Raw genomic sequence first — 288,358 nt, 5'->3', positions numbered from 1 at the left:
ATACTGAGTGCCCAACGAGGCAGCTGTTAGTACCATTTTATAAGTCTTTGGTATGACTCATCCTGGGTTTGGAACCATGACCTCCTGCATTCGAGGCAGATGCCATAACCACTAAGCCACATGAGCAGTCACCATTTAAATGTGTACCCATTCCAGGAACAGAAGTTCAGGAACTATTAAAAAAGGAGCCACTGAACCCACTGTTTCAAAATGGACATGATTTACATCAGGCATCATGAACCTTTTAGAATAGCTGTGCTAGGTTAGCTTCAATCTAAATAAAATCAGATCTCCACTGACCTATGTGAAGATCTGAGAAAAGTTCATGCTCTGATGATCTATATTATTATCATCATTAGATTTAGTCTTATCTTCATGTTTGGTAGTATTGCTGAAGAGCAACAATGTGTGCTGAATGATTTGATTCACTTTAAAATTTCTGAAAGCTGCATTTTCAATGACCAATTCAAAGGTCACCAGAACATGACCCCTAAACAGTTGCTGTCACACAGGAAAGTGTAGGTCTGATTTTAATCAGACTGAGGTCAGCTCAACTGTAGAGTGTTGCATGTCAAGTCATATTCATCTCTTTAATTATCATTCTGAGTACATACAATACAAAACCTATCAACTTTTCACCATCGGTGTGTGAATTTGTTGATAGTGAAGTTCATGAACCATTAAACAATTCACCAATAAAGCAGAAGAGTTCATATCCAACTTATTTTTAGTTTAAGAGAAAACTGGAAGTTAGACCTGTTATAAATATGAAATCTCTTAACAGATTTGTTGAATAGCACCATTTCAAACTGGAAATTTTACAGCAGGCATCGGCAACCTTTTAGAACGGCTGTACTCAGAGAGCTCAATTGTAGAGATATGCATGGCAAGTCATATTCATCATATTAATTATCATTTGGCCATTTGTATTAATGGGACCTGAAATATTAGGGACAAAAACCTAGCTTGAGTCATATGTATGGGTAACTAAAAGGCTGTGATGACACTGTCTGAGGCCAGCAAAGCTTAAGTTGACTGGTGGTTATCTTACTTGGAAAAACTTAAGGGGAAGGTTATATGATCACCAAGGATTTTCTCATTATCTACGTACTGATATAACCAGACCAGTTTGGGTGAACTTTATGAACGTCTTGAAAATGGTGGCAGATGGACAGAAACCAACAAAAAATTTCCCCATAAATTATTTGGAATTGTTAGCTGTTGAACTTGTTTTGAAGGGTTTGTGCAATGAGATAATCTACAAGAAAATTTGTTTCAAGAATGAAAACAATGCAATTTTGTATGCATTAACAAAACTGGTAGTTCAGAAAGTAACCATTCATTTGTTAAGCAACAAAATAATTGAGTGTTATTTTGTGAGGAATACATGTCAGCTGTTCATATACCAAGGGAAACGAACAGTCAAGCTGACAAATTATTCCACTTTTTTTCAAGAATCAGCAGAATGGAAATTGATTTCTGATATGCTGAACAGATTAAGTGCACATTGCTGATTTCCAGAAATTGCCATAGATGTGTATTTCATCAAGGGAAAATCATCACATTGATAAGTATGTTTCTTGGCAACCAGACCCTTATACTTTTACAGCTGATGTCTTATCTTTAAATTGGGAACAGTTTGATTCCAATGATGTTTGTAATCCTTTCAGGTTGATTACTGAATCCTACAGAAAATCATAGTCAAACTGGAAACAGATTCAAACGATTATTCCACTCTGGACAACTCAAATTTGGTTTCTTCTTTTACTACAAATGTTGCAAACATTACACCAGTACTTTTGCCTCAAACATTTCATGTACTGACCCATCCATGCAATGGACAGAAACACACACTCTGTGGGAATATTAGATTCATAGGGTGTCATTTGTCAGGTCAGCACTCAGTAACAGCCTTTGTAAAAATGTCATGAACAATTCTTGAATTGTACAGGAATTGTTTCTAAAACACTGGTTCATGAACCATTACTAATTCTGCACATAAAACTGTAATGAGTAGTTCGTGAACATTAAATGGATGAATATTGAAGAACTTAAGTTCAAGAATTGGTTGTAGAATATGAGTTCTTCAACAGTTCATGTACATTTCATTTCTTGAACAACATTACAGAATTATTCATTAATTCAATATATAGGTTCAATTCCTTTTTATGTACTAATGGTACATAGCTGATGTTGCTACAAAGCCCAAGTATGGTCATCAACGAACATTTTCTTTCAACACATTAACCCCTGGTGACGAGTTTACATGCAGGAGGTAGTAGCCTACTGCCGAGCTCTTAGCATCAAGGTCATGTAAGATACACTAAAGTGGATGGTATTATAGAAAGGTAGACAGATGTAGCTCTACAATGATACCAAATAATCTGAAATTTCTAGTTGCACTACAAAATACAGAGGAAAAAACCTCATATTTTGGACCCAATTTTTTTCAATCCAAAATTCACCCATGGTCAGAATCCAATTTTGTGTCTGGATTTTAGACTTTTTGATCTCAGATCTAAGGTAGACCAGTATAAACTGCAAACAGATGAACCTTTGCAAAAAGTAGGATAAGATGGGCATTTGGAATAAAGAGTGGTATAGATACGAAAATAATGGGTCCGTTAGGCAAAAAAAACAAAAACCTTTACCATTCTGCTCATGCACGAGCCAAATAGTGATGTTTCTAAAACAACTAGGCAGTATGTTATTGGAAGATCACCTGGAAGTTGGTGTTTTAGCATGTATTCAGAAATAGCTTTCAAAATGTGTTTCCTTCTCGAATTTCAGATGAAAACGACAAAAACCTCCATGGGTTAATGTGTTAATAGAGGACATGGCATGGTCAACACTGGGTTTTATAGCAGTATGAACAAAGGATAGGTCCAATGTGACTTTTTCTTTCTTTTCAAGTAGTAAATGAAATGTGTGTCTGAACTGAAATGCTAGATTGAACCCTTCTGGCTTTGTCTGGTATTCAAAGAATGCCGATCATTCATCAAATTTCAAATAATGCTGGCATGAAGGATCCATTTCCCATCATTAAATTGCTGTTTTAATTAAACTTAATCACCATCTTAAATATCTTATCACCTTTGGCAACTTGGCTATCATTGGTGCCAACACAGAATTGTGAACTGGCATTCTTTATAACTGTATATAGAAATAAATGTAACTGACTTAAAGATTTTATAAATACTGGCATCCCTTACATGCAGGTGTCCATATACATGGGCATTTCTTACATGCAGGTGTCCATATAAATGGGTTTCAATTTCTTGGAGCAGACAAACAAAAGAAGACATTTATCTTCAGATCTTTGCAACTGCAACTGGCACATAGGGAAATAAAAAAACAGCAATCAAATTTTCAGGGGGCAGGCCCATTGAAGGCCCAACGTTTTTTGTGGGAAGGGGTCTCACAATTAAACATTTTGCAGGACAGAGGGATGCAGAATTTCTTACTACAGCACTGTTTAAAAGGTTAATTTAAAAAAAAAAATTATAAAAATAACATGTGCAAGCTTCTTGTTTTATGATACTTTTGTGTTTTCTAAAAGTGACTCCTCGTGCATAAAAAAGTTTTGTTATAAATGTACAATGTAACGACTGCTAATACGTGACCATCTGTCACAAGATACTGGATTTTACTCCAGAAACTATGGTCTTTTAAGACAAGTTGTTTAACTGTACATAATCTGCCCTAAAGAGCATTTGCATTATGCAATAACCTGTCTTAACCAAATTTGTAAAAACCTTATAAACCAACTATTTGTATAAATGAACTTGGAGTAAAGACCTCTCTGAAGGCACCTGGGTTATCTTTAACAACTGGTTGGAGATAAACATGCCTACCGCTTTCCTTTTATTCTGGCTAATGTTCACATTTTTATTAACATTTGTTGCAATTAACATAAATGCCATAAATATGGGTGAGTGTAATGCACACAAGATGACAGTGTAAAACACCCAAGATGTTAGTAAGTGTAATTCACCAGCTGTATAATACTGAACATATGTAAAGACTGAAAGTTCCACTGTTCACTTCTCAGCAAGAAACAGGAACTGGGTTAGCAACAGGGCAGTTTTAAGCAGATAATCATCTGATTTAAAAATGGGCCCTGGCACCATCTTCTGGCTTTTTACCTAGTTTAAAGGCTCTGTAGGAGTGAGGGCACCTGCAAACCAACACAACTATAAATAACTCATGTGGAATACCTGCTTATTTCACATGCATGTCTAGATCTTTCTTATCTAGATAAAACTATTGACATGTTAATTTTGATATTATGATAAAATGGCATTCATAAAGGCATCTTTCTTATGAAAAATAGAAAAGGAATAATATCATAATATATCAAATCATATAAGTTAGGGTATAGTTGATGCAAGTTAGGGCACTGTTATATAGGAAGGTGGTTGTATTAAACATTGTGTGGTTTATTTATACAGAAGATTAAAAAATTATCTATAGTGGCTGCATTTAATTTTTTCATTTGATAAGGAGACCTTTTTTCCACAATTAATCATACACCAAGAAAATATGTGTTCAGTGACTTGACATTTACATCTCTGAAGTTTCACATGTTATAAAGATTTATATTTAAAACCAGACAAATCAGACTATATCTAATTTATCAAGGCACCCTATCAGACTTGTCAAAAACCAAAAAAACCTAATGTTTCGTTACCATCAGCAAGAGACCAAAGTGGGTGTTATATGACCTATATAACATAACACCTGCAGAAAAAATTATAACAAGATATGATTACTTTAATGGCATCTTTAAGGTTTTAGTTTTAAAACAGATTATCTATTAATGTTTATATGCCCATTTTGATCAATACACCATGTATTTTGAAATACAACTTCAAATAAGCATAGCAGAAATTATATATTGCAATTCATTCTAACTAATAAGAGTACCTACAAGTGTGGAATAGATTGCTGTAATAACAAATAAGTAAAAATATTCAATCATCTGCCATCGGAACAAGCACTCTAATCATTTATTGTTTTTAAGAACTTCACCACAATTGACATTTAACCTTTTGACCCCAAATCAATAATTCCTTCTTATTCACATCTTATGTCACCAACAAACTCTGATAAAAAATACATGATCAAGAACTGAAATTTGTATTCAGAAACTATTTTTACTCTTTCACAGAAAGAGACCTTGACCTTTCATCTTTTGACCCCAACATCAACTGGCTTCTTCCTTAACCCAAATGCAATCCATCCACAAAGTATGGTCCAGGTCTATGATGCAAAACTACGTTATTTTGCAGAAACCCTATTTCTTCTTTCAGTTAGTGACTATGACCTTGGCTCTCCTGACTTGCCCATAGCAGGCTTTGGGATGCTGACTGAATGCTCTCTCCTGCATTTCATAACTGTCTGATAATTGATGGCAGACAATGAATGGTGGACAAGGGACCATACCAGCAGCTCACCTAGCCATATGGGCATTTGAACTAATCAGTAAGTGTCACAAAAAATGGTAATATACAAAAAGATTCATTTGAAACATACTGTAACTTTACATAACAGATTTACTTTATTTAAAAATCTTGAATTGTTTGGACACAATGATGGATGTACAGTATATAAACTTCATTTGTGAAGTGTGTGACTGTGTGCAACTGACGGATAAGATAGTGCAAAAATTTAAAATTAAACTGAGGTTCAAACAGTTCAGTTCATGGTACAAACATTTTGTAACAACATAACTGCATTTCAGCAATTGAAATGTATGGTTTTAATCAACCTGGCACTTAAGTCATTAGTGTTCAATCAAATGGCGTGTATGACATATCCATAATACTGATAAGTTGACATAAATGAGGGGAAGCCATGCATGCATGATTAAAATGAATGACATGTATATGACATGTATTTCAATGAGGAAATAAGGTTGTTATATGTATATTCCATAAATCAAACATGAACTGGTCAATAAAAAGCAGAAATAAAAGAAAATCTGTACAGGAATTTCATTATTACATGGAATGCAAAACTTTTAATATGATCATGATAGGATTTGCATAATGTAATATTCCCAGTTCCTCCCAAGTTTTCATAAATATCTGTCTTTTGGTGGTATTTACACATTATAGTATGATTTATAGATTTCAACATGATCCAGAAATCTGCAATAAAACAACATTATTCCTACATATAAATGTTTTTCTCCATTATTTATCCCATTAAGATCCATGCATCTACTCCACTCTACCCCCATATCCTGACCCCAGTGGTTGTTTAAAATCTTGGAATGCAGTATTATCAATACTCATTTATAAGATGAGTCCAACTGCAAACTGGACAGAATGAGACCTGCCATTGCATAATGCACTGGCAGATCTGAGTCTTACAGTTTGTTAGGAATAGTCTGTAACAACACAGACCATGATCTGCAGGCACATTATGTTATGGCAGATCAGGATCTATTTTTTTGCAGTTTGACTTGACTTATAAGTGAGTAAATATGGTACCACACAAAGACATGCACACACACACAAGTTACCTGCCTCCTCTGATTATATCAGTAGGTGTGAAGTCTCTATTAGGGGTTGCACAATATAACTGCAGCACACACGATTGCAGCCACATGCAGACAAAAAAGATACACATGAAAAGAGCAAGAACAAAATACAAATTGAAGATTGTAGCCATTATAGTTTCTAATGAGAATACTGGAAAGAAAGTAAAAAACCAAACAAATAAGTTGGAAATATCTTTAGGTTCAGAAATAATTGTTTACTTTTCAAAATGTTAACAAAGATTATCTTTATTTGCTTAAAAGACTCTTTAATGACATATTGATTATACATGCAAGGAAAATGTCTGTAAAGTGTGTTTTTAATAATCTGAGTCCTATCTCTATGATGCCTGTACTGTGGCTGTTTAGAGTGATGTCTAGGTGGCAGGGTCCAGTTTCGTAAATTGGCCCCTGGCAAATTTCTTAATTTAAGGCAATGGTGTGACCTTTTCAGCCGTTATTGTTTACTATTTATAGATATGGATAATACCTGTGAACTAGGCATTTCGGGCTTGTTTTGTTCTTGAAACTGATGTTAGGCATGTACAATTTCCATAGTTGCTCTGCAGCATGTTGACAGTGAAATACCAATAGTCGGCTAGGAAGAAGAGCTTGCCTCCCATACAGTAGACATTTGGGTTCAAGGCAAGAAGAATATCTCAAAAATGGCTTGGATGACAACTATTCTGTATTGCATCAAAACTATTTAGCACACATTTTTCAAACTTTTCATCCAGGGAAAGGGCTTGCGTTTGCACTGTGAGCACCACATGCTGTCAAAAATGGCCTTTTGATGTGAAAAATGCATGTATAAAATAGGGATTGGGGTGCGTAAACTTCTTCTGCTATGAACTGCCATTGATTTCAATGGTCAAGTGAATAATATTCTTACGCTTTGTTTTAATAAAGGTATCTAAAATTATGGACCTTTTTGACCTCACTTGTGTATTTGATTTTTTATGATTTTTTTAATACTAGGTCACTGATTACAGCATTAAATTTGTACATAAAAACTGGATCCTGCCCACCTAGCACTGAGGCATCATGCCACAGACATTTGGGTCATGTCCCACCCAGTCACATTTTTCTGAAACTAGGACAACCAATCCTAACACTAACCTCCTAATGTTGAGTGCCAAATAGAGGCAGCTGCTAATACCATTTTTATAAGTCTTTGGTATGACTCAGCCTGAGTGCAAACCCAGGTCCTCCTGTATCAAAGGTGGACACTCTAACCACTTAGGCCACTAGAGCAGTTGTCTGCTAGGTGCCTTCCAAAATGACAAACCAAAGCATTAACAGAGGGGGAAATTATTTTTGAAAAAGATAATTGCAAGTAGGTGCTGAAACGATTGTAACGATATTTATAAAAAACAGGTATACACCTTCACACTGGCTCTGTGATTAGACTGCTAGACTCAAAAACCAGAAGAATGCAAGTTTCAATTACATATTATTATTATATATCTGGTATTTTGGTGGAACTTGTCCTGGGAAGCCAAAGCTTGATTAAAGGGCAATCAGGGGACATAACTCCTATAAATGATCCTGTGAAATACTGGAAATCCAACTCATTTAAAGTATGTGAATGAAATACAAACAACAATGAGGCTCAGCAATATGTGGCCATTAACTAATAATACTGGAAATTAAACTTGTCCACAGTATTATCAGTATTAAGCAGTGTGCCAAACATTTTTTTAAAAAGTCCAACAACCCTTGGTAAAGTGATGCTACAGAAATCAGAGTCAGAAGGATGGGAAATCAGGAGGCATAACTCCTACAAATGACATCATGGACTGCTGAAAATTGAAATAAATATCAAACTGCCTTTAAATTAAGGTCGAAATCCACCCAACCTTGGTAAATTTATGCTGCAGAAACCAAATTCAGGACACCAGGCAATCAGGGAACATATTTCCTGTAAATGCAAAGCTCAAACTTACTGTAGTTAGCTGGCCTGAAGCTAGAAGTTTTCCTGTTTCTGTAATTTAAATAATCTGATTGGTAGTAAATCTTCATATCTTTCCAATATTGTTTTGTGTGAAGAACTAACGAAGATTAAGCTGGAGTAATCAATTTCTCAATCTATTAGTCCTTCTGGCTAAAAAGAAAAAAATGACAATAAATTCTGAGCCCTAAATGAATTTGTGGAATGCTGGAAATCAAACTCAGTAAATGTCTCCTCAATATGATACCACCCAATATATATATATATATATATATATATATATATATATATATATATATATATATATATATATATATATATATATATATATATATATATATATATATATATATATGTATGTATGTGAATGAAATCCATTGAAACCTTTGTAAAGTTATGCTATAGAAACTGCAGTCAAGAGGATGAGCAGTCAGGGGGCATAACTCCTGCAATATTGGAAAAATAATTGATTCAAGGTCTCACCAACATAAGGTTGCATGTCAAACTTAACTGAAATCCAATAAACCTTGGTAAATTCGTAAATTTAATGCTGCAGAAAAAAGTAAGGTAGATGGGCAACTGAAAGGCATAACTTGTCTAAATGATGTTGCAGGCAATGGAAATCAACCTCATTAAAGGTCTTATCAATAAATAGCTGCATTTCAAATCTGGTTCAAGTCCAACAATCATTGGGAAAGTTAGTCTGTGGATATAAAAGTTTGAGAGACAGGCAATAAGGGGCCATAAGTCTCCTAGGTTCCCAACCTTTTCAACAATGAGGTCAACTTCTTAATCTCCAAACATTTTGTAAACCCCCACATGTTTACAGCTGTACCTTAATGTTTCATTAATTGCAAAAATACATACCACTTGGAATAACCGTGGCCCAGGGGTCCAAAACGCAAACGTTGGAAACCACTGCTCTAAATGATGGCACAATTAGAGTGGCTTCCACCTTAACTGCCAATCCCTTGACCCCAACTCAGATGTCTCAGTCATACTGGTGTCCCCCATTTTTAAAAACAAATAACTAAACAACACAAAATTCTTGTGCAACAAGTAGTATGGAAAGCCTATAATTGTTTCCTGAATGTATATATACCAAATAATAGGTCAATTAAACATATTCCAGCTTAGAAGAAAAAAATCATTAACTTAAAAAAATAAATAACTGCTTAATCTTTTCTTATTTATAACAAAATCAGAACTTAAGTTTTTATATACACTGATGTAGGTTTTAGTCCTTTTATCATATCACATGATTGTTCCTTTAACAGACAAAGCAGAGGATGCTCCAATAAAATGATGATGGAGAAAGCTGGAAATCAAACTTTTCTTGGTCTCATCCATAGCAAACCTCATACTAGAACTGGTTAAAACTTCTCAGTTCCCAGCACAGTTATCTTGGAGAAACTAAATTGCAGGTGGAAGGAAGGGCAGACAGGCTGACAATATGAATACAATATGGATCCAGCAACTATTTATGGGGCCCCGAGTGGCCGAGTGGTCTAAAGCGCTCTCCGTTACAGATCACTGCCATCTCACCTCTGTCTGCGTGGCTTCGAGTCTCGGATTCAGCCAAAGCTTGCCAGTAGCTTCTCGAGGGTCGGTGGTTCTTTCCGGGGATTTCCCGGTTTCTTCCTCTATCATTAATACTGGCCACCATGTATAGCCTATCGTGTACAGAAAAATGGCGTTAAACCCTACAACAACAACAACAGCAACTATTTCTATATGCCCTAAGTAACATGCGCATTTCAAATAAAATCGAAAATGCCAATAAAAATTATGTTTTTCCTGTTGCACTGGTTTATAAACTTGGGCTAGGTAGGTTATTTTCTTCAAATTATAAATATTTAATGTCATTTTTGTGATTTTTTTACCATGATGGAAACAAATGCAAGGGTTGACCATGAGAAACAGGGATGGTCAGCTGACTGGAAACATTTTTTTTCTTTGGCTTTAATACACAGGAATTTGCAATCATACCAAGCACAGTACCAGGATGCTAAAATATGAAAGGCAAACACAATTTTGTCTGTTTTCAGCAACAATTCTAAATAAACTGCATGATTATTTGCATTTCATTTTGCTTGGGTTTTTTTTATATAACGCAAAGAGTCTGGTTTTCATTTGCTTTCATTTAAAATGAATTAAGGTCAAATCCTTGGTTAAATCAAATCATTCATTGATTTTGCTTTTTGTAAGTTAATTACTCAGTTTACCATATTGAATTTTAGTCCACTCTGATTGCTGTCTTGCAGCTTTTTATTTAAAACATGGGACTAAGTGATACAACCCATGTGTCATGTCATACATACAAACTCCTCCAATACCATTTAAAATAAAGCCCTTAAGTTTGGGACATTCTGTACAGGTACATGTATTTTTTTGTGTGTGGATGTAAAATCTGGCAACTTTGTTCAAAAACAAGGTATTTGAATTTAAGATTGTACATTTTAATGGGATTTATTTCTGGAATCTTACTTTGAGAATGCAATGATGCTATACTTACTCCACCTCTAAAACTTCTGCTATATGGGCTATTGATTGGTGTCAAAATGTTCTAACAAGTTTGATTACCATTAAGTAGGGTCTAGGAATAGTGGAATTGGATATGAATGGGTGGGTAGTGTCTAGAAATAGTGGAATTGGATATGAATGGGTGCGTAGGGTCTAGGAATAATGGAATTGGATATGAATGGTGGGTAGGGTCTATGAATGGTGGAATTGGATATGAATGAGTGGGTAGGGTATAGGAATAGTAGAATTGGGCAAAAATGACTGCGTAGGGTGGACAGAAGGATCAATAATCAAATAAATGTATGGCATTATGCAGCTCTGAAGCACCAGTTTAAAAATTTCAACAGACATTCCCATTAATGTATGATAATGTTTTAACAAATGTATATAATACTGCACATTTAATGCCTTCATATTTTATTCTGCCTGCAAAACAAAGCAAGACTTGTATGTAATGTTATGATGGGTGTTGTTTTTATAAATCAATTTGATACAGTAAAATAACCAACGAATCAAACAAGATTTCTTTGATCATTTGGAGTCATTGTGCCTCAGGGAGTAACGTGCTGGACTTGTAACCATAAAGGTGCTGGCTCAATCCTACTATCAGATCAGCACATGTTGGATACTGTGTTGTTCTCTTGGGCAAGGCACACTTTATTTAATTGCGCAAGTACAGCTGAGGCTGATGAACATGAAATTTTATCCGAATCTCAACATTAATTTATGAGCGTGAGAGTCACAAATTGCTAATTTATTTATACAATTTGTGATGTACTGTTCCTGTATCAAATTCAGCAAAACTGACATCATTGGTATTAAAGATTTTTGACTACCTCATAAGTGTAACTCATATTTTTCATACAACCTATGTTTTGGCAGACCATTAATCTATACCAGTTATAAATCTGCTTATTCCAATGTTTGGTTTTCTTTTGGGGATCATACAGACATTGACACCTATTTAAAGAAATAGAAAATTACAATTTAGTTTTCGTAATTTTGCATAATATTATTTGCAACCCTACGATATCATAAAAAGTGGATGAAAATTACAGAACATACAATAAATGTACTTCTAGCAGTGTCAGATGAATTTACATTTAACCTCCAGTCACTAACAGTACATGCCATTTCATGGGATTATCAAACCATAAACTATATACAAGACAGTGTACTAACTGATACATATTTAGGTGAGTGAAATACTTCATGGAATACAATAAACCTCTGATCCAGAGAGATTCAGTTTGATAGAGGATCAAAACAAGGTTTCAAAGTGTAGATTTAAGATTAAGCTGCAGTAAGCCTAATTATAATAAAAATAAGACTATGTCAACACAGATTCAAGTTACACAAAGGAGCTGATTATAAAAACTTTACGCATGAAAAAACATTTGTTTTAGTTTCTATGGACCATATATCACCAGTAACAGGCACTTCCCATATTTATCACCTCATGATGCACAATCAACTGCAAATAATAAAGATCAAGATATGCCATTGTAAAATATGCCAGCAGGTTTGGGTCTATGTTAGTGTTGGGAATCAGTTGAAATTTAAAAATCCATGACTGGTTCATCATCACAAATCAACCATCAATTTTAATCAATAGGAGATATTTTCTATAAATTTTTATGGATAGTGTCATCTTTGTATACTTGTTAATGGAATCGTTTACCTGCACATTTGTCTGTGAACAATACACAAATATGCAGCTTTTTTTCTTACATCTGATGCACACTGATGCCAAAGTTATTGAGATGTTGAGCTGGCTCAATTAGGTAAGACAGCAATCAAGAGTGCGCTAAAGACTACCAGTGTCTGCCAAGGCAGGCTCAACAATTACTTGAGAAATGCAATGCATAATGTTCCACGACTAACAGATCTCTAGATAAGCTGTGTATGTGCAAATTTTACACCAAAATATTGGATAAAAATGCACAAAGAAAATTTTACTTCATTAAAATTATATATATAAAATCTCATTTGAAACTGTGAAGGGGCAAATTTCTGGCAATCTATGAAGAACACATTAGTCAAGACCAGAGAACAATTAATTAGATTTATGGGGACAGGCGTGTATCAAATCGCCATACTGCCATGATCGGTAATGTCTTTTCGAGGGGGAGGGGCATCCTTAATTAAGCATTTGTTTGTACAAGACGGACTATTAGGGACATGGTAAACTTTGATTTCATGGTAAAACTGTCACAAACTGAGAATAGTCGCACCGCAGAGGGTCAAGTTGACCCCAGACTTTGGCACCTCTGGGAAAAAAGGCAGCTGATATATTTGATTCTGATTGGTTACGCTAAATAAGGGGATTGTTTCCCACACTAAATTTCCTAGTTTTAATATTGTCACATGGAAAATTTTAATCAGTCTAAGCTTTTCTGCAAGAGAAAATAAGCGCAAGAGGGCCCCAAAAGAATTTGGAAGAAATTCTCTTGTAAAACTGTTGTTGAGAAAAAAACAGACGAACAAATATGGCAGTAGAAGCAAGGAATGCTGAAAGCTCAAAGGTATTTGTGACAATTCCGTGTAATTTGTGATGCCATATATATAGTGCTTTGCTGAATTTATTTACTTATATTTGCATGAATTTAATTTCTACATTCGTATATCAATTTGCTTTATGAAGTATAACTGTGTTGAGTTTATGCATAGGAAGTCGTACATTAATCTTCTTTAGATAAGTTTGACCAATTTTTTTAATGTATCATCTAGTTTGCATAAGAATTAGGATCTAAGAATTTCATGCATTACATTAGTTAATATGATTACGAGAATACATGTGAATTCACCGAATTTAGAAGATTTCACCTATGATTAAGGGAGAGTGTGTATTGACTGAAATGACATAGTAAGCCATGTAATGTATCTCATTTATTCACTTGTATAAATTGAGGCTGGCGGAACCGTTATGCCTCATGTGGTGTTAATGTATAATATTAATGCATGATGAATTAGCCATTAAACTATCTAGGGTCATTATATGACATGTGGAGCCAACTGATAGCCTTAGCATCTATTTAGCACCGATAGTAAGATCTGATAACGAGGGGGAATAATGCAAAAGCCCCTGTTATCATAAACAACAGAAAATTTAGGTTGTCTCTGTTTGTATTTTATTAAAAGGGATAAAATAGCTCCTGCGATGTATGGTGCAACGGATTAATTATGTGATGTACGGTACAACGTGTCAATTCTGAGACGAATTCTGAGACGTATCCTGTGAATCTATGTGCTATGCACAGAGGACCGAAAGAGGCAAGACTGACAAAAATTGAAAGAACAGCTACAGTGGAAGTGCAGTGAACGAAGAAACAGGTTATGCAATTGCACAAGGCATTGACTTCAATTGTTCACACAATAATATGATCAACTAAATCTATCAGTAAACAGATCGGTTATTTTATTTTAATATATTTGTGTTTTATTTTCTTTACTGTATGTAATTCAGTGAAAATTTTATATCTAAAAACAGAGTATATTCCTGATGTAATGAATTCTCACAGTTGTTTTATGTTAATTGATTAAACTGTTTGTTTACATGTACGGGGACTGTGTTGGTTTGTTCTATACATCTGCTCAGATCTCTATCCATTCCACCTATAAGTTTTACCACTTATATATATCTACTCGAACCGGGCAATAATAGCGCCTTACAGAAACATTTGGTCCAAGTACACATTGGTACATATAATTATGTAGGATGAGGCTTAAATACAGTTTACATATAATCATGTTGGTCCTGCTTGATTATACATGGCATATATAATCATATACATCCTGGCTCAAGTACACATGGTACATATATAATCATTAAGGCCCTAGCCTTAGTACACATTGTACATAAAATCATGTAGGCCCTGGCCTATGTACATATGATGCACATTATCATGTAGGCCCTGGCTTGAGTATACATGGTACACATAGCTGTATAGACCCTGGCTTGCATACATATGGTACATATAATCATGTGGGTCTTGCTTGAGCATACATGATACATACAATCATATAGGCCAGGGCCGGCGCTACCATATAGGCAAACTAGGCAGCTGATTTCAGGCGGCGCATTTGTAAAAGAAAATTATTGTTTATAAATTTTGAAACTGATATTTTCCGGGGATGGGGGGGGGGCGCCAGATAGTCTGGCCGGGTCTGGCGTCGGCCCTGATATAGGCCCCGACTTGAGTATATTTGGTAAATACGATAATAAAGGCCATGATTTGAGTATGCATGGTAATGAAGAACCAGTAATGTGCACCTGCTATAATTTAAGAGCTTGAGTTGATGATGATGTGAAAATATTAAAGTAATTAAAATAAACTGTTCTCTCAATTTTTTTGTGTGAAGTCAAGATACTGTATTTATTTCATAGTAGAAGTGTTTTATTTTTGAAAATTATTGTTTCATATATTAGATGCATTGTTAAAAAGTCAAATAATGTGGCTCTTACAAGGACTGTTGATAGGTTTTGATGGACTTTTCATTTTTTTGGGATTTTTTTAGTTGTAGATATTGATTTGGAGTGATATCTGCAATCAACACTGGGTCATCATTTTAGGAAACATGAGGCCCAGTGGGAGCTGTAACTTACATATAACTGTCTTGTATAACAGTTTATAATTGTACCAAACAGGCCTAAAGGAGAATTGCAAAAACACAATTTCATGTCAAATTGACCTATTTGACTACAGTATTAGCCTGATAAAAAAATCTTTTCATAGGGTATAAAGTATATGTCTCTTGCCCATAATCAATGTCATTAAAGATCTTGATGATATCAAGATGGAGTGTCTAGAGAGGCAATAAGAACAGCTAATCTGATACAAGATGTCTTATTAATATGCTCCGATCTCACTTATTACAGAACCTGTCTAAGACAATGATAATATAAGCATTTTACCAAGTTGGCACAAAAATCCAACTGGAATTCTTTCTCCAGAGTGGTACATGCTCAGATATCAGATACAAGATTATTTCATTAATATTTATAAATCTTGCTCGCAATCAACTCATCTGATATTTTGGTAAAACAAGACTATTTACATGTAACAAGTCTGATCAAAATCAGACCTGAAATACAGCTTCTACAGCTGACAAGATAGGACAATCAGATACAGGAGATAACATCAGGGATCTCACTCATAATCCTATTTACTAATGGTCTGATGATATACAAACCTAGCTGCCAAGTTAGATCAAAATCCAAACCAAATAGGCTCTTGGTAAAAAGACTCGGCCAGTTAAATGGATGATCATTTCATAAACAGTTCTCAATCAAAATAAAAATTATCCAAAAGTATGTTTAAAACATTGTGTGAGAAATACAACATTTCATGAGCTGAGAAGCTCAGCAATAATGATGCATGACAACCAAACAGCTTAGAGTTAAATTTAATTTAACCTTCAAATGCTCAGTACCTGTACTCCAAGCACTAACAACGCTGTCGAATGACCAACCCAGAAAATAAATGTGCCATTAAATAGATAGCAAATAAGTGAAATGACTTTATTTAAGAAAATAGCTGCATGCAAAAATTGTTCCATTTCTTAAATCATAATGTTTACTCATACTTTATACAATGAGCTTTAAAACAATAGGGAAAAGCACAGCAACAAACAATAACATAGCAACAGTACATGCAGCTGACATAAAATTAATTTCAGGAGAAAGAAATCAATATATTAAAAGTTCATCTCCTTTCACAGCAAAATAAACTAAAGTTTTGACAGCAATCTGTTTTGTAACTGTAACACTAGGTAGAATATTATTAAAGGGAAAACCACAAGTGGTTTTAAATTTACAACAAGCAAATATTCTAACTGTCATTCAATTTTCTGATGGCTGGAAATTTTCATGAATATTCATAATCATTAACCAGGTCACATAATTTTCCAAATGAACAACATGTTACACACAAGCCAATCGACTGAGCATGTACAGGAAATATGATAAAGTGTAAATCAAAATATGTGGTACTAACACAAACCAATAATACATATCTAGACTGATAATTTTACTTTTATTTCACATATATTTTAAAACATTCTAAAGAGGAAAGTTAATAACATATGAAAACAGTGTAGTGACCATGTAAAACTGACAATTCAAGGGGATATAAGAAGCCTAATTTTCAGACAATATTAGGGACAGGCAGGGCCTCTGGTCATTTTGAAATAAAAAAAAATGAAAACTTTGCTCCAACATGTGGATTCATTATATCTTTAGAAGTAATGGTAGCTGGTCTACCATGTGACATCTAATTGTTGATAGGCACATTCTCTCATAAAATACTGATATGGCATACTGAGCAAATGATTATTAATCCATACTGCTGGGAAACTGGTTGATGTCCTATTACAAAAATAATTCCAATACTTATTGCTTTCCCTTAATTTCATTTCACTGCCAACAAAAGAAGCTACTTCAGTACAATACACTTTGATATTTTTCTAATCACTGTAATTACTAGCATAATAAACATTAGTTTATTTTACACCATACTAAATTACAGGTAAATCCTGTTTTTTTTTTTCAAAGGTCATCACATACCTGTGATATCTCGCAAAGTAAGGAAAAATATCACAGAATTTTTGACAATCTCAAGTCTGGCTTGAGTTACATGTAATACAAAACTCAAACTCAGAAACAAAAGCCAATTCTTTGCATGTTTTTTTAAACATAATTTGCATTTTCAGTAAAACTACAGATGAAATGTGTTATGTGTATTTGATTTAATTATATCTAATTTAATATATATTTATTTCAATTTGTTTGTCAGTTTTAAACTTTTTTTTATTTTTCATTACATAATATTGTAATGTAAATTTATTCACTAGAGATATTTTTTTCAGATTTTGTTTTTACCTTGACTGTTAGTTCATAAACACAAGGTGTTGATCTAGATCCTGACCTTGATTAAAAAACTGTAGCAACCATGTAAACAATTTCTACTTTTCTTTACAATGATTGGTTGTTGTCAAGGTCATAATGAAACTTCATGTTTAATTTTTTTATTTCTTAGAGTAAAATGATTGGTTTTTGCCAGGGCAACAATGGGTAGACGTGATCTTTAACAAGTACTTAATTTCTAGGAGCTTCTAGAACATCATCATGTGATCCCTTGTTTATGTTTTATAAGTCAATATAGCCTATGTTTTGGAGAATTATTCTCAGCTGCAGCTGGGCGTTGTCTTACACTGGAAGTTGTGTGTTGTGCTGTTTGGAGTTATTTCATATTAATTGGATTCAAAAGGATTAATTATGTTAATTTTCTGGAAAATATGTGTGCTCATGTGAAATTGTTGAACAAGGACAGTTTTTTAAATAAAAATGTATTCAAATATCCTAAACCAGACTGATAATTCTTGTTTCTACATGGAACTGTAGACTTCAACACTACAGATTGCAGCATATGTTGTCTTCATCCTGGATTCTTTGTCGGGATTCGAACTTGAAATCAGTAGCACATTTTGTTATTAGGACTTCAAAAATTATATTCGTGGATTATTCTTGGATTATTTTTGGATTGGATTCTATAAAACCATAAGTTCATATTTTTTCATTTTTACAGGATTTTTCCAGGGAAATAAATTAATGTATTTTGGATAGAATATTTCTGAAAACTTTGTTTTCTGAAATTTGAATTCCCTAGTTTTTGAACTCTTAGTGAAATCGGCAAGCTTTTTACAAAATGTCATCAAAAGTGGAACTCTTTCTTTTAAATCCTACCCAGGAACAATTAGATCTTTTCAAAAAAGATGATTTGATTCAACTTGCCAGAAAATATGATCTTTCTGAGGTAAAGGTTTCTTTAAAAAAAAACAGGAAATAAGAAATATTTTGGTTCAGTATTTGGTAGAAAAGATTGTTTTGGATAAAAGTGCTTTGGTTTTGATCAGTAAGTCTGTATCAGACTCTGACACAATAATGAAGCAATTAGAATTAAAATACAAAATGGAACTGGAGCTGAGAAAGCTGGAACTTCAGAAAGATGAAGAAAAACAAATGCAAATGCAGTTGCAATTGGAAAAAGAAAAAGAAGAAATAAAATTGGAGAAAGAAAAAAACAAATGTTATTACAAAAAGAACAAATGAAATTGGAGAAAGAAAAAGAACAAATGTTATTATAAAAAGAACAAATAAAGTTGCAATTTGAGAAAGAGAGATAGACAGGAAAGAGAGACATTATAACAAATGCATTCACAAGCAAATGAAAAAAAGAAGGAAAGACAAATGAAGTTACAAGAAAGACAATGCAGTTACAAGAAAGACAAATGCAGTCACAAGAAAAACAAATACAATTAGACTGAAGGAAGAAAGAAAGAAAGAGAAGGAATATCAGTGTAGAATGAAAGAAATGGAACTGGCAAGTGAAAAGTACATTTATACTTTAAATCCAAATTTAAATTTTGACCCTGCAAAGAATATTAGATTAGTGTTCCCTTTCAGAGAAAAGAAAGTTGACAAATATTTTCCTTGTTTTGAAAAAGTTGCTGAAAATATGAAATGGCCAAGGGAGTATTGGACTAAATTATTACAATGTGTACTCACTGGTAAAGTTAGGGATAGTTACCATTCACTCTCAGCTCAACAAAGTGGTGACTATGACGTGGTTAAAGAATGCATGCTAAAGGGTTATGAGTTAGTCCCTGAAGCTTATCAGCAAAAATTCTGAAACTATAGAAAAGAAGCTGGACAAACTCATGTCAAATTTGCTAGAGAAAAAGAGCAGTTATCTGATAGAAGGTGCTTAGCCAAGAAAGCTGAAAAAGATTATGAAGTATCAAACAACTTATATTACTTCAAGAGTTCAAAAATTGTGTCCATAGTGACGTTAAGTCTTATCTTGATGAGCATCAGACTGAAACCTTGGAAAATGCTACTCAAGCTGCTGATGAGTATTCTTTAACTCATAAAGTTACTTTTGTAAATAAGACTTCTACTCAAAAGTCTTCTGACAGAAAAGTTAATTCAACCTAATACAAGCCCTTCTAAAACTCAAACTGGCACAACTTCTAAAAATCAAACTTCAGAGAAGCTTGATTCAAGATCCTTGTCTCTTCCTACATGTAAGTATTGCAAGAAAAAAGGACACATTATTTCTGATTGCTACAAATTGAAAAATAGGCATCAGATTCAAGACAGTCCTATTCCAAATGCTCTTATTTCTAAAAGGTCATGGTCATGTATTGAAAGCAATACATTTGTTGGGTCTAATAAACCACACTCTGATTTGATTATGGAGAATTATGAACCATTCATATTGAAGGGTTCTATATCACTCTTGGGTAATTCTGTCACTCCTATCCCTATCTAAATTGTAAGGGATACAGGAGCTTTTCAGTCTTTTATTGTCAGGTACTTTGCCTTTTTCTGAGACGTATTCTTCTAATGAGAGTGTTCTTATTCTGGGAGTAGAGTGCAGCTTTGTTAATGTTCCTCTCCAATGTGTAAATTTGTCATCAGACTTAGTGTCAGGACCCATGACAGACGGAACAGTCTCTGTTTTACCTACTGAGGGCATTCATTTATTACTAAGCAATGACCTAGCTGAAAACAAGATTGTAGTTAATCCACTTGTAATTGACAAGCCTTGCTTGGATCAGAAAGTTGATCCAATTGAAAAAGAATTCCCTGATTTATTCCCAGATTGTGCAGTTACCTGAGCTATGGTAAAGAAAGCTCCTGAGAAAGATGTTGATGGGGAAAGTATTCCTTTAGCTGACACATGTACTGGTCAGGCTTTTGATGAGATCTCTTTCACTCATTGTTTGGATGAATCAGAAGGTACTGATCACAGTGATCCTCTTTCAATGACTCATTCTCTTTATTATAATCAGGGTGATAAAACACAATCACTTGTCATTGAACAGGAAAAAGATAAAGGACTCCTGCTTGTTTCAAAAGGACATTAGTGAAACTGAAACTACTGAAGTTCCTGTCTGTTATTTCATTAAAAATGGAATTCTTATGAGAAAATGGAGACCTCCTGCTGATGATGAATAGTCAGTGAACTATCAAATTGTAGTTTTGAAACCTTACTTACAGGAAATACTTAGTCTGGCCCATGAAACTGCATTGGTTGGTCATTTAGGGATCAATAAAACTTATCACAAGATCTTAACTCACTTCCATTGGCCAAAAATCAAAAGTGATGTTGGTAAATACTGTAGATCTTGTCATACCTGTCAAATGGTAGGAAAACCAAATCAGAAAATTCCCAAGGCTCATCTACAACCTATTCTTGCCTTTGACAAACCATTTAGCAGAATTATGGTAGATTGTGTTGGTCTCTTATCTAAGACCAAGTCAGGTAACCAATACATGTTGATCATTATGCGTGCATCAACAAGGTTTCCAGAGGCAAATCCTTTGAGGAATATAAAATCTAAAATAATAGTAATAGCTTTGATAAAGTCTTTTTCTCAATTTGGCGTTTCCAAATCTATCCAAGTGGGTCATGGGTCAAATTTTAGATCTGGAACTTTCCAGCCTATTCTGCTTGAATTTGGCATTCAGCAATTCAAATCAAAAGTGAAATTATGGCTTGACAGAACTATAATAGAGAGAACTTTTGAGTCTGGTAATAATGGAGTTCTGTCTCTCTTGCTCATTCTTCAAATTTTTCTTCAGATTAGATATTACAGCCCTAACAAGGTTAAGAAGAAAATGAGTGAGTTAAATAATAATAATAGTGCTCCTGGAATCTAAATAAATTATAGGAGTACCAGTATATTAAAAGACATAGCCAGGTTAAACATGCAATTAATTTAGTTGTACCTGTCCCACTCAGTGAAGATTTAAGTGAAGAATTATCATCAGATTCTACTGATATTTGAGTGATAAATCTTTGGAATTCAGAAATTATGAAAGCTCTAGACCTGAAACTTTCACATTTGCAAGAGCAAGAAAGAAATGAACTTAAACAGTTATTATTTGAATATGAGTACTTATTTCCAGATGTTCCTACAAGAACCAACAAAATTTTCTATGACACTGAAATTGTAAATTCCAAACCTGTCAAACACCACCTGTACAGGGTGAACCCTCTCAAACAGGAATACTTGAAAAAAGAATTTCAATACATGTATTTGCTGCAGAATGACTTTATAGAGCCCAATATAAACTGACTGGAGTTCACCATGCATACTTGTTCCAAAACCAGAAAAAACTTTCCGTATGTGTACTGATTATAGGAAGGTGAATAGTCTGACAAAATAGATTCATTCCCATTACCAAGAATCAATGACTGTATTGATAAGATCGGGAATGTCAAGTATGTCACCAAATTTGACCTTCTGAAAGGATTTTGGCAAATTCCACTAATGGAAAGAGCAAAGGAAATTTTGGCATTCATGACTCCAGACAGACTTTACCAATATAAAGTAATGCCATTTGGGAAGAAAGGGTTGCCAAGTACATTTCAATGCCTCATGAATATGATTACCTCTGGTATAGACAATTGTGATGCTTACATCGATGATGTCATCGTCTACAATGACACCTGGAAAGAACATTTAGCAACTGTTCAGAAATTCTTTGACAGAATCACAGATGCATGTTTGGCAATTAATTTATCTAAAAGTGAGTTCTGCCATGCTAGTGTAACTTTTATGGGACACATTGTGGGACATGGACAAGTTAAGTCTATAGATGCTAAGGTCAAGGGTATCTCTGAATTTCCCATGCCTGTAAATAAAAAGCAACTGATGTGATTTTTGGGTATGGCCAGATACTATCAAAACTTCTCTTCCAATTTTTCTACAATTGTTTAACTTCTAACAAATTTATTGAGTAAGAAAAACAAGTTCATTTGGACTGAAAAATGTCAAGAGGCTTTTAACAAGTTGAAAGCCATACTTAAAAGTGTGCCAGTTCTTACAGCTCCAAATTTCAACCCAATCTTTTTAACAAATTAACCCCTGGAGCTTTTTGTCATTTTTGCCTGAAAATTGACAATGAAACACATTTTGAAAGCTATTTCTTAATAGACTCGAAAATACCAAATCCCCGGTCATCTTTCAATAACATACTGCCTAGTTGTGTTAGAATCGTTTTTCGTTGGCTATTTGACTCGCGCATGAGCAGAAGGATAAAAAATAAAAGTTAGGATTTTTTATTTTTTTATTTTGCTAAACGGAGCTATTATTTTTGTATGGAGAACACTCTTTATTCCAAATGCCCATCTTATCCTACTTTTTGCAAAGGCTCATCTGTCTGTTTGCAGTTCATACCGGTTTGCCTTAGATCTGAGACCAAAAAGTCTCAAATCCGGACACAAAATCGGATTCCAACAACGGATGAATTTTGTGTAAAAAAAAGTGGGGTCCAAAAATTGAGCTTTTTCTATCTGTATTTCGTAGTGCAACTAGATATTCCAGATTATTTGGTATCATTGTAGAGCTACATCTGTCTACCTTTCTATAATACCACCCACTTTAGTGTATCATGCGTGACCATGACGCTACAGAACTCGGCAGTAGGCTACTACCACCTGCCCTGTAAAGTCGTCGCTAGGGGTTAATGTGTCAACTATCTGTTGATGAAAGATATGTTGGGGTTGGAGCAGTTTTGTTTCAAAAAGACGAAAATGGTATTATCATCCAGTATGCTATTTTTCTAAGAAATTAAATTATTCAACAAGCGAGTTTTTGTTGAGCCTAAACACGTGACATAAGAAATGTAACAAGGATTAATGCAGACATTACATCTCAACAATTCAACTGGCAAAGCCTTGGGGATTCAGAAAATATCCGATGCAATCTCACACATACCATAAGATGACAATTAATGGAGGCATGCTCATGGCATTAGGATGTGTCCCCTGACAATGATCCAGCTGGTATAGTTGGATTTTTTTATAAAAGAATGTGGTTTTACATAAACAAATGGATATAATATTTCAAAGATTTGACCCATTCTGGGATTTATCAACATTTATTTGTCTATTTGGGATGCTAAACATAGTTGGCACTGAATAGCCATGATTGTGCTAATGTACCATCAAACCCTGTACATATATACATGTTTACCAACATCATCCTTGAGTAAGGATATCATCAGAGGACAACAATTTATGTACACAGTGACAGACATAGAAACAGCGACACACAGAAAACAGAAAATATTTATATTTGGACACAGAGAAGCAAAAATGTTCTAAATAAAAACAAACAAAAAACAAAACAAAGAAATTACTTCAAGACTAAAACGATAACTGTTATCTGTAAATAAGGCAAACAAATCTGGATACAAGATGGCTGCACTATTTCACTGTGCATTTTTGAGGTATTAAGTCACTTAATGCATGTAATTAATTTCTGTAATTAATTTCTAAAAACTGACAAGTGGAATAAAATACTTTTATGGGAGAAATTCTATCATATCATTTTCTGAACATTAAAATTCATTAAGAAAATAGTTTGAGAAAAAGCCAGTTTCCAGCTCATTCAATAATAAAAACAGTATATAAATGTCTTCTTTTTTGTCATCACTTGCTATATCTCATTTCAATATTTTAATTTTATATTAAATTTCACAAAATCTGGCTTCCATATTAAATTTTGGGAAAAATGTCCATTATTTTTTCCAATGATATGCCCATATTTTTGCTACAGAAGGCTCATGTGTGCTTATTTTCAGTATACTGTTTTCTACAGTACTGTTAATAAAGTTGCCATTACATAATATTTTACACCTAGCTGTGCAACTGGAAAAGTCAGCAATTCATTTCAATTTCTGTCATGACAACTTGTATGTACACATATCTCCAGTGGCCTAATTGGTTAGAAATTCCACTGTGGATGCAGGAGGTCGCAGGTTCATACCCCGGCTGAGTCATACCAAAGATTTATAAAAGTGGTACTAGCAGCTGACTCCTTGGCCCTCAGCCTTATGAGATTAGTGTTAGGACTGGTCGGCCTGATGTCAGGATAATGTGACTGGGTGGGACATGATGCTACATGTCTGTAGCATTATTCCCCATTGCTAGAAATCACTATAATCTGCCAAACTGCAGATATCATAGAGATATGACTGAAAAATTGCTAAAGCTACTTTAAAATTCCAAATTATACACACACAATCTATCATGTACTGCCAAGGGTCAATATCAATTCTGAAAGTAGCTACACTGACCAATACTAGGAGTTTATAACCTGCATCTGCAACCGGTCCAAAATCTGAAGCATCTTATACAATGTATGGCTGACTGGAAGCATGCCAAATTTGGCAATCAGCATTACATTAAAATCAATTTATCAAACCATCTTGAACCATATATACTTGCTGATGAGTCCAACTGCAAACTACACTAGACCCAACTGTAGATACAAACAAATTAATGAGATCTAGCTGTGTATACATAAAAATTAATGAAGCCTGACAATACATACATACAAATTAATCCACCGACTGGGTGTCCAGCAAGAGTGGTGGAGAAAGAAAGAAGTTCTGCAGAAGCAAATATACTGCCAGTTAACAGAATTAGAATGATGCAGCTTTCTGCTTACACAGGTGAGACAATAAATCTAAATATACGGTACAAAATTTAGACCTAAATTAAGACTAGTATATAAGTTTCGGTTGACCTCAGCAACTAATGTAGCAGAAATCTGACTTTCAATAACTCAGTTTGATTAAAACCAAGATGTCTGCCATAACACAGATATGAGTGACACAGATAAATGAGGTCATGTTTTGTTGACCTTCTGATTCACCAACAAAATGAGCGCTTGTATGTTTATCAAGAAGAACAAAAAAACTCTTTGAGAACAATGTTTTAACAGTAACTCTCCCCAACATGAAATGTAATGCTTCATCTAATAGGTTACTAAAAAAAAGTAGACTGGGGGAGGGTGGGGGATTCCAAAGGTCACCATAATATGAATCTTATCACTGTGTGTCAGATCCACTTATTATAAGCTGATCTTGATTTTAATGTATATTTTTCATATACATTAAAATAGAATCCAATGATGATGCCAAAAAAAGTTATATATGTGTCACACCGTTCACAGGTGGGCCAAAAACCAATGACTGACTGCACATTGGAATTTACCTGCAAGGTTTATAACAGTCATTTTCTACAACAAATAACTCCAAGGACACCTAAGTGACAGTAGTGTTACACCTCAACCAACCCCCAGTCCACAGAACTCAGTAAAGTGCAGCATGATGATATACCAACATACTGCAGATTACTGGTACTGGCTGGCTTTATTAAGCTTAAGCAGGAGGCAGCATTTCTGACAAGGCATTTCCCTGGCCTTTAGTTACTACTGAATAGCATTGCAGAGGACTGCTGCAGGGACTACATGGACCCTGGGATGTCAAGTCCACACCTACCCAATGTTCAAAAATTACCATCAGCCCACAAGTCTTGCACCATTGTATTTGTCACCGGACTCATGCATTTGGCAAAAGATCTGTGTGTGAGTGTGCGTGTGTGTGTGTCTGATTAAGATTTTTTTTAATGTAGCTTTAAAAAATGTTCAGTCATATCACTACAATGTCTGCTGAGCACCAAGCGAGGGAGCTCTTTGTACCATTTTTTAAAGTCTTTGGTATGACTCGGCCAGGGCTTGAACCCACGATCTCCCGCTTTCGAGGTGGACGCTTTATCCACTAGGTCACCAGAGCGGTCGGCAAAACATCTGTCCTTATGACTGAGAGCAAATCCCATTACCAGTAAACACTTTATTTTAACTAGCACAGTCTGAATGCAATAAAAGTTTAACATGTAAATTAAATAAAATCTTATTTCTTTTTTTATAATACTTTGTCTCTTTTTGACTCTGGTGTTGGACCACACAAACATAGATTGCTGAAAAACTTCAAGAACCTAAAATTTCTTCTGATCATCCAGAAGTGTATTAAAAAATGTGATGATCGTAAAGCCACTGATCTTGATATGATTGGATCAAAGCTACCTGCTATAATAGAGAGTATAACTTTTATTTGCAATCAAAGAATTAGATCTAATAAATTTCCATACTTGGAAAATGGCCGTTGTAATTCCACTGCATAAAGTTAAAAAGTAAAAACCAAGATCTAAATAACTAAAGACCAATTGCTCCTTGTCTTTACAAATTAGTAAACAAAACATATATATGATTCTTTAATCACCTATTTGAAATACTTATGATGATCAGTCTGGCTTCTAACAGAATTACTCATGTAAAACTGCACTCAAATCTATAATTGTTAAATAGCTAAAGTAACAAACATAGGAGAAATGGTTGGCACAATTACGATTGATTTTTGTAAATCTTTTTATCCTGTAGACCATTAAATTTTGCTAGAAAAGATGAAAATCAATCGATGTAATAGAAACTCCCTATACTGGTTTACTTCTTGCTAATTCATTGATGGAGAGCAAAAAAGTATCTTTAAATGATCACTGAAAGTAAAATTAACAATTGTGGAGCACCACAGGGCTCTATTGTAAGACATGTTATTTAATTATTTAATGACTTACCCATTGTGGCAGTAAATTCAATTTCTCCTTTGACCTTACTGCTGATGACACTACATTAGTTGCATTTGTTTCTAATCTAAAAGTTTGTGTCGTTTACTACAGAGAATATCAATAAAGTAAGCAAATGATTCTTTACAAGTAATTGTCATTGTCTTTAGAAATGGTATTCAGCATTGATCATTTATAATTAATCTCAATTTAGGTCTTTGGTAATGTGGAGATGCTTAAATTTTTTAACTTTTAAGGTGGGACCTAAAGCTCCCATATAGTCTGCAGTTTACATTTGGTTCTGCATCTTTTGGCCCAGGAGCCCAAGATGACCAAGTGGTCTAAAGTGCTTGCCTTTACCGATCACTGCCATCTCACCTCTGCCCATGTGGATCTGACTCTGAGCCTTGGACAATGTGGATAAGCAAACTGAATATGGCAAACTTTTTCTTCAATCAGTGTCTTGGAAAAGATATTTTTAAATGGAATTATGAAAACTAAATATATATATATATATATATATATATATATATATATATATATATATATATATATATATATATATATATAAAAATTAAACTTTAGTCTATTCTTTGTTTCTGTCTACCTGCATACAAAATGGATGGCAAGATAAGGCCAGATAACTGTTATAGTTGTAACATCATGATTATCATTGTTTTCACTAGTCTTAGATTTTCATTATTTTGTAATAATACTAAGGATTTTACAATGAGTGAGCATTTGCAATCTGATGACTTTATATTGGTGGCACAACAATACCCCATAATGTTCTGAATTACTGCAAGCAAAAAATTGCTCTTGTTATTGAGACTCCAAACCTTTTTTTTCGAGGAAGGGGTCCTGGGCTGCAACTTTCAAAATACTATGGAGAACCCTATTTGTGAAATGGTTGAGATATGATTGGGTCTTGGCGAACTTTTATCATTGTGTCTCACTGTCTGAGAATGTTACTTGTCTGTGTGCATATGTGCTTTTTTACACCAAAAATATAGCTTCCGGCTTGGCCAGAGGTGTCTTTACATATTTCAGGGCCTTCGCCATTGCACTGTTCAATCACCTTTTTCTCTGCACCCCATTAAATTTGTTTGCAAATATTTTGATCCACTGTATTGTTTTCACACCTGCTGTCAGGGAGGAAGAACACTCTTTGAATTAATTTTTGTTTAAACATTCCAATTCCTGTAACTCAGACTGAAAGATGGTTTCTCAGTTGGGTTTCTGACTTCCTGAAATGAGTGAAATCTTAGGCAGCTGGAACTATTGCTTCTTGGGTTGTTGTTTTGGCATGATCTTGTAATGTAATGAAGCACTGGAAAAATACACGCAAGTGTGAACCACACATGGCTGATCCATTGATAGATACAGGATCCAAAACAATAGCCCAGTACTATCTAAAATCATTACTGGCTACTTCCAGTTTCATGGAATGCTTTGGCTAAGCAATCAACATTTGTTAATTGGCAGATGGGGAGTGACTGTTGTCATCACTTCCCTTATTTAATAACAGAAACGATCGCCTGTGTGAAAGGTACATTTGTGAACTGAATTTATTTCATTTCAATAATGTATTTACAGTAAGACTCAATTTTAGGATGAGATAGAGAGATAGAGAGAGGGTCTATAAGTTTGGTTTCTTTGTATATTGTGTTGTTAATATGTGTGAAAGACAACATAACGTATATGCCAACATTTTAAGATATAAGAGACAACTGTCACTGCCATGTCAGTGCTCTCGATACAACCATGTGAACAGATGCAAACAAATGTTTACAGTTTAACTACCAATGTTCTGATCATTTGTCACTCTTGCTAATATAAATGTTATCTCCAACTTATTTTTCTAGGATGTGACCAAAACCAGTCGATTCAGCTGTAAAAGAATAAAACTTGCTTACCTTACCTAGTCAGCTGTGCGGCCATATTTTATTGTTATTGGTAAGTGTCACTTACAGCAAGAAAAATGAAAATTAGTTTCCCCAGCAGGCTCCTAATCAAGGAATTCCAAAAGCTTTCTGTAATATAATTTTTTCAAAAGTGATATAATATGTGTAAATTTTTAATGAATAAACTTGTCAATAATTTAACAAAATTATATAATATTTCATTTGTAATGCTATAAGGGATAATATACTGGTAGAGTCTGAGTCGAAGAGAAACGTGTATTACCTTTTATGCAAAACAACCATATATCGAAGTTACAGATTAGCTTTATGTTTTGATTCATATAAGTGAATTTACAGCAATGCGTAAAATTTTTGCGATTTCCATGGTGTTTCTAGGGTGCTGCACCAATGTCGTCTTCCTGGAACTTATTGTAAGGTGGGCCGTGGCATATTTATATATTTATAGTAACATGTAACAGACGAAGGGTACATACACTACGGTTTGTCAGGTTTATAAAAAAAAAAAAAAAAACAACAACAAAACAATAACACACTAACCTTGTTTAAGCCATGAAGGAAGGCAACATTGGTCAGTAGTAACATAATTTAGAGAGTAACATATTTTCGAAGACGTGCAAGGATCGCCTTCGGAAAATGTAACACTACTGCAGTCGAGGTTTGATGATTTCAAAATATTTCTACATAGTTACAGTAATCCATAATATTTTAAACTCACTGTTGCATTGATTGGCAACATGAATAAATCCACGGTTATAGAATATCTCGTGAATTTTATTATTTTAATGTTGACTTTCCCAAACATTTGCATAAATATATTACTACTGAAAACGTAAAAAAATGACTTAATACAGACAGTCTTATATCTGATCTCAGAAATGTTTTATTGGGATTCGGTTCAGTTGTTATGATGTTAGTATGCAGGATGAGATCATATTTTTTGAAATATCCTTGATGATCAGTATTGTCTTAATAAAGGATGAGGATTCCTTATCAGGTAAGAAACAAAAACAATCCTGGAACAATTATGAAAATGAGGGTATGACAGAGTGTGCTTACGAAAAAGCAGTGGAATAGAATACACCTGAACACTAGCATATGGAATAGAATACATCAGAACACTAGCATATTAATATTTTTTTTAAAACTTGAAACCAAAATCAATGTGTTGATCAGACAAGCCAAAAAACATTTCTGTTCTACCATTAATGATTTTAAAGATGACAGGAAACAAATATAATCTATAATTAAAGATCTGATGTCAAAAGGCAAAGACACAGGTATCATTTCCCTTGAATTAATTGGGAAAAGTATTTCTGATTCCGAATATATTGCTGGTATCTTGAGTACATTCTTTAACAAAATTATTGAAAATCTTGCTAAAAATATTTATAAATCTACCAAGACTGCATTGTTTTGTTTGGAGTAAGAAATGTAACTTTAATATTATTAATGCACTGCATGTTGTTATTGCATCACTTTCTTCCTCCAGGACTAAATTACCGTCATCAATATAAGAATTCGTCCTTCCATGGAAAGAATATAGAACATAACATAGACCCATTCTACTGCCCAAGGCCCAGACACCTCTAGCATAGTCTTCATCTTATTTTGAGAATGATTTGCAGTTGTAAATTTGAAAAGTCACTCAGTGACATGTGTACTGTCACTAGCGTTTAATTCTGTATCATAGCTACTAACAGAGTTTTTATATTTTTCAGAATTTATTAAGGTAATTTACCCACTGTCCTTGATTTAACTGAGAAAAAGTTTGTGGTTTTATATGTTTAGGTAATGACAATGTTGCCTGTCCTTCATCTTTAAAAAAAACTTGCATTAAGAGTGTGTGTGTGGGTTTAATAATATAATTTAAAGTGGTGTAGTTGCATACTATTCATCTATTGTATATAATACATTGTGTAACAGGTAAATTCTCATGTTTTTGTTTATTTAATTGGCATTGTAAATGTAACTTGTGTTGTTACAGGCCTTACAACAGTTATCACTATTTTTATTAGTACAAAAAACCAGTGGTTGGCATCATAAGTACACATACATATATTCCTTGTATTGTTTGTTTCCTTGTTTTCAGATTTGCAGGAAATGTCCAAACAAAGCATGGAAAAGCCTGAATACAAAAAGGCCCCATGGCATTCCCACACGTCTTTTGTTCATATGCTGCAAGTGGATAGATGGATGTCCACTCTGCTACCTCATTATGAAACCTCACAGAGAGCCATCAGATGTTTTGAGGGAGAAGGAAAATACTTCCTGTCACACTTTCCAGGATTCCGGCTCCTTCTCTGGGTCCCTTGGGATTTGGAAAGGAATACCTAGGCATTTTTGTTTGGGTTCTGTCTCTTTAGACAGGTATAAGGCCAGAGGACCAGGACCTCTCCCAAGGCATAATTGACAGTGGCAAAGAGTGAGGCATTCACCGCTTCCAGCTCCAGGTCTGTAGGGTGGAAAGTCACTCCCTCTAGCATGGGAGGATCAGTTCCATTTCCAAACCCAATGGAGAAAGTAAGCTGCACCTACTCCCACATAAGAGAGAAGAAAAGTGCCCTCTCCAAGCCTGTTATGTGGAAAGTGAGGATTGCCCTTCCACAATGGGAGAAACAGTGCCCTTATCAAACCCAGTGGAGAAAGTGCAAAATAGATAGGCTTGAGGTGATCTGCAGATCAAGCCTTCCTTGTAGGGGACAGTTCTGATTATGCTCAGTTGTTTTTCAGGAGGCTTCTTCTACAGATCTAAGTAAATACACAGCTCATTAACAGGTCACTAGTGAAGGGAACCCTGTTGGTATGGAGATAGGGTCAAGACCCCCACTATTACCAGGCAACCAATTAACCCCTTTGGGGATTGGGAGTTGGCATACAAATGGCCAATGGAGGAAAGGGATTGGATTAGCATCCCCTATTGCTCGGAATCCCTCTGGGATGTGGGGTCATCCCTTTCAAGGCAGTAACTTGTCCTTCGCTTCTATACAACCATGGACATCAGAGACCTGGCATCAAGGCATGGTTGATGTTGCCAATTGAAGCCCAATATCACTGCTTTATATTGTGTAGTCCAAGAGGAAGAAGACAGGCAAGACCTCTTCCCCCAGGTGCCTCAGGAAAGACAATGGAGGCATCTGCATCCTCCAATAAAGTGTGCAATAAAGGATAGTCCCCTTGCTATGCAGGAGGAGTCTCAGGACAAGGCCTCCTTTACCCACAGGTCTTCTTGCACCAAAGAGCTCTTCCTCATATAGAGACAGAGGTCACATATTTTGCCTCTCAGCAGCGGGAGCAGGAAGAAGACATCCAGTCAGTCCTGATGGATTTGCAGGAGTTCAGCTCAGAGGAGTCTGAAGTTGTGCATCCTCCTGTCTTACAGTCCCCTTCCCCTCCCACTCATTGACTCAAGGTGGAGGAAGAAGAGGAAGCTGAGTCCTTTGACAAGGTGGCATACAAGGTTTACTGCCTTTTCCTCTATGATCAGTGTCCCAAAACCACACAGACATTCTCTTTAGGTTGTAGAGACTCTGGAACTACCTAACAACCAGACCTATTATTGCCACCCCACTCTGCCATCATCAGGGAGTTTTCCCTAAGGCAGTGCTGTCCAACCTTTTTGACACCATGGGCCACTGAAAAATGTTTTTCTTAAAGCAGAGGGTTGCAGAAGAAAACTGAAATTTAACAACTATATAGCTGCTTGAGCTCTGGCGGGCGATTTAAAATCAATCCACAGGCCGCAGGTTGGACAGCACTGCCCTAAGGTTACTAAGGATGAAGAGCTGGCTAGATAGCATAAGAGTTGTTCACCCCACCCCCCTTGGTCGCCCAATGAGGTTGCCAGAGAGGCCAATGGAAGGGGTGGGAAGCCACACTAGGGACTCATTCCACTCCTGTGGTATGTTCCTCTTCCAGTAGGTGCTCAGCTAGCTCTCTTTTTCTGATGTTGGGGCAAGTAAAACAGATGATGGACGGGGTCTCTATCGCAAAGCAAGTTACTAACTTTAGTTCAGGGAATATCCTCCTCTGACAAGGACCCCCATTCAATTCCAACAGCCATATCAGTAGATTTTAAGGAAGAGGTGCACTTCCTTCTAAGGAAGGGCACAGTAAACAGGGTTTTAAATATCCAAATAGTATTTAGACGGTTGGTCCAAATTGTTCACTTCAAGTCCATGTGTCATGATCTTTCCCACTGCTGGTCCATAGAGACCAGGCTGTGTCTTTTTCCTAACCTAGAGAAATCAGAGCATATCCCATCACAGGATTTTGTATAAATGGTACTTAATTTCCCCACAGGATAGAGTGGACATAATCCTGGCCCTGTTGAAAGTGCAGAGCGCAATGAATTGGTTCTTGCCTTTATTTATCAGGTCTGAGGAACTTGATCTCTATGGTGGACCTGGTTCCCATTGGAAGACTCCAGTTGTACCCTCTCTAGTTCTCTTGACATCTTAACTGCAGATATCTCTAATACTGGACTTTCATCATCACTTGAGTTTGTTGTGAAAATCAAGACCAGTATAGAGCCCCTGTACATGCCTCTGAACCTAACTCCTCTTGTCACAGATGTGTCCATTTCAGTGTTGGGTACTCACTTGGAGTTGGAAGAATATGTTACTTGAGGTTTAAGTTTCCTGGAAGAATTAGTTGTCCACATAAACAGTTTAGTATTGAGAGCAGTATTCCAGCCCTACAGGGGTGTCCATTTATACTTTATTAAGTTGCTGTGTGATGGCCTCCTCTGACAACACTTGAGAACCTCAGGCGCCAAAGAGGCACACATGTCCATTCTCTTTGTGTGGATGTCTGAAACCTCTTTTACTGGGCAACCTCAAAGAGGATCACATTCAGAGTTCATCACATCCCCAGCAACAAGACTATTCTGACAGACTGTCACTATAGGAAGGCAAGGTGGTTGTCACAAAGTGGGAGTTGCACCAGATCTTGGTAGACTTCTTATTCATTCCATGGGATATAAATCAAGTGGACTTATTTGTGAGAAACTGAAAAACAAGCTCCTTTTCAACATTTTCCCAGTGCCAGATTAGAGAGCCAGGGCAGTGGACACCTTCGGCCTGAAGTCAAATTGCCTGTTTTCTTATGCCCTCTGTCCATCTGGATGATTCTGCAAGTGCTTCAGAAAGTCAGGACTTCCTTTGCCTGGCAAATCTAGATAGTCCCTTTGTGGTCCCAATGACCATGCTTTAACGATCGTCTTTACCTGCAGATTGACCAGTCCTGGTCATTACATATGAGGAGGGACCTTCTGTCTCAGCACATTGGTTTCCTCCTACACAACAGCCCACAGACTCTCCACCTTCACACTTAGCTCATCTCAAATGATATATCTACAAGGACAAGTTTTTGACCAGGTTGCCAAATGCTTCCTTCAGGATTGGAGACTTTCCACATTCAAGGTCTATAATGCCAACTGGAGAATCTTTTGCAATTTGTGCAGTAGGATGCACATTAATCCTAGCGGTCCTTCTTTGAGTATAGTAGCAGATTTTCTTCTCTTTCTTTTTGAAGAGAAACAATACTTAGTTTCTGATATCAAGGGCTTAAGGCAGCCTTGTCTAGCACACTCAGGTTTCTCAAGGCTTACATTACCAAACTTATTATGCATTTTAAGCTGCAGAGACTAGTGTCTCACTTGTTTATGTCAAAATGAAATCTCTCATATGTCTTATAGTCCTTAAATCCAGTTATCAGCATTTAGGTGAAGCTTTCTTTGAGAACATTAACCACAAGACCATTTTCTTGTTCCCCTTATCTTGCACAAAACAAAGGAGTGTGCTTCATGCCTTACCGATTGAACAAGGTCGTCTAAGGTTCAGTGGCATTTACTAGATGGTACCTCTCTTTTGCCAACCATTTTCCAAGCAGAAATCACCTACCATTGGTAGCACTACTTCCTATAGAGATCCTCAGTCCCTTTTGTGTCCTTGGTGGGTAATAATATAGATCTTATGGCATTAGGATTCTTTTTCGCTGCTTCTAAATGAAAAGCAAGGGTAATAGTTCTGCTGACATTTGGTATCCTCTGTTTCATAATCAGAACTACCAAGAGAACTTATCAGTCCCAAACCAACAAACTGTTCAGGCCTAGTGGTTAGAGCATCTGCCTCAGATGGGGGAGGTTGCAAGTTCAAACCCCAGCTGATTCATACCAAAGACTTGTAAAGATTGTACTTACACCTTGCTAGGAACTCAGCATTAAGAGGTTAGTGTTAGGACTGGTTGGCCTTTTGTCAGTATAATGTGACTGGGTGGGACATCATGCTAGATGTCTGCGGTATGATGCCCAGGTGCTAGACATCGCTATAGACTGCCACACTGCAAAATCGTAGCAATATGACTGAAATGTTTTAATACTACATTAAAAATCCAAATCACACACACACACCAAACCAGCAAGGATCTTTCTTATACAAGGATTAAAGCCCATGACATCCAACCCATTGCTAACTCGTGGGTGTTTCTTACTTATTCATCACTGGAGGATGTTTTGAAAGCTGTGTTTTGGTGATCACAAATGGTGTTCTTCGTCTTCTACCTTCATTCCTTGACACATTAGAGCAAAGGCATATATTTTTGGGGGTCCCAAGTGGCCGAGTGGTCTAAAGCACTCTCTGTTACGGATCACTGCCATCTTTCTTTCTGTCTGTATAGGTTCGAGTCCTGGATTTGGCCAATTTGGGTATGTGAGAAAGCTTGCCAGTAGCTTCTTGTAGGTCGGTGGTTCTTTCCGGGGTTTTCTCAGGTTCTTCCTCCACCATTAATACTGGCTGCCATGTATAGCCTATCATGTGCTGAAAAATGATGTTAAACCCCACAACAACAATATATTCTTTAGGGCCAATACTGGAGTTGTGCCACAAAAAGTAGCAGAAGACTAACTTGCAGTAGTGAACATTAATACAATAATAGTGAGTATTCCAGTTCTTAAGGCCATCAGCCTCCCACTGGACTGCCAAATTCAGCTTTGCAATACTGGCAGGTGAGATATTACTGATTATAAAATGTAATATTTTTGGAATTGGGGTGTACATTAATTTTAATGGTGTAATACTTACCTGTTGGTATTGCTGGATTCCCATCTCCCATCATGCTATGATATCCCATGAGAAGTCTGGTCCTGCAGAAGGTAAGGATTACGGAGCATAGACTTTTGCGGCAAACTGGGTCTGTTTTATGTTTTGGATTCTGTCCTGTTCTTTCTATGGAATCCATCCATGACAGGATGAATTCATGTTATGTTGATATGGTGAATTCCTTCCCAGAATAACAAAGCTTTGCAATAGCGACATGTAAAACCTACATTTTCAGCCTGTATGTGCCGGTTATGTTTATAACTTGTTTAAAAACTTCTTTGACAAAAATCCACTAAAATTGATAGTAAAAATATAAACTTCTGAAAATAAGTGCCACTTTTCTTTTACTCTTGCATGAATTATTAATCTCATTAGGAACAAGTCAATTTCCAAACAACTTGAAAGATGCATGTTTCAGCTATTTTTAAGAAAAGTAGATAATCAGATCAAGGTAATTATTGCCCGGCAATCGTTCTGCCACCACTTTCCAAAGGTTTAGAGTGAATTGTTCATTTTCACATGTGCTTTATGTCACATAATGATCACTCCTTCAGTATCAACTCTGGTTTAGAAGGGACATTCAGCTGAATTTGGACTTCTTAGATTAACTGAATCTGCATTTAAATAATTCAAGAATGGCATTTAGGTGGAATTTTAGCACTTGATCTATCAAAAACCTTTAACACTGTTCATTGCTCCATTCTTTTGCATAAATAAAACATTATGGCATGAATGACAATGAACTGCTGCTGTTTTATGAATTTATATCTAACAGAATGAAATTTGCTGTAATTAATGGTAACCCTTCTGACTTGGAGATCATCAGACAGGTGTTCCCCAAGGATCCATTCTGTGACCTCATTCGTTTGTTATTTCTGCATGTGATGAACTTATTTCTCTTAAAGAATCTGAAGCAAATATGTATATAGATGTTATTGCTTTTTTACAGGGTTTCTGTTAACAAACATCCTGGATTTTATATGCCCAAAATATATATAACCACCCCGATGGCCTAATCAGTTAGAGCATCCTCCTCAGATGCACGAGGTTGAGGGTTCGAACTCCAGCCGAGTCATACCAAAGACTTATAAAAATGATATTAGCATCTGCCTTGCTTGGCTCTCAACATGAAGAGGTTAGTGTTAGGACTGGTTGGCCTGATGTCAGGATAATATGACTGGGTGGGAAGTGATGCTATATGTCTGAGGCATGATACCCCAGCGCTGGACATCACTATAAACTGCTACACTGCAGACATGATAGCAATATGACTGAATTTTTTTATAAAGCTATGTTAAAAATCCAAATCACACACACACACACACATTCTCAAGAATATCTAGAATTATACTCCTGGATGGTCAAAGGTCTTCAGTTTCCTCTACCTGTATACCCAAATAATAAACCATTTGTATCAGAAATGAATCTCTACTGCTAGAACCAGTTAATTTTTCCTTTTATTTGATTTACAATACTCATTAAAGAAAACAATATGATGTGTGTCATTTCCTGCCTAGTCACAATTAACACATCAGTCATAGGACACAGGTAGGGGAAAAACTGAATATAATGTGTCAGATGTCTATTGAGGCATATCTTAGCAAATTGTCAATAACAATTATGTTTGTTCTCAACCAGCCAACCTGCTGCCATTATCATTTAAAAGGAGTGCTGCCAGCCCATGTTGAAAGTACATGTGTACCAAATCTCAGAGCTAAAGGTAACAGTGTAACTGACGCCATTAGCACTGACAGTTAAAGAAATATATTTCACAACCCTTTTTTTGAAAGAGTGCACTCACTAGACAGTTTGAGTATTTGCAGAGGTCTCGCTAGTATTTTACAGCTTGGAGTCCAGGAATTCTATTTTGCTAAAAATAGGAGTCCCACCAGCTAAAGTTGTAGTACCCTCCCATAAGCATATTGAGCATACCTGAAGTGGCTAAATGTCCAGCTGAGAAGAACCTGTAGTTGTCATCGAGTTCAAGTTTCCAAATTCTTGACTCCACTTATGTATAGCTCTTGCTTGTCCATTAGAGTCTAACTGAATTTTGAATCATGGAAAGACCTTATTCCAAACACTAAGCCAGGCATCACACAGTTTCTTACACTTGGCTACTGTCCCATCTAAACCATCAGTTCTAGCAGCGTGAGCACTCTTCTGAATTTCATTACAATCTTTGTCAGTTTGCCTTTTAACCCCAAAATACTTGTCCAGATTTGTAAATGGCATTTTGTCTAAGCCTTGACGTGTCTTGATTTTGATGTCATATGCACTACTTATTCGGCTACATGAGGAAATGAACAAGATAATGAAAGCTAAAGTTGTTCACTTGATGTACTCTAATAATGACCAAATGTACACATATGGGTCTTCCTGCCTCATACTTCAGTCATTGTAAATATCAGCACATTTTCCCACCACTCAGCAGCTAGTCAGTCTTTGAACTTGCCACACAGCTATTGTGTGTGTATGGAGGACTCCTGCCCAAGTGATTTTCTGCATCCCAGATATAAAAAATGTGCCCAAATCGCATGATTAAGCATTTCTGAGACATATTAGTTACACTAATCAATTTGAGTATATGAACTAGTCACTTTTAAGTACATACACTAGTCACTTTGAGTACATGCACTAGTCACTTTGAATACTTATATTAGTCACTTTGAGTGCATACACTAATCACTTAAAATACATAATACTAGTCACTTTGAGTGCATACAATGGTTACTTTGAGAACATACACTAATCACTTTGAGTACATGTCATTGAGTACATACCCTACACACTGAGTACATACACTATTCACTTTGAGTACATATGCTAGTCAGTTTGAGTACATATACTAGTATACTAGTCACTTTTAGTACATTGGTCACTTAAAGTACATATACTAGTCCCAGGCAACAGAAAGTTTTACTTAAAAATGATCATGTTAAAAATTACAATATAATTCTATATATTTTCCAACAACTAACATTTGATCATTAAATTTTCCCTTAGGATACCTACAAGTGGCTGCTCGAATTATCTTAATATGTTTCTGTAGTTCACTGTTGGGTGATTGCTGTCAGTGAGAAGCCATACTAATTTAATTGTGTCAGGTACTCATTATCTGATTAAATAATCACCCTCCATGCCACCAGCCCCTCAGGGTGAATCTGTAAACTTGTGTGATATTTTCCATTAAAAGGACCAATGGAGAGTTTCAAGTACATGTATATAGCTATGACCAACTGTATTTATGACAAAAGCTGTTGAATGATTTTATTTTATTAACAGCAATACTGGGGGGCAAACAGAGTAATTTACTGGTCAACCAGAAAAATATGTCAGACAACCAAATTTGCAGAGTTGGCTGCCCAAGGATAATGATGGATTTTCTGCCCACATATACATATCAGCTTTAAGATCATGTAAGATATAGAAGGATTGTCATCGGTAGGGTGGTGCAGTTTCGTATGTGTCAACATACTGGTCATATTTCAGTATGCTGAGTATATAGAGACCTAAACTCTTCGTTTGTTGATCTTATGCCATTCTCGTTTTGGGCAAAATAACAAATTTAAAATGCTTCCAAAAAGACTACTTCATTTTCTAATTCAGTCATTTGGCTATTTCAGGCAGCTGCAGTTGAAAGTATGCCTGCCTCATTTTAGCCATCATGCCTTTGGTTTGCACTCCATAGATGACTGAAAAGACTTTTTCTTACCAATTTCATATCTTCACTTAAATTTGGAATATACTAGGGTATTGTCTTTAAAACAGAAGAAATAGTACAATTTCCTTTTGCAAGAAAAATCTTGAGTAGAAAACGTCCATGTATGAAGTGGAGAAGACTGACAGCTGAATCATTCACACTATTTTCCACAGATGCAAAACAATTGCCACAACCAAATGCATTCATTTCTGTCAGTTAAAAAGGAAAACTGTTAGCAACACCCTCTCCCCTTCAATAAAAAGAATCTGCCCCATTATTAGTTCCATGCTAATATTTGCATCCCATCATCACATTCCATCATTAATAATATATATCAACATAAAGTAGACAATCCAAACTTGTTCCACTTCTACGGTTGAAATACTTTACTGATCATTTAATAGCCACCTTTATGCCTCCACTTCCTGTGTGGCATGCAATGAATAAGCTACATTTAGTCCTTATTCATGTTTATTGTATACAAAGTATGGGAACAAACAAAAACCACCAATCAGAATTGAATGTATGATGCAAATTTCACTGCATGAAACAATGTTGTCTTTGCTGCATCAGATCACACTTCTGAGGTTTTTCAAATGCATGTTTTCCAGTTTGACAAAAAATGGTACATGATGTATCATTACACCTTAACTAAAAATTGGTCTAACTTACGGAGCAAGATCATATATATATATATATATATATATATATATATATATATATATATATATATATATATATATATATATATACACACACATAAACTTTATGACTAAAATCTTTCGAAATTTATGTTTTTTGGGTAAGCAACATTGAGACTTAAGATGTGACGTAAAGGACTTTTAAATTTCCATCCATGAAAGTCCAGGACTTCCAAAAATGAAATAAAATTAATAATACCTTTGTTTGTACTTTGCTTATTTAAATGTTATCAGAATCAGTTATGTTGTCCAAGTTGAATGCCAACAGAATTAGTCTCCACATTGGTAAGATCAATTCCATGTTCTTATGTTTTACCTAAATGAAGTAAAATTCATTGATTCTAACTTATCTATTCAACTGGAGATTCTCAACATCGAAAATTTAGACAGTCTCAAGGGTCGAAAATTTATTTCTAGTTAGGTGTTACTTTAGACAAGATTGTTACTTTCAAAAAACAATTGCAAATTATATTTGGCAAATTAAACAGTTCTTTTGGAATTCTAAAAAAAAAATTCTCCCTTTCTTCCAATCCATGCACAGACATTTTTGTATAGTGCTCTCATTCTTCTCATATTCTAATATTTGGTTTAGTCAGCCAAAGACTTACGTTGATAGACTTAAAAAAATACAATATTGAATCATGCACATAATTTCAAAATGTCACTACTTCAATCACACTGTTGATATGCTGAGTCAGCTCGATTTCCTAAGTATCTCAAAATGGGTTGCTTACAACAGACACGGTTTAATGTGGAAGGTCATGCATGGTTTGGCTCCCAAACACTTAACTGCTTCATATGCAAGGTCATGCATGGCTTGACTCCCAAACACTTAGCAAACTAATTCATATTACAGTCTCAGGAGTTCCTCCCATACCAGGTCAGTTTAAAAACTGGCCTGTTGTAAAGATAAAAGCATTGCATGGAATAGACTCGCACTATATGTACAATCCAGTACCAACTTTGAAACATTTCAAAGAAAATCTGTCCAAAATATAAATCTCCAAAGTTATTAATTTTAATGTTTATGACCTATGATAAATGGTTTTATAATATTTTAGTCTGTCTAAGCCTTTTTAAGTTTTATCTTTTGTAAAGACCAGAATAGCATTTGGAAAGGCCTGACGTCAATCACCCCCATCCATCATTTGTCCATTAGCACAAGTTTGTTTTTGCTACTTCTCCTAAACTATCTGGAGAAGTGCAGTGAAAATTTACACACACCCATTAATCCCAAGATCTAGGTGGTCTTAAATCAAAATGCTGCTCAGACATCCAGTATGATTGCCACAGTGGCCATTTTGAAAATCTTGCTACTACAACTCCTTCTGAATAGATGGTTATAGAAACATCTAATTTTCACCAAAATGCTTCTTATGTTGTCCTGGATGGTCTTAAATAAAAATGGTGCCATTTGGACATCCCTGGGTGGTCCTAAATAAAAATGGTGACAGATGGACATCCTGGATGGTTCTAAATAACAATCGTGCCTGTCTGACATCCTATATAGTCCTAAATAAAAATGGTCCCAGTTTGACATCCCTAGATGGTCTTAAATGAAAATGGTGCTGGTCTGAAATCCTATATGGCTGGCACAGCAGCAGTCATGAAAATCTTGTTAACGCTACTCTTCCTAAACAGAAAAGTATCAGCATGGGGTTTTAACCAGAATTCTTATAATGTCTAGTTTGTACTTGTGTCTAGTTTGTACTTACAATGTCTACTTTGTACTTATAATGTCTAGTTTGTACTTATAATGTCTGGTTTGTACTTATAATGTCTAGTTTGTACTTGTGTCTAGTTTGTACTTATAATGTCTAGTTTGTATTTAATGAAAACATTGCTGATCTGACCTATTATATGTCAGCCATACTTCGTGATTAGTCATGTGTATGTTTTACTTTTATACATACAGTAAAACGTTGGTTATATGGACCCATCTGGGGACAAATACTTCATCCAGATTATAAATAATCATCAAATTTTGGTTTTAAAAAAAAGGTGAACTCTGAATAAGTGGCAGAAGGTATTGTGTAAGGTAAATTTGGCCGACTTAGATTCTCTTTATACATGTGCCAACAGATGATTCACCTTTGTCACTTGTCAGGTTCATAATGAACGGTTAATTACTTTGGCTTATACTACAGAATGGTTTTGAAATGATTCTTTAATCCTGCTTGACAAGCTTGGGATTTCTGTGTGACAAAATTACATTCTAATAGCAACAATACACTAACTTCTACTGTTGCATTGCTCTCCTTAACTGGGACTCAGTGTCTCAAATCCATGCTAGATATTCTCTCCAGTTTGTATTGGAGAGCAGAACTGAAAAGAACATGATCCCAGTCTGAATAATCAGTTACAGGCAACATGTAGGAAACCACTTTTTTCTTTTAGAGATGCTCTTTAAAGACCTTGTCCCATCTGTGGTGTTACAGAATTTGAGAGACCAGCAACACAGTTCCCTGGCAGCAGCTCTGGCCCCTTTGAAGCAAGCGAAGAAGCACCCTGACCACCTTATGAGACAGTCTTCCCCCCCCCCCCATTTTTAGGCAGGCACACCATCAACAGTCTCACAGGCAGCCTCAATTCAAAGTTACTTCTTGCCTGTCAATTGCTAGATGAGGTGGTTGGAAAGGCAAAGGGAGAAGGTCATCAGATTCCTCCCACTTCCCAAAGGAGGGACGTTGTTGTCCCTGTGGAGTTGCACTGTGTCCTGCAGTGTCTTCCTCTTCTCAGCATCCCAGTATGAGCACATATAACCCTTTTTACAGGGCTTTAGTCCAGCATCACAGATGATGTATGGGTCCATTCCATCTTAAATGATGGTTACCAGCATCGTTTCCGGGAACATATTCCCCTATCACAACCTCCCATTTTTCACCAGTCCAAACTGGCTCAATTGAAAGAAGAGGTGGAAAATGACCAAACTATGGCTATCTATTTCCCAGATCATCTCGAGCAATCTATCTGCCAGGAACAGTTGACAAGCAAGGCTGCTACTGCTAGCTGCATCATCCAGGCTAGGAGGCAATCTTCCAGGGTTTATGACGCAAAGTGGAGAATCTTCTGTCACTGGTGCCATAGGAAATGTGTTGATCCTAGCTGTTCCTCTTTGAGTACAGTTGCAGATTTTCTTTTCCTTTCCAAGAAAAGATGCGTCCACTATTAAGCCCTTTCTAACATTCTTCAGGGATCCCACATTTGGGTCAGATTTTATCTCTCTGATCTCAATAGGCATTATGTGCTTTAGAGACCAGTATCTCACTCACTAACACTTAGATATTATTGTTTTTGTGTTGGTTGTTCATTGTCAAAATCCACTTATGGAGTCCCTTGAGTTACTCTCATGAATCCTTCTCAGTGGAAAGAGATTGTTTATGGTTCAACAGTAATTATGATGTAGTTTCTCTTCTTTGCCAACTATGATTTCTGGTTGTAAATCGCCAACCTTCAGATGTTAAACATCTTTTTGAGATCCCTAGTATCAGTCATATCTGTTCTGCGGATAATCTGGATATGTTCCTTTGCCCTTTCGTACATGAGAATTAAACCAAATGAAGTTGGGACTAGTGTTTTATCTTGTACCTATGTGAATCAATCCTCTTTGGATGATGTTACCTTTTTATATTCTCACACCAGCACAGTTTTTTCTTTGATCTCTGGCATATCAGAGCAAAATCACTTTTTCACTGGGCCCCATAATGGGAACACAACACATGGCCAAACCTTCTACCAGATTAGAGTAGTGAAAATAAACACTGTAAGGGTAATCATTAGTTTGAATGGACTTTTTTTTATAGCATCCATGAAAAACATATGCTTTATAATTGATATGGTATTGAATACAAATTCTTCTTAATAAGGTTTTGTAATAATAATCCCCCACTTGAAGACTGTCAAGATGTCTACCCAGTTTTAATGTAGAGCAAATTACAGTTTTTGTGTAAGTTTCGGCATCTATGATAAACATGCAGTTTGCCTGTGGCCAGTAAGATTATTGTGCGACTATTGGAATTTTGCTTATAGCTAGTTCATTGGAATAATGATAAATAAAAACATAAAGAATGCACACACAAAATAAAACATACAAAAGAAATTAATACAGTTCATTCAGCTGCGGCAAGGAACTGTAAAATTAATACCATTCAGAATGAGATTCTGATACAGCTTCACAGGATATAAACAGTTATGTTGTTTCATCCAGATGTTTGACATTTGCACACAAGCATAAAAGTCACGTTTTAACTCATTCAGTCCCAATCCCGCCTGTAGGCGTGATGAGGCTGTACCTTACTTCCGAGCTCTGCAGCATCAAGGTCATTTTATATACACCAAAGTGGGTGGTATTACAAAAAAGCAGACAGATATAGATGATACCAAATAATCTGGACATTCTAGTTGCACTACAAAATACAGAGGGAAAAACCTAACTTTTTGGACCCGATTTTCTTTTCACCCAAAATTCACACGTGGTTGGAATTAGATTTTATGTCCGGATTTTTTACTTTTTGGCCTTAGATCTAAGACAGACTGGTCTGAACTGCACACAGACAGGGAACCTTTGCAAAAAACTAGGATAAGGTGTGCATTTGGAATAAAGAGTGGTCTCCATACGAAAATGATGGGTCCATTAAGCAAAGAAAAAAAAGAACTCCAACTTTCACCCTTCTGCTCATGTGCAAGCAAAATAACCAATGGAAAGCGCTGTTTCTAATACAACTGGGCATTAGTCTAAAGGAAAATTTATTGAAAGTCTGTTTATTCAGAAATAGCCCCCAAGATGTCTTTCCTACTCATATTTCAGGCGAAAACTACAAAAACCTACAGGGGCGAATGAGTTAATGACCATGACTAGATTAAAGAAGATCTGATTGGTTATTGAGTATTGCAAGTGGCTGCCCTTGGAAGATACTGTGTTTTGTATGTTGTGACTGTCATCACAGGAATAAGAGATTCTATCTTTAAAATCAGCACAGAATTACAATTGCATAAGTGTACAGCCCGTTGACATGTATCGGGGTAATGTGTAATTATTGACCTATTTTAAATAAAGCTTTAAAGATTTGTCAGATTCCTGCGCTGTTATAGAGATGTATCTGCCTGGAACATAGTGTAAATTTAAGGAAATTTTGGACTTAAGAATTTCAGAAGTCCCCATATAATGAACATATTTTTGCTGTTGTTGTTGTAGGGTTTAACGCCATTTTTCAGCACACGATATACATGGCAGCCAGTATTAATGGTGGAGGAAGAACCCGGCAAATCCCCGAAAAGAACCACCGACCCTCGAGAAGCTACTGGTAAGCTTTATCACATACCCACATTGGCCGAATCCAAGACTCGAACCCACGCAGACAGAGGTGAGATGGCAGTGATCCGTAATGGAGAGCGCTTTCGGCCACTCGGAGCCCCCATATTTTTGGAGATGTTTAATCAAGCATATATATATATATATATATATATATATATATATATATATATATATATATATATATATATATATATGACACAGCAGCACGATCTTGTGCAGACATCAAAGATAAAAAGGTTGGAAATTTATTGATGACAAAATCCTCAGAAAAATACAAACATTCATTCCTCCAAGACAAAAGATTAAAAGCAAAGATATTAAATTCTACAGCCAGTGTGAAAAAAGAAACAGTATAATGGCAGTCTTTAAAATACAGGATCAGAATTGTCATTATTATAAAGCAACAAACTAAGTTAAAATCCATCAAGATATTATCCCTGTTATATATATTTGTGGGTTTTTTTAACAGTCCAAAATACATATAAAAAGTTTTTAACCCATCATATTAAAAGTACTTGCCCAAGGGAGATAATTCCAGTATGGTCAACGTTACCAACATAAGGTATGTCACACTATGCATTTATCCCCTTGATATCTTTAAAACTGTGATCAGATTTCAAGTTATTAAGGTTGGGCTTGTTCACATTGAAAAGATTACTTTAGTTCCACTTTCAGTTTATTAATTCAGTCTATTCCAGTAAATCGGGAAGATAAACCATAAGAACACCTGTGATGCTGTAGAGAGCTGTGGAAAATGTTGATAGCAATTTTGCTGCATAATAGAGTATGAGAGAAGATCTTGTGTATAAACTACACATTCATGCAATACAATAGACAACTTGGGGAAAAAAAGAAATATGCCCTCATAGTTTTAGACAGCTTAGTGGTAAATATAGCATCATTTCTACAACAAAAAATTGTTTATCTAGTCACCTTGATCCAAAGTTTTCCATAGCTATGATTTGTTGTTGTCTATAATGATGCTTTGTTATTTATTATACTGATGCTTTGTTCATTTCCACATTAATGCTTTATGTTAAATGTAAACAAGACAGCAAAACAGTGATACCTTGTTAATCCAGACTCCGTTTATCATGATCTCTTATTATTCAGACAACTATATCTTAAAAAATATTTCCTATTTCATTCTTTTAATTTATTTGTTGATCTGGATTATTTGTTATAATCAGCACAAAAATGAGGAAACTTAAATGTCTGGATTAATGGTGTTGCACTGTATCTTGGTTTAAGGTGTTGTGTTTTGTAAAGGTTTCACAAACTGAGTTGTTCTTTTTAACAGTGAGCTTCCTGGCAGTGGAAACATCATCACCTTTTGTCAGTTTGTGTTTATTGCACTGGAGGGATTCATCACAACAGCACAATTTGGCACCAAGAAACCAGTAATTCCTTTAAAGTGAGTATTAAACGAAATATTTGTTAAAGCCATCTGCAGTTCAGTGTCCTCAGCAGGATCCTTATATTAATAATTTGGGCTGACCACGACCCAATGTACCAATTTTTTTCATTGCAGTTTCTGATATAGGGAAGAATAATCTAAAAGTAGATTTTGTTCAAGAATGAAAAAACATTTTGTTGATTTTACCATTTCTCTTTTGAATTCCTCCATTTCTCTTTTGGATTCCTCTATTTACTGTTCTTATGTTTTTATATAAGAAAAAGTTATATCTGGGTAAATAAATTATACAAAATAACAACAGTTAAGACACCTTTATTTTCTTGTGTTGATTCTACTAATAACCTACAATCAGTTTTCAGTATTATGCATCATTATAGATCGTGCTCGATAACTGGATTAAAAAAATCAAATTTTATTGCAATATGTTTTGTCACTGTAAGATTCTGCATTACAGTCTTTGAGAGTTACTCTAAGAAGAACAGAACTGAAAATATAATGCAGTTGTTGTTGTTATAGGGTTTTAACACCATTTTTCAGCACAAGATAGGCTATACATGGTGGCCAGTATTAATGGTAGAGGAAGAACCCAGGAAAACCCCAGAAAGAACCACTGACCCGCAAAAAGCTACCGCCAAGCTTTCTCACATATCCACATTGGCCAAGCCTGAGACTCAGAATCACGCAGACAGAGGTGAGATGGCAGTGATCCGTGACGGAGAGCGCTTTAGACCACTTGGCCACTCGGGGCCCCCTAATGCAATTGTAACAATATAATCTACCATACACACTCGGTTACAAGTCAGGTCCAACTACAAACTGCATGAATTCAGATCGGCTGGTGCATTATGTGATGGCAGATTAGGGTCTGTGTTGTTTGCAGTTATGTTTATCATGCCTTTGAGAAATTGTCAAATAGCAACCTGACACATTTTCTGCAGAATTGTTAAAGCAGGGCAATAAAAATAATTCCTGGTAAATTTAAAGAATTTATCCTGCTTTTTAGATTGAAAACCTGAGTAGATGAGCTGACAAAATGCAAACTTCATTGTGCTTCTTCATTTTTCTTGCTTTCTTTATTTACCTTATCTGTAGCTTCAGATTACAGATGCCCATTAAATTGCAAAATTTAGCCAATTAAATAAAGCCACTTAAATATATAATGTCAAGTAGTGATTCTGGCAGTTCTTTTTTTTTTCCAAGGTTCAAATAAGTGAAATGTGTGGTTGTAGAAAACGAACGTTTAAGGATCCACAGTTAGCTTAGTTGGTAGAGCATGGACTCAAAATCTAGGTGTCCCGGGTTTGATACTTACCTTTGTCAGCTGCCTTATTGTATCCTTGTGAAAGGCACTTAGCTACCATTTCCTCAGCATGGTATAGGCAGTGTATTTTAGACCAACAAAAAACAAAAAGCTAATATTATCTTAACAAATCTCTGTTGGAAAATTACTCGGAAAAAATGTTTGTTTTCAATTTCTGAAGAAAATGTTTTGGAAGCATAATAATTCAGTCCTGTCACACATGACTAATGAATTCCCATCTTTAGGACATGTGCATATGTTGACCAGTCTAGAGGACACAGGGATTTACATTTGATTTAACTTTGTTGATAAAATTCTTGGTATCAGTTCTTTTTTTTTTAGTAAAATTTTATTTGGAGGGGAAGTATATTACCACTATTGCAAACACAGTACTTCTGCAAAGAATCAGACAAGTTTGTATTATTTGAATTTGTGATGCTTTAATTTTCAATTTTTCAAAAAGATAATCCGGTAGAATGTCCAGTTAAAATTTCAAATTTAATGTCCAGTTAAAACATCCATTGTTTGCTTTTACACTTTCATGATTTGTTTTCTTTCAGGAACTATTTTGTAATGGTTGCAATGTTTTTCGTGGTGCAGGTGATTAACAATCAAGCCTTGTTCTACAACATTTCCATGCCGCTTCACATGATCTTTAGATCCGTAAGTTGTTGCTAGTAAACTTTCACATTATTAGAATGAAAATAGATGCTGAGATGCAGACAAACAAATTTGAGACTTTTGGTTGTAGAACGTTTTATGTGGACACTTAAAAAAAATATTTTATAGTACTTTGACTAGGAATTTCTTACAAGTGGGTTAGAGGGGCACCTTTTAAAATGTTGGAGCCTTTTTTTGAAAGACAGAGCATCTTTAGCTCACTGGACCATAAAACCAATTAAGCTTTTGATATGAACATTCTTGTCAAATGCATCACCAAGCATATGGCCCATTGTCCATTGTGCTGCATTGGTTGTGCAAATGTGAACATTTGTTTTCCCCAGTTTCGAGGCCATACTTCTGATCCAATTTTCATCTAACTTGGAATCTGTGCATCATCATCTCTGACAGTTTCTATAATTAGAGAGATCCACACATATTAATGAGGTGATCTTGCATCAGATTGGCTGAACTTTGTTACCACTCTATACACCATATTTCTAATTCAGTATTGATCAAAAACTTAAAATATGTTGTCCAAAATTGCCCTGCTTTAATAGTAGAATTTAGAAATATTTACCCAGTGTACTCTTGTCCTTTGCTATATTAGGTATATTCTTCCAGCAATGAATTATTATTCAGCTGCATGGAGAAAGTGTGCCAAAATTGAGCTTGACATAATTTATAAACTTTATAAAGAGCAGCATGCATTATTTTAGATTCATGTATTGATTATTCAGCAAAAAAATTGTTTGCAGAACTAAACTGGTTTGCAGCGTATGAAACAATTGATTTTCACAGGTTAGTTCTTGTATATAAATGTATACATGGAGCTGCACCAGTTTGTCTTCAGAATTTATTATGGCCTTATGCAACACCTTACCAGTTGAGATCAACATCACATGAAAACCTTCATCCACAAAAACCAAGATCAGAGCAGTGTACAAAGATTCCAATACTCTCGTACTGCTATTTGGAATAAGCTTCCAATACTCTGGTACTGTTATGTGCAATTAAGCTTCCAATACTCTGGTACTGTTATGTGCAATAAGCTTCCACTGCATGTAAGGTCTGCAGAAAATATGACCGTATTTAAGAAGTAGTATTATGATCATGTATGTATTACTAACAGATTATAATTGAATTTACTGTTTATAATAGAATTTACTATTTATAATACTAAAGACATGTGAAACTTAATAGTAATTACATGTTCTATTATCTTTTCTAGAATGCACATGCTTATCTTCTCTGTTTAAGATGACCCCAAATGAGCATATTATTTGACTAAATAAGCATAATTCTTGTTATTATTTTTATTGTCTTAGATTCCATCATAAATAAGATCAGCACATATTAATGAAATGATCTCCCATCAAATTAGCTGAGCATGTTTATCTCACAAGATCCAGAGACTGTTTGTCTCGGAAAATGTCAATAAAACTTAGATTATCAACATTTTGGATAACTTCAATTATGGGCAAGAAGCTGTACATTTGAATTACTCATTTTGCTTTTGGAAAGAATTCTTTTATCAAACTATAGTATAATAGGTGAAATTGACAAGGTAGTTTACATATATTGTATTCTTGCAAGATCTCTTGTTCCCCACACAAACACACTTTTCACCTGTCTACATATTTTAGCTAGAAATCTAGATCAGTGTTATAAGGCTGATAATAGTAAGCAGCCCATAATGAGAATGCACATGAACACACATGCACATGCACATACACACAGCTTCTTCAATTAACAGTGTAAATCTTTTTCAGGGATCTCTGATAGCCAATATGATTCTTGGTATCATCATTCTGAAGAAAAGGTAATCAATAACCTGTTATGCTCCTCTTGCACCCTCACCCTCCCGCAGCATTTTTTTTTTATTTGATTATGAAAAATAAATTTTGAGTTTTCATACTATGAGGACTAATGTGTAATAAGTTAATTAATTGGGGAAGAGACAACATATGAATATGGATATAACATGGTCGTAGCATGGCTCACAAGATTTTACAATAATTTTACCAATTTCTTGAAGTGCACAGTTTTTCTGCCAAAAGAAACAAGATTGTTTTAATAATTTGGCAAGATGTGATGCATTATTTTTAAAAAAATAAAAAATATATATATAATTGCATCTATCTCGATTAAAAACAAATGTTCAAAGTTTCTTTAATTTGTTAATATTCATTTCAAATGTGTCATTAATCGATCACTGTCCATTCATCTTAATTTGAAAGAAGTCAGCTCATTAAAAAGCTGCTTAGTGTTAATCTTATTATTGAACTATGAACAATAAAAGCCAGTAAGTCCTTTCCATTTTTCTTCTGTACATTCTGTATAAAAATTTTGCTCAAAGTAAAGGAAAGATTTTCATCCAGATTTTTAATCAGTTTCAGTAATTGCTAATCATCAGTGTTAAATCTCACTACTGAAAAGTTGCTACAGTTATAGAACGTGGTTCAGTACATAACACGGTCATGTTTTATGGATCTGAACCATCATATTCATACCACTCCGGTGGCCTAGTGGTTAGAGCATCCACCTAGGATGTGGGAGGTCATGGGTTCAAACCTTGGCCGAATCATACCAAAAGATTTACAAAAAAATGGTACTAACAGCTGCCTAGCTTGACGTTCAGCATTAAGAGGCTAGTGCTAGGACTGGTCAGCCTGGTGTCAGGATAATTGTCTGGGTGGGACATCATGCTACGTGTATGTGGCATGATGCCCCAGTGCTAGACATCACTATAAACTGCCACACTGCAGACATCATAGTGATATGACTGAAAATTTGTTAAAGCTACATTAAAATTCCAAATCACACACACACACACACCATGATCATAGTGTAGTGAGGTCACACAGTATATGTGCATGTATACCAAAAGACACACACAGACACACATTGATGCAGATTTTGGTTCCTGTATTAGTTTGGTTTCCATCCTTACCTAGTTTTTGTTAGATTGAAGGTCATTGAGTTGTGAGATGGTTCTGTTTATTATATGTGATCGCATTTTGCCTGCACAAAATGATACATGTTTCATGAATTAAAGGGAAAATGTTTCTGCAGTATGTTTAGAATAATCTTTGTTTTTACAGCTGAGGAATTGGATTGATCAAAATGAATCTAAAAAAGAGACTTCAGGAATTTAATGACTGTTGCTGTTAGATCTGAATTTTGAGAAGGCACAGTCAGTGTACAGTTTTGCAAACTGGGAACAAGGATTGCAAAGTTTTTATTGTATGCATTTCTCAGATTTATACACAATAAAGCTAGTGTGATGTTTGATTTGTAGGAATGAATTAAAATGTTCACGTAGGAGAAATTTTTGTGTTCCTTTGTGGGATTATTGTAGACAGGTTTTAGCTTTCCTTGTCACTGTTATCAATATAAAACAATGACATCATTTGTCATCACAAATGGTTTCCAATATATCTTGCACACAGACTGACCCTGGAAATCTGTTTAAGGTCAACAGAAAGAAAATTAAGTCAGGTTTGGTCCAATCTTGTTAGGAACATCTTTGTTAAACAATGACAAAAAGATCAGAGAATGTGCAAACAAAATTTAATTTCATTAACAATGCTAAACATTCCTTTTGTTCTACCTAGTTCAGTACCACTGTCAAAGAATGACATGAACTGTCATGGTAGGGACAGAGTAGGCTTATTCATTTTCTTTGTTAAGAAATTCCTTCTTGTTATTTGGTTGGCAGTAGTAAAAATGAATATTTTAACTTTAGGATCTTTTATCTAGTATAGAAAGGCAATGGCTTGTTCTTTCCTATACTTTAATTGTATTCTTTATTTCTTGTTTCATCACAGTTTCCAGTTATAGGATGATGTTCCACTCACTGATAACATTCTACATAACAGTAAAATTAATATAACCTTGATCAAGAGAGGTAATGCAGTATGTAATTATACACAAGGTCACTCTAAAATAATTTTAACACTTAATTTCTGGAATTTATAGAGAGTATATTATGTGAATGAGGCATAGTTTTAATTAATAGATATTGATTCACAAAATGGATAAAAAATATTACTTTTTGAGCATTTCCTTTATATTTGACCATGGGTTATCATTATTTGAGAATTACTAATATATGATTTCATTACAGGTATAACCTTGACAAGTACCTGTCAGTTTTGATGATTACTGTTGGTATATGTATCAGTACCTTTGCATCAGCTGGACAGGTGGTTAGTATTTATACTGTAAGATTGTTGTGTACATGTGGACAGTCAGGTGGTTAGTATTTATACTGTAAGACTGTTGTTTACATCTGGGAAAATTCAACCTTTTTTGTCATAGGCCACTGTTTGAATTTAGAGTGTCAGATTTGTAAGGTGCAGAGTCTGTTAAAACTCTAAATGTATGGGTGAATTTCCCCCTCCATTCAAGAAAAATCGGAATTTTCTAACTATAGGAGAGACTTCACAAAGAAATAATATGTGTAGTTGAAATTATAACGCATGTTTCTTGCTAATTTAGTTAATTTTTGGCACAGTTTATTTAAGAAATTAGTGAGGACCTTGCAGTTCCACATCCAGTAATAAATACTGAGTGCACTGTACTCATAATCATTGGGTTATTGATTTGAGCTGTTCCAGGATTAGCTCGAGATGGTTGTTTGTGTCTTTATTCCCATTACCTTAGAACTAGATTTTCATGTACCATTAGGCATCAGTCTGTCAGTCTATTAAAATCTCATGCACTTGGAAATGGTGCTTTGCTTGTTGATCCATGAAGATCATGTGAAGTTGGTTATGTATACAGACCCTTTCCAGTACCATCTTTAAGGTGAAAATATAAGACTATTTTAATAGTTTCTATGATTACTGTTTTTGAAAAGTTTATAACTGATAAGACTAGGATAAAACTAAATGCCATCAGTTGGCTTTTTGACTTCATGTTAAAATTCTGTATTATTATGCTATCATTTAACTTCCAGATTATTATATTATGCCAACACTGGGGAAAACAAAAATAAACATGTTCCATGATGTAATCCCATATTATATACTGAAATATGATTCTTTTATGTAAGGCATGTGGTATGTGAATTAACACCTATACTCCTATTTTTAAGGAATCTCATCCAAGTCATACTGGAAATCAGATGTTAGACTACATCAACTGGTTGATAGGTGAGCAAAAGTGTAATAATTATTATTAAACAAAATGAAAAAGTCAAACAATTCTATCTCATCTGCCCTGTTTAAGTCATAATTATAATAGTATAATTCTCTGATTATTTCTTATACTTTGATAAAGTGTGAAAACAAGTATAAACTTCACAACTCTAATAAGCCCAGATTTGTCAGACTTGGCATAAAATGATTCATGACCTTATTTTTAGCTCTGCTGGGCACAGACCTGGAGAACTTATAGCATGGTCTTTTGTCCATCATCCATCCATTAGCACAAGTTTGCTGTGACTGTTCCTAATCTACTTGGATGAATGCCATGAAACTTAACACACACATTCATCCCATGATCTAGTTAGTCATAAATGAAAATATTGTTGCTAGGACACCCAGTGTAGGTAGCGCTCTACAGTTTCATATTTTGCATAGGGTTATAATTTTAAAGAAAAGGAATCTCCATGGGTTTCTTCACTGTTTGTACTGGCTATTTAAAAAAGACCTCACATATCTTAGGTATTGTTCAAAGAACCTTTAATTACCTTTATTTTGGTGTATGATTGATTGGTGTAATATGGGTTATAGAGTATACAGCTTGGCCTTACTCCAGATGTGCACCTTTCAAAAAAGTGCTAGCTCCACTGGGTCATTTTCACTTCCTGAACTTCAGATGTAAATTGTAAAAAAAAGAGCCAATAACTTTTTTTTAACATTTTATATATTTGGTAATTTATTCATTGCACATTCAGAAGCTGGTATTCATTTTCCCAATTGCATAACTGCTAAGGATAGTGTACTTTAGACTAATTCAGGCTGATTTTTTTTAGCACAAGGGAGCATTCATCTTAGTAATGTGCTTAGATCATGTACAATTTCCAAAAGTACAATATCCAAAGAAATGCCAGCCATATTACATCAAAGTAACAAAGAGCTATGCCAACATTCTCTTCATTGTGCATGTTTTAAATGCAAAAAACTTCACCTTACATACGTCACTCTCTAAAAAGTACATAATAATGGGTGAGAGTCCCCATAGCCATCACAGTGGCCATTTTGAAACTCTTGTTATCACTGTTCCTGAATGAATGGTCATATCTACATGGGACTTTTGCTGAAAAACTTCTTATGATGTCTAGTTGGTCCTAAATGTAAATGGACCGCTCCGGTGACCTAGTGTTAGAGCATCTTCCTTGGATGTGGTAGGTCGTGGGTTCAGTCCTCAGCCTAGTCATACCAAAGATTTACAAAAATGGTACTAACAGCTGCCTTGCTTGGCACTCAGCATTAAGAGGTTAGTGTTAGGACTGGTTGGCCTGGTGTCAGGATAATGTGACTGGGTGGGACAGCATGCTACATGTCTGCGGCATGATGCCCCATTGCTAGACATCCCTATAAACTGTCACACTGCAGACATCATAGCGATATGACTGAATTTTTTTTAAAGCTACATTAAAAATCTAGATCACACACACACTAAATGTAAATGCTGCAGATCTGAGGTAAAATATGGCTGCCAGGAAACATCTTGAAAATCTTGGTATATATCTAGTTGGTCCTAAATGACAGTGGTGCTGCTCGTTCTCCAATATGGCTGCCACAATGGCCATCTAGAGAATCTTGTTATTGCTACTCTCCAGAATCAATAGTCATTAACATCTTTTGGTTGTTTTTTTTTTTTTTAAATTAAAGACTTATTTTGATGTCTAGTTGGTCCTAAATGAAATTATATTACAAGTCACATGGGTTATGTATGCACATTTACTCATTTTACATTAAATATAATTAGTTCTTTTAAAATTTAACACTAATTTTCTTTAACCAAAGTCTTTTCATTCCTGATTATTGAATGTTCTGCACCTTAACTGTCACCAAGAAATTTCCAGACAAAGATTATGGACTTTTACAGTGGTAGCCATGTACTAAAACCTGGGTCCAAATAAGAGCGCTTTGAGTGGAATCATCACAATTGATGGTTGTACGAATTTGTTTATTCATATGTGTAGCTTTCATTGTGACATCACAGTGCACAACATTCAGTCTGGATTGTACTGGATCACACCTGTAGGTTCATTTTGTCCAAAATGTTGATGTACTTTAACATTGATTTTGTCATATGTACCTCTTGGAGCATCTAAATAATGACCTTCCAAAGAAATATGGATGTATATGAATCCAAATGAAGTGAATATTTGCCACTTAAAGGTATGTAGAATCAAATTGTAAAAAAAAGTTACACCCATTACTGAAATAGTAGGTGTTGAATGCCTACATGACCCATGTGACTTGTACTATAGTCAGGCTCAGACATACAGTATGGCCCCCACAGTGGCCATCTTGAAAATCTTGTTATCACTACTTCTGCTGAATGAATGATCTTATCGGGGTTTTCACTGAAAATGATGATGGTGTCAATCTCACCTCCAACATGGCTATAACAGTGGCCATAAAATTATGGCTAATTGGTCATATTGACATGGTGCTTTCACTATGGAGGGTTCTGATAAATGATTGAGTTGAAATAAAGTTTTTCATTGAAGAAGGAATGATATATGGTATACAGTTAAAGAGAAAGATACACCCTTTAGGTCACCTGACTGTATGGCAAGGAGAATATATAGCATGGCCCTTCATGCTGCATCCATTGTTTATCAACAGTTACTATATTTACCTTCTTCAGAACCACCAGACCATTTTCAGCAAAACTTGGCATAAAGGCCTACCAAACTGATACAAATAATATTGATCCATTACCGAATATGGCCACCATTACTTTAAAAAAAAAACAGAAAAACTTTTAAATGACATCTCCAAAACCAATTAACAGGTTTCAGATTTAATGGAAGCATCTTGGCATAAAGACCTTTTAGTTTATATTAAATTGCCATGAAGATGTCTACCATTACCAAAAACAGAAAAACCTGTTCATCGTCAGCAATTACTGTTTTCAACTTCTCAAAAATTTCCAGACTAATTTCAGCATTGTACAGATATGCCTACCAAATATGGCCACCATTAATAAAAATGGAAAACTCGTCTCAGAAACTACTGACAGAATTTTATGAAATTTGTCTGAAAGCATCATGACATGAAGACCTTTAAAGTTGACAAATTTCAGGATAGAAAATAGAAATATTTTGTGACAGCTTGTTATCCTAAACTGCTAAATAAAATGTGAGAATCTGCACAGAAAGCACCATGGTGTGAAGACCTTCAAATGATTTGCAAATGATACTTACCCATCACTAAACATATTCATCTTTATTTAAGCTAGATAATCCTACAAGCAACTTAACAGAAATGACTCAGCAGAATTTGACGAAATTTTTGAGTTGGTTCTGGCATGAAGGTATATAAATTTATACAAACATAATACCAATCTGCCATAAAATATGGTTGCTGTTACTAAAAATAGAAAAATCTTTATTTGTTCTGAATAACTGCTTATCCGAATTTGACCAGAGATGACATAAAGTGCCCAGTTTGAATGCCTGTCAAATTGATACAATGATGCCACTCCACCATCAGATATAGCTACAGTTACTAAAGTGGGAAAACATTTACACAACTTTATCTATAAAAAAAAAACTACTTAACAGAATTTGGGAAAGAATTGTGTCTTATTTTTTCAGGTATAGCCATGCTGTGTTTTGCTCTGTTTATGTCAGCCAGGATGGGAATATTTCAGGAACAAATGTTCTCTAAGCATGGGAAACATCCAGATGAAGCCATGTTTTATAATGTGAGTATTGTGGGGTACAGTTAATTTAATCTAAAAGCTAACCTAGCAGGATGATGTAAAACTTTTTATTCATTGACATTGAAAGACATCAGTTGTAAAGTTTTCAGAATCCAAACTACAGTGAAAAATGCCAGTATTGGCAATGATACAGTGAATTTGCAATTAATACAAAGGGAAATTACTTACCCATAAATTTAGCATCAGATCCTATTTATATGAGTATCAATTTTTGTTGTTTATGAGTATCAAATTTTGTTGTTGTGCCAAAGTTATGTTTTCATCATCCTTAAGGGAACAGAGTCCTGTATACATTTGGCGTTAGTAGCTACCATGAATCTACAAAATGAAGTGGAGAAATATCACAGTATACATTGTACTAGAAATCTAACTACTGATGATGATGGTCAGATCAAAGTTGTTTTTAGGGTGTCAACAGGTTGCTCATAAGCTTGGATTTACTGTTATTTTTGTTCTAAATATGAGGGAAAATTGTAGCTTGAATTTAAGATTAAAAAACCCATTAAGGTTGTGGGTTTGAACCCTGGCTAGTCATATAAAAATAGTACTAACAGCTGCCTAGCTGGTCTGCAACAATAAGAGGTTAGTGTTAGGACTGGTTGGACTGGTGTCAGAATAATGTGACTGGGTGGAACATCATACTACATGTGTCAGTGCTAGACATCACTATAAACTGTCACACTGCAGACATTGTAGCCATATGACTGAAAACTTGCTAAAGCTATGTTAAAACTCCAAAATCACACACACACACATAGACTGTCCAGATTTGCTCCCCTTTTTGAGCTTTTAGGAGGGATAGTGCCCAATGCTTGAAATCCCAATGCAACTTTGATATATGAATTTGTCAGATTTTTACTTTTAGAGGCAGATTCAGCAAACACCTGCTTGCTGACAGATATAGTTTTGTTTGGTGCTTGATATTTCTTCTATTTCTATATCCCATACATTTAATTAAATGTCTTGAGAATTAGAAAATAAATATTAATTATACTCGGTAATATATGAGAATAAGTTCTGAAACTAGAAATGAAAGACAAATATGTTCACTTCTAAAGATATAGTGATCATCTTTAAAAAGTTTCTTTTTCTTTCTGAATAATGGGAGAAATTTACACCTTGGAAAGTTTTCTCATTGCTGCACAACAGCATTTTTGAAACATCTTGGGGATGAAGTTAGATTCTAAGAGCAGACTTGTACTTGATTTCTAAGATTTAATGTCTTGAAATCTCAAGCATCACATATATATGTACATGTACTATAGGTGAAATGTTACAAACTGTGCCAAATATCAATATGATTAACGATACATGCCTACAATACATTATTGATACACATATTAACCTGATGGTCTTTCCATCTTTAGAAGGTCTCTCAGTGATAGGTGTTGTTATGTACAGGTTGTATTTCCAAAATGCAGATTGCAGACATATACTATCCTCCTTGGCATCCGTCCGTCTACGAGAGACGATGGCATAGCTCCAAAGTACGCTTTTGCTTATCCTTCTTTTTAGCTCTCTTTTCAGCTTGCTTTATTCTTCTCTTTTCCTCTGCGTTTTGAACTCCCTGCCTGACAGCTAGACGCCAGCTGGAACGGTTGTTTGCACAGCTCTCCCAGTCGTTGACATTGATGTTTGCTGTCTTCATATCCTTCTTGCAAACATCTTTGTAGCGCAGATGTGGTCGTCCAGTTGGTCGTGCACCTTCTGCTAACTCCCCATATAACAGGTCCTTGGGAATGCGACCTGGGTCCATTCTCTTGACATGGCCGAGCCAGCGAAGGCGCCTCTCGCTGAGTATGGAGAACATGCTGTTCATGTTGGCGCGTTCTAGAACCTCTGTGTTGGGTACTTTGTCCTGCCACTGGATGTGCAGAATGCGCCGCAGACATCTCAGGTGGAAGCTGTTGAGTTTCCTCTCGTGTCTTGCATAGGTGGTCCATGTTTCGCTGCTGTAGAGAAGTGAGCTGAGCACGCACGCTTGGTAGACACGCAGTTTGGTCTTCTCTGTGAGGTTGGGGTTGTTCCAGACCCTCTGGTTAAGTCTGGCCATCACTGCTGCTGCCTTGGCAATCCTGCCGCCCACCTCAGAATCAATGGAGAGTGAGCTGGAGATGTTAGACCCGAGGTATGTGAAGTTCTCGACAACTTCCAAATTGTACCCATCGATGGAGACAGAGGGAGGGGAGTCTGTGTCCTGTGCCATGACATTTGTTTTCTTCAAACTGATGGTCAGTCCAAATTCCTTACATGCATGGGAGAGGCAGTATACCAGCTGCTGAAGTCCATCTTCCGTGTGTGATGTCAAGGCTGCATCGTCGGCAAAGAGCAATTCACGGATGAGTACCTCTGTGACTTTAGTCTTAGCACGGAGACGGGCGATGTTGAACAGCTTGCCATCAGCCCTGGTATGGACGTACACTCCCTCGCTGCAGTCCTTGAATGCGTACTGGAGAAGCATGGAGAAGAAGATGGCAAAGAGCGTCGGTGCAAGGACACAGCCTTGTTTGACTCCGCTAACGACTGGGAATGCTTCAGATGTTGCGCCATTGAAGCACACTGTGCTGTGCATGTTCTCGTGGAACGACATAATGACAGCAAGCAGACGTGGGGGGCAGCCGATCTTCTGCAGGAGTCTGAAGAGTCCACTCCGACTAACCATGTCAAACGCCTTCGTCAGGTCTATGAAGGCAATGTAGAGGGGCATCCGCTGCTCGCGACACTTCTCCTGCAGCTGACGTAGTGAGAAGATCATGTCTACAGTTGACCTGCCGGCTCGAAATCCACACTGGGATTCTGGGTAGACGCGGGAGGCTAGGATCTGCAAGCGTGCCAAGGCAACACGGGCGAAGGCCTTTCCGACGATGCTGAGGAGGGAGATGCCCCGATAGTTGTTGCAGTCGCTACGGTCTCCTTTGTTTTTGTACAAAGTGACGATGTTGGCATCACGCATGTCCTGTGGGATGTATCCCTGTTCCCAGCAAAGGCAGAGGAGTGTGTGTAGGGGCTGGAGCAGTGCTGGTTTTCCGCTCTTGAGGACTTCAGGCGGAATGCCGTCGCTTCCAGGAGCCTTCCCACAGGCAAGGCAATCGATGGCTTTTCCGAGCTCTTCCAGGGTGGGCTGTGTGTCTAGCTCCTCCATGACAGGCAGGTCTGGAATGGCGTCCAGGGCAGTTCCAGTGACATTGTTTTGGGTTGCATATAGCTCAAGATAGTGCTCAACCCATCGCTGCAGTTGTTTCCCCTGGTCTGTGATGACTTCGCCCGTCTTGGACTTGAGGGGGGCGGTCTTGTAGCTGGGGGGGCCTGTCGCTTTTTTGATACCCTCATACATTCCTCTTGTATCCCCAGTGTCAGCAGCTGTCTGTATACTGTTGCAAAGGTTCAGCCAGTAGGTGTTGGCACAACGGCGGGCGGTCTTCTGGGCGTTATTCCTTGCAATCCTGAGGGCTTGTAGTGTTCTGGGGCTAGGTGCAGCCTTGTATGCCAGAAGGGCTTTCCTCTTTGCCTCAGTCACGGGCTCCATCTCCTCCCAGTTTGCCTCATACCAGTCGACATTCTTTCGCTCCCTCTTCCCGTAAGCTGTGATGGCTGATTTGTACACAGAGTCACGGATATGGGACCACTTGGAATCAATGGTGTCATCAGGTGTCACTTTGGTGAGGGCTTCCTTCAGTTTGCTGATGAACTGCTGTGTTTTCTCTGGGTTGCTTGCACAGTAGGTGTTGATACGTGGGTGACCCTTCTTCTTGGCGTGGTGCAGCTTCTTGGGTAATATTCGCACCTTGCTGGCCATGAGGGAATGGTCTGTGTCACAATCGGCACTGTGGTAGCTGCGGGTAAGGAGGACACTGGCCAGTTCTGCACGCCTGGTGATGACGAGGTCTAGCTGGTGCCAGTGGCGTGAACATGGGTGTCTCCATGACACCTGGTGGATCTCCTTGCATTTGAAGAAAGTGTTTGTCACACATAGACTGTGGGAGCAGCACATCTGCAGCAGTCGCTGACCATTCTCGTTGATCTTGCCCCTTCCGTAAAAGCCGAGACAGGTGGACCAGGCCTCATGGTCAGCTCCCACTCTAGCATTGAAGTCTCCTAGTAAGTAAAGGCTTTCATTGTTGGGGATACTGGATATTGCCTGATCCAGAGCCTCATAAAACTTGTCTTTCTCCTCGTAGGTGGAGTAGAGGGTTGGGGCGTACACACTGAAGATGTTGACCGGGCCTAAGGATGTTGACAGCCGGAGGGCAAGGATTCTCTCAGTACCTGATGATGGAGGTTCAATGAAGGCGATTAGCGTGTTCTTTACGGCAAAGCCTACACCATGCTGCCTAGGTTCATCCAAGGGCTTCCCCTGCCAAAAGAATGTGTAATTGGCTTCCCTGATGGTGCCGCTGTCAGCCAGTCGGGTCTCCTGGAGGCAGGCAATGTCGATGTTCAGTTGGGAGAGTTCTCTGTCAATGACGGCAGTCTTCCGTGCATCGTCGATCTGCTGTAGGTCAGTGGTCAATCCAGGACACATGGTCCTGATGTTCCAGGTTGCAAAACGAAGAGTTGGAGTCTTTTTATTTCTTCTTTTAGTCTTTCCTGGTGCAGAGTTTTGTGGCCCACTTGTCGAGATGGTTCTCTCAGCTCCACGCACCCAGTGAAGCAGGCAGGCCATGGCGGGCAGCACCTTACTGACTGGGGGCTGCCCAGCTTGAGGCGGGCGGTAGCTGTCCAGTGAGACCTGATGATCTCTCCCACCGTCAGAAGTAACCCCTGGCGCCAAGCTCTACGCCAATCGAGCTTTGACTTAGAACCGGTAAACTGCTACTTCTCGTGTTGTGCCGACGCCGTACAACGACGCTGGAGTGTCCTCTCCAGTGGAGCTATGAAGCCTGGGCAGGGTGGTATGGAGAATCAGCTGTTGCCCATGCAGCAGATCCCCCCTCTCCACGCAGCTGGTGTGCCCAAGGGAACGACGAATGCCGATACAGCTTGGCACCAACGGCGTCGCAGGAGTTGCCGGAATGACGTTGAAGTCAATGTCATACCGTCTTAGGGACTCCATCTCCGGATTTTCTGTCGGGGTTTACTCCCTTAGCCTTTCCCATGAGTGGGTATAGCCACAAGGCAGCAGAGGTTTGGAATCGGAGTTTTCCTTCTCCTAGATGAGCTACCATCCAAGGTTTACGAGTCCCATCTACCCGAAGCAACTGGTTTTAAGGCGCCAGTGGGCCGCCTTCACCCCTTCTCCTGTTAGTAGAAAACATGGTCTGCCGGGCTTCAAATCTAAGCCACTCGCGAAGGCCAGGAGCTGGATTTTAGTTGACAGAGGCAGACATATACTAAGCATCCACGAAAAAATAACAAAAATACTAAAATACATTCTGACAGAATTCTTCTTAATTGTCTGTGATTTGTGTTCAGCATTTTAGACCATATAAGGTTGCTCCATTGATAAGAGATGTAGGACTCACTTTAACCATCAGAAAAAGGTATTCTGATCAAATAAATAACTTCTTAATTTTTGTTTTCATTCTTATTTATTCAGTTATCTTAACCCAGATAGGAAATATAGTTTTGTAGCACGTGATCAGACATGGCTGAATTGTTTTTAGAAAAGAAATGCAAATTGCATTCTACTTTTAAATTGTCTGTTTTAATTTGGCTTTGTATTCTGCCTTGTCTATATTTTGCTGAAAGGATGATTGACCAGGATGCCATCTATTTTTGGCCGTTCAGCATGTATATTGGACTTAACACCATTTTCAGGCGCAAAATTGCCCACTGGTATCTCCATGAACACTTTTCCCAGCTCTAATAATCTAATATTCTTCAAAACTTGAACAATTATTGTTATCATATTTATCATATCTGAAGATGAATAGAGCTGAGAATCAGCCATTTTGGGTTTTTTCTAGGTAGCCCATATTCTAAACTCACATTTGTCAAACTTCCTTGATGCAGCTTCAAACTATGACATAATACTTGTTATAGGTCACAATGTGCCAACTGTATTTAGTTTAACAACTATTTATATCACGTGACTTGCAATGCAAATGGTGAGTTCCAGGTCAGATTTCATCAATGATGTAGTTTTATCACGTCTCTCAACAGATTAAAGATATACTGAAGGTTATACTTGTAATTTCTGACAAAATAAATCATCTTCCTTTCAATTTCATGCAGGTATGGCCCAATGTGGAGGCATTCAGAAAGTTTGCTTGGGTGGCTAGTAAGCGGCTGCCTGATACCAACACTGAACACTGTCAGCGAATTTGAACTTTTCGATCGGCAATTGTCTTTGACCCTACTACCAACATAAATATCTAGAATATCAAAATTGGGGTGGCAAGGGTTAGAGATAACTTAACTACTTTATGCCAAACAAGCTGTTGGGATAGAATAATTACCATGAAATTGGCATTGGTGGGGGGTGGGCGGAGGCAATATTATAAATGACATCACTAGGTGTTAATTTGTTGTTGTGGAGTTTAACGCCATTTTTCAGCACACGATAGGCTATGCATGGCGGCCAGTATTAATGGTGGAGGAAGAACCCGGGAAAACTCCAGGAAGAACCACCAACCACTGAGAAGCTACTGGCAAGCTTTCTCACATACCCACATTGGCTGAATTCTTGACTCGAACACATGCAGACAGAGGTGAGATAGCAGTGATCTGTAACGGAGCATGCTTTAGACCACTCGGGGCCCCAGTGTTAATTTGTAGATTTCATTTTAACTAACAAAAATGAGTGCCTGTGCCTGCAACATCTGTCTCATATGAATTCTCAATTTAAAGAATAAAAGTATTGGACTAATAATTACTGATGACTCTGAAGATTAAAATAACTTGCATACAGTAAGTATTGTTTTATATAGATTTTCCACCACATGTATTGATATGCTTTCAGTACAGCAAAAATATCAATATATCACTTAATTGTTTTACCCCCTAATTTGTACCTGTTATTACACAGATCATTACTTAATTGTCATGTTTTGAAATCTCAGGCATAATGGATGGAGTTTTCATGTCTTGAGATCCCAAGTATCATTATGTCTGTATTAGTTAATATGCAGAAAAATACTATTCTGTTTTGCATTGGGTTTTTTTCTTCTTTCTAGCATGCCCTGCCATTACCTGGTTTTCTGCTGGTTGCCAGAGATATATACAATCATGCCAATCTTTTCCAAGCATCAGGTTTGTAAAAAAATGTTCATTATCAAAGAACTAAACCAATTGTTGTCCTGGCCTACTTTCTTATATGTGCCTTTCTTCATTGTTGTTGTTGTTGTGGGGTTTAATGCCATTTTTCAGCACACGATAGGCTATGCATGGCGGCCAGTATTAATGGTGGAGGAAGAACCCTGGAAAACCCCAGGAAGAACCACCGACCCACGAGAAGCTACTGGCGAGCTTTCTCACATACCCACGTTAGCCGAATCCTAGACTCGAACCCACGAAGACAGAGGTGAGATGGCAGTGATCCATAACAGAGAGTGCTTTAGACCACTCGGCCACTCGGGGCCCCACCTTTCTTCCTACTCACATTTCTCCACAGTTCTGAATGTACAAGCTATAATTTGAAAGGGGCATCATTTGTAACCCAAGCTATAATTTGAAAGGGGCATAATTTGTAATCCAAGCTATAATTTGAAAGGGGCATCATTTGTAACCCAAGCTATAATTTGAAAGGGGCATCATTTGTAATCCAAGCTATAATTTGAAAAGGGCATCATTTGTAATCCAAGCTATAATTTGAAAAGGGCATCATTTGTAATCCAAGCTATAATTAGAAAGGGGCATCATTTGTAACCCAAGCTATAATTTGAAAAGGGCATCATTTGTAATCCAAGCTATAATTTGAAAGGGGCATCATTTGTAATCCAAGCTATAATTTGAAAGGGGCATTATTTGTAATCCAAGCTATAATTAGAAAGGGGCATCATTTGCAACCCAAGCTATAATTTGAAAGGGGCATCATTTGTAATCCAAGCTATAATTTGAAAGGGGCATCATTTGTAATCCAAGCTATAATTTGAAAGGGGCATCATTTGTAAGTATGTGCTTTAACAATTGATTATCAGGTACCACTGTACTGCAAGGTAATTTGTTTAATGTTTTTACATGTATGTGGCATATTTTAAATGCAAGTTCTGTTATTAGTAGGACTGTACCCATTTATTTGTCATTTCTACTCTTTGTATAAATAATTGTTTAGTATTTATTGTTCAAATTATCCAACCTGAAATAAAGTTTCATTTGTTTAAGTGTCTTTTGCCAGCCATATTGAAAATGGCACAGGACACCAAATCTTCCAAATAGAAACTTATGTTTGCACAATATGCATATCCAGTGATAAAAGTATATCAGTTTATCTGTAATAAAACTACTTCTAAGTATTCTCAAGATCTGTCACAATTAATTTCAGAATTTAAAAAGCAGCATTACCAACATTTAGACGATTGGCATAAGAATGATGATTTTGACCATTTTATGATAGCGCTTGGCAGACTTTCAAGTTTACCTATCATAGTAGGCTAATTAATTGGTTAAGAGAAACATTCTTTCAATAGTTGTCAAAATAAATTCAGTGTCTTCATATCGCTGGAGTTAAAATACACAATAGAAATATTTTAAGCCACTGTTTGAAGAATTTGTAAGACTTTTATCTTTAGAGCACTTATTGAATACATGTTCTTTTAAAGTTTATTTCATTATTAATACAATGTCTGTATGCTATATTCATCCACATTGCAAAATGACATTAAATTCCATTAGAAAGCATGGGCAGAGACCAAACAATGCTCAAAATGATGACAGCCCAGCAAAACAGAATAAAATTGAAAAATCATTGGGTCCAGTTGTTGTTTTTTGTGGGGTTTAATGCCATTTTTCAGCACACGATAGGCTATACATGGCGGCCAGTGTTAATGGTGGAGGAAGAACCCGGGAAGACCTGGAAAGAACCACTGACCCACGAGAAGCTACTGGCAAGCTTTCTCACATACCCACATTGGCTGAATCCATGACTCGAACCAGTGCAGACAGAGGTGAGATGGCAGTGATCCATAACGGAGAGCACTTTAGACCACTTGTCCACTCAGGGCCCCTCATTGGGTGGAGATGTTTATGAAAGATTATTCAAAGATGTGGCCCATCATTCAGCAGTGTTTCAAAGGAAAACTTGTGCGTTCAGCCTTAAATGCATTCAGCATTTCAGTGTCAGTCATGGCATCAGAGACATCTGCCAAAAACATGTTCCTGCAAAGAAACACAAAGACACAACACCACAACACCACAACAGAAGATTGCATCATTTTTTAACACCACTAACGATTTCAGGAATGTAGACAAAGAAGATGTGAGAGCAGAAGCTCTTTTTACCCTTCATTTATTGTAGAACACAATTTGCCGGTTAGTTTTTCTCACCATGCAGTTACACTGAGTCAGTGTTTCCAGATTAAAATATAGCAGTGAAATGCAGCTGTGGAAGGTTGAAAACAATTGCAATTGTGTGCAAAGTTGCTGAAATGAGAATATGCATACATTGACTCCTGAAACAGTAGACACTACCGAAGGGCATCTTTCAGTTTTTTCAGAATGAATAGCTAGACAACCAAAAATAAAGCAAAACTAATGAATCTTCCATGGAATCACAGTGATATAAAGATTTGTTTGAACTCGTTCATGTTAGGGAGGAAAATGCACAAGAAAAGAAAACAGTGATTCAGGTAAACAAAGCAAGAAAGGGAAGAAGGGGGAAGAAGTGACTTTTGATGAAGATGAACTCTTAGCTTGTAAGTAGTTTGATATACTTGTAAGAGTAAACAAATCCCTAGCTTCAGTGGAGTTCCCGTCGACTGCCTCTTCCTTAGTTAAACCATCCATGTCTTGTCATTTGCTCCTTCAAGGAGATGAGGCACTTATTCACAAATTAAGAAGGATTTTACATAAGCTTACAAGATGTATGATGGTAAGATTTGAAAAATCAGGTGCCTTTTGCCATAATATATTTGACTAGAAAAAATAAGCTGATTTGGCCAGAGGCCAGAGATTTTATCAAAGAAAATGATGGACAGTTCATCCTGACTGTCTGAAAGACGTTTATGACAGAGTTCAACACTAATTTATCAAGTTAGCAGTTACATGAATAAGAAGTTTCATTCAGTGAACTGTTGTTGCGTGAGGCTGAATTAGTCCATACTGAGTAGTCTGAAAGGTTTTCATCTGTACTGTACTTTGCACAGAGGTTTCCACTTTGCTTCCTTGTCAGTGTGCAGTGGATTAGCATGTACTTGAATTTATTGAATATCAGTGTGAGATGTTACCAGCAGCAATGTTGCAGCTGTCTACAGCAGATGCTCATTGGAACCTGATTACTCAAAAATGAGAAGAATGAGAAGATGATGCACAAGTGTTTGCTGAAAGTAATGCTTGGGATTTTGACAGTCCCACACTCCAATGCAGAATGTGAAAGGTTTTCTACTTCATCAGAGAGAACCACACAGAATACAGAGAACATCTGAGTTGGAAAACCATAGAATCCTTGCTGATTTTGAAGGAATGCTAGACAGAGAGATAGACAGTATTCACTTTCAGATTTCCAGATATGGTAGCTTACTCAAAACTTGCAGTTCAAGAATTTAAATGGGGACTGTATAAATGGTGGTTTTAAAGTCATGTTTATTTTTATTCATGTTTCTACTACTATTTGAGAGAAGACCTCTTTGTTTAAAAGCCTGAGATAATACTTGTTGACACATTTTTTAATGAAATTTTGGCTTCAAATGAGTGTCCATGTGTGCTGTAAGTGATTAATGAAATTTTAATAGATGTGTGTATGTGTATTTATGGTACATGTTATGATAAGCAAGCTTCTCACATTACCAACCACTCCAGTGGCCTATTGGTTAGAGCATCCCCCTCAGATGTGGGAGGTTGTGGGTTCAAACCCTGCCTGAATCATACCAAAGACTTACAAAAATGGTACTAACAGCATCCTCACTAGGTGCTCAGCATTAAGAGGTTAGTGTTAGGACTGGTCAGCCTGGTGTTAAAATAATGTGACTGGGTGGGACATCATGCTACATGTCTGTGGCATGATGCCCCAATGCTAGACATCACTATAAACTGCCACACTGCAGACATTGTAGCAATATGACTGAATAATTGTTAAAACTACTTTAAAAATTCAAATCACACACACTCACATCTCCTCAGGACTTCATAATCTTAAAAATTCAGTTACAACTTCTATGTCCATTTTCCTTTTGAAGTTTACTCTGGTACTTCCTCATTTCAGTCTGTTGGTGACAAAGAAGGAATATGTAATAATTATTGTATATGTCTCAGCTCTACTGGTGAAAGACCAGAAGAGTTTATGGGATGGTTTATCGTCCATCCATCCATTAGCACAAGTTTGCTATCACTACTTCTAAACTACTTGGAGGATTGCCATGAAACTTTACACACACATTCATCCCATGGCCTAGTTGGTTCTAAATAAAAATTATCCAACTCAGTTATCAGATATGGCCACTACAGCAGCCATCTTAAATATCTTGTTATTGCTAGTTCTCCTGAATGATTGGTTATATGATTATCGAGTTTTCACTGAAAGACTTCCTTGAGTTGGTCCTAAACAAAAATGATGCCAATTCGACATCCAATATGGCAACCAGGACAGCCATCTTGAAAATATTACTGCTACTCCTGACATGGAGTTTAACCTAAAAACTTTTAATGATGTCTACATAGTTCTTAATGAAAATGATTCTAATATAACATTTTATATGTTCACCACAGAAGCTACTTTAAGAATATCCGACATGGTTTCAATACTCAGTTGTTAAAAGTCATAATTTGCAACTTATACTGTTGTTTGTCACAGGTTAATTTAGTGGCAAATGTGCGGGGATTAAAAGCAAAACACAAGTTCTTTTGGGATTTATGGAATAGGGCAGGAAGTTGTGAGTTTGAATCTTTCAATCGGATCAGCCTGGTTCCATATGTGTGGTATGTCCATGGGCAAGCCACTTTACTCACCAAGGCATGGTAAAGCCTTTATGTGCTGCTGTGCCTTAAAATTCCCCAAAACAAACATGCATTTAAACTGTACAATTTCAAAACTTGTTTCCACGATCTATCTTTGTCATGATGGCCATTAAATAATATAATACATTTTTAAATTACCTGGATTGTTGTTTAAATGACTTGCCCTTCTTTGCTAAGGTGACCATGTCTGTTCGGAAAGATAAATGACACCAACAATAATAAACAATGTAGCACTTATATGCTCCAGACTTTTCTGTCCCTTCTACAGTTTCAGTGGTTGTGAATGTACATTATCACAAGCTGACATATGCCTGCTGCACAGGTGAGTAATATCAGGTCCACTTGGGCCACTTGTTCTTGTAAACCATGATGCTTTGTTTACCAATTTAATGCCTCTCTCTTGTTTTTTCAGCACCTATAATTATGCCCATACTGGGGATATCTGTACCAAAGATGTGGCTGTACCTACTAGGAAATGTTATAACACAGTATCCTTTTTTAAGTTATTATTCAGAGGATCATGCAGGAATTTATTTCATACAAACTTTATTCAATGAATGAAATAATGTATGCCATGAGCTGCATGCATAATGTATTAATGAGTTTCATAAACCCAGTGTAAAAAAATACAAGAGTCATATAACTTTAGAACATTGCATTACATAATGAAATTGCTGTATTTTTATTCCTAAGTGTTTCAAACGACTGCTCCGGTGACCTAATGGTTAGAGCATCCACCTCAGATGCAAGAGGTTGCAGGTTCAAACCCCAGCCAAGTCATTCCAGAGACTTGTAAAAATGGTACTAACAGCTGCCTTACTAGATGCTCAGCATTAGGAGGTTAGTGTTAGAACTGGTTGGCCTGGTGTCAGGATAATGTGACTGGGTGGTACATCATGCTACATGTCTGCGACATGACGCCCCAGTGCTAGACATCACTATAAACTGCCACACTGCAGACATAATAGCGATATGACTGGAAAAGGTATAAAGCTGTGTGAAAAATCAAATTCACACCCACCCAGGTGTTACACTATAGTGTGACTAATTTTAAGATCTATTGGTCATAGAACAGAAAAGCTTATGGGATGGCATGTTATCTGTCATCTGCAAGCCATTGTCTTTCATCCCTCTTCTGATGTCTGATGTCTGTTAATTCATTAACAGAGGTTTGTTATCACTACTCCTGTTCTAAACTACTTGAAAGATTGCCATGAAACTTTCAAACAAATTCATTCCAAGGACTAGTTGGTCCTAAATGAAAATGGTGCTGCATAGAGATCCAGTATGGCCACCATAGTGGCCATCTTGAAAATTTTGATATTGCTACTTATTTGAATGGATGATCAGATCAAAATGGTTGCCATTAAAAGATTTCATATGATGTCTAGTTGGTCCCAGTTGTTAAACAATGTTGATGTGACAGCTGATATGGCAACCATGACAACCGTCCTGAAAATCTTATCACTACTACCCCTGAATTGAAAGTTATATCAACATGACAGATGAAAATGGTTCTGCTCAGACATCCTATATGTCTGGCCATCATGAAAATCATGTTATTGCTACTCCTTCTGAATGGATACTCATATCATCATTGGGGCTTCAATAAAAGTCTTCTTTCAGACAAGAAGTATTCTGATCTTGAATTCTTGGAAATTCATTTTGGATAGTAGAGCATTAGTCCTTGAAGGGACTTTTCAGGGTTAGAAGTGGACCTGATAAACCTAAAATTTCATTTGAACCTTAGAAACATAAAAAGCATTAAAAAAACTGAAAAAACTTAAATAATAAAAGCCTAAAAATTAAAATTGTGAACAGCTCTACCCTGAAATGACAAAAGTGCTTCTTTTTGCACACTTATTTTTGTTAGGTTAGGTAACCAATCCAGTGGCCTAAGTGGTTAGAACATCCACTGACGATGCAGGAGGTCGTGGGTTTGGCCAAGTCATGCAACAAAAAAATGGTACTAACAGCTGCCTTGCTAGATGCTTAGCATTAAGAGGTTAGTGTTTGACTGGTAAGCCTGGTGTCAAGATAAATAATGTGACTGGGTGGGACATGTTGCTATATGTCAGCAGCATGATACCCCCCACCCGATGCTATATATCACTATAAACTGCCACACTGCAGACATCGTAGCCATATAACTGAAAAATTCTTTAAGCTTCATTAAAAATCCTGATCACACACACACACACAGACACTCATTAGGTTAGCCTTGCAGTCAAGAAAGTGCATAAACTATGCAAATTAAAGACATCTGGTCATTTTAATTATTTGTTAATTTATGTATCTTTATTTCAGTTATATTTAGGAACAAACTCAAAGCATACTTTGTCAGAACAAACTCAAAGCATACTTTGTCAGAACAAACTCAAAGAATACTTTATCGGAACAAACTCAAAGTATACTTTGTCAGAACAAACTCAAAGCGTACTTTGTCAGAACAAACTCAAAGCATACTTTGTCAGAACAAACTCAAAGCGTACTTTGTCAGAACAAACTCAAAGCATACTTTGTCAGATTTGTAATAAATGTTATACTCACCATGGAGATGATCTTGTAACTTGTATGGACCACAAAAATATTGTAAAGCCTTGAAGAAAAACTAAAAATAACCTATAATTTTAAAATTAATTTTCACTTCTAACTCTGACGTTTGTTAGCTCAACAGGCCATAAGTCCAAATGAGCTTATGTTATGGCTCTGTCTATGTCATATATGATCATTTTGTCAGTCAGCATTTGCTGTTTTCAGTTACTTCTCCAAAAAGTTTTTGTACAGCCTAAATTGGTGCTCATTCATCACATATGACCACCATTACTAAAAACAAAAAAAGCTTTAAATGACTTCTCAGAGAAGCTCAATAGAATTTAACCAGATTTGATAGAAAGAATCCTGAAATAAAGGCCTTTCCTTACTAGATAAATAGAGCTAATGTGCCATTAAATATGGATATACACCACTCACTCGACAACTCGCACCCTGATAACTCACGAACCCACTTATAACACAGGGTCAGGCATGGATCCCATTTTTTAAACCAGAAAATGCGAAAAAAATGTATCCCTACTTGTTGAACTTGAAGAAAATCGCGATCAAAAACAGTAACAGAAACTTTTATATATCACTCATTTTATTGTTGAAAACGGTAGATAGGACATGGAAATTTTAATCAACATTATGAAATATCAACTTTTAATAAGAAGTCATACAATTTGTTATGTTTTCTTTCCAAATAACATTCTTAGTGCACTGTAATTAATGATATTCAAGGAAATTTCAATCAGTGAAAATGTCAGGCCTAGTGGAGGCAGTACTTGAATAAATAAATACCAATTACATAAAAAAATTTATCAATTGAAAGTTGTGTTCTTGTTCTGTCTTTTAGTTCCTTTTAAGTGTAATCATCATAGATGCAATGTGTCCTCTTTTAATTAAATGTAAAATGTGTCAATCTACCATAACAGCTATGTCTGTGAGCATTTCTCTGAGAACCTAATTAAGTGCCAACCATCTTTTAATATCGGACTAGTGGAAGCAATTGTTGTATTGTTGCACAAAATAAAAAGCTGGCCTCCTTTTCTGTTATCATGTTAATTATGTCTTTTGAATCAAATAAAGGAGGTGGAATAAAATTTTAAGAAACCTTAAAAGGCATACAAATCCTACATGCTTCAAAAACCTTAAAAGGCATACGAACTCTACATGCTTAAAAGAACCAGCGGCCACAGTCTTAAGTCGGTTACCTCATTTCAGTTGATCAATTGAACACTGTTATAAATGTTATTGTGTATGTAATTTAATTAAACTACCTTAAAATAACCAACTCGTTCATAACTGTGATCAAAGAAAACAAGGCAGCCTTGCAAAATGAGAACTTCGTAAAATAAAGAACTTTGTTTTACAGATATGGACTATTGTGGGGAAAATGAGTTTCTGAGAATTCCTGAATTCAAACGTAGTGATATCTTCAAGGATGATAAGAAGTTTCACCATTACTTTCTATGAAATCACGGCATCATATTTTACTAACTGAACAATACAAAAATTGAGTTTTGACGTAGACAATTGTCTCAAAAGAAATGTTGCATGATTTTGATAAAAAGGAATCTTGTTTAGTAGTGAATCAAGAGTTAGTTTGTTTTCCTGCTTAGTAGACTCATTGTTTCGTTAAAATAAATTATACACTACTCTGGGACCCAGACTATTTAACAAAACAAAAATCCGTGACATAATACATGAAAACATTCATGTACCATGTTGGTTGTTGAAACCAGGTGGAATCATCATTGTTCCAGATCTTTCAGATGTTGGGTATTTTGAAAATAAATGTAATTTATACAGAATAATGAACAACTTCGTCAGAAAAAGTGCTTTATTGACATTCTCGAGATGATTATAAAATGAGGATTCAGTCATGAAGCAGCCCAGGTCCCTCCCCCCTTCCTCAACCCCATGATTCTCTGGATGTTTAGTGGGGTTCCAAGGTAACTCGCACCCTCGCTTATAGTGCAATATATGTTTTTGGACCCTGATGTGCGCCAGTTATCGACTGAAAGGTGTATAAAGATTTAAAAACAAACTGAAAATTTGAAACTGTTGCTTTCATGTGTAATCAGCAGCATTGGAAGAAATATCTACTGAGAACATTTAGCTGACTAAGATTCCTCCATCAAATACATTCCCCAATCAAATTAATTTTAGGAAATAAGCTTCACTAACTCAAAATCCAGCCCTTTTGGTGGGGAAAGAAAAGGGAATTTTTATACTTTATACATGAAGGGAAGTAACTCTTATTATCTCCCTTGATCAACGCTAGAAGTCAACTATCCAATGGATCAGAGTAAACTTTTGCTTTGGTGTGATCAGCATCTTGCTGTATAGACTCTTGATATCCAAAACAACTCGATTACTACCCATGGGCTGCTTCTGTGAATGATCCTTGGGGCACTTTATAAATTTGTTGTACAGTTTGGTATAGGTTTGTACTATGATTAGCCTTCAGACACACTTTATAATTTGCTCTGTATTGGGGAACGGACTTATCATTAAACAAGATCATCCGATACAAGAATTTGCCAAAATTTATTTCAACTGGGACTATCAGATAAATACAGTAGTTTTTCTTTATACAAAATTTAGCTTTGTATTGATGAATTATCAGGAAATTTACAGGTATTGTACTTTTTGTAAAATTATGCATAGCTCAGGTGTAGAAAAATGGAACTTAGTATGATAAACAATAGTGAATTTACAGATATTATTTAATTATTGAGAATTTTCTTTGATAAGAATTATACTGCTGGTTTGTAAGTTTTAATTGAACAGTGCATTTTGAAATGAAGCTTTATTAACACCAAGTTACTATTTACAGTGAAGGCTAGGCCCTTATTCATGATTTGATATATATGTGCAGTAGGGATGTTATAATTTTGTCCCAAGTAATCCTTTATCCCAGTTTTACAAACATATTCTGTCACGTAATCATAATATTGATGCCTTAACTCGCCTACAGATATATTTGTATACGTGCAGTGTTTGTTTTAACTACAGAGTGTGCCTCACTAACGGTGACAATGGTGGTAACACTGAGGAAGTTTGTTAGCCTTATTTTCTCCATCATATATTTCATGAATCCCTTCACACTTTATCACTGGATAGGCACAGCACTTGTTTTTGGAGGGACCTTTTTGTTTGCAGATGTTATCCCATTTGGAAAGAAAGGAAAGGAGAAGCCTCAGTAATGCTTTTGTCTTGGCTACAACTATATTTGATAATGTAGAAAAGAATAAAGTCTCACTTGTACTAATGACAGCCTGAATAGTAATCACACCAGAAACCTTTTAGTTATGTCTATTTATAAAGAATAATTTTACTATAAAGGGGAACTCCACTATGACCTGCTTTGTTATATAGTTTGAATATAACAGGTCTGCACCATTACTCCAATTTTTTTGTGCTGGATGGCCCTTGTTCTATGATGCTAATCAAAACATAAGCCAAGCTGACAAACAAAAATAATTTAGTTCATTTTGAGAAACCTATAACTTAAGATCGTAATGAATGTTCTTACACAGCAGTGATTAATTTTAGTTGAGCATGGGGCTCATTAAACCATGAGCATGGAGCTATCTTAACTATCTTAACTATGAGCATGGGGATATCTCAATTTTGAGCATGGAACCATTTGAACTTTGAGTACGAGTTCTTTTACTATCATCATGGGGCTGTCTTATCTGTGAGCATGGGGCTATTTTATCAGTGCACATGGGACTATTTGAACTATGAGTATGGGGCTATCTATGAGCATGGAGCTATTTGAAGTATGAGCATGGGACCATCTTAACTATGATTATTATAAAAATTAGCTGGTAGTAAAATTGCTACTTTATGTTTAAATGGCTGTTAATTTATCTCCCCCCCACCAACATTTGTACATGCATTCATACATTTTGTTCATTCTTTCCATACTGTCATTTTTTATATAATGTTGTTGGCAGTTTTGGCCCCCAGTTGTCATGCTACATTAAGGTTCCCCTTTAGTTGGCTACAATCCATTTCAGTTATCCAGCTTCCTATGTATTGATCTTTTTATCAGAAATTTGTATTGGCCAGCATACCTTTGTAATATATATGCATCGCCTTTAAATGCAGTATCACTGTAATTTTAAAGAATCTTATACCATGATGGTTTTATACTAGTGGTTTATCACACTGCTTATAATTATCAGATCAGAAGAATGAGCTTATTCCTATTTTGCATCTGATACTACTATGTAAATGTTCATGTCATTGTCCATGGACTGATATGACGCTTGCTAGCAAGTTTTGGAATGTTGGTGCACACATATCTGCCAGAATTTAACCCAGATGTGCAGCTCCTAACTGCAGGAGATTTACATGCAGTTTCTGTGACAGTAATTGTGAACTTTCACATAAAAACCCACATTGTTACTCAAAGCTAAAGTGATAGTGAAATCTACTTTACAGGAGCCATGGTGGCTCAGTGGTTAGCATATCAAACTCATGACCAGAAGTGTGCAGCTTCATATCCTACCATCAGACCTGCTACTGTGGTGTGTCTTTGGGCAAAGCACTCTACTCCAATTGCCTCAGCACTAAGTAACCTACTTGTGTTGCTGTGCTGTAAAGCACCAAACCAAACCAAAGCGAAAACTATGCAAGTATGTGAGGCAGGGTTTTAAACAAATAAAGATAACTCTCACCTTAGCTAAAGCTTTAAGAATTGTTTTAACAAAGTTTTGTTTATGATGAAACAGTAGATGTATGCATACATTTCTTCTAAATGTTTATTTACAGTTTTTCCCCCATGATACAGCAAGAGATATTGTCTCATAATCCCTTAGAAATCTTTTGGTGTGATTATTGTTATCAAAGGCATTTGTATATAAAATTTCATCAGAATTTTAAAGATGATGGGAATGGGCTTACGGAAAAATTATGGCTTTTATGTCAGTAACTCATAAAATTATAAGAACTGAAACAGTGTCACGTGCTCATTTTTTTCTCAAGTACATAATTTTTACCTTTTATTAATATGGTTTTTAATAATCTTTTCAACTTTGTAAATGTCATCTTGGTGTGTAGCAGAGATCCTAGAACACTTGTATGGTCTTTAAAAATCTTTTCACCTTTGTATATGTCATCCTGTTTGCTGTATAGCAGAGATCCTGAACACCACCACCACCACCCCACCACCCCCCGTGTTTACTGGACATGTACAGTAGATGCAAGGTTTTGATTGGCACATACTACAAGCAACCAGACATCAATCATAGGAGTCCTCAGATATAATTTGATCAATTCGTATTTGATTTGTTAATCCATTTAACTACATGTACCAACAAAACCCACCAAATTCAAATTTCAGTATGTTTAGTTTTACAGATTTCTTTGCCAGACAGTCAATAAAGATAATGCAAACTAAGCTTAATTCAGTAAGATTGCTCTGCCTTATTTGCAGTTTAGTTGTCGGACAGGCAACAGTGAGTGATGTACAAAGCTTGCATGGTCAGGATGTTTTCCCAGTTGTATAAACTCTCTATAACCACAAAACAAAAGAGGGGCCATGAGTGGCCAAGTGGTCTAAAGTGCTCTCCGTTACGGATCACTGCCATCTCACCTCTGCCTGTGTAGGTTCGAGTCTCAGATTCAGCCAATGTGGATATGTGAGAAAGCTTGCCAGTAGCTTCTTGTGGGTCAGTGGTTCTTTCCAGGGTTTTCCCGGGTTCTTCCTCCACCATGTATAGCCTATCGTGTGCTGAAAAATGGTGTTAAACCCTACAACAACAAAACAAAAGGTGTCAAAGCTTATGTTTTGGACTTAAAAACATTAAACTTAATGGTTGCCCCTGGGTCAGTACTAATAGCATTATAGATCAATCCCTTACACCAGGGGTCTCAACACGCGGTCGAGGTGCCACATGCAGCCTGCCAAGCTGTATCTGTAGCCTGCAAAATGACTGGCGTCACAAGGTGTAATGAAAAATAACAAAGGCAGTGCTGCCCTTGGGTCATCAAAAATGCCCTCATGCAGCCCTCAAGGTGGTTTGAGTTTAAGACCACTGCCTTACACCATGTGGTTTGTGTCAAGCTGTCAGCACCTGACATCTTAATAGCAAAATATGCAAAGACTAAGTCCAGATTTTAAGAAAAAGATACTAGCTACAACAACTCATTTTCATTACCATCCTCTGTGACTTATTTGGGGACTTTGGGATCCTGTGAAATAAAACCTATACTTCTGACCTTGCAGGAGATGAATGTTAATTAGGTGTTACATATTTTCAGTTTGTCATCATTAGTACTTTATTTTTGAAAACATTAGAATGAAATAAAATCTGTTGTTGGGTGAAATTCTATGGATTAATTTTCTCAAAAGAAAAAAATGAGTTTTATAAAGAATTCGTGAGAGGAAACCAGTGAATCATTGAAGGATAAGACTAATGCTAAAGCAGCAGCAAAACCAGAACTAAAAATTACACATTTTCTGGTACTTTTAAAAATTACATATATTAAATATTTTTTCTTTTGTCACAACTTTTGATATCTCCTTTGATTGCTTTTATATTAAATTTCACATGTAATTTTAAGGAAAAATGAATGGCAAGAGCCGTTAAAATTTCAGGATCCATGTTGTATAGGTAAAACTATTGTTCATAAAATGAATGTTGGCATGATGTGGTCAGTGAGGTAGAGGATACCAAAGAACCAAGTGGATACTAATAATGACCTAGGCTGGGCAGCAACTTGACTTTGTGTATGCTGAAGCCAGGAATAAAACCTGGTAATAATGAGGTACAAAACAAGTGAGCTACTGTAAGCCATCTTTTTTATTCTCTGCTACCAAATTTTACAGGTTTTTATGTCAAATAATTTTTGTGACTAATACTTTTGTGCCATGTTTTACCTGACAAATTTCATGAAAATAAAGAAACGAAAAGGAGTTCCAGTCATGTAATTCTGTCAGGCTTCTTTGTGTCTTTTGTTGTCAAAAAGTGTCATTTTATCATACCTGTAAACTATGATGCCAAAGTTTATCTGTGTAACTATAAATGTATTAGAAACTGTAGGTTCATCAGTTGACTGTTGGTTAGGATATAATATGAGTGTGTGTACTTAAATATTTGTTACCTGAATAGAAAGATAAACTGTTTAGAGACTTAAAATTATGAACACTTTTTATAGCAAAAGTATAGTGTGTATGTATAATAAAGTTAAGTTTGATCTATTGTTATTTTAGAATCTAGTTACATAATTTCTTATAAGTAAAACTAATGAGTTTCAAGGCATGCAGGTGAGAAACTCAGGTAAACTGCTGTAATTCCATGTTTACAAGTTTAACATGGATGATCCTGTGAATATTATAAGACATGTACACAAAATTTTCAGGACAATCATTTCAGGTGTTTTTTGTTGATTTCACATGTTGCCCATCTTTGCTAGCCACGGTTCTAATATGTTAACACTATCTACACCTTGGCTTATTGAGCAATATTTCTGTGCTTTGGGTCTGTGAATTTCATTGGATGTGGCAATAAGCCACCACATCCAATCAAAATTAAGTTGCTGAAATTTGAACACTGTTCCTACATGATCGAAACAAGGGAATCACATACCTTGAATGGACTTGTTCATAAGCAAATACGCCTGTAATGTCTTCTTTCAGGTACATAGTCATACTTTCGGTGTTAAACTTACAAAGTATCCTTTTGAAGTCAATTGTCTCCACCATTTTCAGCTGATATACAATGCACTGCTGTTACACACTATTGGTTAGATGACATTATATACTAAGGGAGGCAACTCATGAAATCCAATAGCTGTCATTAGGACAAAGCACTAAAGTATCTGCCAACATGTAGATATGTTTAACATATTGGAACCTTAGCTAGCCCAGATGCATGTTACCTTCAAATTAAATTTTACGTCCAAATTATTATATCAGTATTTATCCTCCTTAAGATATGAGGAACAATAGTACATATAGGGCAGTGTTGAAATGACTTTAACAAGTTGCATATGGTAATGTTTAATATTAAAGTTCCACATATTTTATACTCCAGACCCAAATTATCAGGCTAACGCTTCAGATACTTCTGTGGAAAATGCAAACTATTCCACATACAGACTTATCCAAGATAATATTGAAAACATCTCAAATGCAATGAATGATTTAAAATGTTAACAATAAGTAAACAAATATTTTTGAGAAAGGCAAAACTTGTGTGCAATGTTTCAAACAAGATGGCCCCATAAAACCTCCAGGAACTAGTTCATGCAAGATAACGGCAACATTCTCAATTTATCAGTTTCAGCTGTCTTTCCACTCCAAAATCAAATAACAAGAAAAGTCTTCAGTATGCAGGGTCACTAATCTCAAGCAGAATCCTAAAAGAAATTAGAGACAGTACAAATATCAGTTTGTTTTATTATAATCTAATTTACTGTATGTAATGTGAGAATTTTTTTTGCTTCAAATATATTTTCTTACAAGTCAAACTGCACAAAACAATATACCCTAATCTGTCATTGCATAATGTGCTGACAGATTTGAGTATGTGTTCTACTTGTTACTGCACAGACCCAGATCTGAGTATGTGTTTTACTGGTTACATCCAATGAACTGCATAGACCCAGATCTGCCATTGCACTATGCAACAGCAGATGTGGGTCGGATCAGTTTGCAGTTCTGATTGACCTGGTGTCAGGATAATGTGACTGGGTGAGACATGATGCTACATGGCATGACGCTCCAGTGCTAGACATCAGTATAAAACTGCCACACTAGGCATAGTAGCAGTATGACTGACATTTTTTAAAGATACATTAAAAATACAAATCACTCCGACACATTAACATCTGAAATTAGCATTTTATTACTCACTTATACATAGCTAGTCTTTGGTTGGTTCAGTATGAACTTGTGTTATATTATTTATGCTATAAAGAATTAAAAGTTTTTGTGATTTTCTATATTGTTTGTAATCTGTTTATAAATAGGAAATTAAATTGAGAGCCACAAGGAAGATTAGTTCCATGCAACTAATTATAGCACTCTTTTTAAGTAAAGACATTTGGAATGTTCCATTTAAACATACATTTTACCTTGGGAAGGCATTTTGTTTATAAATATATGCCAGGGTACCTAGATTTCTCAGAGTTCTTGTGAAAATGGACCCCTGCTCCAAATTTAGACACTGACTGTCCTTGCTACTTCAAAGAAATGAAAGAAAAAGGTGCCTTTGACTTGCCGTTTGTAATTACGACAATAAAAGCCAGTTCTTTCTGTGTCACATCCTCTATTCAAAGAAAGATGTTTTGTTGATGAAAAAATTCAGGTCAGGTATTAACATCAACTATGTATAAAAAATATCTACAAAGAATGGGAATTGAGCATTTCATTCTTTGTCTGGTATTCAAAAAGAATGCCCCTCATCCATCACATTCAGAGTAATACTCGGATAGAGGTCCATTCTTTCCCACACCAGTAAAGCTGGTCAGGGTTTAATTTGGCATATTTCAAAGCTCATCAACAAAAGGATAGTCATAAAAACAACTATAGACAATTGGTGTTTCAATTATTTATGTCAAAACAAGTTATCAGAATATTTTATGGATAAAATCCACAAATAAATTTGATCCTGGACTGTAAGTAGCTCTATGCAGTGAACAGAAGGATATCAGGAAAAGTTATCTGGACTTAGCTTGTTCTGTGTTTCTACAATAAAATTTGTGAAATATCTTAGCAGAAGATCAATTGGCAGTATCAAGTATTGTTTTCAAGGTCAGTCCTAGGCTATAGTCTTTTGAAGTTGAAGCACTCCTTATAGAGTGAGCTTTGAATTTCTTGGTATCAATCCCCATATTTGTTAAAACGTATTTCAGCCACCTTGCCATTGTATCTGTCGAGATACTTTTATACATTTTGAATGAAACAAACACTTGCTTTGACTTTCTTTTCTCCCTTTGTCTTATCCAAATAGAAAAGAAGTGGTGTAACACTGCACAATTTAGGTTTGTGATATTTATGCAAAACTAATGATTTTGTTCGTTGTCCAGGCCTTTAAGTTTTTAACAGTGCTAATATTTGGAATGACACATTATCTTTTGATATTTTCATATGATGAAGATTCAACACTATCTAGGTTTGTGCCCTTTGACCTGAAACCGAGGCCATCAGACATGCTAATTTGTATGACAAACCTTTCATGAACCTTGACATGAACTGGTTCTTGATGAATGAGTTATTACCAAAATCAAAGTTTGAATTAACATGGATTTGTGTGTTGACTACACTATGACTTTCCTGCATCATGCAGATAATTAACAATATCTACTTCAGAGGGATCATAGGAATTGTGATTGCATTTAGAACACCAAAGACACCATTTTTGCCATGCAAGGTCAGGTTGCTTACATGTTGATTTCCTCCATAAGGATGCAGTCTGAAGCTCTGTTTGACAATCCCTTGTTACAGAGGGCTGACCTGACAAATGACACCCTACTAATCTCATCTTCACTCTAAGTGGGTGTTTCTGTCCATTGCATGGATGGATCAATAAATGAGTAACTTTTGGCAAAGTTACTGGGTTGTCTGCAAGCATTGGTAGTAAGAGAGGAAACCAAGTTTGAGTTCTTCAAAGGAGAACAAGTATGAGAACCAGGTTTACCTGTTCGACTCGTGATTTTCTCTAAGATTCTGGTTATCAACCATAAATGGAACCAGACTGCCCAATTTATAGGTAAGGCATCATTTGCAAAAGCACTTGGGTCTGGATGCCAAGAAACATACCTGTCAATTTGATTTCACCTTCTCAATCTATGAAAAAATATTTTAATTCAATTTCCATTCTGCTGACTCCTGAAAAAACCAGGATAATTCTTCAGCTTGACTGTTATTTTCTCCTAGAACATGAACAGCAAACAGATGTATTCCTCTTCCAAAACACCATAGCAATATGTTTTTGGTCAATCTATACATGGAACTATCTGAACTTTGTTAATACACCAAAACAACAGCATTGTTGTCACTCTTGATGCAAATGTGCTTGTTGATTGTACAAACTTTTCAAACCAAATTGAACAGCTAACAATTCCAGATAATTTTCTGGGAACTTTGTCTCTGCTTGTATCTATCTACCACTGGTTTCAAGACAAAATTTTGTCTGTGTTTCTATCTTCCACTGGTTTCCAGACAATTCAAATGTGCACCCCAGCCTGATTCATTAGTATAATAGGTAATGAGAGATACTTGGTAGTCAAATAGACTTCCCATTCATGTTTTCCAAGTTAGACAACCACCAGTGAATTTTAGTCTTACTGGCCTTTGTCATATCATTATAGTTACCATTTACATTTGGCCAGGGCTAGGTTCCTGTCCCTATCCAACTCTCTATAGTACAGTTGTGCCAAGTGAACTGCTTTCACTATAGATATAAACATGCCAACTAAACTTTCAACATTTTCAATGCAATCTCTCTCAACACAAGTGCACCTATATAGAATTTTCTTAAGTTTATCCTGTCCCAATGATACTATCATATCTAGAGAGTTAATGACAAATCCTAGACGAACAACTTTCTGAGATGGAATAAGAACAGATTGCTCATGATTGCTTTCAAACCAATAATTTTAAAAGAGAAGTTACAAGCAATGATGCATCATTTAAACACTTACTGATTGATTGTGCAATAAACAATGAATGATCTACAATACAACAGATGACACCATTGAATCTCACAAAAGCAAATATAGGTTCCTGAATTTTGGTGAAAATTTTGGGACTTGATGCTCAACCATATGGAACGCAAGATTAATAAATCTGACCTTTCCAGAAAAATTTAAAATCTTTCTATGAGGTTCGAAAAAAGGAATGATGAAAAAAGCATATTTCAAATCAAATGACGCAAAATAGTCTAATTTTTAATAGAATCAAAAATGGTGTCAATGGTTTCTATTTTGAAATGAAAATATTCAACAAATCTGTTCAGAGATTTCAAATTTATAACAGGTCTAAATGTCCCATTTTCTTTGGAACCAAAAATAAGTTGGATATGAACTGGCCAGCTTTGTGCCGAGTGGGTTCAATAGCCATTTTCTTAATAGTTCATTAATTTCAATATGCACAAATTTATACTCGTAAGGTGAAAATTTAATAGGTTTTAAAATAAATCTTTGTTTGATTCATCTAAAAATTCAGCTTTTTAGCCTGAAGCTATTTGTAATATCCAGGGGTCATCTATCAGCTTTTTCCATTCATCTTGACTGCAAAATTTTCAACTTGCATAGCTCCTCCTGTTCTGCCCTCTCTGGTGTTGGCTTACATTGTATCCGACTCGCCTGGTTCCAGCTCTTAAAAGATCACTGGACCCGAACTGTCCCTGGATATAAAATCTTACAAAATTCTTATAAGGCCTCATTTTGACTGAATTGTACATGTCTGATTTCAAGTGTTTTGAGAGCTCATCCCCTAACAAGCCACTCTCTGATATAAGTACCTCAGCATTACACAAAGACTGATGAGATGGTTTGAGGTTTTTGCACATATAAAATATTGTCTCAAAAGAGATGTCTCCATAAAGGCACAACCAAGAATTGTCAAAATTTGTGTGACAGCTGTCTCAATATGAGAAATTGACAAAGTTGACTGTTGCAAACCAGCTGCCAATGTTAAAATTGGTACAAAACCAAGCCCCACAAGTTTCTGAATATCTTGAAGATATTTATCCCATTGCAGTAAAACCACAGACAGCATACTCCAAATTTCAGACTTGGTTCTTGGTGGGGTAAAAAAAATAATTTGCAGGGACCAAGATTTCATTATCATGAACATATTTGGACATTTGGCCTTAATTTTAACTACAGTAGATAAAACAAATTGTACAAAATCATCACTTGGGAGGCCAAACATTTGTTACAAATTTTGGTAAGTTTTAACTTAGAGGCATTGGACACAACAGTGCTAGTGGTTAATGTGGATGCATTTGGAACAATATTCTGCTTTAAGGAAGAAGATGACTGTTTGGATGCAGAGGCTAACCCTCCCGTTTGATGGGGTGTCCTATTCACCCCCCACCTGCCCTAACTGGTTTCATTAGTATTGTAACTCATCAGAGGAAATAATATGGGCGATTCGTTTATTCAACTGTTCCAAATATGTAGGTGAAACAAAAATTGGAATTTGAAGTGAGAAGAAAAGAGAACCTGAGGGATATCCGTAACCATAACGATTTATTGGCATCTAAGCATTTTAATTTGACTGAGTACAGTGTAAAATATCAGTAAATAGAAATTATTAAATATTCTGCTTTGTTTCTAGCTTCTAAATAGACTCCTGAAACGCAGCAAGCTGTTTTGTGGTCATCCCCTTTTTTTACCTGTAATTTTTTTTTTCATAATTTTAACACGTTTTGGTAGGTTTTTTTAGTCAAGTAAACAAAGTTTCAACTGGTGAAAATTGTGAAAAACTATATTTTGAGCAAGAAGTCACCACTTCCTTTCAAAGACTCATTTTGACAACTTCTTCCCTCATAGCATAAGGTACTTTGTTATCTGAAAAACCTTCAAAATGGTTATCAGCATCCGTGTGATAAAGACTCAAAAGAGTCAGAACCATCCATGTGGGAAAAGAACCAAGCAACCAACAGTTGCAAAATTACAAAGAAAGGGCAAGAAAAACATTTAAATTATTGTTAAACTTCAAATTTAAACACGTTTTCAACTTGAAAGTATCATAACAGCTACCTGTCTGTGAACACCTGTAGTGCTAAATTACTTTTGCTGTTGCAAGACTTCTTTTGTTCAAGTTTCATATAAAGGTATTTTAGAATAGGTAACATAAATTTCATCACAGTGCAGGGTGACACTAGTATTCTTTAGTTAAAATCACCAGTGAATTTATATGGTGGTTTGTGTGAAGTTTGCCGCTTGTATTCAGACCTTTTCATGTACCAGAATATTTCGACTTCCATCTGGATAGTTGCACGTCAACATTTATGCAGTTTGAATGGTGAAATGAGAACTTTTTATAAAAAAATGTGTAGGTTGTTTTTAAATTGCCACCTATTTATTGTTCTATTTATTAACATATCATTTATTACAAAATCAGTGTGTGGAATAAATTTAATGAGGTTCTTTTGTCATTCTTTTCTTATAGTTAATGTCATAGATTAATTTATGAACAGTCTAGTATCCACATTATTTTGAATGTCAACCCAATTTTTTTTTTATAGCTTTGTTCTAATTACCTGCAGGAGCTACAGTGTCTCAGTGCTGGACTCAAGACCTAAAGCGTGTGGGTTCGAATCCTACCATTGGACCAACCTGGGTTAGCTACCATGGTGTGTCCTTGGGCAAGAGACTTTACTCCCAGTTGCCTTGGCACCAAATAACCTGTGTTACTGTGCCATAAAGCACGAAACCAAACCAAATCAAACCAATTACTTGCAGAACCGGAGTTTAGTCAAGGGTTAGTTTTGTTTTGAGTTATGGTTCTTTGTAAACTGGAATTCACATCTTTGGGGCTTTCTTTTCTAACAACTAAAAGACAGCATTTTGATTCATTTTCAGCATAAGTTTTTTATCAAGCTTTAGTTCCTAATCAGATCTTGGATTAATTAGATAGATAAAATATTTTTAATTTCTTGTGGCCCTCCACAACCGCAATGGTTTCATTTCAGCTGAGGGAAATATCGACATTAGGTGTGGTAACTTGCTTCTGCTCGTGCTGACCTAACTTATGTGGTTAATTGATGAGTATTTTTAAAAAAAAAAATGTTCAATTTTTTTTCTTCATTTATTGTGGAACCCATCTGTTTCAAAATGTGTTTATAAGAACTAGTGTCCCATATATATTGTTATGAACAGCTTAGATCTGAAATTACAAAGATTTAAAATTCAAATATCCAGACATTTTAGAAATTCAATTTTGTCTGTATAATTAAATTCCCATCAAATTTCCTGACACAGATTGCCAAGCTATAATATAAAATTGTGTTCTCAGGATTATCAATACTCACAAAATTTAATGTGTACCATATGTACTCACTTTAAGTTGAGTCTAACTGCACAGACCCAGATCTGATGTCACATAATGCACTGACAGATCTGGGTCTATGCAGTTGGTTAGAAGTAATCAATTGAACAAACAAAACAGACCATGATCTACTGGTGCATTTAGCAATGGTTGTTGTTGTTGTGGGGTTTAATGCCATTTTCTGCACACAATAGGCTATACATGGCGGCCAGTATTAATGGTGGAGGAAGATCCCCGGGAAAACCCCGGAAAGAACCACTGACCCACGAGAAGCTACTGGCAAGCTTTCTCACATACCCACATTGTTTAGCAATGGTAGATCAGGGTCTATTTTGTCTGCAGTGGGACTCGACTTGGGTGAGTATATCGGTATGTATATGACAGAGAAGCTTGCTTTTAAAAAAAAAATTCTTTCTGAAATTCAAAAAACTTTACAGCAAATATGATTCAACTTGACATTTTATGCTGAAAAAAATGTAGTTTTACCTATCAGCTGAAAGAAAACACAAATCAGGAAAGTAGGATTCATCACTGTCAGAGTTTCTTGAAACTTTAAAAGACTGAAAACTGATTATGACCTAACTCCAAGAAATGCTTTCGAAATCAGTTCTTAGAAGAGATGAACAGCAGTTAGAATGCCATTAACAAACATGCAGTGCCCAGAAATTCCAACAGCCCTATGCCTGAGCCCCTCTAACTTTCATTCGGGCTTGTCCTGTCTTCAAAGTAAGGTGCCTGTCAGGCTTGTCAAAACAATAAGTTTTCCTGAGGAAATTTTGATCACCGTGATGAAATGAATAAATGTACTTTCAAGATGTTGACATACATGCCATAAATCGAAATCAGATTACCACTGTCCTACATGAAATTGAGATCCTATTTTAATCAAATGGAAGCTTTGCAAAAAATATGATTTTGTACTCCCAAACCCCCTGACACAGTCTAGTTTCAAGAAAACAGTTTTCAGTAATCTAAAAAAAAAAAAAAACCAGTCTATGCCTGTATATGTAGTATGTATAAACAGTAATCTGTAATGACTGGAACTGATATAAAACAATTCCTTGAGCAGTTTAAATAGTAGCAATTAAAGGAAAATATGTCAGGTATGAAATCAAAGTTTCACATTAGCTGGTTGACAATAGCTAGTAAGATGTGTTGAAGGCTGCATTGGGTGAACCCATTATACTAATCTGCATAGGTAGGATCAGGATGTGGAATAACATGTCATAGGTAAATCAAAGAGATGAAAGATGCGTGTACAAGAACAAAATGTATTACTTATTATTGCCTTGACTGAGAATGTTTAAGCCACTATGTATTATATTTTTGACAAGTTTGTGAGCAGCAGTGTTTCTTTCAAGTCGATTTTACTGCATATATAAAATGCAAAGCGTGATCTTTTCCGTTATCATAATAGTGTTCAGGTGTAATTAATTTTTATTAAATTTATATTCAACAATATTAAAAAGGGAAATTTTGGGCATGTGGATATTGGAGTCCAGCATAACTCAAATTTTCAAAAGCCAAGTAGGGAGAATAAAAAAAAAATAGTGAAGTTTGGACCTAAAATGGGGAGATTCTTTTTTGCAGCATTTTCAAACGCTGGTGTCAATAAATATTGACTGATCTTCCAAGTCCAATAAGAATGAAATTCTCAAAGGACGTGCCAGAGTCGCCCAAAGAAACTGGGGGGGGGGGGGGGGGGTCATGTACCAGTCAGCCATGAAATTTTAAGGATGTTGTTGTTGGGTTTAACGCCATTTATCAGCACATGATAGACTATACATGGCGGCCAGCATTAATGGTGGAGGAAGAACCCGGGAAAACCCCAGAAAGAACCACCGACCCACGAGAAGCTACTGGCAAGCTTTCTCACATACCCACATTGGCTGAATCCGAGACTCGAACCGGTGCAGACAGAGGTGAGATGGCAGTGGTAACGGAGAGCGCTTTAGACCACTCGGCCACTTGGGGCCCCTTTTATGGATGTAGGCTAAAACATGTTTAAAGGTGAAATTGGGGGAGGCGACTATTGCCCCCACCCCCTTGCCCCAATGTGTGAGTGTCCATGGAATGCAACATTTCTCCCTGTGGCACACCTTATTTTCCCCCAGGAGACGACCACTTTTTCATATTCTGGTCAGCTGTGGCTAAACTACATAATAGCTAAAGGTTAGACTTGAGTACACAAACAATAAAGCCAGTGTGACAAATTAACAGTTAATCCTTATTAATGCATTTATCTTGTGAAAAGGACCATGTTCTACAGTGTGTGTATACAATAATCAGCAATTGATTGCCAAATAAACCATGCCCTATTTTGATGTAACTTACTATGCTTAGGACTTCATTTTAACATTTCAACTAAGCAGTCACTGTACATGTGCAACTGTTTCTCCCACATTTTATATCCCACCTTATTTCCTTAGGTTTAACTCTTAAGCATGTAACAGTTTACTAAAAATATTTACTCTTAGTTCTTTGGGGTCACATATACTGCGTGGAATATTTTGTTTTATTCCTTCTTTTACTTTAATCATGGTAATTAAAGTTTACAGATATGGTAGAGGAATGCCAAATGCTGGGTGTTTACTGGCCAAGTTTGTTTGGCGGAAATGGAGATGCAATTTTGTTTCCAGAGAAAATTACACACCATTCACAGTGATCATTCATGGGATTGAAACTAAATGGTGAAACAATTTTTTTTTTTTTACTCAAGTGCTGTTGTAGGGGTGTTAAAAAATCTGAAATTTACATGAATAATGATTATTCTTAACATTCTTTTTACTGAAGAAAAATAAGCTTTGTAGTGTGATAAAATAGAATATGGCATCTGTGGAATGCATATGGAATTTCAGTCAGGACTTGTGAGTTTATTTAAGTCACCAGCCCAGGGTCTGTGCCTAAAAAAAATATTCTTTGAGCACTGAACGTGTGCAACATAAGAAATTGTTTCACAATAATTTCTGCTATAGTGAAGAGTAGCCAGTTGATGGGCTTTTTCAGTTGGTTCCCATCTGTTCCAAGTCGGAACAGTATAAGGTATATACACAAAACTGGATACATACTTTGTTATGAGTTGACAGAAGGAATTAGTTTGATTTGGCATCGTGATACAATCGAGGTCATCAGGTCCAGACATATTCCTATGCCATATCAAACAAGTTCTTTCCCCTGACTCAGCACAAAACACAAATATGGTTTTGTATTTATTATGTAGCCCCTTTTTTATATTTCTAATTTTTTTTAGCTTAAATGTAGGAATGAAATTCAAAACAAACAGATTTTTACAAGTCAGAGTCACTGCATCTAAAAGTCTATGTGCATACTTCAAATAAGGTGGACTGAATGCCAGATCAAGCATTTAAGAATAAAAGGGTATGTAATAAAAAAAAAACTACCCAAGCTTCTGTGACTTTACATTTATTCTTGGTATTTATTCTGGATCATTGTCTTTCATCATTTTAAAAGTAATCTGGGTTGTGTGTACACACACGATTAATCACAACTGGAACGAGCAGTAATGCAATAACTCTTAAAAAATTGCACAAATGCAAATATTTGTCCATAGTCACATGTACAGATGATGATAATTATTTCATAGTGATTCATAAAAACTGCACTCACACGTTTCTGCATTGCATTACTTACATTCATCTGCTGAACAGATCATCAGACCACAAGCTACAAAAATGGCAATAACTGTAACCAAAGTCACAAAAGCACTGTGATTTGTGTATATGCACATCTCCAGATAATGGTCATAAACATTATGTTCACGAGATTCTTTCATACCCTACATCTTGCTCCAAGCAAAAAGGCATAACAAATAAAACAAATTCTAAGTTATTTGTCAATACGTGCATCAACTGATGATGATCATAATGTGAAAAGTTTAGTGATCCACCAAAAACTGCAGGAATTTGCATTCAAAAGATTTTGTAATAAACTTTTTCAGGCTCCATGTCAGAAAGAGAAATAATTTGTGAACTAACTGCAAGAGCACTGATTTTTCAGTGACCTTTGACCATTTGACCCAAAATCAATAAACTTCTTTCTTAAGCCATTTTACAAAGTTTGGTAACTGTAATGGGTGGAGAACTTGAGTTATTATGTGGAAATGATTTTTCTTCTCTGTCACAATGACCTTGACCAGTGACCTTTTGGCTTCAAAATTAATAGGGTTCTTTATTACACCAAAAGCAATCCATCCACAAAGTTTGTAACCGTATGTAGTGGAAACCATGCCCAAACATCAGCAGGGTTCTTTTTTTCCAAGTGCTTGTAATCCACAAAGTCTGATAACTTCAGATGGTGGCAGACTCAAGTTATTTGCGCAGAAACCCATTTCTTCTTTCAGTCAGTGATCTTGACCTTTTGACCATAAAACTGAGTGTTCTTTCTTTTACCTGAAATACAAGCCATCCATGAATTTTGACAAAAGGCAGTGTTGATGGCCCTGTTTGTATGAATTTATTTTGCTTTCAACTACTTTTCTCAATATTTCAAGTGATATTTGTGCACTAAATTACAAAATCTTATGCTAGAAAAAGACTGCTAAAGTATTTTTTGTTTCTGAACTATCTTTTTCAATTTTTCCTTCCTTTTCCTTTGTCTGGGGGCTGAGAGCTTCAGGTCTTTCTCCCACTGCTTTCTGTACATGGTGTAGAGTCTCATGGCTGCTTGAGCATCTTGCACCTGTTGCAGTAATAGTATTGATAATCAATGAATCAGAATCAACACAAGAATTAAACAAAAATTCAGCTAGCTTTTGTACCTTGCCTACTATGATGAAGTACTGAAAGTTCACAATTGAGAAATCAGACTATACAAAACAGAACTGTAAAGTTGCTGGATGGACATAAAATCTACCCAGTTGAATTAGCCTCTCTTTAAAACAGAATTAGTGGGGAAAGCACAGAAAATGAGTAAACAATTCATCAGTGACCTTCACCTTGCAGATAAAACCTTGACTGTGATGTATAAGATGCCATCAAACAAACGGGTTTAATAACATAACAAAAAACTTTACAAAATTGATTTGACCCTGACAATAATGCCTCACACAGGCAATGCAAAACATCGTGTGACAATAAATAAGCTTCACCCACAGCTATTAAGTTGGAAAGCAGAAGGGCAAATGTGAATTAAACCTAATCTTTGGACCTATGAGCTTTAAGACAGGGCCCTCAAAGTAGTATGTGACACACCTTTCAGAGATGATATATAGTTTATCTCAAATGGCTCTAAGATTATAGAGTGGAATGGTAAGTTTAACAGACAAATTCAACATAAAACACCTTGACACTGACCTTGAAGATAAGACACCTAATGTGGTACATAACACACCTGCCAATGTTATATATGAAAACCAAGTTACTTTCTTTAATCTCAAACAGTTCTTAAGTTATTTAACGGAAAACAAAGAGTGCTGAATTTTTTATACTAAATTGTGACTTGACCTTGAAGACAGAACCCTCAATGTGATATGTGACACACCTTCTTGTGAAAATGTAGATGTATTTATCGGTTACTGCATTTGTATGGGAAAATATGAACGAGTTTTGGGATGGAATAATGCACGACCTTGGGAGTGCATTATATCCTTCCGACAAAACGAGTTCATATTTTCCCATACAAATGCAGTAACCTTTTTATTATATGCTCATTTTTTATATTCTACCTAAGGTTTAATTATATAAACAAAATACACTACAAGAAACAATGTAAATGAATGAATGCCGTATTCCAAACTGAATACACAAGCGCAGATTTGTCATTACACAATGACATCATTATTAATGCGCACATAACTCCGCCCAGATAAATTTGAACTTAGTCACATGCTCTACAGAAAATGGCGTGTCTAGTTAAAATTGAAATTTGCAGTCATATTGTGAATGAATGCGCACTGCAACAACTTTTCCATTTGATCTGGAATGAATATATTTTGGTATTTTGTTTCGATTTGACGAAAGTTTGTGATTTTGGACTGGATTCATCTGTGCAAATTATACATGAAATACATCGGAATGAAGTGGCGTGGGAGAAGTGTGTTTACATCTGCAAATGTGTTTCTGTTTCTGTCAATGAATGTTTGAAATCATAATGTGTGGAAAATATGAAGTCTTTCAATTGCAATTATCAAAAAGACGCAATGGAATTTAATGCTTATTTCATTTTGAGTGCAGTAAGGAGGATGCAACTGCACTTATCATCAAAATTACAGCACAATTTCGAAATGTGTAATCCAGATTGAAATCTATGACATGGCTCATGTAATTCGGATTTGCAGAATTAGGAAAATACATTTTGAGGAAATTCAGGATGTAAAACTGTAAGTATATTTTATTTTGCCATTATTATCACCAGCTAAAGAAGAGAGTTTATGACTTGTCACATGTATGTTATTTTGTAAGGACCTTATCTTCCGTCTGTTATATAATGTAGCTAGCCTAAATCCATAATATTGTATCAACGCAGAATGTGCCAAAACAGCTGGGTTTTTTTGCAGAACATGTTTTAGTTCATTCAGAAACAAATTTTAACTACATAAAGAGCCTCTGGTGTCTGTGTCCATTGTTTGTTTACAATAGAAAGTAGTTCCTTTATGCACGTGAATGCTATATGTGTATTGTTGCGCGAGTTCAGTATCTGGTAGTATTGAACGATTCTGACAAAGTTAACGGGAAAAAAAATGAGCATATAATAAGTCAAGTTTCATTCCTCAAACAGCTCTGAAGTACCAAATTTTATGCCTTTAAATGTATAGCTTCAAAGGAAACATATGGAAAAGGACCAATACTAAACCTTGACCCTGACTGAGGAAATAGAATACCTAATGTTGAATGTGACAAACCTTTTGGTGATGATGTACAAGTATACAAAGTTTCATTCCTTAATCTCAAATGGCTTTAATTTTTAAAGCCATCACAAAGTGCAACAAACATACAAAACATTAAGCCATGACATTAACCTTGAAAATATGAACCCCAAATGTGGTACACAACACACTTTCTAGTAATGATTACAAGTGTATTAAGTGTCATCCCTTAATCTGAAACAACTTTAAGGTTATGGAGTGGATGGGTAAATATGATGGAGAAGATGCAATAATAAGCCATGACTTTGACCTGGAAGCTAAACACCTCAATATAGTTATGTAACATCTAGTGGTGATGAGTAAGTATACCAATTCTCATCTCTTAATCTCAGTCTTCAAGTTAGAGAGCAGAAAGAAAAGTGATGGAAAGAAATCAAGTATAGAGCTGTGGTCTTAAAGATAAGATCCCCAATATGATTTGTGACACACCTTTGATGATGTGCAAGTATACCAAGATTCACCCCTCTTAAATAAATGGTTTTTAAGCAATAGAATGGAAGAGAAAGTGTGATGGAAACATAAACTTATTGACCTGTCAGCATGTCCTTAAACCTGGGTCCCAAATGTAAACAAAACACCCATGCATATTTACATTCAGTTTTAGCCCATAACCCTTAACCTTATGCAAGTATCTTTGGACGCCTCTACTCCATTCGCATAGAAGCACCTTTTGATGCCTCTGCTTCATTCGCATGGAAGCGCCTTTTGACGCCTCTATTCCATTCGCAAGAAAGTGCCTTTTGACACCTGCTGTAAACATCAGCCATTTTTAGCTGGTTTTTGTAGCGCCACCTTCTGGGAAAACCCCCCTATCAGATACTACATTCATTTCTGCGAATGAAAATTATGTCAGATCATGTGGTCGCTGTTTATGTACTGGTTGATAGCTGCTATTTAAAGTAACTGGGTCATAATCTCCACTCTGCAAAATGGCGGTCGCGGATTTCATTATGTACTTAGGAAGTTTTCAAGATTAGAATCACAACTATGAAAGATTCAATAACTTAGGTAAAGGCTCTGATATTGATATAGGCAACAATTAGTTTTTATAAATTATCAAATTCAGATGACTTACATTACGGTGAACGAGTTCTCTCAAGATTTTAAAGCACATAAAAAAATTCTTCCGTGAAAAATAATTACACAGCTATAACAATTGGACTTTACTCTTAAATTTGTCCACATATAATAGATGCATACTAAAAATGTAAAATGGTTAAAACTGCTGTTACATATAACATACACTACGTTGCTTAACAGTTCACAGGCAGGCCTATGCGGATGCTGTTGACTAGGTAACGGGTGTTCTATTTATAGCGCACTGCACTTTATCACTATGCTCTATGAGGTAAAGGGTTAATCTCTAAGGACATATAGCTTGGAAGGAAAAGTGTGGTGGATGGAAGAACAGTTACTGTGTCACTCACTCTTCTTCAAAAAGGTCAATGAGGAGTAAAAAAGCAAGTTGTGATGCTTTTCCTAATGACTCAAATTCCTCATCCCCCACTTCCATTCAAGGAGCATCGATAACAAATTGAAAACAGTTTAACTTCTTAATGTGATGCAAGTTTTTGTGATTTCATGTACACTGCTTGCCATAGTGTATTAATGATATTAAAGTTATCCAATAAATTCTGCCTCCAATTTCACTATTATTTACCAACTTTTTAAAATTATAAATCTTTCTATTGGTGAATATAAAATATACTAAAAGTTATCAGACAAAGGTAAACAACTAAATTCTGTAAGTTTTGTTTTTCAAATATCAACACTTGCAGTAAACTAGTTAGCAAACTACATTAAATATGGATACATTTTCTAAAGGAGACTGGAAGGAGGCGAGTGGCTTTATGTTCTAAACAACTTTGCATTGAAACAATATATCTGTCCATTACCTGACATAAAAAATAATGGTATGTCAAAACAACTTAAAAATATTTTACAAGTGAACCAATCTTGAAATTCTGAGACTTACTGAATCATGCTCTCCCTCCTGAACACTGACATTCAAAACCTGTGCAGTTAGTTTCTTCAACGATGGTGTTCTGCCATTAAAGAGTTGGCGAAATGGCTTGTATCGACTTGTGTCCCGAATGTCCTTTCTTGGATGATCCAAGTAAAGAACCTATAGAAAAGTAAAATTTAAACCATCACATAATACACAGGCAAATCTGGATCTATGCAGTTTATTAATAGGAATCAACAAAAAACCTGATCTGCAGATGCAATACGCAATGGCAGATTGGAGTCTAAATTCTTTGTAGTTGGATTCAACTTAAAAGTGAGTGCATACAGTAAGCATCATGTGACCCACTGGCATAATATAATAAATGTGCAACATCAATATTATTAAATGCTATATCATTTATGTTGCTATTTGGGTTTAATGACATTTCTCAACACGGGATAGGATATACATGATAGCCAGTACAACTGGTGGAGGAAGACCCTGGGAAAATCCCGATAAGAACTACCTACTCACAGGTAGCCAACGACATGCTTTTTCACATACCCACACTAGCTATTAATTATGTCTTTTAAAGTTTATCATAACTTACTGAAAAGCCAATGAAGATCGATATCAAAGATTACAAATGTACTTACACTGGCAATGAAAGAAATGATACTGGAATCAACTATTCACTGCCATGATATTATGATGCACAGATTATACTTTCATGAGAGTTATTACCTTGAGATCATTATGAATAGCATGCCCAACAAGAATTCGTCCTTTTAGTTTCTCTGCTACTTCCTTCTGAACAATGAAGAAATCTTTACCTAATTTATAAAAACAAAAATCTAGTTAAATCCACGATATTTGCATCTAACCCTAAATTCAATAAGCAATAATCAGTAATCAAAATCGAAAGCAAATCTTTATTATTGTATCAGATAAACTGTCTGAGCAAGGAAACTCTCATTGTTGAATTGTTCTAGTTTGATGAGACCATTCTAAGAGAGTTTTCCTAGATTAATTTAATTTTGTATGTCCTATGTGAAGTTGGCGTAAAAAAAAAAAATAATCTAAAACATCATCTGACAAAGTTAGATAGGCATTTGACTTTATAAAAACATGCAGTCAGCTGTTAATGATAGTGGCCTCTACAATTTTACAACAAAGTTTGCATTATAAAACTTGTGAAGTAATGACATTTAATTTTGATTGAAAATACCCAACACTTAATGTCACAGAATTTTCATATTTTGTCACAGTATTCAAGAAAAGAAAGATTTACCAAATAAATTCTACAAGTGCGTTCAGCATGCAAGTATTTACTTTGAAATTTTTACTTAGAAATAGGTTTTAATATTAATAGTTTGAGTCTTATCACAATTAAATGGAGGAAAAAAATCATATTTATGAAAAAATAACAATCTTAGGTGTCAACAGATTAAACACAGAATGAAATTACAAAGAACTTTAAAAAAAACAAATCTTGATATGTTAAAAGCACATACTGTGCTGAAATTAGAAATAGCCATTTCATACACTATTGTAAATCAGCCAAACAAATCATATTCCAGAATGGACAAGAGCCCCAAGTGGGCATGATATTACTCAACAGCCATATGCAAAAGAAGCTGGCCAAGTCAGTATGATACTTTCTGTAAAACTTTGTATTCTGATGGTGTTGGCTGAACACAAAGAAAACAACAGTTTTAAGGTTTCATTACTTTTTATTATCATCCATATTTGTCATATACTCAAATGCCTTTAAGACAGGGATGCTTCCTATGTTATGTTTTATTCCCACAATTTTGTTTAAATGTATTACTGCTAATAATGGTGGCAACATTTTATCATGGATCTATATCACTTTAACAAATATGATAACCCTTTATACCAGCATGCTGTAAAACTGTCAAATTTTATTGAGTGTTTTTTATTACAAAAAGTGATGTCATGTTTTTATATTTTTAGTAACAGTGGCCATATCTAATGTGGATTGAATTTATTTGCAAGTAAGTTGAAAGTTATTATGCCAGTATACTATTTGTCCAATTAATACATTACCATTCAGCAGTTTTTTAATTTCTTTTTGGAAATAACTAGTTTCTCTACTTTTAGTAACACTGCCATATACGACAGCAGTTTGACCAGTCGTATCAAACTAATTCTATTCATGTCACTGTCAGTATGCTCTTCATCAAATTACATTGAATTCTGTTCAGCAGGTTTTGAAAAGAAAACTTTAAAGGTTATGTATTGTGTAATGCCAAATGTGTATGATGGTAGATCAGTATCACTTGTACAATTTTTAAAGCCCTTTGGATTAGGGTGTTTCTGTCAAATCTGGTCCAATCTGCATTTTAGAAAAGCTGTTGCGGAAATATTTTCTATTAGGTAATGGGGGCCACATTTAATACTGGAACAGATTCATTTGCATACAAACAAAAGCCCCTTCATGCAAGAATGCTTTGAGCTAGATCTGGTCAAAATCTGAAACAAGGTAATTCCAAGTTTTCTTTATAATAGTGGTCAGATTTGATGGTAGATCAATCTGAAAGCCTTTTTATGCCAGGATGCCTCGTAAACTTCTGCTGAGTAGTTCTTGAGAATAAATTCTATTAATGGTGTCGATTATTGATGGTGGAGTAGCATCATTTGTTGAAAGATCTTCAAGCCAAGACACTTTCTGCCAAATCTGCTCAAATTCTGTTCAGTGGTTTATGAGAAGAAGTTAATGGTTTTCTATTTATTGTAAAAGTGGCCATGTTAAATGGCATATCTACACCAATCAGAACAAATTTTAACATTTTGCCCACATGCATTCTGCAAAATATGTTCAAATTCTGTTGCATGGCTTTTGAGAAGTAATTTAGAAGGTCAAATAAAACCTGTCAACAAAAGTAAACAGAAAGGTCTTTTGAAGAAAGGAAAAGGAAACAAACCCAAAACTGCTGAGGCCATAATTGATGATGACATCAATAAACTGTTTGAATATTCACTTTTGGACCCCAGCACACTATCAAGTTTACTGAACACTTTATGGTTTAACAATACTTGCACTTTGGATATGGGAAAGGGGGGCTGAAGAACATGGAAACTAAAGTCTGAAGACATATCATTAATGCAAGATTTTGAATTTAAACTAGAATACTCAGGATTTAACGAGAAGCAAAGATAAGGACAAGGGAAAACATAATAAACATGAGAAACGAAAAATCAAGGATGTATGCAAACCCTCTATTATTATATCAACAGATTTAGTTATTGCATGATTCAGCAAATCATAAAATAGGTTGTTCTCTCCAAAACCTATATTTTACACAAGATTAATGTATCCTACTCCCTTGAATCCAAGCACTAAACTAAATCATCACTGAACTGAGCACCACAACAAAATATCAATGTCACTATTAATTGACACTTACATGTGACTGAAACAGAGAAACAATTCTTTGTTCAACCAACTTGTATAATTTGACTTCAAAACTGCAATCCGCATTATGAAAAGTATCTGGATTAACTAATTACTCAACTTGCCAAGATGAAAAGAAGCCTGATGTGCTATTATTAGCAGCACATATATTGACACTTAGCTGGGTTTTTTTTATATGGAGGGTTGAAACTTGTATCTTTCTACAAAGAATAACTTTATAGTCAGACATAGCTTTATTTCACAGGAAATAAATGAAGATATTTAACACAACACTTGCAAAAAAAGGCAACTCCCATTTCAGCTAAAACATGACTGCTTTTCCCACAATCCAGCAATGAATAGCTTTTACCCTTTCCTCTAGCGATAAAAACTACATCACTGTTCAAATCTCGTACATCAACACCTTTGAGTTACATTGACATTGTGACTGGTGTACAGTGCGCGCAAGTGATACGAGATAAGAAATGTTTACCCATTCATTCAGATGATATACCTTTATCAAAACAATGACCTGAAAGAAAAGTTTTGTTTGCATACACTAAGCAGTCCCTACCAATACACTTTTTACTGCTCAAATCAGTTTGAAAGCAATTGTCCATTATATACATGAGTTTTACATAAGAAATTTACTGGAGGGAAATTAGAATGACCATTGAGAATAGGTGATTGCTATTCAAAGGTGACCAATCTGACAGGTTTGACTGCATTTCTAGTTTTGTTGTTGTTGTTGTAGGGTTTAACGCCATTTTTCAGCACATGATAGGCTATACATGGCAGCCAGTATTAATGGTGGAGGAAGAACCCGGGAAAACCCCGGAAAGAACCACCGACCCACGAGAAGCTACTGGCAAGCTTTCTCACATACCCACATTGGCTGAATCCGAGACTCGAACCCATGCAGACAGAGGTGAGATGGCAGTGATCTGTAACGGACAGCGCTTTAGACCACTCGGGGCCCCCATTTCTAGTTTTAGTAATATCCATATTGGATGATGGACCAGCATCAACTGAACAACTCCAAAAGACTTTGAAGCCAGAATGTTCCCTGTAAAGTAAATCTTTATATTAGCACCATTTTTTTAATAGTAAATACCAACTCTGAACAGACAACACAAAATAGATGATGCCCATTGCCCACTGGATGAATATGCCATAAACTCAAATGGCATAACTACCAGATAAGCTACAAAAAAGACAAATGGTACACGCTTCAAAAATTTAGCCATTGGCCAATTGCTGTTCAGGACATGTGACTTGGAAGTTCTATTCATCCTGTCCATTTCACTTTGGAATTGGATGTAAACCTGCACTTGTCAGAACAGACAATCATTTGAAAAATCTATTTGCTCCTGCCAAACTGCCACTAGTAAATATAAGCACATGAGTTTAGATCTGACAGGTTGTGGTAAAATCAATAATCTAATATGCAATGAGAAAAGAGAAAAATATAAAAGATATTTGTCATTGACAACAAGACCACCAACAACAAATACAGTAATTTATTTAGTTTTTGTACTCCAGTTTTGAAGGACTAGCTATATTATCAGTAACAGTTAAAAAAAATGACTAAGGAAAAGTAAAACAACTCCAGCTTATACCTGCAGAACATTTAAAACCTTGACTTCTTTCTACATTAAGAGAAAATAACATTTGGATCCTTTTCTTACCCTTCAGCAGATCTTCTTCTCTGACTCCACTGAGGGGAGTTCTGTAATCTATCACATCTTCTATTGGTTTAACAAACTCATCATAAATCTTGTGGCCATACTGGTTGACGATGGATACACGAGCCAGCATGTTCTCTTTGCCATCTATCCCCACACCAACCATCTCGCAATCCATGGCAACAATCTTACTCAGACTGAAGAAAAAAAACATGTAAAATAGAAACAAATTGCAAATTGACTTATCTTTTATAAATTAGGATGTGCTACAATTGTAACTGTGTACAGGGATCACCAAAGACTACATATTTTGTTGTTGCTGTACGATGCTACAAGCTCAACTGAAGTTGATAAAACAGGAGTTACCTCCCTTATAGAATACAATTGTATGGATTCGTTCTCTCAGCAACTTTAATAGTATTAAGAATCCATTAATAAATAGACAAAATGATTCTAAAATAGTTAAAATGAGAATAGCTCATAAACAAATTCCATCTGATAGCTGAGATTTTTAAACAACATGCATACAAGTGCTGAAACCAGCAATAGATTAATATAATAAAAAAAGAAAATTACATTCGAAACTTCTTGCATTAAGAATTCCTTAGCTATCTCTGTCTGAAACTTGTCAAGACAAGAACTGAATGGTGTTATAAAAAATTCCGTAAGTTGCAACATATAATGCAGACCCTTCATAAGATCCCCGCTTTACAAGTGGGTTTTTGTCATCTTTTTTATCTGAATCTGTAGCTTTCACCTCACAGTTTTCTTTCTGCTGACTTCTCATAGAGTCTATTAGTATATCATCCACATCATCAAACCAAATCTCAGGCTCTCTGTAGTAAAGAATAATATATTCAAATCAGTATTTAAATATGTTTATGTAAAAGATACTGATATTTGTTCTTGTGTCTGAATGTTTAAAATGGTTCAATTAAATAAAACTTATGAGCGACTTTTATGGTAAATTGTGTAAGACTTTTCATCAATCAAATCTGTCTTTATGAAATATGCTCTGCGAAATTCTAAATACCGGAATCTATGGCCCATCTCCTTCCCTCCTGAACTGCACCCAAGTGAGAGAGAGAGAGAGAGATATCATATATATTAAATTGCAGTAGTTGTTTTGTCCTACTGGTTACTCCTAACAAACTGCATAGACCCAGATCTGCCGTTGCATTATCTGATGATAGATCCAAGTCTGTGAAGTTTGCAGTTGGACTTGTAAGTAAGAATATATGGCAATTTATGTTCTATTTGTGTTATAAATATTCAAAATGTAATGAAGCAAGGAGATTCAGTGCTCAAAGAAAAAACTAGTTTGACACATGCCCTGGGCTGGTGACTATAAAATAATCATAAGCCCTGACTCAAATTCCACAAGTCCAGACTACAATTAAACCTCTTTTCAATAAGGGTGATAACACTTTATCAACACAAATCAACAGTGCAGAAAAAACAAGCGTGTGTTTATTACTGTCTATCAATCAATCTATTTCATGGCTAAAATCATACTGACGAGCATAGGTAAATTAACTAATCAGAATGTTCAATTCAACGTGTTGAATATGCTACATAGTCTTATTCTCCTATTTTGACCGACATAGTACACACAGAAATGATGTATGTCGATATGTCATTTGCCATATGTGCCAAGAATTAAATGCCCTCCGTTGCTTTTGCTGGCATGCAAAATCTGTGAATCAAGAGTTCAGAAATTTAGTTTTGCTATATATGAGGTAAAATCCAACTTCAAAGAAATGTTACCACTGTTCACAAACTTTTCAATAATGTTTAATACAAATGGCTTAAGCATTCACATTAAAGGCAAGGATATGTAATAACTTTTATTTGCATACATGCATCTAGCATCTGTTTGATTTACCCATATTTTTGGGTTGTTCCACTTCATGAACATTTTACCTATGCAAATTAGCACAAAGGTTTCATCCACTGCAGTCTTCAAACACAACACACTAGCTAATGTGAGCCAATTAAGTAAACCACGCAATGGTTGTGTTGTGTTGTTGTGAGGTTTAATGCCATTTTTCAGCACACGATAGGCTATGCATGGCGGCCAGTGTTAATGGTGGAGGAAGAACCCGGGAAGAACCACCGACCCACGAGAAGCTACTGGCAAGCTTTCTCACTCACCCACATTGGCCGAATCCTAGACTCGAACCCACGCAGACAGAGGTGAGATGGCAGTGATCTGTAATGGAGAGCACTTTAGACCACTCGGGGCCACACACCATGCAATGGTGGTTTATGCTTGACCTCTTTGCCTTTTAATTGCCTTGATTTAAACTACCCAAAGAATAATTTTACATCAGCTTCAATCATGACTGCTTACCATTTATACACGCTAGAAGTAACAGGCATATACTTAAGTGTTTAAATTTTTGTTCTATTTTCAAAAAATTACTGAAAATGGTTGCTTTTTTTTAACAAACCGTGTCAGGAGTTTTGGGAGTAGAAATCATGTTTTTAGCAAGACATGCTGTGGTATGGCAGGTTAACATCTTGAAAATAAATTTCCACATTTCATAAGCGCGATAGAAACTTTCTCGTGTAAATTAAATTTTTGACAAGCCAAAAGGCTACTCACTTATAAAACAGGATGGGCCAAATCTGAAAATAGAGAGGCCCTGGGCATTAGGGTATCAGATTTTTTTTAGTACTGGGATTCCCATATCCTCAGTGTATGTAATGGCAAAGCTCTTTATAGGATTTTAAAAATTAAAGTTCTGGGCAACATTTCCCCAAAAGCTGCATGTCCATTGTATGAAAAATTAATAACTAGATTTTAAATAATATGTGCCCAAGAGGCAAGAAAGTGAATATCCATGGAGCAAGGAATGCCACTACTGTAATGACCATATTCTTATCCCCATGAAATTTTTGTACAGTATCTTCATGAAACCAATTTATTCTAGTACGATATGTTTCTTTGATAAAACTTACCCATTCCCAAATACCTTTGGAGCAGGATCATTATCTTGCATATCCAGCCCTCCCAGCTACATTTTATTTAAGCTATGGGAGCTAAATTTTGTCTGGCCAAATATAACAGTTATCTCCCCTTGATCCAGGGTCCGGTGCCAAATTCCATGTGTACATCAGCTGCTGCTTGGAGCTGAATGCATGTTCTCCTAGTAGAATGAAACTGATGAAATACTGGGAGGATGTATTCATATTATGAACATGAGTAAGGATAATTGAAGAAACATACCATTTTTTGTAGAAAATTTTGATTCTTCTTCAAATATGTTACCTAATAATAATACCTTCATAGAATAGGTAAGGGGTGCACATCCAGTGGAAGTTGTCATGCCATGTCCATAAGCTGCCAAACAACCTTGAAGGTAACCTGTTGCACTGCAGTAACAGGTCCAATCAAGCCCCTGGGGATGAGATATGTCAGAGGAAGAAACCATAGAAAGTTTACTCCAACCTTCATTCCACAGCCTGTATAGTATCAGGCAGGGAACAGTTTCACTCAAATGCAATACTTGCTGTGACAGTCCTAATTTTATGAGCTGAAATACGTAATACATTCATTTGATTCTGGGTTGATTTTCTGTAAACAACGTTTACTGTCATGGTTCTAAAACATCAATTTGACTTTTTGTCACATTTCTAAAGCATCAATTTGGCTCACCTTGAATCCTGTTTGGATACACCTGTGCCAGTATCCTTTTTATATTTTTTCTGTTCTTTGTGAAATTTCTCTTTTCCCAGGTAAGGTTTCTTCCCAACATTTTCTTTAGACATTTTCTCCTTTTGAAGAATCTTTAAAAGCAAATAACATTTAAAGATACTAGAATACAGTCAAGTTGTGCACAAGTCTTACTAAATGTACTTCCAAAGTAACTAATCAAGTCATTATATCAGCTAATTTTAGCAGAATATTGTGAAAGAAATGAGCTGTTTAAATTTGTAAATTTTTAAATTCTTCCAATAGATCTTACTCCCAATTTCTCCTCCATAAAGCATATTGTATTAAATTTAATTAGCCCAACTGTCCAACCTCCCCCTTTTAAAGCCTATCCAGGCATAACTTCCTATTCAAAGAATTCATTCATCTTCTGCGATCTATGGTGGATAAAAGGCTTAATTCTTTTTTCTTCTTGTCTTTGCCACCATCATTTTTTCAAGTATTTAAATTTTGCTCAGCAACTATATTATGTATATCTTCACTGAACATACAGTGTCAACCCAATAATTGATGGGTCATTCTTGTTCAGAGACTTGTCATGCTAAGTTGTGTTTACTATAAACAATGGTCCCATCCATACTTATTACCAGACTGCAAGAATTTTTATCCTCCTTTTAATAGTCTCCAAAAATTGTCAGCATTCCTTAAAAAATGTGGAATTAGCTGAATATTTCAAGCTGAATAGTGACTATTATGTTTGTCAATTATCTTTCCTTTGATTAAAGTTACTAACAGGTTAAAATTGTCTGGAAAACTGTAAATATTATCACTGAATATGGAATGACGATCTTTTAAGTACCATTAAGATTAACCCTTCATTATACTGGTGACCATGAACATATAGCTTTCTGCAGATCTTTCCATATTACCAGTAACATATATTGTTTTCCTTTTATAATTTTCTTGTCATATGTTAATTATAATAATCCTATCCAAGTGAAATGAGCAGTCTGAAACATGAATTTTTCGGCATAAAAAGAATTTATTAGAATAGGGTACCATAATCTTTATACCATAAATATTATCAAACTTCACATACTTATAACAAATTCTTGACATACACGTAGTTGATAAATTAAAACATATTTTGGTCAGAAATTGTTTTCTATTAAACTTTTCTTATTGTGTATAGGCAGTATGGTCAGTAATGCTGCTCTAACAGAACGGGGATTGCCACAAAATGATTTTTCTAAGTCACACCCATTATTCTAAATGCAGTATGTGTACTACAGACATGCTGTATGTGTACAATATACATTCTGGTTCAGTTTCAGATCATTTTCTATAGTTCATTCAGCTCAGCATCACAAATAATATCCACTTCCATAGCTAAGTGAATTTTCACTGAAGTATCTCAAAATGCTGCTAACTTTACTGGATATATCATTAATTTTCACTCCAGTGTCTCAATATGTAGCTAAAATTACTGAATGACTCTACACTCACTTTACTGAATCTGTTTTGCACACAAATGATTTCAACACCATTTCATCAACATATCAAGCAACACCTCTCATTTAATACATGCTGAAAGAGAGGTCGGTATACATGGAATCAGCCCTGGTGGTCCTGGAGTTATGGAAGAGTCAATTTTTAATACAGAAATTACCTGATATGGCAACTACCATGTGCCACAGGCAACCAAACATCGTGTACTCATGAGACAAATCATATCATAAATAAAAAAATATCTTAATGAAAACTTAATGCTTCTTTACCATAGGCATGTGAAAACTCCCATAATGCTTCTTTACCATAGGCATGTGAAAACTCCCATAATGCTTCTTTACCATAGGCATGTGAAAACTCCCAAGCCCAGTCAACATGTACTAAATAAGTGATGTTGCTCTGCATACTGATACAAACTGTGCTGAAATCATTCCTTCAGAAACGAGTTTGGTAATTTTATTTACATGCTAATATGCTCACAGGAAAATTCACTGAGCTACAGACATGGATATCATTAGCAGGGCAATCAGCCGAAGTAATTTACCTGGCTACTTTTACTTTAAACCTGCAACTTTTTTTTTAAAAAACTGTATCCCCATTGTGATCCCACAAATCCTATGCCTACTTTGGCAACTCACCCTCCAACTTTAGCCTAATGGAAGGCCCTGATTTGTGAAGCTGAGCTGAACAACAATAATAAAGAAAAACCTTTGGAAACAAAACCAGTAGAGAGATCCTCCAGTGCACTTGTGCCATCAAACAAAAGTACATGAATTACAATAAAACTATTCATGGCATTTTTTTATATGACTTTTCATGGATAAAATTAACTTTCTACAATTCGATCCTTTTTCAGTGTTATATGCTTTTAACAAAAATTATCAATGATTTGACAGAATGTTTTAGATTACTCAATATATCAGTTCCAACATAAAGCCTTGCTCTTTTCCAAGTTGTACTGTGTCAGACAACACTTCTCTTATGGAGCTTAATTAAAACTAATGTCTTTGAACTGCATGTGTTTATAATATGATCAAAATGTGCCATTTGATTACACAAACAAAACAACTTTTTATGTAACAAAGAACTTACCAACTGAAGTTTCTTCCAATTACATGAAAATTCTTCTGTACTTTTAGGTAACTCAATCTTCACCACCTCTGTCTGTTCTTTTAAAGGTGAACTGCTTATCTGTGTCTTCTTCTTCTTGTCTTTCTTTCCCTTGCTCACGTTTTTATTAACTTTATTGCACTTAGCTTTAGAAGTATTTACTACCGCATCCTTACTTTTATGTTCCCTAATTTTTGAAATATAGTTTTTATTTTGAATACCACTGGCACAATCTGTGTGTTCATCACCCAGTGACTTCAACATCTTCAATTTTGCTTTCTTTTTCTTTTCAATTTTTGCAATTAATTTATTTTTTATATTTAACTTTTCTGTTTTCTGTCTGGAAATCTGGTCTGTTACTTTAATCTGTCCATCTTCCTGATGAAACCTCTGCCTTTTGAAAGGTTTATCGTCTGAATGAAGCAATTGAGACGATCTCTTTTTGCCTTGATGCCCTGCCATTTTGCTGAAATAATGAAGCACATAATACATGTGTTAAGCATAAATCTAAATAAAAAACAAAAATTATCCAACCATTTGTCTGTCTTACAGATTGTCTATTTGAGTTGTGCTTTTAAGCACTTAAGAACATATGACACTTTTTATCGATATACAAATTTTCCTTTGAACAGAATATAATAGACAGTGCACCATAAAAAGTATAAATAAAATATATTTGGTTAGGTGTTGATACTTCATCTCTTTGCTTAAAAGCTACATACAATTGTTTTTTAAATTGTGACTGAATCTAATTTCGGCATTCCCAGCTTCCATTGCATTCCAACCAGATGAATGTAACATGAAAATGAATCCATTTGCTACTGTCAGCTTTTCATTCTATCAAGTTAAAGGCTACAAAGTAAGTATAATCAATTAGATTTAAATTTGTGAAAGAGTGTCAATATGGGCTGCTAAGTGTGCAAGATATTCCTGACAATTTTACCTCTTGTTCTCCTGTCAGTCGACTTAAGTCAATGCTACACAAGGTCATTATTCAGGTAGTAAGACGAAGTATCAAAACAAATAACATGAGATAATTCTTACAATCAGGACTAGTCCTAGTCCTACAATGTAAGACATCAACCCTGATATTTATGTTTTGGGATAGATGTCTTAATGCTGAAAAATGGCAAAGTGTAGTGTGTTCTGATGCTGATTAACAAATTCTCACATGGGCATGTTTCAAAGTTTCTTTGGCCTACATTTCAGTTGGCTGGAATGCGATGGAAGCCGAGAATAAAGAATTCAGTTAAAAGAATGATAAGAATCTTGAAATAACGGAAGCTATCTAAACATTTTCTTCAACATTAATATTTTGTATTTGTCTCGATAAAGAAACATACTTCAACTGAATCTGATTTTGGCATTGTGTGAAAATCTGAATTTGTTTAAAAAAAGACACGAGAGTAAGTAAGTCTGACTAAAACATAATGACATTAATTTCAGAAAAGCACCATATGGGCTTCCAAGTGTGATATTCCTGAAAAATTTAGACTTTTCATTATGCTGTTAGTCGACATCAAAACACGCTACACAAGCACCATTAAACTGGCAGTAAGATATCAACCCCCAAAACATAAATATATGGGTCGATGTCTTTTTAAACAGGCAGGGGGGTACATTTCAGTTGGCTGGAATGCAATGGAAGCCGGAAATGCCAAAATCGGGATAAGTTGAAGAATCTTTAATGAAACAAATACAAATGTAAAGAAGAAAATATTTAGATAGCTTTGTTTTGTTCAAGATTCTTATCATACTTTTTAACCGATTTTGGTATTCCTGGCTTCCGTTGCATTTCAGCTAACTGAAATGTAAACAAACAGATCTGTGTGTGTGTGTGTGTGATTTGGATTTTTAACATAGCTTTAACAACTTTTCAGTCATATCGCTACGATATCTGCAGTGTGGCAGTTTATAGTGATGTCTAGCACTGGGGTATCATGCCGCAGACATATAGCATGATGTCCCACCAAGTCACATTATCCTGAAACCAGACCAACCAGTCCTAACACTAACCTCTTAATGCTGAGCACCAAGCGAGGCAGCTGTTAGTACCATTTTTGTAAGTCTTTGGTATGACTCAGCCGGGGATCGAACCCACAACCTTCCGCATCCAAGGCGGACACTCTAAACCACTAGGCCACCAGAGTGGTCACAAACAGAACTTGAGAACATGTCTATTTGCTTGTGTGGTAATTTGAATTTATTAGAAAAAAGACATCTGAGTAAGTAAAGTCTGACTAAAACATTACAACTTGTAGAAAAGCGCCAATATGGGCTGCCAAGTGTGAGATATTCCTGAAAATTTGACTTATTGTTCTGATGTTAACCAACATCGGAGCAGGCTACACAGTGCCAATATGTGGATAGTTGAGACCTCGACGCCCAAGACATAAATATCAGGGTCAAGGTCTAGTCATAAAATGTAAGACATAGCACATGTTCTTGTTTTAGTGCTATGTCTTACTACCCAAATAACAGCCTTGTATAGCCTACTTTGATGTCGGTTTCAGGAATATCTCACACACTTGGTCACCTTTATTGACACTCTTCCACTAATTTATGTGTAATTAATATACTTACTGTGCTGTCTTTATCCTGGCAGAATGAAAATATGACACTAGCAAATGGATGCATTTTCATGTTCTGTTGACATACATTTGAATTTGTTGCAATGCAACGGTAGTTGAGATATGCCGAAGTATGTTTAAGTAGGTTCATGTGAAAGATATGTTTCTTGAATGAAATGAAATCTTGCTTACAGTTCCAATAGGCATAATATATATTTTATTCATTTCGTTAAAGAATAATATTTCAACTTAACCCGATTTTGGCATTCCCAGCTTTCACCACTTTTCAGCCAACAGAAATGTAGACCAAAGAAACTTGAAAACAGGTCCATTTCTTTTGAGAGAATTTTTATTTATTAGAGAAAAGACACCAGGGTAAATAAAGTCTGGCAAAAACATTATAATTTTAATTTTAAGAACAGCGTCATTATTGGTTGCCAGTTGTTTGACATTCCTGAAAATTTTACTTTCATTACACTGTAAGTTGACATCAAAACACACTACACAGTGCCGTTAAAGTCTGATCATATGAACCCATTTGTTTGTACCCCCCTACTGATTTCAGTAATGGAAACCTTTTCTGTGATAAAAAGTGCAAGGAACTTAGTCAATTTATATACTGATTTACAATTTCTACCGTGACTGTGAGTAAAGTGGCCCCAAGACCGTCATCATCTGCGCGTTTCATGCTTAACAGAAGTTTACAATATAATAGACGGACATGCTCAAGATCCATTTACAGTTTCTGGGCAAGTCCATTTTCAGCAAAGGGGTGTGTGCACAACTACAGATGTACAGAATTTACAATGTCGAATCAAGCAAAGGAAAGGAATGACAACAACAAATTTGCCTTTCACGTGGATTTAACAAGCCATTCAATTTCTATGTTCGTGTGTGCAAAGGGATATATTTACAAAATCTTAACGTTAATGTAATTTACAGAATTATCCAGCAGTTACCGAACAGGATGAACTATGTCATTATGTTCTGATGGAAATAAACTAGTCCATAGTGTTACGCAGTATGGCAAGATGCTATTAAGGAAAGTCCGTTAAGCATGAAAGGTGCTGGGGACGCCAGTATTTGTGCCATTCTGGTCACAGTCAGGTTAAAAATTATAAATCAATGATTAAGTTGACTAAGTACTGTGCAACTTTTATTACATTAAACCTTTTCGTTATTAAAATCGGCAGGGGCTTACAAACAAACGGGGATGTATAGTCAGACTATAGGCAGTAAGACCCATCACCCCCCAGAACAAAAATATCGGGTGATGTGTCTTATGTTGTAAGACTAGGTCGAGGTCTTAACATTGTAGGACTATAGTCCGACAATGAAAGACGTCTACCCTGATATTTTACGTTGTCTGAGTCGACCCAAACAACATAAAATATCAAGGTCTTACAATGTAGGGCTAAACTTGAGCATGTACGTCGCTAGTCCTACAACGTAAGACGTATCAATGATATTTACGTTTTGGTGCTACAAAACATAAATAACGTGATATGTATGATATTGTAAGACTTGAATTTCGCACAGCAGAATTTAACTGTATTAGGTAATGTTAAACAAAGTTCTTCGCAAGCTATAACCTTCAACCAAGGCTACCTTACACATGAAGAAAGATCTGCAGTACCTTCCCAATCAGCCGTAAAAACAGCAGACTCGATAATCAACACATGGGCTGCATGTTTAAGTAAGGGAAATAACTCTACAATTGTGTACAAAATACGGTAGGTATAAAGTGCGTCAAGGACTCATTTTTTTTGAAAAGGACATACCGTCAGAGAAAAGGACAGGAGATGAATTTACTAAAAGTTTCAATCAATATTTTATATTTCACAAATAAACTTATTATACGAAGTAACCCATTTCATATAGAATTTAATGTATTTTTCTTCACGCAAAGTGATAAATATCGGTCCTTTTCGCTAAACGGATCCTATTCGCGAAAACGACAGCCTCTGCGAAAAGGACCCAGTACGGTTACACAGATAGTTCAATCATTATTTATACTTCACGAATTAAATTAAGGTGTGTGTTAACTCATTTTACATAGCATTTAGTATTTCGTCTTGGCTCCAGCTTGGCTATGATGTGATAAGTTTAAGTGAATTAAATCATTGAAATGGCGTGACTGGGGTAGATGTAGACCAACAAGCTGTTCTCCACCTCTTTTTTTTTTTTTGGGACTGGCGCCGCCAGTCAAACAAAAACAAAAAAAAGGTGGAGAACAACTTGTTGGTCTAGGGGTAGATGAAAAGACAGTTCCAAGTACTCCAATTTTCAACCTTAAAAAAAGCAGTGAAAATCAATATTTAGCAAGAAATTATATTGAAGTGTAAGCAAGAAATATATATATTAATTAAAGTCCCACAGTTGTTTGCATGTCCTAACTTCCAAACAAGAGGTCGCGAGTTCAAAACTCGCGGCGGCAATCCACTGTTATTGTTTTTACAGGGTGATTGTTTTGTTTTTTTTAAATAATTATTTATTGTTCAAACCTTTCTTTGAACTGCTCATCCCGATTGTGTTTTTTTAATACATTTTTATCTTGAAAATTTCATAGTGCAAATGTAATTTTCTGACTTTGGATATCTACCACCCACCCAGCCTAAAATTGCACATATTCATCTTCATATCTTCAATTAACAATAGCGCTATTTTTGCATTTGTTAGTTATATAGTCAAAAACAACTCTTTAACTATTACATATAGCTATACAATAATATTTAAGCAATACAGTTTATTTAAGACCCATTCTCAAGCAAGTAAAATAATTATATCAGTACTTAGAATGCGCATGGCAGTACTACAGATTTATTCTTGGTGTGGTAAATTTAGTGGGTGAAAAAACAGCCTTCATTTGCATGAATTGACATACACATGTATTAACTGTTCTAAACTACTGCAGTATATCTACCCACTTTGTGTACATACATGCTTAGTATATATAGGTATCCCTCGTTATAACACAAATTATTGTAAAATGATTCCAGATAGAATGCAGTAGCGCATGACACAAATTATACCAATGCATAACAATACGGGTTGAACGAAAGCAAGTGAAATTTAGGTAAATATCTTAAGTTCCTGTAATAATTGTTATATATAGATTTGCAATTCTCACCTTTTTAAAGATCGTAGTGCAGTGATTGACCACTGACACGCCTGGAATGATATCAGAATTTGTCTTCAATCATAAAACCTCTGGTCTTACCAAATAAGAAATAAATTACTGGTAGGGCAGGTAAAAACAAACACAAATATCCATTAAACTGCATAACAATACCATAATAAAATACAGACGTATTTTAATACCTCTCTACGTAGCTGTTACATTACACTTTATGTTAAAAAAGATATATTAATTGCTATGTAGAATTAGTTGCTATACAAAATAATTTAATTTAAGAAATAAAAATATTGATGGAAACTATTAGTAAAATATAGCCTGTGCTTTTCGAAGACGGAAAGTCTTCTTCGCGAAAGGGATTCCTTTTCGCACTGTTCACTCACCCTATAAAGCATGGATCACAAACATGAGGCCTGCAGGCCCAATTCGGCCCACCAAGCCATATCCTTATTCCCTCAAAATGATTGGCGTCACAAGGTATCATGAGAGATAACAAAGGTGGTGTGACCCTTGGGCCATCGAAAATGCCCTCATGTGGCCTTCAGGGTGGTTTGAGTTTGAGATCCCTGCTACCTAAAATCCTCGGGCAAGTGTTGTAAGTTCCGATGTTTTTAACAAGTGCATATTCCAAGTGAACTTTGTTTCATTATTTACTTTTCTGTTATTTCGTTTACTTGCGCTTAATTGTCTTGTTTGACAGCTGTCTATACAATAATCTCAAGTGTTGGCATTATGATTTATATTGAGTATTTAAACTCTCTCTCTCTCTCTCTCTCTCTGTGAAAAATAATCGGATAAACTTTTGCTAGTCAGGAGTAACAAGAAAACTAGCATCAATTTCAGTATCTGCTAACTAGCCTCTACACTTCGAGCACATTGTAAATACAAAATACGAATTATCGTTTTGATTTTATTCACATTTTAATTTATGCAAAACTATTTTTTATCGATATAATGGCCATAGTTGATAATAATTAGGCACCCACGCAGTCATAATTTACATTTATATATGTCTGATATAACAGGGAAAATGAAAATACAACAAATACAACAATCGAAATTGTCACACATGAAAATTTAGTTTATCCTGCACCATAGGATTGTCTATAACTTAGAATTTTCTGGAAATTAACTTTTGACCCTCGTTCTGAAATTGTCCTAGGTTTTATATTAAGGTTGGTTATATTGTAATTATTCATTCCTAACTCAGTATCCGAAGTGAAATCAATCTTATTGTTGTGTTCAGTTTTAATTTGAGAGGATTTTTTTTATTGAAATTATTCACTGGAATTACAAAGTACTTATCATTCATTTCGAACTAAATGACTATTCTGAGATTATTGTGAATTCATCAAAGGACATTTTCGATTATATCATTGTGATACATCAAGACTGTTGCTACGTTAGTGCATTCGAGACTACTGGCATATCAGCACATACAATACTGAAATTTATTCAGATCACCACTAGAATTAATTCTGATTTTATTTACATTTTGGCTTCTGACGTTTAGGTCTATTTTGGTTCACAATACTGTATTTTTTCTAAATTTTCGCTTTGTATGCTAGGTAAATAAACTATTTGTTGAATTTGACACAATTTGTTTTAAAAAAATTAATTCTCTTCTGTTACTTTGTTTAAGATCATATAATCATAAGAGCAAACTGGATGCTCATGTCATGGTTATGAAGTTCTTCAAAATATTTCACAAAGCTACAATTTGTATTTGAAATCTAAATTCACTTTTTAAATAGCTTTTTTGGTCCCATGTATTTTAATTTCACGCATTTGAAAAAGGACGATTTGTTCCAGGTTGCCAGACAAGATGATCTTTCAGAAGCGAAGGCTTCTTTAAAAAAGGAAGAAATAAAAAAAATTTTTGTTTCACTATTTGGTGGAAAAAACTTTTTGGGATAAAAATGATTTGGGTTTCATTAGTAAGTCTCTATCTGGCTCTGAAATGAAACACTATCATTGGAATTAAAAACCTAGATGGAAATAGAGTTAAGAAAGCAAAAGAAGAGATGGAAATACAGATTAAATGAGAAAAAGAAGAAAAGAAGTGCAATTTTGATTAAAAGAATTAGAACTAGGAAGCGGAAAGAACTCTCCTACCGATTAAAAAAATAATCAACATAATCAAGAGTGACCTACTCCAAATGATCTTATTTCTAAGAGGTCAAGGTCAGTCGTGTATTGAAAGCAACATTTTTATTGGGTCAAAAAAATCCAGTCTGATTTTATTACGGATAATTGTGAACCATCCATGCCAAACGGTTCGGTATCACTTGTTGGTGATTCTGCCAAGCCATATTCCATTGAAAATATTAAGGGACACAGGAGCTTCTCAGAGTCTTTTATTATCAGGCACTTTGCCTTTATGCGAGAAGTCTTCTTCTCGTTGAAGTGTTCTTATTCAGGGAGTAGGGTGCATCTTTGCCAATGTTCCTCTCCAGTGTGTAAATTTGTCATCAGACTTAGTCTCAGGACCCGTGACAGTCGGAACATGAACGTCTTTAACCATTGAGATATTCGTTTATTACTGGGCAATGGCATAGCTTGAGATAAGATTGTGAACAAACCCTTGCTTGGGTGAAATGGTTGATCCTGTTGAAATTGAAATCTCTGAGTTATAACCTGCTTGTGCAGCTATGGCAAAAGGATCTCTTGAAAATGACGCTGATATGGGAATTATTCTTTTAGCTGATTCATTTATTGGTCATTGTTTGAAAAGGTCACGTTTGCTCCTAGTATTGGGCCACAAGAGGTATTGATCACAGTGATCCTCTTTTTACTACTCATTCTCTTTATTCTAATCAGGGTGATTAAAGACAATCACTTGTTGTTGAACAGGAACAAGATCATGAAATCTGTTTTTGAGGGCTATTAGCGAAACTGAAGTCACACAAGTACCTGTCTGTTATTTTGTGAAAAATGAGGTCCTTATGTAAAATTGGAGACCACTTGAGTTACCCCATGGTGACGAGTGGTCAGTGAGCTATAAAATTGGTGTTCCTAAGTTGTACACAAAGGAAACTCTTAGTCTAGCCAATGAAACTCATTTGTCTGGTCATTTAGGGTCAGTAAGACTTATCATAACATCTTTAACAAATTTTATTGGCCTAGAATTAAAAGTTATGTTTTTAAATACAATAGATCTTGTAACACTCGTCAAATGGTAGGAAAACCCAATCAGAAGATGCATTTGATGAACCATTTAGCAGAATTATGGCAGACTGTGCCAGTCTCTTACATAAGACCAAGTCAAGCAACCAATACTTGCTGACCATAATTGTCTGGAATTTTCCAGCATGTTTTGCATGAATTAGGCATCCAACAGTGAAAGTCTTCTGCCTATCACCCTGAAAGTCAAGAGACTTTAGGGAGATTTCATCAAACTTTGAAGAATCAGTCATTTTGCTTTGATAAAGGAAAAGATTGGGATGAGTGGTGTTCATTAGGGAATTGGTTCAAGAATTATTGGATGTAGTCTTTTGGAACTTGTTTTTTACATGCTGTCCATGGACTATTGAAGTCCATGGACCATTGAAGCTGTTAAGAGAATAACTTCTTTAAAACCAAAGGTTCATAAATTAGTCTTCTTGACTATGTTTCTGACTTCAAATATAAGTTGTCAAAGGCTTGTGAAGTAGCAAGAACTAATCTTCACTCTACTTAGTTGAAAATGAGATGAAGGTATGACAGAAATACTGAGGAAAGGAGTTTTAAGCCTTGTGATAGAATTTTGACTCCCTTCCCGAGAAAATCTTCAGGCTAAGTATTATGGTCCTTGTGCAGATGAAAAGAAAGTTAGTGACTTAAATTATATCATTATCACTCCTGGGAGGTGAAAAGAGAAACAACTTTGCCATATATAGAGGAGTATGTTAATAGCCCTGTTATTAATTTAAGCAGCTTGGTTGTACCTGCCACATAGTGTGAATTTAAATGATGGCATCCAGTCAGACTTCAATGACTTTGGTGTAACCAAACTTCAAAATTCAGACATATTGAATAATCTGGACCAGAAACTTCCATATCTTGAATCAAAAGAATAGAGTGAAATAAACCAGCTATTATTTGAATATGAACACTTGTTTCCAGATGTTCAAAACATGATAAATTACAATCTACCATGATGTTGCAATTGTAGATTTTACACCTGTGCATCCCTCACCAAGTTTCAGGATTCTAGACAGGAAAAAAACCTATGTGATCATGAGAAAAATGCAAAATCTTAACCTATGCTAGTAAATTGTGAAATGTAGGCCACAACAGTTTAAGCACAAATTCAATCAAAGACAGCAAATTGTGAAATATCACAGTAAGATAATCTTCTGATGAAGGTGTGCACTCAAAAAGATCAGTATTCTCACCAAATTGAATGATTCCAAATATTATACAGAGGGTTAAAACAAAAAACTATGTGGTCATTAACTAATCACAAACACTGAACCTAAGCCTGTAAAATTTTAAAGTAGGTCACATTAACCTTTTTTGTTGTAAGGGTGTTGTAATAGAAATGCATACAAACATCTAGTTAGAAGATTCTTTCAAAAACAGAGCTTGGAAAATAAACTAAATCACACAATTAAACCAAAGTCAGTGAGGTATGAAATCTGGGGTCACAGTGACCTAGTTTGATAAGGATGTAGTACTCAACAAGATGCATCCTCTCACAAAGTTTCATGAATCTAGGTATAACAGTATATATACAGGGTATAATGAATGGCACATTATATGCCTGCCCAGTGCTTAATAAAACTATGTAGATAACTGAATTTTTTGCACAGAAACTGTTTTTCTTCTTTCAGTGACATGATATTTGACCTTTTGATAACAAAACCAATAAGTTTCTTCATTACAGTAGTTGCAAACCATCTATAAAGTTTGGTCCAGGTCTGTGGTGTAAAACTAATGTTATTGTACAGAAACCACTGATTTTGTTTCAGTCACAATGTCCTTGTCATTTAACGTTTTTACCCCAAAATCAAGAGGCTTCTTCCCTTACCAGAAGTGCAATCCATTCACAAAGTTGGATGACTTATTGCTGTAGAACTGATGTTTTTTGTGTAGAAACTATCTTTATTCTTACAGTCACAATAACCTTAACATTTGACAATATGACTCCAATAATAAAAGTGCCTTTCACCCCACCCCCATGCAAGCCATTCACAGAGTGGTAGCTGTAGATCATCGAAAACTCAATGTATTGCAAAGAAGTAATTTTCTTCCTATAGTTGGTGGAAGGTCAAAGGTATTGTGCAGAAACCTTTTTTCTTTTTTGGTCATATGGCCCTTGATATTCAACCTTTTTGGACCCCTTCCCCTTCCCTCAGTTGATATGGTTCTTCCTTACCCCAGGTGCAAGCCATCTGCAAAGTTTGGTAAATGTAAATGGTACTGAAATCAAGTTATTGAGCATAAACCACTTTTCCCCTTCTTTAAGTTAAGGTGACCTTGATTTTGAAATTTTGAAACAGAAATCAATTAGATTCTTCCTCACCAAATGTGGAAGACATCCACCAAGTTTGATAACTGTAGATGGCAGACAACTCCAATTATTGTGCAGAAACCAAGTTGGTGATAGATGAATGCTATGCCTTATGGTTGGCATATCAAAACGTATACCAGCAAAATGTGAAATGTTGGTCACCATGATCTTCTTTTGCTGAAAGAATGTGCTCCTGATGGATATGATCATCTCATTTGGTGCTTCTTAGCAAAGACAGATCTTCAAAAATAAACTTTAAACAAACTTTAAACAAAGGCAGTTAAGAGCAAAATATGGGTCATGGTGACCTACTTACGTGATGATGGTGTAGTAGTCATTAGGATGTATCCCATCACCAAGATGCATAATTGTAGAAAAAAACTTTACCAAGGTTGTACATGTATAGAAGGTAAACCCATTCCAACCTGTTGACCAGAACCTAGGAAGAAAGAATCGCTCAGAGAAGTCCAAATGTAAATTGCACAGACCCAGATCTACTGTTGCATAATGCACCAGCAGATTTGGGTCTGTGCAGTTTGTAAGGAGTAATCAGTAGAGCAAACAACATATACCCTGATCTGCAGACACATTATGCTACAGCAGATCAGGATCTATGTTGTTTACAGTTGGACACAACTTATAAGTGACTATACAAGGTACATATGTGTTTTAATCTGTATGGATGTCAAGCAGTACAGTAGGTCTTTGTAGATGTGAGCGCAATACTACATGTACTACAGAAAGAAAAAGTGGAAACAGAAGTATAGTGCTGAATAAATAAAAATTAAATTGAAAAATAACAGATTAAAAAAGTTTATTTAGCAAAGTTTAATGTAACAAAGGCCAGGCATATAAATCTTACATTGTGTTATGCATTCTTCTGTATATAAAAACTTGTACAATAACATTACATACTCAGAGTATTTAAAAATGCAAATCATTTGCAAACAAAGAACTAAACTTTGATATGTTTACCAAAGACACAATTCAACTTAGTAACAAGAATTAAATCAATGTTTTGCTATCCAAAATGTTTTTTAAAACAAAAATGTGCATGGCAGAAAATATGGCATTTTGGGACTAGTCTGTTGACTTTCCTATCAAAATTACCATTCAAGTATGTTTGTGTGCAAGTTTATTGTGTGTAAAAATAACACAATTAAGCACTGCACATCTATACTTCAACTGTATCAGTTAATTAGATGCTTTCCATGAGAGTAGTAAAACACGGGTGTCAAGCATGGTCTACAAAAGGAAGCAAGTCAGGTGGCAATGGATAGTTTCATAAACTGGTGGAGTAATGACAAGACATTCAAAATTTTAAACATGATGGTCAGATTTGCACTATTTTCATTAAGGAGCAACTGGATATTATAAGTCTTCTGGTGAAATTCCCACGCTGATATGATTTTACGTTCAAGTGGAGTAGTGAAGATTTTCAAGCTGGCTACAGTGAAAATCATATTGGTTCTCGGATCTGCACCATTTTCATTTAGGACAAACCAGACATTACCAGATGTCATTTAGTGAAACCCCAAGTTGATATAACCATACCTTAAGGAGGAGAAGCAATAACTATATAGCATGTCTGATCAGTACCATTTTTGTTATGGACAATCTAGATCTTGGGATGAATGTGTGTGTGTAATTAATTTCATGAAAATCCTCCAAGTAGTTTAGGAAAAATACTGATAACTATCTTGTGCTAATGAATAGATATATACAACAGATGACATACAAACAGGCCACTTCATAGCTCTTCTGGGGTATGGGTAGTCCGATAAATGGACAATTTGTGGGTATATGTCATGCGCTCATTAAAATGTGCAATTTTCCTACATGCATATCTTTCCAGAACACTTCTGTGAGCTGACACTTACTGTTATTTGGTTTACAGCCATATCTAACACAAAATTAAAAATGGCCACAGGACATAGGGTTGTGCTACTCCATGTGGATTTACATGTCATCACACATAGAATCTGATCTGGAAATACTATGTATATCACCAAAAGAACCCTTCAACTAATAGTAACCCAAGAACCGTGAGAAATGCCGGTAAGTAAATAAAATATACACTGATGTGTACATACGAGAGTTGCATGTTTTAATGAATAAATGAGATCAACCCCATAACATTCAGTCAGTATAATCATGTGTTGGGCTGATTTATCAGCCTAGGGTATGGGGTATGACCAGTAGAGCTAAGAATCAAGTGATTTATGGGTATTTTACACAGATTCTCTGAACTTCCAGGACAAATTAATACAATTTCAGTTCACACTTGTGAAATTCAAGATTATAATCATTCAGAAAGATTTTGATCAGTTAACAAATAAGTTAAATATGCATAGTATTCATAATTTTAATAATTCCCAACATAACAGTATCCCATGCAATTAAAATCGGTATTTGACATATTCTGTAATATAACATATATGTAAAGTATGGAAAACAAGACATTGTTTAAGGTATATTTCAATAATTGGGGCCAACAGAGTAGTTATATTCTAGATTTCTGGCTGACATATTTATATTTTTATAATGGAGAGGAAAATGCAAGTTTAACAATCTGATTCCAATCCATTTGCTTTGTATACATTTTCTCTATGGCAATAAAATGTTTAAATCATGATCCTTGATATTTCCTAAAGGCAATAATCCCTACCCTTGTTCTTTTGTGGAGAAAACAACACAAAAATATATCTGTGCACATTTGATGATGTTGTTTGTAATATTTTGTACACATTTTTATAAAAAATTTCAGGGATACAAATAATGAACATCAGTACCATTAGCAGTACATTATATGATATGTCTTGTCTAATAGTCCTAAAATCGATGGGCTTCTTCCTTGCCCCAAGTTCAAGTTGCCTACAATGATTGGTCCTGGTATATGACATCAAGCAAATGCTATTGTGTAAAAACCAGTTTCTTTCTTTAGTCAGTGACTTTAACCTTTGAGCATTTACCCCTCAAATCAACAGGGTGTTTACTTACTCCAAGTAAACAACAAAGTCTGGTCCAGGTAACTGATGAAGAACTAGTGTCATTGTGTGGATCCATTTTTCTTCTATTATCAGTCACATTGACCTCTGACCTTTAAATCCCAAAACTCATATGTTTTTTTTCTTATCCCAAGAGCAAGCTAAGTTTGGTAATGCAGCTGGTGGAGAACACAAGTTATTGTGCAGAAACAAAACTAGTAACAGATGGACGGAAAACATCATAACATAGTATTTCTACTAAAAAAAACATTAATGATCATATTCTTTGGTACCTAACAATGACAAAATTTAAATGAGAACAAAGTTCTTTGTACCCAAAATGGGATGAAAAAATATTTGAATTTTATAGTTTGATGGTATATGATCAATAATTCAAGACCCAAAAGTTTAAATTACAAACAAATATAGTATTAAACAAACTGGATGTCATAACATATAATCAAATGTATAAAAAGATGCAATTTAAGGATAAAATTCTATTCTACTCAGTGTAAATGACCACAGGGATCAGGAATAACAAAATATCACCAGAACTGCCACTATCCAAACTTTGACATAAGCATGTTTGGGAAAATTTAGAGTTTGGATAACCAATTCTGTATATGCATATAATTGGATATGTTAGTGCAACATGAGGTTGGGTTGGTTTAGCTTGGTTTTGTTTGATCTTTTATAGAACTGCAACACATGAAGGTTTTATCAGGCTGAGGCAAGAAGAATAATACTGAACATAAGAATACATTGTTCAAGATCACTCTATGGTAATTGGTCCAGGTTCAGATCCCACGGTGTGAATTAAGCCCATGACATTCTGAAAACACCATGGTGCCAAATGAGATGTAAAAATTCCCGAATGATCTAACAGCCTCAAAATTAGATTTTCATCAAACTGTATACAAATCTTGTATGCAAAATACTGGGCAAATGATGGAAACTTTAACTTACTAAGAAAACTGTTCTACTTGTCACAGGCTGCTGGACAACAGATTTTTACATCAATGGAAAATGTTGCTGCTCTGCACAAAGCAAACATTGTGAATCATATGTACTCGTTTTTAGGCTGAGTCGAACTGCAAAGTGCAAAGACACAGATATGCGGTTGCATAATGCTTGGAGTAATCAGTAGTTTGTTAGAAGTAAACAGTAGAACAAACAAAAAAGACCCTGATCTGCAGGCATAATATACTACAGCAGATCAGGATCTTTATTGTTTGCAGTTTGTCTTGACTTTTATATGAGGATATACAGTAATAGAGATTTAGATAATCAAGACAAGTGTATACAGTGATCACTCACTATAAGGTGCCTCAGAATAAGGCAGTCCATTCTATATGGCTGGCATGGTCACAGATCTCATTATGCAACAGTATTATTATGTATAATGTAGCCCAGCACAAAATAACATCACCTATAACATCTACCACATAGTATGCTTTCACAGCACCCATGAATAGCATTATTATCAGGTTTGTTTTTACAAATAATACTAAAATTAATATGGCAACTCGCCATACACAGAAATTTAATTTTCAATTTTTAAAAATTTCTGGATTCTAATTAAATCATTTACATACCATATCACTCATCATACAGCTGAATATAAAAAATATACATGGCTCCTGTTTCCATAAACTGGAATGTTACCAGGAGTAAACTTGTGGTGCCAGCCCATATACAAACACAGGAGATGTTTGTATGCATTGTTTGTCGAGAAAAAAACTTGTCTCATTCTCCACATACAGAGGAAAAGAATGGAAATACACAATAAGATAATTTTATGCCAGTAGTAGGCATGTCCCTTCATCATAATGTAAATTACACGTCCTTTCAGGCACATTTGAAAGAAACAAAATTAATAAAAGTTAAATGTGTTACAATAAACACATAATCAAAGTCACAAAATTGTTCTTCAAAATGATCTTATAAAATCTTATGTTAAATCCACATGTTTTTTTTTATATCCATGACCAAGAAAGTCTTTGTAAAATTGATTAGTTTCCATGAACAGCTAAAGGCTATCATATTTTTTCAGGCCATACTATATCAACTAAATCCAAATTTCCTTTAAAATAAAAGACAATAACAATACTCTACAAGGCTGGCTATATCTTCCACTTTGGCATAATCTTGAAATACCAGTAGGATACATTTGGTATTTCTACTTAGGTATAATATTGAAATACCAGTAGGATACATTTGGTGTTTCTACTTAGATATAATCTTGAAATACCAGTAGAGAACATTTTTAGTTTCTTCTCTGGCATAATCTTGAAATACCAGTAGGATACATTTGGTGTTTCTACTTAGATATAATCTTGAAATACCAGTAGGATACATTTGGTATTTCTACTTTGGCATAATCTTGAAATACCAGTAGAGAACATTTTTAGTTTCTTCTTTAGCATAATCTTGAAATACCAGTGGAGTACATTTGGTGTTTCAGCTTTGGTATAATCTTGAAATACCAGTTGACTACATTTGTTTGTTAACTCACTGAACACTGGCACTGAGTGGGACAAATTTAGCTTCTCAATCTTGAATTTAATAAAAAAAATCTATCTAGAAATGTTTCTGAAAACTGTCTACAGGTGAAATGTTGGTTTTAAATTACTAAACAAAATTTACTAAGAACAACATGGTCTAATCTAGTATTTTATATGATAATATTCATGCTAATATTCGTGCCAATTTGTAAACCACATGCTGAAACAGCCACTAAATCCATGAAAATCAGGTATTACTTCTGCAAGCCCTAACTTGCTTACTTCATTAAATTTCCCCTATATTTAAAAAATTACCCTTTTTCAAATCAAGGGAGAATCTTCGCCTCCCCACAATTTTTAGTTGTAGAATTTAACCTGCAACAATAGACAAAAAATTAATTTTAATAATTTGAGGAATATGTAATATGTATTACAGAAGAATCACATAAAGAAAACCCATAGCAGATCTATAGTCAAAAAAGGATGAAAAACAACTATAACATCCTTCTGGTCGACTGCACAGAATAAGAAATATAGTATTAAAATACTCAAACACGTACATTGAATCCCCTTTCAGACAACGCTCATTAATTTCATGGTTGCTATAAACCAAATACTTAAAGGACAAATGAAAAATTGAAAACAAAAGACACAAATTTGACAAAAAATGTTGTTTTCTGCATACAGAACATAACTGGTCATGATGACATAGCTAAATTCACAGACTTCCTGTTCAGTGGAGAAATGTCTTCTTGGGAATGAAAATATATTTCACATTCTTTGGAATTAAGATATGAAAATGAAAAAAGAAATTAAATACAATTTGGTTAAGAAATCTACATCCAAGTAAATGTTACACAGTAGCTGATAAAACTGACAGCCACAAAAATATCTCTGGTAGTGAATCATAATGAATTATCAAATGAATACAGTTTGCTAAATAACTACATTAATTTATACATATGTATGCAATAATTACATTAATTTATCCATACATAATGAAATAACTACATTAATGTATGCATACATATGCAAATAATATTAATTTATGCATAAATATGCAAATAACTATATTAATGGATACATATATATGCAAATAACTACACCAATTTATGCATACATATGCAAATAACTACATTACTGAATATATACATATGCAAATAACTACACTAATTTATGCATAATATGCAAACTTCTGTCTGTGTGGGTTCGAGTCTTGGATTCAGCCAATGCGGGTAGGTGAGAAAGCTTGCCAGTAGCTTCTCGAGGGTCGGTGGTTCTTTCTGTGGTTTCCCAGGTTCTTCCTCCACCATTAATACTGGCTGCCATGTATAGCCTATCATGTGCTGAAAAATGGCGTTAAACCCTACAGCAACAACAACAAAACAACAACTTAATATGCAAACTAGTTGGGGAAAAAAACAACCATATATACCAGTATAGTACATTCTAAGTGTGTGTGTGTGTGTCTATATATATATATATATATATATATATATATATATATATATATATATATATATAAAGGAAAAAATTCTTTTGTTCATTAACACATGCTTTAAGTGTGATTTCAGCTACACAGAAATGAATGCATTATTTCAATTTTAAATATCTCTTTTAGTGACTATTCCCACAGTAAAACCACCCCTAAATGATGGAACACCGACTCCATCCACCTGCCACATATTAAAAGTTTTCATTTAATAATGGCCTGCTAACCACTACTATCATTGGCAAGGTATGAGTGATACATAATTACAGCCAATTAATAGCTTCTAGTCAGACTTGGCAGATCAGCTCGAACACCTTACCTTTATAATTGCCACAATTTAACATTTATCCAATGCACATACAATAAACTGTAATTACTGGTTCATGTGAAGCTACAGACAAGAAAAGTTTGGGTTTGGGTTTTAAAAAATGCAGGAATGGGAAATATGTGATAGTAAAGTTATGTAAGAAAAACAATTCAAAAATGTCTTAATTTTAAAGCATCCCATAATGCTATATACAGCCATGAAATCTTTGGATGCTGGAATGATGTTATAAAAAAATAACAATGAGTACTAAAAAACAAATTGACTGCAAGGTTGAAAAAATGATTATATTAAAACACAGACATTATTATGAATGTGCAAATGACCTGATATTCTATACAAATCTGGTAGACTCCAATGTCAGCAAAGCTTTGTTTGTTTTAAGCCTTTAACAAAATTTGAATCATTTCACAGAGAGGTCCAATCATGAAAAAATGCTGAAAAATAAATGTTTTAAAATGTCTTGACATTGTACACTAAAATGTCATTTATATTTTTGCTGAGAGCTGATGAAGTTTTCCAAACAAGTCCACCCATCTCATTGAGCTAACAATAAAAGACTTGGCTAATAGGCAAACACATTCAGTTTTCTGACAAATATACTTCAATAAATTGAAAATGATAATTACAATCTTTGAAAACATTTGAGTTTTGGATCACTGCCATCTCACCTCTGTCAGCGTGGGTTCGCGTCTCGGATTCAGCTAATGTGGGCATGTGAGAAAGCTTGCCAGTAGCTTCTCATGGGTCAGTGGTTATTTCCAGGTTCTTCCTCCACCATTAATACTGGCCGCCATGTATAGCCTATCGTGTGCTGAAAAATGGCGTTAAACCCTACAACAACAATCTGATTTTGAAACATCACGACTTCTAGAACTTGGTAAAATATGAAGTTAAATTCTTAACATAATCACTGATTATGCTAGCATAAACCCAACTCTTTGATCACATAAAGTACTGCAAATCCCTGAGTATACTAACACAGACCCCAATCTGCAAGCACACAAAGTATGGCAATTCCGAGTAAACACTGTTCTTGAAATGACAAAATAATTAAGCAAGAATTTGGAAAATTAAGACAGATATTTATTTAAGGAAATAGACATCCCTTTTCAAGTCATTATTTCAATTTTAAAAATGAAAAAAGAAAACCATTCAGCTTAAGTACAGCAACAGCATACAAGGATCATGCTCAACTACTGACTGTGATCGCACAAATAAGCCAAACTGAGCATAACTGTTAGCGGCATTTACCAATGAGGATTTGGTTTGGTCTGATACTTTATTGTACATCAACACAAGTAGGCTATTGAGTGCTGAGGCTATTTAAGTAAAGTGCCTTCCACAAGGACACATCACAGTACCTGACCCAGGCTGGTCTGATAGTAGGATTTAAACCCACACCCTTTCTATTGCACGTCTGGCATGCTAAGTGCTGAACACCATGGCTGCCTGAATAAGACAAATCTATTTATGCAAGATAAATACTTTTTTCTCTCTATCCATTGCAAAGAAAGACAAAATTGGTCCAAGTTTAAATTGTACATATTTCATTCTGAAGTACTGAAATAAAATGCGAGGGATTTAAGAGAGACTTAATGAAAGATGAAAGTTTAAAATTTTCAATGAAGCAAGGGATTGTTATGAGTCGAAACAATGTGGTTAAAATAACCTGTACTAGTTTACAGTTTTATCTCTGACTTGCTGTCATCTTTTGTGACAATGGATAACAACTAATGTAGATAAGTCCACGCCAAGATGTGGGACATGGTTGACTTTCTGTGCTGTTGTAGATGACATGACAAAAGTGCCTTCAGTGAGCTAACACACATTAGTAGTTTTCTTCTTCAATATTTTTTCAAAAAGATGAATAATCATAAATAACAAGAATAATAATCTGAACAATAATTTGTGTCAAGTTTAATCGTGCACTGGAAACAAATATTAAGTAAAATAATTTGTGTCAAGTTTGTGCATTGAGAACAAATGTTGTATACATGTGCCCTGAGAACAAACCTTGTTTAATTGTGCGTTGAGAACATATCTTAAGATAATTTGTGTCAAATCTGCCGATGGAGAACAAATCTAAAATATTCAAGTTTGTTATTTTGTTTGATTAAATGTCTTGTTCACAAATGAAAACATCATCTCAATCCTTTATCATCCTAGGCTGCCCATGCAGAGATTTCCTCATTTCTCATGAAAATGCCTAAACCTGATTAACCAATCACCACAAATTCAAGTAAATTTTTCTCACTATTGGTGACCCAACATGACCTTACATGCTGTCTGAATGAGCCAATCCAAGTTTTCTTCCATGAACAGTAACTTATCAATCAATAAAACTGACACTTTCATTGGTGTGTAGGAGACTGTTACACTGTTTTGCTGATGACATATTTCTGTTTATGTGTACTCATGAAAAATAAGGAAAATCAGCACAGGCTGACAAAGGAGTGTAGGAGTGGAGCACAGGCAGATAAACAAGTGTAGGAGTGGAGTATCACCCGAGCTTGCAATGGGGATTTGATAATGAAAATATTAACCCTGACATGCAAGGAAAATTATGAATCTGAAATATTTCTAAGAAGATGGAGTCATCTGCTTTCCTTGCACCACCAAAATGTCTGTTCTGAAACAGAAGGATTGATCTAAGTTTCATATATAGCATCTACATGATTACAAAACATGCATGGAAGTAACAGGCATGTGTGTGCACTTGTTTCCTTTGGATTATATTCATTTTTGGTAATCAAGCTTCTGGTTTCATGTGGATGGATAACAACAAAATTATGAGTCTGCATGAACTTTCCCGTGCATCATTTTCACCAAAGAGTTCCAAAAACCAAACAGCATATCTTGACAATCAGTCTCATATGTACCATCAGTACTAATTTTCAACCCATGTCCAACTGCATACACCTAAATCGTCTGTTGAATAATGTAGTGGCAGATCTGGGTCTGTGCAGTCTGTTAGGAGTAATCAGTAGATTAAACAACATAGACCCCGATTTGCTGGCACATTATGCAATGACAGATTAAGGTCTGTTTCTTACAATTGGAATCAACTTATAATTAAGTATATATGATATATAATGCTTTATAAAACAGTTTTGGATTTGAACTCAATAAATAATAGTGTGTATGATGGGTGGTTAACACTGATTTTGCCTTATGTAAATAATGACCTTCCAAAGGAATATGGATGTATGAGGATCAAAAAAAAGTGCCATCTAAAGGTATGTATTACTGAAATAATTGAAGTTGAATGTATACATAACTTGTAAGACTTTTACTGTAATATGTATACCAAGTTTCATCAAGATATCACAGTTTGAAGAGTTATGAACTGGAAATGAAAGTGTGATAGTTGGGAATACATTTGCAGAGTTGGAACCAAATTGCAGACTCATTTTCATAAATTAAGTACATGTACCTAATTCTGTCTATTCAATGTTTATTGGCAGAAGGGTGGTCTTTCAAGACAGGTTCTACTGTACTTGTTTTCACATTGTACTAGTCTCACTGAATAATAATTGAAAGGAAAACAACATTTACAAGAACTTCCATTCTTTCTGCATCACAAACTTTTAGTTATTGTTCTCATTTTTAGTACATATTGAACTTTCTCAAAACAATTAAACATTCTGTTACAAGACAAATGAAACAAATTAAGATGCAACATAATCAATATACAACATGATAATTAGACATTTAAATTGCAAATAAACCAGAAACTTCATACATAAATTGCAAAAGCAAGAAAAATATGTCAACGAAATGTACAATAACAGCTTGAAAAGTAACCATCTGAAAATATTTTATAATAGTAATTATACATCAGTGCAATTAATAATGCATTTGATTATATTTTCATACTTAAACAACGTCAGATATTTACATACTCATATTTATATCAAAGAACTATACATGAAACTCTAGTAATCAACTGAGAGACGAGATATGGATTAATCTGTAGTTGTATGCAATCCTTCTTGGTATGGTCACACTGAATTGGCCTAGAAAATGTGCGGAATATTTTTGCAACGCTCAATTTTCCAATACACAAGACTCTACTGTATTAAAGACAACTAGATGTGTCAACAGGCCATGGAATCCCGATAAAATGATGCAAACAGGGTAATAACTTTGCTACATAATTGGTAACAGTAAAACTTGGTTTCAATCCATGCATTCCTTGTAAAGTTACTGCATAGAAGTGAAATTATCACGACGATGTGACACGACGACATGGGCAACACTACTGGTATATGCCCCATCCACTGATATGTGCATGGAGACATTTCCACATGGTTTTTGTGATTTTTGTCTTTGAGTCACTTTAATAAATCAATTATAATGTGTCAACAAAACATAAAAATGTAACCACACAGAAGTTTATATGTATGTATATATATACAGAGCACTTTGCAATATGGGCTATATTGAATAAGTATTGCTCTCTAAATATTCAATACTGTGTGTGCAGAATTTCTAAGACATGTCACTGACTCGCTTCACTGACGAAAAATTTACCATTTTCTGCATACAGAAAATATAAATTCAACTACTGTATATAATGGCTTATAAGTCGCATCAAACTGCAAACAACAAAGAACCTAATAAGCCACTGCATAATGAACCTACAGATCAGAGTCGATTGATTATTCCTAACAAACTGCACAGACCCAAATCTGCTGGTGCATTATGTGATAGCAGATATGGGTCTGGTAAGCAATTTATAGTTGGACTCGCCTTATAAGTGAGTAGATATGGTAATAAAAAAAGATTTTAATAATTGATATTTAAGAGGAGAAAAGGAAAGTCCTATTTTAGCTCTATAAACCTAATTTAAATTATCATTTCTAGAAAAGCCTTTAGTGACTAAGCATTTGTTGTACAAAGGATATCAACCATACTATACAGCAGTGGAATTATCAATAATTATGGTGCTTCAGATTGCAATATTTAGTACTGAATAAGACAGAAGTAGTTTAGGGGCCCCGAGTGGCCTAGTGGTCTAAAGCACTCTCCGTTACAGATCACTGCCATCTCACCTATGTCTGTGTGGGCTAGAGTGTAGGATTTGGCCAATGTGGGCATGTGAGAATGCATGCCAGTCACTTCTCGTGGGTCGGTGGTTCTTCTCGGGGTATTCCCAGATTCTTCATCCACCATTAATACTGGCCGCCATGCATAGCCTATTGTGTGCTTAAAAATGGCGTTAAACCCCACAACAGCAACAACAACAAATAAAGTACTCTGACTCTTCCCTTGTCTGTAAAAACTATGTAATTATATCATGGGTGTATTTCATTTCCCACAAAAAGTGCCAATCAGGTATACAAACTCATTTTCTCTGAACATCCATTTATCCAAATAGCATGTGTACCCTCTGAGAAATTCAGATAATAAGATTAAACTGTAAACTACCTCTAGAGACATTAGCTTTATTTTAGTTGCCATGAACTAACACTCCATCTAAAATAGATTACTGTACAATGGTGCAATAAGATGCACACAGTAATTGTTTCATTATCGAACACAGCCCTGTAATCCCCTAGCACAAAGTAATTGTTTCATTACTGAACACAGCCCAGTAATCCCCTAGCACAAAGAAACTGTTCATTACTGAACACAGCCCAGTAATCCCCTAGCACACAGTAATTGTTTCGCTACTGAATACAGTCCAGCAATCCCCAAGCACAGAAGCTCCAAATACAAACTAGTGCAGTCTATACATATTTTGCAAGTTGCTACCGTGAAATATTCTTAATTACCTAATTCTCCAAACAGATTCATCCATATCTATAAATAAACTGAAAATAAATCTATGAAAGATTTTATGAAATATCTAAGGCAACAAATTCAATGCCTAGTGTTTCCCTTTGGTCCATTCCGCTGGGGGCGGCCTTGGCCCTTTGAATTTCTTCTCAATTCTCTTTCCAAATTCTGAAAAAGAAAAAGAGATCAGCTCCAATACTTCTAAAGAAAAAGACTATTTAATCTTTTTTTCCCAAAAACCATAATTATATCTTAGATTAAAAATGTAGCAACATTCAAATTTTGCTTCCAACTTGTATAAAATCTTTTTACAGAAGTACACTTATTGTGAACATGAGCATTACATTATCATAAAATAAATTTGTACATGTACTTGAAACAACACTATTTCCAGGTATACATTTTTCTGCCAATTTTTACTTCAAGTTTTTCGTACAAGTCCAGAGTTCTTATAGGGCTGCCCTATTAACCAAATATTTCCATATTGTCAGATAGATGGTTGAAGAAAAAAAAGTTGTTAAATAATAAAAATAAAAAATGGCATGAATGTGTGCGTAAAATCATTTCATGGCAACCCTCCAAGTAGTTTAGGAAGAGTAATAAACTTGTGCTAACGGATGGATGGACGGATGGACAATAGAGTAGAGCTAAAAAGTGGCATTTACAGCCATATAATTTCACAGATGTGACCACATCCCACCGCAACCCCCTGTAAATTCAGTGAAAATAAACAGCAGGCCCCAAAAGCATGTTTATAATTCTAAAGAAATTCAGAGATAACTTGATAGAACTTACCGGAACTCGAGTTTCCAGTTTTAAACTGAAAAAAATTTAAAAGGAACCATTTTAATATTTTTCATGATTTAATGAATAGTTAATATATTGTAATTGTAATGTGTTTAACACAAGAGAACTAATGACTATATTCTGATGACTTGTTAACGTATCAACTTCTTTAAAATAAAATTACAATGTGAAAATATGCATACATAATATAATAGCTCAGATGAATTATTGAGGATATCTTTGTCAAATTTGGTAAAATTTAGAAAAGTTACAGCAAGATTAATTTGTACATGTAGAAGAAATGTCTGGATGTCAAGTGTTTAGTCAGATGACTCACACATGTACCATATATACTCACTTATAAGTCAAGTCAAAACTGCACAGACCCAGAGCTGCCATCTTTGATGTTTGTTAGAAGCAATCAGGAGAATAAAGTATACTCCGGTCTGCAAGTACACTTTGCTATGGGAAATCAGGATCTCTATTGTTTGCAGTTTGATTTGACTTATAAGCAAGTATATATGGTATGTGAGTCTGAGGCTACTGCATAAAACTGTCATTTGGTTTGCACACTAAATTCAAGTATTGCTATTTATCACCAAAATCCTAAAACATGCCAATACCATGGCCTACCAGCATATACTATCAATGGCAAAGGTATGAATTTGTTCAGACATTTTAAACAAATTTTCAGTATTCACAATAAAATTAACACCATTCTAAATGGCATAAGTGTCAACATAATAATTTGATTTTACCATATATGCTCGCTTATAAGTCAAGTCATACTGCAAACAACAAAGATCATGATCTGTTATAACATAATGTGCCTGTAGATAAGGGTTTATGTTGTTTGGTCTATTGATCACTCCTAACAAACTGCAGAGACCCAGATCTGCCAGTGCATTAGCGAGTATTTATGGTATATGATGCGTTATGCTAATGAGAACGGCATGGTTATCTCTGTTGTGGTTAATTGGTCAGATGTCGACTGGGATCACTGATCAACATCATTTGATTCACAGTAGGTGAATTCCATTTAGGTGGCTACCGATACTCTTCAAATTCCACAATTTTCTGTAGCTCAGTTCACTTACACATATTTACAGGCAGATGATGGTAAAAGAAAGTACTGGAAATAATATGTATATAGCTTTCATTCATCTGTGAGTACTGGAAATTTCTGGAAATCATATATATTTACCCCGGTAGCTTTAATTCATCTGTGAGCATGATGTTCTGTCAACTATGATTCAAAAACACTAGTATGCCTCAGGTGAAGTAAACTTCATCTGGGATGTTAATGCTTTATTTATTTATTTATTCATTCATTTATTCATTCATTCATTCATTTATTCAGTTAGTGTTGTTTTTTCTTCTTTCTGTATTGTGACATGTCACTTCCATTATGAAACACTTGTTGTTAAGGCCTGATTTACAAGTCCCCTTCCACCAGATTACCATTTATACTGGCTTATATGTCAATTCCAAATGCAAACTGCATAGACAGATATCTGCACTGTATAATGCACCATCAGATCTGGATCAATGCAGTTTCTTAGGAGCAATCAGTAGAACAAACAACACTTACCCTGATTTGCTGAGGTTTATGTTATTAGTGGTTGGGCTCGACTTATAATAAAGTATATATGGTAACTTAAGTCCAATGCTTGATGATAATACTAACACCCACTTAAACTTTTAGAGTACTTTTATGTTAGAAAAACAACATTCTATCATAATCCAACCCCTAACTTTTCAATGATTTAATTGGTTGGCCACTGTGGGCTAACTGTGGCTGTCCCCTCTGGGATAATTGCTAGAGAAATTCCATGGCTTGTCTATCTGGGCTCATCATGAGAGAAATTCTTGCATGCATTGTTTCCAGCAGTTATTGAGTAAAATAAGGTCTCCAAAAGAAAATTTCTAAACAAATTTTTAAAAGCCTGTATATATGTACACATTGCAATTCATTAAATTCAATTTTTAAAAAAAATAAAACAAATTCATTTAATTTTAATGAAATTATTTCTTTATTTTATGCTAGCCCAAGAACTAAGAAAGCAATTTTTGTACTGTAGTTAATATATACAGATAACATTAGGACCAAAAAATATCAGATGCAGGAGGTCACGGGTTTGAACAACAGAGATATGACTGAATAATTGTTATAGCTAAGTTAAAATTTGAAATCACACATATACACGAAAACCGTTAATGTGCCATGTTGTTAATTATTTAGTCTAGTCATAAGCATGGGAACCTGTCACACTAGAGTACCAGGTTTGAATCCCACAATGCGCACACACAAAAAAAAAACGTTTTTGGGGTGGGGTTTTGTACTTTTTACCTTGAAATAAGAAAGAAAGCTATGTTATGACATATTTTTGGTACAAATATACACAAAACACAGCTGATCATGCATAGCAAACAGCTTAAATTATCATGCTGGATATGGTAAGAAATCTGTTACTTCAATCTGTTATGCACTTTGTCTAACCAATGTGTTTGAAGATAAAATAAAGAAACTTTGCTTGTTCTGAGTGAATAACATATTTCATCTCATGGTAGAAAAACTCAAGCATTTTCACTGGCAGCTTTGTGAAAACATTAACCATTTGTTTTTACCTATTTCATGAAATAACAGTCATCAATGCTAGCCAAGGTTCCGATAACCCTATCTACACCTTGGCGGATCAAACAGCTTTACTGGTGCTTTGTCCTTGCGACATCTATTGGATTTCATGTGTTGCCTCCCTTAGTATGTATACCAACTAACCAATAGCATGGTGCATTTTACATCTGCCAAAAACTGGTTGCAATTGACCTAAAATGGATACTTTGCAAGTTTAACATCGAACGTATGACTATGTACCAGAAGGAAGCCATTATAGGTGCATTTTAGTGAAATATATTTGTGCAAACATGGACTGACACTGGAAAATTGCTTATTTATCAGTCCATTCAAGTTGTGTGATCCCCATGTCTTGATCATATAGGAACAGTGTTCAAATTTGAACAACTTAATTTTGATTGGATGCAGTGGCTTGCTGCCGTATCCAATGAAATTTACAGACCCAAAGCACAGAAATATCTGCTCGATATTTCAAAGTGTAGATAGGGTTACTGGAACCTTGACTAGCAAAGATGCCATACAGTCGAAATGGAAAACTGTATGAATCTTTTAAGACATATTGCCACAGTAAAATGACATGAAATTTCAAAACAAGTACAGTGCAACCTTCCATACCATTCACCTCCATTAAAGAACAACCTCCCCTCTTCAGCCAGATCTAATTTTCCTATAGATACCATAGCCCTAAAGAAGCCAAATTAGTTCTTTTCCCTTGATGGGTGGTAAAGAGAAGTTGCAGTGTATATACTGTACATTTTCCAATTTTAAGCAATAAAATATAAAATTAGTTATGATGTCTACGACATTTAACATAATTTTCCATACATAACTGTTTTATTCAGACCACAAAATATTTATTCTATATGTTGGAAACATTTTCTTCTTATTTAGTCTCATATATGTGCAGCTTAAATTAATGTATTCTATTCCTGTCAAAATTAATTAGTTTAATAAACTGGATGCATGGTGAGAAATTTGCTTCTATAAATACATACCTGATTCTACAATATTCCATCCCTACCCAATGATGGCGGTACAGTCTCAACTGAAAACAACCATCATAGAAGTTGCCTGCCATGTTAAAAGGGGCAAGAACTCTTACCAAACACATGAACACACTAACATTGGTTATTATTCACATCTTTGTAGGATTACCTTGATATGCACCAAGTATGACTGAAATCCATCAATATCTTCCAGGTGAGTTGATTCTGTCATATACTGTAACCAGATGTAACTTAAGGTAGACAAAGTGCATGATCTTTGCCAACCATTATACGAGGACAATGACCAATCAAAATTTGATTATGTGTTACACAGCAGCAGGGAAGTTCTACAGACCAGGTGGCACAGACCAAATCAACCCTCCTACGCAAACTTTCTCCGTAGAAGCCTCAGAAAGCAGAAATACAGCCTTCTACGTAAATTAATTTGCGTAAATTCGACCCGGAGTGCAATTTTCAGATACAAAAAAAACAGCAATTTTTGGGGGGGGTATAGTAAAGTTTGTGTGTGATTGCAAGAAAAGGGTTGTAATTTTATGAGTAAATTTGATCAAGGCCGATTCGATACCTACTGCGCGGATCATGAAGATTAATCGTGATAAATCCGTGCGGTGTTGCCTGAGCGTGACTGAAGAAATTTTTAAATTTATTTATGTCCATGTCGCCGTTGCACCAAGTTTGATGAATGTTTCTTAGCGTGTGAGTATCAACGCCATTGAATACTGATAAAATATTACAATTATCTCTAATCACCTTTGGAATTTGTGTATATCGCTGTGTCACGTAAATCACATCGGTATTCTTGTGTCGGCCACGCGAGAATATCCTAGCCGGATTAGTTTGCTTATCCAGCATCACATCATCGAAAACAACAAGATTATTAACATCGCCGTCTAAATTTTCCACTGATGGAGCTTCATTGATATCCGTGATAAATTCTATTGTGCCATCTTCAGTATTATCACTAAATTCCTTGAGTACCTGATAACATCGCTGATCATCAACAGACGGCGCAACCAAATACAATTTGTCCCATTTTAACCATCTCATTATCAAATTCAACAACAGCTGCGTCTTTCCAGATCCCGACGGTCCAATGATTATCATTCTTATCGAATTTGGTAATGCCGCGGTGTGTTTTGCTTGCTCGCGTTTCTTTGTGGCTGAAAAATCAATTACATTCATGTTATTAGAATATTATGGATTTATATTGTGTTAAGTGTCGCACTCGAACTGCTACGATAAATCCAATCGAAGTCGTTACACGCAACAACAGGAATGCAATCAAAAGTGAATGTGCAGTTTGCAAGACAATTAAGTTTAGATTTGTAAAAAAAAAAGTAGAACCGGAGGAGACATCGCTGCCTCCTTAACAAATCTACCTGGAGCTCCCTGGGCGAAATATCCCGGAGAGAAGCATTTGCCAGGATATAATTACTGCGGACCTGGTACAAGGCTAGATATAAGACTTAACAGTAATAATCAACCAAATCCTGGTGAAGAACCAGTAAACGCCATTGATAACGCATGCTACTACCACGATCTTGCGTATCGTAGCGGGGATTTACAACAAAGACATCTCGCTGATATCAGACTAATTCATGCAATAGACGCAATTCCTGATAAAAATTTCAAAGAGAAATTGGCAACTTGGTTGATAAAAGGTGCGATGAAAGGTAAATTAGTTCTCGGTGCTGGTAAATTATAATGGAGCAGATATATTATTCTCCGCGAGGATTCTGGCGAGGAAAATCAGCAATTGCTAAACTTGCTAAGGCAGCAAAAGTAAAACAATCCACCGCTGAATCGTGGCTATCGAGGCAGGCGGCCTGGCAAATTTATCTTCCTCCACCTAAAAAAATATCATATGCGAGTTTTTCCGTCAGTGTCCCTAATGAAGTTCATCAGGCTGATTTAATGTTTCTTCCTCACGATACCGTTGACGGAGTTACATACAAATATGTTCTGACGGTTGTTGATATTGCAAGTAGGTACAAGGAAGCAGAACCATTATCAAATAAAACAGCAACAGAAGTTTCAAAGGCATTTGAGAAAATTTACTCGCGATCTCCGTTAACATGGCCGAAACTTCTTCAGATTGATCCAGGACGAGAATTCCTCGGTGCGGTTAATTCATTGATGAAGAAGAATAATGTTAAAATCCGACGTGGTATAGTTGGTGTTCATCACAATCAAGCTATCGTTGAGAGATTCAATAAAACTCTTGCAGAAAGATTATTCGGATATCAGTACGCGAGAGAATTTATTCAAGATAAACGATCTCATGATTGGGTAACAAGATTGCCTCACGTGATTAATGCACTAAATAACGAAGTAACTCGAATAATAGCAATGAAGCCCGCAATTGCAATCACAAAAACAAATATACCACTGAAGCGAAGTTCCATAATTCCACCTGTGCTAGGTAGTGTCATGGTTAGATATTTATACAAGGAAGGAGAAGCCGAGGGAGGAAGAAAAAGAGCAACTGATCCAACTTGGAGTGTTACGACACATAAAATATCAGCCGTAACAAGATCATCAGGAAGACCAGCAATTTATTTTCTAGATTCGTTAGCACCACAACGAGGATTTACCAAGGAGGAATTACAAATAATACCAAAGGATACTCAATTACCGCCATCGTCGTTAATGTGAAATTTAATTCTACCTAACTGAGATAATTTTCTTACTCGAGACACGGCTAGATAAACTAAATTTGACCAAGAAATTCTATCATCGACGATCCAAACCTGGCCATGTACAGTCAATCCCTGCGATGAATGTATCGTTGTTGCGTATCCGAGTTTCCATGGCGATCTTTCTGCGTTTATCGCATCATTGACAAGATTGATATCAACGAAAATAATATCGTTCAAAACTAATATTTTTTCTTCTCCGCAGGGTAAAGTAACACTGATATTTTGTTTCCTGGTATCAATGGGCCTGTAACACAACGGTACCTGCAATGTTGGAAATTTATCACAATGAAGTTTGAATAGCATTTCCTGAATAGCATCGCGAATAATTTTCCTACTAGCAACAATCAGATGATCTGGACGCCACAAATTTAGAAAATTATCCATCGAAGTCTCGTCGATTATTCTTCTCATTACATCGCATTGAAACTTATTAGGTTGCAACCGAATTATTTTTTTAAACTCGGTCAGTAAAATATCATTAGATCTATAATCAGCGTCAATTTCTTCATAATAATCAACAAAGTTTCTGAGCCATTTATGAGGAGATTCACCATCAATAGGATCAGGTTGGCCGTGATCTCCGCACATTATTACTGCGGTGTTTTTTTCTTCTAGCCAACCCAGAAACAATTTTAGTATAACTAAATTTACTGTACAAATTTCATCAAATATTATAACCTTATTGATATATTTGTTTCCCATTCGAGCCGAATCCCACAATCCACCGCTGTACTTGAAATAACTGTGATACGTGCAAGAATTAACGCCGCGTTGTCTTATTTCTCGCGCTAATCTGTGAGTTGGAGTCAACACAACCATATCAGAGTTTGAAAATAAATTTATCGCTCTTGTTGTTTTACCACTACCGCCAGGACCGTTTATGTATACAAATTTATTTCGTGAAATCGGATCAAATGCGGATGCGGCCGTTGATACTTCATCATATTTATCTTTATGAAACTTATCGCAATCTTCTACATCAGCGTCCTCACAATAATCTAGAATATCCTCGTTTTTTATTCTCCAGGTTCCCCATGAACCATTGGTGATTAAATTCTCCAATCTATACTGAAATTTTTTATCGATATAAAACGAATCCGTTGCAACTCTTACCGCGATATCAGAAAATTTATTTATCATCGACAGCAAATTTATACTCACATAGGCGAGCAGTGACGACCGCAAATGCGTATACTGCGCCGATTCTCCATCGAGATAACTAATCACAATACCCAACTTTTCTCCATCAATAATAATATTTTCTCTGTTGCAAAATATTCCACGCGATACTGTATCAGCAATAATAAAATCCATCTCGGCATCATTGATAAATAACCTAGCGTGGCGATGTTTATGATCAACGGATCCTCCTTGAGTAAATTTACCAATTATTTTTCTTCCGATATCCTTCGCATTCTCACAATCCGTGGGCAACCACACTTCGGTTTGTTTCCTATAGGATATAATCGCTTCACTTACCGTCAATGATATTAACATCGACGAATCCAACATAAATCTCAACAGCACTATAGGGACCCATCTTCGCTGAGATAAATGCCGACCAAACCAAATATAACAAATCTTATGCAAATTTTCAGCAAACTCGAATGAGGTAACATGAGCGAATCCGGTCATAACAAAATCAGGTAATGGTCCGTTAATCGCAACTCTCGTCATCTCGTTGGTGGGATGGCCGAATTTAGCAAAGTAATCCGCACAATCACCATATCCAAGGAAACTTCCAGGATAACACGCGCTCATGTCAACGGAAATCATATCCTCGAAATAATACTTGGTATTCCATAATCCTCCGTGGCCGTATTCGATACAACTAAGTTGAATATCATTGAGAAACTCATTCCTCGTAGGTTTCCACGAATTTCTTTCTCTAGCAGCGTGAGCGGCAACAGATGGAACAGTAAAACAATTTGTTAGTAACCGATCTGGATTTGACGAATATTTCTCCGCGATATTTCTCATCGATTTGTGTAATATTTCATCACGGTAAATATCTCCGCGTGGCAAAATAAATTGATCGTATTTTTCTTCACTAGAAAATAACCAGACTGATATTGGATCAGACGCGGCTAATAGTTTGATAAACCTAAACATTGCATCGGAATTGTCTTTTGCGCCATCAACGGGATAAAATTTAACAACACGATCTCGTGGAAATATCATTACCGACTGACTCCACGCATGTGAATTGTGATCAACAATTTCGATTGGTGTTCCTCGAGAATTATACGGCGACGAATATAATATTTCTCCCGATAATGTTTTTACCGTGATAGGAAATTTAAGTTTCTTACTCAGCGCAGCAACATCGTCAATCGATGCACCATCAGCAACTGTCTTTGCCCATGAATTAATTTTATTCAATCTCAATTGAGTCAGACCAGATCCACGTCGTGCATTTTTCATGTGCTCGATAACTCGCTCGGCCACGCAATTTATTTTCGGAGATTCCTTCATCGCAGGTAGATTTTTCGCATCAGGATTATTATTCAGCCGATAAATTCCATAAACAACAGCGCTAGAAGGATACGCCTTAGCATAATAAGGACCGTCTATACCTAATAATAATCCCGGTTTCGAATTCTTATCAAGAATAACATTTTTCTTACCGCCGCGTACTGGATCTCGTTTATCACGAATAATCCAAGTATCATCGGGTATTTGTGCAATAAATTTTATTCCGAAAATAAATCGCTCTTCTTTATGTGAATTTTTTATATGTTCGATTATCTTCTTTGCTCGCTCCAGATTCATCGTAGCATCAACAAAATTAGTTTTCCATGTCGACCAGGTATGAATCGCTCCATCATCGAAAAATTCCTTCTTTGCACGATCAACCTCTGGAATGATATATTCTGCCTCGTCAAGATCAAATAAATCCATTATTATATTTTAGACAAATGTTTAAATTATATAATGCAATGCAAATGGATAACAGTCGGATCAACAAAATCATGCGATAAATCCTGCAGAGGTGAATATTGCGGCGCTCACATATACGAAATTCGACGAGGTAACAAAGGACCACAGCGATGCTTAATTTGTCAAGTTGGTATTCGAGGAAAAACTCGATTATGTTTCTCTTGTGGAGGGAAAAAATATCGTGAGTTACGGAGATATTATGAAAAAAGATCCTCGTCAGTGATAAAATGTGAAGAAGATTATATTAATCGTTTCAAAGCAAATTATGATTTAAACAAAGAGAATATCATATATGGAAATGAAATCAGCGATTCCCACAATGAAAATCACATGCGAGTATAAATCGCATCCAACCATCGAAGGTTACGAAGCATCTGAGGATGGTAATATTAGACACATCAGAACAAAAAGACAAGTTGGTAATGTTAATAATTCGGGATATCTTGCTTTTACTTTCAAAAAATCAGGTTATTTATGTCACAGATTTATATTCGAGTGTTATCACGGACTCATTAAGAATAATTTGGTTATTGACCATATCGACGGAAATAAACTTAATAATAAAATCTTGAATCTTCGCGCGGTAACTCCGAGTGAAAATTCAAGATTTAATAATATAAGTGGCGTATATCGACCAGCTAAGGCGGTTAAATCGGTAAATCAAAAAACTGGTGAAGAACTTGTATTTGAGTCGATGACTGCAGCTGCGAAATATTATAAAATTGGTTCAGCATCGGTGTGGCGAGTAGCAGAAGGAATTCAACATGCGACTTTTTCTTATAGGTCGAATTCGTGGATCAAGTTTTCCTACACTCGAATAATATTAAATTCGGAGAGTGACGAAGAATAATTAAATACTACAAAATTAATATAATGGACGAAGAAACAATAAACGACATCATTGAAGCGATTGATGATCTGAAGAAAAAGATAGATCTTCCATCGGAGTTAGACACAAATAAAATTCGATCTGAATTCGAGACAATTGTTCAGGGAAAACTTGAATACAAATATACGCTGCCGTCCGAATATAAATTAATAAAGAAAATCCAAATTGCGATATATCAATCACTTGCAACAATCAGCGATGATCGCATCGAGGATTTTGTTAAATTATCGATGTTGGTAGAAAACGCTAGATTGATTTTATCAGACGCGTATGAATCACGAAAAATTACAAGTTCGCGTGTCAGGCAGTTGAAAAGACTTGTCGATGAAAGTAAAATTAGGGAATCATCCAATTCCTGAATAATTTCTGCAAAACAAAAAAAAAGATTAATTTTGAACATTCCCCTGGTTTTTATTTATTTTTTTCGCCCATTTTTCCCTGGGATACAGATTTGAAAATCTCACTCACGATTTCACCAAAAGATTGATACTCACAGTTTCCCCGCGTATATCAAGTAAATTTCCTTTCTGATCCGTTAGTTTGAAATTTATTCTTGACAAAAATCGATTATGACATCGCAGGTAAAACGGATTCATTGGTTCCTTGATTATCAAATAACCAGGAGATGCGCTAGGTGAAAATGAATACAATATAAAACCCTGATGGGCTTGATTTGACTCTGACGCATCAACATTGTAACTACCCTCGACAACATCCGCGTGAAGATAAATCGCGATAACTTCCGTTATATTAACGATACCCGGCGAGATATGCCGTCCGCCACCAGTCGGATCATTATTGTGTTTGAGAATCAATTCCGATTGTATTTTTTTAGTCCATGCGGCATGTAATTTCGGAAATAAATCATCAATGGTATCAGTGACGGATTTTCTCATCGCATCAAAATCAGAATTGGGGAATTTGAAATTTGGCAGTGTTTCCTCGGTTAATTCAAATACTCTCATGAATTTTTGTTTTTCTCCTGAGTTTTTGATCAACTCGAATTTGCTAATAGGAAGAACATACTCGGCAATTGATATATCGTCGACTATCGCCCGAATAAACATATCATGATAATATTCAATATCATTCGCAAGTTGATTTAAAATTTTCACGTGCTTTATAATTTCGCTACATGAACCAGATTTATTTAGGATGCATTCATGAAATGATCCTCGCAATAAATTTAATTGTAATTCGTGTTCTTGAATAAACTCGTCGAGGGTTCTTCTTACCAAGATACCGTCTATGGGGGCTATTATCCTGTTAATGTGGGTAGCGTCGAAGATTTTCACATCTGGGGGGATTTTAGGAAGAGGCAGCCATGAGAGAATTCTTTCGTTAATAAAAGTGAAAGCGAACATTACTAGGTTAAATTTGTGGTTATTCATGAGATTGATGGCGCTGTGGATCAGAGGCTTGTGTTTGATATCTCCATACCATCCTTCGTCGGTTGTAAAATCCGATTTTTTTGGTTCCGGTAGTTCTGGAAGGGCTTCCTCATACCAACCTGGAATAATAACATCCGATTTTTTTGGTTCTACCAGAGGTGCGACCTCGGGCCAACCTAATATATTTCTAATCGATGATTGGTAAATATCAACAATATACGGTGATTTCACTTCTATCATTGACGATAGTGTTGGATCATGTGAAGATATCTTTATTCCCGGAGTAGCATCGCCGGTTAAATTTGATATTCTAGTGGTAAATTCATTATTCAGTTGATCAATTTCATAACTGCCCGTTGGTATACCAACGACGATCCAATCAGGTGTTCCATCGGGTTTATTTTTATTTGCAAAAACAAGTGAATTATTTGACATCAAATTACCGAATGATTTCGATCTAACATTAGGCCAGCTGTTGTAGACGCGCAATTGTGTTAATGCAATTTCGTTGACGTTGATTGGTGTTGAAAATTAATGCTAAATTCTGGTTTCGTTGAACTTAGCGATATTAACGTTGTTGTCGGTGGTGTCGTGTTTGTCACGATCTGGGCTAGCTCGGACATTATTAATATTCATTTGTTCAATCTCCGAGTAGATACTGATAATCGAAGAAAATTCTAGATCGGATATAATACCGTCATTAAGACTCTCCGAAAGTAACGATGATAATTTCGAGTATGCGTCATTGATTTTAGTTAGTTTACTTTTGTACGAAGATAGTTTCTCACTTGTGCACGAGGATATCTTTTTTGCGATGATATTTAAAACACCGGCAATTGTTGTTGTTGACGAGATTATTATTGTTGCTACGATTGGCGCTATCATTGTTACCGCGGATAGAATTATTCCTGCACCAGCGACCACAGCAGATACCGCGTACACAGCAACATCAATGGTAACTAATCTGCGCTGATATTTCTTTATTTTTATCTGATAATCGTCGAGGAGTTTTTTTAGTGAATCCTGCCATGATCGCGCCTGATTGTAGCGGTAATCCGATGCGGTCATTTATTAATCTACGATATCAATTGCATGATCACTGTTATATTCGTATAAAAATTCGAAAATTGCAGAATAGTGAGTTGGTTCTGTGAAAGATCTATCTGGTGGTTCCAAATAAATAAATGTGTTGCTATTTTCTTTTAACGCAATAATAAAAAATCCCGGGGAAATTTCATGAAATTTATAACCAGAATTTTGTTGTCTTTCTTGTACTACTTGTATCTTAAATTTTATATCGGAGATAATATATACCCGATATATACCAGTAATTGGCGCATTGAAAGTAAAATCGTTTCTTTCTGGACTCCAGAAAAGATCATATGACCTAAACACAAATGGTACATAGCAGGATATTTTTTTTGTTTCTACCTCCGCTGGTATCGAAATTCGCGATAATATTTCAAGGTTCATTGACGATATTTTTGTGTTGATGTAATCAAACCTCGTAGTTGCTCTGAGAATATCCTCGTTAATATCTCGAATTTCTTTCTCGTACACTGATGTTTCGACTCGTTTTGATATCATTTTAGTTAACATGTCAGTGTCATTGAGATTATTCTCGTCGAGTTTTTTTATTTCATCGTTGATGGATTTTATTTGTCCTTGCATCACGTTAATCCCCTTGGTAAATTCAGGAACAACAACATCGCCGAGTTTAATAATTTCCTCGTTGATTTTTTTGCTGAGATCGTCGATTGATGGTTTCTCACCCATCGAGATATTTATCTTGGTAATTTCCTCATTGATGGATTTTACTCTCTCAATGAGATCGCTGTGTGTATTTGAGGAGGTATCGATGAATTTTTTTATATCCTCGTCGAGTTTTTTATTGAGATTTTTTGATACCTCCTCGAGTTTTTTAAGGTCGTTAGTTAATCTGTTAAGTCTTTTTGTCATTCTGTCCTGAAGATCGTCGTGTAATGCTTTATCGGCCTTCAGAAGCAACGTTGCTGATAACTCTTTGTCGGATTTTTCCACATCCGCGATATTGACCTTCAGGGGTAACTTCGCTATAATATCGGCGATATCAGCAATAGATTTTAATACCATCTCCGATTGGCGAGTAAACTGACTAATGTGATCGCGGTATTCGTCTCGCTTGATTATATCAGTTATTTTGATATTGCTAGTTTGTAATCGCCCTTCGGTATTTTGAAAAACAGCAACTTCACCAGGATCAACTTCTGATAGTGATAGAAGATTGTTAATATCGCTCTTAGTTGCAAACTTTGATGTATCGATGTCGACTGCTCCCTTTTTTTCTTTTCTGAAGAGAGATCTACCGTAAATGTCAACCATGATATTTATCTACGGTATATTCAAATAAAATTTTGCGATAAGGGTTGGATGATTTTGAAATTGCATCAAGGACATTAATTGACTCCGGGCCGCATATTGGTGGATCTGCTAATGTTTGTGTTGGAAGCGTTGAATACCAAACCGGAAGTTTTAGCTTTGACACATATTTGATAAATTCATTTGACGGTGCTAATCCATATGAGTCGAAATAAATAACTTCGCGAGGATTAATCGCGTAAGCAACCCAGTGAGTGCCAGGACCGGAATTTTTATCGAGATTTATTATTCCTGTCTCGGTAGGATTTGGTTTATCTGGTAGTTGATCTCGCATAAATACGCCTCTGAAAAATTTTATTTTCTTTTTTTTTGCTTCACTTATCAAATCTAAATTTGAGGCTGGTAGGCTCGACTTAACCCGGATCCGTACGGGGGTCGTCTTAGGTAAAGGCCGGATCCTTGTCGTTGCTGCATCATTTTTGCAAGAAGGAGGGGAGCAAGAAGAGGAGGGAGAAACCCTCCCTTTTTTTTACGATATCTTCCTCCGGTAACTTTTTTTGCTAATGCGGAACCTATCCCTCCAAGCGCGCCTAATCCTACTGCCTTTGCAATCGCGGGAGCCGCCGCAGCTATCAATCCCGGAATAGCGGCAAATAAAGGAAAAATACCGCCAGTTTTGATCATATCTCTGATTGCTCCTATTGAGAGATTCAGGCGAATACCAGTATTTGCTGATCTGGCTCTGGTGAAATGTCCATGTTGATTTTTAGTTAACGATAGTTTGTTAGGTCCACCGTGAAGCTGATTGCTTTTTAAGGTTAAACTTAAACCTCGTCGCGCTGTTGTTGCCGATTGAAGCTTTTTCACCTGACCGGGAGTCAGAGTTACACTGACGTGCTCGTATGGCATATTAATAATCACTTTATCTAAATTTAGAATTTATTACATATTTTCTACGGGCGCGTCTATAATTCTCATTCTACCACTGATGCCTTCCAATATCATTGTTCTATCACTGAGGATCACCGCAATTACTTTATATAAATTATTTCCGGTTCGAATTCTAGCTTTGAAATGAATATCAACAACTGATTGCTTTACCAAATCGAGATGCTCCAGGGAAAAGTAATAGATAGGATAAAGTTTATTAAAATCCAACTGTGATATTTGCAATCCAGTATCGATATTTTGATCGCGACCCATAAAACTTAGTAACTGATGATACGCGCGTGCCGTGGAGTAATTGGCAAAATTAATAGATAATTCCTCGGATGGTTCTTGCTGACCGTTTATTCTCAACGAAACGTTTGTTGCGTTGATATTATCGAATATCATATGACTATATAATTGATGATATCTTCGTGTATGCAAAAAAGCAACAAAGATATGACGCGGTGCAGAGGTACCTTGCTGTGATGCAATACGCCAAGTAAAATCACCATCAATATCAGTGGTTGTGGAATCTGTTGATGTTGTTAGCCACGACATAATAGATTTACCACCTTGATTCATGAATGATAATAATTTTTCTTCCGCGATTATTGATGGAGTTATCGCTGGCATCCACAAGGTAAATTTTAGTAATTTTACCCTACCTCCATGATTCGTGTCATCATTTGCACCTATCACGTTTGTTTGGTAATCGATATCACCTTGTCGCCAAATAGCATCATTGCTATCCGCTTTCCTAATAAACGTTACGGTGTGTTTTGCTCCGTAAATAACTTTTCTAAAATGCCTACAAAATCCGAATATATGAGATAACGGAATAGCACAAGAGAAATATCTATGTAACCCCAGCAACATAGAATTTCTCGTGGCAAATCCAAGATTATAATCAGGATTAGTGCCAACAGGAAGATCCTGAAGATTTGCAAAGAGGCCTGGATTAGGAAGGACGCGATCGTTGGGTTGTCTAATATCAAGCGGTCTATTATCGGGACGATCAGAATTATCTTTGGCAAACATCATACCCGGACCAGCTGATCTAGTAAAATCATCCGAGTATCTCGCTAGACCTATTATCGTTGTTGCTAAGTCAACATCATTGGTAATTGACTCAATCTCTCTTCCATCAATCATGTAAGTGGCGTTCTTGAATAATGCCATAATGCCGTTATTGACAAATCCGACTCTAAAATCTTGACCATAGAGAGTAACGCCGTCACCTCTAGTAATTTCACCGGTAACTTCAATATATGCCTCAGATGGAAGAAAATATCTCGTTGTATCGTGAACTTGAATCTCCAGGCGATTATCAGTATTTGGTGTTACTGCATCGTACGAGAAATACTGAAAATCTCGTACTGATGTGTCTCTACCTACAGGCTCATCCATGTCAAACACTTCATTTGACATTCTTGCGAACATTATTATTAATGATATCGTCTAAAACGAAGACCGCTACCTGAAACAAAACTTGTGTTTCCAAGATTTGCGTTTGCAATTTCATGCGCCAGATTTGTGTTTGCAATTTCATGCGCTAAATTTGTGTTTGCTAGATTTGTGTTTGCAATTTCATGAGCTAGATTGGTCTTAGCAACTTCCTGTGCTAGATCGTTTATTTTCTTATTTGCTGCGTCGTTTATGGTTTTGCTAATTTCGGGTGGCATTTCGCTGGTGATAGGTAATTTGACTGGCCGTTTTTTGCGTATTAAATTTAATATTTTATTTTTGACAGCATTGAAGCCTTTACTAGCCAAATTACTAATACCAGAAACAGCTGTCTCGCCGATCTTTCCTATTGCTTTTAATCCTAATTGTTTGATCGCAGGACCAATTTTAGGTGCTACTCGCGTGACAAGACTTCCAATGATATCACCAAATCCATTACCGTGAATATATTTGTATACTGGCAATCGAGAGTTAACTACGCGGACCTGATTAGATCTGCGTTGATGTTTGTGAACAATCATGTTATTTCAATTGTATTGTTTTAATCGATGAGTTCATCGACGAGTTCCTTGTAAATGTGAGAATTGATGATACCACCACGAAATAATCGCTGACAAATATCTGATGCTTCGTTGACTACTTCACGGGAGTTATTTCCTGCTCGTTTTCCTCCGATTAATACTTCGAGGCGAGATACATCATTGACAACACTGTCAGGACAAACTGTATATCCACTTCCTTTCTTTTCTGAATCCTCAAATACTTCTCCTGACGAACTAGACGACGTCAGTGGTGAATATATATCTGGTGGAGGTGAAGGGGTACCGCCCCTAAGTGTTTTACCCTCCCCGGGGTCAATTCCCCATCTTATTGGTTTTTCAGTGGGACCCCTGTAGTTTGACGGCGTTGGTTCTGGAGGTGCGGGTCGCCAAGAAGGGAATGCAGAAGGTTCCCTTGGATATAATGTAGGAGAGAGAAGAGGGTGATGAGGATCAAAGGAAAATGATTCAGGACTATCACTTTTAGGCGGTGAACCTTTATCTTTAGGTGACGAACTTTTACTTTTAGGTGACGAACTTTTACTTTTGGGTGGCGAAATTGCCTTTTTCGCACTCGCAGCTCTGTATTTAATAACATCTGATGAAAATTTTCTAAAATTTTCATCATCATATTTTACTGGTTTTTCTATACTACCAAAATACATCATTGCTAGCCAATCAATTTCCTCAATTTTATCAGCATCAATATCTTTTCGCAAAAGTAATCTTTTATTTTCCGGAGAATTATCCGCAGCCATTTGAACTGTTGAATCATAGTTGCGAGTTAAATGCAACATGTTTTCATCCAAATAATTTTCAGCAGATATTCTAGGACTAAGAATAAACGAACTACTAGCCGGTGATGGTACATATTCGGGAACAATTATTGGTTTATCACTCTGATCTTTTTTCTTTCTTGATTTTCTTTCTTTTTTCTGTGGTGGAATATCTTCCTTTGGTCTAGCTCCTAATTCCTCTGGTTGAAATATTGGCTCCTGTGGTTGAATATCTTCCTGTGGTATTACTTTTCTTCCTCGTTTTTTAGGTTTTGGTTCCTCTTGTTGAATATCTTCCTGTGGTTGAATATCTTCCTGTGGTGCTGCTTTTCTTCCTCGTTTTTTAGGTTTTTGTTCCTTCATTTCTTCCGCTCCCTCCCTATTATAAAAAAATCTAGCGTTTGCTGCTTCTGTAAATCTTCTATAAAATGGATCAGTTTTTCTCGCCTGCGTCATTCTCGCATAAATTCTATACATCGCAGGATACCATTTATCACGAGATGAATATCTCTCTCTTCCTATTTCAGTCAAATATTCATCTCGAATATCAAATGCATCTTCAACAAATTGACCAAATTGATCTATATTATATATCTCAGATAAAGGTCGTGATATCATTTCCCATCCCTCATCGGTAAAATTTTCTCTTAATTCATTGATATCATACTTCCTTCCTCCTCCCCCTCCTCCAGGTCCTCCTCCAGGTCCTCCTCCAGGTTTTTTCCCTCTAGGTCTTGCTCCAGTTTTTCCTTTACGACCTACTCTATAGGCAATTGCAGGTTGCCCACCCTGCTGCGCTGCTGCTGCTGCTATTGCTAATCGATCGGGTAATGTTCGTGATTGCTCCTCAATACCTTTCAACGCGCGAAAAATTCCACGTTTTCTGGCTTCCTCATCTTCCTTATATTTTTCGTCACCATATACAGTTTGTTCAATTGTTTTAGTAATTGGCTTCAACCATTTTGCCGAAGTTTCGGAAATTCCATGTTGCATATCTTCGTAACCACGAACATTTCTCTTAAATAATTGTTTTGTCGGAATGAACTTCTTTAATGCCGCTAATTGCTCTCGCGCTAATCTGGCAGAATGAGGTTCTCCAACTGTGCTAGTTTTCCGACTCATCTTATTTTCAATGATATTGTTTTATTGTAAGATAAAATTAATATCCGCAATCCAATCTTGCAATCACACACAAACTTTACTATACCCCCCCCAAAAAAAATTGCTGTTTTTTTTGTATCTGAAAATTGCACTCCGGGTCGAATTTACGCAAATTAATTTACGTAGAAGGCTGTATTTCTGCTTTCTGAGGCTTCTACGGAGAAAGTTTGCGTAGGAGGGTTGATTTGGTCTGTGCCACCTGGTCTGTAGAACTTCCCTGCTGCTGTTACACATCAAATGCTTTGAGACAAGTTGCATTCACAAGATTCTACCATCTACTGCATTTAGGTGCAAAACAGAAAAGGGAATGATTTTAAGAAAAATTTTCTTTGGAAAAAGTGGCCTTCAGATTTTGATCACAGTATGTACCAACTTTCATGAGGACCAATGGAAAATGGAGACTAGCTGCATTCACAAGATTATGTCATACACTACAGCTAGTGCCAAGTCAGAAAGGGCAATAACTCTAAAACTAAGAATACCATAAATGGCATATTATACAATGACCCGATGTTTAATAGTCTTTAATTTAGAAAACTTAAATTTCTGTGTAGAAACCTCATTTCTATCTTCAGTCAGTGATCTTATTCTTGAACCTTTGACTCTGACCTTTATTCTCAAAAATGACATGCTTCACCCCTGAACTAAGTGCAATCCAAGCACAAAGTTTTAGACCAGGTATGTGATGTATAACTAATGTTATTGTCTTGAAGCTATTTGTATTCTTTCAGTCACAGTGACCTTGATATTCTGACTCCAAATTCAATACGGTTCTTCCTTACATCAAGTGCAAGTCATGCACAAAGTTTCGGAACCATAGATGATGGGGAACTCATGGCACTGTGTGAATACTTTTTCTTTTTGCAGTCACAGTGATCTTGACCTTTGACCCCTGATACCGATTGCATTTCTTCCCAACCTCAAGTGCAAGCTATCCACAAAGTTTAGTAACAATTGATGGTAGAAAATTCAAATTATTGTGTGGAAACCATTATTTTAAACTATCTTCAGTCACAGTCACCTTGACCTTTGCATTTTTTGGTCTTGAAATTAATAGGGTTCTTCCCAAACCCAAGTGTACATGGATGACAATTTGAGTTACTGTGTGGAAATGACATTAATAACAGACACACAGATGGTCAACATCATAACATAGAATGTTCTGCCTTATGGCAGGCATTTAAAAACTGCAGAAGCAGTGATTTGTCAACATGTGCATCATTAGATGATGATGACCATAATATGTACCGCATGTCATAGTGATCCATCCAAAACCATGAGACTAACTGCATTCATAAGATTCTGTTGTAAAGCTAACCCCTGACTTAACGTGACAGTTGCATTCTCAAGAGTGGTTGCATAACGTGAAACCACGGAACTCAAAATTTTGGTTTCACTTCCTTTAATTTTCGTTTAAAAATAAGTACTGGTAATTCAATTAACTCTAATACCATTCATTTCATTTCACCCATTTACAAATCACAATTTTTTTTTTTGTTTCTGAAAATAATTTCATTAACCCTTCATATGAAACTGCATCAATGCAAATTTGCTCAAGTCAAGCAGATACCTGTATACTGCATTCAGCTAAAAGACAACAAGGGCAATAACTCTTATAAAACTTGCAGAATAAAATAATTTGCCAATATGTGCATCTTCAGGCAGAAAACTTACCAAAGTCACTGAAGCCTGAAATGCATGCCACACTATGGAATTTTTGTGCAAGGGTGTTGTATTCAACAAAAATTGTCCATACAAAAAGTGTTGTGACCATGCAAATAGTTTTGATTGATCAATAATTACAGCTTTAAGGTTAAGTCAGTTTGCCTACATCTATTAAGCAGAAGCATACTAGCTTAATTACCACAATTAAATTCATTTTAGAAATACATGTACAAATGTACAGTGTATATAGCAGCTGATTAGAAACAAAAAGTGTACATCCTTTACATACAAAACCACTCATAAATAACATGAAAGAATTCTCTATGCAAATGTGTGTAACGTGGAGGATTTTTCATTAAAGGTAAAATATGCCCATTCTTTGCATATGAAATGACTGTAATTGATCAGAAAAAATGAGACCCTTAAAACAACTAATGCTCTTATGTCCACAATGACTTAGAAAGAATTCAAGATTAGTCCACATCTTCTTTTAACTGCCGTGTGTTGCTGTTGTTGTTGTTGTTGTGGGGTTTAACGCCATTTTTCAGCACGATAGGCTATACATGGCGGCCAGTATTAATGGTGGAGGAAGAACCCGGAAAAGCCCGGAAAGAACCACTGACCCACGAGAAGCTACTGGCAAGCTTTCTCACATGCCCACATTGGCTGAAGCCGTGTGTTGCATATATCTGATAATCTTGCGCAATAAGAATTTCATATTAGCCAGTGTGGCAGCCATATTTGATATAAGATCAGCACCATTTTCATTATGGACAAACCAGACACCATTAGAATACTTTTAGTGTAAACCACATGTTGATATGACAATCTACTGAAGAGAATTTGTGACAAGATATTCAATATGTTTATTGTGGCATCCATGAGGTCAGATTCGCACCATTTTCATTCATAACCAACTAGATGTTATAGTCTTCTGGTGAAAACTCCAGGTTGATGACTTTCCATTTTGGTGGAGTACCAAAACCAAGAGTTTCAAGATGGCTGCTTTTTGTGGCCATATTGGATGTCACGCTGGCACCGTTCTATTTTAAGACAAACTAAACATCATAGGGAGATGTTTTAGCGAAAACATGTTGATATGATCATCCCATTCAGGTGGTGTTTGGTAGCCACAAGATGATTACCAAGATGGCCACTGTGTTGGCCATATTGGATGATGGGGCAACACATTTTTCATTTAGGAACAAGTAGACATCATAAGGCGTCTTTTCATGAAAATGTAGTTTGTAGGGTGGGGGATGGTAAAACTAATGTTAATGATGTAATACTTACGTGTTGCTATTGCATATCTCTTTTTCAGATGGAAAATACCCTGAACCATATGAGAATTCACCCTCCTATAGGGTGACTCCAGACTGTTCTAAAATCCAAAACAAGCTTCTGGTCCATGTACAGAAGTCCTCATTCTTTTATAGAAGGTAGCCTTTGACTAGTCAGTTTTCAGTGCAGAGAGGGAGGAGGAAATCCGACTATAGCAACAGGCAAATTTTAAATCATTAAAATAAGTAATCCCCCCACAACCTCCCCTCTACATTTCAACACCAGTAATACCTAACCTTTGCTATTGCACAGCTAAATTTGATGATCCCACCACTGGTGAAGAAAAAGGAATATTCACCATCACTGCAGCAGTGAAAACCACTGCTAGATGGTATCCGCATGGGTTGTGATACAAAAATATGCCTTCACTTTAGTCAGTTAACAAGCGACGGCCAGCAAAACATCATAATAAGTCTTCTGGTAAAAACCCATGTCAGTACAACTTGAGTTCAGAAGAAGTAGCAAGAACAAGAGTTTCATGACTGTCATATTGAACATCAGATCGGCACCATATTCAAATAGGACAAACAAGACCAAAGCATGAACATATGTATATAGTTTCATGGCAATCCTCCATGCAGTTTAAGAGAAGCATTGATAACAAACTTGTGCCAACAGATGGATGTCAGACAATGGATGGTCAATGACCAAGCTAAAGAAAAGGTACATTTTCCATGGACTTGTAACATGCAAGATTATCACAGGTAAAAAGTACAAACCCCTTACATACCAAATCACTGTAATTACCCACAAAATTGCCATCTTAACATTTTTCAAGGACTTTTGTAACATAAAAAATGATTTCATCAAGGACAAAAAGTGCATAAACTTTACAGATGAAATTACTACAATTCATTATGAACCACAAATTTATCTCCCTATGTACTGACGTTACATTAATTATCCTGGCTCTTTGCAATGGTTTATCAAAATGGATGGATAGCACTGGCTGCTCTACTAAAAATTCAAGTCCGATTATGCAAGCAAACTAACTAGCTTCTTTAAAGCAGTTGGAGTCATCTGAGTAGGATAAAGTACAAACAATTTAAAAAATTTCATGGGGTACCAATTTCATCAATTTTGTGGTTGCAACAAGTCAAGAATTTAAAGACCTAATGAAGAACAATCCTTCAAAGAAACATTTGGACTTCTTTCCCACTTCATGAAGTTAGGTATCAATTAAGATGTCTTTTTTTGTTGCAACACTATAAAAACTGATACCCTTGAAAATACAGTTCACGGTACAGCTCCCCCTCATTATAGTGCAATAAGGAGTCTATCTTTGTTATTATATTGTGTGATAATGTTTGGCAAAAGTACTATATGGTCAATATTCATTCAGAAAACCACTATTTCAACCACTTTCCTTCCATCATATGTGATATCAATACTAACTGATTTAACCAGCAAAAGTTACATGTATTATGCATAGTATGAATTCTGTAAAATTGAACTTATTTGCCTACATATTGCAGATAATGAATCTTGCTGACCTCCCTAGCTATATTGGATTTCTCTTCAGAGGCACAGAGTATGTTACTATTTATAGCATACAGCTAGAGCCTGGTTCCCAGTATTACCAAAATTGCCATTTTATTTGTACTGATCCATTTCTTTTTTATTCCTGATATTTTTCAAATCTATCTACCTACTACAGTGACTAGCTGTATTGGAAGGTTACATCTGCTTGTCAATAGACAATCAAATTGGCAATCGTTTATTTACACATGCACTGTATTGTATCCAAGGAGACTACATACTTAGAAATACCATTGAGGTGTTATATGTAGTGTTCATTTGGTAGACCTGGTATAATTGGATTTGTTTCAATATCCATTTCAGATGTCCTACAGCCTACACTCACAATAGCGAATAGCAGCACGATACAGTGAAGGTTAAATAGAGATAAATGTTGCTGTCCAGTTTCAATTTTGTGGTTATATAAAACTAATGAAAATTGGAAATAATAATTTTTTTAATAACTTTTGTACTGAGATCCATGGGGCATTGTGTTACATTGGAATTATTTTATAATGATAGGCACTATAATGAAGGAGAGCTGTACCGTATATACTTGCTTATAAATAAAGTCAAACTGCAAACAACAAAGTTCCTGATCTGCCATAGCATAAGGTGCCAGTTGACCAGGGTATATGTTGTTTGTACTACTGATTACTCCTAACAAACTGCACAGACTCAAATCTGCCAGCGCATTATGTGATGGCAGATCAGGGTCTGTGCAGTTTGCAGTTGGGCTCATCTTATAAGCGAGTATATATTGTAACTGATGAAAGTTGTAGAAAGTTAATTTTAAGTGAAAGAAACTATAGTTAAACACAAGCTAATTCTTATAAATGATGTACCCATTTTTTATATAAGTAAACTTTACATAGCCAGTCAGTGGTAAAAGGGTAAAGGTTTAAATTTAGAGTGATTTATCAGTCATCTATCGACAGAGCCTAACATATTTCATGGAGATGTTATGACTGCAGAAAGGACGTGGAGTGGATAAATGATGAAATGTAACCTAATGCGTGATAAAAAAAAACTGGAAAAAATCCCATACTTTTGATTTTATAATTAACATATACATTCACTTATAAGTGCAAATGCAAACTGTACCGACCCAGATCACTGGCAGATAATGCACTGACAGATCTGGATCTATACGGTTTGTTAAGAGTAATCAGTATTGTACAAAACATACACCCTCATCTGCCATCACATTATGTGAAGGAAGCTCAGGATCTATGTTGTTTGAAGTTGAACATGAATTGCAAGCAAGTATATTGTTATGTATATCTATATATTTGTATATGCTTTTTGTTATTCATAAGACATCTTCCTATGCAAATTTTATTATTATTAATATTAAATTTACATTTAATTAATATGTAAAAGAAAGGTTTATTAGATAAATCTTTCTTTTTCTTTAAGAGGGGAGGTGGTCAGTATATCTATATTTTTTGCACACTGCATCTAAATTTTTTGTAATTATTAGTTTATTACCAAATTGTAATGATCATCTGTACTCAAAATATTAGATAGCTAATTTCTGTACATGGGTATCAATTCTATTTTAATATAGAGTTTAGATTGTGTATGACCTAAAAATAGGTGTTTACGATCAATAATAATAATAATAATAATGATCATATACCTGTTTACTAGTTTGGTGTTATTTCCAACTGGATGGTTGGTCAGGTGAGTTCTTAAAAGAATTAGGTTATTCCCCATTAGATGGGTTGGTCTGTAGGTTCTTTTATGACATGGGTTATTTACTACATTTCACATAGTGATTAGGAAAAAAATGCATTTTAGCGATGTTAGTTTGTATATAAGGAGAGAAATGAGCAATTGATTTTATTCCTATTTTGGATTGATTCCTAGTTTGGATTCCTATTTTGGATTCTTATTTCCTATATTCTTGCTGTAACATCAGTCTGCAGATGTATTAAATGTTGTTTTTAGATATTATTTGAGAGGAGACATTTGTACTAATTATTCACTGGAATTACAAAGTGCTGAAATATTATTCTGTGTATGCTGTAATTTTATTCAAAGGAATTCTGGACAAAGCCATTCTGATATGTCAGGACATTTGGCAGACCAGTACATTCAGATATCTGGAATAGATTCAGAACATTCAATTCTTTAAGACTTGTGACAGAACTTTGGTAATGAATTTTTAGTTCATTAATATACTGTAAGTTCCTCTTAAAGTTTCATTTTATAACTTTCATAATTAAATTATTTGTAAAGTTTTTTAAAACTTTGCTGGTTTTGCTTCTTTTTGTTACTTAGTTTATGACCATAGAGTCGTAACATATGTACGTAACTAGTATTGCAAATAAGCATACTGTCTTTAAAAGTCCCTAGCTCAGAGTTGCTACTATGAATCTAAAATGAAAGAAAACAGCAAAACAGTAATGCTCACACTTTTGCTTTTGTTTCAAATGAACAAAAAGATCTTCAACTCACTCACAATAATCTTGAAAGAAGGGCAATAACCACACTAAATACTGTATTAATTATTATTATTAATCAATAAGCAATTTTAGATATCAACAGCACTTATCAGTAATGCTTTAACCTTATTGCCCATTAGATAGCAAGAAAATGGTTTTAAACTTCCATTATAATAAGCTGATAAAATGTATCAACAAAGTTAAGCACACAGGATCCCATGAGCGAGAACAATGTATCTCCCTGTTACACAAATCTAGGCAACACAAATTCAAATTGTTTGCATTAGAACTAATGGTAAAGATGCATCCAAGGTGTGCACAGGAGTCAAAATTTGAAGGACATGGGAACAAAGGGAGAAAACTGCACTTTACTTTAGGTGCCCATCCTTTCAGTTCATTTCAAACCAACTGATAATTTTTGCAGTTAATGCTCCAGTGGAAAAAAGGTCTTCAAGTCAATTGTAATAATCCTGAAAATGGGCAATAATTTAACTAATACTACTAATTATTAAGTAATCTAAGAGACAAAAAACAATGATACAAAAGCTTAAACCATCACATTCCACCAACCACCCACATTAGACAACAAAACTGTGTAGACTTTCCACCATCATAATTTACCTATCAAAATGTGTATCAATGAAGTGTTAAACCTATGATCCAGTTAACTGGAAAACGATGCATCCCCTGTCCCCAAAATGTGAGCAAGGATGCACAAAAAATGTCAATGAGGCAAATAAATGTTTGCTTTAGAAGTGAGGGTTATAAAGTGTATGCAAGGGGTACAAATTTGATTGACATGGAGTCATAAATCATCAGAAATTCAACATCTCTTGCTTAACGTAAAACAATGTTTAGTCGATTCATAGTTATCCTCCCAAAATTCTAATGATACATAATGTAACCACAACATATGAAATTTAAATGAGCGACTGAAACCAAACAACACCCATGAAAAGGCTTAATACATTTTAAGTTTGGGCAAGAGAACATCAGTGGAACTTGGTTTATTATAGAGAAAACAAAATTCCACATTTTCACAGGAAAAAGATGTAGCCTTAGACACTGACCTCACAACATCAACCCAACCAAATTATTGCCTTTTTAAATGTATGTGATGATCATCTAAACAGTTCCAGATTCAAACTGCCAGATAAAAAGCAAACTCCTAGCATAAACTGATGTTTATCTTTGATCTCCTAACATCTGCATCAATGAATTGCAATCAATATTATGACATCCGACTGCTAGTAACGCTGAATAAAATATGACCCCAAGAAAACCAAGTCATCAAGCTAACATTTTATTTCACCCACGATGACCCTGACCTCTGTCTGTTCTATTTTTCAATGCAATAAGTAGTTTCTACTCAAAAGCAGGCTTCCTTCATTGAATTTTGAACAGATGCTTATAACAGCCTGAGTAACCAAGCTGGCATGTAGAGACAGGCGGAAGGACAGATGGTCCAATTAATCCTTGGATGCATTTAAGAAATTAGTCTAATTTAAGTGAAGCACAAAGTCAGTTACAAAGTAACAAGGTCAGTTCCCCAACTGACTAGAGATTCTAGCATTTAAACTTAACTGAAACTCTTTTGATGATAATAAAAAGGTGAGTTAATAAATTTGGTCAAATCATATAAATATTTAATGAAGAGAACTAAAATAGGAATGGATAGATGGTTAATTAGAGATAGATACATGTACACAGATAATACCACACATTTCACAACTGTGCCTACAGCTATTAAATGTAAGTCAACAGTAATAATTTGTTGCTAGAAGATAAAGCTGATACATTTCAAGCAACCTTTCAAAAAAGTTCACAGAGTGCTTCACACTTTTACCACCACTGGGTATATCAGGACCTAGCAAGAGTTTTTCCTGCAAGGAGAAAATTACTACAATATAAATCTATACTGTAATTCTTCTATACAATTTGACAATTCTTTCTTTATTTAGGAAACATTTTGTTAATTGATAAGCCCACCCATATCTTTAAAAAAAATTAAAAGTTAGACACCAATAGCTCCTCCATAGTCCAATGAATTGCTTTGCATTAGAGAAATATGGTATGTGTTCAAGATCAAAGCTTGTCTGTGTGGAAGTAACCTGAGATGGAAGTCACTGCAAGCAGCTAAAATGCATGAAAAAAATCTGAGATGGAAGTTGCTGCAAGCAGCTAAAACAGTAACAGCATTCATCTGCTTGCCAGAAGAAACAAAATACATTTATCTGAATCTACCTTTCAAAAAAGATCACAAAGTCCTTCACATTTTTACCAGTTTGGGGATTATCAGGACATACAGAAAGTTTTTCCTGCAAGGAGAAAATTACTTCCTTATAAACGTAAACTGCAATTCTCCCATGATAAGCCCATTCTGAATGATATGACAGCTCCCAAATGTTACACAATTTTGACAAAGTTTTATATAAGAAAACTCGTATCTAGGCTACATTTGATTTTCAAGACATTTGCAAGTGTGCCAAGATTATCCTAGAAGCAATATAATATATTGACAGCATGGAGGTAAAATATTCTGTAAAATGGTTACCAAGTTACAATTCAATAAACCTAGATATCATAATTATGAATTTCATTCCTCATCCTTAAATCAAGTTTGTTACCAGGCAGTCTTTGTTAACTCTTTAGATTAAAACAAAACTGGGACAATAGGTCCCACATACAAGCATACAGACAGACCCCCACCTCCCACCAACCACAGTTGTTACAAATTAACACTAAAATGAGTATGTTATTTACAGCCAATTACACTGGCATATTTTAGTTTTTATACAAAACACTTTGAGCAAATTATTGCCTACACCATACCAAGGAAATGTGTGCTAATTGTCTTTTTCAAGGACACACCAAGGTAGCTGACCTGGGCTTGCCTGGGTTGGTATCAAACCCATGAACCTTGGTTGGAACTTTCACCTCTATAGACTCTTAGCATCAAAAGCAAGATGTCCATGCCCAAGTGTAAATTAGACCAGTGAATGTTTGCTTATCATGCAGATGGGAAGAATCACCTTTTGAGCTAACCTTGACCTTAGACCTAATAGCCCCATAATCTATAAGTTACTTCATCTACCCAAGGAAAAGGGACATATAAGAATTGAGAATGAAACAAATGACCACAGCAAACTAATTTTTAAAATGACAGCAGAGGCAACAGTGTGAAATATTTAAATACTACAAACCATTAATAATTTATAAGAAGTTCTTGGAACAAGCAAAAGAAATATTTAAAGCATGCAGGGTACATTTGAAAGACAGTTAAGTTCAAATCCTTTTGAATTGATTTAAAAAAAAAAATATTATACTGGTTATTATTTGTTTATATATATATATATATATATAGAGAGAGAGAGAGAGAGAGAGAGAAAGAATTTTTTTAGTAAATTCATTATGTTTCTCTTAAAATATTTACCTGATCACATTAACATTTGGAAATAAATTCCATTACCTCTTGAATCCAGCCCTTCTGTAATGACAAACATTTCATCATTCCATCTGCACAACATATAAACAAAGGGAAGAAACTCTTCCAAATTATCTCACCTTTCCACCTCCTAATGGCTTCCCACAGAGCATAGGTTGGCAAGTTAAATCTTGACTTAAAAGTCGACAGGGATGCTTGCATTGTGGCAAGGTGTGGCAGAGCTTAATAGTTAATAACTATGTGATCAGGTAAGTATGCTCAGAGAAACATAGTTTACTAACAAATTTACTTTCTCCATCAAATACATTCCCTGATCACATTAACATTAGCAGAATAGGTGAGAGAAGGAAAGACCGAACATCCAACCTCTGCAATGGGTATCCATTGAGAGAAATGTGGCTAAACCTCTCCCCTAATGACATGGCAGTGCAACCAATGGTCAAGAAACACGTCATGTCAATATACAGGTAATGAAAAATCCAGGTGAATCTAGTAAAGTGCTAAACTGATGCCTTTTGAGGAGATTGTGCTAATGTTAACTTGGTTTGGAGGTCATAGCCTGTTGCCATGGGATCTAATTCTTGCAATACTAAATCTCTGGGGACCCCGAGTGGCCGAGTGGTCTAAAGCACTCTCCGTTACGGATCACTGCCATCTCACCTCTGTCTGCGCAGGTTCGAGTCTCAGATTCAGCCAATGTGGGTATGTGAAGAAAACTTGCCAGTAGCTTCTCGTGGGTCGGTGGTTCTTTCCGAGGTTTTCCCGGGTTCTTCCTCCACCATTAATACTGGCTGCCATGTATAGCCTATCGTGGGCTGAAAAATGGCGTTAAACCCCACAACAACAACAACAACAACTAAATCTCTGAGATAGAAAACTATAGAAGGCTGGCTATGGATGCCAGCCAATGGCTTCCACAATGTCTTGGATTCAAACATTGCATTCAAACAGAAGTTTTGCAGAGATTTATTTAATTTCATGAGCTGATTTTTTCATAAGATCTATTTGGTCTTGTGAGACTTTAAAACATGCAGAGAATATGACCCACTTCAACCAAGATATTAAGGCTTGAGTGGATATATATTCTTTCCTGCTGAAGAAAGAGGCATTGTTTGGATTGCTGCCTCTCTCGACATATCAATAAAGATAGAGAGTAGATGACCACTTTCTTGCTTCCCACAAAGGATAACTGGCTTCTATCTATGAAAACCTAGCTGCAGAATTAGGACCAAAGAACCATCTGATCTGAACTGGAGATAATTTGTGTATATTGAAAGGGCATGCAACTCACCCTGCATGCCAAAGCAGAAAACATGTATTAAAAGATAGTAGTTCCAATGATGTTTTGGCTAAAGTGTCACATATAGAAAGTTAAACACTGTCAAAACCCAGTAAAGATTCCACTTAGAAAACAAAAAATAAGGTGAGTTATCTGGGTCTATTCCCTCTTGCCACTCACTTTGGTGAAGAAGAAGGGTTAAGGAGCGGGTTTTCTAACTGAATGAACTGGTGTTAATGCAGATCACAACTATCAGTTGGGAATTTTTCAAAGGAATTCCTGCCATGAACCACTGTTTGTTCTGCCATGATTAAGGAATGATAACTATTTCAGTTGAAATAACAATTCATTGATCAGGTCAACTGGGAAAGAGGTGTCACTGGCCCAGCTAGGCCATCTGCAGTGATGAAAAGGTGACAGAGAAGGATAAAATTCACTGCAGCATTGAGCTTGTGGAGGAGTTCAAGAAACTCTCCTGCTGAAATTCACTCCATGTTAGAAATTGACTTAGCATGCTCACTAATCCATGCTATATGTATGTGAGGGAAGTGAACAAGGCTGCGACTGGTAAAAAAATCCATAACCTGGTTTTTTAAAAAATGCTGGGATGAAATGAAATTTGATTTGTCCCATTTTAATAAGAACCCTAACAGACTCCAAAGGGAAAGATGACTGTTCCTTCTCTGTACCAAAGGTGTACTGTGGACCATGTTGAGTGAAAGGAAGTGACCACAAAGTTGATGACCTTTGAATGCTGATGGACTGATGTTGAGACCAAATAAGAGTGCACTCAGTTGGTATATCATTCCATGGAACCAAGACCAAAGAAACTTGTGTGATAAAGTTTACATAGGGACATGAAAAAAAATGTCCTGATTAGGTCTAAACTGACCAAACATCATCCCTATTTATGGAATTCCAGATAGAAAGTGTAATCTCCATTTTGAACCTCAGTGCTGCTATGTCCTTGCTGAGCCAGCTGAGGTCTATAACTTGCCTTAGTCTCCCAGTGCTGAGGTCTATAACTTTCCTTATTATCCCATTAGCTGAGGTCTGTAACTTGCTTTAGTCTTCCATTAGCTGAGGTCTGTAACTTGCTTTAGTCTTCCATTAGCTGAGGTCTATAACTTGCTTTAGTATCCCATTAGCTGAGGTCTATAACATTCCTTAGTCTCCCATTAGCTGAGGTAGTAACTTGCCTTAGTCTTCCATTAGCTGAGATCTATAACTTGCTTTAGTATCCCATCAGCTGAGGTCTATAACCTTCCTTATTATCCAATTAGCTGAGGTCTATAACTTTCCTTAGTATCCCATTAGCTGAGGTCTGTAACTTGTCTTAGTCTTCTATTAGCTGAGGTCTATAACTTGCCTTAGTCTCCCATTAGCTGAGGTCTATAACTTTCCTTAGTATCCCATTAGCTGAGGTCTATAACTTGCCTTAGTCTTCTATTAGCTCTGGGCACTAGAAATGACTGGAGTGAAACCCTGGAGAATTTAGACTGAACTCTCTCCACTCCTTTTGCTTGGTTGCCTGGCTATCTTTTATCACATTTCTGAATGAGTAGGATATTTAAAGTAGTTTAATTATATCACTTACACAAAAATATTCATAACAGCATTTGATTGATCAATTAAATGAGTTGACCAAACACACGACCATGACTGCTAGCTTTTACACAGGTAGGATTAGCATGCCTTTAAACTTTTCTTTTTATATTACACCCCATTTATTTGATCTGATATAAAAGATCTAAGTAATATGATAATACAAAGCAGATCTGCTTTTAATTCAGTGCAAAGCAGATCTGCTTTTAATTCAGTGCAACACTACAAATAAATACATTCATAAGTCAGATATCAAAACACAGTCATGACTTAATTAGGCATAGCTATTATGATGGACCAACATATTTCACATTTGAATACAAGAGGACACATTACATTTATAATGAATGCACTTAAACCAAACGAAAAGACAGCACTAAAATGCACAACATATTTAATTGGTATTTATTTATCAAAGTGCTGCCTCCATAGGCATTAGTGACATTTTCATTGATCAAAATTTTGTTGAATATTGTTATTTATGGTGTCCTAAGAATGTTGTTTGGAAAGAAAATTTAACCAAATATATCACTGCTTATTAAGGCTGAGAATTTCAAATTTCCAGGCATTATTCAACTTTTCAACAATAAAATGAGCAATATAACAAAGTTTCAGTTATCATTTTGATTGCAATTTCTTCACTTTCAACAAATAGGGCCCATCTTTTAAGGTATTTACAAGTTTAAACAAATGGACCCAGGCCAATCTACATATTATAAACAGGTTCGCAAGTTATTAGGGTGCAACTTATCAAAGTAGTGATGTGCTTTACAGAATTCAACTACCAGGTAGTGAGATTTCAAAATAACATACTATATACCTTAGGATAGGTACTTTAACTGAGCTGAAATGTATATAAGAAAAAGTTATACAATAAAGTTTGCATTTTTCATACTGGACAGAATAAGAAATTGACAAATATAGCTGGAGCATGTTTCCCTGCATGAGAAAACTCCTTAAAATCACTCTAAACCATGAAAAAATGGCAAGTGAAAAATGATTTGGTGATGTAACCAAAACAGCAAGCTTCCTAGTATGAACTGAGGTAATAACTTAAGTATGGACCGGATTTGGCTCCAGTTCCTCTGTACACGTGAGGTCACTCATTTCTGACTTACAACTACATGGGTTGATGGCTTTCAGCACTTTTGATCCTCCAAATAAACTTGAGGGGGCTGGATCTCCAAGTCAGCAGGTGTAGTCTTAATGTATTAGGAGCAGGTAATGTATCAGAAGAAAAGAAGCAGACTGGTACCTGTACATAGGTTATTGGTGGGCAATCAGGGTGTTAAGTCATTGGTGATTGTTGGGAAGCCTGGGAAAGGTGAAACTTTATTTCTATTTCCTGTTTATTATATTGCCTCCAAGAGTGAAGAGTCTGTTGATTCTGAAACTGGTTGTGGTTGAGACTGCTGCTTTTGAGCAGAATCCAATCATATGTCCCTCTGGATACAATCATCTATCTATTGTGGCAGAGTTTGAAGTGGGTAAGGAGAGCTAGATTGGCAGCCCTTCCACTCCCTCATTCAACACATCTACAATACAGCGGCCAAACAGCAACAATGAACCAAAGAACAATACCATTGAGCGTAAGATTGATGTGGCTTCAGTGACACTGAACGGAGAATAGCATCTGGTCACATTGAATCAAAATTGCAAGGAGCCATAAGGCTGTTGGCTTTAGAAAAATTCACCACTCATTTAATCACTTTTGCGATGCTGACCATAAACTCCCAAACATGTTCAATGACAAATTTTTGGGCTGAGAGAAAACTGCTAAGGGTTGATGACTTAGGCACCATATTCAACATCAAACTTGGAAGCTTTTTCCGAAACACAAAAAAGGTGGCCTTAATATAAATGCAGGATTGACATGTTTACCACCAGTGTTCTTACCAAAACTCAGACTGTCCCCACTGAACATGTCTCAGTGCATGTGCCAGAGATGCAAGGTTATGGTAACAGCCTTTGAATTTCCTAAGAACCAGATTTGTCTGAAAGATGACTGGAAATTTCATTTGTTTTAGTCAACTGCAGGAGGAGGGGTCTTTGTCTTCATCCTCATTGTCTACAGATACCTTGACCTATTAGGCCTAGCTTGCTGATGGCAGCAGTTGTCATTTAAATCGACCCTAGACATGGCAAATTTACTCAATTAAAAACAAACTCCATCCACTCCACCATTTGATCAGAAGGAGGCAACTGATAAAGATTTTTTCCACATCCACTGTGGGGTTTTGTTCTCAGCATAGTTTCCATGTTTGCATATAAAATACCCAGCATAGTTTCCATGTTTACAAATAAAATACCCAGCAGTTTCCATGTTTACAAATAAAATACCCAGCATAGTTTCCATGTTACATATAAAATACCCAGCATAGTTTCCATGTTTGCATATAAAATATCCAGCATAGTTTCCATGTTTACAAATAAAATACCCAGCAAAGTTTCCATGTTTACAAATAAAATACCAGCATAGTTTCCATGTTTACAAATAAAATACCCAGCAGAGTTTCCATGTTTACATATAGATACCCAGCATAGTTTCCATGTTTACATATAAAATACCCAGCATGGTTTCCATGTTTACATATAAAATACCCAGCATAGTTTCCATATTTACATGTAAAATATCTAGAGGCACTATCCTATAGTGTACAACATAGTATTTCTCAAATGGATCAAGCAATAAGATCAGGCCAACTAGATGAAATGGATGAATGGTAAGATGGATGGCTTGAATACTGATTCAATGGTCAACTGGAAAATAGGTTGAAAGCAATACATTAGTAAGTTCTGTATAAAAGAATAATTAGATAGTCACCAGTTCACAATACAGCCCATGAAGACAACTGACTGCTGGTTACTATTAAGTTAAGTATGGCCAGCTGGATGGCATCCAATGTCACTGGATTATCCATGTGAGGTCAGAACATGAAATAACGAATGGCATGGTTTGAAGAATCATGAGAGGGGGAAGTGTGATTTAATATAGTGACAGTGACAGATATGTTTCTCAATGGAGACTTTTAATTTGCCATTCTCTCTCTCACTTCCTTTAAAACTTTTCTACAGCACCACAGACATGTCTTTTCAGACCATTAAGTCCAAATGCTAGCAGGTAATACTAGAAAGCATTTTGTGCAAGCAAGGAATGTGTCGTGATTGTCCATGCTGACAATAATTTCTTTCACCTGGTACATTTTGTCACCATTGTATATCTGAAAGAATAATTAACTACATGCAAGCTGGGAAACAACAACCTCAATGTGCCAACAGAATTAATAAATGCAGCTGTTGTAACTATGGTTACCAAAACCATAAAGAAACTTTGATTAACAATATAGCTACATCTGTTGTGACTGACAGGTAGAATTAAAAAATTATATTGATGGATAATGATGTTGTACTGTGTTGATTCTATAGCAGTGAAAGCTTAAATTGGTATGTGGACAGCTACATGGTTAGGACAAGTATATATATATATATATATAATGTGCCCCACTATGGCACACTCTGTTATAACACAAATTCAGATATAACACGGTTGTGGTGTGGCTCCCGAAATTTCATATACATGTATCTTTCTTGTACACCAAAAAAAAAATTATTTCTTAAAATTATAGAAAAAAAAAGTAAAATGTTTATTATCGTTTTGGGGGAAGAGATTGCTTAAAATGCAAACTAACTTTTACCAACATGGGATGTACTGAAAAGTAAATGGGCTGCATCATTCGTTACGTGATTGTGCTATTTTTTCCCCACAGAATTCAGACCTATATGACCTGTGATAAAATCAGTGAATATTTTAAATGTGTGTGTGCATATTTTCAATGGAATTATCTGTACTGTGGGTTCAATGTATGTGATGAGTACACGGTGTTGATACTTTATTTATGCTATACATTAGACATGTATATATAAACAGTATACACGTATATGTACCAATGCATGGTTCTATAGTAAAATATTACATCTGCCTTCTCTGTTTTCATTACAAGTGTATTTCTCATTTAATACACTGTGATTCAAGATGGTAACTGTTCCAACAAAGCACTTATTTTTGCACCCGCATTTATTACCACCACCACCCACAAATTTGTTGGGGTACATGCATCATTTTATTCAACTAACTGACCTGGTTGCATATAACATGGTTTGGTCTATAACACGGTCGGGTTCTATGGCTCCCAACTATCGTGTTATAGTGGGGTCACACTGTATATGGGAAAACAATATTTACATCTTTTGGGAGTTATAGATTCAAGAGGTAGTGGAGTTTATTTCCTAACATTAATGTAACTTGGAAATGTATTCAATGGAGAAAGCTGTGTGTGTTGTCAGATAGTATTGCTTTTAGACTGGAAAGTGAGAGATGATACACAAAAGTATGTTATGACAGTGTAAGGATGATAAAATACTATATTTTTGTTAAAAGTGCACTATAAATCTTGTAATGTTGATACACAAGTCAAAATAGTACAAAATATAGCTCTCCTTCATTATAACATGGCAGTCAGGTTCCTTAACCAATGACTGCATTATATCTCAAACTGCATTATATAAAAATCATGGCATTACCAAACCATGATATAAATGAGAAAAGTATTGTATGTTGAACTGCAGTATAGCAGAAATGGTCAACAAAATAATAAATGATGATGTTCTGAAAAGGAAATACACCTACAACATTAAACTTCATGTTGTTTTCTTTCAACCCATGGTATCATATATTTGTTTGATTTGGATCATGCAAGCATAGTTGTACCATGTTATATCCAAAGTGGCATTATAATGAAACGTATTTTAACAAGGGAGAGCTGTATGTGGATGACAATTATGAATGATGCTAACACTGCCACATATATTTTTGCCTATTTGCCATGGTCATACAAGATGAAGCCCCACTTCTCACTAAGCAAATTTGTTCTGTTGTTCTGTAAAATGTCTCTGCACATATGCAAGGCTGGAAAGTAACCAAGCCCTAATGAAAGAATTGTACTGCTCACATTGACTTAAACTCTTACCATTCCTTTTGACTTTTCTTTATTATCAGTTGGGGAGTTACCTGCAAAAGGAACAAAGATCTTAATATGTAAATAAAATTAGGATAATTCCGAACATAACAAGAAGTCTTTATGCCTCTAAAAATAACAGCAGGAATTTATGCAAATGAACAGTGTTTAATCTGTTCAAACTACCATAGCCTTCACTGGTACACTGAAAAGTTTGCCCAAGAACATCTACACTAAAAAGTCTGCATCCAGTATTCCCAAATTTGCATAACTATAAACTATTGGTAACTGACACAGTTATGTAAGCAACTTTAAACTTTTAGCAAGTCAATATTTGTGTCTTCCAGCAATAATGGTGAAATTTCTAACACTCTCACGTATAGATGAATTTCAACAAATCAGATTCCTCAACTGAGTGTAACAGTATATTCTGTATGTACTTCATCTGTATTTGAGAGCTATGTAATACAATGGACCATCTCCCAATTACAGATCTTCAAAAAAAATTATTATGCAAGAATCAGAAAACAACACTAATAACATGCTACAATCTTTATCAACACTGTTAATATGTTAATTGTGGATGGACGTGAGTGATTATTGATGAGGACTGAGTGATTATTTTCCATGCAAACAATCTACTTTCTAGACTTTAAATATTGTTTTGGTATTGGTCACATGTAACCATTTCTCCATCAATTATAATTAACAAAATTATAGCACACTTGGACACATGTGCCATTTTATTATATCCCATGCAGGACATGATCTTTTTCATCAAAATGATTATTCTACATCCAGGATGCACAATTTGACTTTAATGTGACATATAAAAGTAGGGAAGAACAATGAATACTACAACAGTAAAGGAACTCTGTGATCACTACTGTTCATGGAATACCAATTTTAGTTCATTTGGTAGCTCCTACAAAGCAGGAATTAAAAAATCCCCACCAAACAATCATTGTTCTATTGAAATGTATGTGTACCTTCCTCAGTCTGTGAATTATTTTACCAAGAAAAAAAATTATTTTGGGAAATCGTGACAACTGTTACCATGAAAAATATATGAATTCACAGCTCTGAAAATATTATGGAACATTTGACAATAATGAAGAGTTTGTTTACAGAAGTTCTATGATTATAAAATTAACAACAGTTAATAAGCTAACCTTGTTAACATTATATCAAGGCCATATTAGACTGTTTATCTACAGATGACAGTTGAAACAATCCACTAATAGAGAAATTTATATACTTTTCTCAAATAATATATTTTATCAAGCTTTTAAATTCCACCTCTGGAAACTAAAAATAATGTCCAGACAACATGGATGCCTCTAACAATAAAAAGTACAGCTGAAGAAACATAGGTTCAAGATGCATACACAAATTTCCTAGTCAAAGAGGGGTCAAATTCAATTAATTTTCCATTAACCATGAAATCTATCAAAGGTAGAGAGCTCTGTGTGTGTGTAAGAGCATAAAATTATGAAGGATCTATTAATTTCTCATTGGCTGATGGGGTTCGGATGATTTTACAAGAAATTAGTAACTTCTCACTGGTTGGGCTAGGTCACATGAATATGAAAGTTCAAGATAAACTGATTAGTAAGATCTGTCAAGTGGGTGTGTGTGTGTGCGATTTGGATTTTTAACATAGCTTTAACAATTTTTCAGTCATACTGCTACAATGTTTGCAGTGTGACAGTTTATAGTGATGTCTAGCAGTGGGGCATCATGCCGCAGACATGTAGCACGATGTCCCACCCAGTCACATTATCCTGACACCAAGCCGACCAGTCCTAACACTAACCTCTTAATGCTGAGTGGCTAGTGAGGCAGCTGCTAGTACCATTTTAATAAGTCTTTGGTATGACTTGGCCAAGCGGTTGTCATATGGGGTATGATGTCATAACAGAAGATGTATTTAAGGAGAGAACTGAGCAATCAGTCATTCCTATGTTGGAGTCATCCTCATTTCTTGTGTTTGTGTTGTAAGTCTGCAGATGTGTTTTATGTTGTACTAAGATATTATTCAAGAAGAAAAACATTTGTTTGGACTGTACAGTGGAAAATGAAAGGCGCTCATTTGGATTATAATGTTATTCTGGATCTGTTGGGTATTATTCAGATAAGTTCTGGACAACATCATGATTTCTAGCAGACCAGTACATTTCTGGCTTTGAAATTTACAAGGAACCTTTCATTCTTTTGAACTTTCATAGAACTTCAGAAGGTTTATTTTGGATTCACTTCATAATACTGTTCTGCTCATATTTCCATTTATAACACTGATAATCAAATTATTTGTTGTTTTACTTGGTTTGGCTTTTTCTGTTACCTAGTTTATGATCATGGAGTTGTAACAAGTGACAGTAAAGAAACTCGAGATGCATGGACAAACTGCCAAATAAAAAAAGAACTATACCTCAGTCTGTGATGAATAAAAAGTCAAAGTCTAACTTCACCCTAGTCATCTTAATATAAGTAAAGATTCTTTATTACTGGACACATTTTCTTGGTTAGAACATTTGAGTTTAATTTCCCAAGCCAAATTCCTAATTACTTTGTATTCCAATGGTTTTGCTATGATATTCTTTTGTTGCAATGTTTAATTGGTTATAGCATCTGATTTTTGTGGTCTACCCAAGAAAATTAGCTCATTTGTAATGTTTCTATTTCCTGATCTGCAAAAACCAGATAAACAATGGCAGTAATTTATATAATAAAGATGTAACATCAAAGGCACCAGGTAACAAAAATGTGATAATCAACCATCATTCATAATCAGTAAATAACAAAGGCTTAATAAAGGTGCCAGGTATCAAAGGCATGGTAAGTACACCTCATTCATAATTGTTACTTTAGAATCATGGGTTGCCAGTGCAAAATAATTTAAGGATGTATTGGGTTTTTTAAATACTAAATAAATTAAAAATATCATTTAGCTATCATACTATACCTGTATGTTGACTAAATGAGTACAGGTTAATACAATACACAAGTATTAATATTTACTGTCCATCCAATTAAATAGAGGACTAATTAACTAGTTGTTAAGTTACTGAACAAAGATATTGTCCCATAAAAGTGATCTCTATGATTAACCGACTGCAAGACAAATGTTGACATTTTCATCAGATAGTAGAACTTACTGGTTTATGTTTTTTATCCCATGATAACATTATTTACATATATGTATTTATATATATGTATTTACACATATGTGTGTTGTTTTTAAATTTATGACATGATTATATACAAGTTCTGACAGTAATCATACCAGTATAAATTGTTTACTACATGTATGTCCACGGTCCCATGTTCAAACCCTGGACAAGTCATAACAAAGACTTATAAATATTGTACTCACTTGGTGCTCAGCACTAAGAGGTTAGTGTTAGGACTGGTGAGCCCGGTGTCAGGTTAATGTGACTAGGTGGGACATGATGCCACATGTGTGTGATTTGGATTTTTAACATAGCTTTAACAATTTTTCAGTCACATTGCTATGATGTCTGCAGTGTGGCAGTTTATAGTGATGTCTAGTACTGGGACATCATGCCTCAGACATGTAGCATGATGTCCCACCCAGCCACATTATCCTGACATGACACAAGGTCGACCAGTTTTAACACTAACCTCTTAATGCAGAGTGCAAAGCGAGGCAACTGTTAGTATAATTTTTGTCTTTGGTATGACTCTGCCCAGGTTCAAACCAGCCACAACCCACATCCAAGGCTGACGTTTTAACCACAAGACCACCAGAGCGGTAGATGCCACATGTCTGCAGCATGATACCCCAGGCTAGATATCACTATAAAAACTGCCACACTGCAGACATCATAGTGATGTGAAAAAATTGTTAAAGCTACGTTAAAACTCCAAATAACACACACACACTGTTTTCAAAATAAACAATGAGTTTGGTTACAATGTTTCTCAGTCAAATGTCTGAAAATCATAGTCCCTTGTGAAACATTATACCGGTAAATAATCTTTACTCTGTTTTTGCCATGGAGAGTAAAGATCTTAACTTTTGAGTGGAACTGAAATATATGATGCAGGTGCAAACTTCAAATTAAAAATGTAGTGTTGGTATAACTTGGTAAAATGTGACAAGTGTGACACTGACAATGAGCTTCATACATTGCAGGTATCATTCTGTCAAGCCCTTCAAAAGTTGCTGAACAAAACTAAAAATTTGTGTAGACAGACATGGGCAACATTATATGTCCAATGCAGTAAAATATGGGCAAGATAAAATATGAGCAAGAGCATAAAACTGAAAAGAGAAACTGCATCACAGACTACAGCCATAAGATTATCAATATCAACTTACTTGAGATTGGCTTTGGGGGCTCATCAGTGTACCTTCTATCTGGAAGGGAAGGTGGTTCATCCCCCTGGGGAAAAAAAGGGTTGAATAAATGAATGTCAGTATCTTTTTCATTCTAGTATTCAAACTGAATGGCTGTTACTCAAACCTACCAATTTCTCTTTAGGTCAATCAATCAGGCCAATATTCAAAACAGAATTAAAATATCAGTCTTTCTTCATGAGTTTTCATATGTGATATGAGTTATGTGCTATACAAATTCCTAGGCCTCTTCTGAAATGATTTATATTGCCCCATCTCATTATGTGAGTTTTTTTCTTACTACTGTTGCTTTGATTAAGAACATTGGCTAGGACTCATTTATAAAATAACTAAAATGGAAAATAACTAAAACAGAAAATCACATCACTTATATAATTTTTAAGGATATATGAAAATGGGTAATTCAGGGTCACACTTGTGCATTTAAAGGAACAACAAAACTGATAACACAATTAGTGTTCATACGTGCTTGAGCACATGCCGTTTTTTACCACTGATGGAAATGGGTGGAGTACAAACAGTGTAGACTCTGACATTTTTACCACTTTGGCATTTGTTACCATCATGTAATAGATATTTTTTTTGTGTTTTCCTATATCTATTTAAAACTAGTTTCAGGTTATACCTAACATTAGAACAAGATATAACTAATATGTTGTTTTTTTAGCCCATTTTAGATTTTATTTAATGTATAAACATAAAATTATGAAGTCTTTAATTCATAAAGGCATAATGTCTAAAGTATACAAATGTACTTTCAAGTCATTTCACAATGCTAATTTGTGTTTATACTGAATAAAATAAATGATTCTTATCATGTGGCCAGCAAAATGTTACATTTGTGCTTTCTTCAATTAAATCTGTGAAATAAACTTAATAATTTAAACGTTTGTATTTATTATGACTTTTAAAAAAATGGCTCAACTCACTTCATGATTACCATTTCAAATGTGCACAAATGTAAGACTAGTATATTAAACTGTTAGTTTAAACAAAACATGTTTTGCAGGTCAAACTGATGCTTTTTAAATCAAAATAGTTTGATTGAGACGACTGAAATACGATAATAAGGAAAATCAAATGTTCCCTTGACCTTTATATCACAGTTTTTACCAGACCATTTTTAAACAGATAATTATCCTTATTCCAGTATAAAAAAGAGTCTTAGAAGACATCCCCATATTAGGGACACCTATTCATAAAAGACAATATTACTAGGAAACATATTTACAATAATTCTGACCTCTATATCACAGACACCTGTCTATAAATGACAGATTCTGGGAGACCACTGAGGTCCTTTACAGACAGAGAGACAGTTTTTATTGTATTTGAAAACAAAACAACTGTAAAGTGAAAGGTTCTGTTACAAGTTTACTATGCCAATTCAAATGTGTAAAAACCACTGACTACAGACCCTGACATCTGATAACAGATCCTGACATTTGACTATCGACCATGACATCTGACTATAGACTACAACATCTGACTACAGACTCTGATGTCTGATACTAGATCCTGACATCTGACTATAGACTATGACATCTGACTACAGACTCTGACATCTGATAACAGATCCTGACATCTGACTATAGACCACATCTGATTACAGACCCTGACATCTGATAACAGATCCTGACATCTGATTATAGACCATGTCATCTGACAACAGCTGACTACAGAGCCTGACATCTGATAACAGACCCTGATATATGCTTACTGACCATGACATTTGACTACAGACCATGACAGACTATTCATTCTTGAAGCTTAAACCCTAAAATCTGATAAGGTAATCAAGATGCACCTACTCATCAAAATTAATTGCTGTCTGTGAGACACAAGAAAATAACAGCAATCTACAAGAGGGACACAAGTTACATAAATAATGTCAGTCTAATAGTGGGATACAAGTTAATGAATTGTGACAGTTATGTTAGTCTAATTCTACTGTAATTAAAGTTAAAGATTGACAAAGTTTACAAACTCGTGATGCTTGCAGCTCAAGTTTAAATTTCTTGATAACAATGCTGAGAACAATCTCACACACTTGCTCGAGTCTTGGTCTCAATATTACAGCGATTTCTCGCACATAAATTCCAACTTAACTCAAAATTCTTGATTGGTCAGTGATTTGGTGTTAGCTAATCAGATGTCAGACTTTGTCAAATTCAGCTGAGTCTGAGTTGAGGGTGATAGTTTTTCTAATCTTTGGGCCTGGTAAAATCTACATTTATCAAAATCTAGAAAATAGGCTCTTCTTTATTATGACCAAACCTCAAACATCTTGATCTTCATCTAACTTTTACCACGAGAGGCAAACTCTGACATTGATGATAACAATGCTGCTGCAAATGCTACAGTCAATGGCAAAAGTAATAATAATACCTTGTACTTGAAAGGTAAAATATAGTTTTTTTTGGGGGGGGAGGGGGATGAAACTAATTTTAATGATGTAATACTTATGGTACATGTTATCGCTTTGCTTATCCTTTTGGGGATGAAATGTACCCTTATTAATTAGGATGAAAATTCATCCTCCTACATGGTGACATGCGAATGATTCTGAAATGGACCTTATGACCTGGCACATGCCCAGTAGTCCGCATCCTTTTTCAAGGATGTAGACCATCACTGCAGGACATAAGTACAAATTAGGAGGATTGAATCTCACAAGCACAACAAATAAGTATTCCATTATTAAAATTAGCTTTATTACTCCCAACATACACAAAATGCTTAAATTTTTATATCAGTAATATAATACTTCTTGTTATTGTGTAGCTGAAATTGCCAGTTCAGGAGAAGGTTGATGACCCCTCAAACTGGACAGGAAAACCAAGTAAATACTCACCCTAACAGTAGAAGTATCATCTAATGTAAGATGGTATCCACTTGGAAACCTTTTGTGCTAACAATGGACCCTGAAGAAAAAATGTTTTCGCTTTGGTGCGCCAAAGAACACAGATGGAAAGCAAAGAGGGTAGTGTGAGATAACCAAAATGCAGCTTTCATCACATTTTCCAAAGATGAGTTAGATAGGTCATTGAGGTAGCAATGGCTTGAACCTCATGGCTTGAATCTTCATGAATGAAACTCTAAAGGATAAATAAGCTCTCTTGGTTATCATCAATAATCCACCTTGAAATTGTGTAAGCCGAAATATCAGCTGAAATGTAAAACCATAACAGGATATAAAAGTTGGTTTTGATCATCCCCACCACATATACGACTAAGACTGGTGATATGTATTAGTGAAAGCTGGGGGATTTTTCTCTTGAAAAAAAACCTGGTTGTCAAAGTAATGAAACCAACTTGTAATAACTGCTAAACTGCAGACAGTCTGGTTTTAAGGACTGGGCATGAAGTTCACTCATTTGTCTCACAACTCAAAGGAAAGCAAGTCTAGAGGGAAGATTCTCAAAAGAAACAGCGCCCAGAGGTTCAATGGTGGTGGACTTTGTTAAAAACCACAAGATATGCAATTCCATCCGGGTATAAGAGTGAAATGCTGGTCTCTGCAGCTCAGAATTCCTCATCAAATCTGTAATATGAGAATTCAAATCAACAGCTGGGCTTTTTGAATATCTGAGTGTGTTGGAAAGTGATGCTCTAGAACCCTGAGCTGAGTTAAGCACTTGGCAACTTTGCTTGAAAACTTGTCTTAGTAGACAGATCAGTTAAGATGAGCCAAGTGTGAAGGTGGAGAAACTGTGGGCTGTTGTGTGAGAGAGAACCCCTGTGCTGTAACAGAAGGTTCCTCCTCTAGGAGCAATGTCCTGGGCTGGTCTAACAGCACGTCGGTGGTGAACTATGGTTATTGAGGCCATAAAGGAGATATCAAAATGAACTAAACAGTGGAGGTCCTTCTTTTTGAAGTACTTGTGAGATCATTCTGAAGGTTGGGAAGACACGGACTAATCCAGAGATGGAGATGGAACCAGCTCCAATTTCTCTAGGCTGGGTTAAATGCCCAAACTGGTGACTCTGGACCAGCAGTAAACTGATCTTGTCTTAGGTAGTATAACCAACCATTGTAGACCAACCAATCAATGGAATACTTGAGGACCAATCAGTGAAATAACTGAGGACAGAGATCCCCAGTGATCTCAAGTGGATGGCAATTGCTGCTATGATTCTGGTAAAAGCTGTTGGTATCAAAGCTAGATCAAATGGCAAATCGAAAAATTGGAAAATCATCCCATCTAAGCTAAATAGGAGCTGATTCCTGTAAGGAGGGAAGACCAAAGCTGTGGTCTCAAACTTGAAAGGTTCTTCTTTCAGAAACTTTCCACCTTTCTTGGGAACCTGGAAAATCCATTCCACGGGTAGAAAGCCAGAGACTGGACATTAACACCCTCTATATTGCACCCTTCTGTAGCAGGGAGTTTACCTCTTCCTTTAAGCACACTAGATTCAAAAGGTAGAACCATATGTGTGGCCTGACCAGAGACATATTTTCCAAACTGAAACTGGTATCCTCCATTGATGATTGAGAGGACCCAACTGTCGTCCATTATGCTTGACCAAGCCTCTGAAAGCAGAATAGTCTGGTGCCTACAGAAATCAAAAGGAGAGGGAGACATTGCAGGAGAGGGAGTGAGTCCAAGGGCTGATGCCCACCTATATCATTAGGAAAGGGAAAAGAACCTATGAACTACCTCCTTTGGCCTCTCCAGTGACCGCTACCAAGTGTTACTGCCAAGGGGGGGGGGTCTGAATTTGGGTTGCTTTTTGGACTGAGGCTGCAAAGTGGGAGGTTTAAGGGGCCAGGTAGGCTTGTAAGATTTTGATACAGAGGGGCAAAAGCCTAGCAAATATATTGATTCAATTCTGCTGAGACCCAAGGGACTTGGCGATCGATACTAATTACTTTACTTCCTCTCATGGGACTGATCCAAATGTGCTCTGAGACCCAAGGGAATCAGTTATGGACACCTTATTTCATCCCTTTGGAGGGAAACCATGGGCCTCATGCATCTCCATAGAGACTGATCCAATCCTACCCTGTGATGTGAGGGAGTCTGCAATGGAAAACCTATTTCCTCCATTAGGATGGACCCCATGAGCTTTATGTGCTCTGCCACACCATGTCTCTTAGATATTGCATAAAAAAAAAACTATGAAGAACAATAGTCTTGTACAATGAATATAATACCTCAGAATTTGCATGAAACTAGATTGAATGCAAATTAAAACAGCAACAATTTACATGCCTTGTGAGTTTCTATTTAATATAAAATAAAACAACAACAAAACTGATGATTATTAGAATTTTCCCTTACTCAGCATAAATATCTTAGAGTTATACATTTTCAGCAATATCACACCGCCTTCATCAGTGACTATTGTTGATCACAAGACTTATAATAGTGTGTTTTTGGAGGACGTCATGAATGCCACTAATGCCAATGAGATCTGCCTTAAGAGAGAGACAACACAGTTGCTGATCTTGGTGAAAGCTCATGGACTGATATTGAGGTAGAATGGAAGTGTGTGCATTGGTAAATGGTTCCTTAGAAACTAAACCAAACAAATTATAGATGTATGTATCGCTACATTACAGTATGCATCTGCTAGGTATCAACTGATTGCAAATGTCATTTTTACTGAAATTCTGATTGACCCATTCTTAACCATTGGTGTGGTTATGTACTTGTTCAGCTGGATTAGGTCTATGGTTGGTTTGAGACTCCTGCTGTCCATGGGTACCAGAAACAGTCTGAAGTAAAATCCCAGAGTTCATTTTGTGAACTACTTCCAATGCCCACTTGTTGAGAAGAGGCCAGACCTCCTTCTGTAAAATGCATGTCTTCCCCTAATTGGACAGCAAACCTGTCATGGAAAGAGAAGTTGAAAGGGGCAGAAGTGGGATACATGAAATTCAAAGTGCTTCTAGAACAGACTGATTCATGCAGCTTGGTTGGGATGACAAGTCAAGGTCAGCTGTTAGGAGGCTTGAGGAAGGAAAAACCTTATTTCCTTTCTCCTTTGCCAAACTGCATCTGAGACTAAGGATTTTGTTGCTGCCTAAAACTGGATCACGGACAAAATTGTTGACTTGGAGTATTATTTGGCCTTGTATCCTTTTAACATTGATCATTTCTTTGCTGTGGCTGAAACTGATTCTGTCTGAAAGAGGTGCAGGTGGCATTAGGAGTTAAAGTAGCAGTTCTTGTGATGCCTGCTTCCATACTTCAATTCTTTTGCCAAACAGCAGTGGTGTGCCAAAAAGTAAAAGGTGCCAAATGCAGAGGCAAGGCATGGTGTGGCTTTGAGGCAGACAAACACAGAAAGGAATACTGTACCACAAGATTAAGACAAGTCTATGCTATCAGGGCAATAGCCATCATGTAATGCATTTCCCTATTAATCACCTTTACAATGCAGGCAATGGATATCTATACAAAAATTGCTACCTGCATTTTTGGGCCAGTCAGAAAATAGCCATTGAAGCCAAATATAACATAGAGAAAGTAGAAATCATTTTGCACTAATTTTTGGCAACCTTATGGAACTGAAGGATGGAGCAATGACTGCCACAATCTTAAATCCAAGGAACGCAGCTCAATGCTGAAAGTCAGCAAATGTGTATGGTACCAACATGAAGAGAATGATACTGACTGTGGATGATGATGGAAAGAAGGCTACTTTTCTTCGTCTTTAAAATAAATCCATTGAAGCCTCGACCTTATAGGTCTCGCTTGCAGCTGACTGGGCTGGTACTCTGAAAGCTCTGTGTAATATTTGGTATCTCCCCAAAGGATCCACCAAAATGATGGCAGTTGCATCAGTGGCTAGGCAAGTGCCACAGTAAGTCTTGCCAGTATGAAATGTTGGTAACTGTGTTGGTCAACTGATTTGGCTATCAGATGGATGGATGGACCAGCTATCAATTGTACAGTCAGCACAGCTGGATGGATAGCCCATTGCTTGATTGAATGGCTAGTTCTGTAAATGCATGGTTAGTCAGTGTGGAGAAATGGTCAGATTGGTTAAATGAATCCTGAATCCACAGAACCATGTGCGACTGGCTGATATGTGGCATGGCTCACTGAAGTGATGGATTCCTGGTCACTGACTGGTGAGCATGACTGGAGAGCCAGCTGGGGTGGATGGACAGCAGCCAGAATAGTGTCATATGGACTGGACCATTGACTACGTGGCTCATCCACCTTTAGACAAAACCCCATGCACCTAAACATCTGAGTCCTAGGGCCAAGAATCAGAGGTGATGGGGGTGGGGGCAGGTTGTCAACTAAAAAACAGTCAACTCATCTGGGAGTCTAACAATGAGAAAATAGGGTGGCAGGCTCTCAACCCATTTTTTTTCTGGACTTGGAGCTGATCTGATGTAGCTGTCATTGTGGGCACTGTACACATCACTTTGGAACCATCAAAGTGTCCCCTATTATGCTGGCTAGTGATGATGTCTTTGGATGTAGACATAGTACATCACAGTCCTTTCCTCTGGACATGATATGCTGATCTTTCATTCTTAGTCCCCATCAGAGTACCAAGGACCAGGTAGTTTCCAATCAAAGTTTGCTCATACTGCATGTATTTGTTGATGAACATTTGGTATGTATCTTCATTTACTTTAAACTTCTTGCATTATGTACATTTAGTTGGCATTCTCTTTTATTATCGGAAAAGACAAGAATGAAAAGATTGGGGAAATAACTAAATTTGTTTCTGTGAACATATGACACCAATTACTAAGTAAATGAAGAAATAGCCACAGTGTGCATGAAAATAACCAGCACTGTGTACTAACAATACCTTGTAAAATCACGTGGTCAGAAAAAAACAAGAATGTTCATGACTGTGATAAATTCAAATAAATTCAATAAATTTACATAAAAGATTAATTGCAATATACTGTATATACATTTACACTCAATACTATACCAAATATGTTGATGCATAGTGAAATAATCCATAAGATTGACTTAGATTCCATAAGAGGTATTGGATATAATGTATTTCATATCAGTGACTGCAAAACTGGTAAACAACCATAGTCACCTAGTGGTGATAAGGGGAGGTAATGGTCAAGGATTAATAGGAGTGTTTTCCCTTCACCTATATGGAATATGGATGAGAATAATGAACCTTTTTGTCTTTCTGTGACATCTAAATTCCAAGAGGTAGCAGAGCATCTTCTTAATATTAATGTGGTGGGAGAATGTATTTAAAGGAAAAATATTCTTTGCATGTTAAAATCAATGTTTCATAACATGTCCTTAGAAACTTTAAAAGCTACCCGGTTAAAGGAGTAATTTAAGGTTCAGTTTCAGAATTTAACTGCTTTTGAAGAACCACTTAAGTACCATACATCTTTAGTTCAGAAAGGCTAAAACACTGGAAATACACTTCACAGCTGGCAGAAATCTGTGATAACCCCATGTAGCAGCCTCACTCACTTTGCATTTCTGTCAGAAATCTGGAATAATACAACTTGAACAACCTTGTTTAACTGCACCCCCATAAGAAATCTAGGATAACCCAATGTAGCAGCCCCATTCACTCTACACCCTCATCAAAACTCTTGGATAACCAATTAGCTGCTTCATTCATTTTGTACCTTTCATAAATCTGAGATAATGTAACCCTATCAGTCCCACTCTTCAACATGATTCAAAATCTGGGATAACCCACCTCTAGTAGGCCATTTTATGCTGTGTACTAACAGAAATCTTAATTAAGCCAAATGCAGCAGCCTGTCCCATTTGCATCCACCATCAGAAATCCTGGATAGTCCACCTGTACCTTCTCCACTCACTTTGCAATCATGTCCAGAAATCTAGGATAACCCAACTGATGCCGCCTTGCTCACTCAGCAACCCTCTCATAAATCAATAACCCAACCATAGCAGCCCCAACCGCTTTGTGACTCTGTCAGAAATCTAGGATAACCCAACTGAAGCAGCTCCACTCACTTTGCAACTCCATCAGAAATCTGGGATAAATCAAATTCAGCAACCAAACTCACTCAATACCCATCAGAAATCTGGCAGAACCTAATGTAGCAGCCTCACTCATTTTGCATCCCATCTGAAATTTGGTAGAAGCCAACATAGTAGCCTTGTTCATTCTGCTACCCTGTTAAAAATCTGGTATAACCCAACCGCAACAGCCTCCCTCACTTTGCATCCCAAAATGCCTGGCAATATCCCTGGTTTATGCACATACAAGAGTAAAAATGGTTGACCATTCATGGAAAGTGGTTACCTTGACATCCACATAAAACAGAAAACTGAGTCAACATGAGTGATGTATATGTTCTTAAGACATAAAAATAAAATTACAACAAAGGAACAAAATAAGAAGCTTAACTTTAGCTATGAGAAAAATGATTTTCGAATACAACTGAAAAGGTTACTTCCTTGCTCTGGATAGTTCATGATCATTAGTAATTTCCCATGATGAAGGAAGTGTGATATTGCAAAAATTTCAAACTCTAAAGGTATTTATGCTCTGAGCATTGGAAATTACTAATGATAATGATTTTAGAGTTACACTGAAAAGAAGCACATTCTGTAGTTGTAATTGTTCTAACCTTTATTTCTCCTTCTGACCCAATTTGCACCGATTCATATGCATTATCTTCACTAAACTGTGTCCAAGCTGGCTTTTTATTTAGAGATATCTTACGAACAGGAGTGTAGAGATCAGCAGCTGATGAAGGTGGGGCACCATTCTGTGTTTTCTTCACAGAAGAGTAGACATTATTCCCAGCAGATCCGATACTAGTTTCTGTCTCTTGGCTCCCAACAACATCTACTGAAGCATATGAATATGCGCCGGATTCCTTTCTGTCCAACGTGATCAGATCTGCCGGAGCATATGCGTATGAATAGGATCCCTGTGAATTCAATCTGCCATGTGACTTGTCAGCTGCATCTGACAGAACTGGTTTAATCTCTGCAGTTGAGGCTGGCTTTGCACCTATTGTAATTCTTGTTACATGTTTTTCTTTCTTGTTTTCATTTGATGTCAAAGGCAAGTTTTGTTTGTTCATGTAGCTATGAGAAACAGTCTGTTCCGGAGGGATTGGCTTAGGCTGCAAGTGTTCAGGTTCACAAGAGTCTGCATGAAAATAAACAGAACCTTGACCTTGTACTAACTTATCTTTTCCAAGCTCAATACCGCCAGTAGCGGCCTGGAGAGGATTTTGTGGCTTGGTTTTTGGCATTGGCGGTGTGGAAGGTGGAATTTTTGTCTGCATCCTCTCAAACATTTCCACTGCTGACGTGGACCACTCTGCTGCATTTCCTTGATGATTTTCATTCACCTTTCTTGGTTCAAAACTTTCTTTAATTGTCAAAACCGGAGACTGAGGATGTTCAAATAAAGCTTTTGTGTCATTTACTGATGAATGAGATTTTTCTTCTGCTTCTGTTTCTATGCCATAGTTATGTAAGGCTTCTTGAATTTCTGGGACTATGGAGTGTTTGCGACGTGTTTCTCCATCTGTGATTTGTGGTTCACTTTCATCATCACCTGGAGAAAATGACATGGTTTTAGAAGATACTATCAAAATTCGAAATTAAGCGAGCTTTGAAATTAAGCCTACCTAAAAAATGCCATTAGTCTTAAGTTCTGCAAATTCCTGCAAAGCTTTACAAATTGGATGCCAATAATATTTAAGGTATAAAGGATGACTATTTTGAATGTGTGATGCATTTTGAATTTCATGTTCTATAACATTTTTCTGACGTGACCTGTATAAAATGAATGACAAATATAAACAACATAATTCTACAACTTTCAATCAGAAGGAAAATTATATCTGAAATCTAAATTTCCACAAAAAAACCCATCTAAAAACATATTCACAGTATATGTTATGACTATAGACAGTTACAGCGTATTCTGCCTTAACTGACACCTCCATGAAACAGATACCTGATTGTAATTAATACTTTTGGCAGTCCCCAGTGAAAATCCTACATAAATGTCCTTTATAATGTCTAATGCGCACAGTGGACATGTTTTGGGATCAACAAAAATTGCATTTAATGGATTTCATAAGCTAGCATATGCAGAGTTGCCTCCCTTGCAGCTTGCCATAGGTACTATCAACTGCACACAGATTGGTGAAGCCCCAGCTTGTCCTGATATTTAATTACTCAGTGAACAAAGACCATTTTCCACTCTACCTCATTACATTTTAAATTTACTTAGAACTGATTTTATGATTAATAATCTCTTCATTTTTAGCGGAATGAAAAGAGTGCATTCACAGCAATCAGTACCCTGCTCTCAAACTGGTGACTCTAAATATCTTGTAAATTACACAGCTGACAGTGAGTATAGATACGGCTTAAATTTCCCCACCAATGATACAACTGAAGGGAAAAGTGCAAAGTCAAATAGAGTCTATAGCTATAAAAAATTCTGTAATAAAATGATGAAATTAAAACTCAGGTGGAGCTCTACAGATTTGCACTCTGAATAAGACTAGATTTTTAGAGAAAAATAATTTCCTGTTTTCCTCACTGGTTATACTGGCTATTTAAAAAAGACATTGTACATCTTAGGTATTGTTACAATAATTTTTAATTCCCTTTATGTTGGTATATGATTGATTGGTGCGATATGGGTTACAGCCTGGCCTTACTTCAGATGTGCACCAATCAAAAATCCTTTTCACTTCCCGAACTTCAGAAGTAAATTGTATTCAAAAAGAGCAAATAACTCTTTTTACATTTTATGTATTTGGTAATTCATTCATTGCACTTTCATAAGCTGGTACTATCTAGTCTGGCAAAAATCATTTTCGCTATTTTAATAACTATTAAATATAGATACTTGAGACTAATTCAGGCTAATTTTTCAAGCACATGGGAGCAGTAATTTTGGCTAGCTGTGTGCTTAGATCATGTACAATTTCCACAAGTAGAAGATCCAAAGAACTTTCAGGCATAGTACACGAAAGTAACATAGACATATGCCAACATTCTCTCCAATGTGCATGCTGCAAATACAAGCAACTTCATCTTATGCCCATCATTCTCTCAGAAGTTCATAGTATCTGTACAGAGCAACCTCAACCTACAGCAGCCTTAAGAAGTTATTCAGCAGAAACTGAATTTACAAATGCTGGGATGTGATGTGACAGATGACATCACATGGCAGATGGACCCTCCATGGACATGGCCAACACAGATAATAATTCCACAGCCTACTTACCATGAATTGAGAGTTTACCTACAGCTGTTATGACTAAATTACTTTATACAGCTGGACTATTACTCATAATGTAATTTTGTATTTGTGGAAGTTTAACACCATTTTTAGCACATGACTGGCTATGGATGCCAGCCACTATATATGGTGGAGGAAGAGCCTGAGATGATCCTGGGAAGAACCAAGCATGTTTTCCACCATACCCACATTGGTCAAGCAAGACTCAAATGCATGTGGACAGAGGTGAGATGTGAGTGACCAGTAAAATGAGTGCCTTCCAAGACTCAGCCCCCACTAATGTAGCAAGCAGTGTATCAACTGAAAATGTGAAATACCTTGCATCAGAAATATAAATTAATAAGTTTCTCTTTGTCTCTTAAATTTTAACTATCTTCCTATTACAAACAACCCATTCTTCCTAGGCACACTCACCCTCTTTCATGGATGGATCCTGAAAAAAAAAGAAATATCACTAATATTCACCTTAAGTTTATCAGTATTATACATGCATTCTACATTCTCATGTATCTGTGTAAACAGTCATAAATTTACCGTATGCTGTAGTATCATTTATTTTCACTGGACTAAATTTTTGTGGTTTTGTTAAAAAAAAAGACATTTTCATGGGTACTTAAATTTGTGGTTTTGCCTGTCAAAGTGTGCATATTAGTAGGTATTTAATTTCACGGTTTAACCTCTACAAACACCCAAAATAAAGAATACAAAAGAATAAAACAATGCAGAGCAAACGGCAGTCACTTTAATGTTTAAAACAATACTACCACCTGTACGAGCACAAATCAAAGATCTGGCAAGTTCAATACTTACACTGTGTTTTCAACCAAATGAATAACATCAGTAAGCTGATGCAACCAACAACAGTAAAACAATACTTCATTTTCTCTATGAGCACAAATAAAACACCTGTCAAGATTAATCACTTTCACCATGTTTTTGTTTGAGTACTCAACATCAAAGGAAGCCAACGCAGCCAGCAACACTAGGCCAATCAGTTATTAAAGTACATATGAATGATATCTTACTTAAATCACTGTCCATCAAGCTGCACCATCAGTACTTTCTGACAATCATGATGTTAACACAGTGGCTTAAGAGTAGTAAAGTTAGAATCCCAATCGGTTCCTGGACTTACAAACCCGTCAGAAGCTGCTAACACAGCACAGGCACTTGCTTACCAAGCAGCAATTTGGGGATTATTTACATGAGAAGCATTTGTCAGTACCATGAGACTTGATTGGCAAGATATTGATTTAGTAGTTTTGTCAAAGAATCTGTGAAATATGGGCTTTAATACTCTGCTGTAATTAGTGTATATACATAGTGTTTCATTAATAAAAGTGTTTGAAGAAATAGTTGTAGTATTTTACAGGATTAAAAATGCATGGAAAAAATGAAATGGGCTTTCAGAAGGATTTAAATGTTTCAACAACAGTTGTATTCGAATGAAGGATCAATTTGAATAAGTACAAAATTTAATTTTCATATACTGTTATTTTGTATTATTTTTTCTTTCATTTTCAGTATTACTATTGCTTGAATGCTTATGCTTTTTCTCTATTTTCTCTCTATCCTTACTTACCTTGCATATCCATTTAAGGCAGTGAGTGTAAAATTACAGCTATCGGATACCTTATTGAACGTGTGCATTGAAACAATATAAAAATGATTTATAATTCTTGTTCCAAAAGGGTAAAATAAAAAATAAAACAAAAACATGTAAAAGCTAATATTTAATTACCAGATTACAGTATTGACCTTGATTTATCAAATGCTAGTAGCTGTGTTAATCTCTATGAATGAAACGCTGTAAGAAAACCAATAGGAAAATGATTTATTTTCTCAGAAATGGCAAGTTTTATAATCATTATGTCTTTAATCCGCTGACAGACTAGATGAAACAATGGCATAGATGAAACCTGAGCCTGTACTCGCCATTTGCATTACTAGTCACATGACTTCACAAATCTCAAACGACGATATCAAAGTCCAATAGTCACATGATATCAACAACAAACTCCTTTTTAATGCTGTTGTACAGACATTCACATATATTAAATGACAGTCTGATACTTTTTGTAAAAACCAGCAATCTGGCCAGTCTGGTTTATCAAGCAGAGAGCACATGTCAATGTGGTAGTCATGTGATGTAACAAAACTCCAGGCATTGTTCTTGGAATATATAATCATGGAAAATTTTGTGTTCTTTCAGTTTTGTATTTTTATTACAACCAGTATACAACTTTTATTTAATATTTTTTATTTATTTTTTTCCTCTAAAACATTTGAAAATGTGGGTTGTTAGATTTGTGTACTCATGCAACTAGCAATGCAAATCATAAGTACCAGGTCACATTTCATGAACGCCATAGTTTTATCTTGTCCTTCAGCAGATTAAAGACATAAAGATTATAATAAGTCACAATTTCTGAGAAATAGGTAATTTTCATATCATTTTCATGCATGTATCACTCGATCAAACAACGTTTAAAGTTTGCTAGGCCATCTAGTAAGCGCTACCCTTTGCCACCACCATGTTGGCTTCCATGTAAGGAAAGATATGGATATCGAGCTGACTTTGAAAATAAAAGTCTACTAGATGAATCTAATCTACTGAGTGTTTGGATTTACTCAGTATATATGTTTATTGCAAGCACCCAAATGATCCATACTGCACCCTCCGAATTTTCTGGTTATAACTCGATAAATTTAACTCATGATTAGTTTAGTTACGACTCAGTTACATGATTGTTTCAGGCATCAAGTGCTGGCGGAATATTCCTGAGTTTTTCCCAACTTTCATCAATATTTGCAAAATTCAAGGACTTTTCACGATCAGGTTAAAAAAAATATCATTTCTCCCAACTGTAGTTATACAGGGGAATCTCACATGAACGCAGTAGTTGTTCAGGGGAATCTGGCATGAACGCAGAAGTGGTAGAAAATGCAGTATTGTGAGAATGATCAAAACTTCAATAAAAGCATGTGGGGAGGGTACAACAACAACAATCAAACTCAAAGTAATAATTTTAGTATCTGCTTTTTTTAATATGTAGCACTTTTATGCAAGCACTTTATATTAGTTACCTAACAGTACAATCAACATTATTAAAAATCATTAAGTGGTCCACTGAGATCCTCAGCAATCAAGAACGTGTCTGCCAAGACCCTCATCAATGTTCAAATGGTCCATGAAAATTAAGTGTGGGAACTTCTCTACGAAAATTAATCATTGCTGTGTAAGAATATTAAAAACTAACTTTACTTAATTAATACTTACCTTTCACTATTATCAAGGTTCACCTTTCCATACAGAAAGACCTTGATCATACAAGATGCACCACCTCTCTGTTCTAGAGATTTCTTAGAACATGTGCACTGATCCAGTCTGATTTACGTCATCATCCCATGCTCTATTGAGTGTCCTCAATCTTTTCAGGACATGTGGGTAACGAAGGACATCAGCGTAGGGAGGGAGGAGGGCATCCAATACTGACAAGTATGTATCACATAATCAAAATTAGTTTACTTCCTCAAAAAACTATATTTTAATCACAGTAATAGTTTATCTGTCAATATTATACGATGCATTCACTATTATTAATCTGAATTTGTCAGTAAGGAGGGTGGCTAAAGAGAAGAGTAAAATGTGGAAAAATTACTCACCAATTATATGCAGCAATTGTCTGAGTTCCAGACTGTGCAGCACCAATTGGACCCAGCAAGAAAATACCTTGGCTCTGGTTTGTTAATGAACAAAGATAAAAGGAAGAGAAAGTTGTGTGTGAACACCAAAACACAGCCTCCATGATATCATCTAAAGATGAATGGTTGAAATATGAAGTAGCAATAGTCTTGACTTCGTCGCCTTTGATCTTCATAAATGATAAGTCTATTTTTGTGAGAGACACATAATCTCTCTTGATGGTGAGAGATAGTGTATGCTGAAATATCAGCTGAACCACTTAAGGCGAGAGAAAGTGCAATCTGTATCAAAGTGCAAAAAAGTTGATAAAGATCATCCCCAACACAAATGCAACTTAGACTGGAGATTTTAATCAGGGATGGAAATACTGATGGAAGTAGTTTTTGAAACCAGGCTGACATAACAGGAAATGAGCGATAATTCCCAATGAAATGTAACCATCCTTCCTGAATTGATAAATCCTGCAGTTCAATACTTCTCCAGGCTGACACAATGGCCAGAAGAAAATGGGTTTAAGGTCAAGATTTTCAAAAGAAGCCTCACTCAAAGGTTCATAAGGTGTTATTGTCAGTGCCACAAAACACATGCAAGGTTCCATTTTTGTGTCAACAAATGAGACACCAGTTTCCGTAGCGTGAAATATTTTATGTGATCAGATAAGTGAGGTTAAAAACCAATGGAATGACCTTTGGAAAATTTAAGAGTGTTTGAAAGGGCAGATCTATAAAGTTTGATTATAGAAGCTGAATAAGATCTCTCCCCCCCAAAAAAAAAAAAAGAAAATCCACTATTACAGCAAGAAAGGGTTGGAAAGGACTAATGCATTTTATAGCACACCAATCACAGAAGAGTTTCTACTTTGCATCTTAAGACCCTGAATGTAGAACATCACCAAGCCTGTAAAATGCATGAAAACATTGCTAGCTGATCAATCATTTGAGATAACTAAAGCATGAATGTGGACAATCAGGGGATTGGTATGAACCAGAGTACCTCTGTGTTGTGAGACAAGATTGTCCCAAGGAAGTACTAACCTTGGTGTGTCAATGAACAGGTCATGTAAGTCACTGAACCATGACATCTGATGCCACAGACTTGCAATCAAGATGATCCAGATGGACATCCTGATCTTGTTCAATACTTGTGGAATCAACTGATGGGTGAGAATGCGCAAGCAGACAGTTGATCTCAAGTTAGATTGAAGACATCCACTGCCCAGGCTGCCTGGTCTGGGACAGGGGAGACATAAAATAGGAGCTTGTTGTTGTTGAGTTTTGTCCACCAGAGGTACTGGTAGCTCCAGTAGACTGAACTGAGACTACGCAACTGCTTGATGATGAGACCATTTTGCTAGGTTAGAACTATCTTGCCTATTCTGGACAGACTGTCTGCCAGAATGCTTTTCTTCCCTGAAATGTAATAAATTCTGAGTGTAATCCCTTCTGACTGTGCCCAACAAAGAAGGATCCAGACTTCCCATGCAAAAAGAAGGAGCAGGAGTACCTCCTTGTTGTCTGAGGTACACAAACAATGAAGTGTTGCCTGAAGAGATCATGATGCAATACCCTTTGACATGTTCTATGCACCCTTTTTAGGGCAAAGAACACAGCTTTCATGTCTAAATTGTTTATATGGCAGAGACTGTCTTCCTGTGATTAATGGCCATTGAGAAGTACTTCCTCTGGCTCTAAATAAGCCCCTCCAAACTTAATTTGAGACGTTGGTGTGCAGATAGGAGAGGGGTTCTGGGACATGCAGAGGAACTCCTCTCTGAAATAAATCTTGACTGTACCACCAATTTAGGTGGTACTGAAACACCAACCTGAGAGAAATTTGAACAGGGATCTCTGTGGTGTTTCCAATCTAACAACAGAAGAAGTTGAACATGAAGCCTCCCTAAGGATACCAGGTCTGAAACAAAATTCAAGGTTCCCAGAAGGGAGAGATACAGACAAGCCGATAACAAAGTCTTGGTCTGTAGCATCCTTAAAAGTTCCAGTATTTTGTGTATCCTCTCTGGAGGAACACAAACCTGGCCCAGGGATGCAAGGAAATTCATTTCTATGTCAAGAAGTCATGACAGGGAACAAGTTCTGATTTCTCTAGGTTTGGAATCAGCCCTAATTATGTTACCAAAAACCAACAACAGGTCATGTGGCTGCATAAGGACTGTTTGTTTGTTTTGTGCAGCAGCCAGTCATAAAAATACTAGATTAATGGAATTGCCACGAATCTCAAGTACACAGTTGTTACTCCCATTACTCTAGTAAAGATCCTGGGAGCTGAGGCTAGACCAAATGGCATGGCTTGGAACTGAAATACTTCCTGTCTGATCAAGAACCAGAAATATATTTTTGCAATAGAAAAATTAGGATGTGGAAGTAGACATCCTGAAAATTGATGGAAACTGCCTAATCAGTATTCCAAACTGAAGTTGCAGTTTCCATCTTTAAAGTTTCCACTTGCAGAAATTTGTTTAATGGGGAAAGGTAACAAGCCTAACTTTTCTGTTCTTTTCTTCTTTTAATTTGAAAATGTTTGACTGAAGGAAAAAGACAAGTGTCCTTGCAGGAGGAGGCAGTTCTATTAAGCATAGATATAAACCTCCTGCAAACTATGGCTGATCGAAAGCTCAATGAGGATGTATGCAGACACTGTCCAGTTTCAACTGACCAGCAATTGATGCAGGGGACCTATGCTGATGGTCCCTAAAGTCCTGAGAGGCAGTAGTGGGAACACCAAATAAGGTCTCTGAATCCAGAGGTGCAGCCCTCAGAAGATTTTTGATATTTTCAAGCAAAACCTCTGAACAGTCTAAATCTATATCTCAATGTAGACGAAGAAGCTCCGCTGATAATACTATTGCAGTAGACCACCCTTTATTATGTCTTGCCGCTTCTTGATCTTTGCTCAACCACTTTGCAATGATGCTAGTGAATGGAAAGTGAGGAAGTAGCAGCTAGTCTATCCTGGGCATTGCTCATGACAGTTTCTTGAAACAAGAGAGACTCTTAGTGTCACTTGATGACTTTGGTTTGGGCACATATCAGGGGAAAAAGACAGTAGATTCCATTTACAGCCATGTTGAATGACCAGGTCTTTTCCCCCTCAACCATTTGAGATGATGGTGGCAAGGGGTTTGGAGAACTTTGAAGGGTGGATTATATCCTATCCTCTAGAATTTCAGTAAATTCTTAAGAATCATCTAGAATCCACAAGGCATCATCTCCCTCTTGCAAAGCTTGGTTGGAAACAGAAAAGATGTTACCCGAAAGATCTCTCTGCAGGGAAGGCTGGATAATAGGGACATATCTATTCTGTTATAGAACTGGGGGTGAAGAATTGTCCTCCAAGGGTGTTGTGTCAAGAGATTACAAATTCTTCTCATCTCTCTTAGATGGAGGGGGAGTAACCCTCAATTCCCAAGATGACCTTTCCTACAGAACTTGTGATAGTCGTAGGACCTCATCACTTGTACATGCAGGTGGCCACATAAACAACATCCATGGTAGCAGTTGTCTCCCCATGAGGAGATAAGTTCCATACAACAAAGGATTGAAAGGATACATGTGAAAGGAAGGGACATTAGTCAATTTCCTAGCCTGGAAACATGTCTAAATGCACGCTGTGTCCTTGTGGTGTGACAACTAGGTAATGTTGCCTATTCCTAGCACCAGACCTTGATTCTACATGTTTTGCAGACCTATACCCAGTTATCTCATATGTTTTGTATCCAGTGATAAGTGGTCGGTCAATGAACTGTCCTTTATAGTTAATGGCAATCTAAATTTGAGAGAACTTCCCTCATCACTAAAAGAATTAGATCAATGGCTAAACCTCTTGTGTTTGTGTGATTTGCCTGACCTTGGATAAGATGCACTATCATGTCTCAGGAAGGTGCTGCTCCTTCCTCTTTTATTTGGGGGAACGGACTCAAACTCTTCAAAAATGTCTGTTACTATCTCACATGTAGTAACACTATTTCTCTCCTTGAAGATACTATCTTTCTGTTTTAAATAGGAAGATGCAGTCAATTCCATCTTGTCTAGGGAAGGTACCACTCCTCCCTCATTTGTTTTGGGGAGTGCACTTGACCACTTAAGAAACCTATGTTGCTACCTCACAGATAGCACCAGTATTTCTATGTGAGATTTAATTGATCCAGAAGAGGAAGAACACGCTTCCTTCCTATTCAGTTATGAGTGATGGCTATCAGCAGGGTCCCAGGTGCCATCTGACCACTGGCAACATATAGGACATCCATCTATTTGCATACATTTTGTACATGATAAACAAGTTAAGTGAGTGTCCCATGGGCCTTTCCTATGCCCACACTTACCAACTGTTTGAGACATCTGAAAAATTAAAATTATGAAACAAGAAACTACAGTATGACAAAATAATAGAGAAATAATAACAATGATTGTGTCAGCCTCACTGTATATCTTTACTACTGTTTTCTACACTGGAAACAGGATTGTCTAAGTTTATTCTGTTCATTACTTATAAACACCAGAACATCACTGTTGTGTTGGAGTAATGGTGTAAATAAAACCACCACTAAAACACTTAAAGAATCGATAAGGAAACAACTGCTATGTCATGATCATATTATTACATAAACAATAACCACAGTAATATCTGGACTCCTGTAATGTAAAACTTGTAACTAGATAATTTTCGATAACCCCAAATTAGCGTGTACTTTTTACTGCCACAATGTCCCATGCCCTTTACCCTAGGAGGAGAGTGGGTGGGTGGTCCATAGTGTGAACAATGCACTCCTGAAAATTATCAATGTTAATCTTATCAATTTTACTAATTTGATAAGTACACACAAAGGTTTAAAGTTCACTATAAAGAACTATCAATGACATGCCTTGGTTACTAGCATGAAACCATTGAACTTGCAGACATTTTCACTTCATAGTGTTTCCATGTGTTGACTCACTGATTGTCTGAAAAAGAACGAGGACGTTCTATAAAGCATGACATAGATCAGACTTGGTTGATGCACATGTTCTAAGAAATTTCTAGAACAGGAAGTTGGTGCATCTAACACGGATGAGGTTTTCCATACAGAACTGTGAGCTTAAATAATAGTTACAGGTGGAGCTATTAGTGACATTAAAATATGGGTTTCTGAAACTTAACTGAATTATTTTTTACCTGTTCCTAATGATTGGCTGCATTTTTTTGAAGTGTTAGGGAGTAAGTGACATCAATGATGAAAAACTGGGAGCCATGACACAACCATGCTATTTCTAAAATCATATTATAGTGAGGCACATTACAGAAGGTATGTTCTTTACTTTTCACTATTTAAACAATCCACCTGTTGTACATGATTTTGCATAGCCACCTCCTCTACACAGCCAGTTTTCTCTACACAGCCAAGTTTTCTCTACACAGCCAGTTTTCTCTACACAGCCAGTTTTCTCAGCACAGACAAGTTTAGTATTCCTAGTGGGCAGCCACCCCTCTGATGTGGCAAACATATCAGTAAAAACAAAATCCAATTTAACCCTCACAAGCAACCACTTTTTATCTAATACGTCTTTAAAACCAATTTTTAATTCATACTGTAAGCTAAGTAATCCTATGATCTTTTCCAACGTGTTTCAAGTTATTTGGTTTTTGTCACCAAAATAATTGTTGGCTGAAGTACATTACAACATATATGACCACAGTTAATATCATAATCTACAAATGCTGACAGTTGCAGGAAACAATGATGTGAAAGGGTTGGTCACACAGCTGTTTTTTCTTAGATGATTATGATTGAAGGTACTTGACAAGAACATAACCAAGTCAACAGAGGTTAAATATAGCTTGTGGATTCACACATAATAAGAAATGAATACTGAACAAATAGGGTATCAGGCAAAGATTTGTAAATCACATTGACACTTCATTTATAAACAAGGTATTTCATGTATTCTATATAATTTTCATCCATAAGATAAAATTGCAGTACAATAAGCAACATATAAATAAATCATTGCAAAAGTTTCACATATCAACATATAAAAGGAAAATTCTTAATATAGAAAAAACAGTTCAGGTTATGCAACCAATGAGAGTGGTGCGAGTTCAGAAGTTCTTACCAAAATGTTTGATGTTGGAAAATGACAAGGTTTTGAATGGTTTTGCACTATATATGCCAAGAACATCCCACTCACAAGTCAATTTATTCAAGAAGAGGCAACAATTTTATCAGTTTAAACGGGATAAATATTTTATGTTTCGGCACTAAAGAACAATTAAAGTATGTTCACTATTCTTACAACGAAAATAATCTTTTGATAATAATGTTACTTTTAAATGAAATTATAATCATACTCCACCTCTCTCTCTCTCTCTCACATGTCATATATCATGGTTACAATATTCACCTGACCAAATTTAAAATTTCCGTAATCATGGTCTTGAATCATGTCAAGGTGTTCCTTGAACAAATGCTGTGTGGCCTTATACACCATCTCATACTGATCCTGTTAATAAGCAAACAAGTTTTAACAATTAGAAAAACAAGACAATGTAGTGCAATTTTAAACTGGAATTGCATCCCTGCAAATCAGATACTCTTACCAGCATTATACTAAATCCTATGTCAAACAATATATCTATTCAATTTTACTGGAAAATGGTGAAAATCGAACTTGATTGAAGACTTTTAAATGTAAGCCAAAAATCAATCCTGAAACATTAAGTTCTTCAAAAATGTTAATGGGCTAAAATGAAATTCCTAATGGTTACAACATGACAGGATGTGATGTGATATGCCTGACAGACATAGGTTAACACTATATGCCCATCCATATATATAGAGGCACATAAAAAGCCTTCTTCGTTAATGTAAACAGACCTTTTTCTTACTTGTGGCATTTTAATTCTGCAGGTTTCTGATTCAATTTATTTCTGATGTTAAACCTATAGGTTTACTTAGAGAAGTGTGTGTCTGTTTGTCTGTCTGTGTGGGTTTCCGTGTGTCTGCATGAATGCATGGCATATCAGGACAATCCTGGTTATACAGTGGAGATTAAAAGTTCTATGAATGCTTTAAGAAAACTAGCAGAAACCTTTAAGAACATAAACCCTTCCAAATAAATGTAAACATTTCGTCCTAAAAGAGAAAAGATAAAGGCAAAATTGGTAAAATGCTTAAAAAGGTGTATAAAATAAAGGATAAATGTACAAAAATATAAAATCCTTAAAATATGAGGTCCAAATTTCTTTCTGCATTCTTAAAAAAACCAAGATTTTCTTTAGTGGTAAAGCATCCAAAAGCTTCTTCATTGAGGTTACATTGGAATCTTCCACTTGATTTAAGTTATTACACTAAACTGGTATTTTAATTTAATAAGCAAAATAAATTTGTGGACCCATAAATTTCATCATTATGCCATTACCTTTTGCAGATCTGATTTAACTTGTATTTTTTTTTATAAGGAAAATACATTTGCAGCCATCTAAATCTGCAGACAAGTTTCCTCATAAATTGCACAACAAAAATAGCATGTGTGAAAAAAACTGTTTCATTTTCAGTAACTCATACTGGAACAGTCTTTAAAATAAATGACTTCCAATTAAGTAAATTAAATTGTTACGGGTTCTCCTGCATCATCTGTCATGATTTCCATTGTAATATATTATTTTACACACAGAGTTGCCCAGTTTATTTACTGACTCATAAACTGAAATACATGTACTTGCAGGACTACTTCCGTACATTGTTAACACCTAACACAGCTAGACTGACAGAGAGAGAAAAGTGAAAAAAGTAAATGATACAAAACAGACTTCAAGCATTTATCTTCTGACCCAAGAAATGGAAAAAGCACAATCTCTAGATGCAAAGAACATAAAAGAGTAAAACAAAATTTGGATAAAACAATCCATCAGGATTAAGAATTTGTGTCTAGCAAACCTGATAGTAACCTTGAAGTTTTGTCATTTTTACTGCCTTATATAATGCAGTTTATGCATTTTGTTTATGTATATGCCACAAAGTCTTAGAAAAACTCAGTATATATGCTATCCACTCCATCAACATTTACCACAAAAACTAACTATTTTGTTCCCTGCTGGATAATTTATCTTGGCAATTATGCTGGCTTTAAAAATTATATAGTCATAAAGTGTACAAGAAAACAAATTTTACCACTCTTTAATTTTATGACAAATCATTAAACAATCCACATGTATCATTATTGTGACATTCATTTTTTATTATACAAATAGGGCAAGCCACAGCAATAAACACATCTGAATGGAATTTTTTTACTTTTAATCTAAAAGCAAAAGTTTAGCAGAATTCTTTTAAATTTAGTAAGGCTACAACATTTGCTACAATTTCTAAATATGTATATGGTATGCATGATCACAATGATGCCAACTGATTGAATCAATTCAAAATTCAATGTATGCTCCGATTTGCACATTTGACTTACAGCTGTTAGCTATTTATATGTAAGCCACTGACAATTTACATGCTGTATCTTGCTCAACCTGTTATTGTTTCATTTGATGTACCTTTTTATTTAAAACCTCAGTTCATGATAGAATTCAATTTGTATGGACAGGACATCATTGTTCAATATATCTAAAAATTTGTGTAAAACATTCTTGGGATCATCATGATATTGTTTTATACAGATATATATGGTCTAAATCTGTAAGACAAAACAGAGCAGGCAATATATACAGGTACATCATGGCACATGTCCTGCTTTATGAACTCAGTGTATGTGCAGAGCTACATGCTATGAAAATTTATATGTAAATGGGCACACAAAGCAGCCAATACCAGTGGAGTAGTGAAGCAACACTAATAATGTTTACAAAGTGGATGCTAAAATAAAAGTTATCTACAGGAAAGACCAACTGCCTTTAAATCTAATGGCTGTGATATTCTTTATTACATATTTTAGCTGTTTTACGGTAATGATTATTATGGTCTCTTCATGACATATTTTAGATGCTTTGCAGTAAGACTGACATTGGTATTCCTCAAGCCATATTTTAGATGCTTTACAATAAGAATGACTGATACTCCTCTTGACATATATGTTTTACAGTGAAACTGACTGTGGCATTCCTCGTGACATATTTTAGATCTTTTACAGTAAGAGTGATTGTTACCGAGTCCTGAAATGAAACTTCATCCAGGTCTGCCCAAAGAAAATCATGAATTCAGTTATGATAATATTACATTTCAAGCTTCACTTACTGTACTATCAAAGTGTTCATGGTGTAATTAATAATTTTAAATGAAAATATAGGTTGACACAAATGTCCAAAGGTTATGTGCATGCATAGGGTTCAATGACACACCTGGCTCCAAAGAGCCAATTAAAAGCTAAGACTTAAGAATACAATCAGAACAATTGCAATTACCTGTACGATCTGAATACACCATACAACAGGAGAGGGGAAACTTTTGACTGATTGGTTTATGTTAAAAGCACATCTCAGCTTTTGCAAATAATTGTTGGCAATTTAAAATTTCTTGGGCTTATCATGTGACAGGTTAGAAATGGTTGTTATGACCAAACTTTCCAAGTAACAGTGGTGTCATGGTAAATCAATGGTGCACAACTCAGTACAAATTCAAACTTAGCATGCCATAATGCAAAATTTTTGTGTCTATAATAAAGCATAAATAAACATGTGAAGTAAGGACACAATATGCAGGCCACACAAATGTGTCTGCAGACCAAATGTTGTGCACCCCTGCAGTACAAAAATACACGAAAATGCAGTCTCATGAGGAATGGATCACAAAATACTCAAATTAAGCAGATGTCCAAATTAATACATATCTATCATATTATTCTCATTTACTTACAGGTGTCTGTATCATAGACTGACGCTGCTCTCGCATGTGCTTGATTATTTCATACAAATCAAAATCCTGTGTCAATTTCTGCAAAGAAAAAAATTGTATTCACTCTGAATTTTAAAAAAACTTTAATCATCTGCAAGCATTGCTGACCTAGACCTAGGTGTACGATATTTGTAGTTAAGCTGTATTATACATGTCCAAGTATGGTATGAAAAAGTGAACCTAAGTGACCCATTTGCTTTAACCATCTCATGAAATTGTACATAAAGATCATAAAATTTATTAGTGGGTAAAGTTTATATTTTCATACACCCTCAACAAATCTTTTTAAACCCTTAGGTGGCCTCGATTTCAGTACAGCCCTTATCTTCATAGGGATTACTTGCAGAGATCATTTTCAGATACTACTTTTAGCTGGCCAAACCTATCCCATAGCCGCATCCGGTACGGTCATGCGCATTTTACGTAGGGCAACTTGAGTGACCTACACTTACATGAATAGAACAGTTGTCATTATAGATTTCCACAGATATTATTATACAATAATATGCCAGCCCACAAGTATAAGAGTTGAACTGTACATTTTCATCAAGTACTTTTAACAATAAATGAGTATCTATTGCTGGATGTTACTGCCTCATGACTCTCTTCATAACTAAGCCCCCCCACCCCCATGACTGCATGGTAATGAATAATCCGAAAATAAACAAGTTAACTTGTCTAATTAGCAGCAAACAATGAACACCAAAGGCAGCACATCACATATTAAGCAGATTCCTCAAAGATTTGTCATTTAGTTAATAAATTAAATGAGAATGAATGTGAATCCCAAAACTGCTTATGATACATTGGACTGGCTAAGGAATTTACTCTCTCTCCCTCTCTCCTTAGTTTGCTAACTCTTTGAACAAATATGGATAATAATGATGAGTTAACTCATCATGCGATACATTTGCAACAGCCAGTTGCAACAGTACTATCAGCTATGTGTAACTCGTGTGGCTTCTCGGATTGGGATTGGGATCTGATTACACTGGCATTGATAATGCTGTGTTCCCCTGTATGCATCCATCTACTATGAAATTAATTATATGCAACAAAGGGATTTGTAAGTCATCATGTTTTCATGAGTATATAGTCTTGAAGAGTCATCTAAATACACATAGATTTGTACAAATTGTAATTCTGGTCACATAGGAAAATCGTCCACCCACTCCTTTCCTTTCAGAAATGGATCATCCAACTTTGCAAGTCCTATCCAGGACCACAGACAGGGTAGGACAATTTATGGGGGACCACAGCGATCAGGGGTCCACCATTGTTTCAATTTGTCATTCATTGGGGCCTACTGGATAATTTTTCCTAGGGTCCACAAATCCTGTCTGCTGTTCTGGTCCTCTCTGATGCTTTTTGTGCTCATATCTACTTTTCTCTTTTAGGCAGATTACTGAACTATTCACTCATGATTTTTAAACATACTATTTCTGTGAAGGGTGTACAGATGTCAAACCTTTACAACTTTGTTTGAAACTTTCTTCACGAACATACACTATGTTAATGACAATCGCTTAAAAGTTGCCCTACATTGATTGCGCATGCGTTAAATCTTGGAGTGGAAAAACTAAAATTCGACTTCCTGAAAAAGGTCTATACAGATCCTTACCTTGGTTAGTTTATGATTATCTAATATTTGTGAAAACTGGGGCCAACACAAAGGTTATAAGAAGAATTTTAGTCAATACCTATCGAAATAGTCATTTGTTTGATTTTGTGTTCCATATATACTCACTTATAAAGACAGTCCAACTGCAAACTGCATAGACCCAGATTGATCAGTGCATAATGCTCAGACAGATCTGGTTCCAAGGGGTTTGTTAATTGTAATCTGTAGAACAAAAACCAGACCCTGATCTTCTGGTGCATTATTCTATGGCAGATCAAGGTCCTTGTTGTTTGCAATTTGACTTGGCTTATAAGTGAGTCTATACTATATTGTAATTCATTATATCTCTTCTTTATAACATGCACGTTATGTACACACATGTAATGCCTTATACAGATTCACTTCTATTTTTTATATGAATGCTGTATAATGTACACATGTAATGCCTTATACAGATTCACTGCTATACTATATCTGAATGCTGTATAATGTACACACGTGTAATGCCTTGTACAGATTCACTGCTATACTATATCTGAATGCTGTATAATGTACACACATGTAATGCCTTGCACAGATTCACTGCTATACTATATCTGAATGCTGTATAATGTACACACGTGTAAAGCCTTGTACAGATTCACTGCTATACTATATCTGAATGCTGTATAATGTACACATGTGTAATGCCTTGTACAGATTCACTGCTATACTATATCTGAATGCTGTATAATGTACACACGTGTAAAGCCTTGTACAGATTCACTGCTATACTATATCTGAATGCTAAATAATGTACACATGTGTAATGCCTTGTACAGATTCACTGCTATACTATATCTGAATGCTGTATAATGTACACACGTGTAATGCCTTGTACAGATTCACTGCTATACTATATCTGAATGCTGTATAATGTACACACGTGTAATGCCTTGTACAGATTCACTGCTATACTATATCTGAATGCTGTATAATGTACACACGTGTAATGCCTTGTACAGATTCACTGCTATACTATATCTGAATGCTGTATAATGTACACACGTGTAATGCCTTGTACAGATTCACTGCTGTAATATATCTGAATGCTGTAAAATGTACACGTGTAATGCCTTGTACAGATTCACTGCTATACTATATCTGAATGCTGTATAATGTACACACGTGTATAGCCTTATACAGACTCACTGCTATACTCTATCTGAATGCTGTATAATGTACACATGTGTAATGCCTTGTACAGATTCACTGCTATACTCAATCTGAATGCTGTATAATGTACACATGTGTAAAGCCTTATACAGATTCACTGCTATACTCAATCTGAATGCTGTATAATGTACACATGTGTAAAGCCTTATACAGATTCACTGCTATACTCTATCTGAATGCTGTATAATGTACACATGTGTAATGCCTGCTATTCTTGATATGAACACTCTATAATGTACACATGTGTAATGCCTTGTCTGGAATGTAGCAATTTGTAGTGATGTCTAGCACTGGGGCATCATGATGCAGACATGTAGCATCACGTCCCACCCAGTCACATTATCATGACACCAGGCTGACCATTCCCAACACATACCTCTTAATGCTGAGCGCCAAATGAGGCAGCCACTGGTACCATTTTTATAAGTCTTTGGCATGACTTGTCTAGGAATCAGACCTGCTACACTCTTCATCTGAGGTGGAAGTTCTAACCACTTAGGCCACTGTCGTGGTCCTAAAAAAATGTAACACATTTGCTGAATTAAAATATTTTTCATTTTCCTCTGTGAACTGCAGTAGGTCTTGCACTTTTGGTCATAATTATTCATACACTAATTTTGCAGTTTTATCAACGCATTCTAAAATAATTCAATACAGTCTGTTATTCTGTAAATAATAAGTTTATATCTCTTAACATAAACATAACATTTATGGAACGTGTTTGGCTATTTTTTCCAGCAGAATTGTGTCTCAGGCACAAATAATATATTGAGTTCTGTTTCATAGGTCAGTGCTCCAAATCAATTTTGGCTAGGTTTGCACTTGACATTGCACCAATGGTACACATTGCCTCTAACAAAATTCAATGTCTGCTGGACACTCCATGGCTAATCCAGTGCGTGTTAATTTCACTTTACACTCTGGCACAATTATAATTCAAACATCATAATAAACCTATGGAACTTTTGTCCTTTTTTTTATACATGAAGTTGAAAATCCAAATGTGGATGGATGGACAGACACTAAATGGCCCTAGGACCATGCCATAAGCTCACAGAACTTTTGAACAGATGAGCTAAAAACATAATGCTATCCCACTGCAATGACTACGTTTACATTTGTTTATTTATTTCTTAATTTAATTTTTTTAAAATGAAATTGTTCACATATGCAAAGCCATGGGCTTACCCCTGCCTGAAGTATATCCCATGCATAGTCAATGGCACAGATGGTCCCTGTCCTACCACAGCCAGCACTACAAAAGGATAAAAAAGATAAATTTACACAATGAAGAACATTTGGCGGATATATTTTCACCTATAAATGTTTAATGCATATGTAATTTTGTTACAACATTTTTGGAAGTTTCATTTTTAATCCTTCCTTCAAATTTTTACTGAAATATAAAAGTCTAAAATACCAGCTGAGTTTCAAAAAAAGGAAACCTTGCCTCTAAATATATATAAAAAATGATGACTCAAAGCAAATAAAAATAAAAATAAAGCAAAGCTAATTTCAATTAGGTCACAGTAAGTTATTTTACCAAAGTTTTGACGACAATCATTTGGAGCAAAAAGCTAATGTTTGTGGTAAGTTTTGTGTTTATTCACTTGAGGTTTTGAAACTTTCTGCTTGTCAAGACACCCAGCTAATCAGAAATGCTTATAAATCAGGTCACAGTGATCAACATTCCATCCAGAATATGACATAAACTGATTCAAATATTTCTATGTTAGTACATAAGTTAACTTAACCAATATTTCAAAATCACAAAACCTGACTAAAGACCTGAACTTGAAATTTCAAAAACTTTCTTTGAAAAGTAATAAAGTCAGCAATTTCATAATTGACTACACTACATCATCACAAATTATAATCATTGAAAAATGATATATTGCCCTGGTCCCCTGCTTGTGTAAAGACTCCTACTGAAAGCATCATATAGTACCACCGCTCTCAATTTTAATACTACTTGTATCGATAGGATTCTTTATTGAAGTATCTAGAATTTATATCTAGGATGGTTTTAGAGTTATGTTGGAAACAAAATGTTCATGGACTGACCTAGTGATGGCTATATTCATTATATTATATACCAGGGGAATAATATAACCCAAGAAGACAGAGTCATCTATATCCATACCTGACCAAACATCAGGGTATGGGACAGCTGCGAGACTGCAACTAATTATTAGCCACCATATTGTTTACAAAAACATCCACTGTTGACAACAGACTTTCCAGGGCAAATAAGTCTGTTTAAATATTTGTTTCACTGATGTTCTGTTACAGTGATGCAGAGCTGTGATCTTAGAGACAATTACATATGCTATCTCCCTGTTATTATTAGCACACAATTAATGATTGGCCTAGACTGGACATCCATAGACATCACTGTCCTGTGCCATAAAAATATGGTATCTGCACACAGAGCTAGGTGACGTTTGACCATAAATTTATGGTTCCTGCATACACAGCCAGGTGACGTTATCCATAAATATATGGCTTCCACTCTACCTGGGTTAATCATTCTTACTAGGTTTTTGTCAAAATGTTATGTCCTGGTTGAAAAAGTTTAAACAACTGTACTATATACTGAAAAATTGCTAAAACTGATTGACAATCTAATCAGGTCACCAACATATTAATACAAATAAGCATACCAAATTATTCTGTCATCCTCAAGTAATATTTACTTTAATGTTAGTATAATTCTTGTATTAAAAGAGTCCCAAAAAAACCAATAAAATAAGATCATTTGTGGAGTTTCCAAGATCTGTGTAATTTGGCTGACTGGAGTGCATGCATAAATTTACACAGCAATTGAGGATTTCTGCAACTTCCAAAAACTCGAGCAATTTAACTTGACATGATAAATTTGCAATCAGTAAAATCAAAAAGTAAATGCACTTTCAGTGCAACTGATTTATCAAAAGTGCCTTCTTTAATTCTCAACTTTTCCACAACTTTTACCAAACTGTATAAAAATACAGAACTTATCCAATATGGGAGCAAACCTGTTCTTCTTCCAGACTTATTTCCATTTTTCCAGTAGCATGGGAACCCTTGAGCCACCTCCATAAACTGTACTGACATTTGTTTTCATTAGCTATAGATAAAACTAGGATGGAACTTGGGTAATAATATATGTGCCCTGAATTCATAAAATTTGTCCATCTTTCTGATTAGTTATAATTTACCTATTTATCATTTGTAATGACGAAAATGTGCCAAGTTTCACAGAGATATCTTAAATGGTTTTTAAGTTTTCGATGTATCTAGAGCTTTGTCCTGGAAGCGAAAGTGTGAATAATGGATGGATGAAAAGACAGAACAATGGTCAACAGCATAAAACACATTAAAATCTGAATAGCAGAAGGCACATATGGACCACTAGTACACATGTACCAAATTTCAGACAAATAACTTGAATAGTTTTAGAGATATACTATAAAAATGAAAGTGTGGATGATACACAGATGGACAGAAAAATGGATGATAACATGCAAATATTAAAACTAAGAACTGTGAAAAGCAAAAGACACATTTGGACCATTAGTCCAATATATGTACTAAATTTTATGTTGATGCAGAAGCAGCAGAATATCTGAGTCCTGTGAAACTGAAAACTGAAAATGTTAACAGACAAACAGACCCAGCAATGTCTATATCCCCAGCAGTTTTAAAGAGGCTCAAGCTAAGGATTCAAACTTTACTGTAAAGAGCCAAGTCAAAACCCATTAAAGTTTCCATTCTGGAAACATGGTAGGTAATTGAGGCCTGTTCAGGTCAAAGTTGGCGAGTGAGTCAGACAGATCCTTGTTATGACCTATATTCACTCTACCATAATGCCTGAATGTGTCAGGAATCATTCAGCAACATTTCCTGATAGTAACTGGAGCTTACATTTACTCCTCAAAATGTGGTAGAAAAACTTAGCTACCTATTTAGTTAAGCAGTTTTTGAAAAGAATCTTTAAAGGCATTTGTACTTTAAGCAACATCATCCAAATGTAATGGGGTATCAGAATTCTTTGTATAAACTAGGAAACCATCTATGCCAAAATGCTTTTTGCCATATTTGGTCCAACCTGTCTGAGCCATTTTTGAGAAGTTATTTGAAGGCTTTTATATTCTTAGTTTCAGCAGCCATATTTAATGGTGGATAAGCATTGTTTGAATTATGTTGAAAAGACCATCATGCCAGGATGCTTTCTGTGAAGTTCAGTCATATTCCTTTTAGTGGGTTTTGAGAAGCTGCTTTTAGTATAAACAGCCATACTGAATAACAGACTGGCATCCACTGAACTAATCTATAAGGTTGTACACATTGGCCAAGACATTTATGAAATGTTATAATGATTAGTTTATATAATGTAGTGGGCTAAACTGGCTCAATTAGATACACAAATCAATCAGGGGGGAATGAGTGCTAGGATCGGCAATGAAAAACAGGGACAGTTGGCATACTGGAAACATTTTGTTTGGACTAAATAGTAATTGACAATAATCAACACATGATAGACAAAGGATCATACAATAATCTCACCTGGCTTTACAGCCATGTGAGCCAAAATAACTCTTCATGGTTAAAGGGAATATCATGACATATTTTGTTTTCATATTAACAGCCATGTTGTAATGCTTCAACTTTCTTGCAATGTTGGCCTTCTTAGAAGCTGAGATGACTAGGTTTTTGGAGAAATTAACCTACTGTTGATTCTGTTAGTCGTTCCAATTATGAAATTCCAGTACATGAAAACATAAAAGCATAAAACCATGTCTACCAAATGTACTCATTTATAAGTCGAGTCCAATCACTGACAACACAGACCCAGATCTAATGTCCCATGATGTGTTGGTAGATCAGGATCTGTGTTGTTTATTCTACTGATTAGTTTGAAGACAGTGAGTAGACCAAGCTTTGTCAGTGCTTTATGTGATGGCAGATCAATGTCTGCACAGTCTGCAGCTGGATCTGACTTCCAATTGAGCACATATGGTATTTTACATAAAGTATAGATAACTTATACCTGCAATGAATGACAGCAGGTGGCCTTTTACTTGCAACATGATTGTGTTCTTTCCTTATTCTCCTCATCTCTGCAATCATTTCAAGAATGGTGTCAATATCTTCAGGAATGTCATGATCTGGCCATCCAGTATAATGCAGCTGAATCAATGTATGGGTCTCACCATTATAGTTTGCTTCAAAATTTCTGATTGTGTAGTGTTCTGATCTTTCTTCTTCTTTTGACTGAAAGATAAGAATTCATTATTCTTACAGGATCAAGCCAGTTTAGCTGGTTTAAAAAGTAATTTTGTAACATTAGCCAAACATAAATATGGAAATTACATATGTTTCTCAAGTGCTAGTTTCTCATGTCCATAGGTATTTGGTTTTGAGTGGGGATGGGGGATATAAACTAATTATAATCTGACACATGCACTACTTACTACTACAAATGCATCGCTTTTCTTGCCTGGGACTCCAGTCCCCAGTCCACCTATTCCCTCCTCCAATTAGTACTGAAGATTTAAAGTTGAAAAGAACATGATCCCAGTCTAGGAATCCTTTGTCACAGCCAACATACAGAATACAATCCTCCTTCGTCTTGGATCTAGGGCACAGGACATCAGAGTGGGGTGAGAGAAAGGAATCTTTCTAACAGAAGCAGGTAATAGTTTTACCCCTCCCCCTCAAAACAAAACAAAAACCAACTAAATTTGAATAGCAGTAATACATTATCTGCTACTATTGCATTGTTGAATTGACCAGTTGGAGGGAGGCTGATGGACTCATCAAATCTAATATAGAAGCTATTGCACTTATCCTAACAGTAGGAATGTTCGCTACCTGTAAGTTGATGCTTGGAAGGGTCACATGTTATGCTGTTGTTCTGATGCACCAAAGATCAAAGGTAAAGGAAGGTATTATGAAACCACCAGAAGGTGGCTCTCATAACATCATCCAAATAAGTGCAATAAACCCAAAATGTAGTAATAGCTCTAACTTCATGGGCTTTAGTTCTAATCAAAGGTTATTCTTAGTGATGGACTGATCAACTCTCTTGATAGTGATGACAATCCACCTGGAAATAGTTGCAGCTGAAATATATGAGGAACACTTTTAAGGTAGGAAGAGACAATTTTGACTCTTCTTTGTCCCTTTAGAAAGAAAAAACCTTAAGGCTCTGTGTGTGTGTGTGATTTGGAATTTTAACGTAGCTTTTAAAAAAAAATTCAGTCATATTGCTACGATGTCTGCAGTGTGGCAGTTTTTAGTGATGTCTAGCACTGGGGCATCATGCCCCAGACATGTAGCATGATGTCCCACCCAGTCACATTATCCTGACACCAGACCAACCAGTCCTAACACTAACCTATTAATGCTGAGTGCCAAGCAAGGCAGCTGTAAGTCTTTGGTATGACTTGGCCAGGGATCAAACCCATGACCTCCCGCATCTGAGGTGGATGCTCTAACCACTAGGCCACTGGAGCGTTCCCTTAAGGCTCTAACTGGGAGCTATACTGAGGTTTTATATATAGTGGGTTTTTTGACAATACCCAAAGAACACACAAAACAATTCCATGTCAGCATTCTCTAAAGCTCAAAATACCTGATGCAGTCAGAAAGTTGAGTGTCTTATCCAACAACAGAACCCCTAGAGAATTTGAGTGTTTGAAAGGGCTGCCCTATAGCTCTTAATACTGAACATTGAAGCTCCTCTTTCCTCTAAAACAAAGAGAAGAAAATCTGCAAATGAGTTAGGGGAATTAGCTAGGTTCAATGCATTTCCAACTGCACCGATCATAAAAGATTATCCACTTCGTGTCATAGACTCGGAGCAGATTGCCACCTAGCTTGGACAATGCATTTGACAACCACACTCAAAAATTGGTCCTGGCACACTGATTGCTTGTAATCAGTCAAGCATAAGGCTGGATAATCTGTGGGCTGTTGTGGAGGAGACCCCCTGGATTACAATATTAGGTCCCTCCTCTGTGACAATCTTCTAAGTGCATCTACTGAGTGGTCAAGCTGGTCACTGAACCATGATGATTAGGGCCACAGAGGGGTTACAAGGATGTGCCAGACAGTGGAGACACCTGCAGATTTAGTCTGAAAGGTGGGAATATATAAGCATACAGACAGTCTCACCTTAGTCTGAAGGAATATAATGTCCAGGCTTTCTTACTAGTGAGACATAAAAGGGGAGTTTGTTGTTCAGTTTCATGGTGAACCAGTTTCCTAGTGGACTCCTTGCACAGTTGGAAATGTCACTCGCTTACCATCTGATGCAGAGAAAATACCATCAGGACATCACAACCTCTTCTGGGCAGCCTGTCAGTCAGAACATTCTTCTTGCCTGGAATGTAGCAGACACAGAGTATAATCTCTTCCAAGGCTGCCCATTGGAGGAGGTTCTACACTGCTAATGCCTGTGGCATGCTATTCAAGACATGTTGTCTGAAGCAACCATAATGCAATGATGGCTTAAAAGCTGACACAACCCTGTAAACAAAAAGCACTGGATGTATTTCCAAGTTGTTTGTATGAAGGGCTGCACCTTTCCAGAACCAAAATCCCTGAAGAACTACCCTCTCTGGCTCTAGGTGAACACCCCATGCTGAATCTGATGTGGTGGTGTACAAAAAGGAGTAGAGTTCTGGGCTGTGAACTGTAACTCAGGCACCAGTTACAATTTAGCCATCAATACAGGTGGCAGTGAAGACTGAATCTCAGTGGTATCAAAACTGATAAAGGGTCCTTGTGCCATTTCCAGTTTGCTAGAAGCAGAAACTCAAATGGGCACAAGTAAAGTCTTCCAAGAGGGAATAAATTCTGCATCCAAGTTTAGAGTTCCTAAATGAGATACAAGTGAGCTATTAAGATTTTGGCCAGAAAAGTGGTTATGAGGCACAGGATTTGGATAAGACCAAGATTAGATATAGTTAAACAACATGGGGGGGTAGACTGAGAACAGAATCTCTGAGGATGATGGCAATACTGGAAGACTAAAATCCATAAATACCTCAAGTGGGCTGCAACTACCCCAATCACCCTGGTAAAGGTTCTAGAGGCAGAGACAAGACCAAATGGAAGAATTCCAATATAAAATATGTCTTAGTCAAAACAAAACCCGATGTATTTTCTGTGGAGGGAAGACAGGGATGTGAAGATGCATATCATGAAGGTTGTTTAAGACTATCTAGTATCGCCTTCTTTCTACACCCAAAGATCTGAGAATTGAAAGGCTGAGTCTGGTCATTATCCATCTTCTCAACTTAGCTCTTTCACATATGGGTGTGTATCTCTTCCCCTGAGTCAGTCTGGATTGGAGAAAAATAGGGATCCATGATAGGGAAGACAGTTCCCAGAAATGAAGCCATTAGCCTTTCTTTAAAATGGAATTAATCCACACATCATCTGTGACGCTTGACCAAACCCCTTAAAAATGGGCAATACAAGATCCTACCTCAGGAGACAGTACAACTCACCAGAGTTGACCCACTCCTTCCCTTGATGAATGGGAAGGGATCCAAAGACCTCCGTTGGCCTCTCTAACCACCTGATCAAGAGGACAAACGAGCTTTGAAATGAGGCACCTCCTGAGACTGTTGAGGCTCCACTTGCTTGAAGAATTTGTAAGAAGGTCTTATAGGGTGGTCAGGTTGAGCACACTTCTGGGTCTGTTTCAAAGGACCTGGATCTGCTGCCAGGGACCTGTGCTGTTGGTCTTTCAGATCCTGTGATACTTCAGAGGGGATGAAGCTTCCCAAGAGTTTTTCCATACAAGAACGGTGCCATAAAATGTTCTTGCTGTGATCCAGAAAAACCTTCAAAGACTCCAAAGTGGCATTCCTGCAGAGATGAAATTCTGCAGCACGCATCATCAACATGGAGATTGCATTCCATGATGTCTTTGCAACAGCCTGCAGCAAACGCTTCAAGAAACTGAAGAATGCCACAGAACAAAAATCAGCATGTGATATGATAGTCATGGCAACATAGATTTTAAGGTGGCCTCACTATAAGGATGTATCAGAGTATTATTTTGAAATGGAAGTACATAATCAAATCCAATCATTTTTATCTTACAATATCAAATGCATTCAACCCATAAGAAGCCACTATTAGACTAAGTACCTGTTAACATTCTAGACAGTGGTGGTGGCATTTTCAATGTTAGGTGAGGGAGTGTGTGTGTCAAATTGAAGTAGAGACAAAGTGAATGAAAATTTATGCTGAACACACAAAAATTAATCAATGCAGTTCATTGAATTTAATAGCCTCTTTATACTGTGGTGATTTTAAGTTTAGGGAAAAGTAATAATATATTTTAATTATAGATTAAAATAACAAAATGAAAACTGTTTTGATCTTAAAACACTAACATAAATGTCACAACAAAGCAGCTATATATTGATGTCACTATGCTTTCTATTTCTACTTGTCCAATGTATTTTATTTTTAAATATTTCAAAGATAATGCCCACAATCTAGCACAAAAATTATAATGTTACAGGATTTTTTCTGTGATTTTCGTTTTCTACAAAACTGTTCTAATATGTGTTTAACCTCAATCTGCCAGTTACTTCCCCTGCATACAGCATTCCTGGTTTACTAACAGGATGTCAGTTCAGCAAACTGTAATGGTGCCACTGGATAAACTGTGCAATAAAATCTGTCCACTGCTGGTTTACACCTTGATGGAGGCATTATTAAACTCACAGATCAAGATCTTCCTTAAAATGAGACAACTGTACAACTGTTTTCATCAAATTTACAACATGGGCACCAGAGCCTTATAATGTAAGAAATAACTGTATTTGTAACTATTCTTTTCCTGTTGTCCAAAAGTGGCTGGGACAGAAAGTGCAGTGTTGAGCTTTGAAGACTACAGTGCTCCCTCATTTTATAATAGTTCTTGACAGCCACAGCATTACAAGTCAAGCCACATTATAACAAGGTATCTTACAAGCAAGGCTACTGGGTGTGGGTATTATGTCATAAAAATTATGATATATTAAATACAGCAACAACAAAGAAACAGATGATTAAATCATTAAATCTATAACATAACTGGTTTGTATCAGCCAGTAAGTAAAAATCAAGTGAAACTTGAGCTAGCAGCTATGGGTACATACCACAATGGGACCCTATTCTCGAAAACTTTCTGGGCAGCGTCTTACACAAAAGATCTTTTTTGGAGATGAAGAGCAGTCAGGGGCCATAACTCTTCTAAATAAGCATGTGAATCGCTGGAAATCAACTTTTTCAAGGTTGCATCAATCAAGAGTTTCACTTTTAATACTGACTGAAAGGTAAAAGCCCTAAGCTATCCTGCAGAAAGCAAAGTTTCGAGAATGGTCCATCAGGGCCCACAAATTTTTTAAATGATGATGTGAATCACTTTCAATTAAATTCATTCGAGTTCTTATCAGCATAACATTTCATGCCAAATCTGGATGAAATCCAACAATACTTAATAATGGAGTCATGAAGTTGAAACTAAAGTCAGGAAAACAGATGATTAAGGGTCATACCTCCTGGAAATGAAGTGGTGAATGCTGAAAATAAAAATTACCCAAGGTCTCATCAATCAAAAGACACATGCCAAATTTTGTTGAAATCCAGGATATGCTGGTGAAATTTTCTTGCTGAATCCTAAGTCTGGAGGATAAACAATTTGGGACCATAATTCTTATAAACAAAACTAAACCCATACAAAACATACAAAGCACATTACGTGTATGAGACAAATTGTATCATAATATGTCAAATTTTTCTTGAGCTGAGATTGTTACAATCAACAGCCCATGTGATAATATTAACCTAATTGTCATGGGCCAGAATTCTATCCAAAACTGGACCCATAAATAGCACATCTATGTCTTCAGATAATACAAAGTGCATCAGATTATGTTGTTCCTGAGTTATGCTGGATACAAGAATCTAATGCAACAATAGAACTGTAACAATGGCAATAACTCAATAAAAATTGACCTCAAAAGATTAAAACTTCATACTGCACATCTACATATAACAGTCAATTTACCTTCCTAATGGCACCCAATTATGTGTAAGGGTTCATGATCTATGCTTGTTAAAGCAACATCCCAAGTGCCATATTAAGTAAACTGACAAGAGTCATAACTCTATTCAAAACTGGCGATGCAGAGACAAAGTGTTTGTGCTCTTAACAAAGCTTTAACAGTCTGAGTCATATCGCTATGATGGCTGTGATGTGGCAGTTTATAGTGATGTCTAGCACTGGGGCATCATGCTGCAGACATTACATTTTCTTGACATCAGGCTGACCAGTCCGAACACTAACCTCTTAATGCTGAGTGCTAGGTGAGGCAGTTACTAGTACCATTTTTTAAGTCTCTGGTATTACTTGGCTGGGGTTTAAACCCAGGACTCCTGCATCTGAGGGAGATGCTCTAACCACTTAGGCTACTGAAGTGATCAGACACAGAGACAAAACCCATTAATAAAACATCTACAGCCAAGAGAAAATGTACACATGAAATTTTATCAAAATATTCTACATGGCTCCTAAGTAATGCTTGTTAAAAGTATATTCTGTAGTGGACAGAAAATCTTGATAGAAAACTCCATCAAAACTGGAACTGAAATGACAAAAATTTGAAAGACACACCTACATGTAACATGTAATTCACCTACCACATGGCACCCAATTATGTGTAAGGATTGAAGAGCTATGCTGGTTACAAAAAGGACTTACAGACAGATAGGGATGTAAATGGTGGTTACTAGAGTCCTCCTACACTGATAAGCCCTATTAAATTAACAAATCTTTAAGAACTAAATCAGGCAAACATCATGGTTTCCATGAACACAGCAGCGTTATAGGAGGTGTTTAATAATGAGGAACCACTTAGCTATGACTGACTTTCTGTTACAAAAGATCACCATTGTATTTTATACATACCAAAGTGACCTCAATCTCACCAAACTGCTTCTTAGATCCAACCTCATCTGGCCAGTACTGCTCACACTTTTTCTGCAAAAGGTATGCATTATTATCAAATTTTGCTCTTTTTCAACTTTTCTGCATGGATATGGAAACTAACAGCAAGGGTCCATATTGTACTCAAATTATTTAGCAAAATGATTTTTCTCCCATGGACAAATAGGTGAAAGTGTTGGGAAATAGGGAGAAGAGAGTTGTAAGTGACCTAAATTCATAATGTTTACAACAGCTGCTTAAAAACAGCCATTTTACTAAACCTCTGGGGTATATTATATTAAAACAGGAGAAACATTCACCAAACTTTATCAAAACATTAAATGTTCTTTGATTTAATAAAACTGTTTTTACTATTTAACTATAAATGACAGTAACCTGGAAAATAAGTTCTACTGAAAACAAGTGACAGATGTCCCTGATCCATAGTCTAAGTCTGTTCTTCCTACTTGCAGAAAATAAAATAGAAAATAAACTTGTTTAATTTTATAAGCGATCAGCCTAAAACTCAGCCCTACTTGCAGAGAATAAAATAGAAAATAAATTTGTTTAATTTTATAAGCAATCAGCCTAAAACTCTGCCCTACTTGCAGTGAATAAAATAGAAAATAAATTTGTTTAATTTTATAAACAATCAGCCTAAAACTCTACACCCGGAAATTGTTCTCCTGGCTGAATAAAATAGGGTGTGCCTCAAAGTGCAATCCTAAGACCTACACCTCTCCCTCGATAACTCGCGCACAATGGGGTCCACAAACATAGACCTACTTGACTTCTCTTTTTCATTAATGATGTGCCATTATATACCGAAAACAAAGATGTGATGCAACATCCCACACATCAGGTCAAAACAGCAACACAATCCAAGCAGAGCTATAGCACAACCTTAATCATGTCAGTAAATGGTGTCATGTGGGAACGTGGGAAAGCCTGCCGGTAGCTTCTCGTGGGTCGGTGGTTCTTCCCTGGGTTTTCCAGGGTTCTTCCTCCACCAGTTATACTGGCTGCCATGTACAGCCTATCCTGTGCTGAAAAATGGCGTGAAACCCAAGAAGAAAAACAACAATAAATGGTGTCATGACAATAGAATGTATACAAATACCAAACAAACTACTGCAATGCAAGAAGGAACATCCAATGATGAATATATATATCTAATAAATTCCTTGGAGTACATGTTGATGCATTGACACAAGCCATGTTATGTAATGTTACAGTCTCCAAAGAAACACCCGTGCAAAAGCCTCAAGAAATGTCTACAAATGCATTCAGGGAAACTATTTGATTCAACTTACATTTTACATTTATTCTGGACTACTGTTGCAAAGTATGGGGCTCACAAAAAAACTAATATTAATCATATAATCAAACATCAAAAGCATTTAGTTGGAATTATCCTAGATACTTATCCAATGATAACATTTGCTTACATGTTTATGTATTTAAACTGGCTGCCTCTTGACAAAAGAATCTCATATCATAATTTATTTTGGTTTTAAAGCATTTTAAAATTAAACAATATTTTACCCAAATGCTTGTCGTTTTGTACTTTTCTGAACCACCGACCCACAAGAAGCTACAGTTATACTATCTCAATGTACACTTAAACATCAGCATCAAACCTATTTAAAAACTACCAAAACCACAAACTAATGCATTGAAAAAGACATTTACATGTATAGGGTGTTCTGAATGGAATCTGCAGCCATTTGATCTTATGCTGACTGATAATCCTTCCATGTTCAAAAAAAGATGTTTCAGTTACATGTGTGCCAATATATATATCTTTCACTAAATTTTCTGACAGCTTCTTCTTTGTTTTTATGTGAAGCCATAAATCAGCAACAAGCAGTTACAATGATGTACATGTATATACATTTAAAGTTTCAAGTGAAATATCTGTGTGACATTAACCCATAATTAACATGTTCTTTTTTTCTTTATAATGTTCTATGCCCCTAAGGGCCTCATGTGAGATTAGCTAAAAATGTGGATAAATGAGCTGTTCCCTCTGAAAATAATAATAATAATAATAATAATAACAATAATAATAATAGAACTGTTTTTCAGTGCATGGTATTTGTTCAAAGAAAAAGTGTAAAAAATGTACATTGGCATCTTCAGTGTTTTCTAAGGACTTGTGTGGTTGCATATGATAATCCAGATGACAACATGGAAAGATAACATTAAAGTGTCTTATGCAAACACCTTTGCAGCAGACTACAAGTAAACTTTAGTAAACAATATTCATCAAACAACCAAACTTAATAAGTCCTTTTCTAATTAGATGCAGACAGGGTGGGGATGGGAGCTATCAGCTGAGGCCTGGCTTGCATACAGCTGTAATACTTAATAATATAAATCTGACTGTGGGAGCAAACTAGTTCAAATTCCAGGAAATGTATAGAAACTCCACACTGAAATAAATATTTTAAAAATCTTGCTCCCAAATTGCTTAGATTTCACACACATTTTTCCTAAAGTTAAAGTGATGAGCCTGTACAGGCTGGACAATTTTTTCTTATGCACACGAGTGCAGTGAGGTTGTGAGTAAACTTAAGACTGGTAAATTACATTCAATAGGCTGTACAAGTTTTTTTCTTATGCACACGAGTGCAGTGAGGTTGTGAGTAAACCTAAGACTGGTAAATTACATTCAATAGGCTGTACAAGTTTTTTTCTTATGCAAATGAGTGCAGTGAGGTTGTGAGTAAACTTAAGACTGGTAAATTCAATTCAATAGGCTGTACAATTTTTTTCTTATGCACATGAGTGCAGTGAGGTTGTGAGTAAACTTAGGATAGATCAATTCAACTATATAAACCTTTCCAAGCTCCACTAGTTTGCAGGCCATGAAGACAACAATGATATTGTTTTCCCACAGCATTCTCCAGAAATCATCCACTGTATTTGGAAGAGGTCCTTGGCTGGCAATGTAGTAGTGATACGCAAAGTCCAAACCCTGCAAGGAAAATGAAAGTTTGTTGTCATTTAGTTTCAGCAATTCATCAGTCCTCAAATATAATACTGCCACTTTCTTGAACTAAATCAAAAGAGTGATATTTAGACTGCTTACTCATTTCAAATTATTATATGCAATCAAAGATCATCATGTTGAGGATGAGGAGTAAGAATAGTGGAGGAGGAGAAGAATAATGGTGATACTGATCTGTGATAATAATGATCATGAGAAGGACAAAGAAGCAGAGGAAAAGGAAAAAGAAGACAACAAAATGCACAGTTTAAGAATGTAATGAAACTACCTCAATATAATTTGCATTGATATAGTCTGACCCTGGCTCATCTGGAATCTCCTTGAGAGGAACTCTTGTGGAATCAACTGCAATAAAAAGAGACGGTTATTCTGCAAGGAATATCCTCCATATGATCTTGACCCTTGCCTGGAAACCTCTTACTCCCATAAGGTATTCCAATCTCCACTGGAAACCTCTTACTCCCATAAGGTATTTCAATCTCCATTGGAAACCTCTTACTCCCATAAGGTATTTCAATCTCCATTGGAAACCTCTTACTCCCATAAGGTATTCCAATCTCCACTGGAAACCTCTTACTCCCATAAGGTATTCCAATCTCCATACTGCATTTATATATATGAAATTTATATATAAAAAGAAAAAAAGATATACCAGTGTAAAAAATGACCATAGTCCAATCATTCTGTTGGCACTGTTCTGGTTGATTTTAACTTTCTTCATAAGTCATTCAGGACAGTTGTTCTAGTGCTGCCCTATGCTTTGCTTTGACAGCTGAGACAGTGTTGCAGAATACTTGTATACTAATAGGAAATTAAGTCATTAAAAAAATCATGCTAGGTTGATGTCTCTTACAGAAAATAAAACATGCAATGAAAACAATAACTGATTCTTTCTGTATCAAAAGCATCTAACTTTTGCACCATCAAATAAGCAACAAGTGCAATGTCTAAGTTTTGCCACCACAAAAAGGAAATTACTGCCATATCTTACTTAATTTTGCTACATCAAACAGGTAATGAGTGCCATGTTTTAATTTTGCTATGTCAAAAATGTAATGAATTTTATGTCTTAATTTTACTAAAACAAACAGGCAAGGAATGCAAAGTCTCACTTTACCACATTCAAAAAGAGACAATTAATTTCATGTCTTACTTTTGTTACATCAAACAGGTAATGAATGCAACAGATTTTCCTACATCAAACAAGCAATAAAATTGTTGTGTTTTTTTTTAATACTTTTGATATATTACCTACTAGCAAAAGACAAGAGACACTCAAAGGAACTAATGCTCTACTCTCCTAAAAGAATCTAAAGAAATTCAAAATAAGACATTCCTTCTTTTTAACTGCCAAGTGTTGAAACCATTTCTGTTCGGAGTAGTGATCACAATATTTTCAGTATGGCTGCTATGGTGGCTATGCTAGATCAGCACCATTTTCATTTAGGACAACTAGACATCACAAGAAGTCAAATCTCCATGCTGATATGACCTATCCATTCAGGTGGAGTGGCTACAATTTTCAAGATGGCTGCCATGGTGGCCATATTAGATGTCAGAACAGCACCATTTTCATTTAGGACAACTAGACATCACAAGAAGTCAAATCTCCATGCTGATATGACCTAACCATTCAGGTGGAGTGGCTACAGTTTTCAAGATGGCTGCCTTGGTGGCTATATTAGATGTCAGAACAGCACCATTTTCATTTAGGACAACTAGACATCACAAGAAGTCAAATCTCCATGCTGATATGACCTAACCATTCAGGTGGAGTGGCTACAATTTTCAAGATGGCTGCCATGGTGGCATATTAGATATCAGAACAGCACCATTTTCATTTAGGACAACTTGAGCTTGGGCTGATTGTGTGCATAAAGTTTCATGGCCATTCTCAATCTAGTTTAGGAGGAGTAGCAGTAACAGACTTTGCTAACAGACAGATGGATGGCATGCCCCTTCCATAAGTTCTTCTGGTCTATGACTAATAGTGATAAAAAAAGGAACCACATGTCTTTAATTTTTAAAGCATTGTCCACTAGAAAGGAGTAAAAGAAAAGTAAGGTACAGGTCTTCATTCCATTTTAAAGGTATGATATGATCCATGGGATATTTTTGTGATAAAAAAGTTACATGAGCCAACTGTGCACATCAGAGACACAAACTAAATGTAATGATAAGAATAACAAAATCATTAAATCATAATGTCCTAATATAGCTACAACACTCCTTCACAATAATATAGGTATCTAAAAATATGGACCTTTTTGACCTCACTTGTGTATTTGAATTTTTAATGATTTTTTTTATACTAGGTCGCTGATTGCAGCATTAAATTTACACATAAAACTGGCCCCTGCCCCCTTAGAAGTTAAAATTTTCCATTGTTGTTGTTGTTGTTGTTGTAGGGTTTAACGCCATTTTTCAGCACATGATAGGCTATACATGGCGGCCAGTATTAATGGTGGAGGAAGAACCCGGGAAAACACTGGAAAGAACCACCGACCCTCGAGAAGCTACTGGCAAGCTTTCTCACATACCCACAATGGCTGAATCCGAGACTCGAACCTACACAGACAGAGGTGAGATGGCAGTGATCCGTAACGGAGAGCGCTTTAGACCACTCGGCCACTCGGGGCCCCAATTTTCCATTGTACACAACTCTGGTGATGTTATAAATGATAATAATACATATTTTCAGTTAAGATCAGAAAATACCAAGTAGTAACACAATATATATATAACACTGACACAGTATGTTACATACATACATTCATGCATACATACATACATACATACATACATGCACAAAAGTGATCTACCAAGGATGACTCAAAAGTTTTGCAAAACTTGTTTCCAATGGGATCATAAGGGATCAGGATTTTGGAGCAAAATATATTATACCAATACTGATATGTTGTTGTTGTTGTAGGGTTTAACGCCATTTTCAGCACATGATAGGCTATACATGCCGGCCAGTATTAATGACGGAGGAAGAAATCGGGAAAACCCCCCGAAAGAACCACAGATGCACGAGAAGCTACTGGCAAGCTTTCTCACATATCCACAAATACCGATATATTTAATAATAATAATAATAATAATAATAATAATAATGACTTTATTTAAAGAGGATAACACAATCAGCTGAAGAACTAATCTACCTTGAGGCCAACATACAAAGGAACACATATACACACACATGCATATATATACACCTCTCCCTCGATAACTCGTGCACAATAGGGTCCACAAACACAGACCACACTATAAGTGAGGCGTGCGTTACCAAGGGACCTCCAAAAAATGAAAAAAAATCACTTTGACATCAAGAAAACCATGGGGGCGAATGATGTTAGGGAACTGGGCTGTTTAGTGACTGAATCCTCATTTCACATTGATAAAAATTTTTACTAATGCGCTATGAACTTGTACGTTATTCTGTTTAAATAACATTTATTTTCAAAATGTCCAACATATGAAAGATTGTTCCAACTGGTTTCAACAACCATGACTTGTACGTGAAAAATCTGTGTATTATGTCACTGCTTTTTGTTTTCTTGATGAGTCTGGTTCCCATAGTGGTGTTTAATAGTATCCTGCCAAATCATCCACAAGCAAGGAACTAGACTGACTGTTGATACACCACCAAACAAGATTCCTTTTTATCAAAAGCACATGATATTTATTTCATGAGACAATCATCTATGTCGAAACTCAATTTTTTCATTGTTCAATTAGTACAATATTGATGTCGTGATTTCATTGGAAGTAATAATGAAACTTCTTATCATCTCAGAGGATATCTCTAAGTGCCAGTTCAAGAATTCTTTGAAACTCGCTTGCCCACAATGGTCTGTATCTGTGAAATCAAGCTCTTTATTTTACGAAGTATTCATTTGGCTTGGCTGCCTTGTTATCTTTGATCACAGTTATGAAAGAGTCGGTTAATTTAAGGTAGTTGGTCACATACACAATAATATTTATAACAGTGTTCGACTGATCAAATGAAGTGAATTCACCCGACATACTACCTGGGCCGCTAGATTTTAAGTTTGTAGGATTTTTGTGCCTTTTAACTTTTCTTTTATTCCATCTCCCTTTTTTTGATTCAAAAGACGTAATTAACATGATAATACAAAAGAGGCCAGCTTTTAATTCAGTGCAGCTATACAACAAATACTTCCACAAGTCAGTTATCAAAACACTGTCAGCACTTAAGATTCTCTGAGTTTCACGGACATAGCTGTTACGGTAGATTGATGCATTTTACATTTAATTACAAGAGGACACATTGCACTTATGACGATTACACTTAAAAGGAACTAAAAGATGGAACTAGAACACAAATTTAAATTGATAAAAAAAATTATTTAATTTGTATTTATTTATTAAAGTACTGCCTCCATTCAGCATAAGTGACATTTTCATTGATCAAAATTTCCTTACATATCGTTAATTGCGGTGTAATAGGAATGTCGTTTGGAAAGAAAATGTAAAAACTTGTATGAGTTATTTTTAAATTTGACATTTCATAGTGTTTATTAAAATTTCCAGGTCCTATCTACCGTTTTCGATGATAAATCATGCGATACATCAAAGTTTCCGTTACCAATTTAGATCGTGATTTTCTTAAAGTTCAACAAATAAGGATACATTTTTGGGGTATTTTTGGGTTTAAAAAATGGGATCCACGCCTGACTTCACGTTATAAGCAGGTTTGCGAGTTATCAGGGTGCGAGTTATTGAGGGAGTGGTCAGGTTTGCGAGTTATCAGGGTGCGAGTTATTGAGGGAGTGGTGTGTGTGTATATATATATATATATATATATATACAGTAGCATGTACATGTATAGACAACAAGATATCAACTTTCTTTCCTTATGGATACTCATCCATACATATTGAACATACCTAGTCCATATACATGCAATATGTAATTAGTCCCAACTAGATGGGAATTATAGTTAATTACACCCAGAGGCAATCACGAATACAAATACAGTTGTTTTCATTCTCATTTTAACTGCATCTCTGAAGCTACTGGATATAGGATGCTAAGAAAAGTATAACACATTTAAACAATAATTTTAGATCTCAAACGTAGCATTAAAATTTTCATTCTAGCAAAACATCATTAAACTATATGTTATTTTTTTTTTTGCTTTGTATTAAAAGGTATGACTTGACAGCCAGTTTGACCGTATCTATATCTTAAACGTTTCTGATATAATTGAATAAAAAGTTCCAGTCATTTATGGAGTTATAGAAGAAAGTCATGGCTATGCTACTAACACATGGTGTAACATAAATTTACTGCCCCTTGTTACAAAATGGTGGTGATCACTAATTTTTGCAAATCTTTGGCTCATATAAGACAGAAATTTCTCATAAAAAATGTAAAATGTATAAGCATGATTTAGTCTTAAATGTTTTACTTCATCTCTTGCTTTTAGTATTCACACATTTTCAAGCTCAACCTTATCTGATGCCTAATCTGGGATCAAGGCTACCTACAAATCTTACAATTTTATTTTGAGTTATTTGGAGCTTGTTTTTGAGTTTACCACTTCCAGGATACCACAAAGAACAGGAGTAATCAAAAATACACTGTATTAGAGCAGAGTAAAATATTGTTCTAGTTTTCAGTGATAAACATTGACTTCGTCTAAGGAGAAACTTCAACCAGGCATTTACTTTTCTTAATTACACTACTGAGTATGCATTTACCTGAAAGGAAGTTATCTATATGGAGATATAAATATTTAATACACTTCATTCATAGAATTGATTACGTGGCCATTACAGATTATCTAGAATTTTTAGTGGGGGGGGGGGTCCTCAAGCCAAATAGCTTACAATCAGTGACTATGGTAGTTACTACATCATTCACATAACATAGAAATAAAATAGATCCTAAAATACTACCTTGATATTGTTGAAAGTCTTGATGCTGGATTGTTAGCTGTGACTATTTGTGTATTTCTAAGATATGATTCCAGCCATTCAGTTGATGCAACTCATAATCCTACCAAACGATTACCCAATATTTCACAATTTACCATGTATAAAAGCTTTGTGTAAGTCAATCATGGTCATTCCAGTGTAGAAACCTTTTCAAATTTGCACCTTAATATGATCCAAAAGATTTTTGCTTATTAGTTAAGGGAGGAATCAGGACTTCGGAGAACAACATTGGGGCATCAATAATTAATCATGTACCATGATTTTGCTGCTTATTTTATAATACTGCTGAGCTAACATCACAACGTTTATATTAGCAATGAGTCATTTCATACCATGTACACTGAAAAACATGCCTGATAAAGTGTGAAAATTAGCTCAAGGTTTCCAGTTAATTTAATATAATATCATGTTTGTAGACTGTTGTCATTTACATTTGACAAACATGCATCAGTTTAAATGTATTAAGCTGAAGGCAACATCTGATTATGGTAAATATGTCACAATGTATCAGCACTCTGCACTACTGTGAATTGGTGTGCGTGTTTTTAGATTTTAACATAGCTTTAACAACTGGAGTAATATTGCTACAATGTCTCCAATGTGGCAGTTTATAGTAATGTCCAGCACCAAGGCATCATTCCACAGACACGTGTCATCATGGTCCACCAAGTCTCATTATCCTTACACCAGGCTGACCAGTCCTTACACTAACCTTTTAATGCTGAGTGCCATGCAAGGCAGCTGCTAGTACCATTTTTATAAGTCCTTGATATGACTTGGCTGGGGTTCGAACTCACAACCTACCACATCCAAGACAAACTCTCTAATCACTTAGGCCACTGGAATGGTCCATGGTGAATCAGAAATGGATTTACATGGGCAGAGAAGATATCTCAAATCTATGCAATATCACAAAGATATATTTTTTCCAATACTGTTTCCATACTGAATCTGATGGCAATGCATAGTGATGTTGAAATATAATGACATCTTTTGCATTCTTCCAATCAGAAACTGCTATCTGGATCATTCAGGGAGCTGGTTGACTCAATTTTTACCCCTTTAAGCTTTAATTTTAACGGTGAAAAAAATCTTTAATATTGCTTTTTTTGTTTGATGACTGAACATATATTTCAGATAAAAATATCCTTTATTCCCACCATTTATCAAGATTAATTCTGAAAAATTCTATCATAACTGGAGAACTTCTGGGCAAGATAAGCATTACAACCAAACAAACCATGTGTTTTTGAAACATCGGTATGACCCAGTCCAGTCTGTTTGTTACAATTATGGATGGTACTTAATTTATGAAAACTTTTCATCCACAACAGGAGAAAATATTAAGTTAATTTTAAATAAGAATCCAGTACCAACACATTTACCAGCTAAGGTAACTGTAAGTTACCACAAGTCAAATAGCATGGGCCCTTATTTCATACTAGTAGATGAAATTGTTCTCCAAAAGTGGGATGTTTATGAAGGTGAAATGGTCATTTTACATCAATGAATGAAAGTGTTTTTTTTTAAAACCTAAGCTTGTGAGATTTTAAAAGTAATCTTAGTAACAGTAAGTATTTTTTCACCAGAAAATTATGGTCAACTTCTTTCAATCAGAATATTCTCCTTCTTTGACATGGACTGAGACCAAATGGACATATCAGCAAGGAGAGAGGTGTTTGAAGGTGGAGGGTTTGGTGACATGGACTGAGACCAAATGGACATATCAGCAAGGAGAGAGGTGTTTGAAGGTGGAGGGTTTGGTGACATGGACTGAGACCAAATGGACATATCTGCAAGGAGAGAGGTGTTTGAAGGTGGAGGGTTTGGTGACATGGACTGAGACCAAATGGACATATCAGCAAGGAGAGAGGTGTTTGAAGGTGGAGGGTTTGGTGACATGGACTGAGACCAAATGGACATATCTGCAAAGAGAGAGGTGTTTGAAGGTGGAGGGTTTGGTGACATGGACTGAGACCAAATGGACATATCAGCAAGGAGAGAGGTGTTTGAAGGTGGAGGGTTTGGTGACATGGACTGAGACCAAATGGACATATCAGCAAGGAGAGAGGTGTTTGAAGGTGGAGGGTTTGGTGACATGGACCGAGACTAAATGGACATATCAGCAAGGAGAGAGGTGTTTGAAGGTGGAGGGTTTGGTGACATGGATCGAGACCAAATGGACATATCAGCAAGGAGAGAGGTGTTTGAAGGTGGAGGGTTTGGTGACATGGACCGAGACTAAATGGACATATCAGCAAGGAGAGAGGTGTTTGAAGGTGGAGGGTTTGGTGACATGGACTGAGACCAAATGGACATATCAGCAAGGAGAGAGGTGTTTGAAGGTGGAGGGTTTGGTGACATGGACTGAGACCAAATGGACATATCAGCAAGGAGAGAGGTGTTTGAAGGTGGAGGGTTTGGTGACATGGACTGAGACCAAATGGACATATCAGCAAGGAGAGAGGTGTTTGAAGGGGAGGGTTTGGTGACATGGACTGAGACCAAATGGACATATCAGCAAGGAGAGAGGTGTTTGAAGGTGGAGGGTTTGGTGACATGGACTGAGACCAAATGGACATATCAGCAAGGAGAGAGGTGTTTGAAGGTGGAGGGTTTGGTGACATGGACTGAGACCAAATGGACATATCAGCAAGGAGAGAGGTGTTTGAAGGGGAGGGTTTGGTGACATGGACCGAGACCAAATGGACATATCAGCAAGGAGAGAGGTGTTTGAAGGGGAGGGTTTGGTGACATGGACTGAGACCAAATGGACATATCAGCAAGGAGAGAGGTGTTTGAAGGTGGAGGGTTTGGTGACATGGACTGAGACCAAATGGACCAAAAATGAGACAGATCTTGTCAGCAGGACTATAATTGGCAGTTGTGTAGCAGCCAGTCATTAAATTACTGGAGGACAGAGGTTTCCAGTGACCTTTAGTGGAATCTCCTCCCATGACAGTTGTAAATGTAAAGTAACCTTGAGCATCAATATTGAAGAAAATTATGAGCCAAATTTTATGAAATTTATTAGTTAAGTTCAAGGAATCAACACAAACAAACTTAAAAATGTAATTACCAAATTTATACCAATAAAAACATGAAAATGCTTATGAAGCAGATAGAGTTTCAGGTTTTCTACAGTAGGATGAATTGAAAGCACTCTACTTGATTGGCTGAGGCATTGTTTGTGTGAGGGCAGTTATGAGACTACCATAAGCTGCATTAATAAAATCTACTTATCAAAATAACAATGCAAGGTATGTGACTTGTATCTATGAATAACATCACTAAAACTCTGCAACAGGTGCTTTTAATAATGTAGTCACAGTTCTTCCCCATCACAAGGTAATTAAAACCTGATAAATAATCATTGTTTGTACTCTTCAAACAACTTTAGCAGAATACACAAGCTAATGTGACACATTTGTCTCTAAAATAATTTTAAAAATGTACTGTTTAAAATGCAAAACTAAAATTCTGTTGCAAAAACAAAATGTTGACAGCCATCTTTCAATCAATGTGTAATTAAATATCCAAACCTTTCTCACCCCATCCCCCATCCACTGAATCCCTCACCCACCAAAATATTCCAAACTTTGAGGTCTCTATCTTAATTCATTAAGAGAAACACCCAATTACATCATTATGCAAGGTGGTATTTCTTTGAAATGCATACAGTCAACAAATTAGCATGATAATCAATATTATCTAATGCATTAAAATCTAGTATTTACAACTGGACTGTCTTTCAGTTCAAAACCATAATGTCTGCATACATATAACAAGGAAAATTTGTACTCCTTGCACTTTTTATATTTGTAAATTTTCACATTTTACACAGATATGTAACATTCAAAACTCTTAAGCAGCCAGCTCTGGGAAACAATTCACATGGTCTCTTAAAATAGGTGATTTTATGACAGTGGTTAGTTTCTTCACTACTTTGGTTCCCTGGTTATTGAATTAAGCCAAGTGTAAACTTTAAAAAATTTGTAACAGACAGACATTTGGACATACAGACAGGCAAGATAAACACTATATGCCTCTATCACTGGTATTGCAGAGCATAAAATTGCACCGTATATGCTCAATTATAAGTAAAATCCAACTGCAAACTGCACTGTGACACTAAGAATTGGTACATCAGAGTCAATGTTACGTAACATAAAAAAATGCAACAAAGACCCAAACCTCCTGACACAGTATGTAAAGGCAGATTACCATATACTATATACTACATATGTTTGCCTATACACAAGTATATATAATGTACCCAGCACCCAGATGATTCCATTTCCACCTGAATGCAAACATATCTACTCCATCTCGTTATATTTTAGGGGGCACATTGTTACAAACAACAATGAACCTACAGGGCATTATGTCCTTGTATCTGTTCTTTTTCAAGTTGTATGGTTTGCGCCCTTCTGTGGCCGGTAATGTGTTATCATCTCTCTGCTTCATAGTCAAGTCTCTGAGTTCCTGGGGAAGAAAAAAAAATGTTATATGTATCTGGGTCAAATGTCAAGCCATGATAAATAGTGCACCTTTCTCTAAATGCTAATTTGTGTCCCTCCAATTAAGTTCACCATTTTATACACTGTGAAGGGGCACATTACAGTTTTTGCTGCATCTACAAATCAAGATGTATACAGTTCACCCTCATTAAAAAGAACTTCATCATAACTTTGTTCTAGACAGAACATGGTATTGCTATGGACCCTGTGACCAAACTCATTTCATTTTGAAAAATATAAAACTAAAACATCTGAATTGTACACGAAACCACTGTGCTTGAATTGGTCTATCAAATGCACAAAACATGAGCTAAAAGAAAACAGCATGAAGCTAAGTATTATGCCATTATTTTATTTTAAACATTACTATTTAACAAAATTAACAATACAAATACTATCAAATGAAAAAATATATTTAATTTACATCAACTAAAATCAGTATCTTACCTTTGCCCATCATTTTATGTATTTCTCGCCCCTCAGCGATATTCATAGTTACTGAAGTTTTGATCAAACTTGATATACCATGGTTCAGTATATAACTTGGTTGTCAGTTATGGATCTCAAGTACCACATTATAATGAGGGAGATGGCATTTGTCCAGGTATACCTATACAAGTATACTAGCTACTTACAAGCACAGCAGGTTCTGATATTAATTTTATTCTCATGGTACCATTTAAGTGCAAGACTTTGGCACAAGAGATCTTAATTATGAACTTTAATAGAATATCCTCACCTAATACTACTATAATTTTAGCCAGTTTCAAATGTATGTTTTACGGAATTCAGACCACACCATCTATACTTGCTTATAAGTCAAGTCCAACTACAAACTACACAGACCCAGATCTGCTGCTGCATAATAAGCCAGCAGATCTGGGTCTGCACAATTTGTTAGAAGTAATAAGTTGAACATACCAAACTGATCCCGATCTGCAGGTGCATTATGCTAAGGCAGATCAGGATCTTTGTTTTCTGCAGTTTGACAAGCAAGTATATACGGTAACTAAAACAGACCTATAAGAAATGTTGCACATTATATTTGCTTTTATCTTGGCACTACGCATTTGCTGCATTCAAAGTTGCTAAAGTAAGCAAGCCATTATACATGTATACTGACTGCTCTGATAATCTAGTGGTTTGAGCATCCACCTCAGATGCAGGAGGTCGCAGGTTTGAACCCTGGCTGACCCATACAAAAGACTTCTAAAAAATGTACAATCAGCTGCCTCTCTAGGCACTCAGCATTAAGAGGTTAGTGTTACAACTGGTTGGCCTGGTGTCAGGATAATGTGAATGGATGGGACATGATGCTACATGTCTGTAGCATGAAGCCCCCATGTTAGACTATGGAACGCCAGAGCAGTCTTAGGATGAGAATTTTTATTATATGATGTGCATCTGTACTTACATGACGTGCAAACTTCTTTATATGCTGTGCTTTTGTACTTATATGATGTGCAAACTTCTTTATATGTTGTGCTTTTGTACTTATATGATGTGCAAACTTCTTTATATGCTGTGCTTTTGTACTTATATGATGTGCAAACTTCATTATATGCTGTGCATTTGTACTTATATGATGTGCAAAATTCTTTATATGTTGTGCTTTTGTACTTATATGATGTGCAAACTTCTTTATATGCTTTGCTTTTGTACTTATATGATGTGCAAACTTCTTTATATGCGGTGCTTTCGTCCTTATATGATGTGCAAACTTCTTTATATGCTGTGCTTTTGTGTTTATATGCAACTTCATTATAATGAGAAGCAAAACAGAACTTGCGCATGCGCGTGAAGTTGCCAAGCTATGGAACATTTGTGAAATAGGCTAAAATGGCAGACTCGATGTCTAACGTTCAAACAACTGAATTTAGATTCTTACATTGGGATATCTGAAGAACAGAAAATCTCGCCCAATATTGTGTGCAAGATATCATTATATCAACTGATTGAAATAACTACGTAAAAGTAAACCCAATTGGCAGTTGAAAATTTTGGTTCGTACTCTTACTTGGTGGTATCAGTTTTGTAAAACCAAATTTGATTAGTAGTTGAATCTTTTGGTTGGTTTTCTAACTTGGTGGTATCAGATATGTAAACTCGAATTTGATTGGAAGTTGAAACCTGTAGCTAGTTTTTATCCTTGAGCTAACTCAAACATACTAACTATGTAAGGCTGCATCTGATTGGAGGTTGAATTCTTTGGCTGGTTTTGCAACTTGCAAGGTTTGATATATTAACTCAAATTTGATTGGTAGTTTAATACTCTTGTAGAAATTTAACTTGTAATATGCAACCAAGATTGAATAAATGTAATTGAGGGCTGAATTCACAATAACTTAATTCTTTTAGCTGGGAATATTTGGTGTTAACTATTATTGGAAATGCTAATTGAATTTAATAAAATGCTCTTATTAGTTGGCAGATTGGAAATTGTTTGTTTGGTTGTAGTAATATGACTAAAAAAAATTTAAAAGCTACATTAAAAATCCAAAACACATACACACACATACATGTATACCATGTAAAGTTCTTTTAAATTAGTATGGGGTGCACTTGTATTTAAATTAGGCCTTTGCAAATATGAATAGCAAAAGACAGAAACAAGTAAATTCAAAGTGCAGGACAGGTAGATAAAGTAGTGATACTGTATTAGAATTTCAATGAATGACAAGTGGATATAAAAATACAGAAATTAAATCATAAAATTATAAATTAGCTACAGTACCCATGGAAAAGAATCTAAAATAACAACCTTTCTTCCATGTGGTTACAGTATGGAAAAGTAAAGAACCAAATGTGGTGCTATCCTAGCATGGAGTTTTGGAAGATAAAATGTAAAAGACAAACACATGGACAGACTAAACTAGATAAAAAGAGATGTCAATCTTGTATGGGGCACAAACTCTTGGTATGAAATTATCATATGTGTGTGTGTGTGTGTGTGTGTGTGTGTGTGTGTGTGTGCATGTGTGTATATATATATAAAAAATGTAATCTGTAAAAGTAGAGTAATTCTCAAATACTTAATCTTCCCACTCAAATGTGTATGATCAAGTTTTGATTAAAAAAATAAATGGAAATGAAAGTACAGGGTTTAATGGCATGGCAGCACAATACTAGCTACAGGGTGCATAATAAAATTTAAGTTCTAAATATGTAAAGATAAACAAATGCAAACAAAACAAATGGGAAAACCTCCCAAACAAGCATCAACATGTAGCAATACAATACAAAAGGGACAGAATTTCAAATGATTCTAAAATGTAGATAATAGGTATTTTTAAAAAAAAACTTTAATGATATGGTCAAAGTTTGCTATATAAACAGCATTTCCTCAAAAAAGTTCAAGATTTTTCTCCACTAATATTGTATATACCGGTACTTGTTTATAAGACGAGTCCAACTGCAAACTGCATAGACCCAGATCTGCCAATGCATAATGCACCAGCAGATCAGGGTCTGTGCAATTTGTAAGGAGTAATCAGTAGAACAAACAATATAGACCCAAATCTGCAGGCACATTATTCTACAGCAGATCAGGATCTTTGTTGTTTGCAGTTTAACTTGACTAATAAATGTATATATATGGTAGTACATGCACATAAAGTCTCCTGACTGAGACTAAGTTCACATAAAAATTATCTGTCTCTCAGGGTGGAAGTCAATTGGCACAATACCACCTCATCTCTACAATTTCTTGTATATGAGTATGTGTGTGATTTTGACTTTTAACCAAGCTTTTAAAAAAATTCAGTCATTGCTGTGATGTCTGCAGTGTGGCAGATTATAGTGATGTCTGGCACTTGGGCATCATGTTGCAGACATGTAGCATGATGTCCCACCAAGTCGCATTATCCTGGCACCAGGTTGACCAATCTTAAACACTAACCTCTTAATGCTGAGTGCCAAGCGAGGCAGCTGTTAGTGCCAATTTTATAAGTCTTTGGCTCAGCTAGGGTTCAAACCACGACCTCCCACATCCAAGGCAGATGCTTTAACCACAAGGGCATTGGAGACGTCTCTTGTATAATGAAGAATGACACTCTCTGATGAGGATTAGTGGTATGTTCCAAAGCTTGTGTCTGGAGTTTTCATTTCACATATTTTGCCCAGTACTTGTACACACAGAACATGCTGACTTGTATGTTTTAAGTTAGTATATAGAAGGTTTCATTCACAATGGGCGACTGCGGGGCAGCTTTAGTTGCGTTATATACCCTTTCCTTATCCTTAATACTGTATGTGACTAACCAACCAACAGTTCATAAGTTTCTTTTTTACCAGATTGTACGAAGAAATCATGTTTTTGTAAGAAATTGGGATATTACTAAGTTCTCAAATTTAAGGTTTTGCAAGTTTGTTTTCAGTTTGGAAAGAGAATCTGAAATGCTGACATTTTTATTTTGACGTTTCAGTGCAGTTCAAAGATTGTGGTATGATGCAATTATGGCAGTAAAATGGGGGCTTTATCCAAGAACTGGCTTGAAATGGTACCATGGGATATTGCAATGACAAAAGTTTATTTTTACAAAAATTTTAATTATTTTATGTTTTTATTTTCTCTCCACTTAATACAGCTGACTAATGAGGGAAAAATATAACAAAGTAAACAATAATCCAAATGTGGATGGGATGAAAAGGACAAATTGATAGTACTGTACTTCATAGTATTACGGCTGCCATGTTAGCTACATGAATCCAGGAAGAATACTGGACTGTGTTCATGACTTTTCACTACTTCATTACTTTATTATCTTTGCCATATCAGGTAAAATGTATCCAGGAATAATATTGAACTGTGTTCTGCACTTTGTCACTACTCCATTACTTTATTATCTCCGAGCTCAATCAACAGTTCAAATTCTAGACTGCACTATATTTTAAGGTCCTATGAACCTCTCCACAGGACTCTGACGTTTCACCTTTTGAACCAGTGGTCATTTGAGACATCTCATACTGAAGTCGGAAAACTATCAATTCAAGTAGAGTATATGTCAATTGCTACTGTCAAATAAGCTGCTAGATGGACAAACAGATCAGGTCATCATTTTTTAAGAAACTGGACAAAAGATTAAATTTGTCCTGAAAAAACAAAACTCGAAAATCTCCTAGACCATCCTAATGTAAGTTATCATTCCCAAACTGATTTCAATCCATGAAGTCATTCAAAAGTCCGAGAGCAGAAATTAAATTTATGACATGACAAGACAGGATGGGATGTGAGGGGACAGACAGTCAATTTGTAATACTATACATGTATATGGCAGATACGTTATAAAGGAATTGCACAAATGAATGATGGCATGGCTGTTAACATATTGTATTTAGCGATGCAAGAGTGAATCCAGCCACTAGCCATGTTCATTATTTAAGCTATACACTAATAACTTTTTTCCTTGTTAATAATGGACACCATAATGCATAGGTACTGAAGGCGCATATAACAGCACTGCCCCAAACTGTCAGCCTATTATGCACCAGAAGATCTGGGTCTATATACACTGTTTTTATTTGGGCATGTATTATATATATATATATATATATATATATATATATATATATATATATATATATATATATAAAGTTCTACAGTGATCATCTCAAATGAATCTTTTTAAACAAGTTGAATGCCTTCCATTGTGTCCCTTGGTGGACAAATGATGATTTAATTCAAAGTTTTATAAAATTTATTTAATCACATGACAAAAGTCAGTGATTATTTACCATAATACTGTAGTATCATCAATTTTTATGGGAGACCAATTTTCATGGTTTTTGTTGTTGCCCCGAACCATGAATTTAAACCCCCCATTTTTTAAAATGTTGTCATTCCTAGAGATTAACACAGCTACTAGTATTTGATAAATCAAGGTCAATACTGTAATCTGGTAATTAAATATTAGCTTTTACATGTGTTTATATTTTATTTTAACCTTTATAAACAAGAATTATAAATAATTTTCTATTGTTTCAATGCACACCTTCGATAAGATATCTGATAGCTGTAGTTTTACACTCACTGCCTAAAATCAATGTGAGATAAGGATAAAGAGAAAATAAAGAAAAAGCATAAGGTATTCAAACAATAGTAACACTGAAAAATGAAACTAATACAAAATAATAGTCTATGCAAACTAAATATAATACTTATTCAAATCGATCCTTCATTATTTGTTTTTGTTTTTTTGGAGGGTGCTCTGTTTAATCTTTACAAACCAGTTAGTAGATGTTGTGCTATCCTCTATGTGTTGCTACTCTGTATAAATTTTTTTTAGCATAATTATTTTTTTAAAATTATATTCTTTTATGTATGTATGCATGTATGTATATATACATATATATATTTTTTTAAATATTCTAAACATTCATCATATTGTAGAAGGTATTCTTCAGCCATCCTCTCGTCTTCTCTTTGCCATCTTCTTTTTTCTTTTCCCCTGATTCTGTCTCTTTCTATTTGGTCTTCTATTCCTTTTGTTGACAGTTCAGTTGGTTTTGTCACTGTTGTTGTTGATGTTTGATATCATGGGCATTTCTTGTACTTCCATTAGCTTGGAATTTTTTGTCTCTTTTTCTGTTGTCTGTTGCTGTTTATTTTGCTGTAGTTTTTGTTTTAATTGTTGCTGCTGTGATCCCTACTGTTGTTTGTTTCTGATTATCTAATGCTTGGGTTGATGTTATTGGTCCTAATATTGAATTTTCTGTTGTTACGATCCCTATTGTTGTTGATGGTGTTTTTTTCTTCTGGTTCTTGTTCGTTTTCTCTTGTTTGTTTCTTCATAGGTTCCTTTTGCTGTTGCTCTTGTTGTTCTTGCTATTGTTGTTGTTGTATTTTTCCCTGTCTAGCTTGCATTTGCTTATCTTTCTGCTGTTGGTTTGCAGTTTGCATTTCTTTGTCTGGTCATTTCTTTTCTGGTATCTGTTGTTGTTGTTGTTGTTGTTTCGCTCCCAGTATTCTCAGTGTTCTCTGTTAATTTTCTTCTCTTAGTGTCTCTTGGTTTTTGGACATTTCTGCACTGCATGTTCGGTCTGTTGACATCTATTGCACTTTCTGTGGTAAATGCACCCCTTAAACCACAATTTGGCCAAAAACCCATGCAGAAAGAATGCTCTTTTCTTTTCTGTTAGTTTACTCTTTTCTATCTCCAAGATTCTTGTCCCATTGTAAATAGATGTCATGGGGACTGTAGCTTGTCTTGATGAAATGACCTTGATCTTCAATTTTGTCTTGAACTTTTCAACCGGTGCTTCCAGAGGTATTTCCAACAGTATATCAGAAAGGTGCAGTTCTCCTGTTTGTTTCTTTATCTTGCGCAGAATAGGTGTTGGTTATTTGACTGTTACTCTTTCCCCTGCAATGTTTATCTCTCCAAAGTTTGAGTTTCTTTAGGGCATATGATGTATCCTTTCGGTTTAATGAATGTATTTGTTGCAAATAGTCTGGGTTTATAACTTTTATTGCCACCATCACTGATGTCATTGCCAGTATTCTTTCTATGGATATCCCTGTCATGTCAAGGTCCCGTGTTCCTTTTTTTGTAACTACATTCCAGAATGCATCCCTCATTAGTTTCTATTCTTGTCTGAAAGTACATGTACTTTTCTAATTCTCTGACTTCTTTGTTAAAATGGTACTAACAGCTGCCTTACTTGGCACTCAGCATTAAGAGGTTAGTGTTAGAACTGGTCAGCCTGGTGTCAGGATAATGTGACTGGGTGGGACATCATGCTACACATCTGCGTCAGGATGCCCCAATGCTAGACATCACTATAAACTGTCACACTGCCGACATCGTAGCGATATGACTGAAATATTGTTAAAGCTACATTAAAAAATCCAAATCACACACACACAGACTTCTTTGTTTGCTCTGTTGGCTGCCTTTTTTTCCCGATGTATCCTGTGTCGCTTGTGAATAATTTGCCATGTTGAATTCTTCTCTGATTTTTCTTTTTAATATTGTAGTAATTTTGTTTCTATTTGATTCTTATCTCATCTTGAGAGGTATCTTCGAAAGTGCCTTGCATGGTTTCTCTTTCAGAATCCGATGGACTTTTTTGCGGTTCGCTTTGTAACTGCCATTGCCAATAATAAAGTAAAACTTATGGAATCAGACAATTTATTCCATATCAATTCCATAAGTACTTCACAGCAAGTGAAAATTCCATAGGGAATAAAGTTGCAACTTTTATCCATAAGCACTTTTTTCCATATGGAAAGCAGGCTCATGTATTATAGCATCATGGAAAATACTCTCTGAAGAATTAATAACCTATACTATCTGATTCAAATAGAAATATTGGTGGGAGTTAGAGTACATATATATGTCAGTGTAGCTGATGTGGAAGGATGAATATACACGTATACTCATATAAATCTGAAGAAATACATGTATGTCAGTTTTCTTTAATTTATTTCCAAAAGATGTTTAAAAACAGACAAATACATGACCAAAAAAGTAGAGAAAATGTAAACATGATCAGAAAATTAATATCTGGTAGTACAAGCACAGATAAATCTTTGGTCTTAGAAAATTTGGTGCAAGGTGGATTTTGGGCTTGATCTGATGTTTGCTCTGAAAAGTAATTTTTTTGACTTCCTATTAAAATATGCGTTATCAAAATCATACCCCAGTGAAAATGTGACTTAAATTTCAGCAAACTCAATGAACATTTCTTGACATTCACTCAAATATCCTTTTTCACAAAAATTATGGTATTTTAGAAGATTTTACCAACATTTCTGAAAATATTAGTGGGAATTTGTGATTGAAATTTAACTGAGAGTTTGTCAAAAATTCTAAAAATATAGTGATATTTTGTGATTGTAATATCACTGACATTTTAGTAAAAAAAATATCAATAAGATATAATAAAATTTATCTTTTGCTTTTTGTACAATTTGAATGATTTTCAGCAGCATTTATATTCCGTTTCTGATAGCTGTAAATTGTATTGTTTATTTTGGGCACAATAACTTCTTTCCACATCTTTCTGTATTATATTTCTTTATCAAATTTTGTTATTGTTGTTGTATTTTTTAAACTTAAACTAGATTTAACTGCCCTCAAACAAGTTTTCTTGTTTTCTGTTTTAAATCAAAATTTCGCTTTTCTCCTGACCTGAATCTGATTTTCCTCGATAACGACCCTTTTTTAAATATTGTCACCGAAACTTTTTTAAACTAATGCTCACCAGTAGCTTCTCATGGGTCGGTGGTTCTTCCCTGGGTTTTCCAGGGTTCTTCCTCCACCAGTTATACTGGCCACCATGTATTGCTTATCTTGAGCTGAAAAATGGTGTTAAACCCAAGAACAACAACAACCATAAATAATGCTCTATCTGGTCCCATTCCGCAATGAGCTTTTAATAAGTATTTGCTCCATTTATTATTTAAAGAATGATCGTTGTAAAGAGTTTTCTGATTGGTCAAAATTTTGTACTTGCCCAATGAATCACTGCATAACGGAAACTAATGGGAATGCTAAACATGGTGATTCGAGCAGGATACGAGTTTGAATAACCATTTGAAAAATGTGCGGCACTGAGAACAGCTTGAACGCAAAGTCGATGGGAACGTAATTGGTCAGTCTGTATGAAAACTGAAGGCCAGGACTAGCATTTTGCTTTCTGTGTGATAAAGAGCTTCACAGTAGCGGCTAACATGCTAAATCGGACAAGGAATTGAACATGGATGATTTCTAAGTTATATAACTCAAAACTGATTAACTTCCAGAATGAATTTAAGGACAACACATAGATCACTGGTGGGAATTGTTGCGAAATACCCATGTCTATCAAAGATCGTCATATCTTTGCAGAATTTTCTTGGCCCACACGTAGAATCATCGTTCAATATCGTGAGACATTCTTGTGCATATTATCAAAATATTCTACATGTGTTGGAAATCAGTGTAAAATAAGAGTACTTATATCATGATAAACATTTATCACGGCTGCTTATGGAACAAGGACTAATTCAAGAGACCACAACAGCATCATAGTTTGTACATTAATAAAAAATCAAGTCTGCAGTACAAGTGACATGGCAAGCTTCTAGCATTTCTTCTTTTCATGTATCAAATGGATGCATTTCTGTAATTTTGCATTATTTTCACAGTTGAATTTTTCAATGCAGATTAATAGTTTATATTTTATATATGTTTATGTGTTCATAGATGCCTGTGCATATATTCCAGGCTTGATACTTTGATTTTTAACATCATTTAATTATTTAGTGTCAAGCCAGATTCTTCACATCATGTTGTATATACTGTATATATTGTACATAACAGATAGAAGGCCTCAAGGTAGATTAGTTCTGTAACTAGTTCTGTAACTAAGTAAGTTACCTTCTCTAAATAAAGTCATCATTATTATTTTATTATTATTAACTCCCATATATGTTGCCTTGGATGTCATATAATTACAACATCTGAAAAAAAAAATATCATGCAAACTTAATATCACCTTGGTTAATAAAGTCCTGTTTAATTCATATTCATTATTAATTTGAAACCTTCTGAAATGTATGAAAAACTTCTTAAACTTTAGTAAAATACTATATAATGATAAAAATTTAAGTGAAATCTCACAAAGGTTTTAGTCAAATATTTGTGAAATCTCACCAGACTTTTCAGTTAAATGAAAAGGACTTAAGTGATGCCATCATGGATTAGGCTTTGTATGCGAGAAAGAAAATGAGGGCAAGAAAAACCTAAATCTAATTTGATAATGTCTGTCAAAATAAAATTTATGATCCATTTTAAAAATTATGTTGAATATTCATCATTGATTCCCAATAATGTCTAAGAATCATTAGGCAGTTTAATAGAAATCTGAAGCAAATTATTTTATGGTTTAGGCAGAAAGCACTTAAAAAAAACGTCTTAAATCTGCCTTAAGTATGCCTGGAAAATTTTGTACAGGATGAAACCCTTTTACCGAATTCCATATGAACCATTACCAAACTCCATATGGTATATTTGCCAATTCCATATGGACTATTCACAAATTCCATATGGAGTATTGCCAAATTCCATATGGATTATTGCCAAATTCCATATGGAATTTTAGTTTTATTCCATATGGACAACCTACAGATCTCATGGACTAATTTGCATATTCCATAAGATTTTCCATACTGAGTATTACAGAATCCATAACATTTCCATATGGATACACTGAAATCCATAAGAGAGCTTCAACTATAAAATAAAAATGTCCATATGGATATTTCTGAAAAAGTACGTATGGATTCCATATCCAATCCATGTGGAAAATTTTGTACGGGACACCATGTAATAAGGGCAGATAAGGTCCTTTTTGCTTTAGTTAGCTCATGTATGAAATTAAGTTTCCTGTCCTGGCAAACAACTGCCTTGCTCACATCATGCAGTCAAGAATCTCCTTTTGATGTCAGACCTCTGTATCCTACACACGAACAAAAGCATCAGGTCTTACAACCAGAAGGGGCATCTAAATACACAACAGTAAAAAGTACATTTGTGTAATTTATATATTCTGCAGTTGTATGTGGTTTTGTTTTGTTGTGGGTTTAACATCATTTTTCAGCACATGACAGGGATACATGAAAGCCAGTGTACTTTGGTGCAGGAAGAAGCAGGGAAGACCCTGGAAAAGAATCAACCTGGTGACCCAAAGAAGCTAATGGCAAGTCTTTTAACATGAACATTGGTCATGCCAGGACTCAAGCAAACAGAGGTTGAGATGAAATGTGTGAGTGAACTCTAAAGGTGACTGCCTTAGACCACTTGGCCACCCACCCACCCCTCCGGGCCCCAGATATGTCATGGAACAAATTGTATAACTCTGCATCACGAACTGAAATCAGCATTGAACTCACCACAAATTTGATTATAGCAGTGACCAAGAAGAAAACTTCCTATCATTTCCAGTTTTTAAATTTTTTAATAAATTATGATTCCTACACCAAAGTTTTCTTATATATTAGGTGCTCAGTGAAGAAACACTTTACCTGCTTTGAAATTTTATGTTTTAAGCCCCACAAAAATGTTATCTGTCATCGTATAAGCATGAAGAAGATATGTGTAAGATCAGTTCAATTAGTATTTATAACTCTCAAGAGTTATAAAGAAATCAAAATTAGCATTAGTCTGCCAGCCCAAAGCTAGTAAATTCCCTCTCAGGCTAGTAGTTTTAATAATTTCAAGTCCGATGGCTAGTAAATTTAGTTTTGGTTGTTGCCAGTCTTTAATTTGAGGGAAATACTAGCGAAGATTCAGGATTAGTATATTTCTCACTATACTAGTCCTTCTGGCTGAAAATAAATTTATGATAAATTCAAGGCCTGAGATACACAACTTTCCCAGAACAACAAATAGGGTACACACAAAAAGAGTTTGATCAAAATTCACTCTAATGCTTACAGGAAAGGAGGGGCCCTGAGTGGCCGAGTGGTCTAAAGCGCTCTCCATCACGGATCACTGCCATCTCACCTCTGTCTGCATGGGTTCGAGTCTCGGGCTCAGCAAACGTGGATATGTGAGAAAGCTTGCCGGTAGCTTCTCATGGGTCGGTGGTTCTTTCCAGGGTTTTCCCGGTTCTTCCTCCACCATTAATACTGGCCACCATGTATAGCCTATCTTGTGCTGAAAAATGGCATTAAACCCTATAACAACAACAACAGGAAAGGATCAAAGTTATTTTTTTATTGTTTGCTGATGATAACAGACAATTCCTAAAACAAAACAAAGGAACAGCATGTTGTAAGGAATATTTTCACAACATTTTATCAATTTTCATGGGGAATATTCCACTGTTCTATCTGTTTTTATAGTGAATATTTCCACAAGGTTTTAGCAATTTTCACAGGGAATATTTCCACAAGGTTTTATCAATTTTCACAGGGATATTTCCACAACATTTTATCAACTTTCAAAGGAATATTTCCACAATGTGTTATTAATTTTAACTCAGTTACTTTGAAAACAGTATCCTTAAAATCCAACATCAAGATATCATCAACACAAGCAACATCCCATTTAAACATATGGAGTTGATCAAAGAACATAACTATGTCAAAATACAGACCTGCAGAAAAAAACATAAAAGCACACCTAGGACAAAAGAAAGTGTTCAAACTGCATCAGAATATGTCACATGGTTCTTGACCTATGCTGATTACAAGCAACATCCTAGACAAAGATCTGAAGTTGAATGACAAGGACCATAACTCTGTCCAATATGGTGCAGATTTTTTTTTGTTGTTGTTGTTCTAGGGCTTAACGCCATTTTTCAGCACAAGAAAGGCTATACATTGCGGCCAGAATAACTGGTGGAGGAAGAACCCTGGAAAACCCAGGGAAGAACCCTGGAAAACCCAGGGAAGAACCACCGACCCACGAGAAGCTACTGGCAGGCTTTCCCACATACCCACGTTAGCCAAGCCTTGGACTCGAACCCACGCAGACATAGGTGAGATGGCAGTGATCCAGAACAGTGAGCGCTTTAGACCACTGGGCCACTCGGGGCCCCGCCAATATGGTGCAGATATAACAAAACCCAGAAAAAGAATACCTAAATATATGAGACAACATTCATACCAAAACTTCCAGCAAAGTATATACAATGGTTCTTGAGATTTGCTGACTGCAAGCAATATTTCAAACATATGTGCGAAGAAAAGAATTTGTCTGACATGTGGCATAATTCTATCTAAAAAGGAGTATACGGGACAACCGCGAATTCCATAAAAGGTACATTTAAGTGTGTGCATGTCTGTCTGTGTGATTAGGATTTTTAAAGTAAGTTTAACAAATTTTCAGTCATATTGTTACAATGTCTACATTGGCAGTTTGTTGTGATGTCTAGCACTGAGGCATCATGCAGCAGACATGAAGCATGAAGTCACATTATCCTGACACCAGGACAACCAGTCTTAACACTAACCTCCTAATGCTGAGCGCCTAGCAAGGCAGCTGTTAGTATGACTCAGCCACGGTTTGAACCCACGACCTCCCACATCCGAGGCGGACACTCTAACTACTAGGCCACAAGAGCAGTACATTTAAGTCTGTGAGACAATATTCAAACAAAACTGCATAAAAATATGCTAAACAGTTCTTGAGCTATGCTGGTTACAATGATCTGAAACAGTGGAGAATTAACACTGACATAACTGTGCAATAACTCAATCAAAAGTGGACCTGAAAATACAACATTTTGAAAAGGCACATCTACATGTATTAGGCAATTCACATGCCAAATGGTATCAAATTATGTTAGGGCTGCTCAGTTTTGGTGGTTACAAGAAGTGTGAGCAGACAGAGAAAAAAATGAAAATATTCTGACTATTGGTGAGTTACCAGATTTATTTGTTCTGGGTGCCCACTGGGCTACAGCAACATTTGATTGTATATGTATTACATACCAATATTTGATTGTCAAGCTGTGAAATTTGAACCCGATTTCAGTCATGAACAATGCAAAATCCTTTTATCAGAATAATAGATGATGAAGCTATATCATTTTAATCTGCCAGTGACTCAACAATGAAATGACCCTATAGAAACCATCTTGCTCTTCCTGTACATGACAGCCATATCAAACTTTGATTTACATTCATAAAATGAAAATCCACAAATAAATATATGCAAGTAATATACTGTATCTCCTTATAATCAGACTTAGTAAGCATGCTCTGACTTAAAAGCAGGAAGTTCATTTAAGTCATTTTTAATGATGATGATAATCTATAAATGACTCATTTAAACAAAAACTACTGCATAGTCTGACAATCTCTTAAACCAAACTTGCAGACTACTCACATTCAAAAACCTGGCAGAAAATACTCACTGTATACAACTATAATTGTTTAAAAATTTACAACCCAGTTAAAAAAATTTAACAATTTTACATCATGGAAAGGAGCAAGCCAGTTTTTGAAATATTACAAAAATGAAACATTTAACTCTTTTCAAAACTGAATTTTCTCAAAATTTAACCAAGTAAAAATTTCTTTCTATAATATATATTAGATTAACCAGTTTAGGACATGCAAAACCTTCCTCTGAAAATTGTTATACATGCCTCTAAAGCTAAATAACGACCCTTAATCATTAATTATACAGTAACCCTTAATGTCGTTGTGGGTTTCATGCCATTTTTCAATAAGTGGCAGCCAATATAACCGGTGGAAGAAAAATCCAGGAGTGCCCAGGTAAGAACTATCAACCCATGGGAAACTACTGGCAGTCATTTGCAAACTGTACCCACAATGGCCAAGCCCAAGACTCAAACACATGTGGGCTGAGCTGTGATGACAGTGACTGGTAAAGGTAATTGTGTTAAACCACTCTGCTTCCTAGGGACCCTTTAGTAATTGTAGAAAAATAAATCTGACATACCTATGTACATAGTATACAAAAATGTTGGCAATTCCTAAAAGGATTACATACCAAATACACACTGCTTGTAAGTAGACTCCAACTGTAAACAGCATAGGTACTGTTTTGTCATCACATAACACATTGGCAGACCAGGGTCTATTCTGAGATTTCTGATTACATCTAACAAATTGCACAGGGTACCCCAGGTTGCAGAGTGGTCTAAAGCGTTTGCCTTTACTAATACCTAACATCTCACCCCTGTCAGTGTGGGTTATAGCCTCAGACTCTGCCAGTGTGAGAAAGTTTGCCAGCTGTGGATCACTGGTTCCTCCTTGCAGCTACCCAGGTTCTTCCTCCACTAGTTATATTGTCTGCCATACATAGCTATAGCTAGCTTATCATGTGCTGAAAAATCGCATTAAACCCACAACAACAACCTGCACAGACCCTGATATGCTAGAACATTATGCAATTGCACATCTGGGTCTGTGCAGTGTTTAGTTGGACTTGACTCATAAGTGAGTGTATACAGTAAGTGCTGTTTGTTTTCCATAAATTATATTCAGGTACATGCATCTGATACATATACAAAAAAATAAGAAAAGATTTATTGCCCTGCAATTATTTGCATGAAACAAGGAAAGTCCAACTTCCGGGTGAAATTCATCCAGACAAAATTTTTAAAAAATGATATTGCAACAATCTAACCAGCTTTATGAATCAATTTTCTTCTGGTCATCAGTAGTGTACATGATTACCAAGGCCCCTACTGCAATGACTTGTTTATATTGTCAATGACTTGGTAATATTGTATCATTTTTCTTTTACTTTTGGGCTCTAAATTAATGCAGAAACGTCCCTGCCCAAGTCAACCCAGGGGCATAAGGTATGATCATTAATCAAGGTAACATGCCCGTGTGAAGATACAGAAGTTAAATTGTACATATAATAACCTAATTGAATCGCCAAGTATTCACTATACTGGAAGCTCTGCATGGCTTGCCAAGCAACAGTTTTTGGATGAATGCAAATTTATCCATATTCACATCAATTAAACTGAGATCATCCAACTAATATTGTGGAGGTAGAAATAAACAAAATGAATATTCCTCAATGCCTGAGTTTATGGAAGTTTAAAGGTTTCGACAAAGATGAAACTGTTCTACAATGGGACTGTTTCTTCGCATTCTTGTTGAGTTTAACAGCACTTTTAATACGTTATTGGCTATATCAATGGTTCCCAACCTATGGGTCACAGAGCTGGAAGGGGGGTGTATTCCAAGGGAGTATAAAAGTACAACTATTAGCATGTGGGGATGCACATATTTTCTACCAAGTTAAGAAGGGGTACTCATGCTCAAAAAGGCTAAGAACCAATGGGCTATATCATTCTGAGGAAATGATAGCTAAGTGCCACTCAATCTACATACCAAGGCAGCCGAACAGGCTGACTTTGGCAGGTATCAAACCCACAACCCTGTGATTATTAGTCTGGTGCTCCGCCAACTGAGCTATCATGGCTTGTATAATAGGAAGCTGTCTAATATGTAACATACTGAAGCTAATGATGCCCAAGTTATTAAAGTACTGTTTGTTTGTTTCTTGGATTTTTAACCCAGCTTTAACAATTTTAGTCATATAGCTACAATGCCTGCAGTGTGGTTATTTAGAGTGATATATAGCATCATGCCACAGAAATGTAGCATGATGTCCCACTCAGTCCCATTATCCTGACACCAGGCCATCCAGTCCTAACACTAATCTCTTAATGCTGAATGCAATGTGAGGCAACTGCTAATACCATTTTTATAAGTTTTTGGTAAGACACTGCCAGTTTTCGAACACACGAACTCCCACATCTAAGGCAGACACTCTAACCACTTATGCCATCAGAGCAGTCTATCAAAGTACTGAATCTTACGATGATATCTAATAAATACTGTTTAATTCAAACATGACGCTGATGAGAAACAGCGGTGAAAGAGAATTCAAATTATTTTTAAGAAAACTGTCAATGGGTGATAATTATTAACCTTGACCAAGGACTTTCTTACCTGTAAGGCAGTAAACAGCTGTATCCCTGACCCATCTATGCATAGCCAACACCAGGAAATTACCAGAAATATACAGAAAGAAAATGAAAACAAACTATTTTACTACAATGACTTCTAACTTTATTCTCTCAGCTTAAACATGTCAGATGCCAATCCAGCCTAATGACATTCTACCATGATGTTTGATCAGAAGTGCTCAGTGGAAAATTGTAACTGCAACAAAACAAAATCATACCTATAATTTCACATGTGGCTTAACTTTCAACTTTGGGCAAACCAAGTTGCAGTCATTGCTGGATTAAACCCTATGGAGGCCCTTAGGCCCTTGAAATCTTGGGGGCCCCCCATCGCAAATTTTCCTAATACATTTTATCAATATTATTTGATTCGTTCTTGCTGGGCCCCTAGGCCGGTGTCTACTCTGCCTATTTGGTAATCCGGCACTGGTTGCAGTTGTTCCTACATGTAAAAATGGAACTACAGATAATATCCCATTTTAGGTACCAACCATTTTTTTCAAATGTTGGAGGGAGGCAATGAATTTGTATGCAAAACGCATTTCCCTCCAAACAGCTTGAACTACATTGTAAATAGTCTCTTTCTAAGTTGACTCCCAACTCATCCAGTCTCAACATAGTCTACCGAGTGAGGTTCTGTACCCCCAACACATCCAGTCTCAACAGTCTACTGAGCAAGGTTCTGTACTCCCAACTCATCCAGCCTCACCACAGTCTACTGAGCAAGGTTCTGTACTCCCAACTTATCCAGTCTCAACACAGTCTACTGAGCGATGTTCTGTACTCCCAACTCATCCAGTCTCAACATAGTATACTGAGTGAGGTTCTGTACTCCCAACTCATCCAGTCTCAACATAGTATACTGAGTGAGGTTCTGTACTCCCAACTCATTTAGTCTCACCATAGTGTACTGAGCCAGGTTTTGTACTCCCAACACATCTAAAGCTGTATAAATTTATCAGCTTCTCCTCCACTTTACAATGATTTTTCAAACTAACTACATGTACAATTATGGTGATATTTTTTCTTTGAACAAAGAAAGGAAGCAATTAAGTGGCCAATATTCAGAGTGCTTCAGTCTTGCTGCTTTTTTCCATCAATGCTGGACTGATTAGGGTGTAATGAAATAAAAGCTGAAGCTCCACAAGGGATAAAGATAATCAATCTTGTTGGCAAGCTTCAAAGGTCATCAATTTCTGGCCAGTTTTACACAGAATCTAAAACCACTTGACCTGGATAGTAACTGACAATGTCCAGGAGTGTTTCTGTTGTTAATATGGGTTTAATACCAGACCTTTGAAGCTTCATAGGTCATGGATTTCTGGCCAGTTTACACAGAAACTGAAACCACTTGAGCTGGATAGTAACTTGACAATGTCAAGGAGTGTTGCTGTTGTTGTTGTTGCGGGTTTAATGCAATTTTTCAGCATCCTGATATGAATATGCATTAGAACTCAGGAAATTTGTATCTACACTGGTACAAGCTGAATGTGTATTATGTGTGATTATGGAACATTGTATTTCAATTCATAGATGAATGATTACTACTGAAAGTCAACAACATGGAGTAGCAAATAAATAATTTTAGATTTATCAAACCTATGGTGGAATATCTGCCCAGTACTTTCACATGTCTCATCTGAATATTGTATCATAATCCCCAACTCACCTACCCCCACAAAAGTTTCTTGTTTGGTTTGCCCTGAAATCTTTTCCTCAACCTTAGAAAGTACAATCAAACATTAACGAGGCACTGAACAACTACACCAGTGCTGTCCAACCTTTTTGACACCATGGGCCACTGAAAAAAAATTTCTTTAAGCTGAGGGCCTTAGCAGAAAACTGAAAAGCAACGACTATATAGCTGCTTGAGCTCTGGCAGGCCATTTAAAATCAGCCCACGGGATGCATGCGTCCTGCGGGCTGGACAGAACTGAACTACACAATGATTTGGATGTCAAAAGTTTTAAGGTCAAATTCACAAATCTTTTTCCTTTAATTTCATTATCATCTACTGCATTTGGATGTTGTTCATTTTTAGAGGGTGTCAGAATATGGTGGCTCAGAGTCAGTGGTTAACGCAGTAGACTTGTGACTAGAGAAGTTCAGGTTTGATTCTCACCATGATATGAGCATATTCTTCATGGGCAAAGTACTTTACCATACTGCCATTTGCATGATATAACCTTTCATATGATGCTTGCTGAAAAACACCAAACCAAACCAAAACTTTTAAGGGTCTAAACAGTCTCTTAGTAGGGATAAACAATATACAGTTTGCCAGAGCTCATGGAAGAAGTTTGATCCAGAAATTAAGACCTTATTTTTCTGTCTGTTAAATACTTAACAACAATTTTGCACTCAGTAAATATGTGTTGTACTTACATGATCAGTTACTTATGAACTTTAAATATATACCAAAATAATACCATACACAATAAAATTTAAACATAAAAAATATACTCATGGGGCATATGAAATGCTGATGTTTGGGTACAGCAGACATAACAAAAGCATATCAAGTCTATCCAGACGCAACCAGCCTGATCATGTATAAATTTAATTCATAGGACAAGGAAAGCAATCAAAATTCATAAACTATTTTGAGAATGCATTACAATAAAAATAATAATCATAATAATAAAAATGACTTTATTTAAAGAGGGTAACACAATTAGCTGAACAACTAATCAACCCTGAGGCACTCATACAAAGGAATTTATTTATTGTTTTATCTTTTGCTGCATCTCTGAAGCCACTGGATATATTGGGTTTGGAAGAAGGAAATAAGTGGGCATTTCTAATGCCAACTGGAATACTATTCCTGAGCGAAATTCCATAGTATTGTAAACTTTTTTTGAATAATTCCTTATTTGGTTTGGGAATTTTATACAGCTTGGTAGACATGGATCACAGGTGGGGAGTATTACCAGGCAGCCAATAATGAAATAGTGATTGTAAATATTCAGGAGCACTATCCTGTATATTAAGTTGGCTGTTATACACTAATTCATGCAAACAGTAGCAGGTAAATTTCAGAAAGAAGAAAAACACAATAAAATCTCTTCTGCAATAATCCTAGGAATAAACCACATAAATAAAATTGCTTTGTCTACTTCCATGTATATCATTAAACAAATTTATTCTGAAATCAGACCATCTTCCTAATTTTTTCTTCCATTTCTTGTAGCCAGTTACCTTGGTAAATATTTTTGTGGAAAAATAACTGATTATACCCATTGAGAAATTCATCATCTTGCTATGAAAGGAGGAAAAAAAATCCAGATTCAATAAAAAAAACCTCAGGCCCCACCCGACCGCTCCAGTGGCCTAGCGGTTGGAACGTCTGCCCTAGATGTGAGAGGTCGTGGGTTCGAACCCCCTGGTCAGCCTGGTGTCAGGATAATGTGACTGGGTGGGACATCATGCTACATGTCTGCAGCATGATGCCCCAGTGCTAGACATGACTATAAACTGCCACACATTGTAGCGATATGACTGGAAAATTGTTAAAGCTACATTAAAAATCTAAATCACACACATCACACAGGCCCAATCCAGAAAATTAAATGGTCTCTTACATGCTTGGGTAACCTTAGATTAACTGCCAGTGGTAACTCTATTACCAACATAGCTCATGCATCAGTGATCACCATGGCCAATTAAAACTGAGACTTCAAAGTGCATGCAGATCTCTCTTCCTAAGCCTATTCATTCACATTTATAATACAAAATTAATCTGTGGAAAGCAATTTATCACAATATATAATAATTAGTCTATTTGTACAGAAATGCTAAAGACCTATGATGAGCCAAACAAATAAGCCCGAGCCATAAAGTTTCATGTTTCATCCACAAACAGAGCCTGAGGATCAAAATTCAAGAACAAAATTTATCCAAAGCTACTGAAGCCGAATAACATACTTTACTCAACATTTACTAATAACTGTCAGGTGAAGTTACTCTGTTGATTTGTACATTGTCAACCCGGGCCCAATTTGATGGCTATACTTCAACTGTGTCAAACCGTGAAGTATGTTACACTGAATTCAAAATGGGTGATTATTGTTTGTTCCAGTCCAGGGTAAAATAACCACCAATCAGAGCTGAAGGCAGCTTATTCCCTGCTTAATGCACAGGAAGTATTGGCAAACCAACAGAGAAACTTCATGCAAAAGTGATTTTTCAGTGATCAGTAAAGTATTTAAATCTCACATAGGGAGCAAATTTGGACAGTCTCATTTTATGCTGAGATTTTAATCAGTAATTAACTTAAAAACATGCCTATGAAATAAATAAAATTAGCACAGAATCTGCAAGGGGACAGACTTCAAACCCTTCGATTTTGTCACATAAAGTACCTTTTTTTACATTTTACAAAAAAAAGTGGGTGTTGTCATTACTTTTCCTTCTTCACTAACAAAAACAAGTGCCTGTGGCTTCAGCAGTTGTTTTGCATATGCAGGAAGTACAATGTGATAGATTTTGTTGGTATTCATCCCAACTCCCATGCAATGACTTTTTTCAAGATGAGATTTTCCTTACTTGAAGAAATTGCACATGTTTCAAAGATAACACCATAATGTCATCCAAGTTTAAGTGAAGACATGAAAATGTGAATAAGTTTTTCTAAAGCATTCGTTCAGTGCATAGCCAAGATGAGTCATGCATCTGATCAAATGGTGCAGACCGACATAATTGACCTAAAAGGTTGAATTAAAACCACTGACAATTAACAGGTAGACTGAAAGTATTTTTGTTATCTTGTCATGGATGAGAATGGCAATAGAGGCTAAAATTAAATGTCTGCAATCTGCATACTGCAAATACGAACAATACATCAATACACATAAAAAGGTACCACCTACCACTGACAGACCCTCTAAAGATTCAGGTCCGGATTATCCATAGGGGCAAAGCAACCTGGGACCCTGAGGCTAAAGGGGCCTCATATATTATCATCTGATTTTACAGGCTGGGTGCCCAAGGCTCAAGGGGCCCTGTATATTATTGTCTGATTGCAGAGGAAGTGTTGTTAATAGTACTGTAACCATATCTAAGAACAAGGCAGGATAGCTATGGGCCCCTATTTTGGCTGTGCCCAGGGCCCCCAAAGGCCTTAATCTGGCCCTGTAAAGATGAATAGACCATCAAGTAGATATGTGTATTGATAATGTATTGTACTGCGGGATGTGTATCTTTTAAAACCTAGTAGCAAGATTAAGTTTCAACTGACTCCTCGTCTTATACGCCTATCAACTTTGCGAGTCTACACTCAGATGGATGCATACATTCTAGATCTGTCACCCATGCACACACATGATATAAAAGAAATTTACCAGGACCATACAAATATTTTCCATTTTTTAATCCCTCAATTTCTAAAAACACTCCCGCCATATGTTTACCTTGGAGGTATTATCTCGAATCAAGATTCAACAAATTTAAATACCATATGGAGCCGCCAGGTTTATTACAATGAATAAGACCTACTGACCCATCTTAAATTCAAGGCAGTTTTTAATATGAAACTGTTAGCTTTTGGGAGTTCACTATTTCCTTGTCATGAGTCATTAGTAACAACTCGTATTGCAGACAAGAAGTTGTAAATGTAATGATATTATGTGGCAACCTAAATACAACTTCTGTTAGCCCAGTTCCAGCATTCCAGTAACCCTTAAGTTCTTGTGTAGCAGCCTGCTGAACTATCTGAGCCTTTGAGCTCATGTGGCTGCCTGTAGAACTACCTGAAATCAACAAATGGTAGCCCAGATTCCTGCATTCTGGTTGCCCTTGAGCTCCTGTGTAACAGACTGCTATACTATGTGAAATCAGCAAATGGTAGCCCAGATTCCTGCATTCTGGTTGCCCTTGAGCTCCTGTGTAACAGACTGCTATACTATGTGAAATCAACAAATGGTAGCCCAGTTCCTGCATTCTGGTTGCCCTTGAGCTCCTGTGTAACAGACTGCTATACTATGTGAAATCAGCAAATGGTAGCCCAGATTCCTGCATTCTGGTTGCCCTTGAGCTCCTGTGTAACAGACTGCTATACTATGTGAAATCTGCAAATGGTAGCACATATTCAGCATTCTAAAGCCTTTGAGCTCATGTAGCAACCTGCAGAACTACATGAACTCAACAAATGGTAGCCCAGTTCCTGCATTCTGGTTGCCCCTGAGCTCTTGTGCAGGAGCCCTGCAGAACTACTTAATATCAACAAACAGTAGCCCTGCTTGAGCATTCTTGCAGCCCTTGAGCTCTTGAATGCCTGCATAGCTTCATAAATCAACAAACGTCAGTCATTACCCAGCATTCTGGTAATGTTTGAACTCTTATATAGATGTCTGTAGAAATATATATATCAATAAATGGTAACCCTGACCCAGTACCCGAACTGCAAATAATCCATCTGGTAACTATAGGTGATTGAAAATTAAAATTTAATGAAAAGAAACCATTTTGCTTCTTTCATGGTGACCTTTTCATCCAAAAATCATTATGGCTGCAGTTCTTATCCTATTTGGGTGGCAACCCAGATTAGGTTTGTGGTGTAAGCATTGCCATCCATCAAATTCTATATAAAAAAACCACTTCCTTTGAAAATTTCATATTATTAGGGATAATCTTAGAAACCCCCCTCAAAACATGGTGGCAATCCATTATGTGGTCATGACACATGGGTTAAGAGTCACTGCAAATGGGCTTTTCCTTACCCCAAATGCAAGTCATTCACAAAATATTTTACCTGTAGATTGTACTAAATTCTATTTATCGTGAGGAAACCATTTTGGTATTTTCTTGTTTCTTGTCACTGATGCTGACCTTTGACCTTTTGATCCCAAAATTAATGAGGTTCTTTCTTACCACAAGAACAAGCCATCAACAAAGTCTGGTAACTGTAGATGGTGGACAACTAGAGTTAGCTATATCTGTATTTGGTATAGTTCTGCAACATCAACACACGGGGAGAGTTGTTACACTACAGTTAAATAGAACTTAAAAAACTGTCCTGTACTACAGGATTATCCTGATGGTTCCATTCAAATGTTTTCACAAAGAATTATTTTTCTTTTAGCTGTCCAGTTCAACACTGAAGCAGTAGATCATTGTTCATAACACAACTTTCAAAATATTTTTGGCATAGTAAATGACCCAACTTTCAAAATATATTTGGCATAGTAATCAAGTTTTTAATTTTTCGTATTAATTTTTGTTCATTTTAATGGCACTGGTAAATTGATCCTAATCATGCACAGGAAATGCGTGCTAAGTGCCTTTCCAAAAGACGTACTAAGGTGACCGATCCAGACAGGTATTGTTGTTGATGTTCTAGGGTTTAACGCCATTTCCAGACAGGTATTGAACACCTGGATTCTGAGTCTGATACTCAACCAGTCTACCATAACTCCCACAGAGGCAGTGGTACACATGAGCTGGTATGGTCAGGAACGCTGTGCCATCATGACATTTATCGCTGGAATGGCCTTACCAGAAAGAAGGTATCGGGGGTCGGTAATGTACCTGTGAGAGTTAAAATCTACTTACACCAGTACAAAGGGGAGGAGATGCTATTTGAGTAGTACTTCACCCATAACAGAAAACACTATTTGCTACCCTACACAGAAGGCCCTATCTGACCAATGCACTTGAAAGTAGGAATACTTGTATCTGTATCCTGTGGTAAATTTTTCCAATGATTTAAACCTGCATACTGGGCCAGATATGTCTCAACCGGTTAACTGAGTGATTAAACATTAGAACTGGCCTTAGATGACATGTATGATTATGATGATTATTCATGTGCAAAATATTTTTGGAAAAGTAATAAAGTAATTATTACTTATGATGTGCATGAAATGTAATAATATTTAATATCTACCACAAGTATGCTTTATCTATTCAGTATCTCAATGTTGCATACTGCTTTATTTCAATTGTGTATGACCCACTTTTGCCTGTTAATTGTTATTGTTATTGTTCTTGTCTCACTATTTTATATTCATTATGTTCCTTTTCTTTTGTACCTTGTCATGTGCATATTTTACTTTTATATGTACTGGTTTTATATACTAGTTATCCTCTCTCTCTCTCTCTCTCTCTCTCTCTCTCAGATGCATGGTGACTCAGTGGTTAGCATTCCAAACTCAATACCAATGGTGCAGGTTCGAATCTTACTATCTGATCAGCCTGCATTTGGTTACCATAGTGTGTCTTTGGGCCAGGCACTTGACTCCAACTGCCCTGACACTGAATAACCTACTTGTGCTGCTGTGCTATAAAACAATAAATCAATAAAAACAACAATCTCTCTCTCTCTCTCCTGTCCAGACTGTATTGTTATTAGGAAGACATCCCATCTCGTTTGTCAGCAACTGTTGTCTACAACTGAATGTTGTCAACCAGACTTGAAGACTGAATGTTGACATGTCTCTAGCACCCCACCCCATATTTTGAAATTGTTGTGCATATGATATCAATTACATGGTTGTTTCATAGTGAGAAAAAAAAAACTGAGTTAAATGACTAAAAGACACGGACCTCTTAAAAGATATTGCGGGTTTGCTTTTTTAATGTACAAGATAGTTACCCTGAACTGTTTTTCCAGTCCATTGCCCGCTTCGTCTTCCTCGCTCTGCATTCTGTCAACATGGTCAATGAACTTCTGCAGCGAAGCTTGCAGCTGTAATATCACTTCTGTAGACATTTTAGAGTAAATTGAAATCCACTGAAATGTTCTGAGTTTATGTTCCTTTTAGATACGACCTAACATTCCTTCTCAACTATATATAATTCTGTGTTACTTAATCCATTCGTTCCTGCCTTCGATTGAGGAAGTTTGTCCGGACGTTGTCACGTGATGTATCCTCTTATTTAGATCAGAATCGAGTTTGGCAAGGTTAAGCTTCGCTTCGCTAAACAAAATGAAAAACTATTATGTTCGAGCAAAGCGCGATTAGAGAAATATAGGTGTTGATAAATTACAATTTCGTTTTATTTTAAACATCAAACTTTACGCTTTCATTCAATTATACATACAAATAGCCATTAAGAACGCCTTTGGCTGGACAAGTATTTACCGTACGTTATGTCCTGAAAAATAAATATTTTTGGCTCAAACTGACGATTCTTGTTTAAAAACATTCAATATTGCTGACAGAGGATTTTTTTATAATGCCGGTCTTTATTTCATTCTGTTATTATTGTTTATTTTTGTTAATTATAATGCGGGTCTTTATTTCATTATGTTATTATTGTTTATTTTGTCAATATATTTGTTTCATGAGTATCACCATTTGAAATCTTGAGCAGCAGAGAGGGTAGTCCTACCTGTAAGACCTGACGCTGATATTTATGTTTATAGCACCTAAACAAAATCAAAATGGGCTATGTCTTACATGTAGGACTACAGAGAGGGTGAACAGACCTTTTGCTGAAACGTCATTTGCTTAGAATAAAAGCTTCTTACGAAATGAAAAAATAAGGTCACTAACGCTAAACCGAAGCCTCTAACTTACCGAGAGTTTCTCTAATTGGTTTAATTTAGTTTAGTTTATTTATTTATTTATTTTTTTACTTATCCTTATCGTTTTTTGTTTTGTTTTTTTTTTAAATTTGTACGCGTTTTCGTTTAATCACCGGACATCTAATTGAGGTCGCACTCTCTCTGCTGCTATAATTAGATCATTATTATATCAACCAAATATGTTATCAAGACCAACACAATATCTTGTTCTGGGACCGTGTAAATTTATTGTTATAAATCCGCGTGGAGTAGACTGTGCTTTAGGAAAGAAGTTTTTGAATTTAATCATGTCCATATCACCACTACACCAAGTCTGATGAATATTTCGCAGAGTATGTGTATCAACTCCATTAAACACAACTAAAATATTACAGTTATCTCTGATCACTTTATGTATTTGTTTATATTTCTGAGTAACATTAATCACATCAATATTTTTATGCCTAACTCGAGAAAATATTCTTGCTGGATTTGTTTGTTTACCCATCATTTCGTCGTCGTAAACTAAGAGATTATTAATAAATCCATCAAATTCATCTACGGACGGTGCTTCGTCAATATCAGTTATAAAATTAATAATGTTATCACCATCTTCATTTAACAATTTTGCATTTTCATTAAAATCTTTAAGTACATCGTAGCATCTCTGATGATCAACTGATGGTGCAACTAAATATAACTTGTCCCACTTTAACCATCTCATTATCAAATTAAGTAATAATTGCGTTTTACCAGACCCAGATGGTCATATTATTATCATTCTGATAGAATTAGGTAATGCTGAAATATGTTTTACTGGCTCTTGCTTTCGTGTCGCTGAGAAATGAATGACATCCGTGTTGTAGAAATATAATAAATAGTATGAATCTATACTGCGTTAACTGTAGAGCATCCACCCCCACAAGTGGATTAACAACAAAATAACCAAAAAAATAAAAAGCGTGCACTTACACGTAAATGTCTAAAATGTGGTACAAACAAATATAAATGTATCTTCCTTGACAATTCAAGGAAAATTGGTAGTGATATCGCTACTTCATCGGGAAAATTACCAGGAACTCCATGGGCTAAATACCCAGGAGAAAAACATCTTCCAGGATATAATTATTGTGGTCCTGAAACCCGACTTGATATCCGACTTGATGAACAAGATCAACCAAGACCTGGAGAGTATCATATAAATTATATTGATCAAGCATATCACACTCATGATGTAGTTTATAAAAGTAAAGATTTAGAACAACGACATATTGAAGATGTGAGTTGATTCACTTGTTAAATTCCATTTAAAAAAAAATCTTTTAGAGAATCATTAGCTAATTGTTTGGTAAGATCTGCGATGAAAGGTAAATTATTATTCGGAGTCGGTAATTAATTAACCGATTATTATTATAATGGAATCGATTTATTATAGCCCAAGAGAATATTGGAAAGGTATAGCAGCAATTAGTAAACTCGCTGATGTAGCAAATGTTACACGTTCTGTTGCTGTAAAATGGTTAGCACGACAGGCAATATGGCAAATTTTATCTACCACCACCTAAACGAATTCAGCATGCACGTTTTGATGTCATCACTCCTAACGAAGTTCATCAGGCAGATATTTTATTTCTACCATATGATACTATTAAAATTAGAAGACGTCAGTCACGAATGTATAAATACGCGTTGACTGTCGTTAACGTTGCAAGTATGTATAAAGAAGCAGAGTCACTATCAACTAAAACAGCTGGTGAAGTTATATCTGCTTTTGAACGAATTTATCAACGAGGACCCTTGCGATGGCCACAACTATTACAGGTTGATCATGGCAAAGAATTTCCTTGTGTAGTATCATTTCTGATGAAAAAAACATAATGTCAAAATCAGACGAAGACATACTGCAATTCATCTTGATCAGGCAATTGTTGAACGATTTAATCGAACACTTGCTGAGTGGTTATTTGGATATCAATGCGCAAAGGAAATAATTCAAGATACGAGATCTCACGAATAGGTTGCAAGACTACCAGGTGTGATAAATACATTAAATAATGAAATTACTGGAACAACTTCTATGAAAGCCGTTAATGATTACAAAAAAAAACAAAAGAAAAACAAACTAATATACCAATACAACGACATGACTTTTCAAAACAAGCAGTATTAGGTAATGTTACTGTCAGGTATTTTTATGAACCCGGCGAACTTGAACATGGTAAATAAAAGCGACTGATACTATATGGAGTATTACGACACCTAAAATATCTAGTAAGATCCACGGGTAGACCTGCAATCTACAGACTATATTCAAGTGCTCCTCAACGTGGGTTTGTACGTGAACGATTGCAAGAATTCCTAAAGACACACAATTACCACCATCTTCACTTTTGTAAACTAGCACATCGACTTCGATTACATTCAAGACAGGTCAGCATCACATTTTCACGTGTGTGACCAAGACTACTATTAATTCTATCTACCATTAATTCTATCTACGGATTAACCAGAGCTTTTATCGGTAAGTCACGGGATATTCTGTCAAGATTAAATTTATCTTTTGAAGGCTTAATCTTAATCTCTCAAATTCATTCATAAGATAATTCAGACAAATATTTAAATTGAAATATTATATATATATATATATATATATATATATATATATATATATATATATATATATATATATATATATATATATATATATATATATATATTGATTCAAACAAAGAACTAATGCAAGTGGCTAATGATAGGCTCTACAACTCCTTGTAACAAAGCCTGCGTAAACGATTTCTGCCGACTTCATTTACAAAGCATTCGTAATAGAAGTCTAGGACCAAAACCGCGTTTGAAATAGGGTGTTGGAGTAAGAGATGAAACGCGATTGTGTGTGCAATGTGGTGGTAACAATTACAGAGAGCTGAAAAGATATTATGATTAAAAAATAACGACAGTGATAAGGTCATAAGAAAAGCAGAGGACTATCTAGAAAGATTTTCAAAGTAATGATTTAGACAAAAATCAATTGAATAAATAATATTATATATAATGGAGTAAAATGAGTTTGTCAAACATCCAATCATCAAAATTACGAAGCAAATCGCGAAGGTGTAATCAGGAACTGTGGTGTTTGTTGGCGTTGTGGGTTTTGTTGGATGTGTGGGTTTTGTGGGCTCTGTTGGTTGTGGGTTTTGTGGGTTTTGTCAGGAGTATGTAAGGCTTTGTGGGGTGTTTGAGGGGGTTCAGTCAGCTAGCAGCCATCAAACTAGGTACATCACAGTTATTGTGACTTTTATTTTTTTATTTTTGTATTGTTTTGTTTTGTTTAGTTTATTGTTGTTGTTGTTGTTGTTGTGGGGTTTAACGCCATTTTTCAGCACACGATAGGCTATATATGGCGGCCAGTATTAATGGTGGAGGAAGAACCCGGGAAAACCCCAGAAAGAACCACCGACCCACGAGAAGCTACTGGCATGCTTTCTCACATACCTACATTGGCTGAATCTGAGACTCGAACCGGCGCAGACAGAGGTGAGATGGCAGTGATCCGTAACGGAGAACGCTTTAGACCACTCGGCCACTCGGGGCCCCCGTTTAGTTTATTATAGAGTTATGTAACTTTAGGCAATATTTTGAACAATAAATTTTTGTTCAAGTTTATTTAAGTACAAATCAATTTTTATTTAAGTTATTTATTTTTGTTATTTTTAATTCCTTTTCTCTCTTCCAAATTATATGCATTCAAGTCATTTCTAATTTATTTTTTGCAAGCAAACTAGATATTGTTATGTCATTTTTTATTTGAAATTTGAAATTCAGTTATATGGTCAAGTGAGTGTTGTTCTCACAGACCAATACTTTTATTTCTTTCTTTATTTATTTTCTTTATTTAATTAGTTTTATGAAGCTAAAGACATACAAAGAAGTTTCTCTACATTAAAAATATATAATTCCTTTTCTTAAATTATATGTCCAACAAAGTTCTTAGGGAAATAGAATATCTAAGTCATTGTGAGTGTTTTCCTCACCGACTTGACATTTTAAATTCAGTTCAACAATACTTGATTATTCTAGCAATCTATAAAACATAAGTTATTTGTCTATTTTATAATTTACTAGTTGTCTAAGTCATTGTGAGTGCTTTCCTTACCGACTTGACATTCTAAATTCAATTCAACAGTACTTGATTATTCTAGCAATCTAAAAGATGTTAGTTATGTGTCTATTTTATAATGTATTTAAGTCATTGTGAGTGTTTTCCTCACCGACTTGACAGCCAATTTGTTTCCATCTATATCAGTTCACTTCAAATAAGTATTATGCTATAGCTGAAATGTAAAGTCAGGCATGTGTTTTCCTTGCAGATTTTACAATCACATATTACACTTCAGTCATAGTTTCTCATCTGTAGTAAACTTTATTGCAACTAAATCCACATATGGTAACTCTAACATAATTTTCGTTCATCAGAAGAAATAATATAATGAACTAATAGCATAGTGCTAATGTATACCCTGACCTTGCGCGAAATTATCATATACCATACTGTACCTCAAAGCAATGATAGTATTTTGGCTTAGTACAAAAACAACAAGACTGTCATGGTTATGAACTGACGTTATTCACTGTTTCTTAATAAATGAATCATCTTGTGTTATGGTTGAAAAGAAATCAAGAGTTCCGAGTTTACTCCATTCTCCCTCTCCTTAATCAGCTGATAAGTAGCATACTCATCCCAAGTGCCATACCCCAAGATAGTATTATCAGGTTCTAGCTCAGCCGTTACAATAATTAAGATAGAATAAGTATTTTGTAATTCTGAGACTTTTATCGTTTGATGTTGGAAGTGTCCAAATTACTATATAATATAATATTAGGACACTTCCCCCACTCACAAAATGATGTAAGATATTTTTGTGTTGAGTAAAATATCAAAATAGACGAGTTATTTTATCCATTCTGAAGCTTCTATCGTCAGTGGTGAAAGTATACCAAATTACTATAAAATATATATTTAGTACACTTCTCCCCAGTCTCAATATATGCGAGATAGAATAATTTCTTCTTCTTCGTATACCTCCATACAATTTCAGTATTATTAAGGAGAGATAGCTCTTGTCTCTTTGGCAGAGTAATTCAGTAGTTACCTCCCTTTTGATGTCAATGACCTGAAAGAAGAGAAATAACTCTGTAGTATACTTCCTCCCTAGATCGTAATTAATTTTTGTCATCATAATTAATTAATTAATTAACCATCTATGCCATAATCAATATCAGTGAAGTAACATAATTGTATAATAGTTCAAATTAATAGAAGGATAATTTATGGTTTCTAACTAACAAACAAAATCAAGAGAGAAAAACACGCGGTTACATGTACAACAAGGCAATTTTTAGAACTGTTACACAGAAATTTATTTTTTGAAACCTGACTTTGTAAAGGCAGGTATACACACACAATTATTTTATACAGTGTTCTGGTCTAAATCACTCTCCCTTACGGACCACTGCCATCTCACCACTGTCTGCTTGGGTTCGAGTCTCGGATTCAGCCAATGTGGGTATGTGAGAAAGCTTGCCAGTAGCTTCTCGTGGGTCGGTGGTTCTTCCCGGGGTTTTCCCGGGTTCTTCCTCCATCATTAATACTGGCCGCCATGCATAGCCTATCGTGTGCTGAAAAATGGCGTTAAACCCCACAACAACAACAATAACATTAAGACTTTGTTATTTACTGATTATGAATGATGGTTGATTATCACAGTTTTGTTACCTGGTGCCTTTTTTATGTTAGATCTTTATTATATAAATTACTGCCATTGTTTATCTGGTTTTGGCAGATCAGGAGATAAAAACAATACAACTGAGCTAATTTTCTTGGGTAGACCAATAGAAAATAAATCCACGATATAATTTTGCTCAGTACTGTATGTATAATCCAGCATAGGTAACTTTATAATAATTTCTGAAACGCATATCTGTAAGATGTCTCCGTAACTCATTGCTAAAGCACAGAACTCTGATACTCGACGCTTGGGGTTCGAAACCCTTGACTGACAATTGTTGACGGTTGCGATATTTCGCGATTTTTCATAAATAAGTGGGGGTCCAAAAACCCAAGCTCGAACTTCAACAGAAAAAATACACCCTCCCACCATATCATCATGTGGTGGGTGATCTTTTGCACTCTCCCGGGGTTGATTATGGAGGGATGCAGAAATCTGTTGAACGTAGAGAAGGTTCCCGTATATGTTGCGACGTCCTTAAAACAAAAATAATATGTTGTACCGTCCTTAGAATTAAGATGAATAGCTTACCAGACAAATCTCAGTTTGGATATTCTCCTAGTCAGACGTCATATTGACTATTCTCATCTGACAAACCTCACTTTGACTATTCTCACTAGCCAAATCTCACGTTTCTCACTAGATAAACGCTTTTCTTACTAGAAAAAATATCAATTTGGCTATTCTTACTAGAAAAAATATCAGTTTGGCTATTCTCACTAGAAATTATCAATTTGGCTATTCTCACTAAACATCGATGGCTTTTCTCACTAAATCTCAAATTGCTGTCCTTAGAATTAAGATTATATGTATATATGTTGTGTTGTGTAAATATATTGCCTTCTGAGTTTACTAGAATGTCGTTTGGCAATCTAGGAGTTCACATGGAGGTTGTGTCGTCCTCAAAAACAGTTATTGATGACCTAATATATTTTATTTTAAATATATATTTAATTCTGAAAATATTAATGCTATTATTTCTGCAATGAAAAAATTAAAACATGACAGTATAAAAATTCAAGTTGATCCTGACAATTTTTTTATTATTTTGAATCATTACAAAATCGTAAATTTGAAGTTGATATACACTATAAGCGGAAAACAGATTAGTTAAAACCATCCAGCAAATTATGTTACAATCTTTATCAACAGTGAAAGATACAGAAGTGAAGAAATTCTTCCCGCTTTCAATCGGGATTGAAAAAATTAGATCAAAATTATCCGACGAATACGAAAGAAAAAAAGATTATCAATACACGCGTAAAAACAACTGAAAAAGATTATATTCGATCGTGAAAACGAAAACGTTGTCATTTATGAAAGTGATTGTAGTAACAACGTCACTAGTGATGAAAATGAAAGTTATGACTAGTGATTGTGAAAGTGAAAGTTAATTTTATTCTGATTATAATATTTTTTATGTTGATTTTCTGAAATTTTAGTGAAATTTAGTCAAAATTCATCGTTTTTTTTTTCACCGATTTTAGTCGATTTGTCAGCACAAAATCAGTGAAATTGCAGATTTTTAAGGGTGAAAACCCCAGCGATTCTCTAAATGATTTGTCGATAAATCGTCAAATTTTCATGAAACACAGCCCAAAGTAATTTTTTTTACTGAAATATATCTGATTTTGATTAGGGTTTTTTTAGCAGAAAAAATGAACATTTATCGATTTATCAATAAATCATTTAGAGAATCGCTGGGGTTTTCACCTAATCAAATTATAAAATTTGACTAATTTTCAATATTTTTTAGTAGCATATACCCAATTAAATTATAAAATCTGACTGATTTTCATTATTTATCTGAAATTTGAGCGAAAGTCAGCAAAAAAATATATTCTGTTATAATATATTTTTTATTTTTTAGAATATACCAATCAATTAATGAAGTCAGATTTTTTTATTCAGAAGTAGATAATATTTTTTTTAATCAGATCAAATTAAATGAAGGAATCTGCATAATTCAGAATCTGATCTCTATCACACGTGACATAGAAATATGTTCTTGCCGCAGTTGATTCAATTGTTCCTGCGTCAACAAAAGCCTTCGTTGCCGTATTCATAATTATATCAACACTAAATTGTTCTACCCCGACCGGGGGGCAGTGTAAATATTGTTCTGATGGCGTTTTCAAGTACATCCTTGTCATGTGTAAAAACCCTCAGGTATTGCTACATTATATAATATCCTTTGATTAATTTGTAAATCACTCTACAAAAATATCTCGTTAAGATTTGACATACAGATTTATATTCAAATTTTCATTTATTAAATCAATTAAGTGTCCGCTCTGGTTAGTAACTTTGAAATTTATTCTAGATAATAAATTATTATGACATCGTAGATAAACAGGAATAATAGGTTCTTGTACAATCAAATATCCAGGAGGTACCTGAGGGGTAAATGTATATTAAATATATTCTTGCTGAGCTTGATTTGATTTTTCAAGATCTATTTGAAAACTGCCATCAATTATGTCGCATACAAGATTGACTGCAATAATTGAAGTTATATTAACGATTCCTGGTGAAATATGACGGTTTCACCGTACGGATTATTATTATGTTTAAGAATACATAGAGGAGGTTTTTTCATGATTCAACAATTTTAGGAAAGTTTTCTTTGATATTTTTTTTTAGTTCCTCCTTATTATATTTTGGTACTGCAAATATAAAATCACCTGGGCCTTCATATTCTTTTTCTGCTATTTTATAATGATTGATACATGGTTTGCTAGGGCGGGGGAAAGAAATAGCAGGGTTAAATACTTCCTTAATGAAAGTGTCATTAACATGACTATACTCTGATTCCAATTGATTTAGATGTTGTACTGTTGCAATGATTTGTTGTTTTATATCATCATTATAATGTTGTTTTAACGACAAAAATAGATTTTGTATTTTGTCGATTGATTGTTTGACTTCAGAACTAATGGGACCGGAATACATTTTATAAACGTCCAAGTATCTTATTTCGCCACTAAAAGTATAAATATTATTTACATCATTAGTTTCATTCCAAGGAAAAAAGTTTCGTTATTTTGGAATTGTTATAAAAATTTTCTCATCTGTGATAAAATCATATCTTTTTGGTTCTGGTGGTCCTTTATCTTCCGGTGTTATTTCAGGCCATCCTAAAACAGATCTGATTGACGATTGATAAATATCTACAACGTAATCTATCGAATTTATTTCAATCGCAGCCGATAATGTTGGTTCGTGAACTGTTATAGCTATTTTTGCTTCTCTTACGGTTATAGATTTTATTCTGAGCTGAAATTCATCATTGATTTGTTCAATCTGATAACTTCCTGTAGGAATAGAAACAACTAGCCAGCTGGGGTTCAGTCTGGTTTAATTTTATTTTCAAATAAAAGCGAATTATTCCAAATGATTTTGATCTAATATTCGGCCAACTCTGCTATACTCGTAATTGTGCAAGCGCTATTTCTTTCACTGGAATTGCAGTTGTAAACTTAACACTAAATTTTGGATTAGTAGAGCTCACTGATATCGGGGTAGTTTTTGACGGAGTTGTGTTCGTTACAATTTGTTGAAGTAGCTCGTTCGGAGTTGACATTATTATTTAAATCTTGATTTTCTAAATCAATCACAGTCATTGCTTCTTTGTAAATTTTGATCATACCCGTGAAATCACAATCTGATATTTTTCCATCACTAAGACTTCTTGATAATAAAGAGGATAATTTGCAGTATGCTAACGTCGCTGTGTGTAATTTTATTATATAATCATGCAATTTTGTATTTGTGCACGTACATATTTTTTGGCGATGATATTAAGAATACCGGCAATTGTTGTTGCAGCTGAAAGACAAATTGTTATAACTACTGGTGATGTCATTGTTACTGTTGATAATAATACGCCGGTTGCAGCAATAACAGCAGACGCTGAATAAATAATTATATCAACAATAACTACACGTCTGCGGTATTTCTTTACTTTTACTATATACTCGTCAACGATATTTTTTAATTTTGTTTGCCTTTCACGTGTTTGATTGTATCTATAATGTTGAACGTTAATCGGAATACTCATTGTATTTTAATTATGTGGGAATTTAGCCACTAATTCAAGGCACCAATAATAAATCAAGCCGAGTTTTTTTTTTTTCTTCGTGTTCCACAGTAAATGTTACCTCGTCGTTTTGATCTAACATAACTAACATAGAACCAGGAGATCCAGTTAGTGGATAGCGCCGTAAAATCTTGGTAGATATTATAAATGTTACAACACCAAGTACAGAGAACTTGTATATACCGGTAACCTCAGCGCGATGTTTAATGGATTTATTGACTGGTGACTATACTGCTTGGTCAGACGCTACTGTATATACTAGGTTCATAATCTGCTTGTGGGGAATTTTAATCAATTCATTTTTTTAAACGATATAGTTAATTCCACTTATAACATCTTCTTGTCTTTTTCTAATATCATTGGCATTACTCTGCGCTATCGGACTTAACTCTGAAAATGATTTAGGATCTCCGATAACACCTAATCGCTTATTAATCGTTTCAATGCCTGACATAGCTGTCTTAATATCGCCGAGTTTTGTGTTAATTTCAGATAGTTTTACGTCAACAGTCAGCGGATTTCCAAAGAATTCATCTGCGATTTCATTAATTTTCTAAACTTTCTACGAAGATTTAAAAACATACTTACGTAAGCGTCATATTCAACTCGCAGCCTGGTTAATTTAGTATCTACAGCAGAGGTTCCCAAACCACGGCCCACGCGCAACTTGTGGCCCGTCAGCTCTCAGAAAGTGGCCCGCGAGGCCTCTATATTTACTATAATGTGTTTTTAATATTTTCAAAAATTTATTTACTTTCAAATAAATGAATAATAACTAGACGAAAGTTGCAACAATGCGCGATCTACATTATTCTAGAGTCTAGAATGTTATTTCTAAGAAGTCTGTCATTTTGGTCGAGCACTCGGAGCTCCGTCGACGTTCGATAATTTGTGCTCGGATATAATTATCGAATGCGCCCGTTGAGTTAGCGAACGAAACGTTTGGAAATTCCCTTTTCCCAGACCAATCAGAGTGCGCAAGACGCCATGATGTCTTCTGTTACAACTGTTTCGTAGTCTGCAGTTTGGTGTTGAAATTTGATTTTTCAAATAAAAAATTTACCGTTAATAACGTAGAATCAAACAATGCTAATAAGCGAAAATGTGAGGACGTTGCTTGTCGGGAATTCAACGCAAATTGGACGGTGAGATTTAAAATTACACTCTTATATAATTTTATAAACATTGATAAACATTTATAATTTTACAACGTTGTGACCCGCTTAATTACCGAAAATAGTAGATATGGCCCTCTACTTTAATAGCTTGGGAACCACTGATCTACAGTGTCTACATATTTTTGTTGCAGCATCATCATCAGATGTTGGATTCTTAAAACAACTATTTTATTTCCATACATGCTGATTTCACCTGTCGTTATATCACCGGTAGATCACAAACGATTAGCAACACGTTTTGCAATTTCATTTCTAATAGTTGCGATTGATATACTCGAGTCTCTGATTTTACTGTCATTAGTAAATACCGAAATGTTATCCGTAGTAGCACCAACAACCCTAAGAATTATATCATTCCACTTAATATTACTAGTCTTTAAAACACCGTGTTCATCCTGAAAAATAACAGCTTCATATCGATCAACTCCAGAGAGGTTCATAATATCAGCGAGTTCATCTTTAGTTGCGAAATTTGATAAATCAATATCATCTTTTTTTCTTGCCTCGAGTGATAACAATGGTAGAAGATCTTTCGTAAATATCAACCGTTATACTTTAAAATCTGTTTAAAACGACCCAGTTACTTGTATACTTGTGTACGACTTTAGGTGGTAATGTTGATGAAGATATAGCACTGAGTACATTAATTACTTCACGACCACATATCGGCGGATCTGTTATTGTTTGTGTTGGTAATGTTGAATATCAGACTGGAATATTTTGTTTGTTTTTAATATTTTAAAATTTTAATTGGTGGTGCCAACCCATACGAATAAAAATAAACAATTCCACGTGGATCAAGTGCGTATGCAACCCATTTAGTTCCTGTACCAGAACTGTTATCAAGATTAATAATTCCTGTTTCAACATTGTTTGGTTGTTTTGGTAATTGATCACGCATAAAAAACTCTGAAATTATTTATATTGATTTTTTTAGCATCATCGAATAAATCAAAATTTGACATTGGATGAATTAGTAAAGTGTTCCTGGAAGTCTTAGACCTTTTCTGTATCGATAAGTTCCCTGTAATCTTAGACCCCTTCCCTTTTTTATATCCTTTTCCTGTTGCTTTCTTTAATGTCATTCCAACAGTAGTTCCAATAGCACCCATTGCAGCTGCTATTGCAACATATGGAGCTCTAGCGGCTATTAACGCTGGTATAGCTGCAGGAAGTGTAAATATACCACCTGTTCTAACTGAGTCTTTAATGGAACTCGGATAAAGATGAAGTTGAACTCCAGTTTTTTATTCTTAAGCCTTATCAAAATGTTTAAGTTGAGTCTTGGTTAATGATAATTTGTGTGGACCACCACTAGAAATTTGATCTTTTCTAGTGATATTTTTTTTCCACATTTACTTGCATGTTTTGATTGTAATTTTTTCACCTGACCGGAAGTCAGATTGACATAACGTAACTATATGACATTTTTATAACATGATAAGTGATTAAATTACATATTCTCTGTTGGTGCGTCTACAACTCGCATTCTTCCACCAGCACCTTCAAGTAACATTGCTTTATCTGAAATAATACCTGCAATCGCTCTGTAATTATCACCAAGGGAAGGGGGTTTACAGGAGCCCGAACGTGAATATCAACAACAGATTGTCTAGATAAATCAAGATGTTCCAATGAAAAGTAAGGGATCGGATACAGAGTTGTAAAATCCCGCTGAGATATCTGCAAACCTATATTTTGATCATGTCCCATAAAATGTCATCAAACGATTATATGCACAGGCTACATGTTTTTGGTCAAAACTTAATAATATATCTTCAAATGGTTCCTTATGTCCAATTATCCATAAAGAAACTTCACTAATTGCAAGTGTGTCAAATATCATATGACTACGTTCTTGTGAATTTAATCAATCAGTAGTTTGTAAAGCAATAAATATATGCCTCGGCGCAGAAACTCCTTGTTGTGGTGCTATTTCCCTTGTAAATAACCCAGCAATATTACTTTGAACACTATATGTGGTCATTGTCAACCATCATAACACTGATTCGCCACCTGAATCCATAAAAGAAAGTAAGTTTTGTTTTTCAGCAAATGATAGAGTCATTGCTGGCGTCCACAGTGAAAATTTTGTTAATCTTACCATACAATGTGAGCAGCAGCAGGACGCCAGATTGTATCATTGCCATTGACTTTTCTTACAAGTACAACTGTATGTTTAGCTCCAAAAATAACTTTTCTAACATTTCTACAAAATTCAAAGATATGAGATAGTTGAATTGTGCATGAAAACGCTTCTTCATCATTTAACATTGTTATGCGTGTAACAAAACCTAAGTTGTGATTTGCATTGACTGATACAATTGCTGGCACATCAGCTGCTACTCCAGCGGCTCTTACATTACCCTCAGCTTCCTTGACATGTTCAGGATGATTAGATGTATCTTTAGCAAACATCATTGATGGATGATGCTGATCTTGTATAATCATCTGAATATCTTGCATGACCAAGTATTATTGTTGCAACATCAAGGTCTTTTTGAATTTTTTCAATATTTATTCCATCATTCATATATGTGGCTCTGTCAAACAAGGCCATACTAACATTGTTAACACAACCAACTATATCACCAATTGCAACTCATGTACCATCATCTTGCAAAATTCTACCTTCTACTTCAATAAAAGCTTCGGCAGGTAAAAAATATTTGCTTGCATCTTGAACTTGTAATTCAATTCGACCACGCTGATCTGGTTATCGTGCGTCAGAAGAATAAAACTGATACACGCGTATGGATTCATCTTTAAGAACTGCTGCGTCTATATCGAACGCAGGATAGGATACACGTTTGAACATTTATTATAATTGTTATCGTCTAACACGAGAACCACTTCCTGCTATTAAACTTGGCGTTATATTTTTTCCTTTTCCTTTTCTGAAATGGGAACACCTGCCAACTCTGATATTTTTTATTTTTACAACTTGATTTATTATTTTACTGACATTTGCAGGCATAACTTTAGTACTGTTGTGGTTTTCGTCTAATTAACTGTGATAATCTATCCTTGATTGTCAAGAACGCTTTACCGTCATGATTACCAGTACTACCGATGCCTTTATCACGAACAGCCTCAATAGCCTTCATCCCTCATTGTTTTGCAATCGGTATTGCTTTTGGGGCTATCTTTCTAAATAAACCTTGAACGACATCACCGAGTCTATCTCCGTAAGTTGCTTTACATGTTGGTAATCGCGAATTTACTACTCTAACCTTGATTGATCCACGTTGAGCATCATGTATAATCATTTTATTCATTACTTATTTATCTAATCACTGTAATAATCATAAACGATTTCATTGATGAGAGAACGATACACATTAATATCCATAGTACCGCCAGTAAATAATCTTCGACAAATATTAAATATTTCATTAATGATTTCTGAATGATTATTTCCAGCGCGTTTTCCTCCAGTTAGAATTTCTAATCTATCTACGTCAGAAAGAATATTGTTAGGACAAGCAATAAAACCACTTCCTCCTGGTGTGGTTGAGTAAAAATTCTGGACTATAAAATTCTTCTTCTTCAGGTGGGTCTACTAACGAACCAAGAATATCTCCTTCTTTAGCAGGCTTTTTAGCTGATAGTGATTCAGATGCATCTTGTTCTTTTTGTCTTTTTACTTCACGCTTACAATCAAGAAAATGCGAGTCATTATCTTTGACACGTTTATTAGCAGATATGGGATATACATCTTTAACCCAATCATCTTCACTCTTCCAAGAATCAATATATCTAGGTTTTGCGTATTTTTCCGTTTGACGGTACCCCCGCGAGGCAAATTTTACTAATTGATTGTATCTTGGATTTCTGATATCGTTAAAACCTTTAGATGTAAATTTATTTTTAATATCAATTATTTCTGACTGTTGTCGTTCTATTTGTTGTTGAGGTGGAGTAAGTTGAAAGGAGGGTTCTTGCTGGGGAGGTTGTGGTGGGGAAGGTTTATGTTGAGAAAGTTGTTCCCTTGTATTATCATAAAGTCTTTTTATTTCACTGACAAAACTTCCATATTTTAAATCATCATCTCAAGCTTGTTTTTTTTTGTTGTAATATATACGATATACCCACATAACGAAATTATCATCGTTCACAGTAGCATATTTAGGTTTTAAAAATCTACTTTTATGAAAAAGAGCATCAAGCGTCAGCCTAGGCGAATCTTTCTCTTTAATTTCTTTAAGTTGTTCAATAACACCTTCCCTACATTTCTACTTTAGGTTTGGGTGCAAGATCTTTTATTTTACTAATACCTTCAAGTATTTCTTCACCTTTGTCAGGAAGAGGAGCAGGCTGAGCAGCAACTATTGCGGCTGGAAGTTCTTTTTAAAGATTTTTGTTTTCTCAGTATATTTAGCAGTCTGTTCTAACGTTGGATGAAGACTTTTAGTAACTGCTGCAGCTTTTTCAGTTGCTTCTGTAATAGGTTTAAATATCTGTTTGTTTTTTTTTTATTATCTTCGGCAAATTCTACCTGAGATTCTTGACGTTCTTGAAGTTTTCGTCTAACAGAATCACGAACAGGAAGACATTTTTTAATTGCTTCTAATCTCTCTCGAGCTAATCTAGCTTTATAAGATTCCGTACCTGGTGTCATTATTGATATATAATTATTATATTATTATATTGATATATAATAATGATCTAATTACAGCAGCAGAGAGGGTGCGACCTCAATAAAACATCCGGTGGGTAAACAAAACACACATACAAATTTAGAAAAACACAAACGACAAAAATAAAGTAATAAAATAAACTAACCCAATTAGAGAAACTCAGAGTAAGTTAGAGACTTCGGTTTGGCGTTATTACGCTTATATTTTTAGTTTCGTAGGAAGCTTTTATTTTAAGCAAATGACATTTCAGCAAAAGGTCTGTTCACCCTCTCTGCTGCTTCTTGAAATGAAATACTTGTCTATAATATCAAGGTCAGCGAAACCGCAGGGGCTCGTATTGTTTCTTACAATTGACCACTCATACATGTACTATATAATAACTACAAATATATATAGTACATGTATGACAGGTCAATTGTTAGTCACGATACGAGCCCCTGTGTGCGAAACATAAACAATTACATAAACGTAGAAGAACAGGAAGAATTTATGGTAAACTGCTCCTGTTCTCGCTACTGGCTTTATTTCTTCTTCCTTTCCTCTTCTGTTTCTTTCATTTCATTTAACCTATTATTTCTCGTTTCCTTTCTTGTCTTCTTTCTTTTTAGGGACAAATTTGTAAAGGAAAATTAATAAAATAATACTAATTAAACAAACGAGCTTGCTTTTCCTGCTGCAGATATGCTGTGATTAGGTACATCTAAATAAAATAGAATTACTGGATCTGTGCGAGTCCCTTGGACCATATTTACTAACAGAATAACATTCGCGCTGTGTGTGTATATATATATATATATATATATATATATATATATATATATATATATATATATATATATAAACAACACCAACACGTAGAATGTGTTTAAGGAGATTGATCAAGATAGGCAAAGAACTAGAAGAACATGGAGATTAACTAAAAACTTTGATAAAAGGAATTACTGGCATTTTTTATGAAGAACTTTTTAAAAAGAACGGAATCTAAAAAATACGAACTATTATCGAGTCAACTTAAAAAGTTACAGAATTACAGAGAGAGAAAAACAATTTTCCTGGACAACGAGAAACATCAGCATCGAAAATTACCAGAGAAAAATCAAAAGAGATAACAACCAAGTAAATCAGCAGAGGAAATTAACTTTATCAATGTAAAATATAAATGTGAAAATAACTAAGAATCACACACGGAATAAACAACAACCAAGAAGTTAAAAGGAAATGGAACAAGCATCGCCAACAGCAAGAATTAACTATCAACCAAATCACACAGACAAAAATAATAGACCCATTCAAAACAATTGCAAAAATGATCAAGCAAAAACCTTAACAGCCCCAGGCACACAAAAGGCAACCTATGCAGATGCAGTAAAATGAATGGGGCGAATAAAACTACACAGGAATCCAATATAACCGTTATAGCAACAAAGACTAATGGAAACCCTCAAGGATCTGTTGCAAACAACACAAGCAGCAGAAAGAATAGGAGATTTATTAGAATACAAAACAAGAACAGATGGAGGAAAGAAAAGAAAAGAAAAAAGGAAATCAAAAAAGGAAAAGAAACTGTGTTAAACCTTTCTAAGCGAATTCTAATAGTGATTACATTCTTCTAGGTAAGGATTATCATATTGACCGAGAACCAAAGTGCATGATAATATTAATTTAGCAGAAGCATTTTTCAAATACACAAGATCGTTAAAATTAAAAGAATTTTTCGCACAATCATGTACATATTCACAATATGAAAGTAGTTTTCATCTACAAAATAAGCCCTATTTCAATTTTTAAAAAAAGAATTAACATTTACACCTTCTAGTGGACGAGATATTTATCTCGATTTTTATACTGAAGCAACTAAGCAAGAAACTTTAAATATCAGTCCTAAAAGAAAACATTTTACAAACATATCTAAAGAACTAAATTCTTTACGTACCTTATCATAAGACGAAAGTATTATTATTAAAAAAGCTGATAGGTCTAGCACCATGGTGATAATGAATAAGGAGGATCATATTAAAGAAGTAGAAAGAAATTTAAATGATGAAGAATATTATACAAAACTTTCCTACAATCCTTCTGAAGAAATTAAACAAAAATAAGCAAATGTATTACTCGAATCTCTTATACACAATTGTTCCATATATGATGAACTAGATATCTTCCCAACCAAAATACGCACATTTCAATTTTATATTTTACCAAAAATGCATAAAACGGTTGATAAGTAACTACCTTTAGGATATGCAGGTAGACCCATTATTTCTACATACAACTCATTTACAAATAAAATATCGCAATATATTGATCACATTTTAAAACCACTGATGAAATCACTACCTTCATATGTCAAAGATACTTTTGATTTCATTACAAAATTGAAATCTGTGCCGACACTAACTGAAAATTCATTCCTTGTTACACTTGATGTGGTTTCACTCTATACGAATATACCACACAATGATGGTATCGAAGCGTATAAATATTATCTTGAAGAAAACGAATATACATATAAACTGTCAAAAGAACATGTTTGCGATTTGATAAAACTTGTGCTCGAAAACAACTTTTTTCAATTTGTTAATACAAACTATCTCAAAAAAAAAAAGGAAACAGCAATGGGTAGTCCTATGGCACCTGCTTTTGCATCTTTATTTATGGGAAAATTAGAAAATGATTTTCTAAGTGAAATGCCTCTTAAAACCAGATGTATGGTTAAGATTTTTAGACGATATCTTTATGATTTGGAGTTATTCATTAGAAGACCTTTATTATTGTATAGACAGTTTAAACAAATTACATCCAACAATAAAATTTACATTCAATTTGTCTAAAACTAAAGTATCATTTTTGGACGTAGATGTCGTGAAAAATGAAAATAATGACATTACTACTATGGTCATGTTAAAAACACGAATATTCATCAATATGTTGAATATTCTTCATGCCATCCTAAATCATGTAAAAACGGGATACCATATTTCGGATGACACTGTTTTTAAATCATCTCTGACAGAGTTAGGTCAGCATTTTCTGAATAGAAATTACCCTATTGACATCATTGATACTGCTTTCCAAAAAGCATCTTCTCTTACACAACTTGAATCTTTACAATGTAAAATCAAAAATAGAAACTAAGATATCATTCCTTTTGTTATTGAATATAATCCAAGTTTGCCTAATATAGGTAAGATTATCAATAAATAGTGGGATTTATTAAAATTATCATGTAAAGCAAGTGTTAAATCGCTACACGAAAGCAAACCCACGCTTGCTTATAAAAAGACTAAACTCTTAAAGATTTCCTAATTAATTCTAAATTAGAAAAAAAAAGATCATATATAAAATAAGTTTATCAACTAAATGTAATAGACTTTGATGTTCGCACTGTTCATTTATTAATGAAAATACTTCTTTCAATAGTAATAATACGAAAGAAACTTTTAATATGCGTTGTGATAATAATTGTGCAACATTAAATGTTATTTATTTGATCATATGCAAAAAGTGTGGCGTCCAATATATTGGACAAACCAGTCAACAAATATCTAAACATATGAACCAACATAGATCAGATATAAAAATTTTTTATCGATCAATCATTTTCATCTCATGTTGCCCCACATTTTAACAAAATTTCCCATACTTTGCAAGATTTCTCCTTTCAACCTATTGTCAAAGCTGATTCTGAGATGGAACGTCTGCTAAAGGAAACCTATTGGATGCACCGTCTTAATACGGTATATCCAAAAGGTCTAAATTCAAAAAACACTATACGACATTCATTAATCCTGTTCTTTTTTTATTTTTAATTATGTCCCTTTTACAATTAGTTAAGAATATTTTTATATTATTCTACTTTGCAGAATAACTTAATTGGTGAAAGTGTAAACTAATATCATAAAAATAAGTTTACTAATTCTTTAAAAATGAAAGTGCATTTTTGAATTAATTCTCAATATATTATGATTAATTATTTATAAAATACTTGATAGTAAGTATTATGCACGCCATAATTTTTTATTATAATAATTGAGTTCTGATGAAATATTGAATATTCGTCAATAATATATCAAGATATAATATATTATTATTATTATTATTATTATTATTATTATTACATGTATTATTATTATTATTTTAAATTTATTTATTTTCTGTATCTTTAGTAAGTGTACATTATGCATAATAAAATATTAATAAAACTGTTTATCTCTATTTAGTCATACATTTTATATATATTCACACACACACACACACACACACACACACACACACACACACAAAGTACACGAGATACACGGTGAATTACATTTTAAAATGAGTCAGTAGATTCTTGATCATAAAGAGAATTTAACATCAGGCGTTGTTTTTTTTGGGGGGTGTCTTTTCTTTCTTGGGGGAGGGATAGATAATTTGTTGCTGGCCCTTTAGGGACAGTGGGAAAGTAGCATTAGATCTCCATTGTCGTGTGATATTGTTTCAAAAGAAATGTAGTGTTGCAAATGCCCAAGGGTTTAATAGGACAGGTGATTATATGTACAACAGAAAATTTGGCTCCATTTTTGCGAGATTCTGAGGACTAGGAAAAATCTTATACTAAATATATCCACAGAAGTGGTTGGCCTCAAATGGAATTCTATCACCTTAATAAGATTAGCATTCACCAGAGGTTTAACGTATGTGTCTCTAGATCGTCTAACCGACAAGTAATGCCGAACGTAAATTCAACGCACTAATTGGAGTAACCATCGACACTCATATGTTATCCACCAAGGTTAGGATGTAATATAAAAGTTTGTTTGTTGTGGTGGTGGTGTTGTTGTTTTGCTTTTTTAACGTAGGAGATAGAGAGATCGATTGACAAATGAAACAAAAACCAAATCCCTTGTTAATAAAATGTGCGTGTGTGCGCTTGTTTTATACTTACACACTATCATGCATGGAGTGAGAAAAGAGAAATGGGTACACGCACAAACATAGCCTTCTATCGACATTTATTGTTTTCTTTTATTAATTTTCAATTTTACTCTTTTTTAAATTTCAATCTCGTAAACTAGACGGCAAATTTGCAAATCTAGAGGTCCATAATGTTAAACCTATGAACATTTTTAACATGGGATTTCCCGTATCTTGACACCCAAGTGCTGCATCATGTGTGATTTATGGGCATTGTAAACTTTACCCTTGTCACCAGAATCCCATATTAACGTAAATTGTCCACTATCTCTATACTTGTCCATCATGTTAGATCTACGCACATTTTAACGTTACATTTTACCTTGTCCCCAGAAAACCTAAAAATGGAAACGTAATGTTCATTTCCCAATGTCCGTCAAAAAACCGCCAAATAATATTAAAAAAACATTAACTAAATAAAACCTAATGTGTATGTACATATAATCGTATTATGACACTGTATAAAAATTGTATTCTCTCTCTCTCTCTCTCTCTCTCTCTCTCTTGCTTTTTGTCCGACCACCATTCTGTAATTTCGTTTATCGTACCGTCGCACAACCTCACAAATGTAAACATATATCAACAACTTGATAGCAGTCAATTGTTTCTTTCTCACCACTTGACTTTACAGCTCTCCTAGCCGTTATTTGCTGAATTTGACAATTCTCTGTCTATGATGGTTATGGATAAAGTGATTCGAATTCAAATGGACAGATTTAAAAAGATATGATTTCAAAAACATTAGTTTGTATATATAAGTGATTCTTTTTATTTTAAAAATTTACTCTTTAAAAAATATCATATTTCATCCCATTTGTTTATACCCCCTGCCGATAAGTCGACAGTGCTAGCCCTCCACCCCCTGCCATTGGCGACAAACAGGTTAGAAATTATAAATCAATGAACAAAATAACAAATTTGTTTGCATTTTTTAAATATATCCTAATGCATTTTGTTTTTAAAATCGATAGGGAGGTACAAACAAACAAAAGGGTGCACAAAGACCCCCACTACATTACTGAAGCTTGCTATTGACTATGTATGATATTCGTACACTTTCGTACACTTTCAAGATCATTCACAAAGCTCTATTCTGTCCGCGCGAGTTCGAGTCTCGGATCGACCAAACATAGGTGAGAAAGATTGCCAGTAGGTTCCTGTGGGTCCGTGGTCCTATCTAGCCCCTCCCTCCATATTGATTTTCATATATTATGTACTGAGAAGAAGAAGAAAAGACGTTAAACCCTACAAAGCGAAACCTCGTTCTTTTTCAAGGGAACACAATCCATATTGCAACATTGAATGTAAAACAAGAGTTGATGCCCATGTATGGAAGTTGCATGATTTCGGTGGGGAAAGTTTTTACGCAATGTATCTCCGACATGTCACAATGATGATTTATATTTCTTCCTTACTTGACCTACCAAATAAAATGTTGAATGCACCCACCCCATGTATATATATATATATATATATATATATATATATATATATATATATATATATATATATATATATATATATATATATATATATATATATATATATATATATATATATATATATATATATATATATATATATATGTTCCTTTGTTCAACATTTGTAAATGTCAAAAGATCAAAATATATTGCCTGGTTATTTCATATAATACCTATCTGTTGGTTATCTCTTTTTTACTAATTTTTTTTACCTTCGATAGTGTTCGAATAGAGTATACTAATTGTACTGAAAATACTACGTGCCACCGCAAAAAGTTCTGAATAGATACGTATTCGTGAATGTACTAGTGTCGAAATTATTATACCACTACCACCTGAGATACCGTTTGATATTGATATAACTCCGACAACAATTCCGATTGGAGTGCCCATGATGGTTGCCGTGGTCATGATGCCAGGAACACCAAGGCCAATGGTTGTTGCCATGGCGGCGAGTCCACAAATGTCATCTACGACTACACACACGCGCTTGTAATTTATGAGTACCACGGTCCTCTAAGTGATTTCTTATCTGTTGTTCCGCTTCGATTATTTGTCCCGTCATAGATGTGAGAATTTTTCATAGCTCTTATATTAATAACGGAATCGTGAAGTACAATTGCTCGACAGGATAGCCTTCTTCGGGTGCAACATGCACATGCAGTTCTAACAAATTATTCTATTTCGTTTCTTCCCTGTACAACTTTCATTCAATTAAAGAATATATCTTTCGGTGGAATATTTAAATTTCCGGCGATTTTGCGTTCTTGGGGATAGGAATTAAATTCATATAAAGCATCAATGATTAGACAATTGATAAGTTTCTGAAATTATGTCGTCTTCTTTCCAAAACTGTAACTTGAACAAGTGTGCCATTGTTCAATAACCGTCGAGATTTTTCTCTTCTTGTCTGAGTCAATGTTTGTGTGACATGATAATCGGGGAAACTACAACGGGGATGGACTTATCGCTGAATTCCACCTTATCGTTTTGGGATGATCACATAAGATCCACAAACAGTATAAAATATAGAAACACAACGAAAGCTATCAGCTGAGTATTTTATATACAATATAGTAGCCAACAATAACCCTTTTTCTGTACTAATATTTTATTCTCACGGAAAATGATTCTCCACATAGGTAGGATGGTCACAATCAATAATATTGGCCTGACTAACAACTTCACTTGTGTGCATAGGTTGTATATGTAACACAATAAGTGGTGTTGTGCTAAACAGCCAAGTCAGAGAACGCAATAAAAAGTGAGGGAACGCATGTTACTCAGATGCGGGGGGTGGGGTGGGGTGGCGAGCGCAAAAAGTAAGGGAACACGCAAAAATGTAAGGTAGCGCAGTTCCCACGCGTTCCTACATCACTACACCCCTGAATACAATTCCGATCATAATTGTTGGTTTTTTCATTTCGCTTGCATTTATGCCAATCATGATCGCGACCATGTACGTGTACGTGTATGTACTTGTACATGTATTTATTTTCATTTGTATTTGTATTTGCATTTCTCTTTACCTTTGTCTTTTTCATATCAATTAAGTTTATATCACAAGATGTGAGTAGTATGATAATTGTGGCTTTGTTTGGTTACTGATCTACGTCAAAGTCGTCTACCCCACATAGGCGCCTCTTAGACAGCTTAGTTTGGCTGGTTCGCGCGCGGGGTCACATGCATGCGCGTGTGATGTGAAGCCGAATTCACCGGGTAAGGGTTAGAAGGCTTCGACCTAGATCAGAAACAAAAACCCAAATTTTCTATTTTCATACTACTTATCTAAAAGTAAGTGTGACATTTTGAATCGAAAGGTTTTATCGTTGTCATCGTCATCTTCATCATCAACATCATAGTCGTCATTATCAGCCAAAAAGTGGAAGAAAAATGGTTGCGACGGTAGTAGCGGGGGTGGAGCGGGGTAGGTTTACTTCCATACTCTGGTGATACGTATGCTCTTAATCGGAGACATCGGTTTGGGAGCACGTTAAATCTGCAGGTGGGTTGGTGTGCGAGATTGTGTTGCTTTTTAAACTGTTTTTCTCTTTGGGGGCATATCAGGTCTGAAAATTTTTTGTTACTTTTGGTGTGACACTTTTAAATGTTGCATTTTTATGGTCACGCTTTTAAATATGCATATAATAGCAGTTTCATTATATACCAAGAACACACTGCAAAGGATAACATTAGAATAATCTGCAAATAAAACCAAATGCTACTGATCAGTGAAGCTAACACACAGTGGTATAGTCGTCTGTTATCACTTCCGTCTTTTAAAAGAAAGCAGAGATAACTCTGATGAATCCGTGTAATAATTTCGTACTGGCCATGTAAAGGGTTTAGCACGATAACCTTACACTTCCTATCGTCGTATTCTTCTTTTGAATAGCAGAGAACTCGCCCTATGAAGAACTCGCCCCATGGAGAACTCGCCATGAAAGAACTCATCCCAGGTGTCAGGAGAAGTTGCCCCATGGTGGTCGGAGAATTCGCCCCACTTCGTCTAGAGAAGTCGCCCCACTTCGCCTGTAGAAGTCGCCCCAAGTATGATATATATTATTTCTGAGATGTCGCCACATGGTTGTTAAGGCTTTATTTATTGTTGTTTTTCTTCAACTTAATAACTTATTAAATCTATAAAATGTGCAACTTTTTCAAGTTTTCCATTTGATCAACTCCGCTTCAACGAAAAAATAAGTGTTATCTGTCCCTTTCGCTCTGCTCTTCAAATCAGTAGATGCATTTTATTTGGAAAAATAAGAGAGGATGTAAGCATGATGTGATGTCTGCAGTTTTATATATAAAATTGTTCCAACCCAATAACCTAGGTCATCCTGAGCTGACTTTATGGCATTGACTTCTATAACCCGAAATCGACTGAATTGGCGCTGACAGTCTCTAACTGAACAATTTGATATGATTTTTCATTGAGATTTGCTAACCATTGACAAATGATACTTGAACTCAATAAAAAGCATCATTGATGCCAACTCAAAAAATTGCGGTCGCTACCGAGTTCATCATCATGGCTAATGCGCATAATTCGGACGGTTTTTGAAAGATCACTTGTACTAGTTTTTTTCTTTTTTGTCAGTTTTCGTAATTATATTATTTTCTAATAATAACAAACTATTTCAAGTTGAACGAGAAGTTTAACAAATATTTCACTACTAAGTTACCGATGCAAAATAAACAAGATTACGTTATTTGTAATACGTAATAACACCACGATCACGCGTACTAGACCCAAATTCACTAATGAGTCACAAATCAATGTCGCTGACACGTTAATTCATTATATGTTTCTTTCTTTAATGCATACATTTTCGCTATATCAATATACCTCTATCATTCAAAAAAATTCAATGTAAACAATAAATAAAACTTGGATTTGAAAATATTGCAACCTAAATGGTGTATATCAATACCTACGTTACTGTCGCCATAATTATTTTTGTAAAGTGCTTTTACGCTGGTTTTGTTTGATAAATTTAGGAGACTATAATATTTATTAATTATACGACGTAGATTAGATAATGAAGGATTCGATTGTATTGTGAAAGGAATTACATCTCTCTCTATTTTACATTCTGCTGTGTTTAAAGCCTGATGTTGAGTAATAATACGGGCTTTGTTCAGCGCAGAATCAATTATATGTGTAGGATAATTTCTATTTTGTAAATATGTTTGTAATTTATTCAACTAATTTTGTAATTGACAATCATCTGAAATAATGCGTCGGTATCTTTTCGACTGGCTAAATGGTATACCGTTTTTACATGACATGGGATGACATGAAGAATATTCTACATATTTGTGGATATTAGTTTCGTTGATATGACTATTTACAGAGATAGTGTTATCAATATTTTATATCACATTTACATCTAAAAATGAAACATGCGTACTAGATGCAGTATAAGTAAATTTAATTGTCGGATGAAAATGATTTAGGCGATCAATTAATCTTTTCAGTTCTTCGGTTGACTGCTTCCAGATATAAATATGTCATCGAAAAATCTGAACCAAAGAGATGGATTAAACTTTTCGTTTTGAAGAAAATCCTTTTCAAATTTACCCATGAAAGGGAAGAGTACGAAGGAGCCATATTAATACCATTGACGTACCCATTATTTGTATGTAATCTGTATTATTAAATTTAAAATAATTATTTTCCGAGATAAGTTTATTATTATACGAATATCTTCACAAGATAGTGTGCTATTATTAGGATTGTTATCAAGAAAATATTTACACGCTTCAATACCAACTGCATGCTGAAAGTTGGTATATAGTGATGTTACATCTAATAATACCAGGATTGAAATTAACAGATAGCTGTGGAATCGACTTCAACTTTTTAATCAAATGACTCATAAACGGAATTTTTTTTTAGCCATCTCATTAATGTATGTTGAAATTTGTTATTTCATTTCTATTGACAGATCTTCGACAATATGTTTGTAGTAGTTTTCATCATTTAATAGACGTTCAACTTCTTTAACATAATCTTCTTGATTCATAATAATAATAGTGTTTGACTTATCATCTTTTTTAATCACTATACTGTCGTCATTCATTAGATTATTTAAAGACTTCATTTCGTCTTAAAAATATTACTATGATATTGCTTTTTATGATTACCAGTTAATATCTCTTTTGTGATCGCGTATAAATAAAAATCTAAATATGAATCACGTAAAAGATGTTTAAAAGGTTATCTGGGTTTTGGGGCGACTTCTCCAGACGAAGTGGGCGACTTCTACAACCACTCTGGGGGCGACTTCTCCAGATGCGTTGGGGCGAGTTCTCCCGGGGCGAGTTCTCCATGGTACGAGTTCTCCAAGGGCGAGTTCTCCATGGGGAGAGTTCTCTGCATACCGCTTCCTTTGCATGTGCTTGTGAAAAAAGATGAGTTTTAAATGAAAACTCTTTTAAGTCATTGGTTATGGCGTTATCAGTGTTTCTTTTTATTTTTGGGAGTATCGTGTTCTTTTTTTTGGGGGGGGGGTTTGATTTTTGGGGTTGTGTTTTAACGTGTACGTAGAAAGAAACTACGAGTCTATCCCCCAGCCCCCACCCCTTGGGCGCAGGGTAGCAGACAGGGTAGGACAACTTGGACAAAATTCCGGGGCCGGGACCACAACGGTCAGGGGACCCACCGCTGTCACAGTTTGTAATTCATATGGACTTACTGGATACTTTTTTCTAGGGCCTACAAATTCTCTCGTGGCCGAGTGGTCTAAAGCGCTTTCCGTTACGAATCATTGCCATCTCACCTCTGTCTGCGTGGGTTCGAGTCTAGGATTCGGCCAATGTGGATATGTGAGAAAGCTTGCCAGTAGCTTCTCGTGGGTCGGTGGTTCTTCTCGGGGTTTTCCCGGGTTCTTCCTCCACCATTAATACTGGCCGCCATGCATAGCCTATCGAGTGCTGAAAATTGGCGTTAAACCCCACAACAACAACAACAACAAATTCTCTCCGTGGCCCTGCTTGGGCGTAACAGTAGCAGCAGTGAGAGCGATAGTAGTTTACATCGAATATAACAAGAGAGGCAACTTGCATAAAATTGCGCACAACTTTCTCTCTATTCTGTCTGAATTTCCTCCCATGTATCAATTTAAAAATATTAGGTATATGTACACAAATTGATGTTAGTGGAAGAGGAAACACCCTGTATGCCTTATTGCTGCTCTAGTTTAATCAATCCGAAGTTTTTATTCAACTTCTTCGCTCAGTCTGAAATTGCAAAAAGGTGACCCTCGAAACGTATGTGCTTATAAAACATTTTCGGTGTACCGTTATGGATCAGCAACCACAAAACAGAGATTTTTAAACAGCAGAATTTTTAATGATAGTTGTTTTTGTTTTTTTAAATACCCATTCCCTTTTGCAATAAAACAGTTTAGTTTGACTATCCTGATCTGGTTTCCTGTTACATCCAATGCCCAGTTCCTACACCCTTTGGGACAGAAATCTTCTGATGTCAACCCGATTAAGACGCGTTGAACGATGTACCACCTGAGAAATTGTTGGACTGTCCTAAAGTCCTACAGTGATCCGTAAGGGCAAGCGTTTTAGACCACTCGGCCACTCAGGGCCCCTACGACAATAGCAGCGAACGAATTTTCTCTCCTATTCTTTTCAGCTATTTATTAATACCTATTCTTCGTTTATCGGTACAAACGGTTTGGGAACAAAGTGTCTTGATTAACTCGTTATTGTAGGGTTTAACGCCAGTTTTCAGCACAAGAGAGGCTAGACATGGCGGCCAGTATTATTGGTGGAGGAAGAACCACCGACCCACGAGAAGCCACTGGCAAGCTTTCTCACATACCCACATTGGCCGAATCCGAGACCCACGCAGACAGAGGTGAGATGACAGTGATCCGTAACGGAGAGTGCTTTAGACCACTCGGGGCTCCTTGATAACTCGGTTTTTTACTAGAGGTGTAGATGGAGGTGTTAAGTGTTTTTTGAGATACATGTCACCGAAAACTCAGCATTGGTGAACGATTTATCCCTCCCCGTCTGATCAGTCTCAGCCACTCTCCCGATCACTGACCCTGTTTAGAATGCAGCCATGTTTCCTTCCGCCGGTACCCAAATGTTTGCCGCCAAAAAGGTCCATAAATCAAGTATGCATATATAACTTTCCGTGTCGAAATATTGTGCTTTTTTGAATAAAAATTTTATTTTATTTACCATTCTCGGAATATGCGGGCATTGAATGGCATATTTAGCATGCGTATTATCTAATAATCATGTCAACTCAAGAATGTGTATTTGATATAAATCCCATGCATAATTGAGAACACATTGCATACACGTGGGCATGTCTTAAATGTCAATCATCAATTCTATAATTATGAGATGCTTGCGCGAAACTTTCTTCAATAACGTTTTGTTTGGCAGTATTTCAAATTTCTTTGGATGGATAGCCTTTCTGAGGGAAATCTAGCACATAATTGCTTCCAAATGCACACTTCGCTATGACTGAATGTATTCGAAAGAAGGACGTAAATAATAAAGGAAAAAGAAAATGATTAAATGCAATTTTTTTAAAAAACATACACGAAGTTCACATTGACGGCTGACTACGGACAAAGTCCATGTAAACAAATTCTAGTGTCGCCTTTTTAAATAACGTACTCTCTCTCACACACACACACACACACACACACACACACACACACGCACGCACACACACTGAACACTCTTACAATCCAGTGCTCACTAAGCTTCGTTGCCTCTGGCAAGCTGTAGACCAATGAAGTGGAAGTGTCATTTCCATCCGGTAAATCAAAATTAATCCGGGCACGAATCTCACCAGCATGAAAAGGTACGCCCTGATTTGGAACAAATCTGTTCACGAAATAACCTAAGCTAGTGGAGGGACAGATATTGATAGCATGTATAGCTGTCAATCTCTCTATTACTACTACTAATATTATATATATATATATATATATATATATATATATATATATATATATATATATATATATATATATATATATATATATGACTTTGCTCGCAAAATACCATTTGATAGTTTTCATTTTACCTACTCAGCACTATTTCATCCAGTTATTTAAAAGTTTTATAAATGTGTTAGAGATAGTTCCAGTGTGAAACGTTAAGATACTATTAATATTTACGGAGGGCACTGACGACAAAGAATAGTGGGAGAGTGTCGGGTAAAGGCACCTAATAACATACGATGTATCACTAAAAGTAAACCTCCACGCTGCTAATAGTATATGTGCTGTCGCTTTGGTAATAAATAAATAAATAAATAAATAAATAAAAGACCACAAATGCATCAACCTTTGCACAAAAATACACGACAATATAAACATGCCATCTGTATATTATGGTTGGAAAGCCTAAATATAAAATAAATGTGTCCACACACCACTGGAATTGGAATTAGGATTTTTAACGTAGCTTTAACAAATTTTCAGTCATATAGCTATGATGTCTGCAGTGTGGCAGTTTATAGTGATGTATAGCACTGGGGCATCATGCTACGAAGACACGTAGCATGATGTCCCACCCAGTCACATTATCCTGACACCAGGCCAACCAGTCCTAACACTTAACCTCTTAATGCTGAGCGCCAAGCGAGGTAGCTGTTAGTACCATTTTTGTAAGTCTTTGGTATGACTCGGCCGGGGTTCTAACCTACGACCTCCCGCTTCCAAGGCGGATGCTCTAACCACTAGGCCACCATACACCACTGATACCCCTACCAATTTAATGCAATGATTGGTGCAATGTTCTAAGTCAAAATTGTCCAGAAAGTATTTAAATCAAGCGTGATAAAGATATTATTAATATAATGCCTTGTCTTACACTTGTTTTCAATCTGTGAACTTCTTCGAATGTTATTGAGTGTATACTGAAGAATAAAATTCTTAGTCGAGCGGGGTGGGGCATAACTCCGCAATATTTTGCAGAAACAAGGTAAAAATCGAATTTTATCTAGGTCCTCGTCGTGTATTTGATCTTATTCCATTAAGTCCTTCAAACATTTTTGAGAGGAAACTAAACAGAAGGCAAAGTTGCAAGTCTAACAGTACATGAGAAATGATAATGTCTACATACGGGATATAATATGCTTGACGCCCTGTTTCCGTAGGTGAAAACATTTGGTTTACTCGAGTCTTATCCTTGATCTTGCTTTATAAGTGTCTAATTTCTTCTTCATAGAATTGTTCAAAATGAATCTGGGAAAACTTGGGGACACATTTCGACATGTTATTGGTTAAAAATATTTAGTTTCAAAAAAAAAATAGCAGGCTATAAGTATTTTCTTCGCTATCAAAGAGAAAGGTCTAAAAGGATAAAAACTGAGTCAATTACCTACTCAAATGAGTCAGATAGCGATGTTCGATTGGTTCAATGCCAGTGATGACGTAAATGTTAAATTAGCAATAGGACGCAAAATGAAATAGAGCGCCAAATTTGAGGAGAAATGGGGGGGGGGGGGCACCGATAGCTTGGTTCGCCTCGAGCGCAAGTTGCTGGCAGCTATTTTAGGTCCGCCCCTGCATCAGGGAACTAGGTGGACGACTATGGTTAACCAATTAAGTTTCATCCATAGATGCCACTTTACGTACAAATGATTCCTCCACCAATTATACTGACCGCATGTATAGCCTATCTTGTGTTGAAAAATGGCGTTAAACCATACAACAACAACAACAACAACGTACAAATGAGTAAATGCACGTGTAAATGCTTGTGTGCTGACAAACCAAGCCTCGTTTCGTGGAACTGGGTGACAGAAAGTCTAGCGCTCGTATTTACATATCCGTCATATCTCACCTCTTTTCGTGTGTGTGTGTGTGTGTGTGTGTGTGTGTGTGATTTGGATTTTTAACGTAGCTTTAACAATTTTTCCAGTCATATCGCTACTATGTCTGTAGTGTGTCAGTTTATAGTGATGTCTAGCACTGGGTCATCATGCCACAGACACGTAGCATCATGTCTCACCCAGTCACATTATCCTAACACCAGGCCGACCAGTCCTAACACTAACCTTTTAATGCTGAGCGCCAAGCGAGGCAGCTGTAAGTACCATTTTTATAAGTCTTTGGTATGACTTGGCCGGGGTTCGAACCCGCGACCTCCCGCATCCGAGGCGGACGCTTAACCACTATGCCACCGGAGCGATTCAGTCCGTGTGGGTTTAAGTCTCGGCTGAGCCAACGTGGGTATCTGCGAAAGCTTGCCAGTAGCCTCACCCGAGTCGATGGTTCTTCCGGGGCCTTCCCACACCAAATCTACTGTCCGTCATGTATAGACTATCAAGTGCTGAAAACTTGCCTTAAACCCACAGAACCAAACCTAGGCCTCCGTTCTGAGTAGTTCAACGATATTCTAATTTTTCAAAATCAATGGGCCACAACTGCATAAAGTTTGCATTGTAAACGTTGCTAATAAATCTATCATGGCGAAGCCTGGGGGAGAAGCTTAATAAATTGTACTAGTTCTCTTTGTAATCTTGTGAAGCCGATATTACGGATAGTTGCAACTAAATAAGGGTGTACGGACGGACTAACTGTGAAATGTGTCTACGTTTTGAACTGGGTCTGCAATGAATGCAAGATTTGTACAATTAAAATGGTTTCTTGCCCCTCTACTTGAATTTACATAGAAGACGCAGGAATCGATCGTACAGGAGGAAATTGGTTCGTCTGATTTTCCT

The 288,358-nt window shown here is 35.7% G+C and overlaps 4 protein-coding genes across 8 annotated transcripts in view; 1 reads left to right on the top strand and 3 right to left on the bottom strand.

Moving 5' to 3' along the window:
* The window catches only part of LOC149788062 (cyclin-dependent kinase 17-like), a 225,285-nt gene extending 195,822 nt beyond the window's left edge, over positions 1-29,463 (bottom strand). The window contains exon 1 of one of the 3 annotated variants that reach the window (XM_089974353.1): positions 29,421-29,463. The gene's annotated coding sequence lies outside the window, so the exon portion shown is untranslated. Of the gene's footprint in view, positions 1-6,529; positions 6,582-29,415 lie in introns of those variants that run through there. The other 2 variants (XM_089974352.1, XM_089974355.1) reach the window with 2 other exon arrangements.
* Positions 29,464-29,646: 183 nt separating this feature from the next.
* LOC149788061 (UDP-xylose and UDP-N-acetylglucosamine transporter-like) lies at positions 29,647-82,074 on the top strand. Of its 3 annotated transcripts, none has more exons than XM_089974349.1 (10): positions 29,647-29,834; positions 47,537-47,650; positions 49,514-49,616; positions 51,386-51,435; positions 53,743-53,824; positions 54,715-54,772; positions 58,399-58,508; positions 65,642-65,717; positions 70,987-71,062; positions 76,096-82,074. In XM_089974349.1, the coding sequence occupies exons 1-10, from the start codon at positions 29,812-29,814 to the stop codon at positions 76,322-76,324; spliced, it is 921 nt and encodes a 306-aa protein (XP_089830475.1). In that variant the 5' UTR covers positions 29,647-29,811; the 3' UTR covers positions 76,325-82,074. The 3 variants fall into 3 exon arrangements, with proteins under 3 accessions (XP_089830475.1, XP_089830474.1, XP_089830476.1); XM_089974348.1 differs by having other exon boundaries at positions 29,647-29,839; XM_089974350.1 differs by lacking the exon at positions 29,647-29,834 and adding an exon at positions 29,866-30,079.
* Positions 82,075-91,544: 9,470 nt separating this feature from the next.
* Positions 91,545-112,623, bottom strand: LOC149788060 (uncharacterized). The gene is made up of 8 exons (XM_089974346.1): positions 112,527-112,623; positions 108,331-108,814; positions 105,733-105,863; positions 102,761-102,907; positions 102,075-102,268; positions 97,713-97,801; positions 96,996-97,145; positions 91,545-92,835 (listed from the first exon to the last, which is right to left on the bottom strand). The coding sequence occupies exons 2-8, from the start codon at positions 108,808-108,810 to the stop codon at positions 92,695-92,697; spliced, it is 1,332 nt and encodes a 443-aa protein (XP_089830472.1). The 5' UTR covers positions 108,811-108,814; positions 112,527-112,623; the 3' UTR covers positions 91,545-92,694.
* Positions 112,624-120,345: 7,722 nt separating this feature from the next.
* LOC149788059 (uncharacterized) lies at positions 120,346-255,348 on the bottom strand. Its single transcript, XM_089974345.1, has 15 exons — positions 255,082-255,348; positions 228,897-229,005; positions 218,823-218,899; positions 218,384-218,521; positions 215,524-215,595; positions 208,594-208,817; positions 204,750-204,816; positions 200,687-200,764; positions 197,232-197,330; positions 187,545-187,563; positions 184,480-185,423; positions 174,879-174,942; positions 170,546-170,586; positions 133,436-133,460; positions 120,346-132,808 (listed from the first exon to the last, which is right to left on the bottom strand). The coding sequence occupies exons 1-15, from the start codon at positions 255,196-255,198 to the stop codon at positions 132,732-132,734; spliced, it is 2,151 nt and encodes a 716-aa protein (XP_089830471.1). The 5' UTR covers positions 255,199-255,348; the 3' UTR covers positions 120,346-132,731.
* Positions 255,349-288,358: the final 33,010 nt, after the last annotated feature.

Source organism: Sinohyriopsis cumingii, chromosome 11 (assembly GCF_028554795.1).
Source record: "Sinohyriopsis cumingii isolate HCF-2022 chromosome 11, ASM2855479v2, whole genome shotgun sequence".
Taxonomy (NCBI): domain Eukaryota; kingdom Metazoa; phylum Mollusca; class Bivalvia; order Unionida; family Unionidae; genus Sinohyriopsis; species Sinohyriopsis cumingii.
This window is presented reverse-complemented; position numbering and strand designations above follow the sequence as displayed.

Coding starts and splice junctions, on each gene's coding strand:
- LOC149788061 (XM_089974348.1), top strand. CDS start 29,763: ATGCGTAAAATTTTTGCGATTTCCATGGTGTTTCTAGGGTGCTGCACC. Junction 47,651..49,513: donor AAACCAGTAATTCCTTTAAA/GTGAGTATTAAA, acceptor GTTTTCTTTCAG/GAACTATTTTGTAATGGTTG. Junction 53,825..54,714: donor TTGCATCAGCTGGACAGGTG/GTTAGTATTTAT, acceptor CCTATTTTTAAG/GAATCTCATCCAAGTCATAC.
- LOC149788060 (XM_089974346.1), bottom strand. CDS start 108,810: ATGGCAGGGCATCAAGGCAAAAAGAGATCGTCTCAATTGCTTCATTCA. Junction 102,908..105,732: donor GTATCCAAACAGGATTCAAG/GTGAGCCAAATT, acceptor TCTTTACTACAG/AGAGCCTGAGATTTGGTTTG. Junction 92,836..96,995: donor AGGAGGGAGAGCATGATTCA/GTAAGTCTCAGA, acceptor TTACTGCAACAG/GTGCAAGATGCTCAAGCAGC.
- LOC149788059 (XM_089974345.1), bottom strand. CDS start 255,198: ATGTCTACAGAAGTGATATTACAGCTGCAAGCTTCGCTGCAGAAGTTC. Junction 218,900..228,896: donor ATACAAGGACATAATGCCCT/GTAGGTTCATTG, acceptor TTTTTATTGCAG/TTGATTCCACAAGAGTTCCT. Junction 174,943..184,479: donor GGTCAGAAGGAGAAATAAAG/GTTAGAACAATT, acceptor TTTTTTCCCCAG/GGGGATGAACCACCTTCCCT.